Consider the following 288,358-nt stretch of genomic DNA (forward strand, 5'->3'; position numbering starts at 1 on the left):
CGATAAAATCGGTTTGGAGCTTCCGTATTTACGGTCAGTACACAAGGATATAAGATAGATGAGTCGCGAACTGAAGGAGAGAAATAGGGGCGGACGAGATGAGATTAAAGGTCGCTGGTATTGTGGCGGATCACAAGCAGCAGGTCGCTCTCACGACTTTGACCCTCTGTACCATGCAATTATTTCTTATTCTCGAGGTAATGGCGCTCAACGAAGCATCCTGGAGCAGCTCAGGTCTCTCTCACTCTTCTGCTACCCCGGGTTAATAGTATGAACATTACTTCTTCTTTCTCGCCTTAGGTGCTGCTACATCTCCGCAATGTATCCCATTTGTCTGCTCTTCTTTCCCAACATTGCTAACGTGGAACTACTTAAACTTATTCAAAGTTAGATTATTTTCTTATCGCGACTCATATCTTCGTACAAATTTTTTGCTCCTCTCTCTGACACAGTTTTTTCTGCATTTATTTTTGTATTTCAAAAAACGCATTACGTAAGAAATCAACGTTAATTGTGTTTTTTTATTTTTAAATAAGAGAGAAATATGAATGCAGTATATAAACGGAAATTTAATATAAATATATTTATATAAAATCTTTGTTTTTATATTACATTTATATTGTAACTTTAATAATTTATTTATTGTTGACTTTAGGGACTATGTTTAGTGAAGTTGAGAAATTAATTCATGGAAAAGTTCTACCTTTGTTTTGCTTTCGAAATTAGTTTGAAAAAACTTACTAACTTCCTATAACTAAATTATATATGTAAGCACGAGAAAGAGTCAAGCGACAGATAAAAAATTCTGATTTTGAAGATAATTTGAAAGATCTAATTATAAAGAAGGCATCTATTTATAAAAAAATCCATATATTTGATTTCAAAGCAGATAGAAATGAATATCTCTGCTAAATGAATTTATATTGCATCGTGCATTTTGCGTGCGATGCTGTCTGGCACAGAAGAATAATAGACGAAGGCGAATGAATAATAGTCCGGATAACTAGACAGCCGGGAAAATATTTTTCGGTGGAAAATCTCCCCAAGTAATTCTACAATAATGAAAGCTTCCCATTTACGAGCTCGCCATAAGAAATATTCCCACATTACGAATTCAAGTATTTATCGCTCAATAGTTATAGACGGCTTTTGTCACGAAACACCGATACTGCTTTTATTCCGGCAGTAGACGCATGAATTTATTAAACCAGTGCGCGTCCAAGTTAGTTTTGACTGAAATATATGTGTGTACGTATATGTGCTATAACTAAGTAATAATCAATAAGAAAACTTCCAATAATTCCAATAACTTGAACAGATATAAAAAGAGAGAGAGAGAGAGAGAGAGACGATTAATAAAAATAACTTTATTATGTCGCTGTTTCCTTTTTTCTTCACTTTCCTATATTTCCTTTATGTTCTTTCTTTTAAACTTATTATTTTATAAAATAGAATTTGATAGAACGGTTTAAAACTGAAAAATGTATTTAATAATTGGTACAAAAACATTAAGATCTGCTTCGACCAAGAAAAGTCACTTTTTCTTGTATTTTATTTTATTAATTTTATTATACATGTGTATTTATATGTATATGTGTATGAATTTAACCTTTGAATAGGTAGATAGTTAAAAGTAATATATGGGTAAGACGATAACAACATCCCAAAAGATGTCATTATTATTGTTATATTTTTTATTATTATATTATGTTATATTTAAATTTACGTTAATCAAATAGAGGAATGTAAAAAAATCTAAAGGCTTGTGGACAATACTTTTTATATTTTGTTTCCAAAACACGGTTAATTTTGCATTTCTTTGTTTTATTTTTTAAAGTCGGTTATTATCAAAATATAAAACTCAGATAAAACAAAGTGTTTAAACATGAAAAATTCAATACTATACATTAAAATAAAATTCACTTAAAATTTTTATCATAACATTACAAAATATTAATTGTGAAATAAAAGAAGTGATAAAAAAATACGGATAATTATTTCAAATTATAATTTTTTTTAATAGAAAATGACTTTTGAAATTACAGAAGAAAAATATTGAAACAAAATAAATAATATACCAAAAAAACTATATAATAAAAAAGCAAAGAAAGAATAAGAGTATTTATTAAATCTTTACACAAGTTTATCTTCAATATCAAATTATGCAATTTTAGTGAATTTATTTAAATGAATCATTGTCACCTCAATTGGTTAAGTGATCAATAATAGAAAAGTAAAAAAATCGACGACTTTTGTTGTCAAACTAAAGATGAAATATTTAAAAAAAATATTGTGCTATGGCTTACCTCACTTATTTAAAGGTTGATATAACGTTTCTAATATGATATCGTACAAATTTATTTATTTGATGTCATGTGCTTAGGAGAGTTAATATACTTTTACAAAAAAATTAAAATTTTTAAAATTTATATATATATATGTATAAAGTTCATGCATTTAAATTATTGGAACGTTTTTTATTACTGCTTAGATATAGCATGTATAAATAAAATAATTTAAAATATTTTCTCTCTCTCTCTTTCTCTCTCAAATTTGCTAAATTTAAATTCTTTCCAAAATTTTCTAAGAAACGTATGCTCATGTATATTTTTCTGGTATGTCATATTGAGAAATAACGGCATTTAGCTAAATAACTAAATAAGTTCAATAAGAATAGTTGGAAACCCGGGGAAGATAAAAGAGTACCGAAAGTTATAAATATATCAAGCACGTGTCTGCTTTATTTCTCGCTAAACACGAAACGTTAAAGAAAATATACGTACCAGAAGAAACGCGATAATACCAATAAATTAGGAGATCGAATAATAAAGATCGAAAAGAGCGGCAAGATGACCGGGATTAATAAGCGGCCTCATTTTTACGACTCATAAAAGAATTAGTGTCCGCCCGAGTGTCGGAAGCAAGACATCGACGCCGAAGCAATGCTCGTTAACAGCATCGAAATCGAAGTATCCGAATTAATACTTCGGATACCGCGGGGCGTCCTCGGTCCTCGGGCGTCCCTAGGCGTCGCGCGGAATCCTGTCGGAGGAGAATCGAGAATCCCTGCCGGCTCGGAAGTCGATGGTGGGGGGAACGGTGTCGGTCCGTCGGGCCAATGACGTGTGCGCAATGCGCGGCGCGGATGCGCACGGGACCGCGGCCGCGGAGCACCCTCAGAGCGAGCGTGGACGTCCGCCGAGGTACACCTGGCCCGGTGCTCCCCGTACACACGGATTCTCGGCGTTGCCCTTCGTGCCTGACGTCGCGCGAACGTGAGACACCTCGCGCGTGGATTTCGCGGGACGATCGCGCCACGCTCGCACGCGAGTTCTTCACCGATCCTCCCCCCTCCCCCCTTGCCACCCACTCGGAGCGGCGTCCTTCGTCGCGCGCGCGAGAAGCGGAATCTCCGCGAGATCCGCGCGCGCGCTGGTTCCTCTCCGCTCCGGAGTTCCCGACAATCGACGTGGAGCAGAGCGGCCACGACTCGGAGCGCTACGCACGCGTTGTCCCGAGCGAAAAGAAAGAGAAAAGAAAGTGACACTGAGAAACCGGAAACGGAAGGAGGTAAACGCCGCCGCCGTCACCGCCGCCGCGCGATATCGCAATATCGTTCGCCGCAGGACACTTCGATCACGAATTTATCATTCTCGCTCCCCGGGCGAAGACGCGCGGACGCCGAGGACGGTGGCATGCCCGGTAGTGCAGTGAGAGAAAACAGTGCGCTGTTCCGCGTCTGCGAAACAAGGGGCCGCGTATCACGGCGTGCGTAACGGCGTGATCGCGCACACGTGAATCGTGGCTCGCGTACAACGTCGTCCCCCTCGGCACCGATAGCGGGTCGTACGATAGCGGAATGTAAATACGCGCGCGACCGCGACCCGACCCGCCGCGCCGCGCCGCGCTGTTGTTGTTGTTGCTCGCCGGATTATTGCCGATGTATTCGGAATCGGAATCGGAATCGGAATCGGAATCGCTCGCTCGGTGGTGATTTCAGAGTGCTCGCGCGCGCACCGTTCGAGAGCCTGACTTTGCGGACGCCTTTGGGATTCCTTCGCTCGAGAGGTACGTCACATTGCAATTTAGAGATGGCACATAGGGTGCCAGTAGACATTTAATTTTTTTACAATCGCAGTTTGATGAATCCGGAGTCGAGTTTTAAATGGGAGATGTTTGCTTTCAATTGCAAGTATCTTGGATTGAATTTAAAATTCCTTTAAATTCCTGGAATAAATTGTGTCTATACGCGAAGGCAAAAATATTATTCTCCTGCTCAGAGAAGCGATTTCTTAAAATTTTAGATTTCTTCTTGCAAGTGACGGTTATCTTTGCAAAGAACATTTTCTTAAGGGTAATCTTAAAATCGGAGTTAGATAGAAGCCTGTTGAAAAGTTCACAGTTTAATAATAAAGTTAAAAAGTTCATAACTTTTAACTAAGTTAATTTGTAATAATTTAATTTTTAACTTTAATTAGTTATTTTTGAAATACATAAACTTTAATTTATCAACTATTTTCCCCAAGTTAAAAATTTATTTGCGTGAGAAAGAAAAAAGTTTATGAAAGAAAAAAATACATTTTCTCATGAAAAACGATATTGTATTTATTTCATATAAACTTAATTTGCAAATAAAATATTAAATTTGTTTGATGACACATATTATAATTGTTTTTTGCGTAATCTGACTGTAGAAACTTGCAAATTTCTAATTAAATATAAATACTGCTTTTGAAAATTAATTTTTTACTTAATTTAATTAATGTAACTTTTAACGTAATTAAATTAATTTTATAAGCCTTTACTTTAACTTAATTTAGTTAATAAAATATATTGACTTACCCAAACCTGTTTAAAATACCCTTAATATTTACTTGAGTAATATTTACTTAAAATAAACTTCTACATAATACACACACAGAAAAATATGTATTTAAATTAAGTAAATATTATGTATTTTAAATATTTCACATGTTTATATTTCGGCAAATCTATAAGTTGATCATAAGCATCACATTCATTCGAAATATTATTTTAAATCTTAGTAATTTATTACTTGAATCAAGAATATTAAGTTAAAACAAAAATTCAATTTGCTTTTTATTCTGACTTTTCTTAAAAACGGTTTTATAATATTCTTTGAAAAAATATAAATCTTTTTTTTTTAGTATACAAATAATAAATTTTTTTACAACTTGTGATTATATTTTGAGATAATTATCCAGAAAATATTATTTGGCGAAGACAATCGTTATTTACAAGAAGAAAAAAAGTAAATTGTATAAACGCTTTCCTTAGCAATAGAATTGATATTTTTCTGTTTGTTAAGACATTAAAAATTTTATTGCGTTAGAATAGTTTAATTTACAAACTGTGTTTTCCTTTCTTTATGAAAAATCTTGTAAAATATTAACGATTCGATAATGTTACGGTTGAAAAAATGACTCTCGATTAATCAAAGCTTCCACACTGAGAAAAAGCATTTTATTCAAGTCAAAATATTTAATATTATTTTCTTTAAATAAATATTAGTTAGTACAAAATAATTTTCGAACTTAGCAAATCGAGGAAATGATGTTAAAATAAATATATTTACTTGAATATAAAAAAAATACTTTTTCCAGTGTATCAAGAAAAGAAAAGATAAAACTTTGAATGCTATAAATATTAATATTTTGTATCAAGTATTCATCAAGGAAAAATTAATCTCGAGGGGTACAAAGTTTAAATGCATAAAATTTGTGGTTGAAATATTATCTTGTTTCTCGGAGTCGTTCTATATGTATATACAGTGTTACATACCGCAGGTAAACCGCTGAAGAATTTTACTCTACAAGGTCTCAGGACAATAGTAGAAATTGATAGGTATTACTAAAACGACAAATGACTGAACAAGTTCGTACAGTTTGCGGTTTACCGCTCGATTTTCCAGAAGAAATATTTCTTAAGCGAACTATCATTCATGAGTCATTCGCTATGTAATAACATGTATACATTACCGTCGGAAAGTTTTAAACCAAGAATTTATATGTTACTATTTTCAAAGTGGGTTAATGTCAGGGTTGTGCCGTATATTTCGAGATTACGTCTACATGGATTTGCGGATTGTTTATGCTACACTGAGAGAAATATTTGGTGAGATGAACCAAATGTTTAATTAAATAGTGATCAAATAAATTTTATAATCTTAATTACTAAATATGTAGTTGTTTTGATCAAACAGTCTGTAGCCTTAACTAAATAAATGTTTTTATATAATTTATAATCAAATTGTTCGTTAAATGTAACGTTTTCGGTATCAGTAACAACAAAATTCATTTGATCACTATTTAACTATTGTAATTAATTGATGTTTGATTAAGATTTCTCTCAATGTATGTTCACATGAACCTTTCTCATGTAGATTGTAGATAATACAGGCAATGTAAATTAAAATTTGTAAATTCTATCACATAGAAAAAAGTATATATATAGTATACAAAAGTTAAAATTGTCAATGTATCTTTAGTATCGATACAATAAAAATATATGTTATTAAAAATAAACAAACGCACTATCATTGTCACAATTTCTGATGAAATCTGAATTTTTTATAATCCATAGTATACTGTTTACGTAGATGTACACAGAAAAAAAATTAATATCAAATCAACAATCTTTGTTTCATATATAAGCAAGAATACAAATCTTCTTCGAAAAATTTATAATTTTAAACAGACACGATTTGCTTACATGAAGAGAAAAATGTTCTTGATGTAAGCAAATTATGTCTGTTTAAGATTATAAATTCTTTTAAGAAGATTTTATATCTTTGCTTATGTATGAAATAAAGATTGATTTAATAATAAATTTTTTTCTGTGTACGTAAAAGAGTTTACATAAAGTTTACGTTGCATACGCGTTATATAGATTATTTATATTTTATGCGTAAATGTCCAACCCTAGTTAATACTGCCCAAATGATCAACTTGTTGAGAGTTTGAGCGAATTATTGACAATAATAATTATTAATAACATCAAATTTTAATAAGCAGAATCTGATTGTTTTAAAAAATATTAATTAAAAAATAGTAACATTCCACATAAACAAAAAAATTTTTTTTAATTTTAGAAGATCTTGTGCAATACTTTGAGATGTCATTTCAGATATCTGTGAAGAAAATTGAAGATATCTTTCAAAAATCTAATGAACATCTTGTTCGACAAATATCTCGAAAAATATCTTTTAAGATGTCTTTTAAAAGTCTTTTAGAAATTTTTAAATATGACAGTATTACGTAACGGCACATGAAAAAGATTTCTGTATAATATTTAAATATTATGTTTTATTGGCTATAAAGTATTACGACATTTTTTTTATGTCAGCGGTTTACCTCTCCGATTATATATATTTAATTTTACAAATTTAATTCATAAAAGATTTTGAATAAATTTTTCACCGGAGTTTCGATGTTTGAAAATTTTTGCCGAGATACGCGAGATTTTCTGCGTAACGTTAGATAAATTCGTGCATCAGTAGCAGGCGGATCGAACAACTGTATGTGGGATCTACGGGGTCTCATGGGACAATACAAAAATATTGACGAAATGTAGAGTGCAGTGAACCCATCTGGCGTCGAGCGGTCTACACGCGCCTGTTTACATTTTTGAATTTATTTGGCGCAAGAAATGTTTGCTTAGCGCTCACGTACGTGATAAACCATGCAAATGTTTTTTCAAAGTATTACGTCTGCGACGATATCAATTTTTTATTTTATTTTGAAGCCAAGTTTAATTTCGTGAAGAGAATATTGCGCGAAATGCCGTAACTGCAGATATATTCGACGAACGCTCGGAGCATATCCGATTACGAAATGTTCATCATATGACTGAGTTCGCGGTTGATCTGAGTCATTTAATTCGCTCACAAAGGGTCGGGCGTGCAATAAATTCCAGATATAAGATAAACACAACGTACATGAAACGTATCTCACACGTGTCCAAAATCGGGACTTAAAATGTTTTAAACACATCTTTAAAATGTTTTATGATATGGTGTCTAAAAAAATTTCTAGGTCAAGGTTTGAAAAAAGCGGGATTTTTTTTAAAGATCAGCTCAGTGAATTTTTCCGAATTTTATGCGTTTTAACTTTTTATAGTCCACTAATGATTAACAAAATTTGCTATTTAATTGATATTGCCATTATGAATTAATTTCAATTTAATTAATTAATTAATATCTATTATTGATTAACAATAGACATACATATATCTGTAGAGGATAAATCGACTTTGTTTTTTATTCAATTCATATTATTGCAAAAAAATAATTCTATCACGTATGATGTTTTACAATGTTTGTTATATTACAGATTTTTTTGTAAATTGCTAAAAATAATAAAAAATGGAGTTTTTGTTTTACTACAATTAGTATTTGAAGAAAGATGAAAATTGAAACAAAACTAAATTAAGTTAACATTTCTTTTATTCTTTAAAAAATCGAAGAAATAAGTTCATTGAATCGGTGTTTGTAGGTAAATTTTTTAAGAACGTTTTTTTTTAGTGAGCCTAACCTAATAAAACTTTGTGGCTTTTATTGGGTTAAGCCTACCTCGTCAAACTCTCTTTAAGACGTCTCGTGTCCCGACTTTGGACATAGTGATATTATTAGAAAGTTAAAATCTTAATTATTTTAGCACAATTTATTTTAAAGTCCCAATTGAAGTGGATTTCTGTTTCGACACAGAGAAAAATAATTTGCTAGCATAGCAAATTTTACGCTGCTGTAGCAAAAGCCGTCAGTTATTACATAGATAGCAAAGAGATTAGTTAAGAGTATCGGTTGATATTGGTTGCGCTCAGCGGAAAAAGCGGCTTTGTAACTGTTATAAAATTCTTTGATGTGCTTGGTTTATACATTCACATCCGGCAAAAACCAAGGACAATAACCAATCGTATTAAAGAATCTTACAGTTTTAAAGCTGCTTTTTTGTTGAATCAGCCACTTGCTAGCTGCAAGAGTTTGCTGAAACTACAAATTATTCTGCCGTGAGAAAAAATTCATTGAATCACGGATTCAAGTCTGTATAAGCTCATTTTTACGAACATTAATATTTTTGCTGTAACAGCAAAAGTATTTGCTAAAAATATATTATATTATTTTGCTTTAACAACAAATTAATGCGCTCTACTAATGAATAATTTCTAAAATTATACTTGTCATCTAAATTTTGTCTTACAAATATGCAATGGCAAGAACAATTTTGCTACTATAGCAAAATTATTTTTCCGCGTGGAGATGCGACCGTAACATGCGATATCTGCTTATTATAAAACACTTTAACGATCTTCGAAGAATTAACGAGTAATAAAATCATCCTTGAAATCAGTTGAAGTATATATAGTAACGTATTACATTTATTTTGCTTCACGTTATTCATTTAATTTTGCAAAATAGAGAGAATATTCCACATGCGATATATTTTTCACATGAAACGTCAAATGGTAATAAAAATACTATCTTTTCATATCACGATTTATTCAACCGTTAAGCAAAATTAAAAAAATATATTTTTTTTGTGTAATAAAAAAAATACATTTCTATATGAATTGACACGAGAAATAACGATGTCATCAATAACAAGCTCAGTAAGCTTTTCTTACCATTGTGTCCCTCGATTTTAACGTTTCTGACAGTGGAAGGTTTAATTAAAAGAGCCACATTAACGAGACTCGTACAACGCAATATTGATTCTCGGTGAGACGTGAGCGCCCGTTAAATTTCCAACTGTCTCATTACTTTTTGCGTTGCGCTTTTTGCGCGCCTACGACGAGGCGTCGTCTCGCGCATTCGGCGCGGACCGCGACGTCGATCGACCGTAATTAAGATCGATAGGATTTTTGTCGAGCGTGAGACTACGGGCGACAGGGTTATCCCGTGTACATACACACGTGTCGCACGTGCCTCGCCGCAGGAAGGATTATTACGCTCTCGAAGTGGCGTGTGAGAGAGGGTCGGCGCGGAGAGACCGAGCGCGTGTTTCCAAATCGCGTACAACGGCACCGTTGTCCTCTCATCCCGATTTAGACCCCACTCGCGCCGCCGTGACGCATACGTTTCGTCACTGTAAACAGTCTCCGGATCTCGTCGTTGCGTGTTCCTTTCTTGCAACCAAGAGAGAGAGAGAGAGAGAGAGAGAGAGAGAGAGAGAAAGAAAGAGAAACCGAGAAGGCGTGAGCTTAGCTTGCGCCGTCGCGCAATATAGGGGCAAAGTACATTGAGCGAATGTGCCGAGTGCACATTCATGGAAACCTCTCGCTGATTGATCACTTTAGATGCGCCGTCGGGAACAAGGGTCGGCACTACAATGCGCTCGCGTGTCTCGGAGTAGCGTAAAACGGGCGGAGTGGAGCAGCCAACTCTTTTCAAATATATCGATTCGCTGAGGCGTGTAATTCCGGGACTGAATCGAGCTATTTATGAATAGACGCTTATCGAAAACGTCTATTTTTTGTCGCGTAACTTATACGCGAGCGAGCGCTTACCTTTGAAAGATATGCGAGGCTATTATCATTTATATCTTGATTTATATCGCCTTATAAATCAGATTGATGTATATATACGATTTATATTGCGTACGATTTGTGTATGATTTATGATAATTCCTAGATAATATTGTCGCTTGGAGAATTTTATTACGCAAGATCTTTTGCAAATTTGATACTTCTGCACGTTGCACGGGGCGAGCTGCGAGGAACGACTTCTTCATGCATTGTAGATTTTGTCGATGGAAACGAAAACAGTACGGTTAAAATGTAGCGTACAGGGGCAATTGTTTCGGTCGTTATTCTTCCGGTGCGAGGACGGCTCGTTTCAATCACGTGGAAAACACGAGAGTAAACTGCGTGCTCTGCGAAAATACGTTACCGCCGTCATACGCTCCAGGGGTGGTCGACCTGGCGAAAGTGAGTAATCCCTAGCACGCATGCTCCGATCCCCCCCTAATATCGTAAGATACCGCCAGACTTGAATGAGAGGGGTAGACGACGGTGAGAATGTCGGTGTGCTCTTCTTCACCCCTGGTAGATAATATTTACCATCCTTTTCCTATCTCGACGTACACAGGCGCGCACGGTTAACGAACACCCGCGGCGGGTTGTTGATAGGTGGACTTTACCGCTACTTATGAGGGGCTGAGAGCCTGGTGGTGGTTCGTTTTACAGCGCCGCGACTTTCTCTGAAAGGCGGCTTCCGGAATATGAGAGCTACATAGCTTTATCCTGGAGAACGCCCAACATTCCGCGGAGCATCTGGCCTTCCGAAATGAAAAATTGTTAAGCTAGACTTTCTTTAGATCGTTACTTGGGAAGGTTATGAGAACGAACGAACACGTATATTTTAAACAATTTTAAATCGTGACGTAGGAAAATTTGTGTCTTGATCGTACGGTCATATTATTTGTAACAATGTTGGGCATTAATCATTTTATTTGTTTATTAATTAAAATAATTGATTAATAATCTATAATATATGTAATTATAACGAATGTAGTCAATTAATAAAATTAATTGTTGACAATTTTGTATAATTTATCGATTTTCTCTTAACAAACATAACCGATTAAAAATTAATGATAATCACTCTTTTGATTGATTTATTAAGTTATTGAAAGAATAAATTAAATACCGTTGATTAAGAAAAATAATTGATCGTTAATCACACATTAATTTGTAATCACATTTAAAAAATTATATTTATAATTATATATAATAATAATGTTTATAATTTATAGGGAATTATTAATCAATAAATTGGTTAATAATTTAATCCAACTAAATTTGATCCAACTCTCGTAATCACGTGTTTCGTGATTCTCATTTGTATTTATATTTGGAATTTTAAGAATGTTTTGGCCATACAATACGAGCTAAAATTTATTTTGAAATCTGAAGGCTTCTTATAGGTTTATTCTTTTTTTCTAATCAACAAAACATTTTGATCGCAAATGTTCGAATTTTGGTTTTCAATCAACTGCAAAGAAGAAAATGAAAAATTTGGTGTATAATAATTTTTGCAGTGAAAATATTCTGATCATATTCCGCTGCAGTTTTAAATAAATAACTTTTAAACAAGTAAGTTAATTTTAAATGAATTTTTGCATAAAAGTTTATCAAAGTTATATAAGTATATGTAAGAACTTTTATTTAATTCGTAATGTTACTTTCTCATCAAATTTACAAATGAGTAGGACGAAACGCGATTTTACATAAGAATCACAAGAGTATACGAAACATTAAATAACTTTTAAACCAATGAGAGAATTATGCTAAAATTTTACATAAATACTTAAACATATTAACAATAGTTTGGAGATACGTGTGTTGGGTTTTATTAAAAGGTTTTATTAAAGTATCTGAAAGTTTAGATGGATACAGATCTGAAAATAATTTTGTTAAACTATCAATGTAATTAGATTGAACGCTCAAATTAGAACATCAAAACTTTTTGCAGCATGCTGGAACATCCTTCATAATTATTTTGATAGTTGAACCAAATTATTTTCAGATCTGTAACTAACAAAATTTTTAGACACTTCAGTGAAATAGTTCTTTTGCAGAAGGTTTACTTTACATAACGCGCCGTAAATGGTCGCAATATGCAATTTTATAAAGGGAAGCAATATTTTAACTGGCGCGCACGCGGGAAAAAGAGCGAATTTACTCTCGCTCGGCGTTGCGTGAGGCGAAATTGTACGCATTGAGTTAAAGCCGGTCGATGTAACATCGCGTTATATCGCATTAAAGTTATGTAAGCTCCATAATTCATGGCCGAGGTGGTGAACTAATCGACATCGCCTTACAGAATATATTTACCGACTTCGCTCGTGACATGAAAACAGATTGACGTTACGGACATACCGTCTGAATAAAATCCGCTGGATCTTCCACCTTTTACCTTACACGTATGCCACAACGGATGTAGGTTATGACTTCATATCCTGTTTGTTGAAGCCGTTCCTTTCGCGAGAAGATTTTCGACTGCATGAACGCTTCCTGATCGATTTTACGTCGTTCGAAAACGTCTGCAAGATCATGCCTTCCACTATGTCGACGCAGCAAATTATCGTACAGCAACCTAGCGATATGTCGGACTTATTTCGACAAAGCCTTTGAGAAATTCGAGAAAATTTCATATAATTCAATAAATATGTCAATGCCAGATCAAGCTAATTACCTCTGACGTATTTTTGCGATGTTTAACATTTCAGATTTAAATCGTTCTATTCCTCTAGTCACATTTACGCGTACCTTTGTTTTCATTCTAATGTTAGAACTTATATGTCACATTTGCTACTAAATATGGACGATACTTTTATTTCCATCACCACGCTCGGAATATCGACAATGTTTCACTTTAACTGCAACACTTTCGACTTACAGTATTATGTGAATCTATAAACACGCAACGACCTCAACAACGACTGAACTTGTATATACATTCGTCTCAAATCTACTTATGTATGTTATTAATAGCGCGACACTGACGATGACCCAATGCGGAGATAAAAACGTTTGTTAAACATTGTAGAAATACATTATAGAGATAATTAGCACGATGATCTGGCGTTTGACTATCTTAGCTTCTTGATATATTAATTGAACTTTACCCCTCTTAGCCTTGTTATAATTTTTTTGTTTCTTTTTTATTTCGTATAATTGTTTACAATATTACTACGCATAATTCCGCCCGAGAATAACCGGGAAGAAGAGTTTATACAACTCGATTGATAAAAAAAGAAAACTGGCTGATCTCGTTATTCAACGAGACATATTCCTGTTGTTCAACGCTGAAACGTCGCCGAGCAAGATGTTGAAGTGAATTCGCGTTTTTGCCGACTTGAGGAAAACTTTAAGGAAATTTAATCTTCACGCGGAAGAGGAACAGTAAATTGCTCGCTAAAGTCTAAAGTACACAATTATTCTCGAGCTTGATATCTGTAGGACGGCAAAACCCGAAAGGATATGAGGGTTGCCGGGATGTTTTAGATAATTTACTGTATATTTACCGGTGAGCACACACTTCTCTTGAACGAGCCTCATTTCTGCGACAACGGAGATAGTGAAGACCGCGGTTTTACCACAGTAAACGAATTTGTTATCGTGCAGTTTATGACAGTCTCTAGACAGCGACACGCAACATCGTCAACATTTTCCAGACAAAAACGCGCCTGTATCTTGCTAACGTGATGAAAAGTTGGTAACCATAAATCCGTTAGTTTTTAAGATATCAAAAAACTAACATGATATCTGCAAGACGAAAAGTTTATTACGAAAATTATGCAATACTTTTTATCCATTTTTTTTACACTGTAAATCAGTATTCACCTTCTTCGTGTGCTTTCCAAACGATCATTACTGCACAAGTTTATATTGTTTAATCTAAAGAAGAAAAACAGTATTTGCGTATCAATAATTTCAAAAATTGATTGTCGCGAAGGAATAAAACTTTTATAAAGTTTATAATCGAGATTTATTCATCGTAAACAAAATTCGGAAAAAATGATTTTTCCTGTACGAATGTATCTCCATTTTGCTGATACGATACATATTAAGTTGATTTTGATCAAGATTGAGAGCTTGATTTTATACTTATCGAAATACAAATCAAGTTTGATCCTACATCCGTTAATGGATATATTAGCTATCGATGCGCTCGATAAAGTTCGATTAAGGGCGAATTATTGTGCTCTATAGGTACGTCAATCTATTCTACTACATTATATGGTGAATAGTTAATAATAAGCGGTATTATGTTCTTTGTTGTATAACGCGAGAAGCAATGGGCGTGGCGCGAATCGCAGCATTGGTTTTCGTGATATCAGTTGACCTCAATGAAATGATACTTATATGACAAATTGACTCTTATTTCTTCGGATCAGTATCGAGACTTAATCAATTGTTTGATTAATAATTACCACTAAAAATTTAATTTTTAATTATAATAGGCGTTAAAAATTTGTTATAATAATTGCCTTGAAATAAATCTTAGGCATTTATTAAATTTTTAGTCAATAAAATAAACCGATTAAAACAAATTGTTGTATTGTGATTGTGATTAATTTCATTGATTGATTGAAAATAATTAACTACTGCTGATTACAAAATTAGCTGTTAATTATTAATTCGTTCGTTTATCACTAATTTGTAGCGTTGATTGATAGCTGAATAGCATTGATTAATGCAGTAAATAAAATAACTGATCAAGTCACATATAATTTAAATATCTTTTCGATATGACAAACACATTCTTTAAGTGCATATATAAATATAGTTCTTGAAATGTGATTATAAAAATAAGTGATTAACGATTTATTGTTTTTTCAATCAACGTTATTTGACTTATTTCAATAATCGATTGAATCAATCGTGATTACGTTTATTATTAATTTTTAATCGATTACTTTAGTTAGGTGAAAACTTAATCGATTATGTATATGAAGTTGTTCGATAATTTTGATTATTTTAATGCTCAACGCTCTGTTTCGCGGACGCGGAACGATCTTGATTATTTACTCGCTAATGACACGGACCATTTTGAAGATCTCTGCTTTATATGTCACACTGCCGTTGGACACAAGCCGAAAGAGAGCTTCTATTGATTCGATCGCCAAGCCCACGTTGACAGTGGCGAGTTAATTCAAAACGGTAGAAAAATAATAATTATATCGTGTCACTTTTCAAATATACAATAAATGTGTGTATACTTTGTGTCAATATATGAAGAATGATTCTTTCTTTCATCGTTTTGAATTAAGTCACCATTGCCAACACGGACTTGACACTCGAGCCAGCGCGGGGGCCCTAACAATAAACGGCGTTATATTCTTCTTCGTTGTATAAGTTGGTGTATGGTGTATAAGCAATGGGCGTGGCGCAAACCGCAGCACTCCGGCTTTTGTGTTATGGTACACGTACGCGCCCGCCTTTTGTTGTACGCTGCCGTAAGTCGTTCTAGATATCCCGGAGCCGATCGTATCCAAGACGGACGAGAAAGAGGTGGAGGTGGAGGAGGAAGAGAAGGAAGAGGAGGAGGAGGAGGAAGAGGAGAGGCTGTGTGTGAAAGAGCGCCCGGGACATATCGCGAGTAATGAAGGTACGAGAGAAGAAAGAACTTGCACGGATGCCGACACGGTGCGGTATCGCGTATCGATCGCCACGTGTTATTTTCTCGATTACTCGCGACGCGAGTCACGATCGACAGTTGTTGCATCGCAATTGTCGCCTGGCGGTAACGGCCGGTCCATATCGTTGTCTTGCGTTAACGTCCTGTTTCCCGCCTTCTTTCTCTTCTTCTCGTAAACCGTTTCCATTTGTGGCACGGTTAACGCGAGACCATACGCGCGCGTACGGAAATACGGCTCGGCTCAATGGACGACTCAATACTCGCGTGTACTTGTTACTATTTCTGTTTCAGTCCGTAGTAAAACGAACGCAAAGTCCGAGAGACATGTCTCGATTCAATAAAGGCAAAAGCGGTTTAGCTCGTAGTTACGAATACTTCCAAGTGTTCGTTTTTTATTTAAGTAAAATGAAATCTTATATGGAAATCTCTCTCCATACACAAGATAATACAATAAATTTGTGATAGTGTTTGATGTATTAGAATTTATATTGATACTAATATTTATGTTTTTAATTTTTTTACTAAATATCAATGAAAAATTAAACTTGCATTTTTGATGCAGGTTAAATTTTCAATTTTCCGTAATACTAGAAGTTACTATTTCAAATTAGAGCTCGAGCTCTAGCGCGAGCTAAAAGATTCAATCACCTATTGCTTAAATTTTAAATAGTTTAAGTAAATAAATGAGCATCTTTCCGTTTCGAATATTTTCACTGACAATGAGAAAAAAGATTGGTAAAAACCTACTAAATGCATAGTGAAATAGTATCAATTAAATATTTGGTTAATGTAACCAAAAATAGTTTTACTTTTCTAAATATTTAATAATTTATATCAGATTTGATAATACATACTAAACATTTAGAAAAATAAAATTATTGTTGGTTATGCTGACAAAATATTTAATCGGTACTGTTTCACTATACATTTGGTAATTATAACCAGACTTTTTCTTCAGTGTTGGACAGTTCGGACAGTTTCAGTTAAACAGTGACCGTTTTGTAATGTCTATAAGGTAAATGTACGGAATTGTGCCATTGACCCTAATGACGCCACCGCAATTGATTTTGGGCTCGTAATAAAACACAGTTGATTAAAAGTGTCTAAACATTACCGGAAAGCAGTCGTCAAAGTCTATCAAATGACTCTGTCAAAATAAATAAACGGATATAATGTGATTTTTCGTGCAATGTGCATGGTTCCCAAAAATCCATGTCGAGAATCTATCACTTTTAATTGTCAATGGCTAAATTTATTCCTAAATTGTTACTAAGACAATGTAATTTGTAGAATAATAAAATTAAATAATTTTGAATTATAATACAAATGTTTTATTTTTGTACAATTAATATGTGTAAAAAATAATAAAATAGTAAATTATCATTTAATTACATGTTTTTTGTAAAATATAAAATATATTAATAGGGGTGTCCAACACACAGAAGGATGGCGTCATTTGGTTACACACTAGTGGCGCATTTACGAAACAATATAGAATTTTGATGGTGTAATTCAGAATATTTACATTCATACTTAATTCTTTTGCACATAAAAAAATTTTTGTTTATTTTCAACTTTTATATACGTTTTCGCTAAATTACAATAGTAACTTTAGAAAAAATCATAGTCTTATCTAACATCACTTAATTTTTTTTCAAAGAACCTGTCGAAAATTAATCTTTACTCTTAAAGTGGAATAATTCTGTACATTTACCTTAAGTCGTGTCTAAAATTCAGACAATTCGGGTGGTAAGAAGATTGGCAACGTATTAGATAAAAAGTAGTTTTTCATAAGTTTTTTTTTCCACAGTACGTCGAAAGATTTAGGTTCGAACCATAATAATTTTAAATTTTCATATTTAAAGTAAGTTGAAATAGTTTTACAAGCTCAAACTATTTGACGTTCGATCTTGAGATTCGAACTATTTGATCACCTGGTGTTTCCGAGCACTAGTCTAAATTGGAAACGTGATATTAACTTTGTTTCGTTGCTAACGCGACTCAGTCTGTCCAGGGAACGGACGAAACACGTTTATAACAATCGATAATCGGTTCTACTCAAATTTTACGGCGATTTATCGCAATAAACAGTCGCGGAGCGTAGTGCATTGGCCGGAACAATTGGCGCGGGACTGCAGAGAGCGTAATTAAAACGCAGTAAATTTTAGCGTGCGCAAGCGAAATACTCGGATGTTTCGTACGGCCTCGCGTATCGATCCCACCTCGCTCATTGTCGACGATTAATTGCACAGCAGAATCTCCGGGTGTCTGTACAATCGCAAACATGTAATTTAATCAACGAATTCGTCACATGTCGTGCCGTAGTTATAACGATGGTTATGTTTCCGGAATTCACAATGGTCACCGTGTTTTAATTCTAATTATCGGCTGACTATCGATTTCATTGATATTTTGTTATCAGAGAATTCCAATTTTTGACATCCGATGTAACTATAAGCAGTTACACGACGAATGTATTAACTTCGCTTTCCGCGATTCTATTTTGTATAATAGTTGCTCTATTTTATAAAGTCCTTCTCGTTCTTTGTCCTTTCGATTTCCTACGTTTGTTGGATCATCCACAATTTTATTTTTCTACAACACTTAATTTGTATTCTTTCATCTCATTAACCTGAAGAAAGCTAGAAGATTTATAAATTGTTGAGAGTGAGCCTCAGCGATGCGAATAAAAGTCAATGGATGAACTTGACGCGATTTTCCACGATCGCGAGACGATCGTGAGGATTCCGCAGTTGCAACTATCGACGCGTTTAATGCAAAGGTGGGGAAAATCGGATTTTCACACAAGAAAATCTTTTGAAGCGAATGAAGCGTACATTCAATATCTGTCGTACTCTGAAAATCTGTGCGCGAGTGTCGTATTCGTAAGCAAATACAGTTGATCGGAGGAGCACCGTGCAGATGTATGCGCGAGGCGAAGGAGAACGAAAAGCCGGTCCTTGGTGGAACACCTGCTCCACAGGTATGCGATCCTCTCCACTGTTCTTCGCGCCTGTCCGCCGCATATATGCCTCCCAACATTCTTCCATCTCGCTCAGCGCGATCGGTTCAGGACTGACAGTGATCGAGAAACTAAATCCACATTGTTGAGTGAAAGTCGCAGGATAACTTCGTCGAGCGTGTCGCATTAAATTAACTTTGGTTGCATCGGTTACTCAAGTATTCATAAATCCTTTAATTTTTCCGGGCTGACTACCCGAAGGAGGCAGAATGCAAATTAAATGATGGTAAAATGTAAATTTGTAGAGGAACCAATAGCGGTGTCGCATTGCTACATCTTTTATTAAAATGATTTATGTGAAAAATGTAGCGATGTTGTTATAAAGTTTTATTACATATATCAAGATGAGATAAATTTTACTCTAGATGCTGTATGCAGAATAACATCTATCGCATGTTGATGTGGTAATGTAAAAACTTTACTACAACATTGTTGCGCATTTTTTATTTTTATTTTTTTTTTTTTTATTGCACGTTGCGACATTAATGTAATTCGTGTCAAGAAAATTAATACGGAGTTTACAGAACCACGCAAATTAGATTTCAAAATTTAAGCCGTCTCGGGAAGTTTGATGGCTTTTGTAAAAGAAACGGTCCGCGATATCCACAATCTTCACGATTATCGAACGGACACGAAAGGCACATACTGATTTAAATTACCGCACAATAGCGTCGCCTGCAGGAAACCTGTTTGCCGGGTGTTCGGCCTGTTCTTGCGTAGCCGTACAATATTTGAAGGACTTGAGGCACTGCCAGACCACAGACTTGCTAAACCACATGAAGCAATTTTGACAGGAATCGAGAAAGGCCATTAAATTATTAATGACTTTTAACATGATGTATAAACCCTTATAAATTTCTCCTCAATTACTCTTTAGCGGACCCTATCCGAGAGAAGTAAAATTTTTGTTCACTCGAATTTATTATAACGTAATTTATAAATGAATGTATTTTAAAAATTCCACGCGATTTGCTTTGATGCGATTTGTTAGTCCCTCAATCGTTGTAAAACTGTTTGTGGAAAAAATGTATGAAAGATATTTTTCAAATCGCTTATTCGTTATTAAACGCTCTGTAACAATTGCTGCATATTGTATTCGAAAATTACATAAGTACGCATGCATTGGGAAATCATACAAATTGCACAAAATTGAACGTTTTGATATTGAATGTTTGGTTGTTTTTACATTAAACAAAACATATTCTGTTACAATGATTTGTCTACAGTCTGAATTACCAGCCAGCTTTTTATCTGCGTTGAAAATTTCATTTTTCAACGGTTACACCGTTACCATGCTCCAATTTTTCTTCAAGTTTTCTCTTTGCGTTCTGCGTGATACGCTTTTCTGCCATTCGTTTAATGAAGTCTCTTATTAGCTTTCGTTGCCCCGTTATTCCAATGTAATTCTTATTTGCATTGCGCGCTTCTCTGTAGTTGGCACTGTCGGTCATTATTCATGAATGCGCATCTATATTTCTTCGATTCTTGCATTTTTGAGTCGATAATCGAAATAATAACTAGTCAATATTCAGACGCGATCAATTATTTTATTATAATTGGATGACGTGAAATACGAATAGTTTGCAAAGTACACGTTATAACGAAATATTTAAACAAAAGGAATTTTAGCAGTCTGTACGCTATTTGCACTGTTACGCCATTGAATTGATGATGATGATGATGATGATGATGATAACAATAATTTTATTCCAGATATGAGATATTATATACATAAAGGAAAATGTGTATGTATGCGAAAATTCCAAGAAGTGAGGCATTAGTGATGTTCACAAGCTTGGACTTTTAATACAATTAATATAGATTTAAAAAATAATAATGCGCTAAAATGTGTGTAGATATAAATGGTGTAAAAGGAAAATAGTACACAGAGAAACAGATTTCTTCAGTTTTAATACTCGCTAGCTTTAGTATTTATTTGATTGAAAGTTGCTAAAAGCTGTTTTGTTGAAACAACATATGCTTATACAAAACATTATTCATTTGAATAAAAATTTTATTGTATAATTCAAAGAACCTCTATTATTTGACAAAAGTAACTCTATTATTGGTTGTACTCATTGATTCAAACATTGATTTGTTTGGCCTATTTCAACTAAATTTGTTTGCATACAATATAATTTATTAAGTTCAAAGAACTCGTTTTCTCCGTGTACACGCACGTATACTTACACACACACATATATGGAGGAGAATATGAACTGTGTAGGTACATATTATGGGTACCCGTATTATTCCCGTTATTAGATAATGAATTACTTATTGAATCATTTATTTAGTAATTTGCCGTTATGTAGTGGTACTAATATGCCAACATATAATAGCTGACATTTGTTACAAGACACTTTTATTTTCGAACATTTGGAAACTTTTGTAAGATACATTTTAATATTCAATTACGCATACTTTCTCATTATTTTTAAATTTGAGCATATTATTACATTAATGTATGTATATTCGAGTGTTTGTTTTTGTTATTTAATTTTTTATTTGGCCTTCAAGTTATGCAAAGTTATACAATAACATAGACCTAGTTGTTAATGTGGGCATAGAAGCATTAATGCTGGCAATACGGGTACTATCGAGATTTTCATATCGAAATATTTCTTCGATAAATCGGTTGTCACTCTAGAGAACTGCATTCAGAGACATAGAGATATTATTTTGGTAGTTTATGAAAGTATATATTTTGGCAGTTTATTTATAATCTATCTTTTAATTGTAAGTCAGCATTTATCTCTTCTATCAATCTTTTTTAAAACTTCGTGGTTATATTGTAACTTTTTCTAACATTTTATTTAAAAAAAAAAATATAATTTTATAACAAGATACTTTTTTTATGCAAAACTTATTTTTAAAATTTATTTCTGCGATGGCCTATATTATCATTACCTGTTTCTTTTCGATCCATTATGCAGTTACATTTTTATAAATTATATCTTAAGTAATATTCCATGATTTTGAGTCTAGAATCTATTAAGTAACACTTTGATGAATATAATCGTTAAATTTTAATACAAAACATTGATTACTAATAGAGTTATTGAATAAAATGTAAATGGATACTTATAACACCACCTTCTCTATTCTACTAATACTTTCCTCTTTTGCGGAGTAAAGGAACGTCTACAATACAGTCGTTACAATGTTACAACGCCGCGATGGACCTATCAGAAAAGAAGAAAAAAACCATGTTTTCTCTTCTTTAATTGGTCCGTGGCAGCGTCTCGTAACATCGGGACTGCATTGTAGACGCTACTTTAAGGCTCTCCGATCGTCTATAATCTGCCTCGTCCCCCAACCTTGTGCTGCTTGCAGCGAATCTTGCAGCTGCATCAATCGTCTTTTTGTACCTTAACACATTGCAAACGAGAGCTACCAAAATTCCCTATCATACAGCACGGGGTATTCTCGAAGCCCGCCGGCAATATGTTTACGTTTGTTAAGAAAACGGACTGTTAATTACTCGACGGATAAGTAACATCCTTCCACTACATTGCTGCATTGTCTCGACATGGGAATAAGGCTAACGGGCTCCTTCCTCGTCGCAAACTCCGCCGCGTTCTCACACGAAATACAAATTTGCGTAAAATTATAACGTAATATCGTTATCCGATAGCGGTACTCGCTTCCACCGTGCACTTCTGCCCCGGAAAGCTCCATCGTCGTTTCTTCCGCAGTCGGTGCGGTTACGCAAGAGGTGGCAAGACTGCGCCAGTAAAGTGCGCGACACGAATTTCCAATCGCGTTCCCCCGTAATTTTTATTTTGCCTTAAACCTCATGGCTCGCGATTATTTCGGACCGAGTAACTTTCACAGAGTTGCTTAATGACGTGGCAGAGCCGGGCAATCACTACGGAACACCTGCCCCGGACGTATTTATGTTAGCGGACTCTCTCTCTCTCTCTCTCTCTCTCTCTCTCTCTCTCTCTTTCTCGCTCGATTCTGACACTGCGTGCTCCGTAAGGTATACGACGAGACGCCTGCCGTCGCCCGTCGTATGCAACTGGCCAGCCAACCTTCGACGCTCCCTTTGAGCGGAATATATCCTTTATGTCGCCGTAAACGAACAGTAATGCGATAACGGTGGTGATAAACGAGTCCAGGCGTCACGGGATACCCTCGCGTCATAAAAATACTGGAGGCGTTCGTATAATACGTCTCTCGTAAAACTTGTTAAATGCGCGATGTCGTATAACGGAATTTTCTAATATCGCGTGTATGCACCTGGGTCGTTGCTCGTTAGAATAAAATTCCAGACTGATCGATTTTTCGTTGATTGCCGTACGCGCGGTCGTGCGACGGTTTTATACGTCGCCCGGCATGCCCGGCTGGACAAACAGATTTACAGTGATGCGGTCTCGGCGATGCACATGGCGCGTGAATTAACGATATCGATGGAACGATAGTAAAGCCCGGAGTGTATATATTGTACGCGGAAAAACAACTGTAATTGTAACACGCGGCAAAAGGCTTGTCCGATTCAGAATCTTTTATGCATAAATTTTAGGATTTATTTTTATCGAAAGAACAATTTATGTAACACAAGTGAACTGAAAGAGTTGTGAGATTTGCCCGACAAGCGCAGGCGAGGGAATATTGTGCGAAATCGCGTGAGAGATTTTATAGATAAGCAATTCATTAAAGAAATGTTAATATGGATATATTATTTTTCATCCTTGAGAGATACTTTTATTACACCGTGACCCCGCGAATCCGCGAATATCGATAATAATTATCCGCGCTGCTCCTTCAAGTGGAAGATCTCGTGGATCGTATATGCAAATCGCGGAAGTTAATATTATCGCGGAAGTTAATGCACATACACATGCGCTCAAAGTGGCCTCCTACGTTCATGTTTTACGAGATTAAGTACGGGTTTAAATTTACAACGTCCGTGGTGTTATCGATTATAGAAGGTATATATCTGGACTAAGACATCATAGACGAGTGCCAAACAAGACGATCGCGTGTTACGAATGTGGAAGAGGTAATTTGAATTCATTGGCACACATACATGATGTAATATATTTTTATTACGTCATAACTACAAAGTGCAGAAACTCATAGAATACATTATACGCTTTATGTAGCGCATAAAAGTATGGTTTTAACAATTGTTTATGTTAACTTGTTGATAATTAATAGAATCTATCGTGGACAATGGTTTATTTTCTTCTTTCATTTAAATTATAATGTTATGCGACGTACAATATACTTTTAATGGATATACATTTTGATCGTGAGATTGCGCACGTTGAATCTCGAAAAATTACGATATTGATTAACGTCGAGTTGTTTGAGTTTGTTCCCACGAGTATTGGGTACTCTAAAACAGGATAATTAATGTCACGGACTATACATTTCTTACATGTGCAGCGCATTACTGGCGAGCGTGCCTGCATCTCCCGACACGTGCTGCGACATTGCTCACACGTGTGCGGTGAGTATGCGTTTCTGTTTTGCATCGAAATGTGACTGTGACTCGTAAGTCTGAAAGTCTGAGAAAAGTCAATACTGCTGCAACCGGATTATCACTGTTTTGCATTAAATATTTATCGACGATACGTTGTTATTAACAAAACAATTCATTTCGCGATTTCTTGATTAAAAATAATTTTAAGTTTATACGGATATATTTTCAATTACTCAAATTTTCCATACACGTGTTACAGGAAATTTGAGTAATTGGGAATTATACAGAACGGCCAGGCAATATGCATAATTTGCAATTTATTTGGTCAAAATGATTAATGGAAAGAATTAATCAAATTTCCCAGTCATTATGCAGATTTCCCAATACTAAATGGTCATTTTGGCAAATTATCTTGTTTGTGTTGATTTTTCCGGCTGTCTTTAGTTTGAATTACACTGAATAATATATTTCACTCTTTCTCTTTCTCAAGTCCGCCCTTCATGACTGAACGTTGTGATCTCTATGTATACTCATGCATACTGCAGAGTGACTGTCTTGGCGAAAGTACCTCCCTCGGTGATTTTCCTTCCGAGAGATGGTGATCGTTTAAAAATTTGATATGGATGGATTAAATCTTGGGATCTTTGTCACAGAGAGCAGACGTGCAACTCTTACACTGCGATCATCACATGAAATTATATTTAATTTAATATATAATGTGAAATGTTATAAAAAATTGTGTGAGTTTGTAATTTTGTAAAGTACAAGTGTGTGAAGAACGTAGAGAGGGGGAGAGGGGATGTATCCTAAATGTATATAACTGAACCCAAACTCATCTTTAGTTTCATAGCAGAAATTGCGACGTGGTCAATCGGGACATATGGTCAATATCAATGCGATCAACTGAAATTGAGTTTGGGTTAAATTATATCCCTCGGATGCAGCCTCCTCTTATTTATAGCGGGGACGGAATCCTCCGTTGCTTACGCGTGTACTTTGCAAAATTACTTCATATGGTTTTGTACAAAGATATTTTCAGTTTTTTAATCACATTTCCTACTTGTCCGAAGGCATTAGGCGTAATGACTCATCATTTTGATTAATTTGAACATTTTTGCTTTAATTATTCAAATGTCCTAAAACAAGTGGGTATTATATGCATATCGGCCGGCCATTATATATAATTACCAAACTAAACAAATTTCCCGTAACATTATATATAAATATATCTACATAAACTTAACACTCGACTTAACATCATTTTGTTAAACGAAACGAAAAATGAATACGTAGCAATGCAAGTGTTATCACTTTATTTTCTGCAAGGTTTGCTTCGAATATATGCGTTCACTGTTCTGGAGTAGTAATATCAGTGAACGATGCTGCGTGAAGTTATGGGGAATCGTTGAATGAAAAACGACCAGGAACCGATCGTCGGAGCGCGAGCACACGCGAGTAGCGTTTATCCTGGATGACAATGGAACGTTTACACCTATTGCACCGTATTTCCAAGAACCGCTGATAGCCAGCATAAAGAGATGGCTTCGGATCGTAATACTCCTTGTATTCAACCGGTTCCACACCGACCGGCGGTGGACGAATGCGAAATGTACAGCGGCGCTATCGCGTGCCTTCCACCTATCTCGTTATATAGGCGACCAGAAGAGAGCAGGAGCGATCTCTATTCACGGGCGAGCCTCTAACTTTCCAGACGACAAAAGTTTATGAAATTCCTGAAAAGCTTGGCCTACGACGTGGACGTCGGCGTGACGGTACGAACGGAACTTTTCGAGCTTTCATCAGGACGTGAGAGAACCTCTTGGTGAGGCCATTTCGCGGCCTGCGCTTTCGCGCGATGACGTTTACTGCGCCGCCTATTGTTTTCATTCATCATAGGCAGCTCGCGATTATTCCATCCTGCCGAGCCAATTCTCGCACCAGCGTTATCATCCAAACGATAGATATCGCTGTCTAAACTCGCATAATGTCTCATCATCCTCGGCGTACGTAGCTCAGCATGAAAAGGCAGTCTGCAATCTAAAATTATTATAGAGCGATTGACCTACATTTCAGAAACTCCAAGGCTAATCTCATCAGGAACTATGAAGTGTCGTTCGCACATGACACAGCGAAACATCTCGTACTTCGCTAAACTGTCGTTAAATCGCTTTGCACTCGATATAACTTGGGCTGCAACGGTTTATAATAACGTTGTTGACTAGATAATAGCACCGTTGTCACCGAACAAGATGGTTGAAGGTTGTTTGCCTGTCAAACGCCTCACCGGACTCTCCCTTCCTATTACCCTCGCACCGTAGCTTCGTGCGCGTTTGGTCTATATTAGACTGCTCTATTCCAAGCTTCAAGTTCGTCGAGTATATCGATGCGAGAAATTGGCGCAACATAGAAACCGTATCCGCTGTGCGGCTACCCATAAACGTTGTCGGCGTTTCCAAGATTAATTATCGCGTCGGTCATCGTTGCAATCATCGCGAGTGCACTCGATTACGCGCGTCTCTTCGGGGTTTTTGATGTATCATACCGTGATGCTTTCTTTTTTTTCGTCTCGTTTTTCCCTTCCCTTCCCCCCACCCGCACCTCTTTTACCACCGAGCGAACGTGCGCAACGTGTGCCGTGCCGGCTTCGCGCTATATCGATCTCAACAGCGACACGATGTAATGCAAAGAACGCATTTGCGCGGGACGAAATTTCCCACGGGCTCGGCAGGCACTTTTCAGGCAGTCCTTTATCTCCGGGCCCACCCTCAAGCTACACGATTCCCGGTAACTTGGCACTGCCGGTAACCCGATAACCCACGCTTAGCTGTGTCTTTGCAAGACCATAGTTTCGTTAGTCCATTGTCCCGCGCAAGTTTGTGTCGTAACCCAACACTTATTGTGCATCTCCCGTCATGTCCGAGTGCCTCTCTGTTGGCAACTGGGATACTTATCAGGCAACGCGTCAAGAAGCACGTTACCCCTCTTTCTAATCTGATTCCGTGTAATTTTCTGCCGACCATCAAAAAATTTCGCCAAGCATTTTCGACGGTGAAAGAAGACCCATTCGATTTACGCGCTGATGACCGAGCATTCAACAAGTAAACGATCTTTATAACTCTTTTAACACTTTATAAAGTCTCATATGCATAATGATATGCTGCGAGGCAACTTGGAATTGTTTGAAAATAATAGCTCAATAGTGATCAATAATGCAGAAATTTAAGGCCGCGTTTGACGATGTATACGAAGCGGTAAAGTAAAACTTTAGAAATATCGATTTCTATGTGACATAGAAAGAGATCGAAACGCGCAAGAGTGTTGCACAATCTATCAAAGATATTTAACTTGGTATCTTTAAGATTTCTTTTTCAATTTTTTTTTTAATTAAAAATGTTTTCGTCCCGTATCAGCGAAGTGTTTCAGTGAAACAACGTAATACACGGCGTTTATGCCAGTTACGATACTATACACCATAAGCAAACCTGCCACGCGAAGGGTCGATGGTAGTTAATGTAAAAACTTGCGTGCTGACCTGCAAGGCTATTTCTAACGGGTCGATATATTCTGCTCCGCGTTGTATATCAGGTAAAGAATACCCGACAGTGGTAGCTAGGGGCCACTGACATGAATTATTACTCCCGACAGGATTCGACAAGCGCGCGCGGGACAAGCACAAATTACTTCCTCGCTTCTTCCATTTCGTACAAATGACGGTGCGTCTTTCACTATCGCGAACGCATTGCCTTAATTTTTATTCGGCACGACAGAAAGGTAGAATCTTATTTCTTAAAGTGAAGTAACGTATCCGTGTAAGAATCACGATCCTGTTAAGCACTGCAGAGTGCTACGCCGGTGAATTGTTGTCTGCCAATTATAGTTTGAGAAGCACAATGATTGATTTATTGGAATACGATGATTGCGAGTTTTTATTTTCGTATTTATTTAACGATTTACGAAATGTTTTGCCGCTATTTCATAAAGTGTTCAGGTTTTTTTTTTTTTATAAAACGTGTCACTTTTGCGTACAAATTTTCGTGTAAAAATATCGGTCTGTCGTCGCGTTTTTATTGCGAGATTGTTGATGACGATAACGACTAATGGAGAGACATTGAAGGGCGATGTTGTACATCAAATATATACGGTGTTTTTCGTACGATCTGTATACATGCAAAAATTGTTCGTACATTTAAATACAAAAGTTGCAGCCTGCACACGGGAAATTTTACATAAACGCGACAGAAGGAGAAATAAAACTGAAGTTTTATTTCGAGTTTTATCGACAGATTTAATCCTCGTGCGCAGACAATGAGGCGGATTATATTTTTTTTTTTTTTTTCTTTCCCTCACGATCACAATTCGAATTTAATTGAATTTTTCCCGCGGGTGTTGGAGATTAATCGGTGGATCATTTGCCGGTTCGCTCCTCGGGTTCATTCCGCCGGATATCCGCTTGACATTGATATATAGCGTCGCGATAAAAATTTTCGTACACGTTACATTCGAATCGATCGTGTTCAGATTTATGTACGATCGTTAGTTGTTTTTGCAAAATATTTTTGTAATAAACGCGGATAAACGCTTGTATGTGATACTGTCGGATGCAAATAAAAGCTTATCTTATTTCGTATCTTAACTACATTAACAATGATTACATGATATCTGCCGACCGTAATGTAGAAGATTAAAGAATAAAACAAATTTAATTACTTTATATCGAAAATACGAAATTTCGTTCGACAAGACAGTAATATAATTTTTACACATATCTTTTCGGGAAATGTTAATTCAAATTGTTTTCTTATATTTTTGCATTCGATATCTTGTATATAAATTTATATACATGTTATTACATTTATTTATTACAGGGGAGAGTTGCCAAATGCGTACCATTTAAATATTTACTATATTTCGCATTTGGTGCTGTTTTGGATGCAAATTTAATCACAAATCAAAATTGTAACTTGATGTTTCCAACATCTATTATCACATTAAGTTTTTCAGCAATAACAAATCAATTTTGAAGCATTGAGAAGAAATGAGCTATTGAGTCTGGCTGTTTATCTTTTGCTGCTATTATTTATAATGTCAATATTACATATTTAATAAACGTATCTATCTAAATTATGACTAGATTACTTTTAGTACCTTTTCCTCGCGTATTTATTCTGTCAATCCTTGCTTATTCTGACAATAGTTTAGATAGGATTAATTATTGTAAAATTAATTATTGTAAAAGAACAGACACTGAAGATGATCCGAACGAAGGAAAACGTACATCTGTTAAATATGTCATATTGACGTTATAAATAATAACGGCAAAAGATAACCAGCCAGACTTTATAGTCATTTCATCTCATTGTTTTAAAATTTGACGAAATTAATATATTTTAACAAATTAAATTGTTATAAGTTGTTCTGCATTGTGCTGCGAAAGATGTGATGTGATTTAAAAAACCAGTCACCTAAATCGTAATTTTTTAAATTGCATTGTCTCTGAAAATATTGAATTTATAAATTAAAATAATTAAAAATGGAATCTTTAACTAATACTAATTTTTTTATTGAGAAAGCGTTATTCAATAATTATTATAAATAACAATAATGAAAATGTAAGGAAATCGAAACCAAACTGCCCTGAATTAATTGTTGTAATAAACACATTTTTATTTATAGTAATTATTATTATTATCACTATTATTAATCTTGCATTTGTATTTGTAGTAAAATTTGTGGTATTACGAATCAGGAATTTTGATAGAATAGAATTTATAAAAGATATTGATTTAATTTTTACAATAATTTGTAAATATGTATATAATGAATGTAAAATACTCTACAAAGTCTACAACAAAATTTGTTTTATCAAAATATAAAAAATTTTAAATAAAATTTTATATTTACACGTTATTATTAGTGTTACATAAGTTGATGAAACGTTTACATTAGATGTATCTGATTTTCTAAAATGTTGCATACAAAATAAGATGGAAATTGTTAAATATTTTTATTTATATTACTTATTTCTTATTTACTTTAGTTTTTATTATTAAATGTTGCTTATATGAAGTAAAAATAGAAAATATTAAAGAGGTACGAATTCGCAGACCGATATGCATTCAGTAACTCTCCTCTATTTTTATGCTTGAAATTTCTTCCTAAGTTCAGATTTTCTTAATAATGAAATCTAATTTACTTTAATGTACTTTGATCACTGATATTCTCGCCTCTACATTGATCCACTGGAACTTCCTTCATCTTCTTGCGCATTGATCCGTAACTGTTCAAAATGTATCAGGTTTTATATTTCGCAGCGACAGGATTGTAACGCATAACTCGCTTCCTGTTTGTATCGTAAATTTGCAGATATTCATCGATAGGAAATGAGCCTGCCTCTCTTGCCTATCTAGCTGTAGTGAGCTTCTTATTCTTGCAAATTACTTTTTAAACAACGTAATATATCTGTCAGTTATACTTGCAAGAAGAAAATAAAAATTGTGAACTACATGGCTATTAAATGCTGCAAATCTTGTATACATTTTTAAAGCTATATAACTGCATCTTATCACGATGAAATAGTTATACACGTAATTAATTTTAATTATTAAAATAATAAGATAAATCTAATAGAATATAATTATTAATGAGAAAACCCTAGAACGATGTACTGTCTGTTTTGTCACAAGAACGACGCATTGCGTTATAACAATTTAACTTTGCGCATAATTTTCATAAAAATGAACTTCAAAACGTATAACAACTTTCTTTTTAATCGAATTTTTAGACAATGAGGAATACGAGCAAATATACATATACAATATACATTAAGGTGGGGCGTGAGATGATGAAGTTTTGTTAATCGAAATTTAATAATGCGCAACAGTTAATATTTTATACTAAGAAGAAATGTGCAAAATCGATTTTGAAATTGATTTCAAACAAAACAATATATATATATATATATATTCTATAAATACATAAGTAGCATTCTTTTAATAAAAACTTTCTTTCCTTTGCACAATTTCCTTAATTTAACGATTTTAACAATTTTTTTCTGTAACGAATCGTAGAGAGGGAAGAAAGTTTTTCTTAAAACAAAAATCTGTTATGTATTAAGCACAACTTCACTTTTTTTGCGTTGTTTTAATATACGTACATATTCATATCACAGTTTCTATTTTTCGAAACACGAAGCCCTCTATCGTGATTGTTCTAACAAATACAAATCAAAAATAGAAACTTTGAATTTAAAGGAAAAAAGTCACCTTTTAAAAACAAATAACACACTTGAGTATGCTCAAAATGAGCTGTTGATTATCAATCTAAAGATTATTTGCTGATTAATGCCGTTACATCAGAAAAAGGGTGTATCCTAACTTGAAATCTATCAAATGGATCAGCGAAAAAAAAAATTATGGCATTCACACGGAGATGCACAGTTTGGGACATCTACTGTGTTCTAGAGTTAATTTTATTATGTACAAGAAATTCGTGCTGAATATTGCATATATTCGGTTGTATGTTAATAGATATTTACGTCATTTTAAACACAGCACTTATGAAATTCGGAAAATCTAATTTATCACGTATTGCATCTCACGTTTCCTATCGCACGTAGCAAAGAGATGACTATGAATATTATATGTTCTCAAATCACACACTTTATATATCTTGCACGAGCGCTTAAATGGAAGTTTTCGGTGTCGCGGAAATTTTTTGGATAGATATGTGTTTTTGCGTCCGAGAACGGACCAAACTTATTCCGTTTGCGGACGAGAGGTACACTTAGGATTCCGCTTACGATGTGCATCGTGGAATTTCCTTCATCTCCTGGCATCGATCTTCCATCTACTGGGGAGTATCCGAGAACACCGGATGCACGCAGTGTTCAATATATATTGGTGTGGATTTATAGTCATGCTGCCCTACGTGTAGTATATTAACCCCATCCTTTTCTAGTTGTAGATCACGTTAGATGGGAAAATCGATATTCTTTTTATATTTATTTCAGGACAGGAGATTTTTGTCGTACTAAAAAAAAAAAACATTAGTTATTGAATTCAATATGCTAGCTGTGATTTCCAAACGCAAAATTTGATTATATCCCTTACGTTTATAAGTTTCTTTTCTTTTTTTAATTATATTTATTCAATTATATTTTTTAATCTCATTTATTTAATTATCGACAAATTTAATAGAAAAATGATACGCTTTATACATATTCTGAGTTATGTAGACTGTTAGTCCATATTCTGTGTTTTCTAATCGGAGGAAGTTCCCTCATACGTCTGGGGGCCAATTTCAGAAATTGTATTCCAACCTCTGAGCTCTTCAATATGTCTGGGAAGGTCAATATCTTGGGACGAATTCCATTGATTTAGCCATCCAGGCCATGAAACCCTTCAGGAATTTCGATTAGTTCTGCGTTAATCACACGTGCAGAGAACCGGGAAGTAATTAACTTCGATTATTAAATTAGTGGCTCCAACGTGCTGGAATATAAATTATTAATTAGAAGATTAGTTCCAATATGTAATGCTGTTTTGAAATGTCAGAATTGTGATTAAATTAATTCTCTTCAATTAAATCTTTTAGATAATAAAAGAGTTTAGAAATTTATCTTAATATTACTTGCATAATGTATGTATGTAATATTAAAATATTTTAAGTAAATATAATAAAAAACTAGAGAAATTGGGCATTTTCTGAACTATTTTTTTAATTTCTTAAAAAGATTTAAATAATATACACACATACATATAATTGATATCCTATTACTAATTGCGAACTGTATCAACAAATGGCATTGTTGATCGAAAGCTCAATAATCATTTTTTCGTTGAATTTATGTATGTACATTTACAAGTTCTCCCAAACTGCGCGTTTGCCGGACTTGCAAGTTTGTCGGATTTAAAACGCAGCTGTTAAATGGAACTAAAAATATAATATTACGAAAATTAAATTACTAATCAATTTAATAATTTTGGTTTTAACAAGTTTTTACGATTCCCGAAACTGCAAAAATTTATTTTTTTTATATTTCCAGATATTAATTTTAAATAAATATGTAAAATTACAAGAAATAATTCAAGCACAGAAATGCTCGTACATTTGAATATACCTCTTGTATTTTTTAATATTTTAGTTTATTTATACGTTTTATCTTTGTCATGATATATTTTGTAATATTTTAATCTATGGAATACAGTATACCGTAGCACGGATGAAATGTGAATCGTGTCAAGGAGAATCGTAAACAGAGGAGACAAATTTTAGTAGACGGTAACATTACAGTACTGCAATTACGGCATGCACAGTGTTAACGCTCCCCGAAAACGGAACGTCATGCGCGTTTCGAAATTTGAGAAAACCGCAACAGGTGTAATCTCATTAAAATGTCTTTCGAAAAACAACCGGTGTCCCTGAATTGGCAGCTGGCACGACTGAGAAGCGAAACCGCAGAACCGACAGCATCTCGCACGATAGTGGGAGTACCTTCCTCGATTTCCAGTCTTCCGCGCTTCGCTCCGCTTTCGTTTCTATGTATTTACTTGCGTGTTCACACCTGACTTGTTCTTAACTCGATACGCCCGTATTTAATTACGTACAAGTGACACGCCTCGCGTCAACGTGCGCGCAAAGTGACTCATTATTATATTGTGCGCTTCTCAAAGCGCAACGGCTTTAAACCGCCGCGGCGCAAGTTTGAAGCTGCATTTAAGACCGGTTTTGCCATTGTGCAAACTTGCCGCCGCTTTGCGAAATTCTGCGAAACTCCACCTAACCACCAATACGAGCGCACTGTACGTTCGGATCTTTTTGAAGGGATTATTCGATAGTCGGCTACGGTGTAACAAAGCAATCGTCGATTGAATAGTGCTCGTGATTATATAAATTATGCACCAAGTTTCGACATTCATCTCTTTTTCGGTCTCAGAACAATCTAAACATAAGATAAAACTTTAACATTTTTTACACGGAAAGAACGGTTTTCCTGACATACAGATCTGAAAGTAATTATGTTGAACAATTAAAAAACTTATATTGGACGTTTAAGCTAGTTTCTAAAATGTTAAAACTTTTTGCAGCGGAATCATCATGCTTGAACGTCCTATGTAATTATTTTGAATTTGCTAGTTTGGCATAAAATTATTTTCTGATCTGTATCTAGATAAATTTCTAGATATTATACAGTAAAATTATTCTTTCCGCGTAGAGAAAGATGTGTTGTGTATTTTAATTCATATGTTACTCTGAAAAGAAAAATGTACCATTGTATAATAAAATTTACAAAACGCGTCCACCGTCGTCGCAAGCACATAGTTCACTAAAAATAAAAACAGTTTTAGTGTCAAACTATATATTGCGTACGATTGTGTACGCATTTGTTTGATTTTAAAGTAAATTTATTTATTATTGTATTATGATTTTGACCTTGCCATACGTACTTACTATGACTAATAGCAGACAATGGTTTGATTACTAGCTTATAAGTCGACTGACTGATTCCACATACACATTTATAGATACGTGAGCATATTGCGTATTATTCATTTAATTTGAATGCTCGCCGTATTTAATGAGAATGATTAATATTCAATTATGCAGAGAGCTTTTCTGATGTATTGGCTTTAATTTTTATGAATCGGAATTGCTACCGCCACATTTGCTGCATTTCATGGATTATGTTATATAGTTTTAATTTATCATTATAATTTATTATTTATGTATTGAATATTTATTTTTAATTGTTAATTTGTTTAATTATATAATAAATGAGGTAATTTTAATTGCAGGTACCGGAAGAATTTTGCATCTCCAATTGTAAGAGGAGCATCATATCTAGTGAGTAATTATTATTATTATTATTTTTTTTCTTTGACCTTATTGCCGACATATTACTATTTCCTTTTAAAACATCGTTTTAAATGCAAAACATGTTTTAAATATAGACCACGCATTTATGTAGCGATATGAAGAATTTAAAAGTGAGATTCTGTTCGGCCTTTAGACATTAAATACATTAAATGAAAACGCTATTCTCAACATTGTCGAATGTCGTTATCGTAGTTGATATATTACTTGAATACAAATTTTTGATATACACGCATAAAGTATTAATCAATACTGTCAAAGTAAAGCTACTTCCTACGGCAATGTAACGTTATTGAAATGTCAACAAACGACAGTACTATAAAAATGCAAAGCAGTTTACAAGAATAGCGTTCGCAGTTTACCTTCGTGTCACACTTTCCTTGTAAATCGCACGGCAAGAGCTAGACTTAAAAAAGTTAGATGTAAGAACCGGAAAAAGCTTCTTGAACTTCGTGATCTCGTGAAAGTTTATGCGGTGAAGGCGCCTGTGGCGTTAATAACCTCATGCATCATCTGCGGGCGAAAAATTCTCCATTGGCCGCTGACGCAGCAACAAAAAATTTAGTGTAGCGGTTTACCACCGTTAGAAAGAAGAGAAAGAGATAAGGAGGAGGAGGGAGAGAGAGACGGAAAAAAATCATTACATTTAATAACAATGATACGTCACATCAATGCCGGTAGTTAAAAATATTGTTAAAAATTAAAAGATGATTAATCAGATGAATGAGAGTCAAGAGCAATTAAAGAATCTATACTGAATAAATAAAATATCTTTGCGTCTTACAATTTCGATCGCTGCTAGTCTTAAACACTTTTATTGTTTTATATTAATTCATTTAATGAGATTAAACGCGTTATTTATTTCAACAAACAATAGAGAACATTGGAGAACATATGTATGTACATCATAATGTCAGTCCATGTTTGCTGGCAATATCTCGGTATTATTGTATTCTACGTCACGTTCAACCAGATCTCGTCTACATTCAGTCTACTGGATTATGAAATTATGAGAAACTGTGTTTCCGTGCGACTGGTGAGCGTCAAAGGCAAGTTGATGACGCATTCTGATATTTTGCCAAAACAAAGGCAAAATGCGAAGCAAAAGCGAGGAAAGAAATAAATTTGAAAAGGGAAATAAAGAAAGTAAACTCGATAAAGGAAACAAATACGATACGTGATAGCACGAATACACGCGATATAAATGATAGTAGCGCGGTCGACACCTGCGGCTTTTTAAATATGAACATCGGATTATTATTTTTTTTCTTTTTTTTACGGTAAACCTAGAGGTATTAAAAGCAGAGATTGGTTCCTCAGTCATTAATTGACGTCCTCTTTTGCCGTTCCACATTTATTCGTCAAAATGCATGAATGCAATAAAATGTTTTGATGCTCGGTGTTTGCGATTATTAATATCTGAATCGTTCTGATGAAAAGCGTTGTAAATTAAATTGCCGTAATTTAATTAAAAAGCGTCGTATTATACTTATTAGTAATTAATCGGCTATTTTTAATTAATCTAATATTAATTTTAATGGAACAGATTTGAAAGAGATTATTGTATTGCTGTACTTTGCGACGTTTGATAAAAAATTAACATGGAAAATAAAATATATTAAAATTTTGTGTTCAAAAATTTCAGAGGATCGTAAATGATTGATTTTTGAGAATTTTCGCAAATGTTTTGAAATCATAAAATGTTGAAGAAAAGAGAGAATATTTATTATTGTAACATTTTTATGATTTTTTTTATTACAAACATTTTATTAAAGGGAAGGATCGTAGTGTATATTTTAATCTAAATCGTTAAAGTTTAATTGTTAAAGTCACCACAGGCTTGCATTATTGTTTTCTCTTACGTTCGTTTGTCACGCGATAACACACACTTTTTGTGTATCGCACTCTGAAAGATATTTGATAACAGTCGCAAGCATTGCTTCACGAGGAAATATCGTATTTTTGCTCGTGGCACAGGAAAAATAAAAAAAAGGACACTGAAAAGAGATTTTAGTGCTCTACCGTGCATGCAGAATGTCGGTACGGCGGGTCGGTTTGACGATATGAGATCGCATAGCCTACAGCTAATGTCATCGGAGAGCAATCCGCCAGCCTTTATCCGGTCCATCCGTAATTAAATTCCAGCGATCGAACTAACCGAGAGTCACGCGTGATTGTACGCACTTTGCCGTGTGACACTAAGGAATTTTGTCGCCCTTTTGTGGAACTATTGAAGACATTTCGAACTTATAATCTTTTAACTTTTCATTATTAAAATCTCTGAAAATATCGAAAGGTTATGAAGTTGGATTGAAATTAAATGTAAAAGTGATAAAATGAGTCATGCAGTTATTAAATGAAAATTAATTCTTTTAGCATCGAGTATTTATTTATTTATTTATTATTTCGTGAAAATATGAATATTTTCCAGAAATCATTTTCTATTATAACTTATTGCTTTTATCCTGATTATATTGTGCTTTTCGTCATCGCATTTTGTGTATATTTATAAACATTGTTGTTGCCACGAGTGCAGTCAGCAAAAGTTGCTCCTTTTATCAATAATTTAATGGTCGGGGCTGGTATTTCCACCGACGTCTCCGAACTTACTATTTTCTGAAGCCATAATTTTCCACCAGGACAGCACGTGCGACAAACGAGCAGCGCATATTCCGTTGGTCGTAGGTTTCGTAATTTACGGGCAACGTCAGCCATAGGTCATTAAATTTTGTCTGGCGCATACTGCGTCAAAATAAGAACCGAGAGGACTTCAAAGATTTTTCTCTAATTAAAAGTTTACAGCTATCAAAAGTTTATTTCAGCTTATTGCTTCTAATACTTTTTTTTTTTAACAAAAGGAGCGATACACAATGAAGTATGTTGTATTAAACGTTGCAACAATTTTGTCAACAACCACTAATGTTACTAAATGAATTAAAAGCATTCTGTTTTATCTGAAATGTTCACGCGTCTCTCTTGCAGACGTTATTTGTATTTTTTGTGTTTTTTTTTGTATGTGCCGCGCAGTTTCTTTTTTTTTGCACTTTTACTTTCTATTGGCGCGTTTACGTCACTCCGTACTCGAACTATAATCGGGAAGGGAGCATTAAGTGCCAGCCGCAGACTAATTGAATCCTTCTCATTATCTCACACAAAAGATGCTCCTATGTACCTTCACCGATCGCTATCGGTGCACGGGGATATACGTGTACGAGTATATACGTGAGCAATGATTCAAGTGCGCGGCCTCGGTTGCCTTGTCCTCCCTCGCTTTGAATACGCTATTACCCACATTACGTTGTTTCTCTTCGTTTTTCTGCCTTTCTTCCGGCTCGATCTCGCCGCCGCGCGCCGCTCCGCGCCACGCTGGTCTCTTAACACAAATTCGTTTCGCTAACAACAAGTTTATTATGGTTCTACGAAAATCCCCCACGAAGGAAACTAATTACGAGCGATCGTGGTATAACGACGTTGACGGTAGATCCTTCAACGCTTTTCTACGTCGCTACTTTTCTCATTAACTTTTTATCCTGCAAATTTTTATCTCAATCTCACATCACGTATTCGGTTACTTAATGCAAATTGGGATGCCACGATCGCTCTATTAACGCATCTTTCGCCGTGTATGTACACGTTACAGCGGCGTTCTTCCATTAATTTTTGTTTGTTACTCCATTCCTTCATGTACGCCCTTTGTCGCAAACGTATCTCCTCCTTTTTTTCGCGATTTCCATCTTTTTCCTCCTCCGCGCGGATCCTCGTGTCGCGGTGTAAAAAGGGCCGGCCGCTCCTCATTTAACTTGCAAACAGAATTATACATAGCGACTCCGCGCTAATCATGCGTTGGTGAGCCGCGCGCGCCAGGGCGTGCATGCGATTGCAATTGCGAGGAGGTATAAGCTCTGGTGGATAAGATACGAGCTTGGTGTTATACGATAACCGCTCCTGCTACTCATCTAGTCATTTTCCCGTTTCTCCATCCTTTCGCTTTTAATGCCCTTATTTCGCTCTCTCCTTTCCTCCCTTTTCTTCTCTCTCTTTTTCTCTGTCTCTCACACATACTCTCTTTCTCTCTCAGTCTCTCTTGTACGCGCGCTCTCATTAATGCACCGTGTTAGGACGGCAAAGATATCACAAATCGTATTTCGCGCTGTAAATAAAATTGCGCAATTTAATTTACATTGCCACATGCAACATTTTTGTATGCGACCGACTCGATGCTCGCGAATATCTTTCCAAATATTGGACATTTTTATTAATTATAGCATTTTGTCAAGTAGATGACGTTTGTAGTTCAGAGTTCTTTAGATTTGGAACGATTTTAATAACTTTTTTTAATCGAGAGCAATCAATCATTGGCGATGTATCTATTATCGTATTCGGAGTCATGCATACATGAATTTCATCGTGTCATCGATTTAACAGTTGCATATTTAGTTATTTCCGCGAAAATAGCATCGTATTTCAAAGCATTAGCAAATGATACATCATGAATAGTTAATGACAATTTCGAGATATGAATGACATATCTATGCATATTGATAATTCTGAACTCTTTTGATAAAATATTCTAATTATATCGCAACACAAAGGTATTGTTTGCTACAGCGATATAGAGTTAATTTTGACTAGGAAAAATAATTTACAAAAAATTAAGACTTATTAAGACTACCGATATTACAGATTCAACTCAACTTTTGATTAAATCTTTTATGACTTTTAATTATACTAAAATAAGATAATCCTTAATTATTGAGAAATAAGCTTACAATGTCCATGTCGCCTTTCTCATTAACAAGAAAGCATACTATCCGGGAATAATCTCATTATTAAAATATACTTTATAATCGGTGAGAGATAGCATCCGTTCCGGTTATGCAAGTCCACGCGTGTCATCAAGATCATAAGTTCGACAAGAAGGGACAGGTTAAAGCAAAGATAGCAGAAAATTAAAGAGGAGGATACAGGATTTAATGCGGCGATTCCTCCCCTCTGCTCTTCCCTCTCCATCCGTCCAGGCTACTCGCGGTGCGAGTTTATGTGCACGGCACAACGTGCAATTTTATTTAAGAACACCACGCGCTTTTGTTGCGTCTGCTCGATTATCGTTATCTCGTCGACGAGCGGTCACTTCCGGTCGCGCGCATGAACACGCCCGGAGCAACCAATCGCACCGGAGAGATCGGCGCCGTCGATCGCTCACGCTGAGCGCGCATATGTGCGCTTTTGCATGCATATATGCAACGATTTTTTGAGAATCGGTGCGTTACGCTGCCGGCCGTACCGGCGCGGAGCGGCGCATCTTGCGGAACGAAGCCCGCCTCGAAATTAGGGGCGACGATTAGATGACAATCTCTTGTTAAACCATATGCACGCGAGCATAGGCGGGCGCGCGAGGAAATCGTGTGACGTGACCGGACACGAGGACATCCTTAAAAATCATTAGCGATGATTGATTTTTATATACAGGATGTTTCAGAATTTAAATCGCTAATGTGCCGACTGATGTGAAACGTGAGATTCTACCCAATTTGAGTTAAAGATTTTAAAAGTGTAATTTTATATAGTTTTTTTTACAGAATCCAGTGTAATTACTCAATCAAAGTATGAATTAATGCCGCGAGAGCCAACACAAGATGTTCGTGTGTGAATTAATGTACTTATCAGGCAATTATTATTACAGTACAGACCGACAGAACAGTTCGATCTTCAGTTTTGGATCATTTTCGGTGTAAAATTATTACTCCATTCTACATGCGATGGCTGATAACGTAGATTGGAGTAATAATTTTACACTGAAGCTGCATAATTTTAAACCGAGGATCGAAACGTCTGTAGTGTAATAATAATAATCGCTTGATAATTACATTATTTCACACATGAACATCTTGTGTTGGCTCTCACGGCATAAATTCATATTTTGATTTACTTTTTCAGAGCAGTTTTTCCTACACAGAAAAAAATTTAGTATCAAATCAATAATTTATTGTTTCATATATAATCAAGAATATAAAATCTTCTTGGAAGATTTTATAATCTTAAACGGACATAATTTATGCTTACATGAAGAGAAAAATTTTTTTCGTATAAGCAAATTATGTCTGATTAAAATTATAAATTCTTCCAAGAAGATTTTATATTCTCGCTTATATATGAAACAATAAATTGTTGATTTAATATTAATTTTTTTCTGTGTAGTCGTTTAATTGTAATTGCTGAATAGTTTCTTTACAATTTGTAGTTTTTAAAGAAACTTTAATTTTATTATAATTGACATTAGCAATTCTGGAGGAAAAAGTCGGTTCTTACATCGATTGGGAAGTTGATTCGTAATACCTTCTTTTATACGGAAAACGTGAAAATTCACCCAATTAGCTAACTTTCGAATATTCCGATATTAATTTTATAATTTTGAAGAAGAACTTTCTTAATTTTATACAAGCTTCCAATAATTCCGGAACTTTGATCTTTTATTTGATATGGGGTCTCCAAATGAAAATATGTTAATTCCTTTTCTTTCTCTCTCGAGTGACAAAAGATCTTTTCATTAGGTTGAGGAAAGCTGTGTCTCGGTCCTCAGCGCGGTCGGAGGAGGCGCAAGCCGATTACGTAAATCTGTGAAAGTGGTCGAAAAACGGCGTCGTCAACTCCGTCCATTGTTATCGTTCCTCCTCTCGCTTTGCATCCGATCATAATTCCTTCGGTGCACCTCATTTAATCCATTATCTCGTCGGTTGGGAGTCTCGAAGTGCCCGCGCACGGTCGACTTACAATTATATCTCCTACTACTGATACGTCGTACGTTTCACGGAACGCGAGTTCCACGGTTTAGCCAGGTCTCATGCAATATTTAATTCTGGATGCACAATTTTAATTTCAACCGTATCAAATTAATTCGCTCGAAACAAGATTCGCGCGTTGCTCCAAGAAAATCATTCGCGCGTTCAACTTGTCATGTTTTATTTATTTAAGACAATTAGTCCTTCGTTAAACTCTCCGAACCATCAAATTTTAATTAGGACAATACGGAAACATCTGTCTCGCATCTGCCCGCGTGTACATACGAGATAACAATTAATCCACCGCGTTCCGCGTTATTAACTTTATTAGCCGCAACTTTCGTAGATACCCGGCGAGATATCGCAAAGGTATCACGGTAACAAGCACTTTGTCACATTCCCGCAATACTTTCGTCCAACAAATTTTTCAATATCCGAATTTTTAGTTAGCAGTATCGAAATTCGTTTTACGCTTCCGATATTTCGCGTTTCATTGTTATTCGTTCTTTTTTCGCGCATATAAATAATGGTATAAACAGATTGACGCTGACCAGGACAGTATCGGAATGGCCGTATTTATTCTAGAGCGTCATTGTGTACACGGAGCAAAATGTTGCGCTATTCCTCTTCCCTTTTTTTTTTGTCGGCACAGGGATGTCCGTACGTGTAAACGAGCGTCCACACACCACCTCTCGCGTAAATTTCCGCGTTCAGCGTACGTGAGCGCGGGTGAATGAGCACGCGCGCATGTGCGCGAGGCTATTGTGCCGCCGGGCTCATGTAAGGACGCGCGCTTATGTGAAATGTGCCAACGTGTCTAACGTTTACTCTATGCCGCATTGAAATCTCAGGAGCCTTTTAAACCGCGTCGGTCAGTTGTGGGGTGGTCGGCACGTCCCGCTCCCATTTTCAGTAATTTACGGTTGAATGGACATCGTTGACGGCGCCGCGCACCGCTTACTTAACGCGATACGCGAGCCGGGCATTTAAGCCAGACCGAGAGGATAGTGTCAACTGGATTTAAATGTCGTTCGGATTTTATGCATACGTCGGATTAATCGGGGAAACAGAGCAGCGGCGGCGCGCGTCGCGTGTCCTATATCGACGGCGCGGCGCGGCGCGCGGCGTCGCGCATTCTCGCTTGGCGGAATGCGGGCACGCACGCCAATTGTTTGACGCGTAGCACATTTTGTGGATAACGTTTATTCCGCACACACACACACACACACACACTGCCGCGCGCGCCATCGTTCGCTGTATTGTTCGATTTAGCCGGCGCGTGCAGAATCCGTTTCCGCGCAATAGAAATATTTTCCCTGGCCACCGCGCAGAGAGATCGTTTTATTCCTCTCGCGCGTTAGACGGTCAACAATTCGTCGCGCGGAGACAGAGAGAGATACCCGTGCGCTTTACGTGTGAAAAGCGGGTTCAGACGGAATCGCCAAAAGAGTGCCAAAGGGTGGTGTGGCGCGCGCGTCTCGTAAGATATTACCAGCCCGCTCCCCTTTTATCCCTCATCGAATATTCGAACATTTTTTCCTCCCCTTCTCTCCTTTTCGCCGCGCCGCGAATCTATTCGCGGTAGTCTGCATGCCGCCCGCTATTCCGTTTGATTTGCTCTTCGATGCGGATTACCAGACGTTCGTCCGGACCTCGCCGAGAGTTTTCCAGCGGCGCGAATACTTGGAGACTTTGCAATTCAGTCGCCTACATACGTATCCGCGCGGGAAGAGAACCGACCGTCTCTATCCTTTGGCCGTGCCGCGGAAAAAGCGAGGCAATCACTTTGGGATTTTATCCGGGATTACCAACGCGACGCCGAGCAGGGAGTAGAGGGCTACGAATAAGCGTAGCGAATAAGCGGGTGAAAAGGAAGACGACGCGACGGATAGAGTGGAGGACTCTTCGATTGCAACGGATTAAACGGGGACTCCGCTTTTTCCATCGACTCGCGTTTCTCCACCGCGTTTCTCCGTCGATATACCGTCGTCTTTCCGTGCGCTGTCCTCCTCCTAGAAAGACTCCGGGAGAGGAACGGAGTACATTTACACCATGGATTTTCCACGTGGAGGAGCACACGGCTGAGATCGAATCCGCACGTTATCCGTATTGATTTGGATTAATGGCAACGGTCGTAACATCGATTGTCTCTTTGGCTATGATTCGCACGGGACACGATGACCAAAGGGTTTCATCATGGTGACAGGTTTGCTTGAAGGGATGTCCAGTCGGGCGAAATCTTGCCGCACGTTCCATTGATATAGTCCATCATTCATGACCACGTTTCTTGAATATCTGGCTGCGTTTACCGCAGACGCTGGCAGCAGTTACGTTCTTGTTAGATCATGTTACTATCTAATTTCAATGCATGCGATATTAAATATGCAAATTGCGGAAGAAGCTGTCTCATTTATCAATATAGAAATTATAAAATATAGAAATTATAAAATTATAAAATCTATATATAGAAATTATAAAATAACAAAATCACACCAATAATTTGGTATAATCTTTTTAAAACGGAATTTTCTTATTTCTTGGAAACTAAACGTTGCACTATATCAACCCTTGGTTACTCGCACCTAAAAAAGTTACACAAGAATTTAATACGCGCTGGGGCGTGTGACTCCTTGCGCGAGCAATCAAAGGTTAATATTGATTTGCTTAGATAAAGAAATAAAAAACCAGTTCATTTATTACTTCTTTTTTCTATGAAATTTATTAAAATACGTCATTTTTCATTCATACTAAAATTATTATAATTATTGGATACTATTAATATTTACTATAGAATAATGAAGCACTTTTTCTTATTTATTTCTATCAAAATTCAAAGATTTTTTGGTCACATATTTAGTTTCAGTAAAACTGAAAAATCATTTATTTTTACTTCTCAAAAAGAAAGTATCATTTTTAGCTAATAAAACTTTTTTTATTTATTTTTATAAAAATATGAAACTTTGTAAAAAAAAATTCGTTTTTTGAAATGATTAGAATAAGAGATATAAATTGCCGAAAAAATATTATACATTAACTTTTAGTGTACCAGTTTTAGAGCCCAATTTTTCAAAGTTCTTTTTAGATTACATTGCAAAAACATGCTTTTAAAATTTTGTTTTTAGTTTTTGTTTGAGAAACATTTTCCAATTGAGCAAAACTTAACTTTGCCAATATTGGTGACTTTCTTTTAATAAAATGGAAATTTATTTCATCAATTTCGGTTGATACATATAAATAATCCTCGACTAATGTAATCACATTTAATGTGTAATCTTGTCGAGTTAACGCTGCAGCTTCGAAGCGAATATTTTCTCTTCTTCATGTCGCTGGATAAATGTGTTGCAATTACTTAACTAGGATTTCTCGAGCTCGGATTATGAAGTCAATTCGTGTGTCATCAGACCGTCTTGCTCACGTGTTCCTAACCGGATGTTGTCAAGTTAAATGTAAAGAGCGGTACGAGCCGCCCTGACTTAGAAGGGGAGCTCGTACAAACAATTCTACTCGCCTCGTATTCGATCGCATCGCTTTGGAAAATAGTGTTTCTAATTGCGGACGTTCTAAATTTGGAATGTAACTCTAGACGCGTAGGCATGTCAAGTAATGCACTGTATTCTTCATGGCTAAATTACCTCCTGCAATATTTATTATATCTACACAGTAGCTCTGTGTCTTCGTCAAATTATATTAACTGTCATAATTGACATAAAGTTTTAATATCTCTAAGAATGTAACTAACATTACAGGGAATGTACAGTTAATTATCTTTATAATTACACAATCAATAAAAATATAATGGAGGATTTGCCGATCCATGGTTAATTCATAGTTCGTATATTATATGCAACCAAATTTGTTTGCCACTGTGGTTTTACAGAAAAACTTATGAAGAATATTTAGTAATAGCATTTGATACTTATAAAAATATTTGCATCTCTTCTCTTTTTCGTTTCGTCTAAAAGCCGTGCTGTAAGGCCGTGCTGTAAGGCCGTGCTGTAAGCCGTCCTTACTTTCTACTGTAAAGGGAATAATTTTATTATGAAGCTAAAAGTTATAATGAAACTGAAAGTTAAGTTTTAAGTCGCGATGTGACAAAACTGACGCTAATCTATTTTCACTTGGAAAATATTGTACGCGTCAATTTATCGCAAAGTTATCCGATTTTGGAATGTTGCGCTGTGCTGAAGGTTATCCCTTACCTCTTCCGAACATCAAAAGTCGAGACGATAGGTGACAGCGACTAGACGCGTTACCGGATACATCGCCGGGAATATCGTGAACATCCATTTCGATCCGTGCAATTCTCCTTTAGAACAGAAAATAACTTGACAGATCTCAACCGATTCCATTTTCTATCAGTTTTGTCGGCCACAATTGTGACGTTTTTCACATACAGTATAATTTTCGCCAAATGAATTTCGCTGATGCGTAAAATTAAAGTAGAATTGTGCTGTCGCACAGCAGCTTCATTTCTCGGAACAAGACTAAGGAGGGTTCCTTAGTAATAAGGTTTAACGATGTGATTTCGTGTGTGAATTAACAATTTGTCTGAACATAAAGTCTCAAGCGCAAAATGAAATCTTGGACCTCTAAAACGCAAATGTGGTAATGTAGACAGACACGTGACGACGGTTCTAATACATATATATATATTCCTAATTAGATTCTCTGTTCTAGGATTATGTCTGAGAAAAGAGATAGTCGTCGAATAGCACAGTCCCAAGTTTAATCAAGTTTCATTTCGAGCGGAATAAGATCTTGTAAAATGTCATTCTAATTCTTGTTGTCTGAGATTATTTACGTTTATAAATTAATTAAATGTCAGCGAATGGTAATCTACATTGACGAATCAACGATATTTGTTTTTTCTATACACACAGCTATCCTTTATGTGGAACAAACAAAAATTCGTTATTCCGTCTGTGATACAATAAATCATGGATTGCGCCGGATGTATGTAAATGTGCGTGTGTGTGTGTGTGTGTGTGTGTGTGTGTGTGTGTGTGTGTGTGTGTGTGTGTGTGTGTGTGTGTGTGTGTGAGCGTTCGCGCGTTTAAATGCAGGTTTTACTACGAGTACTGTAATTTGTTTTGTATGACGCCATGCACCTGCACGGGAATTCTATTTTACACTACACATAGCAAAGCGCACGGATCTGAAAAGGCACCAGAAAACGTACTTAACATGTAAATTTGCTCTGTGTGATACAAGTTCAACCCTTATCCGTGCTATCAATTAGAGTCCTGATACTTTCTGCAAATTAAAGAAAATTTCTAAATTTATTTTACTGATTTGCACATTAATATTTTTGTTTGTTGACTAACATTAAAAAAAAATATTTTCTTTATTTATAAACGTCTGAATAATTCTTCTAATAATAAGAGAAATTTTTTTTCAATTATACGAAAAGAAGAACAATTTTTTAATAACGCAGAATATAAATTTCTATCTACTTATTTGATAATAAAATAATGTTGAAATGATCATATAAGAAATAAAATTGCTTGGAAAGTCAATTTAGATTGAGAAGAGTTGATTAAATACATTGAATGTGAATTAACGAACTTGTCAAGAATTATATCAAGTCAATCCTTATACGTAATTCAACCAGTCGCAATGGCGAGGCATTATCTTGGATTTCACTGTAATTGATATTGACATTGAGTTACACCGACTGACATTGAGTCGCTGTAACTAACATTGACACTGTCACTCGCAATTTGCAATTGAATCTGAAAATTCAGTTTCTCGCCTTCATTTAAATTTCACGTACGCCCGATAATTTTAATCGCGCTGAATATACTTGCTGTATTTTTAGTTGTACTCTTTAGCCCGATCAAATCGAGGAAGTAAATCAGGAGTCTTATCAAAGTTAAAATATTCGATATCGGTTCTTTGAAATTTTAATTGTCTACCGCGTATACACGTGTATACAGCCATTGGTAAATATTATTGTTAGAACTTTATCGTTTACTTTTGGCAAATTGATTTTTGGCCATTTGATTTTTATTTGAACTCACAATTTATTTTTATTCTTTTCAATGAGACTTTTTTTTTCAAGGAAAATATATCCGAAGGAGACGCTGAAAACATATACATACGTTCATATAGTTTCTTTCTACACGGAATCCGCGGGGAGCCCTTTGAAAAAGAAGGAACGCGGAAGCGCCGTGATATTTTCCTGGATGGCTGCATGTGTGCCAGCCTGTGCACGTTTTCGGACACTTTTACGCGACGCCGAAGCCACGGGCCCGTGAAATCGGACCCGCGCACGACCGCTCACACGTGAGAGCGCGCTCCCGATAATAACGCGCTTTAATTTTGGAAAACTCTCCTACGGTCGCTTTGCAGGCCTAATGATGTGTACGGGGCGTGGGAGAGCGGTCGTTTAAGGTGTAAACTCTCGTGAACCCCGCTTCGCGTGTTATCTCCCACCGGAGTGGAATTTAACCGAACCCGCTTTGTTTGAGATCTAATGTATCGAATGCACGCTCTTTAACAGCGCTGCACTGCTGCTGCGATGCCGTTAGCCATCGCTTCCAATGTTCGCTTTAACAGTATATTTATCGTGGGAACCATTTGTTTTTTTTTTCAGTAACTAATGAATTGCCTCTGTACAGTTAAATCAGTGGTTTCGCACGAAAAGCCATAATAGATGAAACAAAACGATACGACGAAACAGAATGTGTATTTCGCTGGAATTTTGTTTTCTAATTTCGCAATGCACACACGTTAAAGAAACTTGCTTTCGTTATATTATTTTTCTAATTCTTAGAGCTAGAAAAAGGTAGAAGACGAGTTAAATTAAGTTTAAAGAAATTATAAACGGATAAAGAAGCTTAAAATCAATCATTTTTTTGAGAGCTGTTTCGATCGATGTCTATTTAAGTCTTGTTAAATTTTAGCAACAATAATTAGTAAATTTTACAACAATCATCCGTAATTCTAAATCTTGCATTTAATACGCATTTTTTCTAAATTGTGAAAGTATAAAATATATTTAGCCTTTTTGTTTCGGTTTTTTTAAATTGTTCCCGCAAGTAATGACGGCTGTTCATATTCAAACACGCCTAGCTGTCGGTCACTACCAAAAATTGCGTATCAAGAGCGATGAGAGAACGAGAGAGAGAGGGGGGGAGGGAGAGAGAGGACGAAAGAGATGAAAAGGAGATAACGCCTAACGGAAAAAAGCTTTTTTTTCAACTTTCATGCAAATCCGTGGCCTGCAATTGCCGGCGGGCGAACGGAATCTGTGTGCTCGTTCTCTCTTTCGTTCGAAACAGAGTGGCTGCGACAGCCGGATCTGCCGGCCGTGTTTGCCTCGTTTGTCTTCCGATTTGGCTGGCTGTGATCAATGACGAAGGAAAATCTGTCGTTTTCACATGGCGACGAAATCTGCCGAGCTGTGAAAATATCCGTGAATCTTCGAACGTGACGGGGGCTATTATCAGCGCCCATCAACAATACGTATTGTTCCTTTAGGAATGGAACGTAATTTGCGGACGCTGCAGAATCCAAGACGAGATTTAATCTTTCGATACGCGCGCCTTATTCGGTCTTTACGTCGAGATTATAGCGATCAAATTTTTATTATATTTCTTATAACGTAACTTCACATAAAAAAAAATGAAATAACACCTATGCTCAATATCCCGATGTTTCCTTCCCCTCTGTTTTCCTATTTTTTCCTTTCTGTCGCACGCGCACAAATATTTCCAAATAAGATGGGATTTGTTCTCCTCCGAAGCTTTGAGGCTTTCAACATATCCAGCATTCCGAGAGCTTCGACGAGAATTTCCCGACTGAATCGTATTCGTCTTCTTCAAACGATAAATGCTGGGTACATCGGAGACGAGGAAAGAGGGCGGGCATCCTCAATGCCTTGTACGTGTGCGAGGGGGGTTTGGCGCGGGGCCGGGTTCAACTTTCGAACACTCGTGAGCTGGGACGAATGTTTCCCTCATGGAAGATTAACGATTGGTGGGGAGTCCGCCACTTCTCTTTCCTTACGGTTCTAAAAGTTCCCTCCTTTTGTGTTTCAGAATTTACGCTCGATCCTCCCGGTGCTCGACACATCGGTAAGTCGTGCAATTTTAACAACCTGTTTCCTTAGGCGACGTTACTCTGTCAACGGTACACCCGGCAGCCCGTAGCATCACGGAATTGGATGAGCCAAGCGTGATGCACGGAATAGTTAAAGACATAAAAGATGTATGAGCCATTACTTCAAGAGCCTACTCACACCGTAATGGATTATATCGGAAAGTTACAAATGCGAGTAATATTTCTGCTCTTACGTAAGATAAATATTGAACGATGTGTTTGTTGTGAAGAAAGAAAATTCAAGTTCCATTTAACATACTGCTAGATATTTTCTGTATACTTTTTTTTTGTTCGTGTTTTTCTTCCTTCTCTCTCCCCCCCCCCTCTCTTTAAACGGGAACATATATACCGATTGAAAATGTATTGCACGAAAAACCGTATGATCGAGTAACTCGCGGGGAAACTCCAATTTCACCGTACACGTGATTGCGTATTGTTCGCGGTATTGGCAGCCGGAAGGCTTACCTTGGGTTCGATGACTGATCGATGCGTATCGATTAGCGTCGACGCTCTCAGATCGCTTTTTAGCGTCGATTTGAAATTTAAATCAACCGAGGGCAACATATGACGCACATTGACACACACACACACCGAGCGTACAAACACGTCTGGCTGGCGGCGCGCTTGCGTCGTCGCGTCAGCCCGAATTCCGGTAGGATCGATCGAAAGTGCATACATCGATGCAGATATTATCACGACCGCCGCAACGTCGGCTCGCTTATATTTGAACGCGGCGATAAATTTCAGTCGCGAGCTGAGAGGCTGCGAATTCTCGCCCCAGCATTCGTCGCGATTCCTCTCGGTTACGAACGATCACCGGTTTCGGTATCGACGCCTTATCGTCGTGAAATATTCCCGTAGAATGATAACACGAGTTTCGCTTCGTTCGACAATCCGAGTGAGCGATATTGATCTTATTAAACTGCATTAATATTCAATAGGATTTTTTTGCAACAGAGGAAGAGAGATACGTTATACTAACAAATTATCTTATTAAAATTAAAATTTAAGAGGTTTTATTACTTTTTCAATTACGAAAAAATTTTAGAAAGTTAAATGCAATAAAAAAAAATCTAATGTTTTTAATAGTGTTGAGAAAAAAAACATTTATAATAGAAAACAAATGTAATAAGATCTTTTTGCAATTTATAAAAAAATTGTTTACTAAGTATTCATTTTTGAGTTACTTTGTTAAAAATTATATTATCTATTTTGTTAAATGTTACATTTAATTCTCATTAGTATAAGACTCCATATTTTTATTAAGATAATACAATCTCTATAATTTCTAATTAAAGGATCGCCCCTTGTAAGTGCATAGGTGCATATTTTTAAAACTATCCCATGTGTTTCTGTTTGAGAAACATGACTAACACATTTTTTTACCATGACACATGAGTTAACAGAAAATCTTTAATTAACGTATGAAAAAAGAATTTAACTTTCACGTGATCTCTCTGTCTCTCTTGTCATTCGTAAATGTGCATTCCCATGCGCGTCGACGGCAATGTACGCGGTGCTGGTCTGACTTCCGATGCGCTTTTCCGACTACGTGACGTCCGGACATCCGACATCTGCGACGTACTGCCAACAGTGCCAACACGTTGCTACACCAGGACGGACGCGACAGCAAACCGCGGAATTATTATTGCGAGCGAGTGTAAACGTCTAGCAAGCTGCGAAACCCGAGTGGTGAACGCTCATAGGCATTATTAACCGATCTCTCCGCGTAGTCCCGGCACTCGTGGCAGCTTCGCCGCGGTTCGATACCGAACAAGATTACTTCACGCGATAGGAAAACACACTTCGTCGAAGATGAACGGTTCACGCAGCTACACCCGCAAGCATGCGGGCATTAATATATATTACTTCGTATAATATCTTGTCCGTACAACATATATGCTATGCGCTTGTGGCTGTTATCGCAAATATGCTACAGTATAAGACGATTATTAGGAAACATTTAATTTGTAGCCGGAGGGAGTAGAAATTATTGAATGTAAAGACAAGAAGTATTGAGACGCGCGCTGTTGATTTTTGAACCGGCAGATTATTTGCGAATTAAACGTCGGAGAAAGGATAATAAAATGGAGAGCATAAAATTGCGCTTTTCGATTAATTTTATATAAATTTGAATCAATTTAATGTGAAATAATCTCGCAAAAGCTTTTACCTGTACACAGTACGATTTAATATGATATAATGAGGCAGGAAGGAAGAGGTAAAAATATATCAATTGCAGAAGATCAATCGGTACATTGAGCTCGACAGTCGATTTGATTTCTGGCGTTACGCGGTATAATTTCGCGGCTTGCATCGAGCCAGATGAACGAAGTTATCGGATAGGTTGGTTATACGGGAGTTGAGGTGGGAATGTCCCGATATTTGTGGAAAGCTGGCAAAGTTTCCCTCGCAGTGGTAATATAGCCTATGCGAAAATCGATATTCGATAATCACGAAATTCCAGGGAGGCTTGCGGCGTCGCCCTTTCTTGCGAGTCTTGCCGCAAGATATTAAAAGGTCCAAAAAAAGAACGGAGCCGTTCGCAAATTGAAGAGCTTTGCGCGATTTAATGTGAAACGCACGATTTGATGTGGGTTAACTTTTATTAAATATAATCGCGTTTTTCTTATACCTTTTCTCCTGGTTATTTGTTATTTTCTTTTTTTATCGTCAAATAGATCGATCTTGTTTGATGTCGAAAATTATAAGTTGAGAGGAAAGAGAGAGAAAGAGCTTTTCCTCCTAACTGTAAACTTATATTAATCAGAGTCTGATTTTATACTTAAGATACTGACTCAAGTATGATCTCGAAAAATTACACGTTTTATTATGTTGAATGGATGAAATCTCTTAAGACTATCTGAGATCAGACTTGAAACGATCTTAAATATAACAAATTATGATCAAATTACTGTTCTGTGATGGTTAAGAAAGAAGGAAAGTATATCTTTCACAAAGTTCTATAATATCATCTTGTGTACATTTTCTATGAAGGAGCTATTATTATTTTTATCTTCTAAAAATATTTTTAGAATAAGGATGTTGGTTTATACGAAAAGCATTGAGAGTATCTCTGCAGTCTTTTATCAATTTTTTTCTTACCACATAAAATTCAACAAAATTCTATTAATTTATAGTATAAAACTTTTGTATACACTTCATATATTTTGGAAAAAAGTGTCGACATCAGCTGTAACAAGAATGTATTGGCAATTATTAATTTTCATCAAATTACTATTTATTTATTATGCCGTTTAATTGTTCATTTACTAAATCTCACTGGTATCCTTTAATTGGAAGTTGCGGCATTTACTTAACAAATACTCGCGTTTAGTTACATGTATATACGGAAGTGGTTTGCTAAAATAATATTTCTCTGTGACAGTAGTACCTGAGCACAATGTTTATATAATGGTACTTTACTCGGTAGAATGGTTTACGTAGGTACTCATTCCTAAAATGGGCGAATGTTTTTTTAACAACGGATTCCTTAGAATAGATACGGGCTTTATTTTTTCCAACGATAGTATCCAAGTGAGTGAAATGTAAAGACTGGAACATCGTTATAAATAACTTCTCTTCTTCCTCTCTTTCTCTCTCTCTCTATTTTCTAATAAAATGTTTTGTTAAAAAATAATTCCAGAATAAAGAATCAATGATTAAAGGATTTACAACGAGAAGGATGTTATTCGTAATTGTATCAAAATGTATGTTATTAGGATTGTATTTAAAAAATTTTGTTGTGACATAAATTTATATATACTCGTGAGATGCTTAAATTTTATTACGATGTGATTTGCTATGGTGTGTTGTCAATATTTAAAAGATTTATAATATCGTTATCAACTTTCAACGATGCTTTCCTAAACGTTTTTTCTTTGTTTTTGTTATTTGCAAACATGCTTTTCTTCTTTCAGCGTATTGACGGGTAAATAGTAGATTCATGTATTCCGCTATTCTCTCGTGTACTTACTTGTACTAAAAATTTTATAGAAGCACGGCTTGCGGTTTCCATTCTCGCGCAAATGCAAACGTAAACTCTGCGCTGCGTCAGTATATATACATCGAAGTAATAAGGTCGTTGCTACGCACGTTTTATCGTTCCTGTGCGCGTTATTTCTGTTTCGTCGGAAGCACGCTTGGTTAAGACGACTCGCTGTTTTTCTGTATTTGAACGAGACGGCAGAAGCCGAGCGTGTACCATATTGGTTTCTCAAGGGAGGAAAGATTTGATTAAAGAGACGCTATTCGAGATACATTTGTTTTAGAATTATTCCATCAATTAAAATAAGAAGCTTCAATCTTTAATCGATTAGCGCGTAAAAAATTACATTAATTTAATATACCTGTGCAACAAAAATCTCTCGTTTATTTTACTACAAAGATTCCTTAGAAGAGATATGGAAGGTATCTCTAACACAAAATGCTGGCATAAAAAAAGGGAATAATTTTTTTAGCACATCCGATATTCGAATAATAAAACGAACACGTTTGCTTCGCGTAACGCAGAGAGATTTAGACAATAGTTCGCATACACATACAAATTTATTTCAATGTACACGCGGTTTATCAAACGCAGACCGTCCAGATGTCGTACGACATCTATTTCTTGCCGTGGCGACTTAGTGCCTGTGTAACTACCAGTGCGCATCCAGCTGTGATCTTACTGCGGAGATCCTGCAAGTTTGTCGCTTCACCGGTGTTGTAGATGGCATCTCGCCATCCTCGGGGGTGTTACAACGGCGTACTCGAGCCTTTACACAAGGACACGCGGCCATTGAGCGAGCTCACGGGATTATGCTTTTGACAGTGCTCATCGGCAGCCTTAATCTTCAACCAACAATCTCTAGCTCTGTCTCCACCTCGTAATCTATGCCTGTCGGTATTGAAATAGCTCTTACGGTAACAGACAAGATTAAATTCGGTTCCCCTTCTTTGCGCCGCCACAAAACTAATTGCATTCATAAAGGTATTAATATCCCCGACTGAATTGTACGCAGGAGGGGAAGGAAGCTCGGGTTTCCGAACGGATTATTGGGGTAGCTGGATTTCTGATGCAGTTAATTCGGAGGCTGAGGCGTCTCTTTGGCTTGATTTCCGTGCCTTGGGTTTTCATGTACCTCGAAAACGAATTAGCGAAAAGGAAAACGCTATTAAGAAATGTTCGCTGTATAGACTTTAATACGGTTAATATTAAAATTAAGGAATTCGAATTCCTTTGGAAAATCAAAAGACACAAAATTTAGCATTGTAACCACGCAGGCTTGTGTGTACGTATCGTTTCTTACATTATCTACAAATGGAATTTGAACTTAATCGCATTAGCCAAATATCTGCGATCCCCCTCGTGCGTGTTTGCTGATGTTATCGGCTTTTATACGCAGCGGCATTTGCAATGATGGTTTAACTATATCTGCGTTCATATTGCCAGATATATACGCAGTAAACACGAAGAGGTGAAGAAAGTGTGGAAATGTGGCAGGATAGGCGACGAGTGGTCAACACCGCGTTGCGTGCGTTGGAATTTCGTCGATGCGTGCGGAAATTACATTGTCGCACGCCAAGTGACCCATTCTATCGATTTTCTCGCTGGTTGGCGTGTGTGTCAGAAACTTTGACCGCAAGTTTATACTTGACCCGGGGAGCGACGACGAACTCGTATAATGAAGTGAATATTTGACGAGCAAGAAAACGAAGTGGAATATTATGAGTTTTTCCTCTGGAATACATAAATAACGAATGTGCTAAGTTGGAAAAAAAGTAAGTTTAATGCCGGTTGTGAGTGTTACTGTTTAATTAGTGTTACCATTATTTGCTTATACACGCCGCTATAACGAATATATATAACATTTTTTTTTAATTTATCAAAATAATTCTTTACGTTAAATTAAATCTGATACCACTAATACATAGAATTACAACACGTACATTTGTATGAAGCATTAGATTTTGCGATAACAGTGTCAACAAACTGTTAGCATTTTGTAAATTGTTCAGAGAACCAATAAGTATCTATAAAAATATGGAAGGATTGATGTAAAAAGAAATATTCGATATTAAAAGCTTATCGTACAAAAAAATATCTGGAAAAAGATTACGCTATCAAAGAGATTTAATACTTTATATTGGGTTTTAATTTATATCCATTGATACATAATTTTTAAAATTGAAATAGGTAATAACGATTATTTATTTTAGATTATACCCTGCCCGCATAATGTTATAAATAAATATTACGGAGAGGAAACTTTCAAAGCATTATCTCACGCTCGGATTGTCGATTCCCCTAGCTGTTCCATTTAATTATTATTCGGAAAGAAATTTCTTGCATTATTGAGGCCCCCTTAAAATATCATTTCTACGCATGAATCGTTTTTTTCGCGTCGAGGCGAGCGTTCGCGATTTTCCTCGGATAGAAAACGAATTCGCAGGTATCGAAAATCAATGCTTACATTCACCCTGCATTTCTGCGCCACTTCCCTCTGGACCGCACATGCGACTCAGCACACGCACGTGCAACGTGACGTGGCGAGAGAATAAGTCGGTAGATATCGTAGCAAGAGGTTAAAGCGACTACAAAGCGATCGCGCATGTAATTTGCATAATGCGAGCGTTACGATGAAGCGATCGGAATTGGGGAGTGATAACGCAACTAGACTTTGCACGATAAGTGTTTTTTTATCGCTTCTCAAGTGCGGAAACGCTTCCTCGTAATTGAGCCGACGAACGAGCCAATGTCCCATCGGGACTTCCATCGGGTGTCATCACCATTTCTGTTAGCAGCGTCGTTCCGCGATGAAATCTGGTCGTTCGCTCGAAGACATTTCAAGACTGAAACCATCACGTAAAGCTAACACGTAAAGCTAACACGAATCTATTCTGAGATCGTTAGTAAGAATTATCGTTAGTGATAGTTCTGAATGATTGTCTAGCAATTGCTTTTAACGAATAAACAGCCAACATATTACTTTTTAAAAGATATGATTATATCAAAAGATGCCATGTCTTTTTATTGAGAATGCTGCTTATTGAGAATTACTAATTTTCATATGCAAATATTTTTTTATGAAATTGTGGTAGAGAAGATTTCACACTTAAACTAAGAAACTCTTTAGAGTCATTTTCTTCTCTGCATTTATTATAGAAAGTTCAGTAATTTTTCAAGTAAAATATCTTCTACTCAATTTGTTCGTGTAATCAACTTTTGACAATTAAATTATACTATTATAGTATGTTCATGAATTGCTAGATATTTTTTTAACCACTCTAAATGATGAAAATGATCGGACCCAAAATGATCTTATCAAGAAACTATCTTTTTTCACATTTTAAATAACTCAAGAGTTATTTTAAAATCATTTAAAATTAAAATATCAAATTTTATTTAAATTTTAAATGATTTTAAAATATACATATATTATATGAAATGATTATTTATATGACAGTATCTTTCGCGTATAAATTCTCAATTTAAATTTGGTGCGCAAATATCCGCAAGTCAAGTTATCAAATCATCATAACGACGTTGAAGCATTTCAGTGACATAACATATTAAGGAGGAGGAAATATCCCCGGAAACGTAATTTCAAGAAACTTGCCTACAAATATCCGACAGCGCCTCAGTTAACAAGTATACGCGTAGCCGATGTCAGATTCCCCGTCAGTTTCATCCAGTAAAGTGACTGGCGGGAGGATGCGATAATTATCTATTGGGAATTTGGATGTGTCAGAAGGGGAGAGTGATGTCAAGAGACTAATAGAAGGATAAGACACGTATCAAGCAGTAGGTACTCAGACTTGTCTAGTTCCGTGTAATATATGTATAATATATTGCGTGCGTATTTCAAGAGTTACCTTACAAAATAAGTTTTCGCAGCACTAAAAATTTGGATGACACATGGCATTCTTGCGTTTTATAATCTTATCGCGAGTTTGCAGCGTAAAAAAAATCGAATTTTACAAAAAAAAACTTTTCTATATGTTGATATAAAAACAGCATCTCTTCCAAGAGATTCAATGTTGTCTTGCTCGCACATAACTTTTAAAGTAAATTCTGTTCCAAATTTATTATTTTTTAAAAGTAAGCACTTACGAAATAATAATTTTTGAATAAAATTAGACATTCTGAGATTAATTTAAAGTGAAAATAGAAAATTCAGAATAAAAATAGAATATTTACAAAATATTTTTACAAAATTTTCACTATTTACAAAAACGACACGTTGAGTCGAACATGAGTTACTAGTCCGATTCGAATATTTAGAATGACGTTTCACATTTATAATGACTTACCTTTCTAACGGTATTCATTTCATTGTATGGTTGGTTAGCTATACTTATCCGAAACATTAAAACGGCAAAGATTTAAAGATTGCTATTGAGTACACACGAGGAGCATATAAGTGTTAATAATTCAAAATAAAGAGAGGCATAATATCGCTACGCGATAAAAGATTCTCGAAAATTTCTACCGTCTTTGTAACATATATTCTCGAGGATACAGATTTAGAATAATCGAGGTATAGGATCGTCGGTTGCGCGAAATCAAAGGGGCGATGCGCCATCGGTTGCGCTATCCGAAGCCGTTCACCTATCGAATATCGTTTGATCTTAGGGTAAGTGCCCGCGGCGGCATGCGGGGCGATATTTGCGCGTATAGTCGTGGGTGCGACGTAAACTCTACGAAACGAGGGCTTTGTATATTAGGCTCGCGCCGGTAATTACACCCCTGCAGAATCTACGCTGACAATGTGGCGGTGGCGCGCCGTTGAACGTCTAGCACGGGGGATGAGCGGGTGTATCGGGCCATCTAATGGAATGCCGTCTAGTCTTTGGCCGGCTGGCTAGAGCATTGACGCGCGTCCCTCCGAGCAGGCTCCACGCGGAATATCAAAATCAATTACTGGATTATTCTGCAAACCCATTAACAAACCTTGTCCCGGCGAGCGATGATTAAATCGTCAATGTTCGCCCGGCCATTGAATCCGCATTCGAGCCAAACGCGTTGATTTTGAAGCCCACGCACCGTATCGAAAAAATTAAAAACGTATCGATTTTCTCCGCGAGTTGTTTTTAATTAACAATTGACGTTTGCTGCAATTTCGCCGATCTTCGAGAGAGAGAGAGAGAGAGAGAGAGAGAGAGAGAGAGAGAGAGAGAGAGAGGGAAAAGCGAGCCGACGTAATTAAGGTATCTAATTGTGAGTTGACGGCACGTGGATGGGAGAATCGATGATTAGCGCAGAACGGACGATATGCGACAATACCTGTATAAATCTGATTAATCCCGCGTCTCATTGTCAGTCGTTCGCCTCGGTTTTTTTCTTACGTAATTACGAGATTCCTATCCGGCCATTGGGCGTGACGGTGATGTCAGTTGGAAGCATCGCGGCGAATTCGACGAGAAGGTGTAGTATTCTCGTGCATCGTATCTTGATTTCGATCTAATCTCGTCCAAGGATTATGAGGATTATACTGGAGGGCTCTGTAGAAGCGATGATTCGCCACGCACGAGATAAGTGACCGAGCGGTTTTATCGGCATCACCTTAATCGTAGCGCGCAGGAGCCAAGTCATGTTCTTTGTTAGGTCCTACGATCTCGGTGATCTCGAATCTTTTTTCGACGCACGCGCGCGCGCCTGTTTTTGCCAAAAATGAGAAACGACGGTCACGGTCGCGTCACTCGAGATAATTATTCGCTGGAGATTTAGTTGAGTAACGGAAGGACCGATTAAATATGTATAACGCGGTGTAATATCGCGATAACACGGAATTTTATATTTTTGTATAAAAATTTATTTTACGAGCGACGTATTTTTTGTTAAAATTTTCTCGTTGCAATTCTTTTCGAGCGCTTACGAAGCGATATGATTATGACTCAAATGTAATGTTGGCTGAACGACATTAACAATTCGACACGCCTCCCCACACGTCGACTTTCATGGAAATTCGAGGAAAAATTCGAGGGCCGTTCGACGACCGTCGGCTGTGTGCGAATCCATACCATTTGCGATTACAGATTGCACATAGGTAGCTCAGTTGCTGGGGAACCGTTATCGGCTTATAAGAGGATAAATGTCGAATCCTGGATGGAGATGGCCGTATCCTACAGACTGGTGTAGATCCGCGTCGTTTACTGGTGTACGCCATTGGGTATTGATTGAACGGGAGGTAAGGCCGGGGAGTTTGGAAACTGTCGGTAGGGCTGTGGCGAAAGGGGGTGCGAAGGAAGGGGTGAAAATGACTACTACCACTTTGGTCGGGATGCCCGGCATTATCATTTACCATCGAAGGGCACGGAATATACTTAAACTTGATATATATCCCCTCGAAGATAATATACAGCCTTCGTCCTTGTGAATCATGCAGAATTTGTTGTTACACTTGAATGAAAAAGGCATATCACGGCAACTGGAAATTCGAGTACAAATAGCTCATCAATTATACATTGTAAAATTGTAATAAAAACAATAAAATGGAGAGCTTAGAAAAAAACAATAAATAGATTATATATGAACTAAGAAAATACAATAACTATTCGTTGGATAACTACAGAAAAATAAATACAAACGTGGGCTACGATAAAAATGAGATTTTTAAGAATAATTATAAGAACAATGGCACAGTCATAGTTTAGCATTCTAAGTGCTGGGAATTAGAACTCGGGATTCTCCGTTCTTATTCTTAGTACTTATAGTTAGTATGTTATACTATGATTGCGCTCTATTGTTCCTATAATTATTCTGACTATATATGAATACTTAATCAGTCTTACGGCCGCATATATATGTACATCAAATAATCTCAATGAAAAAAGTATTATTGATGCAAAAAGTGTATTATACACTGAGAAAAAATGTCGTTAATTTGACTAAATTGTTCAACTTGATTTTAGTTCAGGTGTTTATGCATTTAACTTACATAAATATTTGAATTGAAGAAATTGAATCAAGATGAAAAATTTAGTCTAGTTAACAACTTTTCTCAGTAAATGATTAACAACTATTAGTATTATAGATATGCAATACACACGCGCGCGCATATCTCATTAAACAAAACTAAAAAAGTTTAATTGTCATATCTTATTTGTACGTTTATTTAACTGCGTAATGTAGTTAAGTCGTTATTTCACCATCAGTTAATAGCGTACATAAATTATTGCAGTAACTACACTTTCTTAGTATTTAGTACTGCTTTAGTGTTTATTACTTCGTAAAACTAATAACATACACTTACATTTCATAGTTGTTAAATTACAGTTGCCACATATAGTGATAAATACTTTCGCGAGCTTACACAGAAAAAATTTAGTATCAAATCAACAATTTATTGTTTCGTATATAAGAATATAAAATCTTCTTGAAAGAATTTATAATCTTAAACAGATATAATTTGCTTACGTGAAGAAAAAAAATTTCTTTATGTAAGCAAATTATGCCTGTTTAAGCAAGAAGATTTTATATTCTTGCTTATATATGAATCAATGAATTGTTGATTTAATATTAAATCTTTTTCTGTGTAGTGAGATAATATGTACGGTTACTGTACGTTAATGTCGCATTTAACGATATTGTTAATAGTTCAAACAATTTTCTGTCATGAAGATAAATACTGCTTAACAATTCAAGTCGTCGTTTTAAAAATGAGTAGTGAAGTGAATGTTCGTGAAATATTGAAGAAAAGAGTTAAAGAAAATATGCTAAACCAGCGGTTCTAAGAGTTTGATATCGCAGACGCCATAACCCAATCTTCGTCACCTGTAATTTGCATTGAAACACCTGCTTGCCTGATTATGGCCCTTTAGGCCGATATATGCTGATTGACCTACACGTCTGCAGCGTCGACGGATTATATTGGCCAGGGATTTTTCGAGATAAGCAATTTTTTTTCCTTTTTTTCAAAATTGCTTCGCACATGCTCTCGTCACACGCGAGTGCATGCGCACGCATATATATATATATATATATATATATATATATATATCTTTTAAAATTTTACGCGAGCGGGAGGAGAATATCTAAAGGGTATCTGCGATATATTTCAAGAGCAGCTTCGAATGCATTGCCCGTTTCTCTTCCCATGACGTTCGAGCGACAACAAATCACTCTCCGCGCAAATCACTCTCCTCGTTCGCGCGTAAAAATAGAATGAGTAAACGCTACGCAACGTGTCGCCGTCCAGCCGGAGGCTGGTTAGTACAGTTCACGGGGCGCGCGGGTGCGCGAAAGAAGAAATCGTTTAAAGCTCGAGGCCGTGGTGCAACACGCGCGTCAGAGCGAAATCCGCTTATTCATATCGCGCTGTTGCGCTTAAACCGCGCGGCTCGCTCGGAAAAGCACGCGTCGAATGCATTTAAGCTGCGCGCCGCTCCGGGTACGTCGCCGTGAAAAACCACCGTGGCCGCGGCGCGGCGGTTAGTCCCATGTGCGTAAAACACAAGCGCGATAACGGCGAGAGCTCTAAATTAACGAGCGGCTCCGCGTTGCGTTGCGACGTAAAATTTCGGTGCGCTCATGAAAATATGCTCGCGCACGCATATATAGCGTCACATAAAGCCCTCAAGATCGCGATGGCTCCAGTGTACACCGTACGTGTAAATGAAAATTGCACGTGATAATACGGGAATATATTTCTATTTTTATATTTTTTTTATCTCTCGTGTGTATCTTCGGGTTTTTTTTTGCGGAATTCCATGACTGCAACTCTTTCCGCAATTGGTCTATAAAGGCTGATCGAATCGAAATATATTTGATTGCCGTTATGTGTTCTCTTGTGTCGGCCATCTTCTCTTTCGCTTCGCTCAAATCATTTTTGTGGAATTCACGGGCAAACGGTTGGTGATTTATCGGAGCTTGATTGCGAGGCGGATTTCGGTCAGTCAATGAAAACCAGACTGTCTGGTCGTCCTTAATTCCGGAACTCGCTCGCCGGAAAGGTATATACGCGTCTGCGTTTATATTCATTAAAGCGGTACCCATTTCAAACCGTCTGGAAGACCGCAAAGTTACCCGGAAACGGTTGGGTGCTGCTTAATTCCAGAAAATGGCCTCTCATTCTCGACTTGAAATCTCCAATCTAATACGACTGGACCATAAATACGTGACTGCTAAATTCACGAGCTAAGGCGAATACGCCCCGAGGAGCAGCCTCACCCGCGTTACATTATGCCCCCAGTCACGTTCGAAATATTTACGTGGAAAAATTCGAACGCGGTAGATTTTCCAGAACGCGGTATTGTCTCCCACTTCTTTTTTCAATCTCGAATATTTCGCATGAAAATTTAAGACGAGGTATTGCGTTTGTAAATTTTACTTTTGAAAAAAAATTATTTATCGTATTTATAGTCATAGTTGCAATCGTCGTTCAATTTGTGTGGTAGGGAAAAGAATTTTTCTTTTCAAATTTTTATCATTCTTCGCGAATTTCAATTGGAAAATTTGCGCTTGCTGTATCGGAATAATGGTGGAAACATGCGCCGTAGTATCTGGATGAAAACTCATCGTCGCATTTCGACATGGTATCTGCGGTTCCGTAACCGGAATCCCACATATGGAGGAACGAACCCTCTAATACGATCTCGCATTCCCGGTGATTAAGCAGAAACACTGAGCTTACCGTATTTCCGTAGTGCTTGTCGTTGGTTTCCAATGTTTCCATGTGCGGTGACTGTAGCCACCTGGAGCCAACGTTGACTGCGATTGCTCAAACACGGGGAGAGTGATTGGGCAGTACACCTATTATGCTAAAGTTATAATTGGTTGTTAGTTATCGTAGCCGTTACGTGGGTAGTTAGTTCTTGGTTCTCAGCTTCCGAGTACGGGCAACGGAATTAATTGCCGTTAACTTAATAGGAGGTTATGCAAACAATTTCGTAGGCACTAAACGAGATATAGGAGGAAATATTCTGTTTCTTTGTAGATTATTTTTCCATCGTTTGCACACTGTTGGAAAATTTATGTACTCTTGTGAAAAAATCTGCAGGTTAAAGTTTTTGTATTAAGTAATGGACATATTTGTGTGTAAATTTAACACATGTCTGCTCTGTTAACTGAACTTAACAGATATAAAATGTAGAATTGTGAAAGTGATTTAAAAAATATGTTAAAGTGACACGATTTGCACGTATTTATTAAATATTGTGTCGCTTTAATATATTTTTTTAATCATTTTAATAATTTTATTTTTTGTATCCGTTAAAATTTACAGAAAAAGAGTGTTGACGTTACGCTATAACAGGAGTGGGGATAACTGTGCCATACTTTTTTTGCTATTCTTCTGTTAATTTCATCATAAAAATTATGTTAATCAAGTAACTTTGAATTACGATGAAGATTACATTCCTTTTTTTATTGAGTTATTAACGCAGTATTAATGTTATCTTTTAACACGTTCAGGTTATGCTAAATTAACACAAAAGTTTGAGTGGACTGTTTGGAACATATGATTTATGTTAAATTAAACACAACTTTTGCAACTGTGTATTATTTTAATTTGAAATTTGCTTATCGGCGATATCGCTGCACGCATTTGAGGAAAAGAGCACATCGCGTGATAATAAAATTAATCAAATATTACTTCTCTGAAATTCATAGAATTTAATGAAATTGCATCCGATGAAATCCGCGTTATCGTTCAACACTTCTTGATTATCTAACGAAAAAACGAAAGAAAAATAAAAACGGCACGGTGTTTCCTAAAATAACAGTAGCACGCTCTTCTCCGCGGTGACCAGTTTTAATTTCTGCAACTTGACGCAGACAACGCGACGGTTTTAAATCAGGAGAGGACATAATCCGCGTTATGTGCGCTTTTATTGCCGACTGCACCATGGGAGCCGAAACTTTTAGTGTAGCATCGTAATTAAACATTAACGATGCGCGTTGTTGAAAAAAAAAACCAAAAGTTTTTCTTTTCTTTCTTTCTTTTTTAATTTCGGTGCTCCCGAATATTACACCAGCCAGCGCGGCGCCGGCGCGGGCGTATCGCGAAGTTATGCAACTAGCCTCCCTCATACGACGTCAGCCGCATATAGTTCAACGGAGCGTGTGAAAACGCGTTGTGCGATCAATCCGTCTTTCGTATAATCATCAAATATCCTCGATAACACATCTTTCCACTCTGCACGTCGCGAAATAACATCGCGACCCGCGATTATATATCGAGACCCGAAGCACTTGGGGCTTGTAGCGGCCGGGAAGATACGGGAGCGCATATCGAATCTATCCCTAGAAACGGCCGCAGGACGAAATTGGGGGGGAAGTTTAAGGGATGACTCACCGCTCACCCTCCACAGCTGACACAGAACTTTGCCGTTCTCTCTTCTTTATACGCGTACACATAAATTTCTTTTTCTCGGCGATACACACGGAATGACAAACGAGAATCGCTTTCATATATGTATAAGGAGACGTACAAGGGACACTAGAGATTTAAAGAGCGGCAGTCATATGAGTGACTGGACGCTGACGAACAATTCCGAGATTCCAAGATTCCGAGAATTGCGAGCGATTAAAGATTAAATTCGCGTTCCGTTGGACCCCGATAAATGATACATGGGAGAATTCAATGTCTCTCGGAATAGCACGCGCGTTTAAAAATGGAGCGCATTTCCATATTTAGCCGATGCGGAAGATACTCATCCTACTCTTTTTTTTTTTTTTTCGCTAAGCGTATCCACGGTCTCTCCTACGCTTCACGGCATTCTCTCGCATCGATCGGCATTGTAGGGCGGAGCAGGAAACAAGCATTCCAACGGCTCCGTTTCACGTTGTAATGCCGCGGAAACACGTGCGCGAAATGATTTTGGGTTGGCCAACGTTATTCCGCTATCTCTCGCTGTAACATCGCTTTGCGATAACCTTTAGTTCGCTTTCTATTAGAAGATGAAAATTCTTGTCTTATTGCGTAGAAGAAAGAACATTGTTGCTTGCCTTCTAAGTTATGTGCATTAAAGGTCACTTTATGGCAAAGGGCGTTTTACTGTTATTTTGCGAAACGCACCGTGCCGTTTTATCGTAACATAATCAAGAAATAGCGGAAATGTGAATTTTATCTGATGCAATTTTATGAAAATTTCATGAATTTCAAAGAAGTAATATTATTATATTATTATTATTTTATTTGAATGTCTATACAAAGGATCATGAATTTAATTTCAAAGATAAATTCTCGAACAGATTTGAAGTTGATTTTTCCTTGGCGAAAGTTTACGTAGAAAAATTCCAGTTTTCAACAATAAATATATCTCTTAATTAATAAGGCGAGGATTACAAATAGAAACGCGGTTTGTTGCAAAAAAATAGTCCTTCACACTCTTCTGTTGAGAATCTTAGTTTTATTCTTTAGTTTCTTTTTTTTAATTACAATAAATTTAATAATATTGAAAGAATCGAGCAGATTAATTAGTCACTTGATAGAACAGATCTCAGAGAAAGGAGAAAAAATGTTAAGTATTGTCATTTCAAAATCTATCAAATTTTTTATTGAAGCGTTAAATACGACTCGGATTAATGCATCTTTGTCACTTCGTGCAGTGGACAGTATTAACTACACTCAATCGAAATTGTGTATAAATGCAATAAAAGTATGTTGTACTGGAAACATTCATTAAAATTGATACACGATAAATTTTATTATTATAATGATGTAGGTTTTATAAGAGGATAATTTATTAAACTATTGTTATAGAATTAATTGTAAAAATGAATATGTATATTATACATACTTTTAATTATACCTTTATTTGCTGTAATTTTGATAAATTTTGCTTAAAACATTTTTTTAATAATTCGATTATTCAGCTAATGTATAGACTCCATTAATCAATGAAATAATGCGTAAATACGTTGAGTGTATTTAATTACTTTTATAAAATTTGATAACACGCATCAGATGAATGAGTTTATTGATTCTATGGGCATGTTTATTGGAATAATAAATTTTTTCATTAATTTATTTGTTACATTAAATTGTGATACGGTCAAGTGAAGTATATTAATAAATAGTAATTTGTTATATTAATGAATCCAAATATTGGCTAATGAAGTATATTTTATGTATGTAATATTTACAATAATTAAAAATTTATTGCATCAATGAACTTTAAGTCAATTGAACACCATTCATTGATTTTAACAATATTTTTTTCAGTGTAGCACTCGAGCGACTCGGATTCGCATTTTAATCCAAATTGTACTTATATAACAAAAAGTCAATTGTCCCTAGAATATTGTAACTTTGCTCCTTTTTTTAAAATTTATTATCCTACCAAGTAGGATTTATAGAGCCGATAACTGCAAAATTTTTATATTTATAATTTTTGAAGAAACTAAGAGATCTCTGAAGTAGGACATGTTGAAGACTAACTTTTGTAACAAATGGCATTTCGAAAAAGCATTTCCATTTTTGTCCTCCCCCTGTACAAGTCTGAAATAAACATTTCATTAATAAGAGTTTGCTTGAAATAAACTCTATACGCGCTTTTGCAGTCTGTTTGCTATTAGCTCTCAATTATTAGGATTTCCGGCCTGTTTGCACTTCGTGCATTGCGTATCCGAGAATTTTCTTGCAACCCGTTAAGATTCGTTAGCGTTCGTACGCGTATCGACAGTGACATTTCCCCGTATTGACGAACGCGCGACCGTTCTGAATGAGGTCTTTAACCCGTCTGATTCAGCGATCATTGCTTTCCTCGGAATTATTAACCACACGAAGCGTGCGTGCTTTCTGGAAAAACAGACTAAACAGAGACCAGCTCACGGGGTGTTGACGTGACGAAACCGACGTGCTGGTCGCGCTAAGGCGCCAATTCCGTTGAACCTGCCTCTCTAAATATAATTCTGATCGTAAGAACTGGTCGCCGCGCCGCGTCGAACGAGTCCTCCTCCATTTGCTTATTACACGCGCGAGTAATTACGATGTAGTAAAAGCATCGCAGGTGCAAAGCTGCATGAGACCGCGGCGGCGCCAGCGTCACGAAATACAAGCATCGCGAAGTTTCTAACAGCGACGACTATCGCTATGCGAACGCGTAGAATTCCAACTGCCACCTCCTCAGTTTCTCACTTAATAAATTTTTCTTTCTACTTCTCCAGGCGCGTTTTATTTACTTCTCGCGGCATTTTCACATTTCCAATGGAATTCACGTAGTACTCGTCTAGGAATTTATTAAGGATCGCTCACAGTAACACGAGGCCACGACCATTTTTATTAGGGACGCCGTAAGAAAGATTTCCTTATTTTTATCTAATTTTTATTGTTTAATGAGAAAGTTTTAACTGTATAAATATTTGTTAGAGTTAACTTATACGAAATGGTAAAGGATTTATGAATGACCACTTGTAAGAAAAACAAAAATTCAATAAAGCCTACTTTGTAAAACATTATAAAAACTTTTTATTTAAATCTTATTTTATAATCAGGTCTACTTATTGAGCTTAGAATTAATTCTTCTACGATATATGTGATTGAAGTGGTTTTATCGTGAAATGAGATTTTCTTAAGATTTGTTGAAACTTTTACTATCTAAAGATAATAATATTCTCTGTACATACAATTTTTAGGGGGGAGGGGTTTCCTCATTTTTTTATGATGATAATTAAATGCACAGAAAAAAATTAATATTAAATCAACAATTTATTGTTTCATATATAAGCAAGAATATAAAGAGAAAAATTTTCTTCATATAAGCAAACTATGTCTGTTTAAAATTATAAATTCTTTCAAGAAGATTTTATATTCTTGCTTATATACAAAACAACGAATTGTTCATTTAGTATTAATTTTTTGTGTGTAATCATACCCTTATCAGAATTTACCAATATCTCTACAGGGGTTATTGCTGATAAGCAAATCACCTCTGATCACGGACACCTCGTACACGTATCGACGGAAATAACAGTTCCCGACGTGTCTGCCAATAAGTCATCGGCCTCGCGATGCGAAATCTGTTTTGTAACGGCACGTACGAAAATGCACATTTGCAACGCTGTCAATCATAAAATTCCGCGCTCCATTCCCATTACACGACGCGCCGCGCCGTGCGGTGAAAACTTTTTCCTTCGACGCGAGTACGCGAGTCAAGATGACATTGCGAAAGTCTGACACCCATGATTCTACTGGTATTACGATGCTGAAAGTGTGCTCGCGACGGTTTGTAGCGCGCGAGCGTCGCGCCGCAGACAATTCGTTTAAATTTGTCTGCGTACGGTCGACCGCGTGAATCGTCGCGAAGCGCGTTCGCCGTGTTTATATTTCTCGCGTATTACTTGTCGTGAAAAGCAGGATTATGCTGCGTCGTTACGGGCAAAAATTTTTCCCTCGGCCGTAGACTCGTCACACGGAGTTTCGCGTGACGAGTCTACATACCGCATAGCTTCGCTCACTTTCCCGAGGCAGTTCGATGGAAAATCGATGTTCCTAAAACAGGTTGCAACGCGTAGATACTGCCATTCGTGGGTTTCATTGTTTAGCCGCTCAACGGCGGCGATCGATACGAAAAGTAGAACAAGTTCTGCGAAGCCTCGCGCCGGTACCAGGAAGAGCTCGCCGTAATGTTCCTACTTTGCATTTCCAGAAAATCAATTCTACACTTCCCCTTACAAGGTAGCAAAATGTCGCTTAGCCCGCGAATAAAATCCGTCTCGGTCATGCCAGATGTTTGAACAATTGTTTGCATCAGAATTGTAAATATAGGAGCGTTCGTTAGACATGGTTTAGATAGAAAGGCCAACGGCCGATGATGCGCTGATCAATATTTGTTGACTGGCTCGTTACTCCGTGTTTTACACCCGATATGGATGTTTTATTCTTAGAACGATTGAGCGACATGAAATTAAAAAGTTCCTATTCTTGACTCTTTAAGTTGATAATATAAATAAATATAGGTGTAAACTGACGGAATTCTTATGTACAATTTTTACGATATACGTTTGAAACGCGTAAATTTGTTTGAGTCGTGATTGATTGTTGTTTAATAACAGACGCCTTTTGTTTATATTCATGTACAATATGCAACATTGTGCCAAATATCGAGTGCTCCACGATACGTGACATCGATTATCGATAACACGTAACATATCTTGCACGTTTCAAAATGTACGTATGAATAACAGAATAATGGATGCTGTGATACGTTATAAAACCAATAAAACGAATCACTTTCGGCGATGTGGAAAAATGGGCGAATGCAAGATCGACATGTTTCATGCTAAAAGGACAATCTTGCGCGTTTTCTAACCATATATACAGAATATATATATATATATATTATATATATATATATATATATATTACATATATATATATATATATATATTCGAAATGTATTGATTGTGTCTATATATATGTGTGTATGTGTGTGCGCGTGTTTAAAAAAGATCTCTACAGATGCGTACGTAACTTTTTCCCAAAGAGCCTTTTTGAAATTCGTTCAATACACTTAGTGGTACAAGCATGTAATAGCATCAAGAGATATGCGATTCAATATACGATTCAATATCGTTCGCGATTGTAACTCGATTGATTGTATGAAAATACATCGAGCACATATAAGAAGATACAATCTCTTCGTGTATTCCTAGAATATCGAGAGAGTCTACATTTGATAAACTTCTGAAATATTATAAGAAATTGAATGTCACGCGTAAAAACATGCGTGAATTTGCATCTAGTGAAAGATTTATTAGGTACATCAGTAATATATTAGTAACAACAGAAATACAAATAAGACATTGAAGCTCTATTTTTCATGTATCTGACATTGCTTTTTTAAAATTGCGAAAATCGTTATTAACTTTGGTGTTCTGTTCAAATTGATTACCCGTGATTTTATTTATTACACGAATAAAAATATGTAGATGTAAAGAAAAGATAGAAAAAGAAATAAAAAGAAGATGCTATTGTCATGGGAAAATGTGATTTATTGTGTTAATTTTAGAAAATATTAATTAATACAAAATACGAAACAGTATTGTAAAAACTGCTACACCGTAATAGAAAACACTTTCTGGTTGGTATTGATGTTTATGAAGTTTTATTTTTACCGTTTATTTAAGATGAATTTGCTGAAAACGAAGTGATATGGTAATATTGGTATTTTCCTCTAATAATATTGAATGTCACGCCAACCGAGTAAAAATTTATATATTATACATCATAAAATTTAATTTTTTAATTATCATTTTTAATAAAATAATAAAATATAAATGAATTTTGTATTAAATTTTGCATAAAAATTTATCTCTCTTATTATAATAATATATTAAAAGTTCCTTTTACTTATAATTAGTCGATATAACAAAAACGACTAAACGGATAAAATTTTTTATACATTATTTTTAATCATGCCTTTGCTCAATTCGACATTTCGGCTATACGGTAAAGATATACGGTCTTGTGCGTGCTTATACTTGACGCGAGATACTATTGTGTTTATTGAACTGAAAGCAAAAACTGATTTAAGGGGAGAGTTTTCTCTAGAGACGAGAAAGGTAAATTATTTTTATAAATCTTTCTTATAAGAAAATGATTCAAACATTTAAACTTTTTACACATAAAAGATATATGTTTCATGAATATCTTTGAATTTTTGCATTTATATTGGATTCTCAATTGTTTAATGATGGTCTACGGCAACATGGTCGGTTTGTGATATCTTTTATTTCCGTTTTTTCTATATGAGTCTGAATTTAAAAAATCAAAGTTTATTTTATTTGTTAAGCGTTGTTTCAAAATATTGAATCGTTAAAAGTATGAAAATAACAAAAGACAATCCTGTCAAATGATGCAAATTTTTTGTAAAAATCAATGCTTTTTATTTCGACATCGAGTTTGGATCACATAGACTCGAATAGAATAGCAGGGTTAAAACTTGTTGGAATACAATAAATCAGGTTACTCAATAGTGCACAACGATATGAAACATATCATACATAACTTACATAAATGAAATTGCGTTATTCGTAATATCAATAATGGTATCTAGTCAACTCATTTTCAGCATGAACGCGACGTGATTAACATAATGTAATTTTGCAATATTAATTATAATGAAATTAATCTTTAGTTGGCAGAGTTAAATCTCAGCTAGTACCTCTCGTTAAAGTTGAATTTATATTTAATTGAACAGGAAATTGAATATTAGATAAGATATTGTAAAAGAAATTAATTATAATAAATTAATATTAAAAAAATAGGTCGAAGAGAGCGAGTATACGGATGTTAAAAAATGCAATGAACATACAAATCTGTTTATTTTAATGCTCGTATGCAGCGAGATTATTTTAACTGTATTCAGCTTTTATCAATTGCAAATACATAAAAATGATAGCTAGATGTATTCAGCTTTTATCAATCGCAAATACATTAAAATGATAGATAGATGTATTCAGCTTTTATCAATCGCAAATGCATTAAAATGATGCTATGGACTATGTAGCCAATTTACTAATAGCTAAAAATATAATAAATAAATACGTAGAATTAGTAACAAAATAAAATTAATCTATTTAACAATCAAAACAATTATCCAATACAAAATATCCAATTGATCATGATATAAATCGAAGCAAATCTTGTCCTTAAGGTAGAAATATTCTTAAAGTATTGGACATGCAGCATAAGTAGTTGACCAATGTAACGAGACGTGAATCTTAGAACATTATTATATGTTCCAAGATTCTCTATTGTTAAAGCACATTGAAAGGCAAAAACGACTAAATGATTTCATAAGACTATTGATCAGAAATTCAGCTATTGAACCGCAGACATTGGTTTATTCTCAAGGAATAAATTATTCTGATAGAAGAGAAGAATCCTCTTGGACTTCTTCAGGTTGAGGAAATATGAATAAAAAAATACAGAATTAATTAAATTGAAAAAGGATTTCTTATTAATTTGTAATAAATAAATGTTAATAACACAAAAGTTGTATAATATTATCTTTTATTGTATGAATAATTTGATTCTAAAGGCTATGCATGTATTATAATAGAAGTGAAGATTTTCCACCGCAATTTGTAAATCTTGTAGAGCAAAAGTCACTGGAAAAATTACACAGATTCAATTTTTACTGTACCGGATTTATAGAATATAAAATGTTATAAAGCTATATTGTTTACAAATATATGCACGTGATCTAAGAACATATCATTTCTAAGAACACACTGAAACTTTGTATATCTGAAGTTCCAGCAAGTTATTCGGAAGTTACTGGCTCTCCTACTACTGTTGAATTTCCATCTTGTCTACATAGATGTACTAGTGCATGCTCTATGTTGCTTTCGTCTTAACTCTAACAATTAATTATAGTCGCAGCGTTCCGTATAAACGTGCAAATTAAGAAACTCATCTTTCGGTTCTTGATAATTTGTACACCCAGTCGAAACTATAATTATCTAAAAAAAAAAAAAAAAAGTGCTCGCGAATGCGTAGGACCGGAGAAAGAATCGCGTGTTGACACTTGAAACGCGCACGCATCATAACGCAAGGCAGACGTCACAAAGGACATTGCGCTATTTTCATTCATATTTCGTCTGTCAAATGGAAACTGGCACACGTCGCGTCGTCGGCTCGTCGATATTGCCTTCCCTACCGCTTCAAGTACATTTTTCCCCCGGATGTGTCTCGCTTTCTGGAGAGTCGGTCTCGCTGTGCGCGTTTACTTGACAATTCCATTACCGGGAGCTCTCCCGGTTGGCAGAAAGCGTTGGAGGACGTACTCGCGCGCGTGCGTGCTCTGCCGTTCGATTAATCGAAAATAGATCGGCGCGCTGAATGCTCCGGCCGATCGAAAGCTATCGCCGACACACGGCTTCCAATTCGCGTTTCCCGCACGAAAGCTCGACGAGTCGTGGTCGAGTTTTCCTGTGGTAACTCGTTTCCAGTCGACGAGTGCGGGCGGACCGCTTCGATGAAGCCACGAGAGAGTTGACGTGCATTTCGATTGCACTTGGACAGTTTCTCTCGCTACATATGATTGCTTTATTATGTGGAAGCAACGTTTAACGACGAACGCAGACTACCTGTCTACAGGTAGCAGCTAATAATTATCTTGTTAAATGTCATGACGGTCTCAATAATCGATATTCCCTCAGAGCACTGCGTGTGCGGCTGCAAGCGGAGTAAATGCAAATTTACATGTGTATGCATTTGTAGGATTCTTTAAATTATAATAAGATAGAAAAAGACCGATAAGAGTTGTTAATGTGTTACAATTTTTTATTAATTTTTAACAATCCTAACAGCAGTAGATATCGCATGAGTATTCTAGAATATTCCAGATATCGTACGAACATTCGTACAATATCGTGATATCGTGCGTATATTTCTAAAATGTCACAATATTCGTTCGATATCATGTGCTGTTAGGGAAATATCAAACATTTGTTAAAATTCAATAAAGAATTGTAACACATTGATAACTACTATTGACTTTTACCGGCTTTTTTTATCTTGTTGACTTAGAGCCTTAAATTTGTCACAGCTTTAAATTTTGTCTTTTACGTCTTTGTGACAATCTTGTACTTTTTATCGCAAAAATTGATAATCCAAGGGAATATTGGCGAAAGCAATTTATGTTTCAGTCGTTTCGGTATCAGCTTGCTCCTTTGTTGTCTTTTGCAATTGACGAGGACGCAGTTGGCGTGGCCATGAAGTAAAGCGGCGAAAAAGAGCTGGTACGCGCTTGCCACCACGAAAGAACGTTGCTTTTACACGTATAGTTTGGCGTTTGGGAGGAAAAAGAGCGCTCGCGAAGCGTTTGCCCGCGCGTGTACGTGTGAACGCGAGAGAAGCGGATGACGGAGACACGAGCTTCTTTTTTCCCACGAAAGCCCCAGACTCCCGCAAACGTGACCGAGATGAAAAATCGTCTGGTCGCCTCTTGTCGTCCTCGCGAATTACCTACGTCGGCGGGAAAGCGGTTTATGTAACGTCTCCGACGTTTCTTCGCCGGATACGTGGCACACTTACCAATACAATACGTCGCGCGGTTGCGCCGCTGATTTTACCTGTATAAATATCAAAACAGCCACTTGAAGAACATGGAAACTTATCTCAACAGACCTTTGCGAGAAGAAGAAAAAGTCACCCGCGCAGAATTTCATTCGAGGCGAGAGAAACGTAATTTCCATAAGTTCAATCTAGCGCCCGAGGAGAGATACGGGGATATATTTTCCTTTCGTTTTAATTTTACAATCACAGAAATTCAATCCGATGTAATTCCGGTAAGGGTCCAATTGGCCAGATGTTACAGACATACAAGAAGAGAAGGACATTTATGAAGCGCATTGAAACTTAAACTCTCGTCGCTCGAGTTCGCATTCGCGCGATGCATTCGTGCGTCAAACACAGATCGGCCGAGCTAACTCGCGAACTTCATATTTGGGATTCGATACGGTGTCCTTCGACATCGGTAATCTCACGCGTCGCCGGCGCGGCGCGGCGCGGCGCCGGGCGTCGCGGTTTCGCGAATTCGCAAATTACGCGTCGGTATAATTCGGCGCGAATTTACGGTCGCCGCGTATCGGGCTATTCTGGGTGTAGTACGCGCGCAGCCGTCCAAACACGAGGCGAAAATGGAGGCACGAACGTACGGGAATTAACGATGTACGGCGTGTGTGCCCTCAGCGAAACGCAAATAGCAATGCGAGCGCAACGGCAGCCTGACGAGATTCGCTCGACCCGCGAACGTGTCAAACCCGTTCGAGCGATCCACGTGTGGCTGTCCGTCGACACACGTGCGCCGGTGTACAATCAACGAGATTGCAACTCGTGGGGATGCGCGGAATTTAATAGGATATTGATATTTTTATTTGTACAACGTCGAATGTGCCGCACAAGAGCGGCCGATATCCGCTCGATGCATGAAAAATGCTCGGTATTATCGGTATATACCTGACATTGGTATAGTCATTGCCAGTGACAATTGAGGGGATGTTACCGTGTTTTTGTAACAACAAATTAAATTCGCTGCGAATAATTGATATCTATCGTAAAAGCGTGGTGGGACAATTTTCTGACTATATTTCAGGTTGAATCGTGGATTTATTACGAATCTTTTCAACTTTAGACGCAAATCAAAAGAGTCACGTTTAACTTTAATTTTTTTACTAAACTTTATTAAATCAGTTGCAAATATATAAATAATTTTAAATCAATATTTCGATTAAAAATGGAATGAATCTAAATGTCGGAAATGGTAATAAGGTTTTAAATATATTATTGCATGAAAAGGATATCGCAAGAAGTTTTTCCCTCACTCAAACAGTTCTTTATATCGAGATAAGCATAATTGTACGTTTTATGAATTGCTACGATCTATCATTGTAATTATAGTCTGAATCGTTTTCGCGCTTGACAGAAAGTTCGCGTCATCCAATAAATATGCAACGAGTAATATAGCGAAACGGTAATTAATGGATAATCTCCGATGCTTCCTTCGGGATATCATCCATCATGATGTTCCCGCGAGAGTAATCTCAATGGTTGTAATATCGAAACATCGTGGAAATTGTGTATGCTACGTGTCGTGAGATTTGACGGCAATAAACATGAAAAAGGAGAAAATCTCTGATTTTTCCGTGCTCGAGACGTTTCCTTCAAACTATATTTATACACAGGTTGTATATAAAATTCACGAATCAAAATACTGTGACAAGAAAGTTCTCACAAAACTAAGTGAAATAGTTATTTATACATTTTTATTTTAAATGGATTTTTTTAGGTATATATGACCAATCCCAAACTTTATTTAGACAGTCGCATGTCGTGAGTCGCGTGAGAGTATTAGTGACCGTATGACAGGCAACCGTGTAAATCAAAATCTCTGATTGACCAGCGCTTTAAACTAAAAAATCTGCAAATAACCATTTTGTTCACGTAATTAAAGAAGAGCTTTATCTGTCATAACTGGATGTTAGTGCTGATATTTCTAGTGCGATTTTATGTACATACATTTTCAAGTTCACTGTGCACCAAGAAGTTTACAATAAATTCTTATACAATATATTTGGAGGGAGGGAAAGAGCTAGGCATTACAATGATTAATTTGATTGAATTCAATATTGTGATATTATTCTCGTTCAATTTGAAACTATGGTTCAAGACCGAAAAATTTATTGGTGAACTTGAAAAATACAAGATCAATTAAAAAAATACAAACACTAAAATCCACCGATAAGACTCTTTTCTAATTAACTGTATTTTTACATGTCGGTCTATGTTCTCTCATTTCACTTAATTTTTACTTTTACAAGAATTTTCTTGCTATAGTATTTTGATTCGCGAATTTTATTATACTCTGTATATTTAATAGATAAATTAGATTTGCGTGAATAAGATTATCACGTCGGAAATCTCGACCATTCTCGAGCATTAATGTAATACTCGTGCATGCGAATGCCTCCATAAAGAAGCATAAATGTCCTCTCCGATTCAGATAGTCAAGATTAATGATTTTTTTTTTTTTCAGAAAATGAACATTTCGCGATTATCCGAGTGATATAAGGGAAACTGTTGTCTCGGCGCGTCACAGAGAAATACAATGCAAAGCCGTATCTCGTCGTTCATAGAAATATAATGCACCACAATTAGATACGCGTTAACGCACGCTTCGAGAGGCACTCTAACCGAATGGAAGCTTGGTCGTCGTCTACTTTGTCATTACAGGATGAGAACTTTGGAAATGCGCCCGTGTGGATAATTCGACGACATGGCTGCATGCCTTATTTCCGCACGCTCTCATTCCTCTCTTTCTCTCTATTTCTCTTCGTATTCCAACAATGCGTGTGGCCATTGCTTCTAAATTTGATTCTCATAATTGCAAATTTTGGCTAATTATACAGCGAGAAGTAGATAAATTATGTAACCAAACCACATGCAATTTAGATGTAAATTGGTGGTAGGAAAATTCAAATGTATGAAAGTACAAAATTTAATATAAATACATAGGGTGTCCCACCATTAGCGCATTTTCTTTTAAAGATTAGATATTCGTACGTATTCCTGAGATAAAAATTTTGAGATAAAGATCCTAATACAAAAATATTTACGCTCTAATACTTTTCAAATTATATGTAAGCTATTAAAGTTTATAGCAATTTTTTACTGTTATATATACAGTGATACGGATAAAAAAGAATCCTGTTTTCTAATAATGAGGTTGAAATTATATACGTATACATATAGATAGTAATATAATTCTTCTATTATTAGCAACAAATGTTTATAGGTAATAACAATTTTGTAAAAATGTTACGGATTACTCTGGTAGAAATGTATGCTATTTTCTTATACACTCATTTATGATTGCTGTTTAGTATTACTGTTATTAGTTGTAATAATATAGCGTAGGAAATGAACAACTTGATAGTTTTATTCACGTGCCAGTTTTCCTGTGTGTGATAAAAATATGCATAGACACCTCTAGTATTAATAGACTTTCAGACTTATTTATTAATCAATTGAATAGTCCGTTTATTATCTTGTTTTTGTTTAGCAAATAAATTCAGATTTTTGTGCATAGTAATTATAGGCGAAGCGTACATTTTGAGTTGGATTTTAAGGGGGTATTCTAATTTGAAGAAGCATTTTAAACGCTATTTTTACGAATTTTTGGCTCTGAAAAAATCTACAATATTGGTGTTTTGCATACATTATTTCATTAACTTTAATAATTTTATAAAAATTTAACTTTTAATTGTTAATATAAAATAGTGATATTATTTATAAATACGGCGTAATTTTAAAAATCCTGTTGATACTCTTTATACGTTCTTTGTGCTGATCTTAAATTAACGATCCAAAGATCGTTTTATTGTGGTTTTATTTTTCAATTACTAGATAGAAACAACATATCCAATAATTGATAAAAAAATAGATAAAATTTCTACCAGGATAAATACAAGTATTATCACGCAATATTTATTATTTATGAGAAGCAAATCGTCATATATAATATTTGATACTTTTTTTATAAATTTATACTGTTTGTTTCACGTCTTAGAAATTCTCTGGTTAATAAAATTACATATCGATGAATTATTTGATAACTTTTTGTATGATATAAAATATTAAAATAATTTATTGTAAGGTATCAAGTTTTTGTATTATCAGATTATTTTACTAGATGTGGTCATACAGTATTTATTATTTTTGGGTAACGAGTTCCTACATGAGAATTTATAAAAGAAAGAAATGTCACATCTTATTTACTTCTCATAAAATATAAGTATTGCGTTATAATATCTATGTATTCTATCTCTTTGTAATATTATTATGAAATTGTTATTATCTACAAAACATTTATTCGAATAATAGAAATTTATTATTTTCACGTATTTTAATCATGTTATTACAATAGAAAACATTTTTTTCACTACAGTAGACTGTATTATGCTTGAACGTGTGAATTTCAGTTATTACAATTGGTAAACTTTACTCTTTCGTAATTAAAAAGGTATTATAGTCTCGACATTTTTATTATATTACGATTTTTGTCTCTAAATAATCTTGGGAGTACTTCAGGAGAGTTTTCAGAAGAAAATGCAATAATAATATCTTCAGAGAAACTTTCAAAATTATAAATTATACAAGAAAATATAAGATAATATTGTAATACATTATGTTTTTGCTAAAATATGTTCAATTATGTCGATATGTATTCTAGTACATTTTGTGTAATCAATATATAATTATCTCGCAATATCCGCATGTACAAGATCCACGAATCACGAGACTAGATGCATCGCTAATTGATTAACGCTGACAGTGTAGCCGGCCAGCCGCTAATAATCGTGATGCCGCCTGAACTTCAACCTCGATAAGAAGCGACTTCCTCGATCGATGTGCCCGCCGCGGCGGTTAATTAATGTTCTCGGGTATTTGCGTCGTGAGACAGGACCAGATCGATAAATTTAGGAGGGCGTGGAGACTAGTTTGCGTGTAACATTAGATAATTGTCTTTCTCTCTACCTTGGCCAATTATACAAAGATCTATTTTGAAATTATCAGCACTTCTATCCTAAGATAAAATTGTTGCGCAAATTTAACTGATCATTTAAATTTATCAAATTTGTATAAAATTAATATTTGCATTAAATTATTCGTGTAGTTTGTAACATAAAGACTACATTTAGCAATCTTCCTCACAATTTATCGTAATTTCGTGTAATAAATTTATATAATTGTAAAATAATGTTTTATTGTTTTTATTTGTATATGCGTAATAGTTTTTAATAATATTTAATATAACATCATACCACAGTAATCTTTAAAATCAACAATAAATCTCATATCTTAGAATCATATCATTGATATTTTTGTTCAATAAAATTTGAAGCTAATAATATTGCCACATTGATTAATAGAATTTAATTATAAGAAATTATTTAAATGAAATTTAAACTTTTTTCTCAAGTGATTTTCTTATATTTTTTTCTCTTGCTGTCATATAAACGTATAAAGATGGATTGGTAAGAGAATCTTTCATTTCGTATTTAAGTTATTACAAGATCAATAACTCCATCCGCAGCTCAGGCCGGAGTTGTCTTGCTCAATTTTCTTGCCTTCATTTCAGAAATGTTGCGCGTACGTATCAGCTTCATTCGTGAGTTTGCAACTTCTGCGGCCTGTGGAACGAGGTACTTTAAACTGATTGCGAGTGATGTGCTGGTGTATCATGCCTAACATGACGTAGCAATCAGGTTGCCGTGGTGCCTTGAGTTTTGATATAACCATAGCAGGGTGCTCCCCCGTGCATTTATGAATACGTTTGCATTCGGCCTAGCAAACGTTTCTTGCAATAACGCTGGCGCGTGATGTTTTTGTTGGAATCAGGAAAAGATCGTAATACGTCGTAATAAGTCGAGATGCGCAGTTAATTTTTGATGATAACGTAACTTTGCGCCGGAAGGCCATTTATGAAATTGCTCCCTTTGGAGAACCGAATATTTCCCGGCTATCCTTCAAGCCCGCGAAAAATAGTCGGGCTAGGCGTTCCCTACCAATCTAATAAAAACTTCATTCTCCGTTTCAGATCCGTTCGGTGTCCAATTCTCGCACGAAGATAATTCACTGCTACTCGGTAAGTCCATCAGCCAAACAATTAGACGGTTTCCTTTCCGTCTGCGTTCTGCATGTCGCGTCGCCGAGAGATACAGCCCGCGTCCGTATTCCTGCGTACATACAGCAGCATCTGCACGATAATCGTCCCGCTCCGCCGTTCCGTTTCGAAGGCAATGAAAATTGCAAGGGATAGATGCGTTGCGCAACTGTAATCCGAGCCGCGTACATACAAACACGCGGCCTCGGGCTCGAGTGCATGCGAGCCTCCACACGAGCCTGTGCACGAGGGTGGCTCGGGAAATACAGAGACGGACGAAACTGAGTTAACTCATAGACTGGTGCAGCTATTTACCGACGCAATCGTTCGTAACCCGAGCATCGTCGTTCCGTAGGAAAATACGAGCAAGTTCTCGAATCAGACCCGGCGGAACAGTTGAGTTGCAGAGACACGCTCGAATTGCCGCATACCTTTCTTACCCCATCCGCTCCGTCCCGATCCGTTGTCGAATCGATATCGCGATCGCGCGCGATCGTGCTGAATTGCCTCCCTTATCCAGGGAAATTCCTCGGCAAACTTTTAATCTACTCCGCGCGCGAGTCCGATCCTCTGAGCTTCAATCGCTTCGCTTTCCGCTCCTTTTTTCTACCCGCTTTCCTCTTCTAATATACTAATGCACGCTGCTACCCTCGATACTGCACCATCATCCGCGGACTACTTTTTATGCCGCGAAAACTCAATTAATCTCAAGACGTTCCGTTCTTTTCCTGCGGTGAAAAAACCATCCTCTTCTTTTATCGATCATCTATTTCTAAGCGTTTCTTTTCGCCTCATCATTTGCGCAACGTATTTTTCAATTTAAAAAATTTCACGTTTACTCTATTTAATGAAAATTATATAGCCGTAATTTATTGACTTTACATATTAAAAATAGTTAACAAAATTTAATTAAATAAACTTTCTTTTTTTTAATATTATTTATATCCACAGTTAAAATCTCTATGAATTTTTATACAGAATTGACTTCTAAAATTATAAACGTTATCAGCGCTTCAATAATTTAAAATTAAATCTAGACAAAGATCAGATAAATTCCATGTGAACGTATCGCTTAGACAAGATAGAGATGATTTAATATTAAATTTATCTTTTTAAATAAAAGATACAATTATTTCATTTTATCGAAATAATTTTGAGATATCGCTGTTGAGCGAAACAATTTAAGATATAAAAACAACATGTGCACATTTTTATTTATAAATTTTTATTTCTTCTAAAGACAAGTGTTCATTGAATAATTCAACCTGACAAATTAATAATCTTTTGATTTGGATCAGTTAATACTTACGCAAATAAAAATCAAAGTTGAAAAATATAGATGAAATGTGTAACTCACATTATAATATGACTAATAAAATTGACTGTAGTTTTGGGGCAATTTTTGCTGCATTCCGCTACTGTTTTTAGATTTGTTGCAATTTGTTATCATTTTTTCTGTTAAAATACACAGTAACTTAGAAACTGAAGCCAGGAGTAATATTTCATACTTATTATTTATATTAAATTATAGTAGATAATTTGAAAACGGTAACACTTTTTATATCTAAGATAAAGCTATTTTTTCTTGCTTATCTTAGATAATTTTATATAACAGCATACAGTAAATGTTACACATGCCTGCATCGTTTTTTTTTTAAATTGGATAACAATTGTATGCCGCTATACAATTTTCATTTTGCTGCAATTTTTAAACCGTATTTCAAGCTTGTACATAGATTCAGACCATAACTTTCAACAAATGGTTCAGTTTTTTCGATAGAAAAAAAAATTACTGCGGCGTTTCCAGCAACCGAGCAAGTTAGCGCACGTCCGTTGTTGTTGAAGTTATCTGAGTGATTTCCTTTTTCGAATCACGCACATAACCTGCCGACAGAGCCGAAACTGGCTCCGAGGTTCTAATTTCGCCCAAATCCGTTTTATTCTCCCTACTCGTCCATTTCTTTTCCCTCGTGGCAGTTGTATACGTCGATTCTTTCCCCTGCCGGAGTTAGATAATTGCTTTCCCTATCGAAACGTTGTTCTTACGAAGATGAACAGCTTCCTTCCCCGTTCCCACTCATTAATGTTTGCTTTATCAGAAATTTAAATGTAGTACACATTACTAAAGATTTATTTGAATAATACAACATCATAAATATTCCAGTTTCTTTTTAAGGATTTAGAAAATTATTTGCAAATTTATTCACGTAAACACAGCGCAATCCTCGAGATACTCTCTTTGTAAACTAATTTATCGATTTGCATGCATCTGCAATGCATGGAAATATATTTCCTAGCATTGTCGGCGCGTTTGGTCTTGATTGCGATTTTTCACCATTAAATTCTGCGAGAAATGTAGCAGAAAGGGACGGCCAAACTTTGTCTATTAAGCCTGCGACACAATGTAAGTACATGAGCACGTAAGCAGGAAACCTCTTAGTACTTCCAACTACTTCGAAAGACGCAATTACATATTTCTTAATGTGTACGGCGTACGTGCTTAGGTTACGTGCTACTTTCACCTTTTAAGATAACGACGAAGCTACAATAGGTAGATCGCGCTTGTAAAAAAATTATTTATGCAAAAACAATGTATTATAGTGGTGTATACATATCTAGCAACATGTCTTTTCATATTTTTAAATATTCAAATATTAGAAATAACTGAGATAACGTAAATTATTTTGACGACGGTGACAATTTTTAAAATTTGTTTTGCATTTCTTTTACAAAATCAAATTGCAGTACTAGACCGATCATATTATCTGTGATTAATGGTAACAGAATCTAATTTTTATTAAATACTTTATAAGATATATTTATTTATATTGGGAAATAATATAATCTTTTCGTTATATAATCGAAATCATTTACGATTCTTTCTATTGCGTTAAAGCGAAATGTCGGTCTCTTTCCTTCGTCAAATATTATTTTCTCTTTTGAGTTAAGAATCTGTAAAAATGGCGGAAGGGTCGCATGCCTTGCCACATTATCCAAGACTCCTGCTACTCCCTTGAGAATGTAAGACAAGCAGACCTAATGCTCACAGAGTAGCAATATGGCAGCAGCAGTCGCGAAACATTTGCTCCCTTAATCTAACGTAAGACGGTGCCTGAGGCGGGTTATTGAATTGTGAAGACTGCTCTCTTCAGTAACAATGCGCCTTATTCGCAAGCTAATATTTCTCTTAATCAAAAAAAAAAAAAAAAAAAAGAAAAGAGAAAAATGACAAAGGCATTTCCGATACGCTTACTGTTTCGCCAAATCGTTTGGATATGAAACGCAACAGATTATTGATGTTGAGATATGTTTTGCTACGCAAGACAATTGCTTCAACTTTAAAACACACGAGTTATCGAGCTATCGCAGAGACAAAAAGTATACGTACAGCGCGAATAATTACTGACAACTGAGTTCTAAATAATTTCTTCGCGTTTTTCTGCCGTACCTTTAATCGCGAATGAGGCGTATATATTTGCAGATTGCTGGATTTATCATCTCAGAAAGATATCAACTGTTCCTTCCCCGCAAACGGTTCCCTTAATGCGTTATGCAATCTGCTTTTATCAGATATTTATTCAAGACATTTCTAAATGGGAAGATGTAGATACGGCGACGTTGATATTACTTCCAATCTAAATATAATTCTCCCCCTGAGATTTACTTTCCACCGGTAATTTGCAGACCTGTTATTGCAATCCATTATTGCTGACTGTCTGCATCGTAACCAGGCATATTGCGAATATTTAGCATTTTCTGGAGACACAGAGAAGGCGGGAGAGGGCAGGGCCTGCTTCCCGTTCTAGCGCACGCCCGAACGTGAATCATTTCCGTAGTCATATGACGTCCAATATTATTGGACTTGCCGCGATGCGAAAAATATCGCTGGCGCAGATGCGCTATTACGTGGGCGAGAAATAAGATGCGAGACACGAGACCGGTTGATCTGCGGACCCTTCGACGATCGTATAGTTTCTCTGCGGAAACTGGCGGCTAGGTCTAGGAAGAGAGCATCTTATCCACCCCCTAGGAAAGGCCCCATCTTTCCGGTCGGTGATCCACGAAGTAGAGAACCCAACCCCTCTATTCACTCCACCTATTCTCCCTCATCTTTTCTCTCACCATCGAAGAAGAAATCGATTTCCTTCCGCCTAGGGGAACGGTACGGTCCTCACAAAATAGCCAGTCGCATTTATTCTAACGACTCCCAGCAGAGTCGGCGAATGCTATCGAGCGATGCGACGTAGTCTCTAGATTTTAGAGCTAACGTCATAGATATATATGCTGCGTAAACCATAGAAAACTATACTATATATACAGCATGAATCGTAAGAAAGCATACGATTTTGATCAACAGTTTCAGCATGTGCGGAATTTATGTTTTTTATTATTTATGTTGTTTACAAAAGTTTTCAAGAAACGTTTGCTATTTGTAGATTTAATTTTATTATATTCAATTATATAACAATAATCAGAGTTTACCACCAAGAAAAACACGGAAAACCTGATATTTTCAGGAAACTTATCTTTTATTCTTGAGAATCATAGAAATTTTCAAGGAATTTTATTGATACTCGGGGACAATTTTAGAATTTTACTTTCAAATTTAAACTTTCTATCTCTTTTTACCTGAGAAGGTTATTTCTTTGATCATTTTTTTCTTGGAAATGCAAAATTGATTACTAATAAATATTGTATATATATCTATATATTATACATTTTCTTGTGATTTACGAATTTTTATTCAAAAAATTAAGGACAATATAGAATACATTATTCTAAATTGGTTGTCTATTTAATCACTTTTCGTATATTTTCGATAAACTACAGAGATCCGCGTATTGCAGACAGATCATTATATTCCATATTTAGTTAATATTATATTGTGTTTTTTTAGCACTTTCTTAAATCCATGTTTTCTTCTTTATGATTATATGATTAAGAAACATTATACGATATAATAAAATGAACTTATTTCAATGCTTCATTAAATTTTTTAATCTTACTTGCAATTTTGAATAAAATTCTTGGTATTCTTTTACAAAATTTGAGTAGAGGAAAGTCATCAATACTGACATAACACTTTGTTTTCGAAGATTTCTTAAACAAAAGCTAAACAGCAAAGCTTTATAAACATGAATACAAATTATAAAGTATCTTCTATCAGATATAGCAGTTTTTGTAATACTGTAGTTGAAAATTTTCAAGTTATTGTTTGCTCTCACGGAAAGAGAGGTGTGTCATTTTATGCTGTATGTACAACAATTTTATATTCCCAATAGCAGTACGAATAAAATATGAAACAGAAATATATAAAACATAAGATTAGCAGTCCTATGTCACAGCGGTTCTTAGTGCTGAATAATAATTTTTAATTTTTACAATCTCCAGCTTATTTGAATTGCATGTCGCATGTTCATCGGACTTGAAACACTGTTATGAAGCCTGAATACGTAATATTAATGCTTTAGCTTTTATAAAATTTTTCCTCTCCTAAAATAATTGTATTGTGAAAAAAATAACACATCAGCCAGGATTCGAACCTGGATTTGTCTTTCCGTGCGAGTGTCCTATTGACTACCATTTTGACTACCAAGACATGTAGTGATACTTATTGCAATAATTAATATAGTAATCATTTTATGTGAAATGAATGTCGTCTTTAAACAATGTGCAGTAAACAATAATAAGTTAAATCCGAACATCCAAGGATGCGTTCAGATTTCCCACCCGGGTGCACCCAAATGTCGTTTTATCTTTGTTGTTTACCGAATGTTAAACAAGGATAGAATGATGCTTGGGTGCACTCGGATGAGGAATCTGAACGCAGCCCAAAATGTGAAACATAAAGATAGCAGGCCTATGTCAGTCACAGCGATTCTTAATGTTGAGTAATAATATAAATAAAAGAGAAATATAAACAGTGCTAGATAGCTACAAATATGTAAAATGATCTAATATTATCAATAATATACTTGCTGTTGTTCAAACTGCAATTTGCAAGAGAAAATTGTGCAATTTTATTTTCGCTTTTCAACAATTCGTTTTTAGCAGATAAAAAAAAGCTATGAATGTATAGATTTTTATTTCTTTAATTATCTCAGCAGCTCATGCTTATATCAGTACAGTGCAATATTAATTTCCGCGAAATAAGAGGGCCGCTTTAGGAGAGCTATGTCAGTATTGCCGACTTTCCTCTAACACTTTTATGTTTAATTTTATTACTGAAATTTACATAAAAAGATATATTTAAAAATAGCATATGAAAATAAAGTTCAATCTTTTATAATAGTGATGTACAAGTGTTATTGTTAATGTCAGCTTAAATAACGCAACATAACATATATTTCTTTTTCTTTTTTAATATGTTTCTTTCTTATATGTTTCTTTCTTAATATGTTTCTTTCTTTCTTAACATAATAATTTTGAACGTAAAGTGATGTAGAAAAACGTTTTTCAATTGATTGATTATGTAACAGCAACTTGCTTAAATTAAAAAGGCAAACGATAGCAACTCGTTCATGTATGAGAAGCTGAAAGCATCATTTGTTTGTTAAAATCGATTTTTTGAAGATTAGGGGAATGACTTGCCTCTTGTGCGAGATACCTAAGAACATTTATTTTTATGACGCCGAAGAAAAGTGAGTAAACGACGAAATAAACGTATAATAATGATTCGATATTGGGGGAAAGCTGCGACAAGAGCTCTTAAGCTATCTAGTTGGAGGATTTCAAGGAGCAAAAAAGAGATATACATTCATAATGTAAAACGTACTTTGGATATGAAACGTACTAGCGATAGAAAATTGTTTTCATGGCTAATAAAATTTTTTTATCTTGTAGATGTAAAAGAAATATATTAATAGATTTGGAAACCTAATATTTAAATACTTATCTTAATTAATTAAATACTTGATATTTTAAGCAAAATGCCATGTTTATATTTTTCTTTTGTTTATATTATTATTGTTACATGGTATTATCAGGATTTGCCATTATCTATGCAAAATTATGTAGATAATATAAAAAATAGATTTACTTTGTTTTTATCTAGATGAAAAAAGCGCTAACTTTTTAAATTATCTAAAATAATGTGAACAATAAATATTGTTCTTGTAGTCTCAATTTTCAAGTTATCATGTATTTTAACAAGAAACTTTTTTAAAGTGGTAAAAATGGGGTTGCTTTCCAAAATCGGTATTGAAAATTTATAGTATACCTTACGTGAACTATATAGATTTTTAGTACTGCCAGTATATATCGAAACGCAACTTAGATTGCACAGATCAATAGTACAGTATAAAAATTGTCCCAAAACTATAAATTCGAAAACTTTTACAAGAAATTTTATCAGTTATATAATGTGAGTTTTATATTTTTTCTTCTTTTTAACTATGATTTTTATTTGAATATTGATTTCAAAGAGGAATATATTTTATTAGATTAAATTACTTGAAGAACTTTTCTTTTTGAAAAATAAAATTATAAAAATATTTATATATTGTTTTCATATTCTAAATTGTTGTGCTTAATAATAATATTATCTAAAAATTTATCTGGATCAAATCATATTTAATTTTATCTTTTATTTATATAAATTAAAATTAAATTATCATTATTTTATCTAAGCGCAACACTGGGTATTATATTACATCCATTTTTTTTTTTTTTAATCTGAGTTGTATTAATAGTATAATAATTTCTTTATGTCTGTCTTAAAACACATTTTATATACTCAGTTTTTTGAAGACTTTTCAACAAATTTTCTCGCTGTCGCGTCATCACCCGAGACGCGATCATCCTTTTCCGTAGGAAGGATTTCTATCTTGTGCATGTCACTTGTCGAGGAGATTCACAATTCAGTCTACCAGATTGATTTTCTTGAGATTAGGGCTCTAGTAAGCCGGCGCCCCGGCTGCATTAACTTCTTTTTTCTATGAGCCAGGGTGCATCACCGGTTCTAATAACATATTCCACCGCATGACGTTCTTTTACTCATCAAAATGCACGCGTTCAAGAATGTAATATCGTTCGCGCTAAAAGCTGTTCTCTGAGGCCTTGTTATTACAAGGAGAGATTTTTACCCGTAAATCTTCGCCCTTTTATTCGCAGGAGAGGCAGATAGTTGCAATTTATGCGTTTCACGAACGATTCTTAAGAATAACGTAGCTACATAAATTGAGAATCTTTGCAATATTTTCTTTGTTGCGTGCTGCTTCAAGTCGCGGTATAATGAGAGAGAGACATTTTTTTTGTTCGCTGCGAATTGTTTGTTTCTGCTCACTCTTGCAAAAACTTCCTTTCTTTATTACTTTGATAAAATACGTTTATTAAGTATTCCGACGGAGAGAGAGAGAGAGAGAGAGGGGGGGGGAGAACTTTTCTGCAATTCGTAAAAGGATAATATCATTACCAAAACGATTGCAATGGTTAAATAATAACGTATCATTTGGCAGCCGTTAAGCTGCCCGGTCTACGCGAATGCAAACGGGACACGGGGTACGGGCTGCATTTCTGCGAGGGTGTCGTAATGGTCGATGACTTTATTGCGTTCCATTCGATCTCTCGGAGTCGTGCCGTACGATACGGGGAAACGGACACTTTCTCTATCAAGCGGGAATGTATTCTCGAACACGATACTACGCTCGATTTGTTATACGGCGGCAATAAGTTTTCGCGGGAACGAGATTGGCGCAGCGAGATCGGCGCGGCGGGCGTTACGATCGACCTCGATGTTATATTTATTAAGACGTTATTTAGAAACGGCATCGAAGTGCCATCGGAATAAAATGTTTCTTTATACACGTCGTAACGTCGTGTGTCACGGAAGTATATTTTAACTTATCACAATAAGCGAGAAATGCGATAATACGTTCCATACAATCACGTCGTATTTTAGCACTGTCATTTTACAACGTACTTTCGTTTCGCCGTTTCGCGAGCCTCACAAATGTACCTTTAGTCCATTGACGTGACAAATACAACAAATCGCTTTTCTTTCCGATGTAAATATCGATCACGCGTCTGCTGGCCGAACGCGAATGGGCGAAAGCGAAAGCAATTACGATGCGCATTGACAATTCTCGCGCTATCGGACGGAGAATTATATATACTTCGGACAATTCTCAGCGGACCACGACCAGCATACTGTTCCGCGTTAAAATTAAATACCCTCGCAATTAATCTCGCATTTATGAGATTGTCGCGGGGGTATCGAAGGGTCAGACGGCTCGGAAAGCATCGTCGGGACGTCGGAGAGACGGAGAAAGGGGAGGAAGGGAAAAGTGGAGAGAGCGGAGGGTGAAAATTGTGTACATGCACCTATATCCGTCGTTCCGGGGCGAGGGATGTTCTGTAGCCATGGTGACACGCTGACTCATAGGACGGACCACTGACGCCGGAAGAAGATGGTTCGCGGGAGGGCTGGGCGGAAAATCCTTCGAAGGATTCCTTGCAGCTTGATCTATTATTCCGCGCGACGGGCGTGGGCGACTGTGATCCGTGCAATGACCTTGGCAATGTCCTATAACCTCGAGAAAACTACATCGCGGCGCGAGGGTGAGCCGAGGGTGCTCTCCTCTTTGCCTTTTCCTTCTCGGTCCTCTCGCTTTTATAACCGGGCACATGAAGATATGTCTCCCGAGTGTACGAAGTTATGTGACGCTTTTTATATTCTTCCACGTGCTTATACGTTTATTAACTTTCCGCAAAATTATAGTTGGTATATATACTCTTCTCTGACGGACGCATTTTATTATTGAAAGCGTCAAAGTGAGCTTTAGGAGGAATAGAAAGCAGAAAACTTTGCATTTTATTTTAAACACGGGTAATATGCATTTTAAAAATGTAACGTAAATTCGTTTTTATAACCACTAAAAATAAATGTTCGTGTAGCGTATTTTAGATTCATAAACGGCACAAAATTAAAAAAATTGTGTTTTTAAAATTTATAAGCAAATAAGTCGTATTTCTCGTTAACTGAAAATTAATGCGGTTAAATCTCATTTTAGTTTAATTAAACATGAAAAATTTTTAATTATATATAAGAACACAAGTTTTTGAGGCGCATCAATGATTGTCAAAATTCAGAAACATATATCAAAATTAAGGCTGTTACCGCAAAAGTGGCTTAACCAAAATTTGATTTCCTATTTTAAAGTGTTAATGGTTTTATAAGTTAATAACTTACGATGCAAATTAATAACCCATAAATTATTAATTTATGAAACCATTAACGCTTTAAAATGGAAAACCGAATTTTGGCAATTAGGCCACTTTGCGGTAGGCGCTTTAATTTCGTTTTACATTACGAGATACACACGATAACATTCTATCTTAAAATTTAAAATCTCTGAAATAATTGTTTTAATTAAATTTGAAAAATACTTGTCTGAGCAAACGCCGTTGATTATGCGTGAGTTATTGAGTGTATTTTACACTCGATAATTAATACATACAAATATTTATTGAGTGTATTTTACACTAATTAATACATCAGTAATTCATGTACAATCAACGGAGTCAGCTCAGAAAAGTATTTTTCAAATTCAATTATTATTCTCAGAGATTTATCTCATATTATTAAAAAAATAAAGATTTTTTTGTTTTTTTAGTTTTAGTTTTTTTAGGTTTTTTAGAATTTAAGGATTCTAACAGTAATTGTAGAGCACATAATATCAAGAAATAAACGTATAAATATTAAGGCAATTATTTTTATATTGCCAATAAATATCTGCATTTTGCTTGCAGCAAAATAAGCTGATACATATCTAAATATATGCGCTACATATTACGTGAGACAGATACGAGGCGAAGAGGGGGGATGATAGAAGATGGCCTTAAAGTCGGAGATTCTTTCGGTAGCGACGTAACGAAGATAAAGTACTGTGGCTTGTGAAGGGTCTTGTCTGATCTCCACAGTCACGCGAGGTATGTACTAACGATTCGGAAAATACATCTTCGTTGCTTCTTATGAAGAGTGATAATCTGCGGGGACAGGGATCGGTTCCCTTTGTCAATTAGTTATTTATAAATTATTAGAATGTACAGGCAACACTTAGATTGCTACCCTCTCTTTCCCTGATACGTTTGGTTCCTTATCATTTCATAAGTTTCCTTGGTTCATAATACGTTCTACGTAGCCCGTCGATTTTCTGTTCAGGCCAAGAAATGTGTATTTCTTTAAAATTTTGTTATAGAGAAAAATATAATTATAAAATGATTTTTTACATTATGCGTAAATACATAATATATACTGTACAATATTAATTCCGTTGGTCGTCTACCTGGTGTTGCAATCAGTTTTTTTAATTCGAGATACCAATTCAAATCAAATACCATTAATTTTTAATGTCCTATTTTATGTAATCATTATTGATTAAAATTGGTCGATTGTTTGTAAAAAACAATTCTGTTGCTTCAAAATGATTTTCGAAACCATGCAAGTACATAAAAGTAATATTTCTTTTTTTTGTTTTAGTTTACAGAAATTAAAATTTTTATTTTATCACACGCGCAGTCGAACATCGTTACTTGCGTATGTCACTTTAATTAATGAAATATTTACTACTTACATAATTATTAATGAATGTTAGTATAATTTATAAAATAATTTTATTATAAATGTTAAGTGTTTATTAACTAAATATCCAATAAAAGTATTTTTATTTGTTCTGTTTTGTATTTTGTATATTAGATTTGATTTATAATATTCTTTGTAATTTTCTTTTCATTATATTTTATTTTATAAATTTAACCATACTACATCATCGATAACCCACGCGGGTTGGTAAATAAATTATGTAAAATAGGTTCGGCACGAAACACGTCAATAACAAATCATAATATTACATTTATGATAAAAGATTAAAGATAAAATCACGAAGATCAATAGAATTGCGATAATTACACCAACTAGATAAGAGAAATGCTTTATCGAATAATCTCGTAACTAAAGACGTTATCTTCATCTTTTCTGCGAAACCTCATTGTGGGCATGCATTCTCCTGATTTATCGGTATGATTGGTAAATCGTTAAGATCATTGAAGCCAGTAGAGGATCTATTATCTTCGAGATAGCCGAGACGCTTTCGCGGGAAATAGGGCGTAAGTTCGATGGAGCTGATTACCTCGGAAAAGAATGGGCACTCTAATGTACCCTTACTGAACGTCCTTTTGTAAAATATGGGACACCGCGCCGTTGTTGAGATTATCATCACAGTACGCTGAATATAGGCAATACGACCACGTTTAATAATAAAAAAAAAGACGGAGAGAAATGCGAGTCCGTACAAAAGGCTCGTATGTTTCTGTTCTCAATCAACAGTTCTTTCTCGTTTCGCTGTTTTGAGGTATCGAAGCCAGATATTCTGTTTTGAGGTTTCGAAGCTGGATATTCTGCTTTTATTTCTCTATCGAAATAACGCTGGTGGATGGATCATGAAAACAAAGAAGAACTTCTTGTATAATGATCACAGGGGCCATATTCATTCGCTTCAGAGATGAAAGAATAAAATAAAGAGCGAAGAGAAAGCTCGGTATGCTCGATGCTTCTAACATCGCAATTTACAAAATGTTTCGGTGTTGTTAACAGGTACATACAAATCTTATAGATGTTATTTATTGCGAAAGCTGATTAATGAGATTAAACAACGCAAATGTATTGATCAGAGAAATTGCTGTCGTATTTAACTTAATAATAAATTTCTAATTATTGCAATTAAACTTACATTTCGCAAATACGAGTCTTTCGAAAAGTTAGTACGAAGCAGTATAGTTCTATTTTACTCCTTTCATAGCAAATTTTAGCGCTGTTCCGAAAATATACCTGGTTATGTTTTCTCTTTTTGTTCTATTTCTATACTTCCGACAGTTCGAAACGTACGAAACTTATTATTTCGTTCGTTATTGATGAAGATTTATAAGCCTAGGAAACGTGTTGTCGAGATGTTTTTGATTACAAAAATAAAGATTTACCCAAAGGCGGTAATAAAGCAAACGAATTAAAGCATGGCATGGAGGCGCTTTTTTTTAAGGACGCTTAATGCCGTATATGTTGTACACAATTTGATTAAGGACGTTACTTTTTTCAGCGCATTCTTGAAATACATATTGTATTACCGTTTATAAGTTTTCGGGAACACTTGCCATTTTTTTATTGCATTTTCTGAAAAGTTAAATTAAAAAAAGTTTTTAAAAATTTTTGAAAGTATTTAATCGAATCAAGGACATTGTGACAACATTTCTCTCTTTCTTTTTTTGTAAACTTCTTAATTTTGAAATTAAAAAAACGTTTCGTAAAATTAAGTTTTTACTTAAAAAATTTGACATTATTGCAAAAAATTGATAAAGTATGTTTATAACGTTATTGATAATGTATGATACACGTGATTTTATTCACTTTAAATTCGAAGTAGAAAATAAAAAATTTGCATCTCTTTTAAAAGCAATTTTTATTTTATTTCAGCGTTATAGTTTGACAAATCATTGTCAGACAAAAATTAACGAAAAAGTTAAAAAAGAATATAAATGTGCATGCGTGCGTCTCTCTCTCTCTCTCTCTCTCTCTCTATATATATATATATATATATATATATATATATATATATATATATAAATCTTTGATTTATATATTGTATGGAAGCGCCGAATAATCTAGCGCCGCTCTGGCCTTACCCACGTTAAGAATATGTGCGTAATAAAGCCAAGGAAAAGGACTTCAAGATTACTTACGAAAGCTACGAGGGAACGAGAAACATTCTGGCAGTGGATTTATATCATTTTCTCAGGATTCTAGGCTTTGATACAAGAGAGGATTTTATTATTTCATGAAAGCTTTTGGCGACAAAAGAAAATCCACGTGTTGTTCAGAGAAGACAATACTGAGATACTTATTTCGACTTTCTTATCATTTGAGAAAATTTTACGTTTTCACGTAACACAAAACTATAATACAAGAGCACTTTGCCTTTTGTGTTTTAAACTTATCAATTTGAAGAATACAATGCACACATGCGGGAAAAAATGATTTTGTGTAAAGTATCCAAAATTTAGCTCGTTACAGATCTAAAAATAATTTTGTCAAATTATTACAAAAATTATGAAGAACGCTTAAGTTGAGCTTATGAGCAATACTGCAAAAGTTTTGGACATATTATCAAGTTTGAGCATCCTACGTAATTATTTTAATGGTCGAACAAAATTATTTTTAAATATGTATCTAGCTTAATTTTTAAATATTTAGCAGAATGGTTTTTTCTGTAAATAAAAGTCGTTTTGTGACACGCAAATTTTTATATTAAAAAATAAAAAAATAAGCTTTTTATAAGTGAGAATATGCAAGTATGATATAGTGTGTATAAAAAGTATTCGTATAGGGAATATTTTTTAAAACTTTATTTTAAAAAAGTAAATATTAATTAACAATTTATTACTAACAAACATAATAAATTGTAATATATATACATGGATGTTCATAAATTGTTAATTAATGTTTACTTTCTAAAAATAAAAAATATGTTCTTTATGAATACCTTTTACACTCGCTGTATGTTTACGCGATCATAGTAATTTGCTCGGATTTGCATACATAAACATTTTTTTTTAAACTCATGTTCGAATATTTCATCTCTAGATTAAAGATTTTGTATTTGAATGAAGGCGATTAACGTTAGACTTACGAACACCTACATTTCAATCCTAAAATCTCGAACTCCTCGTTGACGCGGAGAATCATTTGTATAGAGCGTGATGACTCCCAAGCATTCTCTAGAAGCAGAAAAGCAGTTCGAGCGTCGGCATTTAATCCGGGTGCGTTTGTCACGCGTGTCACGCACTTTACAGCCCCTCACGCTCCGGCAATTCCCTCTCGTAACGTTCAAGATCCTAGGAGGTCGCTCCCCTCCTTCTCGCTGCTCCTCCGTTACTCTACTTCCTCTCGTCATTCCATCCCTATACTACCTTAGCTTATTCACGCGGGTGACAGAGCGTGGTGAAGAGACGAGGCATGTCACAAAAGAGAGATAAACGTTTAACCCTTCTCGCGCGCGAAACTTCAACTCGAGACTTGAAATTTTGTGGAAAACGAGCCACGCATTTCGAAGGGACGATTTCCTATCCACTTCTCCACCGTTCTGACGAGGGTGACGCAGATTTGATGGTATTTAGAACCGATTCTTTCGAGAGAGACCGTCCTGATATGGCGAAAGTAATACGTTTCTTCGCGGTTTGCATTTCAATTGCCTGCAGGAACTTTCGTACTCGGGAAAATTAGAATCTGAAACTGCAATGTACCTAATAGAGTCTCGATCATTCGAACCTCGAGAAAAAGAGAATGGAAGAAAAGTTAATAGGACCTTTGCTCTACCCTGTTTAATCGAACGTGTGATATATCGTCAAAACGAAAAAAATCTAAAAGCAAATCTATCTCCTTTAATTTGATTGTTATTTCAGTGAACGAATTTATCAATTAATACAAAATATGCACTGAAGGGTTTGATAATAGTTACCAAACGTTGAGTGAATAATACCAAGTATATAGGGTGATTATTATTGAATGTTCCCATTTTTTATCATCGCAGCACGCATTTGTAATTTTTAATATAATAATATGTTAGAAATTCATATCCGTCGGTAAATCATGCTCCGATGGTGGGAACATTCATTAATAATCACTCTGTATATTACTAAATACGATAACATAATTATCCGTTTGGCAATTATTTACTAAGTACTTGGAAAAGTAAAATTGTTCTTGGTTACATTAACCGATCGTTTAATCGTGCGCACTTTTACTCAACATTTGTTAGCCATCTTCAAATACTTTTTTCAGTGGAAATGTGTTGCGTAAATGTTTTCTATGAAAAGACAAACAATTTGTATCAAAATAGCTCGACACACGAGAGCGCACAGTCAACTCTATTCTTTTTTTTTTGCATCCACCCAAAAACTGGCGACTATTTTGCCTGCGTTTTTTCTTGAATAGTTTATTTCGGCGCGGCGCAGCGAGGGCCGTCGAAAGTGAATGACGCAAATTCGCTTTCAGATAACCAGGAATTTCCTTCCGCGTGCAAACGCGCGCGCGATCGATCAATCATCATTCCGCGCTATCCCCCGTGCGCACCCCGACATGTCGAATGCTACAATTACCCCCGTGTATCGGTCCGCATTCGAAGCGGATCGCGAAGCGTGAACGCGCGCGCACATTTTCGCGGAGCGAATATCCGAGAAACGCGAGACGTCGCGGTAAAAGGCCCGGAATGTCTCGTCGTCGCGCGAGCTTTCGCCGTGGAAAATGGATCGACGTTTTACGTGCCCGCCTACGGGGGAAACGTAGAAGGAGCTCGCTCGATTCTTCCGGGTTATATAGACAGCGGAAATCGACTCGGTCGGAACAAAGGGCCGCCGAACCCGAACGGAAGGGCGGGCGGCCCCGGCCGATGAATCATCGATTTAATCCCCAACGGATAATCCACCGATGACGAGAGACCGCGCGTCGCAATTTTATAATCAATTAAGAAGGCGGCGCCTCGAGACGCGGTCGGGCGCGGGAGGAGCGGAGAATCGATAGGGTAGAAGTAAACGAAGAATCCCTTGCTAATGAGTCCATCAGCGGCGGCGTGAGGCGGGTTTAAAGCGCGCACCTGAACACCAGACGCGTTCGGGTTCTACGCCCCTCCATAGACCCGAGTATCTCTGCATACAGAAACTGCCACCTTATACCAACTTAACCGATGATTAATGAGAGGCGGAAGTAATTCGTTACTGTTCGTCCACTTGGGTTGCCCCAGCGACTTGTAACTTGGATACTTTACACGTAGATTATCTCTTTAATTAGGTGTAAACAACTAACTCTGATCTAAAGCCGGACGTATATACATCTCGAGCATGAACATTTATTTCAGGAAAGGAGACGTACTCGCGCGCGTCAATTCGAAAATGTTACGCGCGCGAATCGCGCGTTTCTACATTAAGAAATTTTAAATTTCACCACGTGCCTTCTCATCCCTTCCGTATTTTTGCCTTAACGCCGCGCGATATTTTGTACGCTGTACGGCAGACGCGCGTTTGTCCCGACGACCGTCATGGGGTTTATAAACTGGATGCTTCTTCGAGCACTCTCCACGTACTCAACTTTACATGCCGCTTTCATCATTTTTCTCCGCTCGCAGGCAATCATCCTCGCTATATTCCCTACGGTTTAATAACGCGGCTCTTGTATGTACATTACACTTGAACTTCCGACGTAAGACACTTGAACTTGCCGTGAGGTCTCGATAACGAGGCTTAGATTACATTTCCCGGCAAATCAGATACAAACTACTTCAGGAATACCAAATTAATTGCTGTTGCATTATCTGAACTGCACATCTATTCCAGAAATAGCCTTGTGCAATGCAGAACTTACATACCTCGCGCCTTTTAGATTTCTATCGCAATTCTTTTTTTTTGTCTGTTTCCGTCATGCAACAATTATTCCGGAGGCATATATAAAGCTTTATCAACGGTGATTTCATTGTGGAAGCCGCGTGTTGTGCAAATACGTCACGCCAACGTACATAGCTTATCAAATTCATGGAAATCACGGATCGATTTCGAAAACGAACGGTCTATAACAGCCTGCGGCTCATTGCGATCGCGATGCAAAGTATTCCGAAAGTCCGCAAATATAGCTCACAGCTACGCTCGCAATTCGCAATAGGTAGCGGCGTGATTGCACGGCTGTGTAAAAATTGTACTGTAACAGATGTTTGCGATTCGCGATCGATGGCGTGCAAATAGAACTTGCCCTAGTTTACGCAGGAGGACCGTACATGCACGTTTCTTCTTGATGATGTAGTTTATTATTGATTCGATATTATGTATACTAAACAACACATAAATAAACGAGTATATTCACTTACTCCGATGTCTAGTCGCAACTCAAGAATTTATATCGCTCAAATGCTATTTCAAGTCGTAAAATTGAATGCACAAATTTTAAAAGTACCGTATACTTTGGCGAACGTCAAGTGTAATCAAGGAACGTTTGTATGTGTAACGCTTTGACAGCGGTGATAAATTGCGGTTGCATGCGCAAGGATTTCTTAGAATATGCCGCGAGATCGATCCGAATACTCAATATAATTCCTATTTTCGTTTGTCGCGCCATTCTTAACCCAGGAGTAGCCGTGTCCTGGGTTCATTTTGCTGCACTTTTCATTCTTCATTTATATCTCTTAATTTATTGGCATTATATTTCTTCTTTTGCATACATTCTTTAACGTTTCTTCGTATGAGAAATAGATAACGCATTTTCTCTTATTCTTAAGTAGAATTTGATGTATTTACAACAATCTGTCTAAATGATCGTAAGGCGTTCACTTTCGGTAATCTTTTCTCTTCTTTTTTAACACCGCATATTTCTCAATATAACATTGCAGAAAAGTGTATTAATATGAAGGAGCGTACATTTTTTAGAAAATTTTGAAATAGTTTGAATTAATAAAATTCAAAACAGGATTGCAGAAAAATTTTATTTTATTAATATGTTATAACCGATTAATAATTAATAAAAAAAGCATTCCATTAATTTAAACCAATGATTTAAGGTATTTACTACTGGAAAAACTCGCAAAACCTAGAATTTTCAGGAAATTAATTTTTTTATTCTGAAAATTATGGAATTTTTGTAGAAAATTTTTAAAATTTTAGTTTTAAATTTAAATTTTATTTCTTTTTTCTACAAAATTGTTTTTTTGATCATATGTTTTGGATAATTCAATATAATTAATAAAAAATATTCCACACACACACGTATCTACAGTCTCATCTCATATATGATTTGCAAATTTAATTAAAATTACTACTCAAATAATAATTCATGTGATTTTGTATACATTTTCTAGTTTCTTTAAATTGTATTACTTTCGATCTTGAAGCGCGGCTCTTAAATTAAATCAGAATAATAATATTACAATATTAAATTGACAATCAATTTACTAATATTAATACTAATAATCATCTATAAGACTTCCGTTCCCCCAATCTTGAAATACTGTAAAGAGTTTGTTGCAAAAAATATTACCTCAGCCAAGATGGCATTAGTATTATTAAATTTATTTTCAATATAATATTATGATATTATTATCCTGCTATCAGTTTGATTTAATTCAATACAATATGTGCAAAAATATATTTCGATCAAAATGACCGGAATGCACCTAACTAACGTTAGTTAAACTCACGTGTTCATTAGGTTCATAAATGTTTTAAAATGGCTATTTTCATTTAAAATAATTAATTGAAAATAGAATAATGTTTCGCAATTTTACAATAACAAAGTTAATAACGATTTGTCGATTGAAGAAAATCGTGATTTACTCGCCAGAGAGTTGAGATACATAGTAGAAATATAATCACGATGTTATCGAACTATCTTGTAGACGGGAGTGGTACTTCGATAGCCAACGTCAGGGTCGTAAATCGTAGGGAACGCGTTACAGTTGTTTCGATAACGATATCGTAGAGCTAATATTGTCTGGACAGCTGGTCTCGATTCAATTTCTTGCAACGATATTCGCGCGATTTAAGTATCATATATTATTATGCGAATAACTGTCTATGAATGCAATATCCAATCCCACGTTACATGATATATATTTTTTCATATATTTTTATAAGTTATGACAGAATAGTTTAAATTTGATTTAGAAGTTGAAAAAATATATGCTCAAATAAATTTGAAAATACATGAGACTCGAGTGTTAAGATCAACATTAATAAAGCTTTAAATAGCAGAACGTTATTATAGATATGGCATGGTTTCTTAACACTCAGCCTCGGTATTATTTTAGTAAATTCATTTCGGTCTTTCTTTACATTGGGGGACATCGTTTCGATGACTTTGACCTCGACATATAGTTACAGAGGTGAGGGCCACTAATCAACTTTTTCTTATAAATTAATCGGCGGTCTTGTATAATTTTTCAAATATATTTTCATAAGGCTCATTTTTAAAATTTTATTATTTTCTATATATGACACCTCGTGTATGCAGATTTATGATTAGGGGTAGGGGGGTATTTCAATCAAAATTATTTCAAGATAGTATTTATATTTTGATTGTATCATTGATCTTGTTTATCAGCTATTAGTCATGCTTCTTTTGAATCATTATGTATCTTCACTAGTTTCTCAGTGTTATCGGTGATAAACTGTTAAATTATCGTATTGACTCACATGAGTTTTCAACTTTTCATTCTTTCTGAATATATCTCAAAAGTTATATGAGACTATCGATTAACCTTTCGTGGTGCAATATTTTTTTGGCTGCAGCTTTTCTAGTCCAATCAGGTCACTTGTATCACATAATATTTTTGAAAGAGTTTTCGGAATCTAAAAAATCGGGTACACTACTAACATTTCAGAATACGATTTTGCGAGTTTGAGCTGAAACGTTTTTCACTTTTTTGTACGTGTTCGAATTTGAGTTAAAATAAGTGAAAATTGAAAATTTGCCAGGGGTTTTCAAATCTCACTCCAACCACGGTGAATTAATTTACAAGGAAAAGTTAATCAGTTTCTATAACAAATGTTAAGGTCAAAGTCTGGAGCAGTGTCCCCTAATATAAAGATTTACCTCTAGTTGAACTTTCATTTAATAAATAAAGAAGTAATCAAGTATCCCTAAAATATCTCGGCGCTGACAACATTACTTGCAAGTACAGTTCGTCTCGCTGATACATCTCTAATTTGTACAGTGGTGCGAAGATTGATGTCGGGACGAGTGCGGAAGTGAACGAATCACCGCTTTACGAGTGATTCATGTCGGTGCATTGTGCCTGAAATCACGTGACTAAAAGGTATCGCTCTCAGCGAGAAACTTACAACTCAATAGTCGACCCTCCCAAAGCGAATATCGCGCAGCCCAAGAGCACCGGTAATCGTATTATCGTCGTAGTCCGCGAACCGGACCGACCGTCCGGTTGCCGAGGGTGTGCCGCAACTTGCGTGACCGACGCGTGTTTCAGTCGTGTGCATCGATCTTGATGCGCATCCGCCGCGCATCCTCTCCACATCGTCTCGTCGGCGGCGCGTCTCCCGTTTCTCGCAGTATCGAGCACGGCCACCGAAACAAACGGGGACGAACTTTATCGACGTCAGATCGCATCCACGTTTCCGTCCTCCCGCGGGAGAAGCTCTCGTTAGTCGACAGCCAAGTGCTTCAGGAGTAGCAGCAGCGGCGGCGGTGGCGACTCCTGACTCTCATCTTATCGCCTTAATGCGATTCGACCGGCATTACGCGGCTCTCGATTTGTCGCCTTCGTCATCGCGCAAATGCGATTTCGTTGTCGGCGCGCGCGAACGTACCGTAATCTATTGAATGTCAAGTGCAGGCTCTCCCCTTCGCGGGGGATTACTTCATCCTCCGGTCCTTCTCGTTGCCGATCCCCGTCACGAGAACACTTTCATTCGCTCGTACCGGTGCCGAGGATGATTCATGCTCGGCGGCGATTTCAACGTACGCACTTCTCCATACTTTCTCGCTCTTTGCTTTTAGTTTTCTTGCCTAGCACTTCGCATCTTGTCTCTCTTCGCAACTTTTATTTATAACACGATGAAGGTAATGTGCAAAGCGCAAAGTGGGAAGCTGAAGCGAAGTTAGGTATTCGCCAAGTAAGGCACTTATTCAGCATTCAGGGCTCGCGATGAGGAAGAAACTTCTCGTGAAATATGCTGCAACGACGGATCGATATGCGACAATTAAGAAAGCGCCGTTTAATTGCGTAACGTACATCGCACTCGAACGTTATCGCCATAAGTATTAAATCACACACACACACACACACACATACACGTACACTGGAACGTATTTAGAGATCTCATCTTATACGATGGAAATTAAAAATACTGCATTGCGACGCGGTGCTCTGAACACGGATAACACCCCGACTTTAGAGACTAACTTTTTTCTCTCGTGCTTTTTTACCTATACCTCATCGCAAACGAGCACTCAATTCGATTGTTGAGGTCGTTTGAATTTCTTCTCTCACCCTTAATTTAGAATGGACTTTTTTTCCGGCGACTATTTTATTTTGGACGTTCTTTTTAGAAAGAAAGGCAGAGAAAAAGCAAAAAGAGAGAGGGGGTGAGGGAGGGAAGAGGAGAGGGAGAAAAAGCTCCGGCGAAAAATGCTCGCCGTCCGAGAGTTCTCGGACGTTGGAGTGAACTTGACCTGGCTCATCCCATGGCAGATCTCCCTCTAAGCCACTCCCGTGCGCTAGGAAAAGAGGAAGAAATCGAGAAACCCGCGAAACCAGCAGCCTCCGAGCGCGACTGAAAACACTGCCGGCTGTGTGCGGCGCGGCAGGTTGCATGCGCCTCTTTTTTTTCCATCCCCGCCCTCCTCTCCCTAGTTGACGTTCATTTTGCTCCGGTTTTAATTTTCATTCACGGTGGGAAAAATCCTGCTACTCCATCTCCCTCTCTAATTTTCCCGAAATTATGGCTGCTCGTTAACATCGTCCGGTTTAGTTGAATAATTAGCGTTTACATTCGTCAGAGGCGGAAGTTAGCTGGTGCAGTAAATGTCGCTGCGAAACTTTTTAATAGACACGCTTTGTTTAGTGAAAAAAATTTTCCAACGTTTCCAGCGTGCGCCGAAAACGATAATGAGCACACTTTTTATTCTTACAACTTCTTGCTTTTTTTTCCCTTCGTAATCGCATTGTATTCATTTGATATTTGCGTTGAAGTGAAACGGCTGCTCTCACCGGCAAACTGGTCGGTGAATCTGATTCTGGCAATGGTTGAATTTAGACACGTTTCGTTTAACGCTAGCCCAGGGATTAGAACTGAACTCAAAAGACCAATACAGCAGGTCAGACCCTTTGCTAACCGCTAAGTATAAGCCCAAACATATCCTTGCAGATAAGATCTTGTTACACCGTTTTAACGCTCCAAACAACAAGTTACACGTACTTGTATCCGTCAATCTTCTTTATATAATGCCAACTAATCCACAAGCCGTTACATTTTATTTAAAATAGGAAACAAATATTTGCGAAACCAAATTTTTGGGGCTAATTTAGCTAAATGATAAAATGTGCGTTGAATGCACGTAGAGAAGATTTTTGTTAAAAGCTTTGTAACTGCACGATTCTTTAATCGAAAAAGAGGTATTGAAGAATTTAAATATTGAAGAAAAACATCAATTTGCGTAAACCTGTGATCTCTCAAACAAGAATCCGTGTCTTCTTGCTCTCTGAGAACATAGACGATAAATAGAACATAGAGGGTAAATGCAAATAGGGCGCTGACGACACAAATCGACGAGCCTCGATCTTCCGACCCTTCACGCATTGCTCTTTCACGAGGCAAATGGAGAGTCAGATGGCTACGGTGGTTACTGCTGGCCGTGCCAAAACCGCGAGGTCAAATATCTATTAACCTCTTTTGTACGGTACGAGTGAAATTCTCGGGCGTGCGGTTTTCTCGTCAAACGGATTGACGTATTTTGTTACTTGGCGTTTATTGTCCTGTCGAATAAAAAAAAAAAAAAAACATAGCAATCGATAGTTATGATTTATCGATAACCGTAAAGTAAGGAAGAACGATATGATGAGTATTTAAAAATTTAGCTGCATGGATTCTGATCTAAAAATAATTTTGTTAGACCGTCAAAAATATATTCAAAATGCCTAGGTTGATTGTTAGAATATCAAAACATTTTACAGCATTGTTCATGTACTTAAACATCCTTCAGTAGCGCGTTTACCTATAAACTTTCGGGGTTGAAACACTAAAGGCATTAAAACGCTTTATTTTAAAAAAATAGTTTTATTTTTTAAGTTTTTATCTTCATCGCTAAATATACTTTAATAGTTTAATGAATATTAAAAATGTTATTTAATTATTTGTTGTTTATTTATTAGAAAAGGGAAGGGAGGGAGGGGAAACTAAAATTGAGGCATTTGAAGATCATGAGCTCTTGGGAGTAAATTTTGTAAAAGTGACTCTGACGTCCTTAATTTTATAATTTAATAATAATTGAACAAAATTATTTTTGTATACTTTAGCAAAACCGTTCTTTCAGTGTATGTAAATGGAAAAATTTTCTACAATTTTATAATATTTTTATACATGAATTACTTTACGCTACATGTATACAGAAAATATTAGAGTGAAAGATGTGGTTGTAAAAATACATAAAATTTTTGGAAGAGATAATATTGAATAAAATTAAATAAATTGGACATTTTTTAATATTATGCCAGATGTTTCTAATTGTACACGTAATAAAATTGAAATATTTGTACCATTATCTTGCTGTTATCTAGAATTATATTGAATACATATAAGATATCTTATTTATCTTATATGTTTTCAATATAATGTAATTTTATCTCACATGTTAATAAAGTTAAAATTGGATTATTGGAGAATTTTATTTTTATCATAAATTTCTACACAATATTGTATTAAAAAAACAATACATAAACTTTTATAAGTAAATAGTGATAGATGTAACACAAATTAAATGGATATTTTTGTAAGTTTGTAAGATGCTTACAGCAACAATATTAAATAGATTATTTTACTAAATTGATTATTAATCTAACAATGTGATATTTTCGCTTTGACTTAAAACTGTGTTTCAAAATCGAATGGTAATTCAGTAGTTCAAAAAATATAAAAACGAAATATAATTCACAAAAATCATTGGCTAATATAATTTTGTCCACTTATTGAAAATATCAATATTTATTTATCGACAAACTTATAACACACTCGTAATATACAAATTAATATGTCTCAGTACAAAGTTAACATAAATTGTACGAACATCATTAAAACAGTTTCCTTCATTTACTGAAACTCATTATGCATACGGCACACGTTGGCTTGTTGAAGTCGAGAATATTCATAAATCTCAAGAATTAGTCAAAGCGCGTAAATTTCGCAAGATATCTGTCCTACTATTACCGTGTAACCTACGGAACTCTGGATTAGGGTAACAACTTAACGTAATTGATCGCTCGAACTTTCAAGTCCCACGACTTCAACCCCATCGTCTTGCTATCGTGTCACCCCTCGCATTTCCCCCCTTCTCCCTCTTTCACCTTTCCTTAATCCTTTTACGCCTAAAAACGGTCGAATTCGAGCCGTATCACGCTTCCTCAATTTCCGTCTTTCCCCGACTCAACTGGCAGGATTATTTCGTTCCAGGATTCTTCTTCAGTCGCTGCAGTTTGAACGTAATTTCGGCATGCACGTCTGCAGAGAACAACGCTAATGAGATCTGCAGGACTAATTTTCGTTTTGCTTTTCAAGTCTAACTTTCCGACGTACAATATCGCCAGCTCTCCTTTATAATCCATTTCTCTCTTTTTTCCTCTACCTCTCCCTTTCTCTCTTTTTGCTGCCAGTTTTCTCTTCATATTTTGCTGGCCTACCCTCCTGTATTGATCGTGTGCACGTGTGAACAACGTTATAGGGGTTAATGTATTTGGCCGTTTCGTGAAATACATCAATCAATCGTGCTCGATTTTCTAGAAACATAATAATAAGAGATGACGTATCCAGAATATACTTATACATATTTTTTTTAAATTTTATTTGAAACTTTGTAAACTTTTGTTCAAACTTTATATAGCTAATAATTATATCAGAGTACACAGGCAGATAATATAAAAAAAAAATCTTTGAAAACGAATGGCTGTACTGACGGAAATGAATTGAAGCTACGTCTGTAACAAATCCTATTTCAGCTAAAGTCGTATCATGCCATTATTTTGTAATGATGTTGGTATCACTCTCGCGAGATAAATTAACGACGGTACTGCTGTTCTTTAACGAGTAGGGTCGCGCGTTATTATCCTTACATCGGGGAAGTTATATCTCCTGAATTTTTAATTAAAGGAAAGAACGGACGCACATATTTTATGAGGCTTTATTACGTCTGGACCAAATTAGCGAAGTAATTAATGAGTCTGGTGTTAATAATTTCATAAAATATTTAATAGGTATTGATTAATAATTAATTGAAGAATTAATAATTGATCCTTTGATCAGAATTGATTTAACGCGTAAGTTAGGAAAATCAGTAAAAGCATTTTTTTGTTTTGTTTTAAATTGTTCTAAAAAATTTCATTTCTTAATTACATATATGTAATATATATTACAAATATTACATATATTTTGATCTTGTATCTGGATTATATTATTATGTTGCTTATTTTTACTATCTGTTTTATGTTTTTTTTTGTCAGAAATATCTTTTATCCTCGATATTTTTTCATTATTTTATGCGCATGTTTCCGTTTGCGTCAGCATCATCAAACATACAAGCGAAAGTGAAGCTATACTCCCGATCGGTTGCCCTCGTCGCTGTTGGGTTCCATCGAACCCAATTAACGCGAGTCCATCACGTGTCGAACCATGTGCATTGCCGTACGAGAAAGAGGCAACAGTTAACCTCGGCGAGGGGCACTCGAGGGCGGCGAGAGAAAGGCTCCAAACGATGGGTCGTGACGGCAAGGGCTCTAGAATTATCACAGCCCCCGCGCCTTCAGCCTGGAACCCTTTCGAGGGGTTTCTTTCTTCGGGTTCGTGTATGTGCGTGCGCACATGCATGATTATTTGCGCGAATGTGCTGTAAGGACGAAGACGCCCACAAATGGTTGCTATAAGTAACTATCTCTCCGGCCCAGACAATACACATTTCTCCATTAGCAGGCACCCTTCTTCCTATTCTCCGTTTCTCGTCGAGAATCTTTCGTTTCCTCCTTCAAAGACACTTTAGGTGCAAAGTGCATTTTCTGTCTCTTTGAGCGCAATACGTGCAGCAAATATTTACGAGATTGAAAATAGCAATTAACTGATTTTGTACGAATCACTTGGATGCTCGATATTATCTTCATCTAAAAGAGAGAGAAAATTTTTAATTCATTAACATTTAATTATCATTAACTGTCTTTAAAAAAAAGGAAAAATGTGCAGAAATAAGATATGTGTAAGGTTCGATTTATTGAGGTATTAACATGAAACAATTAAAAGGAATAAATCATGGGAGAAGTTTGTATCTTTATTGAAAAAATTGATTTTATTATATCAATAAAATACATGAGTGTATTTCGATAAAAACAAGCAGATTTACTGATTATTATAGTAGGATTTTCTTATCAAAACGTTTGATAGACTACTATAATCTGCTACCTTCCTACAAGATTTCTGATTCGTCTGTTTCTGAGCAGATGATGTTTTGATTAAATTTCTCAGATTTCTAAATAATACAATAAAACTTTTTCTTCAGTGTTATATTTTAAGAAAGCACATGAATATAGTACCTCATAGTTCTCAAGCTGAGCTTTTAAGATGTCAGCGGTGTTCATATAAGATAATTTAAACTAATGTACGAAAGTAACGCGTGAAATATAGTGCTGCATAAACGACATTGGTAACTGGGGCGTTGGACGGTCTTGCTTCCATTGAATTTAAGCAACGCGGTGCGGAGAGATGAAAAGCACCGAGTGAATTAAAAACGTTCGTTTCCTTGCCGGCGCTCGTAAAAGCCACATTTGCCTAACCGTACGAAAAGGGAACCGACGAGTTAAGCCCGATTTATATTCCGACTAGCACGGCAAACAATCTCGAAAACTTCTAACCGCATCGCCCCGCCGCGCCGCGTTCGTGTCCCCACCGAGAGAATTCCGAATCAGCATCTCCCGCTTGCGGAGCTTTAAGCTTCTCTCCAACTTTGGGAAATCTCTCGAAATCAGTCTCTCTTTCCCGAGCGCTTCTTTCCTTAAATTGTGGCGATGTTGAATTCGGCGCCGCCCGCATGGGGGAAGACAGGCATCACGAAAAAGAGAGAGTGATAGGGGGAAGGAGGCACGGGAAGAAAGAGGAGAACGACAACCGCGGAACCGCAAGCTCGGCGAAAGTTCGAAACTCATCTCGATTTCCGTTTTCGAATTTTCACGCTATCCGACGAGATAATGGACCTTCGAGTTATCATTTCCCTCGGGAAATATATCAGCTGAAACGTAAGCATTGCTCACGCGGACGTTACGCAATAATAATCGTATACTTAATTTCACGAGAAAATAATATTCTTTTACATTGTACGTGAATTGCTTCGAATATCACGATAAATAGCGTTATATTCTGTCATATACGTACATAAATCAGGATGTTACCGGAAAAACCTGAAATTTTCAGGGAATTAATTTTTTATCCTTGAAAATCATGAATTTTTATGAGATTTTATTAGTACTCAGAAAAATTTGTGAAATTTTACTTGAAAATTTTAATTCTGCGTCTCTTTCTGACAAAATTATTTGCTCATTTTTTCTTGTTAATAACGAATTAAGTGTAATAATTAGTAATAAATGTTTAGCAATTAATATAATATAATATACACATCTATGTACAGACATGGTTTTAGATTTAGATCCGTGCATATATTGTTCTTGGTACATTCTCAAATTTAATATTCAAAACTGAAGTAGATTTTAATGTGGTTGTGTGATTAAAGAACATTAATAAGGTATAATAAAAAAATTTATTTCAAAGCTGCATTAAAATTCTCTAAGCTTATCTGGAATCTTTGAATAAAATTCCTAGAAAAATACTGAAGAAATTTGTTTTTTTTTTATATAAAATTTGAAAAAGCAATTAATTAACTTGGAAATCTGTCGGTCTATTCTTTCGGTTTTTCTTTCTCCTTCAATCAGGAAGTTGCGCGTTATATCCCGGATAATAAGAGACTTATTTCTGACCAGACCAGATCAGACCCGACCTGACAGACGATAGCGTAAAAGAAACAAGAGCGATTTTCGGAAGAGGGAACAGGGAATAGGGAGACAGGAAGATGGTAACTCCCCCGGAAGAAAGCCGCAAACTCGGCAAAATGGCGAAGAAGTCCGAAATCCATCTCGACCTAACGTCTTCGAATCTTCAGTCTTTCTAGTGAGATAATAAGGTTTCCCGAGTATACCTTTCCGTACAATGTTTCATTCGAGATATATACGAGTGGCACTATTCTTCGAAATCGGCTCTGAAGTATTATTTATTAATTATTTTATTAATTATTACAACATACGCAATTGCGATTACTTATTATTTATACTTTATTATTATTAATTATGTTTTAACTTTTGTCTTGCGCGTTTTCACACGAACAATGTTGTCGAAAGTGTCAGTCAGTTGTATACAGAACAGCGTACGATGTACATACTTTTGGTGCAATCTTTTTTGCGCTAACTTGAAAACGTATCGCGCTTCGCGTGTCGTTAGTGCCGTGCACGATAAATCATTCCCGCGAGACTATTTTATCGGTATTCAAATTTTATTTATAGCAGATTGCACTATGCGTACGAGTTAAACTTCTGAGCTTCGTGTAGCGTTTTAGACTTACTTACGGTAAAGGAATTTATCTGCATTCTCTAAATGTAATATCTTATTACATTAGTTCGATATTACATTCAGAGAATGCAATTTTCCGAGTTTTCATGACAATCGTCCACTTTTGTAGCAATTGCAGCAAGTATATTGAAATTATTAATAATATCATTTATGAACGTGTAGAATTAAATATTTCATATCATGATTTCGTGACATTTGAGAGAACGAGTGTTTCTGAATGGTTGCATTAAAAGCGGCAGTTAATTGAAAACGATATTTATTGGATGAGAAACGTGGTTGATTGGCGTTATAAAAGATTGCCTCTTTATTTTATCAAATGATTGAACCTGCTGATCAATAATCAATATTATAAATAGTGACGAACGCAACTTGACTTATATTCTTAGTCGTATGACCGATGTTCATAGATATAGATTCACAATTGATATTCATAGTCAAACTTGTTTAATTACACTGATATTAAAGACCACAAAGGAATTAAGGAGTGGACAGTGAGAAAGAAATTAAGAATGTTTTTTTATAAAAAAATTTTCTATGGCAATTTTCATAACACAAAACTAATTTCAATGGAAATGTGTGTTTTCTTGTTAAAGAAGAACTTGTCCAAAATGATGTGATTTACATGCGGAAAAGATTAATAAGTAGTTTCTGGAGATCTGTTGCACTATAATTTCCTTCGTAAAACGTTCTTTTATTCATTTTGCTGATTTTTGTCGGATCCGTACACTTACGCATATCTGCAACGCGTGTCGTAACGGGAGCCGTGGATGATAAATCAGCGTTGTGCCGGCATTTTATTGTAGTAGGCATTCTTCTCGCCGTGGAAGGAAGTTTTTGCCACTCTGCGTGCTGCACCGTTCAGTTACACGGTGACGGATAATTAATGCCAAGCGGCGCGCGGCCCTGATTTATTGCGAGTGATGTAATTACCGGCGCGTTCGGACTTGTGCGATACGTAAGAATTTCACAGAGGTTGAAACTTGAAGAGTCACGGTAATTTCCTGCATGATTAATATATATTACAAATCGATTGTCGTTACTGTCGTTATTGAACGATACTTTTAGCCTCCCTTTATTTTTTTTACTTAGTGAACTGCTTTTGATTAAATTAAATAAGCTCTCTACTTTTGTATAATAGAAATTATATTATAAGTGAATTAATATTTAATTAATTGATAATTAATACATAGTTGCACTAGTATTTTATTAATGATTTTGTTTTAATTATTTAGTTAATTGTTATTAATTGTGTTAATATTATTAATAAGTAAGTTATATAAACAGAATCCGTCCGGATCTGCATCCGTAATTTAATTAAAACTATTATGCAAAATATAATTTTTGTTAAATATTAATACTTAATGTCACTTAATTTAATTTGTCATTTGATCTTATTTTATTTTTTTGTTTTTCTATTTTTTCTGAGAAATATATTGAAAGACACAGACATTAATTAATTGATTTTTCTCTCAATTCAAACTCCATTTTTTTTTTCTTAATAATGTCTGTCTCTTCTAATTCACTTTTCAGAAAAAGATAAATCAAATTAAAGCAATAGAATTATTATCTGATAAAACTCTGCTTTGTGAAACTTTAATTACAAAACAAAATGGGCTATAAGAACCAGGCTTATTGCTTATACCGTTAACTTATAAATGTTTACAATTTAATGATTAGTAGTTTATAGAAGTTATTCTTTAAACAATCAACCAGGCTTTTATAGCCCATTTTTCTAATTAAATCAAATTAATAAATTATGGTATTAATAGGGGGGACTTAATTTTTTTTTTAAATAAAATAAACAAAGAAAACAATAATGATAAATAAAACAAAGTAATACTGTTAGATCTTAATATACAAAAATAATTAATTTTGTTAGCATTAATAAAGGTGGGAAAGATTGATCAATGTATGAACAAGGTAGACGAAGAATTAGAGAGAAACATGGATTTACGACTATTATATTTATCTATTTCATATATTTATACAGAATAAAGAGAGCAATATTGTGATAATCAATATAATTTTATTGTATTATCATCAGTAAAATTATATGATTGCAGTGATAATTACAATAATTATGAAATAAATAGTTGGTTAATGAAACGGATTAAAAAGAGCTCTTTCATACTTTTATGAATTACACATAATACGGTTCCTTTTATTACATCGGTATAATAACGAACTTGTACTAAATGCCATTGTATCGTTTTGTGGAACTAATTTGGCGCAGGCTTGATTGATTTAATTAACGCAGTGAAACGTCTTCCTCTGATTTGAAACGTGGTTAAAAATTATTTTTACTGCATTCAAATGGAATTGTTATTGCATAACGTATCTTCAAAGCTTGCTCACTCCTGGACGTATTTATTCGTATTGTGCACTGTGTTAATGCGCGGGCATGCTTTGTGTAGCTCGAGGTTTGCCTTGAGGGGTAAAATTAATGAACTCGTGGTTTTACCTTCTTATACTGGCTATACGAGCTTACCTTTCTCGGTAGCCCAAGCTACCGGACCATACAATGGCCAAACGCCAGCCTAGAAAAGCTCAGGTGGTGTTCAGAGCGCGTAATACGAAACCGTAATCAGACTAATGGCACTATGTTATCTTTCTCTCTTTGCAAAATCAACCATATAACCATCGAAAAGAAAGAAAAGGAATAAAAAGAGAGAGAGAACGTTGTTCCAGTTTAGAATCATAATAATACTAAAGTACTCGTCGAGTGCCAGGTAATTTGAATGACCAAGTATTCCAATAATTGTACTTATAATGAAGAATATAATTTTAATGCTCTCGGTACGTATTCTTCGGTTTTTAAAACAGTTGAAATTAGTTTTAACACTTACTTCTAAATTTTAGAGGTAAATTTCGTTATAAAGGAAAGAATGCGACTTGCACATTTGTCCCTTGTGTCCCTTTAATAGAAAGGAGCGAGAAGCATTAATCCTCTGTGTTTGTATAACGTAATCTACGGTAATCTACGGAAGGATTAAGAAAGCTTTATACGGTCAATTACTCTTTGTACCAGACGGGGGTCAATACGTTAGAATCCAGCGCTATTTACGCTTTCCATGCGGCGAAGTTTAAGACGCATTTACGCGCGTCATGATATGTGCACAAAGCAACTCATTTGGAGCACAATAAAAGCGAATGCGTAGCACCGGTTATGTAAACCGTGCGTAGCCATAAATGCGGGCGTATGGAACGTAATTAACGCAGTCTGTCCGAGCGGGCGCAAGCTCATTATCCGGCGCTTATGTAAGCACCAAATTTTATTGATCAACAAAGGATTCGCGCGAATCACGTTGGTTCTCCACCAGCATTCTTGCTTCTGGATAAACAGAATCAGCCGGCAAACATTATCTAATCCCGTGCAAACAACATCGCGAAGACAATCTGATTAATGAAGCTTGTACTTGTCTATGTACTTACAATGTAAATATAGTACGCGAATTAATATGCTCATAAGTGTAAATATAGATGTTAACGTGAACATTGTGGAGGATAGATTGCACACAGTGATCTTGACGAATTGCTCTCTTAGGAGCCAATCTCTCATTAATCCTCAAATATTTTCGTATAATATTGTAATTTTAGTAGTTGGCATTTTTATATATAATTTTATTAGACAGTTTTTCTATATCGTTAGCTTCTTATAATTTATTAATGAAATTTTGCTAAATGTTCTTCTGTATTTTACTGTTTCAGGCGCTGTCACGGCCAAAGATGCTACATCTTCGAGTTGGTTATAGCGGAGAAGCGTACTCGAGACTTTAGAAGACTCGACAGAAATCTGGTAAGTTCTGATAACTTAAATATCGATTTCATGCTTGAAGAGAATCGAAATTACCTACACTACTGTTTGGTTAAATATTCTGATAAAAAAGTTTTTAAGTGAAGTTTTTACTGCGAACTTGAGTAGTAAATCGACACACTCTAATTGGATTTAGTAAGATTTCTCTATACCAAAAGTGTAAATATTTAAAAGACAAGATAAATTGAAGTAAAAAAATAAATAAAATGAAATGACGCGCGCGCGTGTGTTTGTGTGTGTGTATTTCTATAATGTTATAATAAATTTATTTGTTGTCAAATTGCTAAAATAAATTTTTTATATACGTAAATTGGATCTTTAACGGAAGTGATTTTTATACTAAAGCATTACAGAAAATTATAAAATAACAAGATCCAAAAATTGTGCTTTTTTTAAATCATACTTTCAAAATTCCAATTTTTCCACGATGCCTTATCCTTTCACTGAGGTAATTATAAGCTACTGCAAGCGATTTATTAACATTTAATAAAATGCGCGGTAACGACTTACTTATCAAATATATCAGAAATATAATAAATCTGCGAAGGAAATGTTAAAATGTCTTCTTTTCTGAAGAACTCACGTACGATATGCAATTAAATTGCAAGTACGGCTTAAATGTACTATAATTGCAGATTTTTTTTTGCCCATCCGCCTTGGGCTCCGTGCTTGAACGAAAGTTTCAGCCGAGTGCGCGAGGATTTTACGCTTCCACGACGATTCAGTGGACTTAACGAAAGATTTTCAAAATCTGCTAGCGACTTTCAAGCATAATCCTTCAAGCATAAAAGCTAATTTTAAGCGGCTTCTATCACTTCGATAATACCACAGAAGTTGAAGAGCCAATATTTTACTGAATATTTAAAATGGAAAAACGTTCGTAAAGTTTCCTAATTTATCTCCATTAATTCGATAATACATATTTCATGTGCAATCAAAATAAAATTTCTTGATAATTTGTTCCAATAATTATTCTTTGGCCTTTTCTACGAAATCATATATATAAAACATTTATCTGAAAATATAGGATCTATCGTCTGAGAAAGAGGAATTAAACAGGAAGAAAATAAAGAAGAAAAGGTTACTTTGTAAGATAAATTTATTTATCAAAGTCTCATTTAATGAACTGTAAATTATGAAATAATATGTGATTAAAGCTAATTGAAACTCCTTCTCAAAGTGAACTTCATTTAAGTTAATTGCACGATACTACTTTTTTAAGAAAATCTCACCGATTATTTTATTGAAATGTACTCTCGTGAATTCTCGTCTATAAAGGTCTCGTCTATAAAACTCGGCTCTTCAGACATTTCCTTTGATGTTAGCCTGTAATGTGGATTCGTCTGGATGCTAATTAATATTTCCACTTATCGCATAAGAGCGACTCAACGAGCAGGTGAAAAGCATGAAAATTCCCACGTTGCGTTACGGACCCCCATACAGATAGCAATGTTTACGCTTTAGAATTGCCACGCTGTAATTATTCGCAAAGTTTTTTTCCAAAAAAATATCGCTTTTATACGATATTCATATATAATTACATTATTGCATATTAATTAGACAGGTTTCTGTAATCATAACTCGCTTTAAAATAATTTCGTGTCGTTTGTATATCGGCCTAATCGCATCCTCTACTTTACATAATAACCATGATCGTTAGGAATCAGGCAGATATCGAATATGCTCGCGAAGGAAAGTGGAAGCAGAAGGAAAGGTCTGCCATTGTGGCACGAGGATTTCGTGGCTGGTTGTACGCGGGGGGACTATAAATTTTCAGATCGTGAAACAGGAAGGCGAGTACACGCCTCAGGTCTCTGATACGGTCACGCACGTGCTTCTTCGCACGCACCCGCCTCTCGTTGTTCCCTCCTTGAAATTTTATCGCGGAACGAATCCAACGAAAACGATCATAAAACTTTGCACTTTACAACCCCCCTCGACTCGGAGAAGTCAAGCGCGAGGGGCTGAAAACCCGGCTCGTAACCGAACAGGTATAGACGTGCCTCGATGCTCTCCTCCACCGAGCCCTAAACTGGAAACTGCACGCATTTATATTTTAATTATTCTGACCTCACGTCCGGACGGGAGACAAATGGCACCTCATTTCACAAATGTTGCGCGGTCCACTTAATTAAAACCGATAACTTAATAGTAAAAATAAAAGACGATGAGACGACGCGACTTCTTAATTGCTCCTAATTAGAATCATTGCAAATTATAACTTTTTAATTAAGTTTTCTTACGGGAGAAGGAATCGACAGAGTAGTTCACTTGCATTTATTAAATTCATTTTGTCTCAAGGCTGTTCCAAGTCGAGAGATATTAATATGTTTATAAAGTGCCTTGAAAATCTTAACATTTAACAAGTCATTTTGTAACTATACAGGGTGATTATTAATGAATGTCCCCACTTTTTACCATAGGAGCATGATTTACCGACGAATACGTATTTCTAACATATTATTATATTAGAAATTACAAATGCGTGCTCCGATGATAAAAAATGGGATTCATTAATAATCACCCTGTATATGCATATAAATAATATATAATAAATATAATCCTGTGATTTATGATAGCACAATTATATATCAATTATTTGCACCTGATAATTTATGTTTGTTTCAATTTGTGGGTGGGTAGAATACATTCTCTGTAAAATCCCCCCTTTAAAAAAATACAGCTTAAATATCAGCCATATCTCGAAAGAGGTTGCAATAGAACAAATAATAAAGAAATCCGAATCAAAAATTTTAATAAAATTATATAATCTTATATAATCTTGTTTTTATTTGTGTATTTAACTAAAAAAGTCACTAATCCATTTAAAAAATATAAAAATTAAAATCTCAGGAATATCCTCACTTTGAAGAAAATGTCTCCCTAGAAATGAATAGTTAAGGAGATAATCGCGTAAAAAGATTGTAATAGGTCACCTTGTATAAGTATATATTGTTGTGTCAACTTTTACACTCTAGATAGAGTTGGGCAATAATTTCTCGTATACAAAAGTATACGAATTTCTTATATAATTCGGATCTCTTTATTATTTGTTCGAATTCAAAAGATTTATTGCATTACAGTTGATATTTAGGCTGTACTTTTTGAAAGGTGGGATTTTCCAGAGAGTGTATTCTACCCACCCACAAATTGAAACAAACATAAATTATTAGGTGAAAATAACACATATATAATTGTGCTATTATAAATCACAAAATTGCTATTTTAAATTGATAATAAAATATTGCAATATCGGATAATAACAATTTCGACGATTATTATTTATGTTCAAAGAAAACTATTATAAAAAGTTATAGATTACTTTTAATCTATAAAATAATTTATGTGCATACAAATTATTTTAATTATTAATTATTTATTAACTATTTAAATTTTATGCACACACACGCACATACGTATAAGCAATACAGTGGAAAATGTATATGCTGAGTACATGTAAAATACGAAAAAAATTATTTTAAATTCAGTTTCATACATCAAGTCTCTTTTAATATTTAAAAATGAGAAACACAAAGCTTCGTACCATCCTAATATTTTAGCATAACCACATCCGTGAGTTTCCTCGCTTCCGCACAACGTGACTGTGAAATACTGAGGAAAGTGGAGGAAACGCGAATGAGGCGAATCGTGCGCTCTCTTTAGCGCAGGCAGTGAAGAAAGATACAACGGGAGAAAAGAACCTCCCAGGAGGCTCAATGGCGCACAAGAGATAAACCGTCGGAACGCATTGAAATTTCCGCGTAGTCGGGCAAAATGGAAACGGCTCGAGCCGGTCGTGAGATAAAGCGTCACCGTTCGGATAATTACTGAAAGAAGATTTAGGCACGATTGAAATAGTGCCAAGAATGTGATTAAATCGATAAATCCTGAAAATACTATCAAAACAGTTAATTGTAATTAGACCGAGTTAAATAGTAAAGATTTTTGCTCTGCAAAGAACAATATTTAAACTGCTTATGTTTAGAAAATTGTAATCCCAGTTTCTTAAAATGTTAAAAATTTGTACACATACATTGTATATTTAATTACATGTAGACTTTTCACAATCTTGTTAAGTTGCATAAACAAGTGATTAAGAGCACTTATTCTTTATTTAATGTGTAAGTTTTAAAAATATAATTTTGATATAAGATTTATTAAATTCATTTATTTAGAAATATTGGATGTCATGAATTTAGAATTGTAAAAAGATTTCATCAAGCTTCTATAAAAAAATTTTGAAAATGTTATTAAGTAATTATTTATAATTAGCTGAGTTAAGAGAGAGGATATTTTTATTTTATGAATAAAACAACATTAAAAAACCGCATTGTTTTGTTACACAGAGTTCGCATAATTTCAAATATTAAAAAGTTTTATTTTTTTTTATATTTGATTACATAATATGGGTTTTTCCAATTATTATATATTAATTCTTAAGGCACAAGCTTTAATAATTAAAAGAAAACTTATTCTTTATTTCATTTCCTATAAATTGTTTCAGCACTATTTTATTTTAAAGTTTCTTTGCCAAGGATGTTTGACATCACGAGTTGAAAGCTTGCGAAAGGACAGCATCAAGCTTTCGCTTGAAAGTTCAATAGTGATGAAAAAGTTCGTGAAATATTGTACAAGATTTACATTAAATTACATTAAGTGCACGGTTTTCAATTGCATGTTTCAGGACAAAATGTCGATGACTGGAAGCTTAATGGGATACGAAAACAATAACGATGTGAACCAGGCCAAGTGTAAAAAGCCGTTGAAGCCGCTGCCAGTTGTGTCGAGCATAAGCTCGGGTGGCGTTACCACGAGCACGGGCAAGTCGAAGAGGGCGCGAAGATCTACGAGGAAGGAATCGTGTATACGCGGTCATGTGAACAGCCTCTGGTCCGTCTGGTACGGCATCCTGGCTGTCGCTTTTCAGGCGTACATAGCAATGAGATACGCCAGACGATTCGCCGGTAAGATAGTGTGTGCTACCCCGTTTTATCCCGCTGAAATACGCCTCTCTACGGGATCGATTACGTTAACAACATCGGATTATCCGAAAACTCTTTTATTGGGCCAGTGATTTTGCCTCCAAATAAATTGCCTATTTACTGTCACGCACAACTGAATCGAATCCGATATAGATGGTAATCCCTTTTCAATGTGTACCGTAACATTTCTTTTAATGGAACTTTTCCAATGCCTTTGATCCCTTTTTTTACATCAATACGAAATTGTATCGATAACAATGTAATATGTTCATATCTGCGAAATTATTTGATTCATAACTTTAATCAATGATCTATGAAGTGAAAGGAACAATGTAATGATTACGAAATTACATTAGTGACTTCGGAGGGCTTCTTTTTCTCCCTTTCGATTGTTACTTTAATCAGTAAAACTTTTGAGTTGAGGTCTTAAATGGTTCGTTGCCTTTCCTTATTTTCCGGCTGTTTTCGACAACGATTTTGCGTAAATTTCTTTTCTTGGCAGCTGGTACGAGGATTCCGTTACTGGAGGTCGTTACGTTAAAAGACACACGATGGCGACGGAATTGCCAGCGCAATTTTTAGTGCTTCTTATCTTTTTCTAAACTGGAACGAAACCTTAATCCCGCCCGTCTCCGGGATTAAGAGAAAATCAGAGAATTGTTAGCTAAGTGGATAGTAGATTCAAGAAATCGCGCGCGCGTAAAGGAATTAACAGGATGTTTACATTGTTTCCCGATAATTCTTCAATCAGCTATAAATTTAGGAATAACAAATGACTTTCCTTTTTCCCCCATTATTTCTTTTCATTTAATCACTTGTGATATCAAGAAACCACATTAATCGTCCTAAGATTATCTTTCCTTAAAAAAAAAAAAACTTTTTACTTATCGTAATTAGATTTATTGTAACAGAAGTTAAAATAATTTTATATTTTTCCACAAAAAAAACAGTATACGTAAGTAGTTGATACAGTTTTTGCGGTTATTAATAAAAAAAAGTTGAAAGATTAAAAAAATGAAGGGATTACTTTGGTTTCTTCATACACTAGCGCCAATTCACGCTTTTTTGCTAAATATATTGTACAGCATATATAATTCTTTAATATGTTAAATTTTTTTTTCTTTTTAATTCTCTAGCTTATCTATCACTACCATGGCCAGCGGATGCGCCACCTCCTAAAATCGAATTGTATGCCTGCCTGGTGCTAGCCGGCACCGGAGTCGTTCTACTTCCGGTGCTACTTGGTGCGGCGTTCTTGAAACTCGGCAATCTCGCGAACGACGGAATAAAACTAGGCCGACACTTGAGCGCCTGCTCGCGCGACCCGCCATCTTCGCTTCTTACCAACAACCCCGATAATAGTAAGTATATCATAATTTATTTAGAACCCGAGGAATGTAAAAAAAGCACATGGTATTATAATACTTGTGTAATCAATTGGTTTATTTAAGACATAAAATAATCAATAGCCGTCTTTATTTATCCTCATCTAAATTAAAAAAAAGTCGATAGAATTTAAAGTTCTTCTTGTTTAATTATATCATAGATTTTTTTTTTAAATTATTTATTGTCTCTATTTTAATCAATTTAATATTCTAAACATATTTTGCACGTATTTATATAAGTGTATTTTTGTTTAGTAGTTACAATTTAATATTGTTAATTTAAAAGTTTGAAAGAGACTAAATTAATTTATAATTGCATGACTTATTTCAAATTAAGTAGATTCTATGCAAATCTTTATCTGTTTGAAAGCTTCTAAGAAATTTTTCTCGATGTTACGGCGCGTAAAATACAACTTATCGTGTCGATCGATCGATCGATTAAAAAATAAATTTATTTAAATTTAACACAAGCAAAGAAAACCGAATAGCACAGGACTAACATCTGCTTCACGTTGTAAAGATGATTGACTGATCCTAATTACAATGTATAACTTCAAGAAAGACGCTGAGCACGGGGTGATAACTACTCCTTTTTAGGTCTGGTGAATAATTTATGGAGACACGGTGGCCCTACGGCGGCCTTCGTGCATCTCTGCACGGCCATGTGCTTCCTCCTACCCTCTTTGCTCATGGAAGCGAGGCTAATACACGCTGGATTTCTGCCAAAAGGTAATATAAATGTCTCTGCATTGCTACGCTTCTTCCACGCGCTTAAAGGGGAGACATACGAACGTCCCCCTTATAAAATATATAAAATAAATAGTTGATATTACATTTTGCCATTTTCCGTCGTGCTAAACAAACTATCGGTGTTGTGCGCGTTCAAAACGAAAGAGAATCTACACTTTCTCAAGTAATTTAGAAGGGTTTATCTCCGAACGATCTTAAATGTATTATACTACTTTAGATTGGGAAAGTGCAAACTCGTCACACGCTTCTTCTTTTAGGTTCTTTTATTTTATTTTATTTTTTTATTAAAGGTTTAAACCTCTCTCTATTGATGTCAGAAATTTACATCAAAGTTTCGATATTAAAGAATTTTTTTCGCCCTGAAAATTATACGTGAAAGTAAACTGACTTTATATCGCGTTTAGCTTAAGGCAACCGCTTTCTCTTTAACGCATGCACTTTATAAGTTTATTTTATAGGAGCTTCAATGAAGTATACCTCGTACTCTATTTTTGTTTTAAAATACATTCCGAGTCTCCAGCATTTTAATGACTAACGTACCAGCGAGATATAAATAATTTTCGATATTGCCTTTACGTTTTGCGATAAGGTAGTCTGGTGATTTCGCTCGTAAATCCAGCTTTCTGTCAAACAGTAAAATAGTGTGCCGCGTTTTCATCTCACTTTAAAAGCGCGCGGTTACCGTTCCCGAGCAATATTGAATGAGTAATAGTCGGGCTCAACGGTGTCGACAGAAGGCGTATATTTTGGCGTACCACGATTCCACGCTCGCTGAATTTTCGCGGGGACATCGCGGCAGATATATACTGTACATGTTATATATATATAGCGTGAAGGAAAACAATGAGATCCGCGTGCGAGACTGAGCATCTTTCCGCGATCACTTTTCCGGAACTTTCCATTTCGCATACGCACCCTCGCTTGTGCAAACAATGGGGTAAGAGGGTTCGCGGCGAGGGAACGTACTGTTTGTTAATGCAGTACGCACTTGAAATTACTTCGCCCTACCGATCTGCAAATGTCATTTGATATTTAAACTAAACGAAATCTCTAAATAAGAGAGTGATAACTTGATCAATTTAATTACTTCCATAAATCAAAATGTTGGAAATGTAATTGTTAGATGAATAAAATGAAAGAACTTCATACACTCGAGGCCAAAATTAAAGCTTCAACTATTTTAACTTCTAAAAATAGGCGAAATTCAAGAGATTATTCAACACTGAAGCAAAAATGGTCTTTTTGCTTCAGTATTGAATAACTCGATGAACAAAAATCTCACAAAGCTTATTGGATGCGCAAATTGAAAATGAAAATTCCCGCTTTTGAAAGGCGTAAAGAATTTGCCTTTTTAAAATGAGCCCAGGAAAATCGAATATTGAAGCACAAAGAACTATTTTTGCTTCAGTCGTTTAACGAATTATTAATCTCAAAACTAGAGATTTTAAGCTGTAAAATGCTTTTATGAACATTTTGTTACGATTATTTCTTAAAAAATTTCCTGATCTCGCTAAATTTCTTAAACTTTGCCTGTTTTTTTAGGGGTCAGAATAGGCGATAATTTAATTTGGGTGTCGAGTATATTTTGTTTTCTTTTTATCAAAGTATTTTATTATTACGATTTATACTGCAATTTTTTTTTCTATATGTCAAACTGTGTTTGTCTTTATTTAATTCTTAAGCAATCTAGATCTTTTTTGGCATAAACACAATTTTATTCTTAAATTAAACCTTTTACTAAATAAACGTTTTAATACTTGAATCAATCAATTATTTGCTAATGTAATAGCGATATTGAAAAGTAACTCTGAATTTTTCTAGATCTTTTTCAAACTTAAAACAATAAAAAGAATTTGGTACACACACTAAAAGGGATCAAGGTTTCAAAATTGTATAATATTTACTTTTTTAAATTTAATTCTTTACTCACCTTTTATATTCTAATTTTATTCTGTTTATTGACGGAAATCATATCTGAATTTTAATCAACGTTTTACACGTTTCCATGTTTATAGAGAAAAACCGCGTGCAGCTATAATAATTTATAGGGCTATAAAAGGAGAATGGTAGCCATCTAAATGGCCTAATACGTTTAAAAACTTTATTTTATCAAGCCGGTAACTCTCTCTTCTTTCTTGCTCTCTCACTCACTTACTCAAACAAGCACATACACACACTCACACAGACGATTTACATTCAATTTATTTGAACTTTGAATTCTCTTTACTCGCTGCATAATTTGGAAATTATATTTGTTTATAACGCTAATCATTATAACGCAACACCACTATCTCGCAAACTTTAAATTGTCCGGCAGATGACGAGCAACAGCTAATTTGGCGGATGTACATTAATCTCATAAATTTCGGCGAATGCCCGGCCGGCAGGTAATAATCTCCATAATTAAAGCGCCGCCGTAAAGTCACGTTCGTTCGAACAAATACAACGTTCGCGTCCGATGCGGTAGGTTGTTATTAGCAAAACTGCTAAATACACTCGCCGCGAATACGTTAAAATGGAACAACCGGACGTTCTCGTCTGACGTGTTAACGCGAGCGCTCGCGCGCATCAAAAATTGCGCTGTCTCGCAGCATGTTCGAAGTTTCCACGTCCTGTCTGTGCCGGCACGGACGATAATACCGAGTCAGTTTCTCGGATCCGGAAATATCATCAGCCGCTGAGCAGAAGGAAAGTTTCTACACGGTTTCGCTGATCTCGCTGGGCGAGCAGTCGCGCCGACCTGAATAAATGCATTTCTACGTCGAAGGCTAAACTCGATAAGCCACGATTTACGGCAAGGTTCCTTGACGCATAAAATGAGAAATTTAACAGGCATCTGTGGGCGCGCTCTTCGAGTTTCTCGTTTCTAACACATGCGGTGACATCGCGATGTTTCGGCGCTTATTCAGTTTCGATGCCGATATTGAGACTGCCGAAAGTACACACAGAGAAATCTCAATATCAATTTTACTGCCGAGAAAAACGAGTACCCAGTTTACTTTTTCTGTTTTAAGTAACGGTTATCTTCAGAAAAAAAATTTTCTTGATATTTGTTTTAAAATATACTCATTACAAATTTTAGAAAAATTTATTATCATATGCTTAGAAAAAAAGAATTTATATCTTTTCGGATATTATAAAAATCGAAAAAAATTCGGAATAAGCGAATCGAATTTTTGTTTTAAGTTAATATTTTTTAATATATATTCAGAATCTAGTTTAAATAAATTTAATGCTTATGCATGTATATCCAATGGGTTTTTTTGCTGTTTTGCTAGTTCAACCGGATCACTGGTAGTATTTTTGAAAAAGGTTTTGGGTTCTAAAAAAAATCTGAAAAAATTCCGATGCACTCTTTCAATATTCCAGTATAGAATTTCACAGTTGTTTGAAATATTTTTCACTTTTTTTTGTACGTGTCAAAATTTGGAGCAGAAAAATTCAAAATTGAAAATTCACCTGGGTCTTCAAATTCCTGGTTGAATCAAATCTACGAAGGGTTAAATAAATTTTATTAATTTCAAGTAAATAAAGATTTGCATTTTAAGACTATTATTAAGAAAACATTCTTTGCAAAATAAGCATTATTTAAAAGAAGAAAATTAAATTTTGAGTAATGCTTTCTTTAACACAAGACAAGAATAATATTTTTCTATGTATAAACACGTCAGTTGATATTACAAAGGTTCATGAAGTATATTTGTTAACATCAGCAATCGATTTTTTCATTTTCATATATGCGCCAGTTGTGAAGAAAAATAATAAGAGATGCAGAAAACCTTTTCTGTTCCGACGTTTATTGATTTACGGCATTTAAAATCCAAACACGCCATTTGTTTGATTAAACTAATGCACTGAAAGTTGATGCAGACGGTAATATTGTTGTCACATTACTTTTTTAATCTTTCCATTGCATACGATCGCGCAATATATCACATTGCCAAGAGAAATTTTCAAGCAGATGCAGCAATGGCAGTTCCAGCTTTGGCGCCCGGCGATAACATACACGGTAGTAAACTTGTCGATGTCACACAGGCGAAGGTGCACACTGAACATTATTCATCCCCATATATCTGAACTACATTAGTCTGCAACTGTAAACCAAGTTTGCTTTCTCGGCTGGAAGATTATTCCAGTATGCGCTATAGAAAACATCTCCTAAATTTATTTCGACAATATCACACTGTAAAATACGAGATATGCACCATTGTCCGTTAAGAAAATAAAGAGATGTTTTGATGCACTTAAATGTGCATCTAAATCCCAATTATCTAGGAATAAATAATAAACTCTCTTATGTATAAATTACATTAGTTACAGCCAAAAATCAGACAAGGTGTTTTTTATATATTTGAGTATTGAAAGCAATGTCATAAAACAAATTTTATCAGCACGACAGGTTTCTAAAATAATTTAGATTTAATGTTTGAAAACTGGCCTTTTTGCGATGTTTGATTTTTTTTTTAGTAAAAAAGTTTAACATTATTTGGAAATTGTAATTACTTGTTATGAGTGTATTGATTATTTCTTATAAAATATGTACATTCTACATTTAAATTTATTACAGCGTGGCTAAAAAGCAAGATATTAGAATAAAAAAAAGCGTTTTATAAGGGATGAACAAATTCATAATTTTTGATCAAAATAAAAAAAAAACGTTAACTTTTTTTCACAAAGAAAAATTTTAAATATCACAAAAAACTTAATTTTTTGCATATTAAATCTCAATTATTTCGGAAATCTGATGTGTTGGTAAAAATTGGTTTGCGCCAATCATTTTCAGCATTAAAAAATCTATAAGAAATCTTATTTGGTTCAAAATAATTAAAAAGTATATTTTTATAAATTAAAGTGTGGTATTATATTCCTCAATAATTACACAGTTTAACAAAAAAATAACTTTTTAATAGCAGAATAAGACTATTATTTCCTATAGTTTATTGCACACTAAATATGAGTTCGTTGTCCAAATTGCTTTAGCAAGTTATAAGTTTGAAAAATTTGTAATCAAAATTTTAAATAGTCTTTTTTTACGTCATATTATAACTAATTGTTAGATATGGAACACGGCGAAAAAATTTTATTTTAATTAAAATTAAATAGTGTGTTAGGACTTTTAGTCTTCAAAAATTTCATTTTTTCTAAAATCAAGCATGATTTAATTTTCATTGACTATATTAATTTAACCATTTAAGATTTTTGATTTTTTTAGTATTGTATTCGTATTTAGTATCATGAAAGATTTTTATAAATACATAAATTTTTGCAAAAATTTGGACACTTTTTTAAATTTTGACTATATTGAATCGAATTTGTCAGTTTTGACATTGGATTAGGTCAGCGATTTTCTATAAAATCCTCAACTTTAAGGAAATTTTTAGTTGAAAACTATTTGATAAATTATTAATGATCTACAGTTTTTACCACGTATTTAAATATGAATATTTTATTATTTATAATTGATACCAAAAATTCCTTTTGAAAGTTCTTACGATATAATTACTCAATTTTAATTACAATAAAATATCAGAATATCACATTAGTTATAGTATGACAAAGTACTTTAAAATAACTCTGCAACTTTATTATAACTGCATATTTCTCAAAATTGTGACGTAATGGACCAGTTGAGAAACCAAATTCATATTCAGCGTTCAAAAACTTCAGAAAATGATTAATCCTGTTCTAGTGTTTTTTTTTTTTGCTGATCTGTATTATCATATTTTTTATATAATAATTATATTTCTTATATAAATTGTACAAAATTGTCGGATAATGTGCAAGCAATGCATTCTGCTTTTCTTTTTTTTTAAATTAAATTAATTGTACCAGTCTCTGTCATTTATTAATACTCACACACTTATTAATATTTTAAAACATTAATCTATTTTTGTATAGGAAACTGTGGGGGATTATGTATTTACAACAATTTTAAACTCCGCATTTATAGATATAGCATATAATGTTTTTGCTGCGCGGTATATCGGAACGAGTTTTCCACCGGATTGTTAATTAAATGCCGGAAAATCAAGTTTAATCGCATTTCTACGTTCTCCAATCCCAAACCGCGTAGAGCCGATTTTGAAATATCGACGCAGACAGAGCGATGTTTCGGACTTTAGCCACGTTAATACAGAGAAGTCAATATATGTGTATATACACGCACGCGCGCACGTCGAAGGGTATTCGACGTAATGCACCGTCGGCGCTTGCAAATAGGTATCATTCGCAGCGCGCATTAAGCTCGCTCGTAATTACGGTAAAGTGACGTACGTAGTCTGCTTGGACGGGACGCCGGTGGTAACATCGCTCGTAAATGCTCGTCCGCGCGCATTTGCTCCCGTAGTACAACGCGCTGGTGTACACACGCTCGCGCGAAGGCTCGATTCGACTGGGAGATACTTTCTCGGTTTTTCTACCTGGTTCCGACGCTTAATTACCGGCGATGTCTTATCCGGCGGAATTGTTCACGAAATTAAAACCTTTAACTCGACGGAGATCGGTTTGTACAAACTGGCGCCGTGTGCTTTTTTTGTTCTTCTGCAGCAGACTCTTTCCACAAGTCGGAATTAATTATAGACCGAAGTACAAACGATGTTAAGTGACAAGAACATTTTTCATACTTTCATATTTTTCGTACTTTTCATATTTCTCTTTCATTAAAACTCTGCAATGTGCAAAACTATTATTGTCTTCTAGACAAATATTTATGAAACTTTCATCATAGTGCACTTTATTTAGTTTTTATATTTGACAGCTTCATTTTGATATTTTAAGCTTATCTTCCACTGTAGAAACAATTTGACTTTTGATCAAATAGTTGTACACGCTAAAGCGATAGGATACCTAATTTATAGAATCATAAGCAGAGAATGATGGCTATCTAAATACTATTATTTTACATTTTGGGGACAACTTTATTTCCCTTTCTCTGTCACAAAATTACTATTAAATTTATCTTTTTAAGTTTGTCTTGCTTGATGAATAATTCCAAATCAATTTATAGAATATTATTATATTAGTTTTTATTTTATTTCGTTGTTAAATTATAAAATCGCATTTTATTTGTTTTTCCCTCGCGCGCATTCTCCAGGCCCAAGAGATTGCGTAATATTATATTACTTTTATCGGGGTTCAAAATTAATCATTACGTATCTACACGTTCCATTTTAATTGACGTTGCATGTATAAACGCAATTTATCACGATTTAATGCTCACGGGCGTCAAAAAACAAAAAACGGCTTTTCCGCGAAAAGAGCAAATTGCGACGGTCTAAAGAATAGCGAGATAAATTGCAGTGCTCCATTTAACTCGTTGCTCCCGTAATTAATCGTACATATACCATCCGAAGAAATTCAAGAGCGAGAAATGCAGAAAGTTGGGCACATAGATTATAAGTTTGCACTTTTCCTTGGCGTGCGTTAATCAAAAACCGTACAAATAATAATTACAGAGCGCATCAAGAGTTCTGTCTCCAAAAATATAATCATTTTAATTGACAAATCATTGATCAATCCGAAATTCCTCTCTAGCTCTGGATTTGTAATTGAAATTATTTCTTACATACAAAGTATCTTCGTGATCATATATGACTAAAGAAAGTGACGTGAAACAAAATTTTTGTGAAATTTGCGAAAAGTAGAATTTACAAAGTAACGAATGGTACACTGTTATCATATTATAAGATCGCCAGACAATAGCGTTATGAAGGAAATTTTTCTTGGAGACCCGGGACTTTTGTTCATAACGGAACGTGAGGTTCGAACGATTCAGAAGAAGAGCAGCGTAAATATCATTGGCGGAAGTGTGCACTCCGCCGCTGGTAGACTTTCGTAGAAAGAGGCGCGGAAAATATATAGGAGCAGCAGAGTGGAAGTTAGAGTAGAAAACTACGAGGACCTCTGGTCTCTGGTGCGATCAAAACTTCGGCCATCGCACGCGAGTTTGTGCTAGTTTAATGCTCGTATTACGCAAGGCCATGTTTATGTTTACAGTAGTTTAGCACGAGAAAAGCTCGGAGTGTCTCGGCGAGTGTCTCCTGTTCACGACGCGCACGGCATGTAATATATTGTACACGTCGTCGGGTCGCTCGAAGAAACTATCCGCCCCTTATCCGGTTTGTGTCTCCTCCCCCGTCGACCCCCGGAATTAAATTCGCCGGGGATGCGAATTCCGAGCGCGAGCGCGCGTGTAAGCGCACTTATTTTGCCAAATACGAAACGCGTAGCGCGCATCGTGAACTTGGTTATTACTCGTCAAAGCAATCCGATTTATCAAGGTATGCGACCCCAAAGTTGTCTACGCAAAGTTGCATGTACGTGCCGCGAAACCGTGAACTTCCAAAATCGTGCTTTCGTAGCTCCAGCCGTGTCTAGGGCAAATACGTAGAGCAGGTGAAACCGCGAAAGGACGATTGCGGTTGCTGTGATGTAAATTGAACGAATTAATCAAATAACATAGGGTAAAGCTCTGAGAATAATAATGAAATTCGAAAATTGCTGCAATGCCGAAAATCCGAGCCAACGTTGTTTTTCTGAATTATTAAATATGTACATTACATTAATTACTAGCGTACATGTAAATTAAAATGCGCATAAGCACCAATTCTGGTTCAGGTTTTCCTCAGTTCATATATTTTGCGATAAAGATCTTTGAATTTTCCATTCATTCTCGTCAATTGTTAAATGTCATCGTGTTGCATTGTTGGAATTTATAAAAAAAAAATATTTATAAAAAAAACTTTAAATTATAGACAGTAGAAGTGAATAGCATTCGAATGAATAATACAAATTAAAGTGAGACTGTAAAACTTATAGAAACAAAAGAAATACATAAATGAAAAGAAGACCGAATATAAGAAATAATTAATCTTGATAATTTGTTTCGTGAGATGTTACAAAATGAATTAAATGAACACACACACACACACACATAGATAAATGTTCATTTTTCATCATTATATTTCACTAAGAAATTTTAAAAGATGCATTAATTTTATCACTGAAATAAAAGCTTAAATTATCTAAGTTATAAATTGTAACGAGCAATGTCTGTTATGTTTACATATTAATTTCAATTTTAAATTCTAAAAACAGGAGAAAAGGCGTTTATTGGAAGAATTGCGTTATTCAATGAAAAGTTAATTACAAGTTATGGAGCGCGCTTCGTAAATTAATTCAGAACGAATGAAAATGTAAGAGAAGTTAAAGCCAAAAATACATATTCAAGAATAATCATGCACAGACAATAATTTCAGAAGATTTATCATTTTTATCAGTGTTTCGCAATCACGTCGAATAGCATAAGTCACAGAAATACCATGATACATTGTAGTGTTTTATCATATAAACGCGCATTTCTCGTGTTAGACTTACGTCAAATACAGACCTGAAATTATTAATTCATTGTGAGTTTGATGAGATACGATTGTCGGTTCTTTTTTACGATTGAGATAACACGTTGCTACAGTAATTAATCGCATTGCGTGCCGTGCGGTTTACACTCGTTGTGTCCAACACCTACAATTTACGAGTTACAAAGAAACTGCAAAGGAACTTTTAACAAGTTTTATCTCTCTGATCGAATCATAAACTTTTTTACTATCTATTTTCTAAAAAGAGTCGCAGAATCTAATAAACACCAGTTAAATATAGGAAACGATTGTGGAGAAGCAAACCTTGTATAAACCGTTTCTTCTTAAAATAATTTTACAAGAGAAAAAATAGAAAGGAGTTTTAAATATGAATTAACTCTTGACTGATGGCTGTGTCACTTGAGATTAGGTGAATTTTTATTTTAAAGATTATTTGTATATCCCGTTTGTATCTCAAAATTCTAAAAAATTAAACTCAAATATTATACAAAAATTTTTTTTCTTGCTATTTCATTATATTTACATGGAACTTTTTATTATTCAATACTCTGAGAAAAGAATTTGCTAACAGCTGTCACATGTTGAACGAAATAATGCCAATTAAATATTTGATTAATACAATAAAGAAAAATTTCATTTGTTTTCTCAAATATTTAGTAAGCGTTACTAAATTCAGTTACATTTATTAAATATTTATGAAAGTAAAATTAGTTTTAGTTATATTAACCAAATATTTAATCGGCATTATTTCTCTCAACATTTAATAGCTATCACCAAACTCTTTTTTTTTAGTGTAGAGCACGAGTCAAGAATAATTTAGCTACAGTTTTTCGAAGCATTTGTGTTTGAAGAATTAAATACCTCTACACGGAAAGATAATAATCCTTTATAATTTTAATATGATCCAACAAAATTATTTTTAGATTTGTAGATAAATTTTTAAATACTTTAGTGAAACGATTCTTTTTTTCTCAAAAATAAATTTTGTATTAATAAAAATATAATCAAATTATATAATAGAAAAATTATGTTACTATACCATAAAATTACGAATAAAAAAATGTAACATTAAGAAATGACTCGTATTTTAGTTTGTTTCTCGTAAATAATATTTAATTCTATTGCGCGTAGAAGTTATTTGTGCATCGAATAAGTGCCTGCACTTTCTGTAATTATGCCAATTTTTTTCGTTTTATTATAAATATTCTCAGATGGCTATTTCATGCGGAATAATAGGACTTCTCGGGGGATGCTCGAAAAGAAAGCCTTTAACTTTCACAAAAGCCCGCCAGCTAACGCCGTGAATGGAAAATGCGTCGTTGTCCGCCTTAATCTGCATTATATCTGTGTGCCATAAAGTCACCGTGCAACAGATTTGATATGCCAGTTATGTTCTAAACATCACGGGATAATCGCAAGCGTAATATTCTCTTCTGTATCCCACTAGTATTGTCGCAAATATTGTTTTCGTACATCTTCAATGCGGCTTTCGTTGTTAATGAAGAAATATGCTAAATCGATATTCTTAAAATACTTCATTTTGCTCAAATATAGCAGCCAAGTAAAACAATATGCAACTGTTATTTGAAGGTATGCGGATTATTTGCTTTCTTTCTTGCGCAGTTTTTTTTTTATTTTTGCAGTTGTAATGTCAAATATCTGTCCACACGAATTGAATATAAATTATAGTTAATACGATTACCGTACAAATCTTAAATTAATCGTATAATTGAAACAAATTAATTTCTAGTTATAAAACTAAAACATTGTCCAAGTATTAACGAAAAAGAAAAAAAAGCATAAATGGAACAATGGCTTTGATTTTTTGTACCTGGGTGCAAACAGTGCGCGGATTAAAGTCGATGTCGGTTCCGCAGTAGTACAAGTCAACAGTTCGTGTGGGCCGTTTGCGGCGCGAAGCGAATTCGAGTGTTCGCGAACGCGAAATAGCACTCGTTTGTATTCGAAAAATAGAACAAACGGTGCTCGAATCTGCCGCACTTTAAGCATCGTACAACGCATTACGTGATCGCGATTCACAAGCGAGTTTGATGAAAACACCCTCTTTCCCTTTGAACATTCCACCTGCGCGCGTTAGGCGACGATGCGACACGAAGAGCCCGCATAATGAAATTGCTAATAACGTTGCTCGCCCAGGCTGCTAGTCTGCTGGCTGCTATAAACGTCGATAGATTTTATGCTTCGTTAAAAGCGCCCTGTTAAATACTTGACACTAAATCCGGGTTTGAGATACGAGAACGCTGCCTCGCGTTGGGCCGATCAGATGACAAGACGCGCTTGGCATTGATCTCGTAAATCGTTATAAGCCAACTGAAAGGTCATAAAAGTTTTATCCATTTCCAATGCCCGCATCCCAATTTGCAGAGATTCCAAATTGTCCGTTTTTCAATCAGCCAAAATGTTTCTCGTAAACGTAAAATATCGATTAATCTTATTTAAGGGATTTACAAAATGCGGACTCTATTTACCATTTACAAAAATTAATTTTAATACGATTTAATGTTTAAAGTAAATCGCATAGATTATTTATTTTCACGTTTTTAATTCTCTATTTTATAACTTATAGCAAATCTGTCTGCAAATTGGAAACAGAAAAGAAACAAAATTCTTTGTAAATATTAAATATATAATATGTATGTGATGTTTATATATATATATATATATATTTTTTTTTTATTTATTAAATAATATATATTTAATAATGAATATACATATATTAATGATACTTTACATCATTTTTATAATGTTTCTTTCAAGAGGGTTGCCGTTTTTCCTAATTAAAATATTGTTCAACCCCTTAATCATCGATTATTCAGGACTGTGCGTTGCTGCGGTAATGATAAGTTACCTTGCTGCGAGACTTCAAAGTATCTGCCCGATCAAATTAAGGTTTAAAGGATCGTATCTCTTCGCGCCATAATGGAATTAGCATCATCTTAATTTGCGAAGATCACCCGACGGCCTTTCGTTGCTCGCAAAAATGTCTTCAAGATATCTCTTATGTATTTACAATCTTTTTTGTTCCGAGATGTCTCTTTTGAAGAGTGCTTAGAAAACGTTGGGGATGGGAAGAGACGGACAACATCCTCTCGTAACAATCCTCTCTGCGTTGACATTCATTAGCGTATCGTGTAAAACTATGTACAAAGTTGTACGAGAAGTCAAAATGAAAAGTAAATATTTTCCTCCACTCGCGTTCTGCAACACTTCCTCGGTGTCGCTTCTCGTCGGTATTATCTGTTATTATAACACCTTTGTCACGAAGTTTTTCACGTTATACTTATCGTAGATTATGTATTCACGATTTTAACGGAAAATATATTATTTTTTTTATTTCTTATTTTGTTTATCAACAATTGTTTTATTAATTAAACATTGAAGATAAAAATCTAATAATGAATAATAATACTTTCACTCAAGTTTTTGAGGAAGAATATATAAATGTAAAATAAACATGAGAAATAGTTACAAAGAAACATGAACTTTATATATCAATTATATTTTTTCTTAATAATTATTGTTAATATTACATTTGCTTGATTTATTTGATTATTACATAACACCAGTGTTTGCTGTTATCTATATAAAATTATCTAGATAAAGAAATAGTTTCATCTTATTTTTATTTAGATTGTTATAATGTACATTATCTGCATTTTTATTTTATTGTACATAAAAGAAAATTTTTTTTTAAATTATTTAAGATAATGCGAATAACGAAAACGATGTACGAGTCTTTAGCCTCATCCTCAAAATTAGCATTTAGCCTAACAGATTTTTTCAATAATTGCAAAATTTGTTGCCAGTACTGAAAGTCTTTATAGATACGTAATATAAACTATAGATTTTTAGAACTGATTAATATGTCAGATGCAGTTTAGATCAACAGTAGTGCAATATAAAAGTTGCCCCAAAACTACAAATTCGAAAACTTTTACAAGAAATTTTGTCAATTATTGTGTAATGTGAATTATATTTATATATTTCTTCTATTTTTAATATTGATTTTTACTTGCGTATTGATTTAAATTTAACGAAAAATATTTTTTGTTAGTATAATTATTTGAAGAACTTTTGTTTCTAAAAATATTGATTTCATATCTCGAATTGTTTTTTCGCTCAATAACGATATTATCTGAAAATTATTTAGATAAAAGTATATATTTTTTAATTTTTTATCTAAATAAATTAAAATTAAATTATCTTTAACTTATCTAAGATACATTACACGTAATTTATCTTATCTTCATCTAGATAAATTTCAAGTTATCTAGGCACAACACTGCATAATGCAACATAGGAATCAAAAATTTCTTCTTTGATAACACGCGACGCTGACCTACAGCTAAATACCTAGGTAAAGCCAAAAATTTTGAATGGAAATGAAATTGTTCGCCCACTCCAGTGTTATCATCTACATCTACTTCGATTTTTCTGCCAGAGGGAAGACAGGCAGATAACCGACGGCTGTTGCTTTTGCATGGACATCCGTATCCCAGCGATTCCGTCCGTTGAAGTGAAAACCCGTGTTATCATTATGTCCGATCCCTTTCCTTCACGCTCGCGCCTGTAGGAAAACTTTCGACGCGCTTTTCCGCTCGGAATCTCACAATCGACGACCTCTGGCCGGGCTCTTCGCGGCGTATCCACTTTTCTGCGCAGATATCGACTAACATATTGATTGATTCCGGTGAGACTCGAGACAGGATTTCTCGAACGTAAACCTACGCGGGACGCAGCGCGGCGGGCGGGGTGACGTCAAAGTTCGCTCATTATACCTGTTGCTAATGGGGATCACGCGCTAATGATTCGCCTGCTATGAACTTTAAAGGACCGTGAAATGTGAAATTCCTTTCCGTGAGGTCTACTAGACAGTGAGAACAGAGAAAGAGAGAGACAGAGAGGAAGGGGGATAGAATCGGTATAACTGCGTGGATCAAACGCATCAGAATAATTTGGAAACTTTCTTAAAGTGTTTATTCGCGCGCGAAGGCGTCGCCCATTAAGCAGGAATTTTAATCGTGCCCGTAATTAGTTGGCATCGATTTGGAAAACGAGCCTGCAGAGATGTGCGAAGAAAAATAATAACACGCGATAAATTTCTATATTTATCATACGCGTTTATCCGTTTTAATTCAAAATTTTATTTCGAATAGAGATATTTTATTGCGTAACGCGTTTTAACTAAGTATTTTATTAATAGCTGGCGATTTTACGTAAAACACAGTGCATAGTAAATTTCTGGAAACATTATTAATAGCACGCTACACTTTTCTAAACTGCATCACACATCACAAGTATGTAAATCATGGTCATCGTCGCGTTTATGCATTTTTAATAGATTGCCAATTTAATTTTTGATAGCCAGCAGCACGATGCAAATTTTTATAGTGAAAAAATGCGCGCAAAAAAGTCCAGCGTCGCATAATTTCAACATGTAATACTCTGTGCTGTGTATACCATAATATTTGTGTTACTTTACTTGAATAAAAAAAAACTATACGGCTGTACAAATTAATTTTTTTTTATTAAAAATGTAGAACTGCATGTACGTATTTGGTGCTCGAATATTATAGAAATAATTTGTCGTGTAATTTTGTAGCATTTAACTTTTGGATAAAGAAATCGTATTGTATTACTTACTGATTGCAAACAGAATCCGAGCCAAGGTCTATAGATCTGCGGCTACGGAAATACCGTTCTGGACCCTTGCAATCACATGGATGGCGTGTTTGAATATCAGAACGAAGAGAGACGCGGGGAATGACGGCCGTGGATATTTCTCGACAGTCATAAATATTTAAACGCCTCGAAACTCCCCTTCCTCGTAAATGTATGGATGGAACATTGCGCGCTATGAAACTTTCGAAATCACTCGGGAGGTAGGGGGGGGGGAAGGGAGAAGGAAGGTCTCGTCTGTTGATTTTGTAAATAAAAAAATTGACGGATAATATCTGGCAGCACATTTCATTTTATAATATTTATACGCGATGTGCGCGCGAAATAATACGGAAATCGATTGGGGAGAAAGTAAAGTCGTAGTACGTAAAAAGAGAATAACCGCAATCACGGATAAGTTTTGTGCTATAAAAAAAAAACTATTATATGTTCTACAAAAAAAAAATTTTTATCGAAGAAAAAGAAAACGCGAGCACGTCAGCGACATCTCTAATACTGAAAACTGTTGACACAGACAGAAATGCTTTTAAGTCACGCAATATGGAAATAATAAGCGCGGACTTTCAAAGTAATTTTAAAATTGGAATCAAAGGTATGCCACTTTTAAAATCTTGACGTAAAATTACTCAAATCGCAACTCTGGTTTATACACACGATCTCCCCGTACACGCACACGATGCGCGATAAAGACGCAATTTCGACTAAAATTCATTAATTTCTCTCTGTCACCAAGTTTCCGTAAGTTTTTACCCTTACGATCCCGCCCTTCCGCTTAATAAGCCACGAGAAAATAAATCTTACTTTTTTTTTTAATGATAACACCGACAATAAAGTAGCTTCCAATTTTAACTGCGTTATCGCCGCGAAAGTTTCGCGCGGCGGGATGAAGAGGTAGACGGGGATGTAACAGGGTAACTTCGTCCTGGCTACGTCCTCGCTCGTGTATTGATCGGTCAGGTGTGTGCATACAGTTTGCTGCAGGATTTCCCGTTCGTAAAATCCCTCCTCCTTGAACCGTCCCCGTCTCGTTTAAACCTTTGAAAGCTCACGGCGATTCCTGTCCCGTTTTCCCTCGTCGAGAATTGGTGCAATTTTATAACGCGACTTGCATCAGAGCGACGAGCTGCTTTTTCTCTCGGATACATTTCACGGTCCTTTATCGCATAATAATAGCGATGTAATTTTCAATTAGGAATATATCTGCAGAGCGAACAGTTAACAAAGTGTTATGATATTTCACGCGCGGCCGGAAGAACGTAAAATTCTCAACGAAGGATTTAACAAAGGAGTATTGTTTTAATGCGCATATATTTAGTTTAGCATTAATTCCCTTATGCAAATTTATTTACGTTTGTAGACGTCTTTTTCCATTTAAACAGACGAAACGTATTACCATAATAATTGTTACTCTGAAACGATTATAAGTGTCATGGAAAACGAACCAAGCCAGTCACATTTTTTTTTTTCACAACAGGGAAATACATTTTAATATAAATTTAAATATAAAGCACTTAAATACAAAAAAAGTTTTTTAATTTTTTGTAACGTTTGTGTAGCATCATTGTTATGCTCGACGATCAAATTAATTTGACATTATTTCCATCTTTAATTTATGCAATTACGTTTTAAATCCGACAATTATATCAGCACGCAGTTTACGGAACTGAAAAATGTATATAATTGTTTTTTTATATTCATATTATTATTTTGAGTGCAAGTTGAAAGTTCGAATTTAAAAACTGAAGGTTTCTTAGATTTAATAAAAAACAATCGAAATTCTTTATCATAGCTAGATTTAATGTTTATTTTTATTGTGTGATTTTATATACCTTTTCAGGTTTACGAAACTGCGCATCAAATACATTTTCGGTCTTAAAACACAGTTCTTAGTTGAACCAGGAGTAATAACATCTTGTTATTAAATTGAAAATTAATTTACTAATAAATGATGCTAATAAGCACCTAACGTGGCAGTGATACCAAAGAGAAATTGCTCCTCTCTAAAAAACCGTAATGAATTCTTAAGGTATCTTGTCATTTGACGCTTAATGATAGGGTTTCGAGCGATCACGTGAATATACGTGACACCAGCATCAATTAGAAAGAAGTTTAAATTCTCTGATTTCAAGCGTTAAAGTACCAATTTGGTAGGTTATTATTCGGATTTATGTCTGATTTTTATATAACTGAAAAATGGATTCTGATGAATTAACAATAAATTCTGAAAATATAAGTTAATTTAATCGCAAGTTAGTATATTAATTTGTTTTATACAAAATAAATAATTTTACATAAAATTTTATATGATAATAATATTTATTATATTTAATAATGTATATTAGCTGAAAAATTTAATTTCAGAAATGGAAAAATACTTTGAATAAGTTGAAAAACTCTGTGAAGTTTTATCTTTCCAATTTCTATTAAAAATAATATTCCAAGTATTTTTCTATTTCTGTAATTACATTTGTTAGATAATGTATAATATTACAAATGTTAAAAATATAATTACCATATAAAATTTTATGTAAAATTATTAATTTTATGTTAAACAGATTAATGTATTAACTTGTAATTAAATTAACTTCAAAATTTATTATTAATTTATCTCCAAAATCCATTTTTCTAATTATATAAAAATGACATTTAAAGTTGAAAAATTTGACTTTCTTTCTGATCGATGCTTGCATCACATGTGGTCATATGATTGCTTGAAATGCTAGCATCAAGAGTCAAATGAAAAGATACCTTAATGGTTTTTAACGATTTTTACAGGAAAAATAATACTATTTTGCTGTAGTTTTAAATAAATAACTTTTAGACAAATTGATCCGAATGCAACCTTTGCACGAATATGTATTTATTGGAGTTTTATTAATATATACAAAAAAAATTTTATTTTGTAATGCTACTTTCTAATCAAATCTGCAATAATAAATTTTATATAAAAATCAAGAGCAAATAAAAAATTAAGTAACTTTTAAATCAATAAGAGAAATGTACTTAAATGTTACATTGCATTTGGTCATAATAATAAAATAATAAAATTTAAAAATTTTTGACAATACTTTGTGATGTAACATACTATATATTGTACATTCTTATTAATTGATATATAAATATTTTTGAAATATTATCAAGCATCAAAATCCACTTTAATAAAAACATAGCATTTTTGATTTCTTGTTTATTCACAAATTGGTCTAATATTCAACTTAATAAATATAAATGTATCATCTTTTTGGCAAAAAAAAATGCGGCTATCTTGGTTTCTATAAATATTAGCATATATTGTTTAATTATCTTCTTACAGAAAAAATAAAAAATAAATATATAATATATTAATTTAGAAAAAAGAAGAGAGAACATTTTTATTAAATTATGAATTTCGTTAACCTGAATTCAAAGGCATATATTATCCAATTTCTTATTAATTAAAGTAGTCAGAAGTGCGCGTTGAATACTTTAAATCTTGCCTGAATAATAAAGGCGGTTAGAGCTTGAACAATTCTGAAAGTTTTCAATCATGATCACTAAGAGATAAGGTACGTACTTAAGAATTCTCTCGCAAGACATCAAAGAGTGCGTAAAGGAAAAATTTGAATGAGCAACTACAGCTGTCAAGAGTTGTGAACGACTTCTCTCTTCATTCTCGTGCATTCACGGGGCGGAAATGACGCGTGCGAGCAAAGGGACAACCGTGCAAGAACGACGTGCACAGGGCAGAACGGCGGGGCCCCATCGTTCTCTGTTCTCACGACTCTCCTTCCCTCTCGCTTTTCTTCGCTTCCGTCCTCTCTATAAACCGCTGATTCTGTTTGCCCTGCGCTGTCCCTTGCGGGGTTGATTGCAGCGCACCGCCTGACGGCTCTATTCCGCGCACGTTGACCATAACCGAATTAGCGGGTAATTAGTTTACATAAAATTACGCCGACCGACTCCGCCCTTTTCCTCCCGCGCGCTCTTGCGCCCGTTTCTCCGGCCCTTCGTCTTCCGGATCGACCGGTCGGCCGATTACACTTACGGGCACCTGTCTATCGCGGTCGACACGCCAACACGCTCGAAAGCCTATCGCCCAGCTTGCTACGCAATTTCATTATCGGTGATTTAGTTGAACGCATCCCGCGCGGGGCGTTGCGCCGCGCGGCCGGAAGTGCCGGAATGTGCCGATGGTTGATGAGCTGTGTGATGCTCGCTCACACGGACACAAGCGGCAAAATCGGAAATGTAATTGTCGGCGATCGCAGTCAAACCTGTCCCTACTTCCCGCGAAATAACATACAATATCCGCGGCTTTCGTAAAAATGTAAATCTTCAGCCTCTTGTTCAGAACTTTGTAGCAAATTGTAACAAGAACGTAGCTACCTTGGACATTCATCTGCCAAAAATAAGTCAATCTCTCACAGAATTTATTCATCTTGTTTCGCGTTGAATAACATAATTAAATTAATCTTTACGTTTAATTGTGTTTTTAGAAGTCTATCAGAAAGCAATTAAATCTTGCTTCCGGTAAAAGAATATGGGAATAATTAGGTGTCGGGGACGTTAAAGACTCATGATACACTTCAGCTGAAACCGGTATCACATAAGCTCATATAAATTTTTTTCACATTTATGCGTAATCATATGGCCAATGCATAATCTGCATATCTCTTTCATCGCGAAAGCGGGTGCAAGACGTTCGTCACGCGCGCATTTGCGCGGCGCAAGTGCATCTCCCGACGCGCATCTCGTATTCATAGACTCAAACGCGCAGCGCAACATGTTTCATGGGCAATTCCTCCGGCATCCGATATCCCGTAAAATATGCATGCGTGTTATCATTACCGCTCTACGTGGCGCGGAGGCATCATACGGACGATAATGCCAATAACACGCTTCAACGATACATTACCCGTGTATACGCTTCGACATGAATAATTTTTAAACCGCGAGCGTGATCGGGTCACGAAAAATTGTTGTTTGTATACTCGAACGACGCGGTGCAGTCTGCAAACCGTAGATTTATGTTACCGTAGATTTGCTCTCTAAAAATCGGAATCAATGAAATTTGACTGATTTGCAATGTTATACTTAAAACTGTAATCATCAGTAACTATTCACTGTCTTTTAGTTATTCTAATTAAGAAGAGAAAAGAGAGCTTATCGCAGAAAGAACGATTTTATTAAAATACCTAAAAATTTTGGTAGATACAGAAAATTACTGAAAGTAATTTTGTCAGACTAAAATAAAATAAAATAAAATAATTAGATACTTACGACACTTAAGTTGATTGCTAGGTCTGAACTTTGTGCAGCGCTGCTCATATTTAAGGGTCCTATATAATTATTTTTATAGACCAACAAAATTATTTTCAGATCTGTTTCCAGATAAATTTTTAGATACTTTCATATAATCATTTTTTTTCGTGTACAAAAATGTTTCTTCTTTGATTTGACTCAATATCCAAAAAGAAAAGTCGAAATTGAAAAATATAGATGGATTATATGACTCATATAATGACTGATAAGTTCTTTGTAAAAACACAATATACATGAAATGCCATAACGATTGTTAGCTAGATCTTAGTGCTGATATTTATTGTCTGATTTTATATACCTTTTCAAGTTCGCGAAGCTACGCGCTGAATACATTTCTCGGACGGTTAAAACATAGTTCTAAATTGAACAAGAATTAGTAATATTACGTTATTATTATTCTTTATAAAAGTTTCCAATTTTATAATTTTAGAACAATATTTACGCTACTATTTTTTGATCTGTGAAATCTATTCTTATCATCTTAAAAAATTTTTTTTTTTAAATAAATGATAACTTGAAGACTGAGACTACGCGCGGACAATACTTCGTACTTGTTGTTTAAGTTTATGTAAATAATTAAAAAAAAATAGTACTTTTTATCCGAGATAAAAAGGAAAATATACGTTCTAATAATGTAGATAAAATGAAGATAAAACTGTTTCTTTATCTAGATAACCGTCTAAACAATTTTAAATAGATAACGATAAACGCTGCAGGTAATTACGCATCATACTTCGAACTTTAAGAACCAAACGAACTGACCTTTATTTTCTGACCTTGAGAACTAAAATTGTACTGAAGTTAGACTATTCATCGTCCTTTCAGTGAATAATACATTGATTCCGATTTAGAGAACATATTACCGAAATAGAATTCCTTTTCTCTCCCTTTCTCTTTGCAAATGTGTGTAATTTAACGGCTTACGTCCATTGTGAAGCTTGTCTGGGTCATGAACATAATGGACACTGTAGCCATACGTACAGTTCTCCAGTTAAGCGAGATTACAGTGTCAACAGCATGACCTCTCCATTGTTATTTTATGAAAAGGTCAGTTCGTTTGATCTTAAAGTTCGAAGTATGACGCGTAATTAACGCTAACATATATCTGCTAAGAAATGGACGCCGGTATTTCACGCCCTTCGCCCTTAGGAAGCGTAGCTTTCGCGCGATGGCTTAACGCGTCGCAAAAGTCATATTGTTATGGAAATGCTGCACGATCAATTATATATTAATGCGAACGGCACGGCAGTTTTGTCTACCGAGTCGACGTGATAACGCCATTACAAAGGTCACTGTCGTGACTCTCCCCTACCCCCGTCGGCCGACAGCGAGAGAGAAGTGGGTGGTTGGTTGGGGGTCAGGGGTTGCCGCAACCTGCCAACAGCTACCCTCCTGCCGGGTCTCGACGTCGCTCTCTCCTGTATTCATGAACTTGAACGTGACCGTTAGCGACTCGATGAGTCGCACTCGTGCGACTTGCATACGCGCGAAGGAAAGATTATCTGCCACGACCGGAATCTACTTCTCTCGACCCCGATCAGTTTCGTCGTCTGCAACAAAAAGATTCCTCACCTCCGGGGATCTAACTGTACGTTATATATCTTCGGAGCGCTGCGAAGTGCATTCTTAACTACGTAGTGCAGATTAGTTGAATTGATACCACGGTTAAATAATGGCCTCAGGAATATCTTGGATTCTAATTGACTCCGAAGCAAAAACTCTCTGCCGAACATCCTTTTATTGTAAATTTATCTACGGCGCTCGTTTGGAAGCAAAACGTGAATCTCTTTGTTAAAGTAATATAAATTCTGTTAATTACTTTTACTTGCATTACTACTTTAATAATTTAAAATTAAACGCTTTGGAGTTATATAAGGCCTTACGTAGGTGCTTAAAGGTTAAATAAAAATGTTTATAATAAAATGTGATATATTATTACATTCATAGCGTAGCGTAAGTGTTCTAGCGTAGGATCAATGATTGTTTACTCATTTTAAGATTGTATTTTTAAAAGGGATATACTTAACTTGTTGAAAATACAAGAAATATGTACAGAAAGGGTACAATCTACGTAAAAAGGGGCAATCACAAATATAATTTGAAGAAAAGCGCAAATAAATTAAAAAATTTATACGTTAACATATGTTTACAATCATACATTATTTGTTATAATTTTTTATTCTTTACATTAATTTGTTTCGTATTGAAAGTACCAGGTCGATACAGATTGAAATGTAGAATTCATCGAGAAATGAAATTAAAGAACGCTTAGAATGCGTTGTTGATTTAACAAATTCTTTTGTTATGGGAAGTTTGGAAAACGTTATCTGTATTTTCCAAGTATCTTATCTATATCCGAGCTATAAAAGTGAAGAGAACACATAGGACTGCGATGCGTTGTATATGAAAGCAAAGCCGCATCTAAACAAACGGACCGACTGTTTAAAACAGTGAAAATTGTATGACACAAAGGCAGGCAATAACTCGAAACGCGCGATGATGTGGTTTTATGAATCATTAAACATACAAAATAAACCAATTAAATATGTCTATCCAAGAATGCAAATTTCATTGACTGTGACCGTCATATATAATACGATTACACGAATTGGCAAAGTAATAACGCGCATACAATTGGTTTACACAGAAATGTTTTTGTCCATGCTCATTAAGCGTGCTGTATCAACCAATATCAACCCATTTTAATTAATCAAGCCCTTTATCTCAGTTACCGTAACTGAAAGACTAATAAACGCTAATTTCCCAATTTATTATACTTTTCTGTAGTCTCAAACGGTTACATTTTCGTGTAACACATGCGTTCGATATTCAACAGTTGTAGTTCTCAGAAAACCATTCTAAAGTCTGGCTAGAGGAGAAGGAGAAGAAGAAGAAGAAGAAGAAGAAGAAGAAGTCTGTCTGGAAAGGCAAGAATTGTTCTTCCTCTCGAGAAGTCTCCAAGAGGAAGCACAGTTGTTCCTCTTAGAGGTTGCTATTGACGTATCTCAGATAGTAGAACAACTTCGAACAAGAGACAGTTTCTTCTATACATGTGCCTTATTGCGAGTTGCGAAGTTGAAACAACCTCTTAAACTAAAGTGAATGTATCAACTTTTTCTGAATTGTATAAAGCAAAAGTCCAAGCGAGAGAGACGATCATTGTTTAAATACATTTTTCTTCGTGTATACTGTGTTTCTTCGTTTTTTGTTATATTGCAACATTAATTGCTACTTTTAATTTTGGCTACTTTAAACTTGGCTTATAACGCGTCTGGATTTAACTTTACATTTGTAATTTGTTTAGATGCAATTTTATGTAATTAAACATTGCCGGGTGGCGTTTGCCGCTGCGAGGAAGGTCGAATGAAAGCAAACGTAATCTGACTTAAGACTGCCGGATACCCGCATTTTTATCCTTCTCGCGACTTTAACCCCTTCTATGTCATCCCCGGCGGGATTAAAGAAACTGAGAATGCGGAACCTCGGCGAGAGGGACCTCGGAGGTTGAGACAAGTTTAATCCCCCGGCTGTAATTACGCCGTATTCCAAGGCTAAAAATATTTCGAACCTCGAGAAAAGGATAAACGGTCAGAATGTGAGGGACGGTCAATTAAGCGCGACTTTGTGCCTTCGTCTGGATTTCCCGCGTGATTTTCGCTCTCTCAGCGTTCATCGTTCTGTGTTGTCCATTTACGAGAGAATCGGGAACCACCCGGACGAGCACGTGGAATCCCGACGGTTTACGCTCGTATTGATTCGCTGTATCCAACAACTTCCTAGATTTAAACGTTTTCGAAGCATTAAACTGGATTAATATAAACTACAAAAGAGCAAAATATCATGAATTAAATTATTAAATTAAATTATCTCTTTTTATTGAACGTCTCTTTTTAAATTTGAACGTGTCATCATACGAGTGTAAAAGTGCATTTGAATGATTATTATTATTTTCTTTTACCTATTATGGCCTCTTTTGAGAAGTTTTTATGTCAAAGTGATTATTCAATAAATTAATTTGAATTCTACCGTACATACATTTGCATACATTTTGCAATATCTTCTCATTATTTTGAATAAATATATAAGTTTATTACAAAACAATGTGTTTTTTTTAAACAAAATTAATTTTTTAAATTTATTTTTGTGTAAGAACTATATTACCACCTCAGTTTCTATTTAATCCATTATGTATCTAGAATAGATTGAATAACATATTGATAAATTTATTTGTAAAATTTTCAATTTATAATATTAATTATTAACAAAGTCATTATGCAAAATGTCAATGGGGCCATAATGTTATTTTTTCTTCTAATACATATAAAATTAGTAATAAAAGTAATTTTAGATTAAAATAGTAATACAATTTCGTAAAGAATTGATAAACATAATTTCCCTTTCCAGATGTAATTAAATTACACCCGAAACAAAAGAGTTTTTTAAATTTTACCATTTAATGATATTGTCGAAAATAACTCTAATTAAAATTTGATTATTGAACGGGAATTGTCAATATTGTTACGATATTATATCTGAGCGAATATTTTGTCAGACACCAAAGTTTCGTCGAAGGGACTCATTAACTAAAACCAATTACTGAGACGGACAGATTTAATTTTCCGACGGCGATAAAATTAATTTAGCGCAGCATTCATCTAGTACAGGATATTGGCACAATCAATTTAATACAAAAATAGTTCAATTCACAATATACAGTCATATATTTAATAATATCTTATGTTAAGATGCTACGGTATATGAAAATAAAAATATTTTTATTATAAAGATAAATAAACGTTTAAACAAATTGTGTTAGTACAAACACATAAAACTTGTAATGACAATTACACTTGATTTTAATTAGGAAATTATTTTTCCAAAATTTATATTAATATCATATATAAATTTCTTGCTTCTTTCATATTATTCATTAAAACTAGACATTTCCGCACAATGAAATATTTATCAAGGTATCAAAGTTTTTACTTTTTAATATTGCAAATTTTTCCAATACAGAATTTTTTATTTTATTATTTAAAGCATAATTTGAAGCTTTTTATGTTTTAATATTGCAAGTTTTTTAAATACAGAGTTTTATAAATTATTATTTAAAGTAAAAATTGTAGCCTTTCGAAAATATGATGCGGATGTACATATATAATGACAAACTAAAACAGTAATAGATATATGAACATTTATTTTCTGATATTACATTTACTAACAAAAAAATTGTGTCCTTGATTGTGTTCAATTCAATCGATAATGTTTCACGCGAAGTTAAAAGGCGACTAAAAGCGGCAGGAAAGAAAGCGGAGTCAATAAGAAACAGATCAAGACAAAAATGAAACTTAAGACCTCGGAAGCGCCTTACGATAAATCGTGACGAGAAAAAAAGAGCTTACCAATGCTGAAGACTGAGGGAGAGCGAATTGTTCTGGACAGGGGATCGATATATTGGTATTTTTTTCGCGCTTGAATATGTATTCAGAGCTTTTTTAGAAGCTTCCGTGAAAGGTGTGGTAGGTGAAATTTTAATGAGCCGGAATACGTGCGAAGAAAGCTTAAATTCCAAATTTTATGGCATTGCACTGAAAATATATAATTACATTATATTAATTATAAATAAAAATTAAACAAGTAATTGCTTTAAGTTTAACTGAACAACTGCTTTCAGCAAATTCTTATTTATAATTGTGTTTTTATAATCATATTGTTTTTGTGTTTTACTTATATAAGTATTAATTAATTGTTCAATAATAATGTAATGTGTTTGTGAACTGTAAATAAGAAATTACAATAATCACATTAAATATCTTTATTAATTTTCATTTCTTCGCGAATAGACAGACTCTCTAGTGTTGACCAAATATAACAGAAACTGATGGTCGGTACCATGACGACACTTATCTCTTATGGAACACTCTGCCACGAGACTCTTCGAGGGTCACTCGATCGAAGAAACGTTTCGTGCTGCCATTGTCCCTTTTCGAGCTCACCACCGCTTTTGCTGTATGCAATAAAACCAGTTATAAAGCAGCAGATATCGCAAAAAAGATCGTCCAACCAAGTGGCTGGAGAATAATCGAATCGAATCACGTCTCGCAAAAAAGTTAAAAAACTTGGAATGTGACAGCCATGTATTAACCATGGTCAAAGTGCAACAATGTTTATAAATATCTTTAATATCTTTAACATTAAAAAAATCGTATTAATTAACAATAATACTTTTAAAATTATTTTAATACATTATACATTCGTTAGATTGTGCGTATATATTTTTTTTTTCCTTTAAATTTTTATCAGACAGCGTTTAAAATGAGAGTTGCAGACAAGAGTATGCGATGTAAAATAATATTTAAATATTAAAGACTTTAAATATATTTACAATCTTAATTAATAATTGTAATTAACAAAATTTAAAACTTTTTAATGTAATTTATTATTCCATTCAAATAGATATTTTGTTATCTTATTACAGATGCCATATGGAGGACCGATCTGGATTGGATGGTGATACATCGCGATCGTTTAGTGCTGTTAAGTTTCATGAATCCAATTGGCAATTTGAGCACTATGACTGGTTCAGTAACGCCTCAACCTTTCGTAACCCTGGAGGAAGGTATTAATGAGAATTTTGATGAACTCACCACTCCGACACCTAGTTTAACAAACATGGCGCTTCCTGACGCTGTCGAGGCTGGTATCGAGACAACTACTAGGTTCTCGACCATTCTCTATCCAATCGTCACAGATCCACCTTTATCCCACACTACTTCGGTCCCTAGTACGATTTCCAGTAAGTCTACGACGAGCACCGAAACGATTTCAACAACTCCGAAAACGCCATTGCTCCCGAAAAATAGCACGGCGAGACGTCCAACCGCAAGACCCATCACCAGGAACGGTAGTTCGAAGGGCAGATCGAAGTCCAAGAATCTCACGAGGATATCCACCACGGCCAAACCTGTTAGAGCCATCAGTGGAAACATGACGGCTCAGAGTATGGCGTTAACAATGAATAGTTTAGCTGATCTTGATCATCCCGAAAACTTGAATCTGGAACTTCAAACAGGTAAACCGCAATTATTGATCTGCACTTGAATTGTGACGCTTTTTTAATTATTTCATTCCTAAATTATTCAACAGCAGGTAAAATGAAAATAATATATATAGGAAAGTCCTTAAACACTTGCAAAATGTCAAAATATTTTTATAAAATGTTTGTTTTCCAATTAGCATACATAAAAATATTGTTTAAAATATTTAATCTTATATCTATGAATTATTTTTATTTATATTATTGCAACTATGTGTAACAATTTACATTGTAAATCTGCAAATATTCCAAGGAAATAATACAAATAATACAATTGTTCTACAAGCTCTTATAGAATAATTTATATATAATCGCCGATCCTTAACTTTAACAAAAGATGATATTTCATTTTACCGAGAAATTCTTATAAATATGTATTGAAATACATAATTTACTATCTACATACAAGTGCAAAGTCTTTACAATCATTTATATAAAACTATAAGAGACTAATCAGTGATATGAAAATATAGTTTGCAATCAATTTTAAGACGCATGGTTTCAGTGAATCTTTACGGACATTGCTGAACACACTAAGGTGTTTCAGTTATCATAAGCGTTTTATATTATCATAAAACGCCGCGATTAAATAAAAATTATAAAGCAAAACAATAAATGGAAAAGGTTCAACGTGATAAATTAAGAAAGGATGACGCATCAATATCTCGCAAAATAATTTCACCAGATAATTAAATTTGACTCTATGCCGTAATAGGATAAATATCGTAAAAATACGCGCTCGTTGAAAACGAGATTATTTACACGTCGCATACTTCATTTTTCAGCCGAGTCATACGGCCCGATTACACTGGAATATCTAAATTACGCCGCCGCACTCGGCGTCTACTCGGTAAGGTACCCTGCCGTCTTCTGGTCGTGTAACAAAGCATTGGGTACGATTTTTAGTCTGCAGCTGGTCGTAAATTCAGCGCAGAGTCTGCTGGCTTACGCTGGAATGTCCGTCCTTTACAAGGTAAGCAACGCAAAGTATTTGATGCCAGTTAAAACTCACGGGAAAACTTATTCGGTAACGTCTCAGTCGGCCCGCTCTCGCGTATACACGGGATATTCTTGCGGATACAACAAAACTTAATAAAAGTTAATAGAACGGGAATAAGGAATCCAGGAAACGTGGAAATCCTCAAGAAATGTATTGTAAAGCACGGCACCTGCGTCTATTCTGAGGAACCTCAGAAATTATTGCCATAAGTCGAAAAAGAAACTTTTTAAATATTTAAGAAGCAAATGTAACATCATTATTAAAATTGAAACAATAATACACAATCTGTAAAGTTTTGTAACTTATTTCTTATTACATGACGTGGAAGAACGATCTTTCAACTGGGGTTGGGAAGTAATGCCGTTACCATTATCATTACTTTGTTTTCAGTAACGATTGTTACTTTTTTCTGTTTGTGACAGTAATGTTACATTTTTATAGCAACGGTAAACGAATTAGCTGTCACTTTTATTGTTACTTAAATTTATTAAATTTTCTATTTTTCTATCTATTCGATAGATTCGCACACTATTGGACTGCATCCTTTTAGTAATAATATTAATGTTTAAAAATAAAAAAGAATTTGATTAAATTTTTGATAAAATTTGTGAATTACGAACAAAATTTGTAAAAAAAATATATGTACTAAAAGAAATATTAATATAAAAAATGAGAAGAATTATAAGTTTCAATATTGACATTTAATTATTAAATAATAAAATTGTCATATCTAATATTTTACTTTCTAGTATTATTAAAAAAGTAACGTATTGTTACTTTTTAAACAATGATAACGGTAACAAGTTACTTTTTACTAAAAGTAACAGTAACAGCATATTACCTTTATGAAATAACGTTTCAACCCTGCTTTACGTACGAGTATATCTGAATTAAATAATAATATCGTTTAAGTACGCTCTGCAGAAAAAATTGACCTCTATTAATAATTGCTAATGTAGACATTGTTTTTTCCTATTTTTAAAACAGCGTTAATCTTATCAAACGTATTTTAGGTCCAGGTAGTGGGTGCCTTGAAGGTCCTGCCGCATCTTCGGCATCGCATCATGCCGACAACCAGTACAATATCGACAATATTTGGCGATTCTTACTTTCTGCTAGATCCTCCCGTAACCCTCGTGCTGTTTGCCCTCTTGTCCTTTTTAGTGCTCTGCTCCAGCATGGTCATGTACTTCTATGCTCACGGCAGGTAAATATTTAGCGTGTTGTGCACAGCGAGCTTATTCCGCCCGTATCTCGATTAAACTCCAGCTGAGATTACTTGTTCGCCCGGACTCTCGCGAAGAAAATTATCTGACCCATCCGCCATTATCAGATAAAAGCAACAAAATTTTACTCTTTAGATTAGAATTATTATACGACAACATTATACCAGACGCTTGTCAATCAATTTCTTTTTTTACGGAACGTTTTTCAATGCTTGGTTTTAAATCATGAGGATGTAATAATTTATTTTTATATATGCTTTATTGGTGCTCAGAACGTCGAATAGTTCTGATCTCGATCGTAGGTCAAATATTTTTGAACTTTTCAAACTGAAGGTATGTTCAAAAGGTGTGTTTAAACTCACTTTAGATCTAAAAATTTAAAATTATTATAATTAAAATCGATTCGAAATTTTTTGATATTTATGTAGAAAAGAAGAGGTTCGTGAAAAATTGCTCTTTTGTTTCCAATACATATTGCGTTTTCAATGCCGATTTTTTTACTTTAAACAATTTTTTTTTTTTAATAGATTGAATATATAATATGTATATTTGAATCTTTTGTCTAAATATTTGTCTAGTTTGTAGTTTTCATATAATTTACACACTCTTTCTTTCTTAAACTCAACAATATTTTTATCTCAGAATTCGACAACCTTGTAATTTTTACTTTCCATTTATCCGGCTTTTATCTGACTTGCTAATTCGCTAATTTGAAGCAGCACTTGTATGCGTAAGACAGACAAGCGTGCTCCCCGATACTGTTATTATTCAGTATGAAACTCAATGGTTTCCTCAGTACAGTTCAATCCTCCTTTCTCAGCTTACCGTAACAACAAAGGGTAGCAATTAACTCTCGTCAGCATTGCAGTATATCTCTTTCGCCAGCTTTATTAAAAGAATCTTCAAATACAAAATGTTTCCATTTAATTCCATTTAATTTACTTTTATAAAAAATAACAATGTAACGTGTCTGCATTAGACGGAAAACTAAAAAGCACAATTGTTTCAACTACATCGAAAATTTATAAATAAAAAAATAGATTTAATATGAAATCGAATAATTGTTCTCAGTATTTGAGAAAAAGCAATATTTAGAAAATTGAATATGATTTATAGTTTTTTATATCATCGTATTATTTATCATATAATAATTATTTATAAAATTGAAGTTTATCTTTTTCTAGTTTAATAAAGTCAACCCGCACGATATTCAGCAAAACGGAATTTTCAAAGATTAGCTCGCTCTTTTTCCCTTCATTTTACATACAATTTATAAACATGAATGGCAATATATACTGATACTTGATCGCGCAACGCGTGTCAATGTTCAGGTTCACGGCGTTCTTGAATCAGGAACGCGAACGTCGCGTGATCCTGTCGAAGGACGGTCGAGGAGGCAACGGTTGGGTCTATCTGCCGCATTGCGCCTCGTTCGTCGTCTTCCTGGCAATCGTGATCTGCGGCGCACCGTTGCTCTACGATTACACGGTGGTGTATCGTGGTAGCCTGGATGGCGCCATCCTCGCCTGCATCATCGGCATGATCCTGCATCTCCTCCTCTGGCTGCTACTCTGGATATTCCTCACCATCAAGCAACGATGGACATTCAAGTTGCGCGTGACTATCGGACGGGCCACGGTGCGGTCCGCGAGATCGGTCAAACTCGTGACCGACGTCGACTTGCTCTCGACGAGGGACGACGATGACGGCACCAGCGCGCCTTTACTTGTTGTCGGTAACGGCAGGACTTACACCATCGCCGACACCTCGCCGAAGAGGGCCATCATGAGCGTAATACAAAAAGCTGCCATGGAGAGAAAAGCCCGATCGCAAGGTAATGGAAAGTACCAGCATAGATGCCTTTCGGAATCCGGTAAATCGGATTTTCACTTTTACCGGACACTGTATATGTCAGCTTTTCCTTCGACTCGCCCCGCTATAGATAAATGACATTTTTGAAAGACGGAGTAGTTTTATATCTGGTTACACTTTCCATGCAATGTAAAGGATTTTTCTTATATAAGGACGAGTTCTTTCTTTTTTCTGCCAGTAGCTGAAAAGAGAATGCGAAACATTGCAGAGTGTAGGATTTTAAGATATTTCTGTTCAATGTAAAGATATAATCATTGTAAATATTTGTTTATGATACTTTTACATGTTAATTTATTTATAATTGCTCAATTATTGATCAATAAGAAAATTATGTTGTTCAAGATTGTAAAACAATTATAACGTTATTTTCATCACCGCAATTAGCGTTGATATAATTAGTATCGCAATTCACCGTTTACAAATTTATGTATATAATACAGCCTCGAGAAAAATATATTTTAATGCGCCGTGATTTTTAATCAAAACGTCTGTGTGTAAAACGGTCGCAGTTTACTATTTGTCGTGACGTATAATGTAGGAATCTCAGAAATACATGACCAACAATTTCAATATATTGTTTAATTTTAGCTATCTAAATCGAAAAGTTATTAAATATAGTATTTCATATAATAATAATAATCAATGTAATTTAGTTTTAGATAATTGATATAAACAAAATATTAATATTTCTCACAGTATGACACTTATTATCGAGAAAATCATCACATATTGTTATAAATAATATTATTTTTCTATATTTTTTTTTACATGGAACACTAAAAAAATGAACAAAAACTTTATAATTCTCATTAAATATTGAGTGTATTTATAATGCATTGCTCTTTTTTCATAAATATTATCAATAAATATATTTGTTATATATTTATTTATAATATAATTGTTATATATTTGTATATTATGTCATAATTATGATAATAGAATAATATTTATTATACTTTTGAATATTTTTTAAAAATCATTTTTTAAAGATTTTTAGTGTAGCTTAAATTGCAATTAAGAAAAGTTATGAAAACTTGTACAATTTATGTGAAAATCGACAATATTTATAATAATTAAAATTTTTTGTTACACTGTTACACGTTTGTATTTTTTTTTTTTTATAATGTGTAATATTTTTGATATTTCTACGTTGATTTTTTTACGTTTTTGATAACTATTCATATTTGTACGTTATATTTATTCGAGAGCGTAGTAAGAACGCGAGTGAAATAAGAAGTTAGGCAATCACGAGAAATGAACAGAGTAATGTAGTTCAAGTTCAAATTCACATACTATAACAGAATTTATTGAACTCTATTTACAAAGTTTATTTTACATGTTAATGATCTTTCTTGGATTGATTTTTATTTTTTCAATAAGCGTCATACTGTGAGAAATATTAATTTCTTGGTTGTATATCTTGTTGTCTACCAACTAAATTACGTTGATTATTTATTATTTGATATACTGTACTTAATAATTTTTCTATTTAGATAGCTAAAATCAATCATATATATCCAAAATTTAACTTTCGGTCAGGTTTTTCTGAGGTTTTTACTTCTTATACCGTAAAGTAGAATGAGCAGCAAAATTTAAACCTCTGATCGATGAAAGTATACGCGGTTAATACTTGAAAGCGATTTATCCTTTTCCGCGTCCGTTACAGGTGGAAACGTCGATGGAGTCGACGGCGAATCGACGGCTGACGGTGATGAGCAGATCTACTGGCTTAGGCCGAAATTACGTCCCTCACCTACACAATCCCCGAGCGACACCGGCGGTGCACCGACGTCCGACAAGGGTTGGCTGAACAAGAAGCTCAAGCATAAGGTCACCTTTAACGACCTGCCTAGTACGTCAGGCTCGCGGTAACTACCCTCCTCCCTCCTCTTGGTGTCTTTGTGTATCTGTTTCTGCGTTTTCACCAATTTGCCCACGTTACACTTGTAATATAAGTAGCAATTTATCCACTTTCCTCACAGCGTTTGAAATATTAAATATTAACGGAATCTTTTCAAACAGTTACAATTAGATTGTGGTAGTTTTTTCTCTTCTCTTTTTGTATCTTTGTGAGATGAAAAAGTATTTTCTATGTAAAACGATGTATAGCAGTATACGTATGTATATTGGCAAGCTTGGGCTTTATTTTGGTGAAGCACGATGTATTGGAACTGTTGGATCCTAAAACATTTTGCCTTTCTATCCTCATAAATTTGCTATGTACACACCATTCACTTTAAATGCATATGAATCACGTCGTACTCTTTCACATTTTACTATCCGCTTCTTTCATCATCTATTATCGTTATCAATATTTTAAAGCCTTGAATTCTCAAATATCTTGAATTGGGATATTTCTTCCTTTAGAAATAGCATCTTTTCTGTTGCTGTTCTAGCGTATCACGGATTTCAAAGCTTTCAAGAATTTCTTCGTATTCACCTCTGTCTATTTGTTTCTATACCCATATCTATTTTGCTTGATATTTTCCAAACCAATCCTTCTGTCACCGTTTCTTCATCCTTCTTCAATTTCTTCGGCAATCATTGTATGTACAAAGACATAAGACACCTTTGTAATCATTGTATCTGATTTTTAGTAATAAGGGAAAAGCCAGACGAGGCGTCGCTGACGGCGGGCCTGACGATGACGGAGATTACGCCACGTTACGCGAATTACCGTTAATTACTGCGCTGGACCCTGCCGATGATTCTACCTCGGAAGAAAACAAGGTAAACTATACCTATACTTCGAGAAGTTTTTTTTAATTTATAGAAAAAAATCAGTTAAATTATTTGTTTATGCGCGACGCTTGTACAGGGTGTTTATTAATGGTTGTCCCCACGTTTTACCATAGGAGCACGCATTTGTTATTTCTAATATAATAATATGTTAGAAATACATATCTGTCGATAAATCATGCTCCTATGGTAATAAGTGGGTACAACCATTAATGAACACCCTGTATAGTATTTTCGTTGTAAGAACATCTTACATACATTTTACCTATTACATATATTTTGATGAAACAGCTCAGTAGAGGTGTGCGAATAATGCGAATCGAATCACAGAAGATTTGATTTGATTCGTTTTTGAATCTGAAAAATTCGTATTCGAATAGTTTGAGAATTTTGAATCATCAATGATTCGATTTCGAATCGATCGTCCATTTTGATTGTTTCATTTATATTCCCGCGCAATCAATTTTGCATCAGCGTATTCCAATTCTCGTGTCTGATTATACGTCGATCTTCAAATCATTTTTAAACTATGCAAAAATGTATACACACAAGAGAGAATCATCTTCATTAATTCGTTTCAACATTTCATAAATTTGTATCGTGATTTTATAGAATTTAGAACAAAATTTGTAATTGTTTCATTATGTTTTCCTACCAAAGTGCAATAAAATACTATCACTTTGATAGTAACATTGTAATTCATATGATATATATTCAGTATATGTTCATTTATCAGTATAATATACTTTTATTGTCTAGTATATACTATATATATCTAGTATATACTATAAATTTTTATTCAGTTTATTATTTTATATAATTACTTTCTAAAATTCTTGCGATTAAATTCTTCATTTATTAAAAAGGATCTGCAACGTTTGAAAATATTTTATTATGTTTAAATTAGCATGTAACAAAAATCCGGAAAATTTTAATTCAAATTCGATTCGACGTGAAAATTTTATATTCTATTCAATTCGATTTCGAACATTATCAAAGATTCTATTCAATGTTTAATCACAATTCACAAATGTTTAATTCGCATAGCTCAAACAACACGTCCAAAATCGGAAGGTAAGATGTCTTAAAGATATCATTGAGACGTATGTACATCTTGTACACAATCTTTAAAACGTTTTACGTCCCGATTTTGAACATTATGCTGTTTGGGAGACAGTCGTCTTTTTTCAAGAATTCTTTATGATATTGTGTTTCATTTGATTGCACCAAATACGCTTTCATCGCACTTCTCGCCGCTTTTAATTTAAAGATTTTCTTTGCTTTTGACAGTGGCAAAGATGGCCGATAAGTCGTAGGGACGGTATACCTAAATTCAGGAATGTAAGATACACACAAAAGTATTTCTGTACATTCACGTAACATTAATTAACTACGTGTGCCTTTCTGATTGTCCACTAACTAATTTTTGTAATGTAGATATAATTATATGTGGAATTTATTAGAATAACAATGGACGATAAGCATGATTTAAATATTATTATTAATTTATAATTATAATATTATTATAGAATAATATATATATATGTAATCACTCTATAAAGTAGCTCATATATTTGACATGTAACAAAAGTATAAAAATTTGAAATAAATATATATGAAAGCATTTGATATATGTAATAGATTTAATCTAATCATTTTGCATAGAGAATTCTTGTCTTTAATATATTTTTAATTTACATATATGTCTTTAATTAACGAGTGTTAATGTATGCAAAATAGCGGACTTGTTTTCTAAATATATAATAAAATATATATATGTATATATAAATATATACATTGTTACACAAATTTTTCACAGCTTAACAGCTAGATGTAACAAAGCCTGGCTATCTTGTCGCAATTTCAATTTTACAAATAATTTGTATCTACTAATATTTTTATCGCTACGCATGAAACTAAAACGTCTCCTATCCGATATTAACGGTGCCGCCTTTTGACAGTTGCTCGAGTGCGTGAACGACGATCAAGTGACTTACTACGCGAGTGCGAGTCGCGATCTACAACCGTCGGAGGGTGATCCTTCCCCTCTTCTAACTCCAGATCCCTTACCAGATCCTGCGGAAGAACCACTTCCACTGCCACCTCCGACTCCAACATCCGCACCAACCACCGATATTGTCACGGCGCCACTAACTGCAAGTGCCCAGGTACTAACAACCTTAATTGCGTATTGTCTGGTTCACGTAGACGAGGTCACGAGGCTGTCGTTGCACTGAACACTCGCGGCGCATCCGAGTAATCAATCGACAAGTGAGAATATGAAATCACGCTATATAGCTTACCGCAAGACGAGTGGACATAAATCTAGTTCTCTTAACATACCAATATCTCGAATAGCTCTTACAAACTAATGCAATGACAATCTCGTTCATCGTTTGCAATGTCCAAGACTTCGCACGCAATTCCACATTATCCCTGTGCCCTGTGTAGCCAAAAAAGAAAAGAAATAATAGAGTTTGCTAAAGAAGACTACACGTAGTTACTTCAACGTGTCTTTGTGCATCGTCCTTCCCTATGTATTTTCGTGCTATATATGTTCTCGTCGCTTTTACAACACCGCAGCCAGAACCGCAATCGTACGTAACTCGGCGATGGAACTTTCCAGATGAACGGCGGACAGACGCCGCGGTGCCTACGTCGCGCGGATTCGGGAATGCCGAACGAAGAGCTAACACCACGCTCGGACTCCTCGAACTCACCACCCTTGGACACAGTGGGCAGCAGCGGCGGTGCCGGTTCGGTGGCCGGTCACAGCAACACCAGCAGCAATAGCGAGACGTCAAGTGGCGTGCACAGTAACGCAAGTAACGCCAGCAACGCCAGTCACAGCAGCTCCCAGCGTCGCGCGACCAGCGTGGACGATCTGACCGGGGAGCCGCGAGAGGAGCCGCGCGAGCAGTGGCGTAGCTGCTCCCTGCAGCGTGGCACGCAGCCACCCACAGCGAACATGACCTTTTCGCCGCCCAGCAGTCGTCCCGGCACCAGCCAGTCCTTCTCCTCGCCGCAATACGTGAATCACGCGCCGCCATACAGCAATGTCGCCAGCAACGAAATCGGCGCTGGCTGCCCGGCGGTCATCTTGGAGAACCCAAACGAGGCGACGGTCGTGATCCGCCGTAAGCTCTCGAGAACGAAGCTCACGGATCCATTGAACCCGAATGAGGAACCGTTCGGCCGGTCTACCAACATGAGGATGACCTCCTTCACCGAGAGCAACGACATTCGCATACAGGCCTCCTCGGCGACTCTGCCACACTATCCTACGCAGCCTATCGTCACCTATCCTCACTGCTCCACGATGCCGTTGCCGCATGCGACTCACAACGTGGTCACGGCGAACATGAGCGGCGGTTCCACCGGCAGCTGCGGATCCGTGCCGAGACACACCTTCGTACCGCCGCAGGTTCACACCACCATGCCGGCACACACGACGTTACCGTCGCATCATAACGGCGTTAGGCTGCTCCACGCTAACGCTGTTGGCCCTGGCAATCCATTCGTCAAGAGATTCCCGCAGGTGCAATTGCATAGTCAACCTTGGGCCCTGCCGGGCCATCACACCTTCCCGCAGATGCCGCAAGGCAACAACAAGCTCACGGCCACCGCGCAGATCAGACAGAACGATCGGGACTCCGCGAACTTCTCCATGGCCAGCAGCGGGGACTCCGACACGTGTTTGCCGCATTAAAATCCGCGAGGATATTGGCTGGTAGTTATAAACTTGAATCGCGTTAGGTGATACCTGGTATTTTCGTAAGAACGTTTTCGTGATGACAAATGACATCGGAGGGGATTGCTGTTTCCAGGCACGGCGTACCGATGTCATGATCTCCCCAAAATGCTTATTCGGGTGAATGAGAGTGATAGAAACGTAATAGACAAAGAGAGAAAGAGAGAATCTTTTTGCGTGAACTCGAGACGAGCTGCGAACGTCTTGCTTTGAAATCAATAAATCTTTAGGACTCACGCGAAATTATAGTACGCATTTAGTACGCCGCGCTGCATTATTCATTGTCAGTATGAATTATTAGAGAGGAGGCTTTTACGTATTTCATATCGTATGCTCAAAAACGCCGAAATTTTAAGGAAATTAGTCAAATTAAGGTTAAAACGACATATCAATTTCTCTGCCGTTTGTTAACGTATAATAAATGTGGCATTCCTTAAAATACGGGTTACCTCTATTTTTTACAATCTGATGACGATACTTTATACTATACATCGGTCAGATTTTACCCGATTATTTATGTAAGTGTGCGTCTATGATAGTAACATAGAGTTTATTACATAAATCGCGTACAAACAAAAAAAAAATCCATTCATTTGAATGAGTAACACGCGTGAACGTAAAAAAAAGACAAATTAACTAGATGATTATATTGTATCCCACAGATAGCTGACGGAGGTAATTGATAATTGTAGTTTAAAAAGTATTAATTCCGTTATATACATATCCTATATGTTCTAATTACATATGTCCGATTTTATCTTTGATCTCACAGCAATAAAGGGAAATATCTGAAACGGATAGTGATATGAACAATAAAACAATAAACGACTCGATTAAGAGGTCCTCATTCTGGCTAATGCGAAATAGTTCTAAATCACACAATAATAAATAATTATCGCAAAATATAAGCAATGCACATATATCACAATTTCAAGGAAAGTAAAGCAGTTTACAATTAAAAATGTATGTGTAAGTAATAATCTCTGCTCTCTCGAGTTTACGCGAACATCTCTCGGTATGTATCGATGCGTGCTTATAGTTAAAATTTATCTTTCTCATTTTCTTATATCGCGGATTAAACGTGTTCAAGGGAGAATCGAAGGAAGAAGATCGGCGTTTCGCCGCATTTAACGCCGCAAGAGAATGGCAGGCGAGAGTGAGAATAACATAGTTATCCCATTTTAGATATGGAGAAAAAGTTATTGTGTTGTCCTAAATAAAATTCGTGTATAGAGTGAATTAAGGATAATCAGTTAGGAAGAGAAGAATGTGGAAAAACTCGGGTCGCCCCCTTCGTACAGTATATGCTTTTGCATTAACAATTAAGATCTTTTTTCCACTGATAATTGTAAATTTTGTTAAATTTGTACATTGCTAATTGTTTGTTTATATTTCGACTCCACGATGAGTCACTCACATGCGATAAAATAAATAAAAAAAAAAAGAGCCCTCCCGCATCGGAGTGCACATTTAAACTACGCGCAATACGTTTCTTATTTCGTTTGCTTTTGGTCTTTCTTTGTTTTCTTTTCATATTGTTTTCTTTATCAAATTTGTCGTCCAGGATAAATGTTTATTTGTCGAAACTTCTATGAATTGTATGTTTAAATAATTAGTAATTATATGAATATACAGGCGGTTTTATATGAGTCACTGTAAAATAAGCGCAGATTGTAGTCATACGATTTTCGGCCTTGATGAGATTTCCGGTATGCTACCGAATATACCGTTATGTTAAATCTTTTTATGGCCTGATAACGATATATCATGATCTGCCACTTTGATCGTAATGGTGTCGTAAGGTTTGCGATATAGCAGTGCCATCGAAATTATTATAAGCACATACAATCAGAAGAGGAACGAGAAAGAAATTGTCGTTACTTATAGAATTAAAATTCATGAATAAATACTGAAGATAAAGCTAAAGATTTATATAGACTGCGAAGATAATACGTACTATTTATTTATTTGAGAATGTGGCTTATCACCTTTTTGTAGTGTAATATTCTATCATTTGTTAGGAGAATTGCACAAAATACACGCAAAATGTGCATACATACGCGAAAGAAATCTTATATATTTCATTTTATATCGCTTCTCTCTGGGAGAGAAGAATAAAATAAATTTTTCGCCTGCTTTTCATTTGCATTATTTACAATACAACGAGTGTGCTTATGTTTAATACTCGCAAAAATAAATCGTGTTGGCGTAAGAAAAGACAGACAAGCGCTATTTATGACAAGTGGATTAAGAATACTGCCACTCAATCGTGAAAAAAAGATCTACAGATCTCCATTACATTTACTTATTTCGTCGACTGCCATGGTATTTCGTCCTTTCGTTAATATAAGTAATCACTGTAATCGTTTATTCGTACCTAGGCATTTACTTGTGCTTACGGTACGTGCGTACATATATACATATATAAATATATATATAAAGCATAAGTTCTCGCTAAGTTGCGTTCTTTCGCGACTATATATCGCTCTATGAGACGCTCTATGTGATGGTACAGACTGGTCTCGCAAAGATGCATCACAATCTCAAGTCTTTTTCGCAATCTAATGCAGTACATATTGCATAATATGACATTCGTTTCATTTCCCCTTCGCTTTTCGATAAATCTTTCGAAAATCAATAACATTTTACAAATCAGTTCATCCGCTCGATGATATGCCAATATTATAGAAACATGTCACCATGATAATGCATATCGCTGATTTGTAATTATTCATAATAATGTAATTCGTATTCTAATAGAAACGATTTACATATGTGAGCCAGCGTATTGATTTTTCGTTAGATTATGATAGGCTAAGGAGGAATATTTGAAACTCTAATGTACGTTACAAAAGAGATCAGACAAATAAAGTTATGTCGCTTCAATTAAGATCAATAAACAAAATTTAGTAAATAATTTATAAAAATGAAAATTGTTAGTAGATGCGTTTACTAATTTATAATTCATGTCAATTGATACAATCGTTCTAAATTTATTATTATTATGATGTATCATTGCTTACCCACTATTATTATCGTCAAATGTTTTATAATGTTTTGTTAACTTTGTATAAAGTTGCACGTATCATTTTTCGAGGCAAATGAAATATTGCACTAATCGTGTACGCATGTGGTGAGCGTAAAAACATTTTTTGTAACCACCGATATGAGATTAATGAACGCAATGCTAAGTAGTACTACAATTGTATACCAGAGTGTGACATGTGACTGCGGCTGAAAAGGTTTTTACGCATTCCGTAAAGATAATAACTACAACAATAAAAAGAAAGTGTGAGCGTTCTTGTACGGCATTGTCCAAAACTCATACTTTTCATGAGACAATGCGATATGAAATCAGATATATCTGTATTTTTCAATATCTTCCAGTATTAGAAATAGCGGTATTCTCAGCCTTGTTCATAGAATATTTCTTTTACGAGTTGTTATACATGCAAAGGCAATTAATAGCTCACGAAATATCGTGGGAGATTTATTCTGAAAAAATTCTGCGCTTTCCATTTACTTAAGGTATTACACGAGGAAATATGTGATGAGAGTAATCCAAGTGCAAATCCAATAGGTTGTAATGATTGATCTTGGTACTATATCAAGGAGACATTTCATCCTGTCACAATACAATTAGCGGCATTTGAATATTCACGTAGGCTTGCAGCTATTCACGAGATATCGATTCGTAGTGCAGATTTAAACTTTGGGTTCCAATTTTTTATGAACCGTGAATAACCGTATTGTCCTGTGAGCTGCGGAAAGCATTTACCAAAGCACAAAAGATCGACCAATTGATCGCGAATGGCAAGTCCGTCACTTTTATACGACTTATCGAACGCTTTGTCATTGCCGATCGTACATATCATCTCGCAAGGACCATGCATTTCGCGAAGACACTTTATGAGGATACTCAAGCAATAGCACGAAGCATCGATCAAGGGCTGGACCAGACTTCTTAATGATCAATGAGCTCTAATAATACCCAATGTAGTGCGAACATATTTTTTAATGACTATTTTCAATACACTAGTAGATGAAGATAGGACGAGAGAATTTTCGTAGAGAGAAAGAGAAAGAATTTGAAATTTAAATTTGGAAAGATTTATTCTGTCTCTCTTCTTCGTATAGTCCTACGATAAAGCTACCCTTGATTCTGTTTCAAAGTAGATATTCAACGCTAGAATTTCACGTATTTTTCTCAATGCAAATGCTTCGGCATGACACTTTCTTCCACACATTTGCGCGCGCGCGTGCGTCAAGAAATCTTCGTTGCAACATCTTATTTTCAATTCATCCAAGCTATAAATTTTCAATTTGAGAATATGCGGCTCTTTAATACTTCAATACATTATTATACCTAGTGATTAATTTCTATACGATTTTTTTGTTGTTTGCTAAAAACTTATTTGCTGCATCTATTCTCTCTCTTTTTTTTTTTTTTTTTTTTTTTTTGTATAAATTGGGCAAAGTAATTAATTTCGTATAAACCAAATTTCTTCAACACAATATCTAAAATGCGGCTTGTTATTGAAATAACAAAATAAATTAAAAATAATATACAGCCTGAAAATTTGCAAAAATATGGATGTTATCTATGTACTACCAATTACATTCTTAATTAATGTACAATACTTGGATGATTCTTTTAAATTGTCTACATTGAGAAAAAAGTCATGTGTTAAATTGAGTTCCTTATTCATTATATGTTTTCGAAAAGGACAATGAGGTAAACTCCCTTGCGAACAACATTCATAATTTAGATGTTCAGCGGAGATTTTTGATGACGTTAGCTCGTGTATATACAATCGATACATTATTGATCGCGCCGTTGCAACCGCCACTGAGACAATTTTTTAAAAATGCACACAACAACGGTAGTAGCACAAAGAAAAAAAACCTATCTTTTGATAACTGCACTATGTACGGCGGATATTGCTGCGGCGTAATCGCGACGACCATCATAGAAAATAGTTAAATCGTTAGCAATGGGGCACGCATCTCGAAAGCATTCAAGACATAGTGTTTTCGCGAATCTGCGTCATAGATTCTATTTTAGAGACAATAGAATCTATTTCATAAAATTAAATGTAAATTTTAAAATTAAGTGCATTTATCGTCGTTTATTTGGAATTAAATAGAAAATTCATATTTTCTATGCATATAGAGAAAAAGAAGAAGAAAAAGAGAGATTCGACGAAAAAAGTAATACAAAGTTACGCTTACACTATTTTTTCCTTTTTTTCGAAAATAAATAAAAATTCATGTCTTATTACATAAATTTTTTGCACGTATTTGCGTATTTGTACGCTTGTGTCTGTAAATATTGTTCAGGGATGCCTGTCCTATTTACAACGATGATTTTGCTTCGTTATACTTGCGATTAAAATAGTCGACATCGATGTTCGCGAGAAACAAACGTGGCGACGAGACAAAAAAAGTTGCAGAAATATTTTTTTACCGTCTAGTGTCAGCGACCGTAAATTCGTTTTAGATCTGGCTAGAACCTAGACGTAGGTATGACAGTGTAATGCAGTCGAGGAAGGCTCCGCACCGGAGGCGCTTCGGAAGCAAGGAGCAAGATCTTTATTGTCATGTGACACAGCCCTGAATCACTCGTATCTCAACCCCTTAGCGAAAGTGATATTAATTATGATATTATGATAGTATAAATTTTTAAATTAACAAAGTCAGAACGTTATATTCTCATCCTCATTCATTATGTATTCATTCTTATAAGAGATAAATAATATTTAAATTTTTAATTATAGTGAGACAAAATGGATGGTAAAAAAGTCTCATATTTTTCGAAGATTTAAGAGATAATACAATATGCTCTTGATGACGACTCAAATAGTTCTGTCTGATTCATTGCTCGGTCAAAAACAAAAGTTATCGATGATGGAGGAAAACATCACATATCACATTGTATTCGCTTACATAAAGCTATTACATAATGTTTTCTCAATTTATTTTGGTTTATATTCATTTAAAAGAGAATTAGAGATGAAACACATAGGCATACAAAATCAAATATAATAAGATCAGAATAAGAAAGAATCAAGTGGATCAAATTTGGCCTTCGGAATGGCAAGTACAAATACTGTTTCCTTTTTTTTTTGTAGTTTTTAATTGCTGAATCTGATCCTGACCTTCAAAAATTATAGTAAATCTTATAAAACTGTAGTAATGTTAAGTGAAAATCGATTAATATATATGTGAACAACACAAATTAATAAAAAAAAAGCCTTAAAATTATTGACAAAGCGGTGTTTAAAAATATTTTTTGCACAAATCTTGCAAAATCTTTTCTGAAAAAATACTATAATCGGGGATTGGTACAATGACTGATACAACTTAGTTAAAATAAAAAATAAAATAGATTTCAGAAACTTATTTAAAGAAAAAGTAAGCATTATCTATTTTGTATAAAAATTTCAAATGCAAAATAGATTTTGTTTATTTGAATGTACACTAAGTATGTTCACGTATTTAGCTGTATTATGCTCTGGGAGAAAGACATAATGAATAAATGTTGTTGCAGTCAAGTTTTCGAATAATTCTCATCGATAATATTTCCGTCGTTTTTAGACAACTTTTTATTTTCTTTATCAAGCAGAACATTAAATATTAAAGATAAAAACATTATCATGTTTTACCAGTAGGAAAATATGAATTAATACGTTTGTAAAGCTCAATAATAATAGTTTATAGATATTTTATAGCTTCATATTCTCATTTTATTACTCTTCCGACAAATTAAAATTTTTAGAAGATCAGGATTAGATTCAGCAGCTCAGAAACTACAAAAAGACACTGTTTTTACTTGCCACTTTGAAGGCTAAAATCGATCTATTTTATTGATTGTCTTTCAACAAAAAACTTAGAATCTATAAACATTTTAATATTTTACGTAAAGTCATCTGTACATACGGGGTTGAGGTAACGAAGTAGGTCACACCAAGGGCCGAGAGAGAAAAAGAGAATTGGCTGATCGAAATCCTTTTTTTTTTCTTATTATTTAATCATTAATCGTGCAAAATCCTTGGTTCCACCTCAGCAAGAACATTGAATAAAGAGCCGGTCAGAGCCCTCCAAAGAGTCGCGTCCCAGGAACGTGTGTATAACCGCGAGAGAGTGCTTAATCGATGTGTCATTATATCGACGGCTCCTCCGAAACACTTGTAAATAATTAAAAGTTGCATTGAGTGAAGAGAACTGCGGGAGAATGTGAGCGTATGCGTGCGTGCGTGCATGAGAGAGCGCGAGCGAAACGGATACATATACAGCGAATGTGTGTACGAATAACTGTATAAAGACTGATTAGATTAGCCTTGGTATTTATTCGAATTTAACGATTAAACGCTACCGCTTTACGCGCGCCCTAAAAAAAAAGATTCACGGAGCACGATGCCAAAGGTATTCCCCGACAAACTTCGTTTTTCCGTCAGAGTACTTTGACGGCGTCTCGTTGATTGCGATCGATAGGAATCTCCTTTTCATTGTTACTTCACGACAATTTTTTTCTAAGCTGGCCTAAAGTTTATTTTTCTTTTTATTTATTTTTTCCCTCGTCTGCAAGATATTTGCTTCTTTACATAGCGACTTCGTTCAGTTGCGCGTGTATCTTCGGAATGTGGCCTCAGCGGATCGGGAAAAGTAAAAGAGTGAAGGCTGAAGGGTGGTACACGGAGATTCGATGCGTAACCCATTTTGAACGAATCTGCATTATTTCTTGCGCACGCTTTAATTCCGACACTTCAGTGATCCGACACATTCTGATACATCGTGCTCGAATTCGTGTATGAACGCAACAAAGGCAGAGGGAAGAATGACACGCGCGATTATTAACAGCGACATTATTATCGTCACAACGTATCAATATTATTCAATGCATCGTATAAACCAGTAAACTAAATGTAAACTTTGTATATTCATTTACTAAGAGAATAAAAGTAAATTATTCGATGAACAGCTTGATATGCGCTCAATTTTTTTCAATTTCCTCGATCAATCGGAAAGAGAAAAGGGCCTGGAAGGAATAAAATTTCATTTTCTGCGACACGTTTATTGATAAATAGCAAATATTTTCATCAGTAAATTATAATAGTTATATTACAAAATAATGGAATGTATTATCTTATTTAATATTCACAGATTTTCCATTAGCGCCCGTGCTCTTTTTAGTTCTGAAAAAGAAAGACATAAATGTTTTTGGTTATAAACATGCGTGATATCTGCGTATAGTGTAAAGTTGAAAAATCGTAGTCAATTCTTTGTAACAAAGTATATCAGCCTTTTTTTCTACAAATGTTTAAAACTAAACCGCTTTCATACCCTTCAATAACACTTGCACATCATCTTTAGAGATATTTACAGTGGAATCCTCCTCTTTTCCATCTACTTTCTTCAATTTTAATGTCACGGCAGAAACAGGCGATGAGCTATCGCAAGGTAGCACTTCAATGGAAGACAAGCGACTGACTACGAATATAAAAGTTTCAAGTAAATTTTTTGCGTAGACAGTCGATGCAAGCGAAAAATATATTATATCAGATATAACTGATATAAAAATCTAGAATTTCAACGGGCTAAATTTTTGCCGAAAGTTAAATTTAAAATTGTAGCCCAAATATATTTTTTCAGATTAGTCTTATAAAAATTATAGAGCTTGCACCTCTCAAAGATTGAGATGAAAGAACAGCTGTGATCTGGGGACAGTGATCGGTATGAAGCCTCGCTACAGCTGTGCTATGTTCTCGCGGAAGTCCCAATTGTTGCAGTTCGCTGCTCAAGTCAGCGGCGGAAACGCCATATCGGGCAGAAGATGTGAATATCAATTCGAGCGCGGCTACCATTGCCTTCGCATCGCTCACGTCTAAATAAAATTAATGTCTACATTTTCTTTTCCTTTATTCTATGTATCGCGTTATTTGGTGATTATGATAATAATACATAAAGTTATACACACCAAGTTTGGCGTCTTGCGTGATCTTTTTTACTTTTTCCTCCTAAAAAAATTTAATGTAACGCAATTAAGGAGAATTACTATACACAGAAAATAAAAAATAAATATAATATATGCATATAATTTAAAAACTTTAATAATTTATTGCATTTTATATATATTTAACTAATATAAATTTGAAAGTAGTTCAAATTAAAGATATAAAGATATAATTCGATATAATCGTTAGAAAGAGAATTAAAATATTTTTAAATATTTTAGCAAAATAATAAGTTTTACTTAAAATAATTTTTTTTATTGGTTCCATTAGCGTTGACAATAAGGACAAAGAATTTTAAATTGAAAATTTTTAGCGATAAATCGCAATCTGCATTACTTACATCAAGTTCTCCTTCGGTCAAATATTTAGCCACTGCTTGACCTAGCATTTTCATTTTAATTGAAGTCTAAAAAATAAAATACATTAAACATTTTTTGCCAAAAGATATATCTGTATTTTTCCTCGCATAATAAAAAAAGATACTAAGATCTTTTATAGTATATTATATTATTTATACAACTATCAAGAATTCTAATGTAACATTATTATAGGTATGTATAGAAATATATTTCAGAGAGAGAAACAAAAAAAATTGCGCAATACCATTCGCGAAAGCGTATTGATTTCCGCCAGCAACCAGTCTGGACAGTCGCCATCGCCGAGAAATCTGAATCTCTGTTATAAAATATGGGTAAATTTGTATATGTTAAAGTTAAATACTATCCATGTCTTTAATAATTAAATTTAAAATTTTTAAGATAATGCAAAAATTTAAGTAATAAATTAAAAAAAACACGTAAATGTGTACATTTACATTTTAAAACCTTTACATTTACTGTTTAGCAATATTTCATTTATTTAAGATATAATAATAGCAAGAAAAAAACTTGCGCTCTAACGCGATTTTCTTACCATTTCTGTTAATTTCTTGGTTCGTATTCACGCTAACTCTGCTTCTTTCACCTAAAAATTACATATAACTTTTAGAAATTGTAATAAAAGTAATGAAATTCTGTTTCTCTTATGCAAAAAGATTTGTTCACAACAAGGATAAACAAAATAATGGGCAAAAAAGAACGATACAGTCACGATCATTCTACGTCTACACTTATAATGTAATTATTTGTTAAATTATCAAATCCTGAGCCTTCTGTTGATTTAGCCTATGCAGTTCTACGAAACGTTAATCAACTTGGAATTCACCGTCGAGCTTTCTCGTGTGCAATCGTGGAGATATATACGTCAGTCAATCACACTACGTCTGCGAACCTCGGGTCCGCCACGTGCCCTCGGGACGGAAAGCAGGGTAACTTTTTTTTTCTGCCGCGCTGCTTCTGTGACTACCTCCTTCGCGCCGATAATATTTCTAACAATAAGCATCATAACGTTACGATGGCGAGGCGAGTGGACGTGGACGTCAAGATGTTTGCGCTCGTTGGCGGAGTAGATTGGCGAGGGCATCTGCGCCAGGTGAACGAATTCCCCATGCAATCCGCCTAATCCTTCGACCGCGACGAGATGGCCCATGGGAGTTTCAACCAGCGGACATAAATATCCGGGCAAGAGTCGGCCCACCGTCATTCTAGTCGAAGAGCTCGTGAACACCAAAGACAGTCGCCAACAGGTAAACGCCGCAACAGGTAAGGCCGATAATTTGACTCGGAAAGTAGTAAATTGTTCCGCGATTGTTCATTCTTCCAAATCATAATTTTCAGTCATATTATTATAGATTAACTGAAGATGTTTCTAAAGATTTGTTACTAACAGTTTCTTTAAGGAAAGCCAACAAACAAGACAGGAATTATAACAATTTTCTATATTTTCATCGACAAATATTTGTCGATTGAAAATTAATTTCGATAAAAAAAATAATCATGTGAATTACTGTTGCAAAACTATCGCAATTCTTTTTAGATTTGCTAATGTCTAATTAATACACTTTCGCGTCTGTGCAAAATATGTCAATTCTTTTGTTATTTATTCGTTCTAAAAAATTTCTATACTAGAGTCTCTAAATAACTCATCATTAACTAATTGTAACAAAATACTTTGTATACTTTTTCCTACGCAATAATTAACGAAATAGGATAATAACAAAGTTAAACCTTTACATAATGTCGATGTAATGATTTGTCAATTGGATAATTAATTGGACTAAATATTAAATATTTTCTCACGCACTATAATATAGAAACTCAGAAAATGATAAGATTAGAAGACTGTAACAAAATTTTTTTACACATTATGCTAAATTATAATGTGTTGAATGAAAATGTAATCTACATAAATCTTTCCTCTTCCAGCAATGAGAAAAATATTGCTGGCTACAACATTGTTATCGATAGCAGTGTCCGAAAATATTCTAGTAAGTAAAATATTGTTTATAATTCTATTTTAGAATATATTACAAATGTTCCGAAAAATAGATAAAAACGTCGTACCAAAACGTTACATATTAATTTTGAGTGAAATAAACTAGATATTAAAACTAAATTTGTTCATTGTTTGTTATGCTTTATTAATATTTAAAAATTATAATGTACATAAACAGGATGTTTACTACTAACAAAAATCAGGAATACCTGGAATTTTTGCAGAATTTGTTTTTTATCCTTAAAAGTCATAGATTTTTACTGAGTTAATTAGAAAAGTTTTCAGAATTTTGCTTTTAAATTTAAACTCTATCTTTCTTTCTGATAATATTGTTTCTTTGAACATTTTCTCTTGACAATGTCATAAAATGTTGATAATTCATTAATAATAAATGCGATATACATTCATGTATATTCACGAACATTCTCGTGTGACTTACAAGTTCTTATAAAAAAAATGAGTAACGATCAGAAGACATTACATTGTTTCAAATTGTTTCATGTGTTTATCGAGTTTCGAATTCTATATTTCCGTAGATCTGTGTATTGTACCAGACAGATCGTTATATGTCATTTAATTCATATCATTTATTTTTAATACTTTCTCAAAAATATTCAAAATTTTGCTTTGTGAATGCATAATTAAAAAAACATTAAAAAATATATAAATAAATCAAAGCTGTATTTAAAAAACTCTAATTTTACCTGAAATTTTGAAAAAAAATTTCTAGAAAATCCAAAAATTCTTTTAGAAAATCTGAGTAACATATAAAAAAATGATTGTGTACTTTAAGATGGAAAATCACTCAAAAATGAAGACAGCATGGCTTTGCGACAAGCAACTATGGAATAGAAAAGCAAAGCGAATACCACGGAAAGATATTCCTTCCAAAATAGAGGAGTCGTTAAATTATGACTACAGCAGACAATTTCCTCGAATTTCGGACACGCAATTTCTTAGCGAACCAAGAAAGCTGCCCATAGCCTTCAGGTAATACAACAATAATAAAATTTACATTTTAGCAATGATTTAACTTGCGTTAGAAACTCAATTTTTATTCAAATTTATACACATATCTGAAATTCTAATTTGTAATATTATTGTAAAAATTAAGTATCGTAGATTTATACAACATATATCGATATAAAAATATAGAATCTTGTGTAATAACGTTTGATAAAAGGATAATGAAATTTTATTTATCTTGAATTATACTTTATTTTTAATATAACACATTTGTGATTTAAAATTCATTACTAATATAATATAAAAACCAAGAGTATAATAAAATTTTCATAAAAAATTAGAGAAGAAAAGACGAAATTAATGTGGCAAATCGCTGACAGAAAGAATGGTTTTGTTAAAGAATCTAAAAATTTAATTACATACAAATTTAAAAATAATTTTGTTAAATCATCAAAATAATTACGAAGGACGCCCAAGCTGGTTGCTAGAATGTCAAAACTTTTTGCAGCATTGCTCGTCACAGTGAGCGTCTATCATATAATAACTAATTCTTAGATACTTCAGCAAAATATTTTTTCTGTTAAAGTTAACCCTTTACCGCATAATGTGCCATATATGGTACAAACAAAAAAAAATTATTTAATATTTTAGCTCAATTTTTGTTGTAATTGCATTTTTATTTAATAATTTTTTTGAAAAAAAAATTTACGCGGTAAAGGGTTAAAAAACAATATGTGTAATAAAATGTTGAAATTAAATAAAGGTAATATTATAATTTACAGGCGGCATGACTTGGCGCGATTTTCACAAGTAGACTTATCTTCCGATAAGTCAAAATTTGACAGCACCAAACCGAGAGTTTTGATCTCCATCGGCATACAAGAAGAAAAGAATGCCGGCAACGATCTACAAGAAGACTGGTCGATCAGAAAGAACTATCGTAAGCATAATCAAGGCATGCAAGTTCAACAACCGTTCTACGTGGAGGAACCAAGGTGGATTGACGTCGATGCTGACTATATAGAGTCTCAGCGTGAGAACAGCGATCCTTACATATTGACACGAGGAAAGAAAATTTTCAGAATTAAGGACCCAGAACAAGTGGGCAAAACGATCGAGGATTACGAAACAATTTTCGATTATCCAAGCAAAAACAAAGGACTGTTGATAAAAAGTCGAGTGAGAAGATCTGTCAAAACGAACGAAGAATTCCAGGATGAAACAACCGATGAAAAGAACAATCAGATGAAGGAAAGAAGTCACTATGATTCACTTCAAGATATGGACAGAGATTTAAATAACACTGCGATCACCGAAATCGAAAATAGAAGCGAAAAAACTTCCGAAATCGATACATTATCGGAAGATGAGATAATTAAAGATGCAAACCACGATATCTTTATTGAAAACTATAAAAAGAATGATTTGAATAATGTGGCAAAAAAATTCAGATTGACAAAGGAAAATCAAATCTCCGCAAACGGTATGATCACAAAATTTGTTGAGGAGAAACAGGAAATTCAGCACGAAGACGTTTCCAACGATGTTGAAAATGGAAGCAGCAAAACTGCGAAAATCGATCAAGTTGAGAAATACAAGAATAAAAGTCATTTTGTAATTAATAAAAGATTAAAAAGATCAGTGTTACCGAAAAATCAAGAACTCCACGAAACCTATGAAAATGATACAAGTTTTAAGAAAGATGTCGAAAAGAATGGTACATATGAGCAAATGAGGAATATTAAAGCTTACATCGACAAGTTAAACGTTCCAGGCACATCCGATCTTCTCACTTTGTCTCCAGGTAAAGATTCATTAAACGACGGAAAAGACAGCTTGAATAAAAAAGACACAGATAAATCTGTCGAAAGAATATGGAAACTTCATGATATAAATCGGAAAAAATTAAAAAACGAAAGGGAGATGGAGAATGATGAAGACGGATTTGAAATTAATAAAGACTATACAGGAATGGCAGATTCGCAATTAACAAGTGAGTTCAATTCGAACAACTTCGAAACAAAGTCTTCGAATTATCGGGAAAAGCGTAATGTTTGCAAGACCTGCAAGCTCGTTAAGTTGCAGCTCCAACAGGACGAATGGTTGAAAGATATCGAAAAGAAACTTCAGGAGTCGCTGTCTTTGGAACGAAGAGACAAGCACAGTGATATTTTAGAGCGCCTAGGCGAGCCTTACATTATTTCCCGCGGTAAGAAAGCGCCGCAAGATCTCGGAAAGAGCGATCTCTCCACGATGTTTAATTCGCAAAATATGAATAATGACGAGGATCACACTAAAATGATGACTCTTCCGTTCACGGAGAGTATTCTGAAAATGCTGTTGATGGAGATATCTAGATGTAACGATAACTGCGACATTATTGCGAATCGGTTGTTTGACGAGCGACTGTCACCAAGAGATCGACGTGGGACACTCGATGAAATCTTGGCGGCATCCGATCCGTTCTATGTGGCCAGAGGAAAACGAATGACTCGAAATCAGAAGGGCGCTATCTCATTCGAAACAGATGCGAGACAATAGACGATAAGAGACATGTTCTGCGAGATATAATTTCTAGCTCTATAGCTCTCCGATGAGAAGAGCAAGAACGGACAGGATTGGCAAAATTCTACATTTTTTGAGTAAAGCCAGTGGTAAAACGCGGTATTTTCCGGAAAAAAAAACTAACCGACAAAAATTGATCTTTTCTATTAATAATAATAAATAGAAAATAATGAGAGTGGGTTGTTAATTGAAAGAAGCTTTTTTCAGTTAAACTTTATCCAAAATCAAATCTGTAATAAATTATGATCGGCGTAGCAAATAAATTAGATTTTTGTTACAAGATGTTGAATAGTAAATGCGAAACAGATCTATAAAGGTACAAATTTTTTATTCTGTTATTATTATATTTTTCTCGTTAAATTAAAAATTAATATAAAGTTTAGCAATATTTATATTTCTAAAGTTTTAATTAAAAAAAAAAATAATTTACAAAGTAATCAACAAGATTTTATTATTATAAAATTTTATTGTTATTAATTTGTTATTATTGGTTCGTTTAATTTTCCTTTAAATATTAAATAGTGATTTGTATGATTTATTAAGTAAAACAAAAATATTGTTTATCATAAAGTTATACAAATATATTTATGCTACATTAATCATTTTTATCGTTTTTGTCAGTTTATTCCATTGAATAAAGATAAAGAAACAGAAAAAACCGGAATTTACCACGAAATTTTTCCAACCACTTAACTTTTTTAAGTAAACCTGATTAACGGTAGTATCTTTCCTCCTTTACAACTTAACTTGCTTTCGATTATAATGAAAATATGGCAATTGATGAATTATTCTTTTCAATCAGTATACGTATAAAACAAAATAAATATTGTAAAATATATTGTTGGAAATAAAAATATCCTTATTTAAATAAAAATATTTGAAGAATCTTAACGGAGATAGCTAAATCTTAGTGGTATATCTTGTGTAATTTTATATACATTATCAAATTGGAATTGTTTGCAATTAATCATTAATTTAATAATAAATGATGCTTGATAATAAATAAGCTTTGTTGGCATCACTTATTAAGAAATTAATTAACAATTTAGTATTGTGACATTACTATTCCTATTTAACTTAAAACTGTATTTCAAAACCAAAAACTTATTCAGTGTATAGTTTTGTGAACTAAAAATGTATGTAAAAAAAATCAGAAAAGAAATTTCAGCACTAACAAAAGATCTAACTGTGATCATTAAAGTTCTTCAATTATTTGTATTTGTAGTTTCACATATTGGCCTACATATTCTTATTATCATTACGATTTAATCTTATTTAAAGAACTGATTAAATAATAAGAAAGTCTAAATATGAAGCTCTTTTTCTTCTAGTGAGAAATTTATCATCTGCAAAATATATACACATGGGAAAAAATAATATTGTATTAACTAACGATATTAGCTAATAATAACCTAGTAGAAAGTAATTTTGTTATTCGATAGAAGTATTAATAAAATAAATAACATTTTAAAACAAAAGCATGACCCGTTTATTTTATTAATACTCTTATTGAATTAATAAAATTATATTTAATTAAACTGCTATTAATTTATACTCTTCATACATCATTTCTTTCTATATATGTAACAAATCGAATATTGTGTAACCTTTTCACATTTTAGAAATTATTTATTACACATGTATATGCATCACCAAATTTGAAATATACACAAAATACGCGTGGAGAGAAAGACTTTTGATTATAAATTACAAAAATGTAATGTGTATTAAGAGAATAAAAATGTATGTAAACGTTAAGAGTTGACAAAAATACATAGAGAATGTTGTAACATACATGTGCACAAAGTTAAGTTAAAGTGTGAAGAGATTTTGTAACATTTTGTTTCACATTTTTTTCTTAATTCTTGTAATTAATGCGCTTTAAATGTTATTATTTGTGAGCAAAATTGAAAAACTGTAAAAAAATTAGTTGCTAGTAAAAATGTTAGCTATAAATATGTTAAAATAAGATATATAAGTCTGAAGAATATTTTATTCTTCAGTGCTTATTACGCTGTGTTAATTTCTTATATTAACAATTTAATTTTTTCCTCATTTCCTCTGTTTTATAAATAAAACTGTACATTATAACCTATAAAAGCACAACTCTTGGAAAAACATTCAGTTGTTTCACATATTATGAATTACTTTAAGATATAATTTGTCCAATTATATTATTGCAATGTTCATTGAAAAATAATGTAAACTAAAAATGGTTACCTGGTAAACAATGATATTTGCGAAAAATTGACACTGATGATTATAAAGGCTGATAGAGATGGAGCAGGTTAGGATCAGTTAGGATTGTGACATTTCCATCAAGTCGATAAGTTAGTTACTGACACTGATGAGAAAATTCCCTTTCATTCTTTCGTCGGTAAAAACACCGACTCCATTTTGACGGTTGAAATGAAATCAAATTTAATGTCTACATCGATGTTAAAATGTTTTAATTTTGATGCTGTTTGGATATTAATATCGATATCAATTATTTGATATCGATCAAATATCAAATAATTGATATTGTTTAACCAATTCCAGACTCAAAGTAATGAAATATTTATTACTAAGGATGTGATTTATAAAAATGTGATGCGCTGCATAATCGGTGAAAGAAAAAAGGTAGTAGTAATGTGACTAGCTCAAAACTAATTTTCTAAACCTCAAATTAGTTTAAAAAAACATAGTATTTGGTTACAAAATTATATATTTTTAATTTTTCACTTTTAATTTTACAATTTTTCCGATTTAAAATTTTCCTGCGCTTAAAGACTTTAGTGATATCCATAAAAAAAATTATTTTATCTCTGTTTAACTTTAAAGAACAAATATAAAATGATATTTTTTGTTTCTGAACATCACCCTTTAGAATAACCATTGATTTATCAAAGAAATATTTAAATATAAAAATTTCATCTAAACAAACTATATTAACAAAATCTAATGTTATTGTTTAACTCTGCATAACTCGAAGTGTATATAGCCGAATAAAAAACTAAATAACAAAAAACACTCAAGTGCACATATATACATTTGTATGATAATACGCTCAAATTTAAAAACATTGAGGAAGTATGTAAAATTAAGTGCTAAAGTATATCTTAAAAAAGATATTTAGATGTGCTCAAAAGTAAAAATGCCATATAACAATTGTTAGCTATTGTGTGTTGGCATATTAGGGCTATTAAAAAACGCTACTAATTGTATAATTCCATAAACAATTATTTGAATTTGTCATCTAATAACGGAGATAATGGAAGTAATCATGACGTCCACAGTAGCTATAATACTCTCTTCTTCTCTATATACAATAAAATAAGTAAAGAAGACATGCTAATTATGAAAACCTAGCTTTTATTCATCAAATTTTAACTACGCTGTCCTACTCCATTTTCTCTTATTGTTATTAATTTTCATGAATTTTCTGTGTATTTTTATTAGCTATTATTTTTTTCTATTCTTATTTCTTTTTTGTTTTCTTTTTTTATTAATTTTATTATTATTATTTTTTTTTTTTCAAATTATTCATCACTATATCATTAAATATACATTAAAGGTCTAGTAGACCCCACTCGTCATACATTGGAATTCTTTTTATCATTATCTTTTTATAAGTTTCGCTCTTAAAACCAGCATTTACAAAAGTACCACTGCTCATAATTTCATCAAAATCTTTCGCTTCTTTCTTACTGCATAGCATTACTGGAAGAACAGTAAAGGATGATATCATTCCATAGCTAGCTCTTCGCTTTATGGTAGCCTTTAGTTCTTCCATAGTGGGCGGCTGTGTTTTGCAGTTTAATTGCTTCATAGTCGTCGACAGTGTGCCAAGATATTCATTTAACAGAATATCTGTCTTGTTTTCGACAATATCCGGGGAAGGACTTGTATTAAGAAAATAGAGAAGATCGATTGCCGGCGAAGTGTAAACGCAAACTTGGAAATCCACCTGTAATATAAAACCATTTTTTTATCGAGATATCTCTGGAGCCTTTGGCAATTGAATTAAAAATAAAATTTGTTCGCTGGAAATGAAGTGAGACTCGTGTTTAGAAAATCACAGCAAAAATTGAGAGTTTGCTCGTATGTACAACATGAACAAAGATGACGGATATATTTGAATATGATCAAACTGGATTTATTGCCTTATTCAAATCACATATGTATTATCACGTACATATCGTACTTTCAAGTTTTAAGTAATTTATGTTTTCGCTGTCTCTTAATCTTAATCGTTGTACTGTATTTATTATTTCAAAATATGTATAATTAACAAACAAAATTTTTATTTGTCACATAATTTTTATAAAGGAAAGACTGCGTAAATTTTTTTTTCTAAAAAGACTTTTGTTTAAGTTCACGATTATAATAAATCAGTGTACAATCATGTTTATAGGAAATGTGATTTTCTATAATGTAGTACTTACAAAAATATGATCAGTAGGTTTGTCATCATTGTCATATTTGAACAACATATTGTTCACCCAGAAATCACCGTGATTAATGACATTGAATTCATCTTCAGAGGGCTTGGCTGCATCTATTCCTATTTGGTATATGTGATCGGTAAGTTTAGCAATTTTTTCCGAATATCTAGTAAAATAAAATAAATAAGAATGAGAAAAAGCTCTACAAATAAAAGTCAATAAAATAAAAAAGCCTCTAAGAGCTGCAGGATACTGGATCTTCATGTGTATACAATACAATTTTATTTACTAATTATAATATTTCAATGAAATATTGTAGTTAGTGTTTAAATTTATATTATTATTACACATGAAGTTCCTGTATCGGCTCTTAGAGGCTTTTTTATTTCATAGCAAATTAAAAAGTCACAAATATGAAATTGTATACAATTACGTTAAACTATGTAAACATTTGCTCTAAACAGTGCAATATGTATTATACTTATAAAGTAACTATACCCTATATGGTTGGCCTACCTAAGTTTCGCGATTTTTCTTAATTGCTTAATGAGTCTAAAACTAAAAACTATTAATATAGCAAAATTCAAAATAAGAAACATTTCTAAATATTAATTTGAGATATGAAATAATTTCAAATATTTACCTGAATGTAGTAAAAATTTGTAGAAAAAGCACCATTTAGATCTTGATGTATTCAATATGGCGTAATTATGTTTTCCTCTTTTTGAAAAGAGTGTTTGAAAAATCGATAACAAAGTGATTACATAAGTTTATTAATATATTCTGATATTAACATATGATTACACAAAAAACTATTTTTATCAACAACTCATTAAGTAAACAATTGATTTATCTTAATTTTCTCTTTTAAAACTGATTTTAAGTTTGGTTTTTTAATTAGAGTTTAGTAAGTGAATTACAATTTATGATCTAAAGAATAAAAGTATAGAAAAATCATTACAATTGCTGTATATATACTCATATTGATCTAGGTCATATTAGTTTTATCTTACAAAGAATTTTTTTTTATTTACTATAAACAGGAGAGAGATGCTATGATGAAAATATAAATTATTTACTAAACACAGCATTGTAAAATATAAATATAAAGTTATAAAAATATGAACTGCGAAGATTAATAAACACCATTTGATAGTTACAGAAAGCAGTAACATTCTCACGAAATATTTGATTGTAAGAAACATAATTAAGAAAATTTTAATTTTGAACTTACTGTCAACAACAGAATACACAAACTGAACAAATAAGTTGACAGTCTAATAATACTGAATAATATACTAGCTTTATTTTTTTAATTCACCACTACTTAGAAACAGCAAATAAGCTATATTAATGAATATCAATAGGCCATAGGCTACACTTAACTTATTTGTCATTTTAATCAGTATATTCTTTACACATTAAATACTTATTACGTGTCTTACAAAATGATATCGTGGGCACTAAAATTTAGATCAATAAATACTGTTATTTGTGTAACTTACTTTTTCACTTCTGGCCAATTTGTAATCTCGTCTGCTAAAGTTTTAACACTCATAATGAAAAAACTTTTCATTTCTGGCGGGTGTGTGTCGGAAAATATTCCTCTCGAATACATTTCCTTTTGTTTCGGTTCCTAAATATTAAAATATTTTTATTAAAGAATATTGACGTTTTTATTACACTATAAGTATTGTAGTTTTATAGATGTTATTTTATATTCAAAAACACTTCAGTAATAAATTATTTAAATTTTGTGACGATGCTTTCACAAAAATATCTGCAACATTCCCGACAAACAGCAGAAGGCCCATAGGTCAACTTAAAGTTCAAACGGCAAGGTAGCAAAGTTTTGTTGGGGTTAATCAAACCTATATAATGTGTAAGTGTAAGTTTTTTATAAATAATCTTATATGTATAAAAATACCGAACAAAACACGTTTGAACAGGTCTGTTCGCGTATGTTACTTTCCTATACTCTAAAATTAAAATACTATATAGTGCTGTGGAAAAAGGGGCTTCTGTGCGGGGCTCTGAAATATATCGTAAAACACATCAATTTTTAATTTTAGACAGCTTGAGTTAATCAAAAATACCTCATATTCTTCTTGTTACCTTAATTATACTTTTTAAAAGGAATGACAATGCCATAATTTTTTCTTGAAAGTATGACTCTTTAGTTTTAAAACGTCGTATTTTAAAATTCATAAATGTTTTTTGTTACAAAAATATGATTTTTTTATAGAAAAAGTGGAACAATTTTTTACTTTTGCTTAATGGTTTTTTCTTTATAACTTCACAATATTTTTTTTTTTAATGCCGATTTCGCAATCACATTTCTGAGATTCTAAACTTTTATTTGAAGAAAGAACTGTTAAAAAATATTAATTGGAATCAAAGTTGTGGCTTCTCAAAGTTGAAAAGTCTCCCAGATCGAAAAATGTATTAACGTAATTTTTAGGATTGGTGTGTTTAAGGATTAAGTGTGTAATAAAACGAAAATTTTAATTTTAATATTCTTTGTGTTGCTGTCACTGATTTGAATTCTTTATAATCATAATGAGACATTAATTGATTGTGAGTTATATGTGTGGGGACGAGGATTCAGACAGATCTTGAATCAACTGCAACGCGCGAGAAATCTACTACATTTCAATCCGCGCGCGACCCTTGTGTAGTTTGTTTCTTGGCGACGTCATTGACTTAACGAGCGTTCTTCCGCGACGTGAGTTATGATTCCGTTTTGCTAAAAAAATCTTTTCGACACATAATTTAACGCAAAAGCTACAATTCCACATATGTAATAATTTACCTTCTCGCATATCGCTACAGAGGCTGCATGAAACCTGGCTAATCCGCGAAGCGCCAATACAGTATGATCTAGATCGAGACCTGACAGACGACACGCCATGCGAAAGCCGAGAGGCGCGAGATCTTCTATCACTAAAAGAGTTGGATTTTCACTTTGCACGTATAGAGCTTTCGCACTCAAGCGATGCTTTGGTCCTAACAATTTATTCATTTTAATCAAAGTATCTGACATCATCAATATTTCGACGTGAAAGAGACCTGACTGCGTGACCTGTAAAAAATTTATTTGATATTGACAAATAAAATTTTTTTGTTTTTAGTTTGAGTATTAATTTAATAATTATTTTTGTGTTAAAAACTTGAATAGAAAGTTTTGGCTTCATGAATAAATAAGACATTTATTTTACAAATTAAAAATTGTTTTAAAATAACTGAAGAAGTTTTCAAAAATATATTTTTATATATTTTCAAAAATATATGGAAATAATTGTCCTGATCTTTTCACTAAATAAAAATCTGCTCCAAATTACTGAAATCTGCCACAGTTTGATTTGTATTAAATTGTATTAAATATATTAAATACATTATATAAATTAAATAAACGTACAATTTCCTTTCGAATTCCTTCGAGTACAGGCGAAATTTTGATGATGATTGATATTTTTTCTGCAACCTTACGAACACCCTGGTCACGCGAAAATTCAGCAGTAACCCTGATCATGTCGCTGGTGTAGTTATCACCCCTAGCTGTGGCCGGTTTCGAAAATATGTCGATCACTTGGATCGAATTGTCGTCTTCCGATTTTTGTAGAATCTTCTCTACGAAGGATAGATTTAGCCATGTTGGTATCTCTAGAGTCATTTCTGAAATTAAAATTGGATTTGAGAATTTTTCCGATAAGTCATTGTTCTTTTCACTGTGCCATGCAAACAGAGAATATTTTTTTACATTCAGTATTTCTATTTGTTTGCTAACATTTATTTTACAGAAATATAACTTCAATAAAATAAAACATTATTTTATTGAATACAAATATTTAAAATTATTAAATCGTATTATTGAACAGAAGAAACATGATTATGTTTTATCAACTTCCATGAATATTTTCTTCAAGAATGCTAAAGTGTGATATTACTTATAGCGAATTTGATTGGACGCACTAGTACGCACTGGTGCATATTAAGACCGCTGTACATTGATTTAATCTCATTTAAAAATAAAATATAAATACGTTAAATGGTAAAATACATATTTTACGAAATAGCATAATAAAATATTAATTGAAGATTTTACAATTTAATCTGTTTATATATTTATATTAAATACGTATCCTTCGTCGATTAGTGTACGGGAGTTTTAATGTGCACCAGTGCGCACTAGTACATACGTCCAATCGAATTCGCTATAAGTAATGTCATACTTTAATTAATATTAACATGCGTTAAACCATTAGTTTTTTACTCTACAATAATTATTATATATGGGATTGCGCTTAGATTTACAATTGAAGAAGACTTATTATTAATATAGTCAAAAACGACTTGTAATATATATATATATATATATATATATATATATATATACAGGGTGATTATTAATGACTGTTTCCATGTTTTACCATAGGAGCATGATTTACCGACGGATATGTATTTCTAACATATTATTATATTAGAAATTACAAATGCGTCCTCCTATGGTAAAAGGTAGGCACAGTCATTAATAATCATCCTGTGTATATATATATATATATATATTTCTTTAAAATTTTTTCTTTTAATTAAAAACTTAATAACTGCTCGTAATTGACCGTTATTTGTTATCACATTAAATTCCAGAAACTTATATTTAAATAACTGTTTCTGGAATCTATTTTATATTTTTTATTTTTAATTAATCAATTTAATTTATCTTAAATAAGTGTTATTTTAATTTCTAAATAAAAATTAAACTTTTAAAAAAGCCATATTTTTGCATATTGAAAGTTAATTATTTTGAAAATCTGATGTTGGTGAAATTTAGTTGGCAAAAGTTTGCAGAATTTTGTTCAGCACCCAAACAACACTTTGATTTAAAATAAATTTTGCTTGTAGAATAGTATTACTTATGCAAAATTGCTTTATAAGCAAATGTCTCGTAAGAACTTATAGTCATACATACGTATAGTGTTTGTACGTTAGGTTTACAACTCAAATGTTTTTTCTTTCAAGAAACGTGATTCATATACAGATTACACGGAACAAATTTTATATTTATTTTACATTTTCCAATATAGCATTTTTTGTATGTATTAAAAAATTTTATATTTATGATAAGTTAAATTATGTATTCCCAGACATGTTTGTCAGAATAAAAAGTTGAAGAGAACTTCTACAAGAAAACATTTAGTTATCTGGAAAATAATGTTCAAACAATATTTTATAATAATGATTTATTACAAGCATCTACTAAGAGAACTCTGTATAAAATATTTTATTTCAGAGATTATTTAAAATTGTTATCTTTATAGCAACATAGTATCACATTTTGCTTTCTTAAGAAAGTGCTTTCTTAAGAAAGATAATGTTCAATAGATCTATTCTGTAACTCCTTAGCGATAATTCAATATTGTTGCAGCGTCGTTGCACAGATATTATACATGGTAGAAAAACCGTGCAATGACACGTAACGATAACCCTAGCTATCGTTAAGAGTACAGAATACGCCTACAGGTTCGAAGAGCTACGCAAAATGTACAAAAGGGTGTTGCGTTCACATACATGTCGGTCTAACTGGTTGCCTATTCATACAGGCGCGCATGGTGGTACACAACTGCGTACGCTTTGTCACGTCGGCAATATCTTACCGACATGTCGAAGCGTACGCAGTTGTGTACCACCATGCGCGCCTGTACGAATAGGCAACCAGTTAGACCGACATGTATGTGAACGCAACACCCTGTACAAAAAAGAACAAGAACGTGTATCAAAGTAGGAGAAGCACACTTCGAACATTTATTATTATTATAAGAAAATAAATAATTAATTTACCTTGAATTGATAAATTATTACAAAAATACCAAAACGTTTATTTTAGTTGCGCACCTTAGGATCTTTAAGATTTTTTTAAACAAGGTAGAAAGAGAAAGAGAGAGAGAGAGAGAGAGAGAGAGAGGAAGAGAGAGAGAGAGAGAGTAGTTTATCAGCTCCGATCCGTCCGTCTATTGTCCGTCTCTGCTTTTTTTCTATAGACGGGCGCTGATTCGCTAACTTTAACATCATATAGCATGAAACAGAAGGCTCAGATCAAAAAATGACTCAAGACTTTTCGACATGGATTCACATTCTTTATTTCAGAACAAAGGAACTTGGAGTGTACTTTGGTATACTCTGATATACTCCAAGTCTCTTTGTTCTGTTACACCCTGTATAAGATATCTTAATTTAGAGAGTATCTAAAATTGTTATCTTTATGATATCACGCAACATGGTATCACAGTTTGCTTTTTTAAGAGATCTTAATTGTGGTCTCTTTTATGACAAATTTTTTTGATGTCATTTAAGAAGGTATCATAAATATTCAACATATTCACGGTTAATTTTGTAACCTAATGACATGTTATTTAATTGGTATTATATTACATATTATATTAAGTACTTAAATTAATTCGTCATCTCTGTGTTTATTGTCTTACGACTCAATTTTTAAATTAAATATTTTCCAGACATTTTCAGTTTGCAAGTGCGGAACTTTACGTTTTCAAAACACTATAGGGAAAACTTAGGAAAATCGGGACACAAGATGAAATCAGACATTGCCATTTAGCAAGGTTGGGTAAGTTAATACATTTTTTAACTAAATCCAGTTAAAGTTAATAGCACATAAAATTAATTTAGTTACGTTAGTAGTTATGTAAATAAAAAAATTAATTCGGTTAAAATTACGTTAAGATTAAATTAACGTAAGTTAAAATAAAAGTTAATTTTTAAAATTATTATTTATATAAAATTAGAATATCGTAATTTTTAAAAATTGTACTATTTTAAATAACAAAACAATTATAGTATAAATTATCAAGTAAATTTTTTATTTTATTCAAAATTAAGTTTATATGAAATAAAGAAGAAAACAGTATTGTTTTTTTTTTTTATATATGGACATGAATTCTTTTACCATTTTTACATTTTATAATTAAATTATTAAAAATGTGATTTTACGTATAATGTAAAATATAACCTTACATATAATATATCAATAAAATATAATTTTACTAAAATTTATCATTATTAAAGTGATTATTAAATTTTAATAAGAGCGTTATTTCAAAATGACGATCGGTTAACTTTCCTCGTTAGTCATCAAATAGCAAACCACCTGTACTAAACATTTGTTTTACATATGCTGAGGATGGTATCGATGTAGTATGTAATTTATATGGATAAAAAAATTATTAATAAGTTAATGTTTAAAAATAACTAGTTAAAGTTAAAAATTAACGCATTTAAAATTACTTAAGTTAAATGTTATTAACTTTTTAATTTTTCAATAAAAAAATTCTCAAAATTAAACAAATTAATAAAGGGCTAATGAGAGTCAAGACGCTGTTATTGGTGCGTGTAAATCTGTATTTGCTTATTCAATTATTCAATATAATTAAAAAAGTTTGAACGTTTCGACTCGGTTTCGGGTCATTCTCAGCGAAAAATAGGTCGTAAACGAAAGCCTGCACTTTACATGGCGTAGTAGATGTGCCTAGAATGTCACATTCGGGTGGTGAGTGAAATTGAAATTCTAATTAGTGATGACCAACAATAATGTATATGTACTACAAACTACAAACGATTAGCAATCTGCGATGTTTTTAGTACTTACCGTGTGAAGCAAAGAAGAAAAAGCGCAAGAACAAATTAATAAATAGATACGCAATTAATAATATTATTAGTGACACTGTAAGTTAAAATCTCTTAAAAGCGTTGTACTAATACTTCTCGTCTGTATCACGGTCAGAGCGATACTAGTTTTCAACTGTTCGATTCCATTGCCTGTACTGCTTATTTAACGGAGAGCAGTATTGTTATATAAGATAAAACATATCATTATGTAATTAACCGCGAACATGTTGAATATTTATGATACTTTTTTAAACGATATCATAAGGATTTCTCAAAAAAGAGATCATAGTTAAGATATTTCTTAAGAAAGCAAATTGTGATATTATGTTGCGTGATGCTATAAAGATAACAATTTTAAATAATTTCTGAAATGAAATATTTTATACAGAGTTCTCTTAGTAGATGCTTGTAATAAATCATTATTATAAAATATTGTTTGAACATTATTTTCCAGATAACTAAATGTTTTCTTGTAGAAGTTCCCTTAAAGTTTTTCTTATGACCAACATGCTGTCTGGGAATATATAATTTAACTTATCATAATTATAAAATTTTTTAATACATACAAAAAAATGCTATATTGGAGAATGTAAATATAAAACTTTTTCCGTGTAATCTGTAAAAATTGTCGATTCGCGTAAAAAGAGCTAGTCACTGCATGGCACTTTGGCGCAGAGGCGCGACCGCGCCTTTTGTTATGAATCACGTTTCTTAAACAAAAAAACAATTAAGTTGTAAACATAACGTGCAAATACTACGAATGATTATAAGTTCTTACGAGACATTTGCTTGATACAACGCTTTTAAGAGATTTTAATTCACAGTGTCACTGACAATCTTATTAATTGTGTATCTATTCATTAATTTGTTCTTGCGCTTTTTGTTCCTTGCCTCACATGTACAAGTACTGAAAACATCGCAGATTGCAATTGTTTGTAGCATATATACATTATCGTTGGTCATCACTATTTAGAATTTCAATTTCACTCGGATGACCACCCGAATGTGACATTCTAAAAACATCGACTACGCCATGTGAAGTGGTGGCTTTTATTTGCGACCTATTTTTCGTTGAGAATGACCCGAAACTGGGTCGAAACGTTCAAACTCTTTTAATTTTATTGAATAAACACAGATTTACACGCACCAACAACAGCGTCTTGACTTAGCCTTTCATTAATTTTTTTAATTTTTTCCTTAATTTTTAATTTTTTAACTAGTTACTACCCAAGCTTGCCATTTCGTATCCGTCCCTTTCCGCAATGTTACGAGTACAGGTTTGTATCTAGCAAATATTTACGATAAGAGGTTGTGCAAAGTAAACTATAATAAGTATTTGAGACGTAGTTCTTCTGATATTTAATATCAGTGTATTTTTGTATTGTGTCTTTCTAAACAGTAGTTCTCTAGACAAAACGAGGGCGCGCTACAGAGCTTCTTATATTACATAATTTCATACACAAATTACAAATTGAATATTACACTATTAACCCCTCAATACACACAGTCAAAATACGCAATCTCCGCGATGACAGCCGTTCATGAAGTAAGCGTTGAATGAGAACTAATCACCAATATCGGATAAACGACAACAATAATTACTTGGAGAAGTCTAGTATCGATGCAATGCACTTTTTCAGATAGGATTATCATGATTTGTCTTTCATTTGTTTATTATTGGCTACAAAATAATGTTGTGTATATTGTGTTTCCAATGTACGCTTATTCACGTATGTTTCATTCGAATTCTTTTAAATTATGACGCTATAGAATAAAACTGGAAAAAGCATGTGGGTTATTTCTAGACGTTCAGTTTTACCCTCATTATTGCTGCAATAGTAACAAAATGTTTTGTTTCAGATGCCTCGAAAATATATCAAGAAGAAACAATGAAGCATTAAACTACTACAGAAGAATTAAACAAAGCAGTGGTTTATAAAAGGAAATATTTAATATCAACTGGCAGAAATAAAATTTTGATCTCAATAGCAGCATTATTTGCAAAAAGAGAAATTACTATAAAATCTACACAAAAAACAAAATTTATTAAAAAAATTTTTTTACTTTTATACCTCCGTTTATTATCTATTAGGTTTGGGTGATTACGGACAGTAAGAGTTTTAAAGTATGAGAATATTGAGTAATATAAGACCGAGAACGAGCAATTCTTTGATTTTTTAAATTACAATTTATTTTAATCTTAACATGTTTAACAAGTTTCATATTTAACAACTGACTGGTATCACAAGGATATATTCTCGGGACGCTATCAATCATACTACTCAAGCCACCTACAATGCCATAAAATTGGAACGATTTATGGACTTGTTGACAGAGCTGTACTACTTTCCGATTCCATATTTCTAAAAAACTTAGAATTGGTTATACAATTACTGAAAGACAATGGTTACCCACTAGAATTAATTGTTAACAAAATTAACCTTAGATTAAAAAAACTCATTAATACAAAACTTACAAACAAAAAAAATATTTAAGATGATTGCGAACTGGAAAATGATAAAAATACATAACAATTAATCCCATACATAAAAAGCGTATCCAAAATAGTAACATCAGTTATAGACAAAAATAAATTCACGATAGGTTACAGATGTTTAAATCGGCTAAACAAGTTTGTTAAAGAAAAATAAAGACGTTATTACTGCCACGGTATGACATGGTATACAAAATAAAATGAAATGACTGCTATGCCTCCTACGTAGGTTAAACTAAAAGAAGATTGTATACTAGAGTTTAAGAACACACAAATAACATCAAATTAGATTTGTCAAAGTACTCTGTCATCTCAGAACATGTCACACGCTTAATGGATTGGAACAACACATTGATTTTAGACACAGAACCAAAATATAACAAAAGATTAATATCTGAAATGATACACATAAAGGAGCAGAACAACGGATTCAATTTACAAAAAGACACAAAGCTTTTAAACGAATTTTACTTTGATTTGCTTGACAGGTATATTGATAGGGATTAGAAATATAACATAACATGTAAAGACAATAAATAGTTTATATATTATTCGCTCCACGTTCTCCTTAAGAGGTAATGCCACCCCTGAGGTTTGAAAAAACCGATGTTTTTTTTTGCTTAAACCATTAGTTTATACTTATAAAAATGCGATGCAAGTGGTTCTAGAACGAAATTCAAACTGTATTATAATGTTTGAGCTGATTACATGAATTGTCTCTGTGCGCCTACCGAGCAGCTGTAGGCAATTCGGAGCTTCTCCATGCTCCATAGGTGTATGAGCTTATTTATGCATCAAAAATAAACCTTTGACTAATATAATATAGATGTACTTGTACTAAATCAGTAAATAGTTTTGGAAGCATCGGATTCTGTGTTTATGCGACGCCATTAGTTTTTCTGTGTTTATGCAACAAATTTGGCTGTTTGCTATTGTAATGACTAGCTACAACGGTCTAATAAAAATTATGCAAGTCTTAAACCTCATGGTGGGCCCTACTTGTCATTATTATTGTCAAAAATCGGATGCGCGGCGCGTCGCACTTGCTGAGCGCAGTCTCACCCAAGAAGCAAAAGAGGCCAGAATATCATTATTAGAAATAAAAAAGAAATACGATGAGGTTGATAAATTCATGGAGGGATAGCTTTATAAGATAGGCATCGCAGATTAGACGTAAATTAAAAATTTTCAACTTTATATACAAAAAATTAGTTACCAAAACTTTAACCGTGTTTTTCTCAAAACACAGTTTTTCAAATTTGTATGCAACGTCACTCTTATAATTTTTATCCGATTAAGTTGAAATTTTAACACAATCTTCTTGTAACTATTCTACAGAGAAGTACGTAGGCTTTTTGCAAAATGTTGAAAACTCTTTTTGTAATCAGTATTTTTTAAACAAATTTTTGAGTGAAAAATGCATGTTTTTCTATAAATAACTGCTATTTTGACAAAAATTAATATTTTTTAAAATTCCTACGTACTTCCTTAGTTTTGAATATGTATATAATGTAATTTTTGTCGTTTGGTTTCAGCATAAACCATATTACAGAAAACTTGCATACAAAAATTCATCTTTAAGAAAAAACAATTTTATAAGTGGATACGCCGACATTTTGTGCATGAAAAAAAATTAAAAAATATTTTTTTACTCTTTAACATACATGTATGTACAATAAAGCTCTCTAAGCTTTTTTTTATATAAAGTTATTCATTTACTCACAATAAATTCCCAAACTTTGGTATCATTTTAGAGCCTTAGAGATGACGTTACCCCTTAAGAGGGGTAAAGTACTGCGGGACAGTAATGCATAATGGACGCTATATAAGGATAAAGAAAACAAAAAAAATTGAAAATAATTTTCCAATTTTTTTTGTTTTCCTTATCCTTATATAGCGTCCATTATGCATTACTGTCTATACTTTAATTGTGGAAAAGGATTTTTAAATCTGTAAATGTAATTAGAAGAACGGCATGCTCAAAAATTAACGTTTGGTCGGTAAAAAAGGACGACTTTAGCATCCCCTTAAGACGTTACTCACGACGATCTTGAAATAAGAATTGACTATGAATACCGGTCATTAACAAAGCAATATGGTCCTCAACAGTAGTTGATAGGACTTTTCGCAGATGGCAAAATAATCAAAAAATAAAGACAGATCTATGCGATGGACAAAGAGTGATAGCCTAGTCTCGCTCGAAAAATAATCTGCAGTGATCTGTAGGACCGACGTCGAGGAAGTTCTTTTGTTACTTAGCATCCTCTTAACTAGCTTTTCATACTCACAAGTGTAGTTAGCTCCGCACAAAACAGACACACAACCGAGCACAGAACTTTTATTCATGCGATATACTATTTGTAAGTTGTTTAACCTGTAATAGTCAAACTTCCAAATAATAATAATCACATGGAGTCTACTGGACCTTCCTGCACAAAATCAGTCGTCATTTGCCAGCTTTTTCATATTTTATCTCAAAAATTTTACTGGACATACCTTGAGGTTTGTTCTTTATCATCCAATAATTTTTTTAAAATTAGAATTTAACATAATGAAAAAAATTCAAATAGAAAAAACTGCAAAATTTGACTTTTTTATAAAAATATATAAAAAATTTTTAATTTTTGAGACAATTCAACAAAGTGTAGAGGTGTATTCTCAAGATAGTATACTTTCAGATAAATTTAACATAATGAACAAATTTAAATTTAAAAAAATTGCAAAATTTAACTTTTTTTACAAAAATATTTATAAAATTTTTAATTCTTAAGATGATTCAACAAAAATTTTGGAGTGTATTCTCAAGAGACTATACTTTCAGATAAAAATTAATTTCATAGAAGGTTGTAATTTTAAATGATGAAATAAGACAAAAATCAAAAATAATCAAATTTTGATGGAGACTTGTTTTTTACATTATAATGTTTGTAAATTATAGTTTTAATATTTACACGCTTTAAGCACTTTTTACATTAATATTTAAACATTTAAAATTAAAAACATAATTGCAATTTCGTCTTGATTTTTGTTTTAATTTATTATTTAGATAATAAGTTTTGAAAACACTATCTAAATTTTCTCACACTAATTGCTGTACATCCTATATATGTGTGTGTGTGTGTGTGTGTGTGTGTGTATGTGTGTGTACAGGGTAATTATTAATGAATGTCCCCACTTTTTACCATAAGAGCACGCATTTGCAATTTCTAATATAATAATATGTTAGAAATACATATCTATCGGTAATATTTTGAAAACTAAGCATTTTAGGAAAAAGTATTTCAAATAAAAGTTATAAGATTTTAAAAGATCTATTTACTGATCTTATCAGTTTGACCTTGGATGGCGTCACCAAGGTCAGATGGAAATCACAGTAACTTTTTTAAATAAAACACCTTATTTTTGATTCCAGAATCTAATAGCTGGTGTCAAGAGCTTTCCAAAATCTTACAAAAAAGTTTATTTTTGGTGAGTACTTTCCGAGTTGTGAGGCTTGAAAGCTACTGTGTACTGTAACTTTCAAATATCATAACTCGAAAAGTACTTAACAAAAATAATCTTATTTATAGTGTTTTGAAAAGTTCTCAAAATTGACTACAAGGAAATGTAATAAAAGATATAATGTTAGAATATCAATAGTTCTCTAGTTAAAGAGTATTGGTACTTGTTAACATTCTATATTTTATAATTTTTTTTTCTTTTTTTGACCAGAGCTCATCTCCACGCTAAAGATTTTCAACGGTAGCGTGTGCTGTTAGCGGCTCAAGTCTCCTCAATGAGAAATGCTAAGATTTTAGAATATTGCTGGACAAGAAAATTTCTCTCAAATCAAAATTAGCAGACAATGTCAAATGTAATAAAAACTATTAACAATTGGTTTAATACGTGTTAAACAGCCAAATAAAGTTTGGAAAGCATAGTGGTGTTCATGCTTCCGGAATTGCCTTAGAAGAACAAAGCAAAATGATAGATAAAATAATCGAACTTATTGGCAAACTTAGAGTAGTAAAACATTCATGTCTGATGTCATTCCAAAAACGAGTATTAGTAGCAAGTACATCACTGAAACAGTGACTGCCTTACCTAAGGGAAAAGTACTCCGAAGAAACATTCCAACTTCAATATATAATCATTCAAAAGCTATTGTTGTACCCGTGTGGTGAGCATAGCACTAAATATATATATATATATATATATATATATATATATATATATATATATATATATATATTTGTTTGGCATTTGCTTTTGCTTAAAGAGTTAGAACTCACGAGACAGCAGCAGCTCAGACGGATTGCCAACCAAGACACACTTTTTTTGTCACAATATATAATGTAGATTTATTCTTGATACTCTTGTTGTACATGTAGTACTTATATTTAGGTGCCCCGTTATATTGAGTCGCGTTACTTTCTCTCGTATTCGGTCACGGTTCGACGTAAAAGTTACGCATGGCCGTGATGTTACTCTGACGGTTGTTCAAATTATTCTCCGCTGTTTCCCGATTTGAAGGCCCTTTTTATCCTCCAATATTACTGATGCTGAATTGCAGGTCGGCTGCACGCTGAAACGGCGGCGATACGACCTCCGGCAAAAGACTATCTGTGTCGTTGTCGCGTTTTCTGCACGTCTTTTGAAATAAAGTTTTGAAAGACAATTAGCGCCTTCCGTTGCTCTTACGTTTCAATCGATTCTGAAGCGCGAGTATTCGTTTAAAATTAATACACATAGCAACAAAATCGCTTTTTGTTGCTATGCATTGATGTTAGCTTAGGCTACAACACTATGACAAGCTGTATTACAAAACTTTTTCTCTTACATAAGAGACATGGGAGCTGCACATACTCATCCGTCGCCTGTACAATTTAGAAATCGACTGAAACTTTATATATTAGGTAAGCTTTTAAGCTTTTTGACTCAAATCACTTCTGCGAGATCTAATACGGCAATGGACACCTTAACACCGTTTCTACAATTAGAAGACTGCAAATTTGGAATGGAAGCAAACATTTTCGAAAATAAGCAATACGAATCGGCAAAGGAGTTTTTTTCGCCGATTTGTCTTGCTTATTTTCGAAAATGTTTGCTTCCATTTTAAATTCACAGTCTTTATTATAATAATACAAATTTCGGGCAAGATTCTACCAATGTTGAAAACAATAACCATGTGTCAGTAGAAGGAGATGACAAGGAAAAATGTAATACTGCTGGTATTACATTCTTTCCTGCTTAAAAAGTCAAATAAAAAATGATAGAACATATAGAAATTTGATAGAAATCTATATAAGATTTATATTAGATTTTTATACGTTTCTATTATTTCTTATCAAGTTTCTTATACTTTTAAGCAGGGTTAGCATAAACATTTATTTCAATTTGTGATACAATGTAAATAACAAAGTCTGAGATTGGATAATTAAATATTATGTAATAATAAAAATTAATCATGATGATTAATTATTATTCTTAAATAATATTTATGATCACAATTACTTTATCGTTTATAATATTTATGTAATATGACTTTCACAATATTTTTAGCTACTCAAGTAAATAAGTATTCTGCGATTGACGACGAGTAGTTATTACAAGAATTTGAGACCAACGTCGCAAAACAAGACATTGAGTCAGAAACTCTATTTTAAATTGCAGGATACGTTGCACACTGATTTTTGCATAAATATTCGGTTACAAAACATCAATGATGCCTTTCACCGACGATTGGTTGTCATTCATCTCGTAGGAAAACTGTATTCGTCCTTGTTCTAAATTTTTCTCAGCTACATCAGTGATACAAAATTTCAGAAATATCATGGACAATATTTTAATTTAAAAGATAAAATTTTTGACAAATTGACATCTATTGTACACACTAAAGTTAAAAATAAATTTCCTACGGAAGTTATTGCGTGTCTAATACGAACACAAACTTATATTCGACTTCGAAAACAAAGTCGAAAAATAACAATAAGAAATAGCATTAAAAAGACCAAAAAATTGAAGCATGTATGTAATATAATTATTTGGAATATAATAAAAATTTAATTTCTAATATAAATGTACAATATTTTAATTTCCAACCTTGTACATTTAAAATACGCGCGTAAAATGTCATAGAAAATTTTTTAATTTAGAGGATAAAAAATTTTTGGCAAATTGACATCTATTTTATGCATTAAAGTTATAAATAAGTTTCTTACAGAAATTGTTGAGTGTCTAGTACGAACACAAACTTAGGTCAGACTTCAAAAACAAAATCGAGAAATAATAATAAAAAATAGCATTAAAAAAAAAACAAAAAAATGAAGCATATATATAATATAATTATTTGTAATATAATATAAATTTAATTTCTAATATAAATGTATCATGTTTTAATTTCTACTCTTGTACATTTAAAATACGCGAGTTTTAGCGTTAAGAACAATTGATTGGTCAAATTCCCACAATTCCGCCATTATGTATAATGATTTATTTTGCTTCCTTCCACCATGGTCCCATCTACGAACACTGACTGCATCTCACACACTTCAATATGTTTTTATGTTTCGTGCACGCAAGTCTCTCTGCAGCAGGAGTCCGTTCGGGACCATTTACAAGTTCGGACGTGTTTGCCCGTTACTTATATTTTTGTACACGTCGATTGCATTACAATCGGCCGCCGGGACGATTATCATTGTTCTGAGCTTTGAATCCACTTTGAGTGTTACCACATTAAGATTTTGTATTCCACATCTGAGTGTTTGCATTCCACATATCTTGATCTAAAGCACACAAGGAATTTGTCTGCATCTCTTTTATTCGAGGAATGGCCGTAACGTTCCTGACTTAGTGAAACAGGAACGGGTGCCAAATTGTCTAAGACAAGACAAGTCTCTGCAGCAGTGTTGATAGACGGCCCGAGTTTTTTCGCGCATGCGCGTCCATTAAAGCTACAGTAAAGTATCCGTTGATAGTAAAAGGGAGATCTTTAAGAGAACGCTAAAGTAACAGAAGAACTTCCTCGGTCTGTAGGACGTCGGTCCTACAGATCACTGTAGATTATTTTTCGAGCAAGACCAGGCTATTGCTCTTTGTCCATTGCATAGATCTGTCTTTGTTTTTTGATTATTTCGCCATCTGCGAAAAGTCCTATCAACTACTGTTGGGCTCCATATTGCTCTGTTTATGACAGTTCAGCTTCGCTGAGCGAAATATGCGCGTGGTAAAAGCACATTAGCGTATCGTTTTTGTTAGGCGTTCAATCGTAATTTTGCAAGGTCAGTGTTATTCGTGCATGTTTTCTGAAGGGTGCTCTACTATCATTTTGTACGCACGAGCTACTTCTGTATTAAGGTAAAGTTAACCTCAGGTGACGGCTATACAAGTGAATTTTTAATGATTTATTAAATTTTTGTTCGATTTTCTTATAAAATTGACCTGAGCACCCTTTCTTTTTACGCGTATTTCAATTCTAAAAAAAGTTTTTGTGATTCTGTAAAGCCAATCCAAAGATATTTAATGCACTGTAAATGTCGGTAATTCGTGGTACTTTAGCATCCTCTTAAGACCCCAAACAAATTATTTTACAAAAAATAGATTTTTAATGATATTTACACATCGTATACGTGTGTGTGTGTGTGTGTGTGTGTGTGTGTGTGTGTGTGTGTGTGTGTGTGTGTGTGTGTGTGTGTGTGTGTGTGTGTGTGTAAGTGTATATATAATATATATAATAATATATAAAACAATAAATATATAAAATATAAAATGTAACATTTTTTAAATTTATAAAATTTTTTATATTTTACACATTTTTCACACACACACACACACACACACACACACACACACACACATATATGATATGAATATTATTGAACAATAAATAATATTTAATAATAAAATGTAAACAAAATAATTTATAAAAAATAAAATATGACTAAACTAAAATAAAAACTGACAAATATATATATATATATATATATATATATATATATATATATATATATATACATATATATATTGTGACGTGGCAGTTTTACCTGCCTCGTTACTTTGCTCTCCGCCAAATCAAAGCGCGGAGAGGCGCGTATGACCAGGCCGGGCACTGAGCGAGAGAGCGAAATCTCCGGCGGGACTGCGTAGCGTTATTAATTTCTTTTATTTATTCAAGGCTTAATTTTTATGTAAACCCGGGTGTCTCCACAAACGTCACCAAAGGAGCAACAACGACGAGGGATGTTGACGGCGGCCAGAAAGGGAGCGGACAATCGTTCAGGGCCGGCGCACGAGGAACCGCCGACGGAGAGGAGGACGAGGCGACGTGGCGACGAGTGAGCGCCGCGCGCGGAGGGCTCGCGCGAGGCTCGAGGAATGGACAGGCTAGAGCGGACGAACGGCCAGAACAAGGGTCGTCGGATGCCGGCTGTCCACCCAGAATAATAGCGACGGAGGATCGTCGCCTCGGAAGGAAGCTGCTGTTGTCCGCGAGGACGGCGAGAGCGGCGAGGATATCGGATGCCAACGGGAACCGCACGACACCTGCGGAGAGGGAGATCCAACACTGCGCTGCCGTGACGTCACGGCTAGATGAGGGCGGCCGCTTATAGGCCGCGCCGCTAGGCGCAAGGATATCGCACATCCTGTGGGAGGGGTAGTGCCCAGTAGTGCCCATCGATCGCGCATCGAGCGCGATCCTCTAAGCTTTTGCGTGCGACCCGGCGAGAGCGCGTATTATCGGAAGCGGGCGAGTGAGCGGTTATCGGTGGTGCCCGGCCTGGCGATCTCTACCCGTGGGGTCCCGGAGATAAGGAGGAGGACTGCGACGTCGTCGAGGTGACCCTCTAAACACTTTGTGAAGCCACGAGTTGCCGGTGCCGACTCGCTTGCGCTCTGAGGTGGAGCCCTTAGGTTTATGTGGGTGTGCGTCCGCCGCGGGGCGATTGAACGCACCTTTGTCGTGTTTGGCTGGCTCTCCACCTCAAGCGTGAGACCTCGTCGAGGCACCCAGCTGTCGGCTGCCGCGTGTGCTGTCGCTGTCCCGCCGCAGAAACTCGCGGACGACCGGCTTTCCGGGAAGCCGCAAAGCCCTCAGGCACGTGCGCGAGTCATGTTCCGGCCGCGATCGCACGGCCGCCTACGTTATCGGTGCATTGTCATATCGCGCGTTTTAAGACGAATTTTGTAACTTGGCCGCGACGACGGCGTTGTCGTCAGCGGGTATCTTTGGTTGTGCTTCGTTTTGAATTAATTAATGCCTATTAGCGAAAATTCGGCTAGTGTGTTCTCGCCGCGCTGTTCAAAACGCGCATGATTGGCTGTCGTGTTCCGCGCGGGACCAGCCGCCGTGGTTCGCGCCGTTAGCGTAATTGTTGTAGGATTTAAGAGAATTCTCGCGTTCTGCCTATTCGTTTTCGCCACCTCTTCATCTTTTTCATTCTTTTCTTACTTTGACTTATATTTTCTTCGTGTTCGGCTGTACTCCGTCTCTATTATACGCTATAGTATATGTTATTTCTACCTGTTATATTGGCCTAGCTTCGCTTAATTTCTCGCCTACCCGTCTCTTCCCGTAAGAGAGCCGCTTCGTCCCTGTCTCCGCTACCCCGCCCCTCTACCGGTTAGAGGAGCTAGCTGGCCGCGCTTTGGACTGACGAGCTATCGCGTGATGTAAATCCGCATTTGGTGTTAGAGAGTGTACCTGGCGACGCGACCGGTATAATTGCGTCTGGCGCCCAATTTCGTGATTTGGTGTGCACGCTATCGTCGGTATTTTCGTCGCTCTCGCGCGCGCTTCGTGTATAGTCTCCGCTATCTTGTTTGATCGCATGTTTCGCCGTTGCTCTCCGGCGTAAAATAAAACGCGTGACAATATATATATATATATATATATATATATACATACACTTTTTTTATTTGTGTAACAATTTTGTTCATGTAAACTATATAAATAAAGTAATACGCTGGGTCCTTATGCGCTCATTTTAGCTACATTTGCATAGCTACATCGCTGCTTTCCACCCTCTACCGTCGCGCATGCGCGAGAAAACCCGGCCCGTCTATCATCACTGCTCCGCAGTAGCAAGATTTCGCATTCACGATTTTGAATTTACTATCGTTATAATGACGACCAATTGCACCGACAACAACGTGCATTGCGCAGAACAAGAGCTGACCAGTGAAGATAAGAAATATGCAGCGGCACATTTGAATGAAACGGACGAAATTAGAGAAAGCGCCATCGCGGAGATTAGATGCTGGATAGAAGAGAGTGGTCATTTGCCCGGACAAATCGGTAAAAATATTATTTTATTGTAATGACAGTTTAATCATACGTACATGATAGACGCGTTGAAATGTGGCGATGAAATTCAAATCTAATAGATCGTTAATTTTGGATCAAATAAAATAAATTACCTTGAGCGTCAATATATGTTATTTTTGTATTTAGATCGCTGAATCAGTTGAAGAATATAACGGCTGTTATTTAAATAAAAAGTGGAAGCGATTTGAAAGTTTTATAAACAATAGAGAAGAAGAGGGTAACATGGCACCCATTTTCATTTTATTGACTAATTTTGTTTATAATTAATATTTTCTGTTGAAACTTGAACGATTATATTTGTCGAAGTTATTTGACACATTCTAAATTGAAAGTAATGAAATATTTATTATTTAGGATATGATTTATAAAAATTGAATGCACTGCATAATCGGTGGAAAAAAATAGTTGTAATATGGCTATCCATAAAAATAATTTAAAAAAATTAGTTTAGTTAAAAAAAACACAATACTTTGTTACAAAATTATATATTTTTAATTTTTTATTGTTTAGAATTTTCCTGCGTTCAGAAACTTTAGAAATACTATTAGAAATTTTATTAGAAATATTTTATTTCTGTTTAACATTAAACAACAAGCATAAAGTGTCTCTAATGTTTTTGAACAGCGCTCTTTAGAATGACAATCGATTTATCAGAGAAATATTTTGATATAAAAATTTTGCTTAAAAAATTATATTAATAAAATTTCATGTTATTGCTTTAACTTTGCATAACTCTAAATGTGTACAGCCGAATAAAAAGTTAAATATCAAAAAAATATTGGAGCGTATATATGTTTGTGTGATAATACATTCCAGTTTAAGAATAATGAGGAAATACGTGTAATTAAAGCTTAAAAATGTATCTTGAAAAAGTTTAGAAGTGCTCAAAAGTAAAAATGCCTTATACCAATTGTTATTATATATTGACATATCAGCATTGTTAAAAAACGGCGGGCTACTAAACGAATAACTCCATAAGCAATTGTTAGAATACGTCATCTAACGGAGATAATAGGGATTATTATATTTGTCGACAGTAGTCAGCGCATAATACACTCTTCTTCTTTAATAAATGATGTTAAATGAAACAAGAGAAAATGTGTATTAGTAAAGTTTTTAATCGTATAATTATATTTTAGCATTTTTTAAATTCTTTTATTGATCTTTCTTTATGCTTAATTATTATGTGTATAAATTAATTCGGGTTTTTTATAGATATTAAGTTGTAAGTTAAAGCTTATTCATAAGAAATAAAAAATGTAACGTTTTTAAATAATTTTCATTATTTTTTATGACTTTGTCCCATATAGACTAGTTGATAAAAAAAACTTGGCTGTTTTGAATCGATAAAGTTTTCAAGATTCTTTCAGGTCTCTCCTACTATTTTAAAATGCATATCAGCCAAATACTGTTGGGACAACCGGAACAGATGGTAATTTGACAGGTCTACACCTGGAGTCTAAAATCTGCATTAAAAAGCATTTTTTAGCTCCTCCAAAAATGACATATTTTTCATCTTCTTCGAGTATGTAGTTGAATGTTGTGTTGCAAAATAAAATCTCTGATACCATTTTTTGAACATGTGCGTCAGTAGTATCTTTATCCAGTGCAAAATAAATCATATCTATGACTTCAGCATTAGTTTTTTATGAAAAAATTTTTTTTCTTTCATAATCTTTTATGCGAGAAAAATGTAATGATTCAAATGATCAAATGTTTTTGGACAATATCGTGTTCACTACTGTTCTTTTTTTTTCTTTAATGTAAAGTCAGCACAGTCGCTAACTATTATAGTGCTCCATAAAGTTTGTGATTGACACTTTCGATTCATTTTAGAGCAAAGGAGAATTTACATTTGAACCAGAGTTACAAGACGTCAAAAGTAAAGGCACCGAAGTAATTTATACACCTAATAATTGAATATAGAAAAAAAGTTTGATTTATTTAAAACAAAAACATGAACATTGTGAAACGTTAATTGTTAATTAAGATTTAAATAGGATTCCAACAAAATTTTGATATTTCCTTGTAGTAAGTTTAAAACACAATATGTGAAAAAATACACTCCAGTGATGCATTTTGCGATTAACGAGTTAGCTTTTAATTTAAACAGCATTCACGTAACTAATATTTTGCCACTTAATATATTATATATATTAACTTGCTATCTATTAAGTGGATAATTCTGCTACTATAATTTTGACTTTACATTTGCTCTATGTATTTGAGATTTCAAAATTTTTATTTGTAAAAAGGAGCATAATAATGCTTGTATATATCAATGTTAGAAAATACCTGTTGTGGTGTATAATAAACTTTTTCTAGTATAGCCTTGGCCATATTTTATTAAATACGTAACACATTAAGGTCGGAAAATACGTGTTTCATTAATTAATTTGCACACTTAATATAAAATCTAATATATATAATTTCTAACAATAAATTTAGCATTTAAAAAAATTGTATTATAGTTTTATCTTTAGGGTATTTTATTTTAATTTCTTCAAAATATATGCATGATACGAAAAAATGTTTTAAACAAAAGTTGTATTTTGCTTCAAGAAGAATAGAAGAAGATACCATTGATTTGATCTTGAGTGGTATGATGAAGATTAGATCAAGGTCACATTTATTTTTTTAAATAGAACACCCTATTTTTATTTCCAGAATCTGATAGTTGATGTCAAGAGCATTTTAAAACATTATAATAAAATTTATTTTTATTAAATACTTTTTGAGTTATGAGAATTAAAGATTATAGTATTTTGAAATAAAATACAAAATATCTTTTAAAACATTCAGTTTTCGATAATGTGTACTTGAATGTAATTTAATTTCCCACAGATGATGATTTTCTTATTCTTATGATTTTTGAGAGTCTGCAAATTTAATCTTGAGAAAACCAAGGAGAGAATAAGAAACTATTGTAAGCACCGATCCGATTTACCGGAATGGTTCAAAAATATGGATCCGTTTCGAGCGGAACTACAAGAATTGCTTGAAATGGGGTAACAACCATTATTAAATAAAATCTTTGTTCTACTCTATTGCTGTTCGGTTCATAGCGCATTATTTTTTAACTTTTATTCATTTTGGAACTTATAGCGATCTTAATTTTAATGATAAATTGCTTAAATTAAAAATAAGTCTTTTAATTTTCTTTTATTGTTGTATTACATTTTATTAATAAAATTTTGTTATAATTGTTTTGAGATGACTAAATGTAAAATAAATAGTGTGACAATTAAGTTGCCAAGGAACATGAAAAATACACAAAAAAGAGCAAAAATATTTATTAATTCTATTATTCTACATTGTTTTCAAATAACGTTCATATCTTTCACTCAAGGAATAAAATGCGGAGAAAAATGTTTTTGCTCGAATCGTCTTCAGTTCTCAGCACAATCTGTTCGATTGAATATAAGTTTTGATTTTCAAATTTAGACTCTTTTATTTAGGAAATATAACAATCATACAGCGTTTAATTGTCACACTGTATTGCAATAAAACTAAAAAATATATTAACTTCTTTGTAGAAATTAAATGTTTTTTATGCGTTTAGAGTTGTATTGCCTCTTCGAAAGCCGGATAATCAGGGAAGATTAATTTTCATCATACGCGGAAATCTGCATGATCCAAGAAAACACAAAATACCAGATCTAGCTAAGGTAAAGTTAAAACGTTAATAACATAGTGTTCAAAGAATTTTTAGTGGATGTTGTCACAATAACGTATTTTTAATTTGTGTTTTATTATTTTTGAATAAATCATTTTTTCAGATCTGTATACTGGTGTTAGAAACAATGATGAAGTATTATCCAGCTGGATCTATATATGGTTACTCAGTTTTCGTAGATACAAATAATCTATTTATACGTCAGATTTTACAATTTACACCTTTTGTCTTAAGAAATATGGTCCACACATTTCAAAAGTGCTATCCTATGAGATATCACAAGATTGTTGTTTTTAATACGCCAAAAGCGTTCGAAGTTATTATCGAGATTATGAAAACTTTCATGTCGGAGAAGTTAAAAAATAGATTTCACGTCTACTCACACAAGCATTGTTTCGAAGATATTCCTGCTCATATCTTACCTGTCGAATATGGTGGTACCGATGGAACACTTGAGGAATTAACAGGTAATTACATAAATTAAATAGATATAAATGTAGACAATAATGCGCGCGCGTGTGTGTGTGTGTATAATACAAGTATTTATTTTTGCAGTACATTGGAAAAAATTGATCGAGAAGAATCGTGACTGGATTACGAAAATGACGGAATGAAATAATATTTTGGACTAGATTTAGAAACAGCAGAAAGTATAATATCTAAATTTCTAAACAAGAAATAAATATTAATATTCACCAATATTCATTCGTCAATATTAATACTGAGTATTTATTAATACTAGTATTGGCAAAAAAGTATTAGCCAATTTAGTATTAAATACTCAATACTCATTTTTTGTAAGGAAAAGTACTGGTTTATTTGTAATTTCTAAATTTTGATAACTGATCACAAATCATGATGAACATTCATTGCCTATTCTTTAATTGTGACAATGTTTTATCTGACTTGCGTAACATATTTTTCATTATTTTTATATAGTTTTCAAAAAAACTATCAAGGCATCCAAATTTCTTGACGTCTTGGGACAAATGTATCAAATTGTGTATAAGTTACATTTTGTTGCCATATAATATTTTAATCGTTTTTATAAAATATATTAGTAAATCATTTACGTATATTTTATTGTATGAACAGTCTTGTGGGCAACGTAAAATTTGTGTGGCCGTATGTAATACACAAAAATGTTTAAAATAATCTTTGTTCAGATATTTGTTAAAAATAATAGGTTCAAGATGTAGAAGAAGACAATCGAAATGCTGTGGCTTTCTAACGATCAGCTTCATTGATTCTACCGCATGGATGTTGAGAAAATTGTTTGCGAACAAGAAACGATGAATAGATCAAGAAACTTTTAGAGTAATAATCGTTGATTTTATTAAAATCGTTTTGCATTTATACTTGAAAAATGAGATCTTTGAACAAAAACCGGTATTCTTGTAGTTTTTTTTCTCGAATTACTTTGCCTCGTCGAGTTACAAGAACCCGTTTCGGAATTCTGTTCGTCTGCATACTTTTTTGCGCAATGTCGTAAAACGGTCGCTTTCGAGTACCCCAAAAAATTGCATAATATCGGTCGGCGAATTATTGCCGCTCTTCGATTATATTCCGCGCTTGGTCTTATTAACTCGGACATTTTGAAATCATACACGTTTTACATATACATCTGACTTACCCAATCGCCAACAATCATCTACTGCTAAAGTCACATGTATAGAGAACTATAGAGAAATTCAAATTGAATTGTGTCCGAATTTAGTTGACGCACCTTGTATATTACTAAAATTGCACCAAAATATAAAAATAAATTATATTCTGTTATTTGCTATCATATCCAATTTTTTAAAATAATATAGATGAAAGGAACAACCATTAAAAAAGCATAAATTTATAATAATAGATGATAATTTTAGTGATTATCGTACGAAATGTAGTGCACAAAATTGCGCATAAAAGCGCAATGAAAAATTTAAGGTAAATTATGTCAAACACATATAAATACTTATACACTGAGAAAAAAAAGTTGTTAACTTGACTAAAATTTTCAACTTAATTAAATTTCTTTAATTAAAGTATTTATGTATTTAATTTATATAAATAAATGTTTAAATCAAAGTTCAAGTATTTTATGTATTTGAATTCAGTGCATAAATAGTTGAACTAAAAAAGTTTAATCATGTTGAAAATTTTAGTCAAGTTAACAACTTTTTTTTCTCAACTGTATATATAATAAGATTTTAAAAATATTTATTAAACATCTTTTTTACGTTTACGTATATAGTGTTATTTTTGAAACAATATACTTATTTGCTATTATATTAAAATTTGGATGCATGATTCTAAATTTTTCTTGTGGTATATAGAGTGTGATAAAAGTACTGCGCGGTCTATTAAATTATAAATCACCCCTACTTTTTGGCAGCGAGGGTGATTCAAAAAGTACGAAAGTACGCGTCTCGAGAAAGTCTCCTTTTGATACCAATTAATTATAATGTAGTTGTTGTTAACACTGACACTGACAGATCTAAAAAACTTAGAAAATGATTATTTTTCTTTTTGGATGGTGAATTTTATACGGTCGTAGTGGGTATTGAATCTCTCAAGAATTATATCAACATTATCTTCCGGAGCGATGAGGAAAGTGTCATCGACATATCTGTAATAAGTCGTTATGTTAAAGTCGAAAGAATTTAATATATAATCTTTTAAATCCTGTATAACAATATCGGCAATGATTGGTGATAATAATGAGCTCACCGGAGTGCCAAATAATTGTTTATAAATAACTTCATTCAACGTGAAAAATATGGATGGGAGTATGAATTTTATTGCTTCTATAAATTCTTCTTTAGGAACTTTTGTGTTTGATTAAAAAAAAATTTCATCTCTTTATTAATCCGTTAATAATTAACTCGATAAAAATGTTTGTAAATAAAGAAGTTCTTTAATGTTATTATTGTTCAGTTATTATTGTATCATGTTATTATTGTATACAAGTTAAAACTATTTATATGACTTTTGGTTTTAAGAGTACTATTTGTAACTATATCCTGTAAATAAGAAGCAAAAGCACGTAACGCTGTATTTACTAAAGATACTATATTTCGGAAGGGGTAATTTTCTTTCTGTACCTTTGGAAGTCCATATGCTCTCGACAGTAGGGTATTAAGTAATACTACTTAATACCCTACTGTCGAGAGCATATGGACTTCCAAAGGTACAGAAAGTAATACTATTTAAGTAATACTACTTAATACCCTACTGTCGAGAGCATATGGACTTCCAAAGGTACAGAAAGTAATACTATTTAAGTAATACTACTTAATACCCTACTGTCGAGAGCATATGGACTTCCAAAGGTACAGAAAGAAAATTACCCCTTCCGAAATATAGTATCTTTAGTAAATACAGCGTTACGTGCTTTTGCTTCTTATTTACAGGATATAGTTACAAATAGTACTCTTAAAACCAAAAGTCATATAAATAGTTTTAACTTGTATACAATTCTGAACAATAATAACATTAAAGAACTTCTTTATTTACAAACATTTTTATCGAGTTAGTTATTAACGGATTAATAAAGAGATGGAATTTTTTTTTAATCAAACACAAAAATTCCTAAAGAAGAATTTATAGAAGCAATAAAATTCATTTGTGCGCAATCGGTAAAAAACACGTTTTGAGATGAAATCATTCTCAGTTTATCTTAAATAAAAAATTAAGTAAATAACATTCTGTAATATGAAAAACTCCCTTTTCTTGTTTTTCTTTCCCAGCGGGGAAGAGTGTTTCATGCACATGCGCAAAAAACCGGACCCGTCTAAGTGTTTAACAATTCTGCCTAGACGACAATTCCCTCAGCGAGTTCACAGATATAAGGCAGAGAGAACAATGGCGAGGTGAATACTCTTTTCGGTATTGCAAAGCCACGAACGAGCTGGGGCTTTATTCTTAAAAACACGCGAATAACTTATGTATACAAAAGTGACAAAATAGCCAATGGGAGAATAACATCAAATAATTCCATTAGTTGTTCTGTTATTTCTGTACACGAAAGTTATTCGCACGTTTACAAGAATAGGGCCCTAGGCATTCTCGCATTTGCGGTCATGAGCCCGTTTGCCTTAGTGTTGGTGTCGCGTTCGCCAGTCGGTAATAGAGTGCATAATTTCAGAAATACAGAGACAATTAACCTTAGGAGGTGTTGTCGTGCCGTCCGGCTGCTGTGGATTGCGTCGCGAGTCCCGTTGCGTGAATCCTGGACGATCGGTTCCTCCGGTAAGTCGCAAAGCCCTCGCACTACCGTGATCGCATGATCGACACGCATACTGGTGTAGCGTAATTTATCACGTTTCGAGGTAGTATTACCTTTGTTAATTTGATCGCGTTTATTACTTTTGTGTCATTTCTTCGCATCTCTTACTTGCTGTCATTTTTCTTGCGTGTAGTAATTATTTCGGTTTCGTCGCGCGGATTACTTTCTTAAATTTCGACGGACTTCGGCTATCTCTTATTACTCGTCAATTTCCTATGTCAATCTTCCTGCAGTAAAATATCTAATATTTTGTTACTTGCTACTCGGCCTTTTGTTGAATTTCTTACCTGCCTATGTCCTTCCTCGCGGGAACGATGCCCTCCGCCCTTGCCTCCACCACCCTACCCCCTTTATTGCGTAAGAAAACCGGTTGACCTCGTGCGAGCCTTCGGTCTCGCCTTGGTCAAGAGCGGCGTGTTTTTTCTTCATGGTTGTCATTCGTGTGCATTGGTGTAGGATTAGGTGAAGCGGCTTGTGAATGCTCTTTTCGCGATTCAATAAATTCTCGCGTAAAGCACAATTGTCGCTCCTGCGCGCGTTTTGCGTAAATTTTTTCTTACCCCTCTTCCCTTTTGATCGCGTCGTTCGTGTTCGCTGCGTTTTTCTACGGCCTCTTTTGCGGTCTCAATTATATTCGAGGATAATTTTCGCAAGCTCTGCTTGCGAAATTGTCGTCCTTGTTATTAATTTGGCTGTCCTGTATCTTTTGTCGCAGTCTCCTCTGGTAGAGGTATTGCATGGTGGAGTCCGCTAGAGATTCCGTGTTCGGTTTTCTGTTTTTCCCGTCTTGTCCTCTTAGAGATTTGGACGGCACAACGTATACTGTATTTCTGTAAGTATTACATATAAATATGAGTAGAGGAAAAGAGGGTATATATTATGGCACCTATTTTTATTTTATTGAATAACTTTGTGTATAATTAATATTTTCTATTGAAACTTGATTACATTTGCCAAAGTGTTGTTTAACAGATTCTAGATTCAAAGTAATGAAATATTTATTATTTAAGACGTGATTTATAAAAATCTAATGCACTGCATAATTGGTGGAAGAAAAAAAATGGTTGTAATATTGTTATTTATAAAAATAATTTTAAAAAATTAGTTTAGTTTAAAAGGAACACAGTACTTTGTTACAAAATTATATAATTTATATTTTCCATTGTTTAGAATTTTTTTGCGTTTAAAAGCTTTAGAAATACCATTAAAAATTTTATTAAAAATATTATTTTATCCCTGTTTAACATTAAACAACAAGCATAAAATGATATCTCTAATGTTTTTAAATATCGCTCTTTAAAATGACAATCGATTTATCGAGAAATGTTTTAATATAAAAATTTTGCTTAAAAAACCATATTAACAAAATTCCATGTTATTGTTTAACTTTGTATAACTCGAAATGTATAAAAAAATTAAATAACAAACTTTATATTTTTTATATTTTTTCTTGAGAATACCTAAGTATTGTAATGTACGCCTTTATTCAAATAAATATTTGAGTGAATACTACACATTTATAAAATTTTATAAAAATTGGTGATGCCCAACTGTTGGGTTCTTCTTGTTAGCATAAAAGATTAGTGCTCTTGAAAATTGTTCCATTTATATATATATATATTACATTAATGTGACTTTTGCAGAATAATTTATTCAAAGCAATTGAATCAATCACATTGTTAAAAAAAGCAAAAAAATGGAAGAAAAACGTGATTGGGGGATAAAGCAGACACAAATGGAATTGATGAATGATGATAAGTCGGATTGTATAAAACATAATATCCACAATGATACGAGGATCACATTAAGTTCAGAAAATCAAAGCAACAGTGGCATTAAATATTATAAACTTTTAGAGGCGAAGAACACTATTCAATATTCAATACATCAAAGAATGTTTGAAGCGTGTAAAGCATATTATCGATCGTAATCCTGTAAAACTGAAAAATTTTGATAAATGGACAACTAAAGAACAATATGAATACATCTTAGCTAACCTAAAAATATATTTTCCGAGTGTACCAAACTCATTATTATTTTTTATACCGGCCACCTTCCATCGGGGAGATTGCGGTCGAAATTCATTGGACAAGCCGCTCTGGCTTGACATGGAAAAGTTTCGTAGAAGCCAAAAGTTTGGACGAGATCACATTTTCTCGTTGTTTTTTGCTAATATAGTGTCGCTTTTCGGCTTATTTACTTTTGAAGATGGACTTAAACCGTTGATTCTCAGCCAAAAATCTCACACGCCGTATTTGGCGTTTAAAAGGTACACGATAATTTCGACAAAATCTCTTACCCTTCTGTATTTTTGCCAAAAAACCCAACTAAAACTAGTTTTCAGATATGAAGCAGTTTAATCGTGAAACTTAAAAGTCGACTTTATAATATCTTACATTTATATTTGCGCGATTTAAATAAAGTATTGTATTCCTTGAAACACATTATTTTCTTTTTCACGATTTACTTTCAACCGCTTTGAAGAAAAAGTCTTGCAATGTTCGCAAAATTTAGATTTATCAATTGACATTTAAGGAAGAATAAATAAAAAAATTGTATGTCTTTGCAAATATTACTTTTCTTGATTGTGAATTAACAGTTATCGTTTTGCAGCATTATAAAATAATTAATGAAAAATACATTTTATAGAACTGTTTAAAATAATAGAGAAAAAAGTAGATATACATATACAGTGCTCTGCGAACATTGTCAGATAGCTAATGTTATTTGTCGTTATTGCAAATATCAAAATAACATCTTTGATGACATTTTGGCGTCAAAATGAAGACAAATAGTGATAGTACATTACCTGGGTTGTACTGACAAAAATGATATAAAATTGTCAAATTTTAATTTGATTCAAAATGTGAAATACAAATAATGCAAATAAAAGTAAAGATCAAGTATCTAATATTCATACACATTTAAAATTTGTATTAATTAACATTATTATATCTAATTATGCTTAAATACACAAAATTGTTGTATATCTATATACATATTTCACATTTTATTCTTAATAACATTATTTTGCAAGTTTGGGAGTTTGTAAAGTAATAACTGAATTTTTCTTTCTCTTTCTCACATTCTATTGCTACATCCAACATTCGCTTGATATAAGTTAAATATTTATTATTGAATATCCGGTTATAATTGAAGGTACTTGTCCACGATTAATCGTACAAATAATTGGATGATGGAAGATCCATGGACCGTGGGCACGAAAGCATTTAAAGATATACAATTTGTGCGGAAAATGCATTGCGCAGTACGAACAAAACTCTGCGAGTATGAAAACGAGGAGATCGATGCGGCCAGTAAAATTGAGAAACTATGGTGTCCGGACAGACACATAATTTTACAAGATTTTTCTTCCTGTCCATATCCGACAGTACAAAAAGGATGTGTCCATTTATTAGTAACACCTAAAGGCTTTCATAGGAATGGCTACACTATACTCTAAAGAATTTGGTATACCTGCTAGCAATGAAGATGTGGAAGCTTTTTGCCACACATGGAGAGCTATAGGGTATCTTCTTGGTATGGAGGATCAGTAAGTATCAGTACTATATATAAATTCATTCGCATTATTTTTAAAAATCTACGACATTAATAAAATTGTTTGTCGTAATAAATTTGATCATCATTAATGATGATTTTTCGATTCTTCTTCTTTTAATTTTTAAACGTTTTCTTTTAATAAATTTACAATATATGTAAACCTTAATCTGTCAGTCAATGCATGCATTTACTTTCGATCTGATCTTTTTTATCTTGACTTGTTATATGTCTACGTGTTTATGCGACAAACTTTTTCATCATTTGTGTATCTTTCTTTTACTTGTCATCTATGTTTCATTGGAATTTTTCTATGTTTTATGAAAATAAATGTTCCAGATACAATTTCTGTCGCGGCAGTTTGGAGGAAGTGAAGCAAAGATCGCGCGACTTTATTGAAGTTTGGGTGAAACATTACTTCCGGCAAGTAACGCTCGAATGGGAACACATGTTAAGATGTGTTATAGAAGGTGCAAGATATCACGGTGGTTTTTTTACATTTAAAATGTTATTATTGTTCGTAACTGATTTATTGAACATTAATATGCCAGGTTTGAGAAGTACTCTCACTTATTTTGAATGGTTTAATCTTATGCTTCAACGGTGAGTATCACAAACCAAATTAGAACAAATATAATGTGTTTTTGATAAGATTTTCGTTAGAAGCTAATGTCAATAACAAAACAAAATTTACACACTGAAAAAAATGATCTGATTACATTAACAATACTTGTATTAAGTGTCTCTGGTGAAATGAAGAAGAATTTCTGGTTAATATAATAGGACTCTGGTCTTATTATAGATTTGATAGATTTTATTATAATTCCTTTAACAAGATTTCTGATTCGTCCGTTTTTGAACAGACGTATTGAATCTCAGATTTCTGAATAATGCAACCAGACTCTTTTTTCAGTGAAGTCTACATAATTTCTTATAACTGATAAATAACCGAAGATCAAGTATTTTATTCGAAATTACATTTAATCAATTAGTAAATAAATTGAATAATTCTTATCACTTCAAGAATTTTATATTAAGATTTACAATGTTATAAGGACTAAAATGTAATTTTTTTATTAAAATACTATACAGATTGAAATGTTTAAAAAATTATTCGGAAAGCTATTTCAACGCATTATATCAAATCTAATGTAGTACATAAAAAGATTAAAGTATAATAAAAAAGTGTATCTAAGTATTTATATTCTTACTTTTATTTTAGTTTATGTCCGTAATGATAATATTTGTAACAATTTTTTTATATTTTCAGTTTTATATTTCGCTATGCCATGAAGTGGAGATTTATACGACAGATGATAAATAAAATAGTTGATTATAAAATCATTCAAACAAACAATTATGGGCCTGAAAAACATCAAAAACTTAAAAAGATTTCCCAACAAGTTTTAGACAAGAACCGATAACCTTTGTATACACAAAATTACTTCGTGCAAGAAAATTATATCTTTTTTAAGCTGATGTCACAGACTTTTATTGGTAAGATTCAATTTTTTAGTTATTTTAATGTGTTAAGTTAGCGACAAGGCGTTTAATTTAATTGTTTGTTATAGATTTGTACTGATGAAGACTGATGATTAAAAGTCGAAGCATTTACTCTATTTATTTTGGTATTTGTTTTTGTTTTTGGCGCACAACACTCAGCACGGCTTTTAAGCTTGTCTTGCCTTATTTAAAAAATTATATCTGTTTAATGCTATATAACCTTATTTCAATACTTAATATTTTGAAAACAAAATTTCTTAAAACAATATTCTTTTTTTCTGTATAACGTGTTAATTTTTATTAATGTTTTAACTGGTTTTAAATGTGGGCTGATAATTCATGCGGAATGTGCGAATATCTATAATATGCTCAAAATATTTTTATAACTATAACATTTATATATATATATAGAATATTATTTTTTGTATGTTACCAGGATGTACTAAAAATGTATTATAAATACACTTTGCTACTTATATTTATTTTTTAATAAATATTTTTTTATACTTTTTAATTATTGTATTATATTAACCTTTTCTATTTGTATTTTTATTTAAACAAATAACACTAAATTATTTATTTCAGATGCTGTTCTAGATGCTATTCCAAATTTGTAAAAATGATTTGTAAAAACTCTAATTTTATACATATATGTTTATATAAATAATATGCTTTAATTATATATGTTTTATCTTTTCAATAACGTGTTGATCTGATTTATTAGTTACATAGATGTATGAAGGGGGCATATACACCCAGGAGACCAAAAAATGGCAATTTCCTGTAATTTTTTTTTTTTTAAATTGTTGGAGTTACCGAATTGTGGTTTTTCTAGTTAAAAATATACATTTGAAGAAAACTTTATAATTTTTTTATTAAAGAATTGCGCAAAATGTCGGGAGATATAGTGTCGTAAAGAAGCAGTCTTGAAAAAATCAAAGTACCAGGTGTACCTTTGCCAAAAATTAAGTAAAACAAAAAATATTTATAGAATGTTAAAATGTATAATAATATCTTTGGCGTATCGTAGCCGATTTCAAAAATATCAATTTTGGACAAAATGGTGGGCGTTTAAATTGAACGTTGCAGTTTTTAAGACAAAATTCGTTTGTTTCATCGACCCCCCCTTAAAAAAAAATTAAAGTCTTAAAAAAAAACCCTTACGACACGCGATAGATAATTATGTATAGAATAGCCATTATAAATTTTAAGCAAATTGGTTCAGTGGTTGTCGAAATATTTCTGGTACCAGTTTGAAAAATGTTGTTTCAAAAAAAAACGCATTTGAATATTCAACATATGTTTTTATTAATAAAACATGAAATTTTTTAACTTACACAGAGCCGTCAATTCCAGGTCCATAATACAAGTCTTCTGCAGTAGATGCGATGCACATATCGTTTAAATTTTGTTGCTAGCGACAGTTATTCGTGCTTCTTTTGTCTGTTTCTGCGTGCATACCTCGTCTTGCGCTATGCGGTGTTCATCTTCGCGCGCAGCATATTTTGGTGTGCATTCGGTCCGACAGAAATGTCTATAATGCTTATTATTCATAATATTGAAATTATACTATCGTTGAATATGCAAGCAGCTATGTATGCAGCAATTTCTATTGTAATAGCACCGCTATGAATTGTTTTTGATGCTATTTTCCAAATTATATTATTAAAACTTTTATTGCTATTCTGAGTATAGCCATCAACACAGCGCTTTAGTGATGCGTCTTTACTGAGGTATTAGACACGAAACCGAAGGAACGGGCCGTGGTCCAACCACAATATCTCAGCGGCCAATGTGCTATCAAGGCAACTTTGTCATTTTTCGGAATTTTGACTTAAAATTTTCACCAGACATTCTTGAAATATTAAACATTATAAATATGTAATAATTAAAAAATCTATTTTTTTACCTTCCTAAGTGTATATGCCCCCATTAACCTCAAGTTTATAGAGTTTAACAATTTTTTTTTACATTTTCAAATATTTGCATAATCAAAACAATTAAATTTATACTTTTGTATGAGGTTGACATAAGCAATGTTGTTAATAATAATTTCTTAAGGAGAATTCTCTGGATAGACAAATGTACTTTCCACGTGGTGGGCGAATCAATAGACATAATAAATATCATTATGCGGAAGAAAATCTTCACTGCAGAAAGGACACACACATCGAGAGACAATTCTATATTAATATGTGAATAGAAATTCTGGATGATCAAGTTATCAAACCATATTTCTTTTCGGAAAATGTAACAATTAAAGCACAAGTTTATTCCGCTTTTTTGGAGGAAATATTGCCAGATTAGATGACGTTTTCCATTCGTTGTAATACCAAACATAATATAACAACAAAATAGACATCCTGCTCACACGTCTCTTCTCGCTCGCATTAAATCAACGGTATCCAAATACATGGATGGGCATTCAAAGTTTTCTGCAAGAATAGCTTCCATACTCTCCTGATTTTACCCCAATGAATTTTTTTTTTATGGAGTTACATACGTGATCAAGTCTTATCAAACATTACCATGTAATAGAAACGATCTGATTGAAAAGACACAAAAGGCAAGTCGAAAAATAACATCTGCTGTTACGAAACGTACGAGAAGAAGTATCATGCGGAAAATCGCGTTATTTATGAAAGAATATGGTTACTTTGAGCACCTTCTTTAAAGATAATTATTGAGAAATTTATGTTATCGTATATTTTATCTATATAAAGAATTATGTATAATGTTAAATAGTATTGATATATTACATTGAATATCAATTTAATGATGAATTATTATCAAAATAAATATTGTAGATTGAAGATTTGTTAGTGATTACTTTTGTCATTATTTATTTAGTGAATAAAATTTATTGATTTATTTATTTGAAATTGCACAGATCTGCTGACTTTTGTCCTGTGCATATACATTGTGTGCAAAAAGTAATTGTCAATAATAAAATCATAATATTATGATGATGATGATTGACTACTCTAGTTTTCCTCGTAAGAAAGAAGATATCCCTCATTTTGTTAAAAAAATTAATTTTGTAACCTGTATTTGCCATGTTGACTTCTATTTTAACGTATTGCTATAGAAATCAGTCATAATTCTATCACAATTTCAAACACTATTGCAAAAAGATATGCGAGTGATATTACCGACATGTCGAAGCTGTATGTACGCAGTTATGTACTAGTATTATGGGCGCCTGTACAAATAGGCCACCCGTCACACCATGTATGCCATGTATAGCAACTATACAACGATAACCCGTTGACAGTATAACATACTGCGTTCATGTGATAACAAACCAAAGGTAAATGAGGCAGACACCTTGTTCTAAATTTGCAGAAAACTAATGCCCTATATTTTTAGCAACATTGCAGCAACAACACAGACAGGTGACTATCAGGATAGATTCATAATATCTATATATAAATATTATAGGGAAACCCAGGGCATAATGACGTTACGGTGTATAATAGGGCATAGTTAATAACTTTTCACAGAGATGCTACTATGTAATGAAATGTTATGCAATAACTATTATCCCATACAGCACAGAGGACTGCAGAAATATTGTTACAACATTGCTGCAACGTTGTAATATTTCTGCAACGTTGCAACAATATTGTTGCAAGTTTTGTGCTGTATGGGATTAGTTGTACATGTATAGCCAGAACATCGTTAAATAAAATGCAACAAAAAATACAGCAAAACTTATCGATATAAAGAAAAATATAGTCAAGCACAGCGTGTCATCATAATGTCACTGAAAAATCAAGGCAAGTATACAACACAATCAACTTTATCAGCTGATAATGGCAAACTGCAGCAGAAATCGAGCACACGTGTCGCCTTGATATGTTAGAAAACGCGACGAGTATAGAACGCGATTTGATTAATCACTTATTGATGGAAAAATTGCAACAGCTATCGAGCACAAGCTGTCATTAAATGTAATTGCAAAAATAAAGCAAAAATTCAGCAAGACGGGACGTATTAATAAATTTTAATTAAAAATTTTTAATTAAAATTTAACCTTAATAAGAAATTAGAGAATTAGAAAAATGAATATAAACGTTACAAAGGGGTATAATACATATAATTTGATATGACAAGGAATATTTTATTTTTGTGGTGTCACACTGAAAAAAAATGTTTGTAGTATCAAAGAATGACGTTCATTAATTTGAAATTCATTGAACATTTAATGAACTTTTAATTAATATTGTGAGTATTATAGAATTTTTTTAATTAGCATTAATTAAATTTATCAATGTAACAAATCATTGTTTGTTAATATAATATACTTAAATGTATCATAACTTAATGTACAATAATATTTAACTGAATTAATAAAAAAGTTTTTTTCTTCTAAGAAATATGTTCATAGAATCATTAAACTCATTTATTTGATATGCTATAAAATTTTATGGAAATGATTAAATACCTTCAGCATATATTATTTTATTAATTAACAAAGTTTGTCTATTTGTTTGTATGTTAGTTCAATAATCAAATTCATTACAGACATTAAAAAAAGTACTTTAAAAACAAAATTGTTAATAAAATGTTTTATTGCGAAAAATTGCGGCTAACAGTTAAATACCCATACAGGAGATTCAGAAAGTCCCCCAGCTTCGAACCCTGGCTGAGATGATATTTTTCGCAATAATTTCTTTACTGTTTTTTCAAGGGAAAAAGGGTTCTAATATTTAGATGCTAGTTAGCATTATTTATTATTAAATTGATTTTTATTTAATAAACGTGATATTACTAATTCTTATTCAACTTAGAGCTGTGTTATGACTGAAAAAGTAATTAAGTGTGCAGTTGGATAAATTTGAAAAACTATATAAAATCACAAGAATAAATATAAGCACTAAGATGTATAAGCTATGACTGTTGAAGGCGTTCTTGTTTAATTTGTGTTGTCACATTATCGGTCAAATATTTTTCTATTCTAAAATAAGTTTTGTTATTAAAACATTTTCTAAATTGTATTGTATCATTGTATCAATAATATTCAAATTAATGAACGTCATTTGTTGATACTACAAACATTTTTTTCATTGTAAGATTTATCCCATTATTTTAAAATATATAATATTTAAGTTATAAACTAAAATTGAAATATGAAAGAAAATTAAAACACTAGGTTTAAGTTTAAAATATTTTGAAAAATATGTCATAACAACCAAATTTATATACTTATAAAAAATAAAAAATATGTTAGGACAAATAAAAATTTAAGGACAAATAATCAAAAGGTTAATGAGAATGTTTGCGCGGTACTCAACACACAAGTTGTCCGAATCAATTTTACTTCAAATATAACTTTTTATTGACGATATCACAAGTATGCGATTAGCTCAGTGTTAGTGTACTAGATTACCGTTCCAAAATTTTATAGTTGGATGTATTTTTTCGTAAAAGTTTTTTGGGTGTTAAAAACCCCAATTGAGTGTAACATTTAATTAACGGTCCGAAATCACACCCAAACCCAAAGAGGGTTCTTCTTGAAAATTTCCAAAACATCCAAATTTTGATGTTTTTCGGGAATGTTTAACACTCAATCTTAAGGGTTTTTTTTTATAAGAAACAGATATAAGTTAGGCTCTTTTTCTGTGTATTTTAAAAGTACGATAAAATTATATAAATATAAAGATCTCCAAATTTAGTGCTAATTCTCAATAACTTGTTAAAAATAATTAGCGCCCGCTTTCCGCAGATAGATAAATTATTTTCAAGAAGATACAGTTAGTACTAAATTCGGAGATTTTTATACTTTGATACTATAATATCGAAATATAAAATACATCTTTTCAAATCCATACTAAAAGTAATAATAAAAATATTATTCTTATACAGCACAGAACTTGCAGCAACATTGTTACAACATTGCAACAATATTTTTGCAATCTTCTGCTTGCAGAAATATTGTTGCAACATTGTTGCAACGTTGTAACAATGTTGCTGTAAGTTCTGTGCTGTACAAGTAATTATCTCTATCTATTAATGTAATATAATCAATGTTTGCATGATCTACGAACTTGTTTCTTTAATCTAACCTATGAATTTTATACATTGTAGTGAGAGTATATATACGCTGCAGCTGCGATTATTTTGAATAATATTACTTCTCACAGTAAAAATATAAATTGCACAGAATGAAAAGTCTCGTGCTTTGTGCCTGTGTTTTAGTACTTGCTGTAAATATTATCCTAACAAACTATATACATATACCACGTTAATACGAAAAAATTATTTTAAATAATGTATGTTTTTAAAACACATGTATAAAATAAATGAAGTAAAAGTATTTTCTAAGTTTCAGCCGTCTAGCTCAACAAAACTAAAACAAAAGCTAAAGAATGAAATAGACAATCTTCGCGATAATATTGAAATTTGCGTATTTGAACAGGGTTTATCTCCGAGTAAGTTATAATAATAATAATGTGTGAATTACATTATTATAATTATAATTAGATATACAGATTGCCTGCGCTGTTTCTCATTTGAGTTTTCTGGTCAATTAAAAATTACGTTTCTGCTTATTTAATTACACATTTTTTTTCCTTGTAATTTTGTAATGCTTTCTAAACTAACATTTTGTTAAAAAAATCGCATTTTTCTTTGCATTGCTTATTTTATTTTCAGGTGATATATACAGAGAGGAAGAAATAATGACTAACGTACATACTGAATCTGTGAATGCAGAAAAATCGAGAAAATTTGGTTGCTTTGTTGCGTGTGTCTTGAAAAAATTGAATTTAGTAAATATTTAAAAATTTGTTATATTTATTTTATAAAATTTTGATATAATGCAAGATTAATGTGTCATGACAAATAATAAAATTTTAAATTATTTAAAAAATGATAACGTTACAATACAATAATTATTAATTAAATAAAATGTTATATCTGTTTAACGTGAGTTTATACAGTAATTGATATTATTATGCAGTTAGCATAAATATGATATTTGATTAAAAATAAACAACATTTTAAGTTATATATTACTAAAGTTGCGCTAAAATATTAAAATAAATTATATTTTATTATTTACTGTCATTTACAATTTCTTTTTAATAACATCGTAGATGGATGGAGCAACCATTAAAGAAATACAAATTCATGCAAAAATAAATAAAACAGTTGATCATAATATGCAAGATGTAGCACACAAAATTGCGCGTAAATGCTTGAAAAAAGGTAAACTATGTCACATATAGTAATATAATTATTGTTAGTATAATTATATAAAAATTACATTAATTTTACTAAGAGGTAAAATATTAAAAATATTTGTTAAATATCTTTTTTATGTCTTCTTTATAATGTTATTTTTGAAATAATATATTTGTTACCAAAGTATAATAGCCGCATGCATATAATGCATATATGCATATGTATTTTTTAACATTCTTTTAATTATACTTATTTAACTTTTTATACAACGAGAAGTATTACGCAAGAATGTGAGAAATGTTTTTCTCTATACGTATGCATCATAGAAAATATGCATAAATTGGAAGGACACGAAGAACATGTATAAGAAGAAATAGAAGAGGTAGAAGAAACAGAAGAACAAGTCTAAATATAAATACAAAAATGGAATATTATTTATGTTTACTTAAATAATAAACGTTTCATGCAATATACATTAAGTAAAAGACATATGTATTCTCTTATACCCTATTTTATTTTTCTGGTTTAATAGAAATGTATTAATTAAAAGTAAAAATTGTTTAATTTTATTTGTTATACTAATATATAAATAAATAAAATAAAAACATTTATAAAATCAAATTTTATATTCTTTATCATGTCAATTTTTCAAATGACAATGAAATAAATACACTTTTTGTAAAGGTTGTTACCAATATAAAACTTTCTTCAGTGTAATATGTACAAATTTCGCAGATAGATAAACTATTTTCAAGAAGATGCAATTAGTACTACATTCGGAACTTTTTATTTTTTGATACTAACAATATCGAAATATAAAATACATTCTTTCTAATTTACATTGAAAAGTAATATTAAAGTATCATCATTATACATGCAAATTATCTCTATTTATTAACGCTACATAATCAATGTTTGCATGATCTACGAACTTGTTTCTTTAACCTAACCTATGAATTTTATATATTGCAGTGAGAGTATATATACGCTGTAGCTGCGGTTATTTTGAATAATTTTGCTCACAACAGTAAGGATATACATTATACAGAATGAAAAGTCTCGTGCTTTGCGCCTGTGTTTTATTATTTGCTGTAAGTATTATCCTAGCAAACTATATACACCACCTTAAAACAAAAAAATTATTTTAAATAATGTCTATTTTTATAAAGTACATATACAAAATAAATAAAATATCAATATTTTATAAGTTTCAGCTGTCTAGCTCAACAGAACTTAAAGAAAAGCTAAAGAATGAAGAAAAAAATATTGAGAATATTCTTGAAACTTGTCTAAATGAACAGGGTTTATCTCGGAGTAAGTTATAATAATAATGTGTGAATTATAATTATTATAATTATAATCACATATACAGATTGTCCGCGCTGTTTCTTATTCGAGTTTTTTAGTCAATTTCAAATTACATTTCTTCTAATTTAATTACACATTTTTTCTTTTTTACAATTTTGTAATGCTTTTCAAACTAATATTTTGTTCAAGAAAGGCATTTTTCTTAGTACTAATCAACTTTATTTTTAGATGACATGTACAAGGAGGAGGAACTAATGACTAAAGTACATACTGAATCTGTGAATGCAGAAAGAACAAGAAAAGTTGGTTGCTTTGTTGCATGTGCCATGGAAAAGCTGAATTTAGTAAGTATTTATAAATATGTTTTACTTATTTTATAAAATTTGAATATAATGCAAATTTTTAATGTGTCATGACAAATAATAAAATTTTAAATTATTTTATAACTGATAACGTTATAATACAATAATTATTAATGACTTTTGATTAATAATAAACAACATTCTAGGTTATATATTACAAAAGTTGCGTCAAAATATTAAAATAAATTATATTCTATTATTTGCTATCATTTACAATTTCTTTTTAATAACGTCGTAGATGGATGAAGCAACCATTAAGGAAACACAAATTCATGAAAAAATAAATGAACTATTTGAAGGTCGTGACCAAGGTATAGCACACAAAATTGCGCGTAAATGTTTAAAAAAAGGTAAACTATGTCAATAGTAATATAATTATATATATGTATAATTATTGTTAGTATAATTATATAAAAGTTACATTCTTTTTACCAAGAAGTAAGATATTAAAAATATTTATTAAATATCTTTTTCATGTCTTCTTTATAATGTTATAATTGAAATAATATATTTGCTACCAAAGTATAATAGCCATATGCTAAAAATATGTATATCCCTTTTATTAACATTCTTTTAATTATATTTATTTAACTTTGTTATACAGCGAGAAGTATTACGCAAAAATGTGAGAAATGTTTTTCTCTATACGTATGCATCGCAGAAAGTGTGCATAAATTACAAGGACACGAAGAACATGTAAGAGAAGAAACAGAAGAGATAGAAGAAACAGAAGAACAGATCTAAATATAAATACAAAAATTGAATATTATTCATGGTAACTTAAATAATAAACGTTTGATCAAAAGATATAATATATACTAAATAAACGATACATGTATTCTCTTAGACTCCATTTTATTTCCCTGGTTTAATAAAAGCGTATTAAATAATATAATAGTAGTGTTTAATTTTATTTGTTACACTTATATAAATAAATAAAATAGAAACATTTATAAACTCAATTTTTATATTTTTTATCATGTCAAATTTTTAAATAAACCAAGAAATATGTACTTTTTTTGTAATGTTGTTATTAATATAAAACTCACTTCAGTGTAATATATACAAATTTATACTTACAAATTTATTTCATAATTCAATAAATTTATAATTTATTATCGTGATATTACATTCGGATTCTTCTTTGTTTTCTGCAACACAAACAGGTAGATTTATAATATCTATATAATTAAATATTATGAATATTTAGTCACATTTTTATTATTTAAAAAAATTTATGGTAGATGAAAATAAGTATAATAAAAATTTTCGCTTTTTTTAAATTTTATTAAAAATTATAATATTTGATTTTGATATTTGGAATAAAACGGTATTATTTTGAATAACTAATCATTCATTCAGAATTTTTCCAATTAAAATTAGACATTAGCGGTCCAAAATGACACATAAATTGACAGTTAACTCTCAAATAAATCTCCACTTAAGGATTTTAACTTTCAATTCATCATTTTGGACCGTCAACGCCTAGTTGGATATATTTTTGTGAGATTTTTCTTTAGGCGTCAAACCTCAATTAAGTATAACCTTCAACGGTCTAAAATCACACTCAAGTTTGGGCGTTCTTTTAAAAGTTTAACACCTAAATTTTAGTATTCTCCATAAGCATTCAACTCTCACACCTGATGATTTTTTTTATAAGAGACAGACGTAGATTTTGTTGTGATTCCCGTATGTATTTTATAAAAATATGATACAATTATAAAAATATAAAGTTCTCTAAATTTAGTGCGAATTCTCAATATCTTGTTAAAAATAATCGGCGCGCGTTTTCAGCAAATAAATAAATTATTTTCCAAAAGTTTCAGTTAGCACTAAACTCGGAGATTTTTATATTTTGATACTATATCTAAGAATTATTTAGTATAAGAAATTTGCAAACACCAAATTCTTTGACAATCTGATAACAGATTTTAAATCGCACGCTCTCCGCGCACAAACAAATTATTTTTATCAATCTTTTTACTCTCGTACTAAATAAACAATGAATAATATAAGACCGACAACGAGATATTCTTTGGTCTTTCAAATTACAATTTATTTTAATCTAATAACCAAGATACAGTTAGCGGTTCAAATTAATTTTAACAAGTTACAGTTAGTACTAAATTCGGAAATTTTTATATTTTGATATTATAATATCAAAATATAAAATTCTAATCTACACTGAAAAGTAATATTAAAGTATCACTATTATACATGCAAAGTACCTATATTTATTAACGTTAATCAATGTTTGCATGATCTATGAACTTGTTTCTTTAACTTAACGTAACCTATAATTTTTATATATTGCAGTGAGAGTATATATACGAGGTGTGTTCAAAAAGTATCGCGAATTTTGAATTTTCGCGGGTTACGTATATTCGAATTTCGATCTTTTTGTGGCGTTATGTTGGTACTCATGTCTCTCACTTATGCCGACAAGCTCGGCCATTTTGAATGTTCACTTAATTGTTAACAGCTGCTTTGCTTGCACGTGTTTTGGATCGTCTTCGATTTTTACCTATTCAAAAAAATGGATCAAAGAACCTGTATCAAATTTTGTGTGAAAAACGAAATTAAGTGCGCGGATGCATTCCGAATGTTGACTGTGGCATACGGAGAAGCTACCTTGGACCGAAGCAACGTTTATCGGTGATACAAAATGTTCTCAGAAGGCCGAGAAGATGTGAACGACGAAGAGCGTGCCGGACGCCCGAGCACTTCAACAACAGACGAAAAAATTAATGAGGTGGAGAAAATGGTATTGGCCAATCGTCGAATCACCGTTAGAGAAGTTGCTGAGGACCTAAACATATCGATTGGCTCGTGCCATTCGATTTTTATCAATGATTTGGGCATGAGACGGGTCGCCGCGAAATTCGTACCAAAATTGCTCAATTGCGACCAAAAACAGCATCGCATGAACATTGCTAATGAGATGTTGGACTCTGTCCGCGACGACCCAAATTTGCTCCAGAGGGTCATAACTGGTGACGAATCGTGGGTTTATGGTTATGACGTGGAAACCAAAGCTCAATCATCTCAATGGAAGCTGCCGCACGAACCAAGACCGAAAAAAGCGCGCCAAGTTCGGTCGAATGTGAAAGTTTTGCTGACAGTTTTCTTCGATTGCAGAGGCGTGGTGCATCATGAGTTCTTGCCACAGGGTAGAACGGTCAATAAGGAATATTACCTGCAAGTTATGCGCAATTTGCGCGAAGCAATCCGCCAGAAACGCCCGGATTTGTGGAAGAACAAAAATTGGCTTTTGCACCACGATAACGCCCCTGCTCACACATCGTTGCTTGTGCGCGACTTTTTGGCCAAAAACAACACACTAATGATGCCGCAGCCACCGTATTCCCCAGATCTGGCCCCCTGTGACTTTTTCTTGTTCCCTAAACTGAAGAGGCCCATGAAAGGACGACGTTACGCTACGCTTGACGAGATAAAGACGGCATCGAAGGAGGAGCTGAACAAGATAAAAAAAAATGATTTTTTGAAGTGCTTCGAAGATTGGAAAAACCGTTGGCACAAGTGTATAATATCTCATGGGGATTACTTTGAAGGGGACAAAATAGATATTCATGAATAAATAAATAATTTTTGAAAAAACACAAAATTCGCGATACTTTTTGAACACACCTCGTACGCTGTAGCTGTGGTTATTTTGAATAATTTTGCTTATAATAGTAAGGATATAAATTGTACAGAATGAAAAGTCTCGTGCTGTTCGCCTGTGTTTTAATATTTGATGTAAGTATCATCCTAACACATTATGTGTACCATCTTAATAAATTGCGAAAAAATTATTTTAAATGATATATATTTTTAAAATATATAAAATAATTAAAATAACATTTAATAAGTTTCAGTCTAGCTCAACAAAACCGAGACTAAAGCTAAAGAATGAAATAGAAAACATTCGGGATAATATTCAAACTTGCCTAAATGAAAAGGATATATCTGAGGATAAGTTATAATAATTATGTGTAAATTATAATTATAATTTTAATCATTACAGATTGCTTGCGTTGTTTCTCATTTGAGTTTTTCAATCAATTTAAATTTATGCTTTATCCGATTTAATTAGATGTTTTTCCTTCTTTACAATTTTGTAATACGTTTTAAACTAATATTTAGTTAAAATACGCATTTTTCTTTGCACTGATCAATTTTATTTTTAGATGACATATATACAGAGGAAGAAATAATTAGTAAAGTACATATTGAAACTGCGAATGCAGAAAGAACGAGAATAAATAGTTGCTTTGTTGTATGTGTCTTAAAAAAACTGAATTTTGTAAATATTTACAAATATGTTATAGATATTTTATATAATTTTTATATAACGTAAGATTAATATGTCATGACAAATAATAAAATTTTTAATTATTAAACAATTGATAACGTTATAATACAATAATTATTAATAGAATAAAATGTTATATCTGTTTAACGTGAGTTTATACAGTAATTAGTATTATTATATGCAGTTAGTATAAATACGATATTTGATATATAATAAACAACATTTTAGGTTATATATTACTAAAGTTGCGCCAAAGTATTGAAATAAATTATATTCTATTATTTGCTGTCATTTAAAATTTCTTTTTAATAACATTGCAGATGGATGAATCAATCATTAAGGAAGCAGAAATTCATGCAAAACTAGATGAAATAATTGATGAGAGGTTTATACGAGTAGCACACCAAATTGCGCGTATATGCTTAAAAAAAGGTAAATTATGTCACACTTAATAATAAAAATTATATATATGTATAACTATTGTCAGTATAGTCAATAGTCAGTATAAAATAACATTATATACATATATGTATACATACATACATACATATATATATATATATATATATATATATATATATATATATATATATATATATACGAGGTGTGATCAAAAAGTAAGGTGACTTTTTGAATTTCGCGCGCTCTGTACACTCTAATTTCAAAATTTTTTTTTGTGTTGGTACACTCGTCACGATCATATGTTCACAGTTTTGACTATATAACATGTGTTGTTTTTATGTGAGAGGCATAAAGGTTAGACTCGTGTTTGCGTGCTCGGCGATTTTTTGCTGTTGAAAATAATGGAGCAGAGAGTTTGTATTAATTTTTGTGTAAGAAATGGTATTAAGTGTTCAAAAACTCTTGAAATGTTGACAGTGGCGTACGGTGAGTCAACTTTGAGCAAAAAAAATGTTTATAAATGATATAAGTTATTCCAAGAGGGCCGAGAAAATGTTAACGATGAACCTCGCTCTGGACGCCCCAGCACGTCAAAAACCGACGAAAATGTTCAGGAAGTGAAAGAAATTATGTTGAAAAATCGTCGAAACACGATTAGAGAAATAGCTGATGATCTTAACATATTGTTTGGCTCATGCCAATCAATTTTAACGGATGTTTTGGGTATGACACGTGTGTCAGCGAAATTCGTTCCAATACTGCTTAATTTTGATCAGAAGCAGCGTCGCATGAACAGCCCAAGATATGTTGAACGACGTCAATGATGATCCTGATCTGCGCAAAAGGGTTATAACTGGTGACGAAACATGGGTATATGGTTATGACGTCGAAATCAAAGCCCAATCATCCCAGTGAAAGAGCCCAGGAAAGCCAAGACCGAAAAAGGCACGCCAAGTTCGTTCGAATGTGAAAGTTTTGCTCACAGTTTTCTTTGATTACCATGGCGTTGTGCATCAAGAAATCCTACCACAAGGTCGTACGTTAAACAAGGAGTATTACCTTGAGGTTATGCGGCGTTTACGTGAATCAATAAGAAAAAAACGTCCGGAAGTGTGGAAAGAAAATTCATGGATTCTGCACCATGATAATGCACCTGTGCACACGTCGTTACTAGTGAGTACTTTTTTGGCCAAAAACAATACTATCATCATGCCTCAGCCACCGTATTCACCAAACTTGGCCCCCTGCGACTTTTTCTTCTTCTCAAAATTGAAAAGGCCTATGAAAGGACGAAGATTTGCTACGATTGAGGAGATTAAGGCTACATCGCTGGAGGAGCTCAAGGCAATACCCAAAAGTGCATTTCAGAAATGTTTTGACGACTGGAAAAAGCGCTGGCACAAATGCATTGTATCAGAAGGGGATTATTTTGAAGGGGATAACATAATTTTGGATGAATAAATGAATATTTTTTTATAAAAATGAAAAGTCACCTTACTTTTTGATCACACCTCGTGTATATATATATATATATATATATATATATATATATATATATATAAAATGTTATTTCAGAAATAATATATTTATTACTAAAACATAATAACATGCATATAATAGAAAATAAGTATGTCTATCGATTTTTCAACATTCTTTTAAAAATCTTTTTTTTTTAACTTTTTTATGTAGCGAGGAATATTGCGCAAGAATGTGAGAAAGCTTTCGCTTTACAAGTATGCACCACGAAAAGTATTTATGTATTAAAAAAATACATGAACAAGAAAAAAACAAAAGAAGTAATAGAAACAGAAGAAAAACAGGACTAAATATAAATACAAATGTTGAATATTATTCATGTTATATTAAATAATAAACATTTGATGAAGAGATATAATATACACTAAATAAAAGATATATGTATTCTCATATACTCCATTTTATTTTCCTGGTTTAATAAAAGCGTATTGAATAATATAAAAGTAGTGTTTAATTTTATTTGTTCCATTTATATAAATAAAGAAATTAATAAAGAAACGTTAATAAAATCAAATTTTATATTTTTTATTATGTTAAATTTTTTAATAAATGAAGAAATATATACACTTTTCGTAACGTTGTTAATAATATAAAACTATCTTTAATGTAATAGGTACTTTATAAAGTTTTTCAAAAAGAAAATAAATGATCTTTATTCTAGTCTAGAATATTCGTACGATATCATTTGTTGTTAGGGAATATTCTAAAAATAATGGAGGAAAGAAGGGGGATGCTGAATTTTGTTTTCTAATAATAATGTAAATATTACGGCAGTATAATTCTTATGAACATTATAATTCTCATGAACATCAGTTTGTTAGTTATGGTGTTCTACTAATCACCTTATAGAAATATATATCTGTAAAAAATCTTTGCTGTAACGTACAAAATTAAAATTTTTTTATAAAAATTAATAAACGGCATTGTTCCATTATATATGACAAAATAAGCGACATTGATGCCTGAAGCTCAGATTAGTATTATGATAAGGTATCCCCTCCTAAGTGAAGTATATTGACATTTGTGTCATAATAGCTGTTTTCAGAACTGATGGTTATGTTAACCAAGATTGAAGCAGAATAAGAACGCAATACGCTATCTTTCTAATGGTATTTACAAATTTAAGAAATCTTTCCTGCAATTAAATACAACAAATATAAACAAAGTCAATGAGTCGTGAGTTTCTTATCATTAGTTACGTCATTAATGATCAAAAACATAACGTCAATAACGTATAAAATTAATGTCGAAATGTCACATACTCTTTTTGACCTACTCCCACTTCTCAGAATTAAACTTGCATCAAACTTCATCGTTTGTTTTTTCCTCTCGAATGGGAGAAGAGAAAATATAAATCGTGCAAGATGTTCAGTCCTTGAGTGTGAAATTAGAATAACCTTACTGTTACGTTCGTTAAATTAATATAAAGGACGTTATTTTCAACTAAGTATATACATAACAATAAAATAAATTTTCTAGATCAGTATCACACTTCAGAATACTCACGACAAAATTATAAATAAAAAGCACTCGGAAAAATAAATTCACATTGTTTCCATACTGCCTAAACCTAAACCATACTTATATCTATCGTTTATTATTCATGTCAAGACCCGTCACCAACACTGCTTGACTGCAGTGATCATAAGAACTGTCTCTTCGTGATGATGATTTGTAAATACTGGATATTTATAGACGCTTATTCGTGATAAATCAGTTTAACACAGTGTCAGCAAAAAGATAAAAATTTTTTTTTTTATAAATGTGAGCAACAAATTACAATTTTAATAATTTTTATATATGCGGAATAACTTTCCTGTTATTGTTTAAATATAAAATATTAAATGTATATATTTATAAAATATATGTATTTAATATTTTACATCGCTAGAGTTCTGTGTCCAATAGATGTAATAATTATGTACAAAGTCTTCTAAAAGTGTAAAACTTTTTAATATTACATTAAATTTTTAATATTACATTGTAATATTGCTAAAACGTTATTTAGTATTAATAAAAATGATTATATGTCCGCTCCTAATAATATTATTTTGCATATTATGTGAGAAGTAAATAATACTATTTACTTCAATATTTTAACTCTTACAGGAATATTATAACTTTTAAATGTAATAATTATAAAACTCATAAATATTTTATGCATAATAATTCACATTAATAGTATTAATGCAATATTTCTATAAGATTAAAGAATACGAGGTGTGTTCAAAAAGTATCGCGAATTTTGTGTTTTTTCAAAAATTATTTATTTATTCATGAATATCTATTTTGTCCCCTTCAAAGTAATCCCCATGAGATATTATACACTTGTGCCAACGGTTTTTCCAATCTTCGAAGCACTTCAAAAAATCATTTTTTTTTATCTTGTTCAGCTCCTCCTTCGATGCCGTCTTTATCTCGTCAAGCGTAGCGTAACGTCGTCCTTTCATGGGCCTCTTCAGTTTAGGGAACAAGAAAAAGTCACAGGGGGCCAGATCTGGGGAATACGGTGGCTGCGGCATCATTAGTGTGTTGTTTTTGGCCAAAAAGTCGCGCACAAGCAACGATGTGTGAGCAGGGGCGTTTGGTACGAATTTCGCGGCGACCCGTCTCATGCCCAAATCATTGATAAAAATCGAATGGCACGAGCCAATCGATATGTTTAGGTCCTCAGCAACTTCTCTAACGGTGATTCGACGATTGGCCAATACCATTTTCTCCACTTCATTAATTTTTTCGTCTGTTGTTGAAGTGCTCGGGCGTCCGGCACGCTCTTCGTCGTTCACATCTTCTCGGCCTTCTGAGAACATTTTGTACCACCGATAAACGTTGCTTCGGTCCAAGGTAGCTTCTCCGTATGCCACAGTCAACATTCGGAATGCATCCGCGCACTTAATTTCGTTTTTCACACAAAATTTGATACAGGTTCTTTGATCCATTTTTTTGAATAGGTAAAAATCGAAGACGATCCAAAACACGTGCAAGCAAAGCAGCTGTCAACAATTAAGTGAACATTCAAAATGGCCGAGCTTGTCGGCATAAGTGAGAGACATGAGTACCAACATAACGCCACAAAAAGATCGAAATTCGAATATACGTAACCCGCGAAAATTCAAAATTCGCGATACTTTTTGAACACACCTCGTATATTTGCAAAATAATATTATTGAACTATTATTTTAAACACGATGGCAACAACATCTAAAATATAACTGTAAAAAGAACCATAAGTTATGAAATACAATCATACTTTTTAGTTCAGAAACAATAAATTTAAAGTATTAATATGTGTAAGTATCTATTGATAAAAGACGTTTAATGTGTCCATCACTTTTAATCCTGCACATCATGCACATCAAAGGAGACTACTTAACGAATTTGTAATTCTTGAACTATTTATGGTTTTATTGTTGCCAATGCTTCGACAAATTTTTGTTTCCTATAAATCTATTCTATTTTTTTTTTTTTCTTTGTAGACTTATTTCTTTATGTGATCCCACAAAAAAGAATCTAATGGACTTAAATCGAGCAATCGTGCCGATCAACTTTAGGATCAATGCGTCCAATTTATCTAGCAGGAAACATATTTTTTGGACAAGTGCGAAGAAATATTTGATAATCTGAAAGATTTTTCATAATTTTTAATAGGATAGTTCTGATCGAGATATTATATTTTTAAACAATATAAAATATGAACTTTCAGAATGATTGCATGTGAAATTATGTGAAATTCTTCAGATCGTCTAATATCTTCTTACACTTTTTCCACGAAAAATAAAAAACATGATAAAGATTATATTTCTTAGAACGATTCTGTAATTATCTATAAAGATTATATTTCTTAGAACGATTCTGTAATTATCTGTAAAAATTATATTTCTTAGAACGATTTTGTAATTATCTATAAAGATTATATTTCTCAGAACGATTCTAAAATTATACGTAATTTTTCATATTTTATTATATTTTTTTTTAAAACATCCCTAGTTAAAATTTTTCTCATAATTTTTATACGAATTAAAACATTTTTCGGAAATACTTAGAAAGTCTATATCTTTTCTTAGAATCCTTTATACATGTGAATTCTGAAATATTCTGAGATTTCTTGTCTCACAATTTTTAAAAAATACTTTTAACTTTTTTAGATTTTATAATATTTCATAAAAAATTACAAATGTTTTGAAAAATTATACAAAAAAAATCCGAAAAAAATGTTCAGTAGGGGCCTGTACGTTTCACTCAAACCTGCTCGGCGCGCGTCCGCGGCTGTCGTCTAAGCGTTTAGTAAATTACAAGTGCAGTCGGTAAGTCGTCTTTTATGGTAAAATGTGGACACAACCATTAATGCACACCCGTAAAAATTAAAAACCATACATATAATTTATAAAATGTAACATGTCAAATATATTTTAATAAACAAAATGTCCTAAATTTATTATAAGTTAAAATCCACTTTTTTAGGTAACCGTTTTTTTGAATCCGCAATTAGATGAGAACAAGTTTTGATAAAATTTATATGACCCTAGAAAGATTACACATATAAAAGAAGCAATGGGATTTATATTCTGCTTTTTCTGTTTTTTTTTCTACTTTTTTTTTAACTTTTCACGTTTATCTCTTTCTAGCAGTAATACAAGAACAATATTAAGATTAAAAAAAAATTTTAATGTATTACATATTATCTCACAAACAAGTCTATTTATTTTTTAAATTTTTATTTTAATTATTTAAAATTAGTTTTTAAAATATAAATCTTTCCTTGGATTTTCAAAAGAAAATTTAAAAATTTTAATTTCAAAGCGTACTTGCGTATTTTTTTACAGTTATTTAAAAGAATTCATTGTGTTTGTTTCATAAAATACTTAAAAATTTTGTGACAAAACGTGACCGCTATTTTAAATTTGCATTAACAAATTTAGATATGGTGATTAAAAATTCAAAATTCCCAATCTTAAAAACCCTCAAAAACTATTTTTGGATAATTTTAATAATACAATATTTATAAAAGAAACGATGATTCATTCTATAACGTCTCTAACGTCTAAACTTCTTGCATTCTTAGAATCTTCTTAATCCATGACGTTCATATACGTCATGCACTCAAAATGTTAATAACAATTTTACTTTCCATATTCGGGAACTTGACCGTTCCATATTTAGGAAATCTGGCATAAGATAATTGTCAATTAAAATTAATTGGAGTTGATTGAACTGGCCTTGATGTTCATTTTCATCAATGTAGAGTAATTTTAATTTCAGTTTAACTTTCTCTATACATTTTTCTAATTTTTAGAATTAGAAAAAAATAAAGAATAAGTTAAATCAAGATTAAAGTTAACTTTGAAATAGACATTAGCATTAAAGTCGACATAATTAAGTATCATTTTTTGTTACTTATTAAAACAGGTAAAATATTTGTACCGACACGTGTTACTATAATGTGTAATTGTACCACTGTAAGTTAATTTTAAATTTCGATTTAATTTGCTCTTCATCTTTTCCTGATTCTTAGAATTAGAAGATAAAGAGTAAGATAAACCGAAATTAAGGTCAATCTACATTGATCTTGAAATTGACATAAATGAAAAGCTATTATATACTTAAAAAGATGTGTCATATGAAGTAGATCAAGAGAGATCGAGGACTGAAAATCAGCAACAATGCGTTTGTTCAACGCAACGTAAAATTTGTGACAAAGTGTACAGGTCTTATAAGTCGTTTTTATAAAAATTCGCTCTGCGGTAGATCGTAAGTATCTCAAAAAATTTCTTAAATATAGATTTTTTAATTATTATTATTATTGTTATTATTATTATTATTATTATTAAATATAATATTATTCAACTTTTTAACTGTAGAAAATAACAAAATTTAATTGCATGTTAAGCTTTTCCGTTATTTTTAATTTCTTTTTGTTCTTTTATTATATGTACATAAATATATAATGGTTGTTTTTCATTTAGTAACACTGATCGAAATAATTGTCGTTCTCAGCATGAGTAACAATAGGTAACACTTATGTTGACTTGTATCACTAAATGAGAAGCATCCAAAATATAAAGCTCTGATGACAGAATTAAAAAAGTTTTTTTATTATTATTCTATGTGGGAGATATAATTTATTTTTACGACTATTTGGGTTTGAAACTTTATTCGTCTTTAATGTATATTTTAATATCTTCATATAAATAGAGTTCCTAAGAAATTAAATTAATTTATAACACAATGAATCTTAACATTAAGAGATATGATTGATAAAGCATTTTGATTCTTTATCTTGTGTCTTTACATATCAATCTCATTTCTCTATTACTATAATTTAAAATTAATTAAACTTTATTCAGTTCAAGTGTAGTAGAATTTTGTTTATCTGCACACAGTTAATATGAACAAAATAATGTGAATAAAATTTTTGTTTTGTTTTAAATATATAAAGTCATAGCTGAGAGTTGTCATTATTCGAACTATTTAAATAATTCAGATACTAGAAACTTGACATGATCAAAACTTCAATTTTGTAAATATCAATTTTTTATCGAAACTAAGTACTGATAGAGAGAAAAGTTGTATAAAATAAACTTCTATTCTGTGAATCTTGGTTATCGGAACTGTTTTCTTCTCTGACGTGGTTGAATAAACGGAATTCTCTATGTTACATTTTTAATCAGTGATTTTGTTTTCTTAACCTATGTATTTTATATATTGCAGTGAGGGTATATATACGATTTAGCTGCGGTTATTTTACATAATTGTGCTTATTGCAGTAAGGAAACAAAATGAAAACTTTCGTACTTTGTGCTTGCGTCTTCGTTCTTGCTGTATACGTAAGTACTCTCTTAATAATTTACATAAATTATTTTCATAAACTATGGCAAAATTCTTTAAAATAATATATATGTACATATTAGGGGTACCCATAAGTAATGTCGTCTTTTGATACAAAATTTGGTAATTATACGGAATACGGGCCTACGCTTCAATTTCGATAAAATCAGACTTATTCAATGCGTTTTTGCACAAAATGAAAAAATTTGGCAAAAATACGTTTAGCCTCGCTACACAAGACATAAATTGTTAAAATTGATGAATATTTAAAGATTAAAATTACCGTTCTTAAATTTTTTAAATTAACATATTCTACTATTCAAGGCACCAGGATAAACAGCATTAGTGGCATTGTTATGCTTTTGAAACTTGTAAAGTATCAAATGTTTAACATGGAACTTGTTAAGTCAACACTCAACACTTTGCTTTTTCATTTTTATAGGGGTTATTTAATTTTTTTCAAAATTTAACAATAAGCACACTAAATATTAATATATTTAATTAAAATATAAGTTATGTTATATAAAATTAAATTATTGTCAGTAGATGGCAATGTTTTTAGAATTTGAGAAAAACGACATTACTTATGGATATCCCTAATATATTCCACATAGCCAAATGAAGTTTAAAATTTCGTCATGTTGACACTATCTTGGTATCACCAGGTATCACTTTGTTACATGCAATAAATGTATGTACATACATACATACGCATAATAGCAACTGTTTTTATCTGTTTAATATGCACATTTAACATGTTGACGACAACATGATAGCAACATTTATAAAAATATAAATGGCGTGCATTTAATAAAAACGTGATTTTTTTAAACCATTTATCATCTGATAATTTTATCTTAATAATTTTGTGCAGAATAATTAAAGGAATCATTAACGTAATAGCTTTGATGAAAAGGTCTTATTCACTCGCACAAGAACCTACATAAGTATTGTCAAAACACATTTCATTAATTTTCATCTTGAGGCCCAAATTAGAGTTTATGCAAATTCTAATTTCGAAGACTGGATTTTGAAAAATTCTTTTATAAAATGGAATTCTCTTGTTTTATAACGTACTTGTATCAAAATACGTAAGAATAAAAACTCTGGTAACATTACGTCTTTTATTCTATAATATTCAGAATTTTTATTTAAGAATTCTGCAGCGTCCATCTGTCGACGTTGCCGCATACTGTTCGAAGCTGACAATTTCTTATTAGCATAGTATATCTAGACCATAAATCGAGGAGTGGGGCTAAAGCTCATACGTCAAGTAAAAAAGAATCAGCATACTTTGTAATATCATTCTGTCTTTGTCTAATGACGCGTGGGAAGGGATCTTATTCTCACTCAAATAACGCGTTGTTCCGTTTCACACATAATGCGCATGATGTATCATTTATCCTTGTTTAATATTCAGTGAATAATAAGAATAAGTGATGCATCATGCGCATTATGCGTAAAACAGAATGCATTCTTTAAGTGAGGATAAAATTCCTTATGACGCAACGCTCATTAAATAAAGAATGATACTCCAAAGCATGCTATCTCTTTTTAGTTTCTGACATCCCCTCACTCCTTAAATGTTCGGTCTAAATATACTCTATGTTTATTGTTAACACTTGGTTAGCAGCAAATTACAATTAAACAACTTCAGCAAATTGCAACATGTGTGAAACGCGGCGTTAGATAACATACGTGCCATAAGTTTACTATTATGTTACCGATACTGAAATGGAGCTCGTCAAATGCTATTATTTTACTATCATTATGACGCGTTATTAATTCTCATTGTTATTGAAATTTCATAAATTGATGCTGTCTGTTTGCCCTTATTTTGCTAACTCAATTTGCACATAAAATACCGATTCAACAAATCGTCAATAACATTATAACAATTCGTGTAGCTCATTAATTTACATATCATGCTAATTCACGCTTGGCTAACTGAGATATGCATATTTAATAATGTACATATGTATCTCTCTCTCTCTCTCTCTCTCTATATATATATATATATATATATATATATATATATATATATATATATATATATATATATATTTAAAAAATAAATACAAATATAAATATAAGCACATACACATTTGAATTTATGTGTACATTATCAAATATATATGTATATACATGATATAATATATGTATAAAATAAATAAAATAAACATATTTTTTAAGTTTCAGTCGTCTAGTTCATCAGAACTAAATGAACAAGAACTCAGAAAGATAGGAATATCTATTCGGAATGATTTTAACACTTGCCTCAGTGAAATTGGTATAACTCCTGGTAAGTTATGATTACATTCTTACAGATTTCCCATGTTGTTTCTCATCTGTGACTTTTTAATCAATTTAAAAGTAATTTATTTTTATTTGTTTTAATTTATGTTGTTTTTTTACTATTTTATAATTTAAGTTTCGTTTTATTTAGATAGAGTTAGATAACGTTTTTGTAAAAAAAAACATGTTTTTCTTGCATTAAGCAATTTTATTTTTCAGCTGACTTTGTCAAACCGATGGAAATAGTTACTAACGTACATCTGCAACCTGCAAATGAAGAAAGAACAAACAAACATGGCTGCTTTATAGCGTGTGTTTTAAAGAAACAGAATTTGGTAAGTATTAAAAACATGCTATATGTATTTTATGTATAATATCCAATAATGCACGATTAATCTCTCCTAATAAATAATGTAATTGAATAATTAAAGACTTACAAGGCAACCTCACAAAATGAGGAATTCAGATTTTAACAAAACTTGGCACAAATATAAAGAAAGTAAATACATGAATTTAGAATTTTTCAGTTGCGACTAAAAAGAGATTGAAGGAGTGAAACTACTCCTCACAGGTAAAGAGACTTTCAATATATCTTGTTAATTAAACAAAATATCACAAAATGTTTCATATTATATCAGAGTTTTACAGTAAATATTTGCATTTAACTACTCTATTCAGTTTTCCAAAAAACTTTTTTTCAAAAATTGAACTTTTATATATCAATTACTTTTAAAGTTATGATACTGTAAAGTGTAAATTAACATATTTTTATTTTACGAACTAATAAGTTTCTACAGTAATTATTGTGATTAATGAATTATTAATAAATTACATGGTTACTTACAATTCTCCATATTGTTCAATCTCAATGGTAGGAAAAAATTAATAGTGTCTACGAGCTGTGTTAATATTTTTTTTTTAAATTAATGATTTATTGAAACGTGTTCTTGTAGTTCTTAAGCAGCTTTTTAATGCTATACTTATTAGTCGTGACATATTTATTAGAAAATGAATATTGACACAAAATAATGTAATTCAAAATTTGTATAATAAATATTTTACTCAATTGTTTAATTAAAAGTTAAATAAATATAGCCATTTTATTTATGTATACACACAATAAAATCTTTACTAATCATCATTGTACATAGAATAATAAAATTCAATTGTATATTAATAATAATATGAATTCAAAAATTTAAATGTATTTACAACATTGAAAGTAGAGATTATTAATAAATACAAATATTTTGATTGAATTAAACATAATCAATATGATGTCTAATTTTCTGAAAAACAGATATTTGTAAAATCATTTATATACTACACTGTTAATAGCCTTTCGTATAATGCACTAATTAACATAACTATGTTTGACGCAAACTATTACATAAGTATGAAACACGTGATATCAGAATGTGTTGGAAATAACGTAATTTTTACTTCGCAGTTCTTACATAGAAGAATAAAATACAAACGTATGTAAAGTGCATTAATATTAGTTACGTTCATATATACATAAAATTTTAATATTCGTTACGTTTATACATACATAATATAAATAATATTAGTTATCTTACCTTAATATTATTTATAATATTATTATATTTATTATATTATACCAGATATATAAAAGTTCAATTTAAAAAAAAAATTTTTTTGAAAAAATAAATAAAGTAGTTAAATAGAGATATTTGTAAAACTGAAACTTTCAAACCGCTTTTTAGTTGCAACTAACAAATTTTAAATTCATGTATTTACTTCCTCTGTATTTATGCCAAGTTTCATTAAAATCTGAAATTTCCATTTTGCAAAATTCCCTTGCTAGTAATTTTACGATATAATAATTGTTAATAAAATTAATGTAAAACAGTATGTATGTTTGACACAAATTGATGTAGAATTAATATAAAAATAAGTTAATTTATAATTAATATATTTTAAGTTATAAGCGCTACTTTGAGAGAAATAATTTAAATAAATTTATAATTTTACTATTTTTTTCTGTTATTTATAATATTTTTGTAATAATCTTAGATTGAAGGAACAAAGATTAAAGAAGAGCAAGTTTATGAAAGATTACAATTAATATTTGACGAAAATCCTGGCGGACCAATGCACCAAATTGTACAAAAATGCATGGAAAAAGGTATGTTTCATAGTATATTATAATTATTACAAATATATAAAAATTACATTTTAATTGCTAAGCATAAACTGTTATATTAAAAATATTTATTTATTATGTTTTTTCTATAGTTTTTATGTACACTTGTAATTTTTGAAATAATATATTTTGTAAAATAAAAAGAATAAAAAATATATTAATCGTGTATTTCAACATCTTTTAATCACATTTTTTGAATTTTTGTTTATATAGTGAGGAATGACGCACAAGAATGTGAGAAATGCTTCTCTGTCTATGTTTGTACCATCAAAGATATGTATGAAGAAGAACAACGCAGAAAAAATGAAAGAAACTAAAGAAATAAAAACAGAATGAGCTACTTACAAGAAAAAAAGTAGAAGAAAAAGTTGTAGAAGCAGAACATGATGATGAAATGTAATTTAATATAAAAATTGGATATTGTAATTATTAATGTAAATTTATAATACAATAACTTTTCGTGTATTTTCTTATACTTTACTTTTTATTTCATTTATTTAATAAAAGCGTGCAGCAAATGTAAAAATTGTGTTTTGATTACTTGCACTTGCTTATAAGTGAATAAAATGAAAACATACATGAAAAAATACTTTTGCTGTAAATTTTTATTGATAATAGAATACATTTTGTAAGTTATTACATTAAAGAAGAAAGTACTACAAATTTTAATAAATATTTATTTGAATAGTACTAATGGAATATTTATTAAATATAAATATATATTTATTTAGTACAAAAATCACCAATTTAATTCAAGTATCAATTTTTTTATTGAGTAAATATTTATGTATCTCGTAAGTAAATATTTTATTAATATTATTTGAATAAATATATTTATTCAAATTTAGACATTTTTTTCTCTCAGTATAGTATAAAAATACTTTTTAATATAACGCAAATAATCTTTAATATTCTATATGACCAAGAGCGAGATACAACGTTGCTACGCAGCACATTCAAGAATATGAGATTATATCCAATGACTCAGAATTTTCCATTATAGCAGTTAATGAACGGATACGCTGATTTATATAACATTTCGTGGAAACGTTACATTGTTTCATCTCATTTATAGTGTGTGCCTATTTGTCTAAACAGAATTTTATTATATCGTAAAAATAATTATGTAAGCAGCTCTCAAATTGCATGCAAGAATGTTAAAACTTTTCTCATCATGCTTGAGCGCCCAACATAATTATTTTCAGATCTGTCTAGCTTAATAATTTTAATTACTTTAACAAAACCGTTCTTTTCGTATAAGATACTTTGAATAAATTGAGTTAACTTCTACAAATTAACGAAAGTTGGTGGGCGCGCGCGCGCGTGTGCGTGTGTGAGTGTGTGTTGTGTGTGTGTATGTGTGTGTGTGTGTGTTTTGTATGTAAATAACGTTTAAATGAGGAGTATCTAATGTTCAGTTGTCGTGTTCGTTGTATTGCATGAAGATAATGACACTACTAGCCAGTAAAGCAAAGATTAATCTTAGCCTTGAGAATGAATCATGATCAGAAACAGGTTTCTCGTCTAACAGCAAAAAGTCAACAACTCTCGTAAGTTTCGCATCTCTAGTGCGCAGCGAACAACAGTTCCAGTCGGACTGTTATTCACAGACGCTCTTCGTTTATGTGTGTTCTAACGAATTTTTACTCACATCTCTTCCGCTGAATACTACTCTGTCGCCCGTCAAACGTAATCTGTCTCATCAAATGCCACTGGTATGATAATATGTAATTGACAATGAGTCAAGGCTAAATTCCTTAATCTTAACATCTGTTTGCTACAATTTAACGAAAGATATTGCATTCTTCGATAAAGATCTAATTACTTTGTCCGAAGACTTTTTCTTCTTTTAAATTGCATTTGAAATTGCTTTTACTCGCGAGAAGAGACTTGCAATTTAGAAGAGAGTTTTTTACAATTTCCAATTTAATCGAGCTCTAAAATATTTTATGTTTGCGTGACTCCTCATAATCCGGTCTGTTTATATCGAAGGTAATATTTTAATATTGTACCAGATGTCACACCAAGGAATTATGACAGAACGTGTAAGTTAAATATCAACAATAAAACAATTATAGTAAAAATATCAATGCTTATTCCAAGATGCGTATAGAACTTACGATAATGTTACACGATAAAATTTTACCTTCTGGTATAATTAATTATAAAAGACGGAATATGAAATTTCTTTATCCCTGCTTTTGCATATTTATTTTTCACTACACGAAAAATATAGAAAAAATAATAATAATTACTAATGAATAATAATATAAATTTATTAGAAGTATGTAATCACGCGTAATCACTGTTAATAGAGTTAAGATACAATACAAAATATATATACACAAAATTATATTATTATTCCTTCGAGCCTCTTTAAATTTTTTCAGTCAAATATTTCAGTCGCTAATCTCGACTATATTTATTACTTTTTTTATAATAATTTACTTACCTTTTTTTAATATTAACAAAAATATTTTGTATATTTATCAGCTTGTATTATGATAACTTTTTGTTATAATACTATTTATTAAATAAATATCATATACATTTGTGCAACCGTGACACTGAGACACGTATTTCTTATTTTTACATTTATTTTAATAAAACAATGAGTTGATTAAAAAGTATTTTAAATATTACTATGTATCCCATTAAATAAAGTAGGCCATTAATTACTATTTTTAACATATATAAATTGTGCCTTGAATGGGAATAAAGCAAGAGAAGAAAATGTTTTATAATACTGCTGACAAGATTTAATAGAGAACTTACAATTAATATTGTAAGTATGAAGAAAAGTCTCGTTGCATTTGGCTATGATATCTATCACAGGCGTTACGTCACTTTTAAATGCAAGCCTCTGTTCTATCTCGTTAGTTGTAAAAGCGCCGTTCACAGTGCAGCATGTTTCAAACATAAGAGACACTGTGAAACTCAAATGATTTAAGTGTTTGCTTCAGTTATTTAACTGATACGTGAGTACTTATCATTAAAGAATGTAATCAAAATAAAAAAGAGATATGGAAGATCAAGATACCGCGAATTTTGTAGTTTTATTTAATAATTAAAATTTAAATCAAAAAAAGAAGAGAGAAAGTAGAATCTATAATCCTTCCTCAAATTCTTATAATATTATTTTTTAATATAAACTTTCTTAATTTAATCCCTAATATAATTTTTTTTTACAGGAATTATAAACTATTATCTATTATACAGCATTTAATATTATTGAACACAATAAAATTTAAATGTACATCATAAAACGTAAATCGTAATAAATATCCAAGTTGCAATATTTAATCGAGTGTCAAAGGTGCTAATGAAATATCGGAGTGCTATAGAAAGATTGACTCTTCTTATGTAATATACGGTAAGCATCAAAAACTCATACTTTTTAAACATTATATAAAACGTTAATTATTAAAAAAAAAGAATGATAATTAGCCTCGTTCAAACCAACTTTTGACAATTTATAATTCGTATTAGATACAAAAAAGAATTCCAAGAATTAAATATATGCAAAAATTTGGGCTTATTTAAGAGACAATTTTTGAGTATATTGATTCTGTTGTCATCTTCAGCTACAATTTCTTCTCTTTTGAGCGCAATTACATACGTTTGCTTTCGCAAGCACTCCCTAGCTGGGCAGTTCACCGGTTAAGATACATGAACAATTTTCATAGGAAAATTAATTTTACGACCACAGAGGAGTCGCAGATTGACAAAACCAGTTACATTCATTTCACTTGAATTACACGAATTAATTAACTTGTAACCATCAGATTTCAACGCAATAACTTGTCAGGTCAAACTGTACTGTGTCGTGTAATTCAAGTGGAATGAATGTGACTGGTTTTGTCAATCTGCGACTCCTGTGTGGCCGGAAATTAATCTTCCCATGAAAATTGTTCGTGGGTCTTAACCGGTGAATTGCCCAGCCGGAGAGCAATTCGTAAAAGTAAACGTATGTAATTGCACTCAACAGACAAGGAATTGCAGTTGAAGATAACTCAAAGCTAGAGAACCTCTAGAAGAGAGAATCGCCACCTGAGGTCACGTGACCGACTCTGTGATTGGCCGGCGGAAATGTGCAAATTTTGCATTGCGACGTCAATGCGTTGACAGGCTTCGTCGCGAGAAACCATCGGTGGTTCCACGTGATGCGTGCTGGCCAATGCATTGACGTCGCAATGCAAAATTTGCGTATTTTCGCCAGCCAATCACAGAGTCGGTCACGTGACACCAGTTAGCGATTCTTTCTCCTAGAGGTTCTCTACTCGAAGCTGAGTTGAAACGTCCATTTTTAATAAAATTGTTAATACGCACCAACAACCGCGGTTACTCTTATTACCCATTAATAGGTAATATTTTTTTAATATTATGTTTTGTTTTGCTTGTATAATCCTAAACTCTAGAATCAAACCGGGCCAAGGACGAGCAATAAATCAAGTTACTCTAAATCAGAGTTATTCTAAATCTTTCTATATATATATATATATATATATATATACGATAACTTGTGATATATATATATATATATATATATATACGATAACTTGTGAAACGTTGTTATGATTAGAACGTTATGATACGACCTTGCGAAAAACCAAGAGCGGAGTCTCGTCGTTTAGTTAAAACGATTTATCGACAAGTTCGTTTGTTCCTCTCTCTCTCTTTGCAATGAGTTTCAATTTGTAACGAAGAATTCACATAATTAAGTACTGGTCTAATATGTAGCTTGCCTTTAGTTACAATAATATATGCAAATAATAGTAATGTAAATTTAAAAAAAATTGTATAAATTTTGGTACAGATAGGATTCATTCGATGGATAGTCGAATGTAATATATAAAGGTATTCTAACATCAACACAAATAATAGAAACAAATTACGCTGTAATGATAACAGAAAATAATAATTGCAAAATTTTATTGGTTAGATTCAGTATTTCTATAGAATTTTTTTTACTGGATATGAAATTAGTGACTAGGTTCTATAATAAATTTGAATTTTGACTTCGCATGACAGTTAAAATACGTAACTATTTTTGTTAATGTTAAGATATTTATTATAATGGCTAATGAAGACCTAGTGAAACAGAAACTAGTTCCATGTTATTATAATGTATGTATATGCTTGCTATTACTTGTACACCTAAGGATTTTGATTCTGTCCATGGGGAAATTTTCCAAACTGAGAAGTCACCACTTTCTACATACTCGCAGTTTATGATTAATAAAACGACTAGAGCTTATTGGTCTTTACGTTAATCATGAACTGTAAGTATGTAGAAAGATAGCGACTTCTCAGTTTGGAAAATTTCCCCATGGACAGAATCAAAGGATTGGATGTACACAAGGAAAATATATGTGATTTAGAATAACTTGATTTATTGTTCGTTCTTGGCCCAGTTTAATATTTGTTAAGGCCTTAAGGCTTTAGATTGGAAATCACACGAAACCGCTTTCTATGTACTAGTAACTAGGAGAATGCCAAGATTGACTAGCGTGCAATCGGCAGCTATAACATGAGTAACGGTCGCATTAAGATCGTAAGAGAAAATATATTTCAATTATAGCGATTAAAAATCTCGATTTAATTAATGTCCCACCGGTATTCATTTATTGGATCTCACTAAGTATTAAACATGGTAATGTTTTTTAACTTTTTAAATAATGATTACATTGTTAAAATAAATTTTATTCATTTTTGTCACATTCTAGAATACACACGACAATAGTATAATCAGAAAATTAATGGAAATTTTTTTTAGAAAATTTTTTCTCAAGAATTCTTTTGGAAATAAGCAATCATCCATTAAGTAGCAAGATTCTGTAACTTTAACGACACATCAATATCGTTGCATTATTGCTGCGCAACTGTTTTTTACGATTTATATAATATCTGCGCAACGTTAGTAAAACGATACCGATATTGTAGTTAAGAATTGCAGAATTACTATACTGAAAGTCAAGACTATCGACGTTGATCTCTGGGGTCATACAGAAAAACTTATTCGTGAAAATCCATAAACATGTTGATGAATATCAATCAGTGACAAATCAGTTTAATAGATAGTGTAAAAAAATGTATTGTTACATTTTACATATATTCTTCGTAAATACAACAATATAAATTATATAAAATATAAATGTAAACTTCAGTGATTTTTACGTATATGGACTAATTAACTTTTCTGTCTTTCAAACACATTAGAATTAAACGAATACTTAGAATACGGAATAAAGTATAGGCAAATATTATCTTATATAAGATAGCAACTTTTCTTTATTCTAATCGAGAAAGCGCGCGGGGTTACTTTAAATATTATAAGGAAGAATTTTTCTATCACAAAATTACATTGAAAATCAATATGACAATGTAAATGTTTGAGATGTTGTTATTAATTTTATTAGAATCAGCTAATTGATTTTATAAAGTATAAAGTATAAAGTATAAGTCTACCACATGCATCGTAGTCTTGTGCTTAATTATTAAAAAGAAATTATTTCTTATAATATCTAAAGCGTTTACACACTCCCATACAAATGTGTGTGTGTGTGTGTGTGTGTGTGTGCGCGCGCGCGCGCGCGCGCGTGCGTGTGCGTGTGCGTGTGCGTGTGCGTGTGCGTGTGCGTGTGCGTGTGTACATATATGTTAAACAGTAAATTTTTTAAAAATTGCAATGATATATAACAGATAAACGTTACATAAATTACATTTACATATTTTTTACATTTATGTGTTAAGAAGATAACCGATAAAAGTTTTTTATTAAGTATTTTTCTAAGTCTGCTTCTGTTGATAAATTTTTTTGACATGGAATATATTTTCTGATATACATCCTATTGACTTCATCGCAATTGAAAGTATCTTCGAGCAATATTTTAAATCAGTATTGGAGATAGAGTAACGGCGAAAACAGAGTAGTGTTTTGGTATAATCTTAACGTAGTTTTACTTTATCCTATCTAATTAAATTTATTTATTTACTAACTTAAATTATTTAAAGTGTTCGCAGATTACGAAAATGGATTTTATCTCTTTGGCACTGTTCACTCTTTGCGTTATTGTGATTTTCCGAGTTTTATTGATGGTGCATTATCAATATGTTGTACGACAAAAACTTAAAAATGTTCCCCAAGTTGATAGTTTTCCTTTTGGTTCGACATTGGAGACAATTAGTATGCCGCCAGAAGGTAAAGTATTTAATGCTTATCTGAAACTATTACTACTTTTTTATACAAGTGTCATTATACTACTTAAAAACTGTGCTATTTCAATTTATAATGTAAATAGTATAAAAATTAATTAATTTAATTGATAGAACGCTTAAAAATGGATTTAAAGAATATGGAGAAGACGTGCAAAGAAGGTATATACATACAATGGATGGGAGGCAAGCCGTTTATTGCCGTGTTTAAGCCAGAATATTTAGAGGTAAACACAAAAAATGTCAGTATTTTGTTGTTGATAAAGAATATCATTCTTTATCTTTTTCTACGATAACTAAAGGAAATGTTGCTAGTTCAACACATTAGATCTCTTAAAGTAACATTTCTTTAGTTCTCGAAAAATAAACATTGAACTTTTTTAATACTGATAGAAACATAATCTATTTAGATAATAGAAGAATTAAAAAACCATTATTTATATATCTATGGATCGTTATATTAAAGTAGTTATTAAACTTTAAATTCTTCAAATGCGAAAATAATGTTCTCAGAATTATTTCTTGCAAATTGCATATAGTTTAAATAACAGTAAATATGTTATTAACATTAGATTATTTTACGTGTTTCTTCTCTTAAAATTGTTTTATTTACATTTTTATTTTTTTCTTTTATTTTTTTATAATCTTTTTTTAAACAAAAATTAATAAAAAACATTTTAGATTAAAGTGGATACCTTCTAGAAACACTTATTATTTTGTACAGATGGCTCATATAAAAAGAAAAGAAAAGAAAAATATAGCAGTACTACCTATTTTGTTGATTTTGCCTCATTTTGCCAGACGCTCATTATTACTTATAAAGAATTTAATGGTTGCGTAATTTGAAATAATATAAAAAATACTGTATCATCTGATATAAAACACTTTTTAGTTTATATTTATGTTTCTGAAGTATTTATTTGCGTTTATGTTTTTTGCAATTTTTATTTAAAAAATATAATCAAAAAACAATATCAGCGACTTTTCTTTAATATATTATATATTTAAGCAATAACCTTTGTAATTATCATGATAAAAAGCAAATTCTTTTTAAAATAGTATAAATCATTCTCTAGCAATTATAAAACGTTTTCAAGCATTCAGAAATTTATTCTTAAATGAGATTTCAATCCAATGAAAGAGATTAGAAGGATAAGAAAGTTTATTGAGTAAGAGATTGTTTTATTTTATCAATACTGACACTATGTAATACGTAATAATCAATTTTCGTTATTGTATAGCTATTAGGTATATTGTAAATACATTTGTTTTATTAGTAAAGAGAGGATAGAAGATATGCTAAAAAGTTTGGTGGTGTGAATTTACTTGAAGAAATTAAAAATATTTTCTAAAATATAATTTTTAACAAGTCTGCTTTACAATCTAAATAAGAAGGCCTATTCGGTCATAGCTGGATCTTAGTGCTTTATGTATACGTGTGATTTTATATATAGTACTTTCTTAGACTCAAACTTCGCGCCGTTACTTTCGGTCATATAACACAGTTATAATCGAATAAGAGTTAGTAATATCACTTTTATTAAATTAAAATTAATTTAATAATACTTGATGCTTATTAGCATTTGGTTGAGTCTGAGAAAGTATATAAAATCACACGTATACATAAAGCAATAAGATCCAGCTATGACCGAATAGGCCTTCTTATTTAGATTGTGTGTTACATGTATCGGTCGAATATCTTTCAAGTCTGCTTTAATTTCATGAAAAACTGTTATTGTTAAATAAAAAATGTCAATATGATAAAATGAATAGATTACAGGTTCAGTAACACTATTTTTGATAAGTAATATTAGTAGTCATAAAAAATGTCTAGATATTAAATTATCTCTTTCAAACATTTACAGCGTATTTTGCCCAGCACCGTAAATATCTCAAAAGGGTCGCATTATGATATGTTAGAATCTTGGTTGGGCAAGGGACTTTTAATATCTACAGGTGAATACATAATAAAATCATATTAATTATTTATTATATGTATGCATTTGTTATAAGTTTAGGATTTTATTAAAAATTGCAGCTTATTTGCTACGCTTTAATAGTCATTCACAAAAATATTTAAATAGATTGTAAAAAAACAAGTTCTATTTTCTGTCCAATATAGATTTTGGGTTGTCGAAAAAGTCATGACGCATTTTTGCAACAGAGGACGCTAGGTTAGTTTTGAAAGTACTACAGTCATTCGCATTCCTGGTATTGTTATGTCATTTAACAATTAACAGTTCTAGCTTCATAAAAAAAATATAAAAAAAAAAATTAGACAATTTGGTTGATTTTTGGAGATTTTATAACAAGTTGGAAGATGGGAGACCAAACTATGCATTTTCACCACATATTACTGTTTTACTTCCGTAAAGGGAAGAATGCGCATCAAGCTTGTAAAGTTTACGGTGACAATACTGTACAAGAACGTCAGTGTCAACGGGAAGGTTCCGATGGCGCACAGTACTATTGTACACAAGCCACTCACAACCACTCATAGCGCTTGAACAGAAGAATATCACTAGGCACCAGCCGCTGTAATTGGCTGTGTGCAATAGTACTGGCGCTATCGGTATCTTCCCAGTGTCAACTATGGTTCATGAAATTCCGTGCTGGTGATTTTGATCTCAACAATTATGCTCTTAGTGTAGTGGGTGTTGTGTTTTTCGAGCTCCTACCAACGAACCAAACAATCAATTCGGATGTGTATTGTCGGCAATTGGATAATTTGAATGAATCCATCATTCAAAAACGTTCAGAACTCGTTAATCGTAACGGAGTTGCGTTCCATCACGACACGCGAGACCACACACACAAGTTTGATCAGCCGCCAAAAATTATTGGAGCTTGGATGGGGTGTGTTGCCACACCTACCATATTCATCTGATCTTGCGCCGTCAGACTTTCATTTGTTTCGATCTCTTCAAAATTTCTTGCGTGATATAACGTTTAATTCAGATGAGGCTGTAAATCAGTACCTTCAGTTTTTTGCCAATAAAAACAGGTTCTTCTATAAATAAGGAATTATGAAACTTACTAAAAGTGTTCAATGGCAAAAAGTCATTGAACAAATGACCAATTTATCGTAGATTAATCTTTATTCTTTATAAATAAATGATCTTTGAAGAATATAGAAAAAATACGTCATGACTTTTCCGACAGCTCAATATATATGTATTTATACACTAACGTTACAATATATTTTAGTCTTTATGATTTATTTAACATAATCTTGTACCTTTTGAGAATATAAAAAACACTTATTAAATATCATTACTTGATCACGTTTAAAAATCCACTGATTGTTTTATAAATGAACTTAAACTATTCTCATGTAGCAACAATAACTGCGCATTTTATCATAGAAATTTATTAGTAATAGTAAATAATTCAACATTTATTATTCAAATTTTGCAAATCAATATATGTATATATATATATATATATATATATATAAATTTTTTTATTTTTTTTTATTCTATTTGACATAATGAATTTTAATATTATTTAATTTATATAATTTGATCTATTTGCTTTATTTATTTATTTGTACATTTATGTTTATTTAAACATGCACGTCTAAATTTATTTATTTTTAACGTTGTTTATTAAAAGATTAATTCTAAGTTTAAACGTTCAGTTTATCAATTGAACGATGAACGATTAGATTAATAATTATACGGATACATTTATGTTTATTATCGTAAATAAGTATATCTCCTTTTGCTTCCTGACCTTCTATTTTTTCTTTGATTGTTTTAACAAATTTTGTGGTTTTTTACGTTTGCGATATTTTTACAACATAAATATATAATATTTTAATGCTGATTTAGGTAAACAATGGTTTCACGATAGAAAACTCATCGGGACAACATTCCATTTTAGTATATTAGAAAAATTTGCTGTGGTCATGACCGAAAAAGCACAAATTTTAATAAAGATTCTTCAAAAAAAAATGGACGAAAATCCAGGGAAGCCCATTGATATTTTCCCTCTTCTTATCAACGCAACTCTTGATGTTATCTGCGGTAATGTATTATTTTTCATGATACATAATATAATAATTACAATATTTTTTTCAAAAAAAGCATTTTCAACATAATACATTATATACGTTGCAATTAACATTATTAGTCATTTTATGGAAAGTAAGAAAGGTCTGAAAATATATATTTAAATTTGTTAATATTAATTTAAATAAATTTTCAAATTATTTTGCTGCAATAGTAACAAATCTTTATTATGTTTTTAAAGTAATAACAATATAATATCAGAGTTATTATATATTAGACTACTGTGATTTGTGCAAATTTTTTTTCTCATGAGCAAATTTTTATTTAGCAAAATTATTTAATTAAGAGAGCAGACCTTATTGTATAATTGTTGTATTTACAAGTAATAAATATTAAGTGTAAATGCAGGGTGTTTGATAATTAATGATTAATCTCTTGCATGTAAGTAGAATGGACCAAACTGAGTCGAAAAGTTTTCTACCATTTTTCAAAATTCTCAATAGTTAACGAGTTATAAATTAATAAAAATAGGTGAATTAATCCCGCCAATCCAAGCATGCGCTCGACGTTGCCGAGCGTTCGGGGCGTGATGTTTACTAGCGGCGATGGCCTTCGCAAGAACAGCGACTCAAAGCGGGGACCCAGCATTACGCGCTGGGATTGGCGGTGAGCGGGATTAATTTGACTATTTTTATTAATTTATAACTTGTTAACTATTGCAAATTTTGGAAAATAGTAGAGGACTTTTCGACTCAGTTTGGTTCATTCTACTTACATGCAAGAGATCAATCATTAATTATTAAACACCCTGTATAACGTTATAAACGACATAGCGAAGGTATCAAAAATATCAATTATTAATTTGTAGAAACGGCAATGGGTATGGATTTACGTGCTCAAGAAGTCCAATCCAAATATACAACAGCAGTACAAGAGTTCGTTCCAAAATTTTTATATTTCTATTGTTACTTAGTATTTTAATATTTAATAATGTTAAGAATTAATTTTAGAGAGTTTTCCAAAAGTGTGATAACTCTTTAATATTTCAGAAAATAAGCATTTAAAAAAAATCGTTTTGGATAAAAATTGTAGGGTTTAAAAAGATTTATTTACTGATCCTATTAGTTTTGATCTTGAGTGGTGTCGCCATAGTCAGACCGGGAGGGCCCCAACTACCTACAAATCGATATCTTACAGTGTCGATAGCCGATGTACGTTTATCCACAATTTTTTTATGCACAAAAATTTTAACCTACATGTACGTTAGTACACATGACATTATTGTGCATAAATCACATAGCACACAAAAATTTTTGTGACATATATCTTGTAATAACAAAAATTATGTAGTTGTATAAGAAGTAACAAATCTGTCCGGACATAGATTAAAAAATTGCCCTTTAAATACACGAAAATGATAAAAACAAGCGAAAACATGATACGTTGTAAATTAGAAACGTGATATTTTTCGTAATATCTTTAAGATATTTGTTAATGAGGCTTGATGATGATGTCTGTTCTAGTAAAGAATAGAACATTTATCAGATCCAGATTATCACAAAATAATCTTTACAAGCAAAAGTAATCACGAAAAATAGTCGAAAAAGGTGAAAAAAGCAGTTTTTGGGGTATTTAAAACAGTTGTCATAGAACAAAAATTCTGACAAAAATCAAGGAGGTAGTTTTCATAAAAATGCAAGTGTGATTAAAATATAGAGGTAGCAAGGCTTGTGAGAGTCGAGATATTACAATTTAAAATCTTTTTTGGCTTGTAAAATTAGAATTTTCTGTCAAAATGGAAAACTAAAATTTATTATTATGTATTTTAATATTATCTAATACCAATTAAAATTTCAAATCAATTTATTACAAACTTGCAGAAAAAAAATTATTAACTAAAATACATTTTCTTTTATGGACGATAGTGTAGCGAATTAGAGCGTTTAGGCAAATTAAGAGACGTAGTAGGAAAAGAGAAGGAAAATAGAATAGAGAAATAAGTATAAGCAGAAGTGGAAAATAGGCTCAGCGGAAAGGGAAAAGCACGGGACGAGCGAGACAAACAAAGGAATGAGAAAGAAAGAAATAAAAGAATAGAAGTGACGGCAGAACGGGAGTGTAGCGAAAACGTTCTATTTTTCATTCTAGAATCAAATAGCTGGTGTCACTAACTTTTCAACACACTATAATTATTTTTTATTAAGTACTTACCGAGTTATAAGGCTTGAAAGTATATTATAACTTTCAAGCCTCATAACTCGGAAAATACTAAATAAAAATCAACTTTTTTTATAGTGTTTTGAAAAATTCTTGACATCAAATATTGGATTCTGGAATCAAAGGTATAAAATTCCATTAAAAAAATCGATATAACCTTGATCTGACCTTACTGATGCCATACACGATCAAAATGATAGGCTTAGTAAATAGATCTTTTTAAATCTTGCAACTTTTGTCTGAAACAATTCTTTTAAAATTGTTTAGTTTTTAAAATGTTAAATGGGTTTCTACATTTTTGGAAGACCATGTACATTATTTCAATATTTACAATACAAACGCAACATTGTTCGGCGATTACGCATTTACGCATATCGATGATGTAAAAAGAAAGGTAAACCGTTGTGCATAATATGCGGAGATCTATGAATCTCAAAATTGAGCTCATTTGAGGGACAAACGATTACACTTTATTGCTCCGGCGATTATATTGAATTTTGGAAATAAGCTCAAAATTTGATTAATTGACGAAATTTCCATTACTTCCCATCTATTGCGCATCTATCGGAATAGTTCACCTTTCTTTTTCCGCTATAATGCTATTCTTTAAGAACAATGTATTTGTGTTAAATTTTGCTTCCAACTTGATAAAATGCCAATTGTATTTTGATACTTTCAGAATAGCCGAGTTAATAATCAAGCGAGCTTATCAACCGTGGGTTTGGGCTGACTGGATATATTATTTAACGCCTGCAGGAAGACAGTATAAATCAGCTCTTAAAATAGTGCATGGATTTGCGAATGAGGTAGAAGATAAAAAACATTTAAAACAGTATACGAGTTTAAATTTTTCACATATCGTTTAAAAAGTTATACATTTATAATAAACATGATAAATTCCAGGTGATAGAAAAGAAAAAGCGTGAACGACAATCAAAAACTAACGATACGGAACTTGAAAATAATGATGAATTTGACATAGGTATTATTGTAAATTATAATTATGCAGCATACATTTTACGTATTTTTTCTCCTTTTTTTTATTTAATAAAATGTATTGTATTAGGTAAGAAAAAGAGGGTAGCGTTCTTAGATCTATTATTAGAGCAAAATTCAAAAGACGACACCCCTATGACTGATGAAGAGTTAAGATCGCAAGTGGACACGATTATGTTTGCGGTAATGTCCAAAATTAAAATTAAAATTCTCCAATTATCTCAATATAAAATTTTCTCTTATATCACTCGATAATGTACTTATATAAGTGTAAAATAATATGAAAATGATAATAGGGACATGATACAACTTCGGCTGCTATAAGCTGGACACTCTTTCTCTTGGGCAATAATCTCGAGCATCAGGAAAAAGTTCATCAAGAACTCGAAGAGGTTTTCGGAGATTCGGATGCACCAGCCAGTGTAAAGCAGCTACCGCAATTGAAGTATCTCGACAGAGTTATAAAGGAGACGCTTCGAATATTTCCGAGTGCACCTGGAATCTCGAGGGAACTAGTAGAAGACGTACAATTGGGTAAGTTATTTTACTTGCCAATTAAGAAGAACATCTTAAGGTTTTAAGGAATTTGTTTTGAAAAAATGTGTAAATTTATTTGTAAATCGATTAAATGTAATAATATTTTAAAAGTACTTTTTTTGGTTGATACTTATAAAACTTAATAAATAATATTCTCGTTATTTATTAAAAGTGAAACAAATGTAATTTTTCTAACGACAGATAATTTTTCAGATCAATAACTGATCTTGAATTATATTAAGATTGTTAAATTAACATTATAATCTCACATAAAAGTTTAATTTTTAGATCACGAAAGTGATTATATCAATACAGAAAATCAATGTAGTTTATTATGTATTTTGTGTATTATTAATAGAGGCAAAAACAGTTAATAGTTAATTTATTTCTTTTATTTTAGATGATATTACTATTCCGAAAGATCATTCAGTCCTAGTGCAAATATTGCTTACACATCGAAATCCAGAAGTTTGGCCGGATCCATTAAAGTTCGATCCAGATCGCTTCCTTCCAGAGAATGCGAAGGATAGAAGTCCATATGCTTACATTCCGTTCAGCGCTGGACCGAGAAACTGTATAGGCATGAGATTCGCTCAACAGGAACAGAAACTCTTACTGGTTGCTATTCTCAGAAAGTGGAGGGTAAAAAGCGTGAAAACATTGGACACGATCCGATACGGTGATTTTATCGTTTTGCGACCCTCCGAAGAATTGCTCATACATTTCATACCCAAAAAATGATCGGTTTACCAGCAAATATATGCTTTTTATAATGTGATTTTTATAACTTTTTCTTATTAATCTTTTACGTATATATGCTTACACCTATATGCACGTATATGCTATATTTGCCTAAATATCACAAAAATCGAATTGAGATATCGGTATCTATTAATGCAATCATGTTTTGATAATAACAATACGTTAAAATTGTTGTTTAAAATTTGGGATCTTGCCTTGCAGGCAGAATATTTTAAGCTAAAATAGTTTTGATGATAAATGCAATACAAACAACAGATTCGTATTTTTTGCAATATGACGACAAACATTATTAAATATTTAAAGTTAAAACATGTTATAATTAAATGTAGAAAGGTAATATAAAACTGATTATTAATTAATGCCCCTATCTTTAGAATTATAGTTATTTTATGATTTTTAATAACTTGTATTGAGGATAATCCAAACTATAGGATCAAAAAGTCTACATTATTAATTTTATTGAATAATAAAGTTAAATGTTGTACAACCAGAGTTAGCTCTAATATTTTGACATTATTCTTATAAATTTAATTCTCTAAACCTTGTACTATTAAGAAGATGCTAAAGTAACCGAAAAACTTTCTCGACGTCGTACTGCAATTATTTTTCAAGGAAGACCAGGCTATCGCTCTTTCTCCAATGCATAGCTCTGTCTTTGTTTTTCGATTATTTCGTCATTTACGAAAAGACCTGTCAACTATTATTGGGCACCATACTACTCTGTATATGACAGTTTAGCTTTGCTAAGCAAAATATGCATATGATAAAAGCACTTTATTTGATCTTTTTTGTTAGGTGTTTAATCGTAATTTAATCGTAATTTCACATGGTCAATGTTATTCGTACATGTTTTCTGAAGGGTGCTATACTATCATTTTATATCTATAAGCTACACAGCTTCGGTATTAAGATAAAGTTAACTTCAGATGGAGGCTATACGAGGGAATTTTTAATGATTTGTTCAATTTCTGTTCAATTTTCTTGTAAAATTGACCTTAGCATTTTTTCTTTTCACGCGTATTTCAATTCTAGAAAAATGTGATTCTGTAACGTCAATTCAAAAAGATTTAGAGCACTGTAAATGTTGGTAATTCACGGTACTTTAGCATCTACTAAGTTGCTTATTTACCAAATATTTGTGCGAGCGTGCGTGCGTGCGTGCGCGCGCGCGTGCGTGCGTGCGTGCATATGTGTGTGTGTATGTGTGTGTGTGTGTGTGTGTGTGTGTGTACGCTGAATCCTTTTGCCGTTAAAATAATATTAAAAAATGTTAAATCATTGATTGTCAGTAGTTAACACATTCCGATAATAATTTAAGGATAAGTTCTATTTTTTTGGTAAAAAAAATAAATTTTTTAAAATCATTTTTTTTACATGTCTAAGGAGTATATAATATTCCTATAAAACGATTTTACGGTATTCGAGTTATTTAAAAAGTTATGGTCTGTTGAACGCAACAATGCACTGACTGGAAAAATGCGGAAAATATACTGATGCAACGCGGTCATATAAAGTACATTGGATTATTCAGCCAATTTAAATGCCCGTGGTGAAAACTTTTGCTGTAGTGGTTCTCAATATCTCATTCTTTTCTATGCTAAAATAACGGAGTTGCTCTCTTTATCGCATATCTCTCGCGAAAGATGAACACACTCCTTAAGCGTATTTTAGAGGTAAGAAATTGTTCAAAAAATTATATTGAAAACAGGATAGGATAACATCAATATTATATGTTGCGCTTTTGTTTTTATGGTTATTTTCTGCTTAAACTAAAAATAAAAGAATTAAATATTTACTATTGAGATTTTCTTATGAACATCTTACACATATATAAGTGCAAATTAGCGCTAGTTTTGATATCAAATCTTTTGTTTGTTAGTTTTCTCTATACAATATTATTTCTCGTACTAAAATCCTCTTTATAATATTTTGTTTTCCTGCGGATATTTAGCTATTCTATTAACTTTTACACACTTAATGCATAAATAATGTGCTATTTTGGAAAGAAAAAAGTATTAAAAAATTAAAATTAACATACAATTCTTTAATTATATATATATATATATATATACATGTGTGTGTATGTATTTTTATTTAAGGTTCTACCTTTTCAATTCTAAACTTTAATTTTTTATCGAAAATAAAAATTAAATTCTAATCTTTTGTATCAAAGGCATATTAACTTGTTTGTTACCTCTTAGAAAACCAAAATATTTTTACTTGGATTTCACTCGTTAATGACAGACGGAAACATCTGATTGTGAATACGATTGTGACGCGGGGGAGACCTTGATTATTGTAACTTATCGCTGAGGATGACCTAAACTAGGAGGACCTAAACTTTCGAAACGTTTGAAAGTTTTTAAATAAAAGAATAAACACGGAATTTCTAAGCAATAACAACAACGTTTGACTCGCATTAGCCCTTTCTCTTGAATTGAATAAAATTTCATTATTTGAACAATATAAAAAAATAAATAAAGGGATGTAATAAATAAATATTATTATTGTATATATAATTAATAAGTACAAACCTCAAAGGAAGTCCAGAAAATTGTATAGTGTTTGTGCGCATTAGCATGCAAAAGGCGAAAGAATGTTAAATACAAATGCATATAATAATGCATTCGTATACATCATATTAAAATATTTTGTTTTAATTCTGTAATTTTACTTATTTTTATACTATTTAAAAACCAATAAACACATACTTAATACAAAATAAAGAGGCAGCCAGAATGTTGAAAATTTACAAGTTATTCACACAAAAATACAACACCCTTTTCAAACTTTCAAGCATTCTCATATAAAGAATAATAAAATGAAATGTGCTTATCGTAGGTATGAATAGCTAAAATTTTTTTGCACCTTAATCCTAGTCTTAAAATTACATTGTAAAAAGAATTACAGCAATGTAAAATATCGCATAAGGTACATACATTCTACTCATATGTGGGGAGCTAGAATTAAAATAGTAAATAAAATAAAATTCTATAATATATATTTAAAAAAATAGTACAAAATGTCTTATTTTCATTTTAAGAAGTAATTTATTGTAATCCAATTATTAACATTTTGATATGACTTTCCTGTAAATATTAAATAAAAGAATTGGAATATGAAGAGAAAATGCGTAGCGAGCATGTTAAGAAAGTAAATGCTCATCCAAGAGAGCAGATAAGATAAACAGATAAGAGAATCAGGAAAAAGATAGGAGCTCCGGACAACTGCCTAAATAAAAATAAGTTTTAAAATTATACATAAAAGTATAATTCCGTTAATAATAAAGATGTTAACTTTGTTCAGGAAAATGTGTTTTAGTATTAATTATTTATATCCATTGTAGCAATTTAATAAACGTTATAATAAACGTAAAAATATTTTACTTCTTATGACTACTTAAATTTTTTCTACTTTAGCAAAAAACCTTATGGACAAATGTCAAAAATTTTTTAATGTTGTGGAACGTTTCATAAAAGCTTAAAGAGATTCTTTTTTACTTCTAACAGGCATAACCATCAGCATAAATCCAAAAATAAGGAATGTAATTGAAAAAAAACAATCAAAAAATTGATAAAAATTTGCAGTATATAGCATTTTCAATAACAGAAGAGATATAATACAGCTTTCTTTTGTTTTGACATATTAAAATTATACTAAAAAAAAAGAAAATTTGATTTAATAAAGAAATTTTATTAAAAAAGAAATAAAATCAGAATTATTAATTTTCTTATTTTTAAAATCCTGTTTACAATGCCATGTCTCAAGTCTTATAAACAAATGGAACAAGTAAGTTAACAAATATTTAATTTTTAAATATTTTTTTTGTTCTAACTTGTACTTTTACTAAAATTATAATACGTGTAGCATAATAAAAACATATAATAACTATGCATAAACATTGAAATTAATTCTCATACAAATCTATATTCTTATCCTTTTACTTTAAAATATAAATTATGAGATTAAATGTAAATAAAAGATGAACTATGCAATCATAACAAGATCTTGGTGCTGAAATAACATTTCACATGTGATTTTATAATACATATAGTTTCCAATACATATAATTACAATACATATAATTTTTTCAAACTTTGCGCCGTTACTTTCGGTTTCAAACACAACTCTTGATATGAATTACAAAAGTAATATCACAAAATTAAGTTGAAAATCAATTTATGGTAATAGTACCGTTGCTGACTAATATTAACTAATATCTCTAAAATCTCCCTATCTCCGAGAAATGCTAAAACGTAACGGCACGTAGTTTAAAAGAATTGGAAATTATATGTAAAATTACATATGAAATATTGTTTCAGCAGCAAAATTTTGCTCATTTTCTATTTAAATTGTTGTGCACAAATCACAATTTTTAATCTAATACGTTACTTAAATATATTTTTCATATATTGCATATCTTAATTGTTATTTGTATAATCCGTCAAACACGAATATATAACAAACAATATAATCGAACAAGTTTGAAATTGTGCAAAGAATGTTACGTTATATATTTATTTCTTGTAGTTAATCAATGAGAATGATTTTCGATTTTGCAAATTCAACCTGTCAACATTTTCAACGTGTCTGTTTTGTCAGAAAAAATATTTATGTAAAAAAAAACATAAAAAAAAGGTTACATGTTTGAAATATAAAAATTTCTTTTATAGTTCACTTGAAAAAAATAACTTTGTAAATTTAATTTTTTGAAATTTAAAATTCCTTACGATAAGTGTGAAGAGAGTAATCTCTATTTTACGAATCATTTTGATTTTTTGATTTCAGACCAACCATTTGGCAAAAATCTTATCTCTGTCAACTAGCCTACTCCTAGAGGCTTAATTTCGGAAGCTCTGAAAAGCAAAAAATAGAGGTATTGGAGTCATTTTGTTCCGATAAAATAAATGTCGATGAAATAAATCAAATTTACGTGTATTGTTTTTTTTTTAAATTCCTAAATATTCCGGTTTCTACAGTGTTTCTCTCCTTTAATATAATAAATAATAAGGTTGAATATTTCTGGTTTATGTAAAATTATCTCAAGCATATTTAATCTTTTGCGATATATTAATCGACCAAAAATTAGAAATAGCTTAATATACATATACATAGCAGTGACAAACACAAACGCTTCATTAGTTAACGTAATACAAATATTAAAAGAAAAATTACAAAATAATTAGAATATAAAAACGTAAAAAAAAGTTACTGAATGCGCATCGCTCTTCTAAAGTGCAGTACCTATTCCATATTTTACATTTTTACTTTGTATAAATACCATTTAATGACAAAAATAAAAATTAAATAAGAAATAAATAATATTTAAACAATTTAGCAAGTTTGATTTGTCTTATACGTGATATCGGCATTTTAGAAAATTAGATACGTCTGATAAAAATTTTTTTATATAACTAATAATGACATAATTGTGTTATTTTATTTTAGTTTTATTTTCATAAAAGAAGAAGTGCTGAAGAATATTTTACATACATTGTATATACTTAAAGTTATTATAAAAATTAAATCAATACTTTTATAAACTCAAGTTTCCTAATTCGTATCAACACAAATTTTATTATGAAATGATAAATACTAGTGTAAGATTGATTATATTAAAACTAGTAATTGCTATAAATAAAAATATGCCAATAACAAACATAAATTCAAGCCAGTTTTATTTCAATATTCTTAATTTCATTGTTGTTATTTATTACTTATTGAATATTTGATAATTTTTTTGATGTGTTACTAATAAAATAAATATTAGTTAATAGTTTCTTTTATTTTTAATTATTTTAATTCATAAATTTAGTAATGTCGAAGATGATATCTTGTAAGAAACCACAGGTAAATTTTAGATGGTCGGTTTTCTAATTCACACTGTTCGCAAGGTGTTACAGAAAAGCTTATTAATTAATTTTTTATTAATAAAAGGTTTAACATTTAAATGGATGATTAAAATGTCAAATTACGAGCTTTAATTTGCACCAATGCAAGGAATAATAAAAAATAGCTGAAATGGTACACATTTGGCAACTCTCCTCTACTTAGGCAAGAAAAATGTAAATACAAAAAAATTTTATGCGTAACATCTTGGCAACTTATATTTGTAACAATCAAAGTTTGTATTAATGACTTATTATATTTACTTTTGTTGTGCGTGCGTGCGTGCGTGAGTATGTGTGTACTTCATGTTTGTTCGATCTACGAACTTTGATCTTTGATCTCTACGCATTTTATATATTTATATCTTTTACGCATTTTATATAGATAGTATAATTATCATTTAACTTTAGTATGATGTTGTACATTTAAAAATACTAGAATATCGATAATATAAAGAAAGTCGTAATTTATTTTTGCTCTTGCGGTGAGTATCTTTCTGCTATAATAGTTAAATATTAATGAAAAAACTTATTGTTTCATTTAATAATGTATAATAAATGTATGTGTTTTACAACATAATTATAAACAAATAAACATTACAATGTATTTATTGCATATAGACATTGTATAATTATGTTTAAACGTTTGCGTATTATTTTTGTATACAAAAAAATTTAATTAAATTAATAAGTATAATAAAATTCTATATATTATAGTCTTTTTCCTCTGAAACTCAAATGGCTCGACGAAGACAGGATCCCATGATGAAATTAGTAGTTTATTAAAAAATTATTTTAGCTACAGTGTAAGTTATGTAAGATTTTAATATAATTTACATTACTTATTAATTCACAAAATATAGAGGCAAAGATTTTTGTGTTTAATTTTGAGTCAGCCTTTTCAACAAATTTATTATATTTGATTTCTATACTCGTATTATGTATTTCTATACTGTATTTAATCAGAAAATCATAAAAGTATTATTTTTAAATACGACTTCAAATATAACTTTAAATACGACGTGACGATATCTGATTATAGACAAACAAAAGTATCACAAGTTTTTTATTCAATATATACTGAATTTTCATGTATTATAAAAAAAAATCTTTAAAAACAACTCTTTTGGAATTATAACATTTTTGAGACAAAACTTTTCTCATTTTTCTTTTTAATTTTAAAAGGTCAATGTCATTCTACCAATAATAAGAATTTCGAAGATTTAATAGAGTTAATAGAGTTAAGATATCATACTTTTGTATGAATATATATATATCCAAAAATATATATCCAAAAGATCATATTATCTTTTCTTTGAGCCTTTTTAAATCTTTTTAGGCAAATATTTCATTTGTCTAATATATTTCATTCTCGGCTTTATTTATTTTTAGTTTTTTACAATAATTTGCTTATCGTTTTCTAATAACACTAGCAAAAATATTTTTTTTATATTTATCAGCTTGTATAATGATTTGTTATGATACTATTTATTAAATAAATATCATATATTTTTGTGCAACCGTGATAATAAGACACATATTTTTATTTATACATTTGTTTTAATATAACAATGAGTTGATTAAAAAATGTTCTAAACTATGTGTCCCATCAAATAAAATCGACTATTAATTACTATTCTTAATATACATAATTCTCTCAATATACATAAATTGTGCCTCGAATGGAAATAAAGCAAGAGAAGGAAGTGTTTTATAATAATGCTGACAAGATTTTATACAAAACTTACAATTAATTGTAAGTATGAAGAGAAATCTGTTCGCATTTGGCTACGACATCTATCACAGGCGTTATCTCACTTTTAAATGCAGGCCTCTGGTCTATCTCGTCAGTTGTAGAAGCACCGTCCACAGTGTAGCATGTTTTAAATATAAGAGACACTGGAAAACTCAAGTGATTAAAGTGTTCGATTCAGTTATCTAAATATTAAGTAAGTACTTATCATTGTGGCATTTACTCGAAATAAAAAAATGGAATAATATACCGCAAATCTTATAGTTTCATTCCACGATTGAAATTTAAATCGAAGAAAGAAAAAAGTAGAGTGTCTAATCTTTCCTCGAATTTTTCTAATATTAATCATAAAACGTAAATCGTAATAAATGTACAAGTTGCAATATTTAATCGAGTATCAAAAGTGGTAATGAGATATCGGAGTGTTGTAGAAAGATTAATTATTCTTATGTAACGTACGGTAAGTATCGAAAACTCATATCTTTTAAGCATTATATAAAACGTTAATTACTAATTAACAAAAAGAATGATAAATAGCCTTGCTTAAACCAATTTTTGACAATTTATAATTTGTATCAGATACAAAAAAAAATTCCAAAAGTTAAATGTATGCAAAAATTTTGACGACCTGTTTGAGAAACAATTTTTCAGTATGTTGATTCTGTTGCCTAACTCACTTCTGTACGCAACTCTATTTTTACAACTTTTATAATAAACGAGAATTGAGTTGTAAAATAAAGAAAAATTTGATATTGATGTAGAGTTTACGAAGATTTAACCAAGGAAGCTTAGAGGTTAATAATTACATACTTAATTAAAATTTACAACTTATTTTGTTTATTATATCATACACATTACATATTCTGCGATGAGTGCCTCAGTTGTAACTTAATCAGTAAACAATTATAAAATATTTTTTACGTTATTTGAAAAACATTTTAACACATTTTTAGATATTTTAAAAATAATGGATTAAATTTTCTTTTTTATAAAAAAAACATTTATTGTACAGAAAAAAAGTCCTTTTTAATATTTAAAAAAAACTTTTTATTATAAAGTTTGAAAAAATGTAACAAAATTCACATAAAAATTAGTGTTAGATATCAAAGTTCGTTATAGACCATCTTATCTTTATGTTTGGAAAAATGTGTTTTACAATATTAAATTAATGTTTTGAAATTACAATAAAAGACACCGAAGTGTAGTACTCTCAAATAGTCAAATAATCAACTATTAAGAGCTAATAAGAGTAACCGCGATTGTTGGTTGCTGGTGCGTAGAATTAACAATTTTATTAATTTAAAAACGGACGTTTTGAGCTTTGAGTCATCTTTAGCTACAATTTGTTCTCTCTTGAACGCAGTTACATACGTTTGCGAGATGGTTCCCGGTTGGGTAATTCACCAGTTAAGACCCACGAACAGTTATTAATGGGAATATTAATTTCCGGTCATAGAGGAGCTCGTAAATTGGCAACCGTATGCATCTGCGCTCAAGAGAGAAGGAATTGTAGCTAAAAATGACTCAAAACTAAGTCAAAACGTCCGTTTTTAAATTAATAAAATTGTAAATTCTACGCACCAACGAACGCAGTTACTTTTATTAGCTTATTAACAGTTGATTAATTAAAGTTTTTAATATTATGCTTTATTTCGCTCGTCTATTCATAAACTCTAGCCTTAAACAAAACCAGGGATGAGCAATAAATCAAGTTATTTTAAATCTTTCGATATATACGATAGCTTGTGAAACGTTGTTATGATTAGAACGTTTTGATACGACCTTGCGAAAAAGCAAAAGCGGAGTCACGTAGTTTAATTGACTACGATTTGTCGACAAGTTTGTTTGTTCCTCTCTTTTCGCAATGAGTGTCAATTTGTAAGGAAGATTCACATAATTAAGTACTGGTCTGATATGCAGCTTGCTTTAGTTACAATAATATGCAAATAGTAGTAATGTAAATTAAAGAAAAATTATATAAATTTCGGTACAGATAGAATTTAGTCGATAGATAGTCAGATGTAATATATAGAGATCTTCTAACATCAACAGAAATAATGGAAAGAAATTATATAGTAATGACAACAGAAAATAATAAAAATTTTATTATTCAGATCTTGTACTTTTATAGAATTTTTTTGACTCGATGTGAAATTAGTAAGTAGAGCTTATAATTTTGTATAAATTTAAATTTTGACTTCGCACGACAGTTTAAATATGTAACTATTTTTTTAATGTTAAAATATTTATTATAGCCATAGATATATAGATTGCTGATGTTCTATTCTCTGCCACAATTTTTGGTTTTTTCATTGAATGTCATCATATGTGAAAGACTGTGTTCACGCATGCGCAATACACGCTTTAAGGCAAAAAAGCCATCAAAAAAAAGTAGAAACAACTACCGTATTCTTGAAAAATAACGTATACAAAAATACTAGGACACTCTATAATATGTGTAACGTATACTATAATATTTTCGTATATTTTTGTATACGTTATTTTTCAAGAATACGGCCCCAATTCTACAAGTAAATGCACAAGCGTTAGCACTATCTTCCCAATATGGCGACATTCAATCAGGGTCACAAATTAGACTCAGTCAATCTATATATATCTATGATTATAGCGGCTGATGAAGCCATAGCGAAGCAAAAATCAATTCCGCGTTAATGTAATAATATACATGCTTGCTCTTATTTCTATTGAAACTTAAACGATTACATTCCTCAGAGTGTTGTTTCACAGATTCTAGACTCAAATTAATGAAATGTTTATTATTTAGGACGAGATTTATAAAAATCTAATACACTGCATAATTGGTGGAAGAAAAAAAGTTATTTAATATGGCTATCCATAAAAATAATTTTAAAAGATTAGTTTAGTTTAAAAAAAACATAATACTTTGTTACAAAATTGTATATTTCTAATTTTCTATTGTTTAGAATTTTCTTAATTTAGAATTTTTCTGCGTTTAGAAGCTTTAGAAATACCATTATGTATTGGCATATTAACATCACTAAAAAACGGCGGAATACTAAACAAATAACTCTATAAAAAATTGTTAGAATACGTCACCTAATAACGGAAATAATAGGGGTAGCCATATTGTCGATAGTAGCCATAATACCTTCTTCTCCTCTACACTTTTAACTTTTAATTACACATATTTTCTTATTATTCTTAAAATTGAGTGTATTATCACACACATTTTTATTAAAATTTTTATATCAAAATATTTCTTCGATAAATCGATTGTCATTCTAAAGACCAGTGTTTAGAAACATTAAAGACATCATTTTATGCTTGTTGCTTAATGTTAAACAGAGATAAAATAATATTTCTAATAAAAATTATAATGGTATTTCTAAAGTTCCTGAACGCAGGAAAATTATAAATCAGAAAAATTTTTAACAATAGAACCTTAAAAATAAATAATTTTATATTAAGGTACTGTGTTTCTTTTAAACTAAACTAATTTTTAAAAATTATTTTTATGGATAACCATATTACAACAATTTTTTTTCTTCCATTAATTATGCAGTGCATTAGATTTTTATAAGTCACGTCCTAAGTAATAAATATTTCATTACTTTGAGTCTAGAATCAATCTGTCAAACAACACTTTGACGAGTGTAATTATTCAAATTTTAATAGAAAACATTAATTATAAACAATGTTATGCAATAAAATAAAAATGGGTGCCATATTACCCTTTTCTTCTTTATTTCTATAATTTTTGCGCAACGATAGTAAAACGATACCAATATTATAGTTAAGACTTGTTAGAATTCCTTTACTGAAGATCAAAACTATCGACGTTGCTTGACCTCTGTGATCATACAGGAATACTCATTCGTGATAACCCATAAACATCTCGTTGATGAATGTCAATCAGTTTAATTAGTTTAATAGATATTGTAAAAGAAAGATGTTACATTTTTACATTGTTACATTTTACATATACTTTTTATAAACACGATAATATATAATAAAATGTAAATATCAACTTCTAGCAATTTTCACGAATACGGAATAATTAACTTTTTTATTTTTAAACCTATTAGAATTAAACTTAGAATACAGAATAAAATACAAACAAATATTATCTTACATAAGATAGCAATTGTTTTGTATTCTAATCAAGAAAGCGCGCGCGCCCGCGCGCTTTAAATATTATAAGAAATAATTTTTCTATCATAAAATTACATTAAAAATCAATGGCACAATGTAAATGTTTGAGATGTTGTTATTAATTTTATTAGAATCAGTCATTTTATTCTATTAAGTATGCCTATCACTTGCATTGTGATACTGCGCTTAATTATTAAAAATAAAATTATTTCTTATAATATCTAACGCGTTTACATATATACACCCCCACACAAATATTGTACATATATATATGTATGTTAAGCACAAAATCATTATAAAAATTGGAATAAAATATAACATATAAATATTACATAAATTACATTTATATATTTTTTTACATTTATGTCTTAATGGACACAAGTTTTTTCGTAACTATTTTTGTCAACAATTGCTTTTGTTGATAAATTTTGTTGGTATATGGAGTATCTTCTCCGATATACATCCTATCGTCTTTATCGCAATTGAAAATATTTTCGAGCAATAATTCAAATCAGTATTAGAGATACAGTAACGACGTAAGCCATGTAGTGTTTTGGTATAAACTTAATGTAGTTCTGCTTTATCCTATCTAATTAAATTTATTTATTTACTAACTTAAATTATTTGAAGTGTTCACAGATTACAAGAATGGATTTTATCTCTTTGGCACTCATATTCACTCTTTGCGTTATTGTGATTTTCCGAGTTTTATTGATGGTACATTCTCATTATGTTGTACGGCAAAAACTTAAAAACGTTCCCCAAGTCGACAGTTTTCCTTTTGGTTCAGCATATGAGACAATGAGTATACTACCCGAGGGTAAAGTATTTAATGCTTAACTTAATTTGCATTATTTTTTTGTACAAGTGTCATTCGTACACTACTTAAAATAAAAACTGTGCTATTTATATTTATATAATAATTAAAATGGTACAAAAACTAATTATTTTAATTGCTAGAACGCCTGAAGAAGGATTTTGAGTATTTGGCTCAAACATGCAAAAAAGGGATATACATACAATGGTTCTTAGGCAAGCCGTATATTTTCGTGTATAAACCAGAATATTTAGAGGTAAAAATATATCAAACTTTTATCAGTCAGTATCTTGTTGTTCCTAAAAAATATGATTCTTTATTTTTTTCTGTGATAACTAAAGGAAAGTCGCTAGTACCAACACATTAGTTTTCCTAAAATAACATTTCCATAGTTCTCGAAAAGTAAGCATTGAACTTTATTAATACGGATAGAAACATAATTTGTTTAGATAATAAAAGAATTAAGGAACTATAATTTATGTATCCATGAATTGTTATATTAGAACAGTTATTAAACAAATTTCTCAAATGCGAAAATAACACTCTTACAATTATTTCTTGCAAGTTGCATACAGTTTAAACAATAGTAAATATGTTATAACATTAGGTTATTTTATGTGTTTGTAATATCTTAAAATTGTTTTATTTGTATTTTGCCATTTTTATTTTTTTATAATGTATTTTTGAACAAAAATTAATAAAAAAACATTTTAAATCAGAATGGATAGCCTCTAGAAATACTCATTGCATTATTTTGTACAAAAGACTCATGTAAAAAAAACAGGAAAATACAGCAGTACTGTAAATTTTGTCGCATTTGCCTTATTTTGTTAGACACTCATTATTACTTACAAAGAACTTAAACGTTGCATAATTTGAAATGATACAAAAAATACTGCATCATCTAATACGTAGGTTGCTACTTATGTATCCGGAACTTGGAACATTGGTGTTGCTAGGCACCATTTAACATTTTTGCCGGTATACATACTTAAAACATTTTGTCATACGGACGCTATTTGTGTTGTTTACAAAGAATTGCATAGCAACATCAGTGTTGCTAGTTCTGGATACATAAGTAGCAACCATCGGATAAGAAATTTTTTAGTTTATATTTATGTTTCTGAAGTATCTATTTGCGTTTATGTACTTTTCAATTTTAGTTTAAATAATATAATCAAGAAATAAAGTGATATGTTAATATTAGCGACCTTTCTTTAATATATCATACATTTAAATAACCGTCGTAATTATCATGATAAAAAAACATCTTTTTAAAATAATAGTATAAAAATAAATCATTCTCGAACAATTATAAAACGTTCTCAATCATTCAATTTATTCTTAAATGGAATTTCAATTCAATGAGAGAAATATAAGGATGAGAAAGTTTATTGAGTAAGAACTCTATTTATTTTATTAATACTGATATTATTTTATTAATACTGATACTGATACTACGTTATACATAATAATCAAAATTCATTATTGTATAATTATTACGTATATTGTAAATATATTTGTTTATTAGTAAAGAGAGGGTAGAAAATATATTGAAAGTTTTGTTGTGTGAATTTATTTCAAGTAATTTTTTCTATAATATAATTTTTCTTTAACAAGTATGGTTTAATTTTATAAAAAGCTGTCATTGTTAAATAAACATTGTCATTATAATAAAATAAAGAATTCACAGGTTCAGTAAAACTTTTTTTGACAAATGATATTAGCAGTCATAAAAATATGTTATATATATATTTTTCTACATATTAATTTGTATCCTTTTCAAAAATTTACAGCATATTTTTCCTAGCACTGTAAATATCACAAAAGGGGAGCGTTATAGTGTGCTGGAATCCTGGTTGGGCAAGGGACTTGTAATGTCTACAGGTGAATATATAATAAAATTGTATAAATCATTTTTTATATGTACATATTTTTTATAAATTTAATATTTTATTCAAAATTGCAGCTTATTTGCTATGTTTTAATAAGCTATGCATAAAGTGTCATTCATAAAAATATTTAGATAAACTGTAAAAAACAAGTTTTATTTTCTGTTCAATAAAGACATATATGTATTTATATTGTAACGTAACAATACATTTTAGTCCTTGTGATTTATTTAACATACTTGTGTACTACTTGAGAATATATAAACATTTATTGAATATCATTAATTGATCACATTTGAAAAACCACTGATTGTTTTATAAATGGAACTTAAACTATTCTCACGTAGAGTCAAGAATCGCGCATTCTATCGTAAAAATTTATTAGTAATCGTAAATAATTCAACCTTTATTATGTAAAATTTGCAAATCAACATATAACTTTTATTTTATTTGACATGATGAATTTTGATGTAATCTTCTGTATAATTTGACATATCCGTTTTATTTATTTATTTGTACATTTATGCTTATTTAAATATGCACGTTTAAATTTTTTAATTTTAACGTTATTTATTAATACAGCTAAGACTATTTGTAAGTTGAAACGGTCAGTTTATCGATTTAATGATGAATAATCAGTTTAATGATTATGCAAATATATTTATATTTATTATCGTAAATAAGTACATTTCCTTTTGCTTTCTGACCCATTTATTCTCTGTTTGTTTCAACAAATTTTGTAGCTTTTACGATATTTATACAACATAAATATATAACATTTTAATGCTGATTTAGGTAAACAATGGTTCCACGATAGAAAACTCATCGGGGCAACATTCCATTTCAGTATATTGGAAAAATTTGCTGTGGTTATGACTGAAAAATCAGAAATTTTAAAAAACTGTATTCAACAAAAATTGGACGAAAATCCAGGGAAGCCTATTAATATTTACCCTCTTATTGTCAACGCAACTCTTGATATTATCTGCGGTAATGTGTTATTTCTTAAGATACATGTATAATTACAATATTTTTCTCAAAAAAAGTATTTTCAACATAATACATTATATACGTTGCAATTAATATTATTATTCACTTTATGAATACTAAGAAAGATATAAACATATATATTTAAATCTATTAATATAAATTTTACTAAATTTGCAAATTATTTCGCTGTAATAATAAAGAAATTCTTATTATATTATTAAAGTAGTAGCAGTGTAATATCAGATCTATTATGTTAGACTATTGTGATTCATGCGAATTTTTATTCTTATAAGCAAATTTTTATTTAGCAAAATTTTCTTGAGAAAGCAGACCAGATTGAAATATTGTTGTTTTCACAAGTAATAAATTATAAGTTTATATGTAGCTTTGTAAACGAAGTAGCAAAGGTATCAAAAATATCAATTATTTTGCAATTATTATATTGCAGAGACGGCAATGGGTATAAATATACGTGCTCAAGAAGGCTCATCCAAATATATCGAAGCAGTACAGGAGTAAGTTCCAAAATTTTTATATTGCTATTGTTAATAAAACACTTAGTATTTTAATACTTAATAATGTTAAGGATTAATTTGAGAGGGTCTTCCGAAAGTATGAAAATCCTTTAATATTTCCAAATGTAAGCATGTTCGACAAAATTATTTCAGACAAAAGTTATAGGATTTAAAAAGATCTATTTATTGATCCTATCATTTTGACCTTGGGTGGTATTGTCTTGGTCAAATCAAGGTCACAATAATTATTTACAAAACGTTCTCTTTTTCATTCCAGCATCTAATAGTAGGTGTCAACAACTTTTCAACACATTATGTAATAATAAAGTTACTTATCATTAAGAACTTACCGAGTTAAGATGCTTGAAAGTATGCTATAGCTAAGTATGCTTTAAGCCTCATAACTATAGTCCGGATTAAAGTTCTCAGATCGAGTCAACCGTAGCTAGTTCTCCCCATCAAGTCGGCACAGCAGTTCAGCATGGATGGAACGCCGATGAAAATAAATGACATTGAATTGCGCCTACGGTCGACACCCACGCTCATCGATTCTGTCCCTCAAATTTCCAAATTGAGAAATCACTATCTTTCTACATACTCGCAGTTCATGATTAATGTAACGACTAGAGCTTATTGGTCGTTACGTTAATCATGAACTGTAAGTATACAGGGTGATTCAGAACGACCCATGTGTCCCTGTAAAGACGTGTTCTTGAATAAATTCTGAGACGATTTTTCCTGTACGAAAATTTTGTCCAACGCTTACTTTTTGAATAATAAGAGGATAAAGTTAGCGAATCACGGGCCGTGTACACATGGTAGACAAAGGCGGCGGAACTCACCGTCCAACACGGGTAAGCGCCCGCGTCGGTCGGTGAGTTGCGCCGCCTTTGTCTACCATGTGTACACGGCCCGTGATTCGCTAACTTTATCCTCTTATTATTCAAAAAGTAAGCGTTGGACAAAATTTTCGTACAGGAAAAATCGTCTCAGAATTTATTCAAGAACACGTCTTTACAGGGTCACATGGGTCGTTCTGAATCACCCTGTATAGAAAAATAGCGATTTCTTAGTTTGGAAAATTTTTCGAGGGACAGAATCGATGACCGTGGGTGTACGTCGGCCGGCGGAAAATCCAGAGTCTACTAATAACTCAGAAAGTACAAAGAAAAATCAATTTTGTTGTAGTATTTTGAAAAGCTCTTGACACCAGCTATTACATTCTGGAATCACAAGTAAAAAATTTAATTTAAGAAAATCGATGTAACCATGATGAAATCATACTAACGCCATACAAGATTAAAATGATAGAATCAGTAAATAGATCTTTTTAAATCCTGCAACTTTTTTCTGAAACAATACTTTCAAAATTGCTTAGTTAGTTTCCAAAATATTAAAGGTTTTCCACTCTTTTGGAAGATCCTGTATATAATGTCAATTTTCACAAGCACATTATTAGTGCATTACGTTACCCTTGATGTAAAAAGAAAGGTGAAACGTTGCGCATAAGGGCAGAGATCTATGAATCTTAATTGATTAAAAATTGAGCTCACTTGTGGAGCAAACTGTTGCACTATTATACTCTGGCGACTATATTGAATTTTGAAAATATTATCAAAATTTGAATGATTGACGAGATTCCTATTACCTACAATCCACTGCGCATCTATTGGAATAGTTCACTTTTCTTTCTCCGCTTTGATGATATTCTTCAAGAACAACGTATATGAGTTAAATTTTACTTCCAACTCAATAAATTGCAAATTGTATTTTAAAATTTCTAGAATAGCCGAGTTAATAATGACTCGAGCTTTTCAACCGTGGCTTTGGATTGATTGGTTATACTATTTAACGCCTACAGGAAAACAATATAAAACAGCGCTTAAAATAGTGCACGAATTTGCTGATGAGGTAAAAAAAGGCACATATTTAAAACAGTATCAAAATTTAAATTTTTTAGATATCGTTAAAAAATTTACACATTTACAATATACATGATAAATTCTAGGTAATAAAAAAAAAAAAGCTCGAACGACAATCAAAAACTGGCAAAACGGAACTTGAAAATAAAGATGATGAATCTGACATAGGTATTATTGTAAATTATAATTATGCAGCATATATTTTACGTATTTTTTCTTCTTTTTTCTTATTTAATAAAATGTGTTATATTAGGTAAGAAGAAGAAGACAGCGTTTTTAGATTTATTATTAGAAGAAAACGCAAAAGACGATACACCTATGACTGATGATGAGTTGAGATCGCAAGTGGACACGATTATGTTTGGGGTAATGTCTAAAATTAAAATTAAAATAAAATATTTTAATTATCTCAATACAATATTTTCTTCTATATCACTCGATAATATATTTATGCAAGTGTAAAATAATATGAAAATGATAATAGGGACACGACACAACTTCAGTAGCTGTATGCTGGACACTCTTTCTGCTGGGCAATAATCTCGATCATCAGGAAAAAGTTCACGAAGAATTAGAAGAGGTTTTCGGAGATTCGGAAGCACCAGCCACTGTAAAGCAGCTGCCACTATTAAAATATCTGGACAGAGTTATAAAGGAAACGCTCCGAATATTTCCGAGTGCAAATGTAATATCGAGGGAACTAGTAGAAGATGTAAAATTAGGTAAGACATTTTACTTACCTATTAAGAAGAAAATCTTAAAGAATTTGTTTTGTAAACGTGTGAATTTGTTTGTAAATCAATTAATAATGTTTTTTAAGGTAGTTTTTTCAGGTTTGGTACTTTTAAAACTTCGTAAATAATGCTCTTATTGTTTTCTTTACTAAAGAAAACTAAAATAATTTTTCTAAAAATACTTGTAGATAATTTTTCAGATCAACAACAAAACTTACATTATAATTTTACATAAAATTTAATTTTTAGATCACAAAAGCAATTATACGAATACAGAAAATGAATATATTTTCTTATGTATTTCGTGTATTATTAATCGTGGTGAATGCAGTCTATAGTCAATTTATTTCTTTTATTTTAGATGACCATATTCTTCCGAAAGATCATGAAGTCTCAGTGCCAATAGTGCTTGTACATCGGAACCCAGAGGTTTGGCCGGATCCATTGAAGTTCGATCCAGATCGCTTTCTACCAGAGAACTCGAAAGATAGAAATCCGTATGCATACGTTCCGTTCAGCGCTGGACCGAGAAACTGTGTAGGCATGAGATTCGCTCAACAGGAACTGAAACTCTTAGTGATTACTATTCTCAGAAAATGGAGGGTAAAAAGTGTGAAAACAATGGACACGATCCGATATGGTGACATTTTGGTTTTGCGACCCTGCGAAGAATTACTCATGCATTTTACACCCAAGAAATGATCAGTTTATCAGCAAATATATGCTTTTTATATGCAATTTTTATAACTCTTTCTTGTTAATCTTTTACGTATATGTACATAATGCATATATTCTTGCATATATATCCACATATATGCTATTTTTGCCTAAATATCACAAAAATCGAATTGAGATGTTGGTACCTATTAATGCAATCAAGTTTCGATAATAACAATACGTTATAATTGTTGTTTAAAATTCGGGATCTCGCCTGCAGGTAGAATATTTTAATCTAACAAAATAGTTTTGACGATACAAATGAAATACAAACAAAAGATTCATATTTTTTACAATATGACGATAAACATTAATAAATGTTTAAAGTCAAAACATTTTATAATTAAATGTATAGGTAATGATAATAAAGATTTGGTTATTAATTATTGCGCATTTTTAGAATTGTAATTATTGTATAATTATTAATAATTTGTATTGAGGATGATCCAAAGCATAGGATCAAAACGTCTACATTATTAATTTTATTGAATAATAAAGTTAAATGTTACACACGAGCAACCAAAGTCAGCTCTAATATACCGATATTATTCTTACAAGTTTAATCCTCTGAGCCCTATACTGTTAAGTTACTTATTTTTTAAATATTTTTGTGTGTGTATATATGCTGAATCCTTTTGCCATTAACATAATATTAAAAAATTCCAAACAATTGACTGTCAGTAGATAACAAATTCCAATAATAATTTAAGGCTAAGTTCTACTTTTTTGGTGAAAAAAATCAATTTTTTAAACATTTTTTTACATACTTAATACAATCCAATTAAAGCTCGTATGTAACAAATTAAATTTCATAAACAGGTCAAAATAACCGTGCAATAAAAGATGACAAGTATATTAAAATATCGTTTACATAGACGCCATGCCTAAATATTTTTGCGGCAGAGTTTTATCCTATTGTTCTAATCATCCCAACGTCCGCAAAATAGGAACAATTTTCAATTTAATTGACAAAGCATTACTATTATCTTACCCAATATACGAGGTGTGATCAAAAAGTAAGGTGACTTTTCATTTTTATAAAAAAATATTTATTTATTCATCTAAAATTATGTTATCCCCTTCAAAATAATCCCCCTCTGATACAATGCATTTGTGCCAGCGCTTTTTCCAGTCGTCAAAACATTTCTGAAATGCACTTTTGGGTATTGCCTTGAGCTCCTCCAGCGATGCAGCCTTAATCTCCTCAATTGTCGCAAATCTTCGTCCTTTCATAGGCCTTTTCAATTTTGGGAAGAGGAAAAAATCGCATGGGGCCGAGTCTGGTGAATACGGTGGCTGAGGCATGATGATAGTATTGTTTTTGGCCAAAAAGGTACTCACTAGTAACGACGTGTGCGCAAGTGCATTATCATGGTGCAGAATCCATGAATTTTCTTTCCACACTTCCGGACGTTTTTTTCTTATTGATTCACGCAAACGCCGCATAACCTCAAGGTAATACTCTTTGTTTACTGTACGACCTTGTGGTAGGAATTCTTGATGCACAACGCCATGGTAATCAAAGAAAACTGTGAGCAAAACCTTCACATTCGAACGAACTTGGCGTGCCTTTTTCGGTCTTGGCTCTTCTGGGCTCTTCCACTGGGATGATTGGACTTTGGTTTCGACGTCATAACCATATACCCATGTTTCGTCACCAGTTATAACCCTTTTGAGCAGATCAGGATCATCATTGACGTCGTTCAACATGTCTTGGGCGATGTTCATGCGACGCTGCTTCTGATCAAAATTAAGCAGTTTTAGAACAAATTTCGCTGACACACGTGTCATACCCAAAACATCCGTTAAAATTGATTGGCATGAGCCAAACGATATGTTAAGATCATCAGCTATTTCTCTAATCGTGATTCGACGATTTTTCAACACAATTTCTTTCACTTCCTGAACATTTTCGTCGGTTTTTGACGTGCTGGGGCGTCCAGAGCGAGGTTCATCGTTAACATTTTCTCGGCCCTCTTGGAATAACTTATACCATTTATAAACATTTTTTTTGGTCAAAGTTGACTCACCGTACGCCACTGTCAACATTTCAAGAGTTTTTGAACACTTAATACCATTTTTTACACAAAAATTAATACAAATTCTCTGCTCCATTATTTTCAACAGCAAAAAATCGCCGAGCACGCAAACACGAATCTAACCTTTATGCCTCTCACATAAAAACAACACATGCTATATAGTCAAAACTGTGAACATATGATCGTGACAAGTGTACTAACACAAAAAAAAAAATTTTGAAATTAGAGTGTACAGAGCGCGCAAAATTCAAAAAGTCACCTTACTTTTTGATCACACCTCGTACCATTGTAGTATAATATGATTTTAATAAGGATAAAGATGGAATTGATATGATAGTTACAAGATGTTTTATAAACCGTGATTTAATTAAGTTAATAATACTACATGTAAAGCAAGCCCTGCCACTTTAGTCGTTAAATTAACAATAATCGTGTCTCGAAAATAGTTTATACAAAAGAAACTTTGAACTCGTAGCCATCTCCGATTTACACTCTGAAATACACTCTGTCTTTTTTTGTCTCGTTAATCTGTCTCTGTTCACTGTCTTTTACACAGATCTCTGTACGATCCTACGACTCACAGCGGACTGCTCGCGCTCTCGTTTCCTAAATTTCGACAACATGTAAGGTCGCGGCAGTTGGTTACGATTTGTCGAAAACAACCAACGACAATCGATCTCCGATCTTTGTCTCTGTCCGTTAAATATTCTTTATTCTCCTACATCATCAAAAAAACTAGTTATTAGAACTAGTTATTAGAATATTACTGGACAACGTTTGTCCGCTGCAACTCATATTTAATACAATCAATCATAAAATAAATAATTATATAATAAAAAAAACTTAATTATTCGGATAGTAATAATAATGGTACGGCTCACTCGACAGAAAGTAAGAACATCACAGTTTTTCCATATGTTAAAAATGTTTCTGAAACCTAACAGCGATGTTTGATAAATCTGAAACCATTGTGGGATATCGTTGCCTAAACAAACTAAATCAATATGTCAAGGTGAATAAAGACAAGAACAATAATAACAATAAGAATAATGTAATTTACAAAATATGTTACAAAGATTGCGATGCGACGTATATTAGACAAACAAAGAAACAGTTAGGCACAAGAATCAGAGAATACAAAAATAATATCAGATTAGATCCGTCGAAATATTCAGTTGTCAAAGAGCATCACACATTTAATTGGGATAATAGACAAATTTTGGACACTGAAAAACTTTTATAAAAGATTTATATCAAAAACAATATACATAAAAGAACAAAAAAGTATCATAAATTTAAACAAAGACACTGAATTCCTTGACGGTGCTTATTTCGATATTTTATAAGAACTTTCTGTTGACTCCGTACCATAATATTTATAATTATCGATATTATCACCACTTCCAATGGAATATCATCGATCCTAGCGTTCAAACACATCTTATAAGGAAATCTTCAGAAGTGTCCGCCTCAGATTTAGACGAGCCTTTAATACGTTATAGTACAGATAAAAATAAGGAACACGTAGTTTTTTATACGTGCCCGTTTTCACTTTTAGTAAGTTTATAATATAATATTTAACGGGTAATATAATATTTAACATTTTCGATAAATCTATTACTTTCTGCCTCTGCCGGAAATTCCTGATTGCAACCGATTGATATGGATGATAAAATTATCCATATCTATGAGAATGAATCTACATATGTCAGAATATATCCGCATTGATAAAAATGTTGATACAAAATCCTGTAAGCTTCTATTTGCATCTATCAGTAATAAGATCTGTCTGCAAATGCGAATAGGTATTCTATCAAATTTTATCATAATCAATCGGAATTACGTACACGCATACGCATTATCAAACGCACAATAAATATGCATTTATACAATAAATCTAAGTTTATTTTTTTCAGCAATTTATAACAAAAACTTTGTCTGAATTTATTGGGTGTATTAGTATTTATTGACATTTGTGGATAAAGAATATATGAGTATGTTTCTGCAAATACAGTACATTGTCAAATATACCCATGTGTTTGGCTATCAACATTACTACAAGAGATAATAAGCTTTATTGATAAAAATTATAAATTACATTTATAAGCGCTGTAAAATGTTTTATCATGGACACAATCTGCTTATTATAGAAACCGGTCTTTGAAGAGCACATTTTTTTCAATTTTAATTATTCCGTACGAAACAGAAAAAGGAATATATGTTTTTCTGTTGCCGTGTTTCAGTCTTTTTTTGTGGCGGCAATAAACAAAAATCGAGAATACTGAAATTTCACAATGTCTAATGATGAATAAAATTATAAATAAATTTTATTATAATTATAAAAAGTTATTAAAAATAAAAAAAATATATTAAATGTTTCAAATATTTGCTCTATTTTGTTAGATCTGCTTTTTGTTTTAAAATTCTTGGGTTTTTCGATTGTCAGAATCTAATACACCACTACTTAATATTATTACATTTATTCTTGTTTCTCGTTACATTATAAATATCATAAACATCAGACTACTCGTCACAATATTTGTAAAAAATATAATGCTCAAACTTTATTTATGGACATATTTATGTATTTTACATTTTACAAAATCGAAGTAAGAACTAAAGAACTTAATGAAAGAAACGAGAATCAAAATTCCACCGAAAAAAATGTTGCTGTTGGCCACATCAGCGAAATCAACTGACGAAAATGAACTTCGTAAAAAAATAATTCAAGGTAAAATAACAATGTTATTTTAAACCCTAACAAAAATCTTTTTAAAAAAACAAAATGTACGCCAAGTATATAAAAAAGTGTTGTACATGAGCCGTTTAAAATTTCTAACAAAATTTTTTTTTTTTTTAAGTATCATGTAATAATTTTCCAAAATTTTTAACTAAAACTTTATTTAAAACAAATAAGAATTAAATAAAAATAATCTCTAAACAAAAACAAAATGCAATTAGTTTTTACATTAGTAATACATTTTAATTTATTATTCGCAATCGAATTAATGCAATAAATGTAAATGATTTCTGAAATATTTAATAAAAGATGTGTAATATATAATACAATATTTTATTTGCGTATCGTTCTTGTACTTTTACTTTACTGTATGAATTTAATACATGTCGGCAGAATATTAATTGCAAGACTATTGTTTAAAATTAATTATCTCTAAGAAAAAGTTGGAAGCATAAATAAAAAATAAAAGATTGTAAATATTTTTATATTCTATAAATGAAATTTATATGAAGTCATTAAAAAAATTCTTTATTAATATTTATTATTTAAAAGTGATAAAGCCTTATTTCTTTTTTTCCCAGAATTGAGTATTATTTTGCGTCATAAATAGTCATGTTCAAAGATTTTTTAAATCGAAGTATCCAACTAGGTGATGCTGTAAATCCTGGACAGTTAATTTCCTGTTGTGCTTTCAGCGCCCATCGAGCAATATCAGTGTCATGAATAATAATGCCGTTCTGTACTGCTTCCTTGAATTTATCTAACGTATACGATGAAATTTCTTTCAGCTTCTCCAGTCTGGTACCACCTCTGTTCACTTGTTCCCGCCATCGTCGTAACTCGCGCGGTGATGTGAGTTTTCGAAATCTATGTTTTACATTCTCAAACGATTTTGGCCTAACTGAATCATCACGTCTCCAATACTTAACAGCTCTTCTTTTGTATTCTATTGGAATCATGTCATTTGCACATGTCATTTCCTTTACATTGTACGTAGGTTGACTTGCTTCATCATGTCTCCAATATTCAACAGCTCTTCTTTTGTATTCTATTGGAATTATATCATTTGCACATGTTATTTCCTTTACATCGTACGCAGGTTGATCTGCTTCGTGCCGTTCTTCGTTTGTTATTAAATTTGTTTCCAAAGTGTCAAATGAATTTTCAAAATCCAGAGACACTTCTTCTTTTACTATCAATTCATTTTCATAAATACTTTGTAACAAATTTTCTATTTTCTGTTTTACTTCTATTTCTATTTCGATAGTAGGAGTTTGAGGCATATTTAAAAATGAATCACTCATTAGCAGCGTTATTACGTTTCTAGGATTGAACTGCATTTTATCTAAAAATGATAAACAAATATGTTTAAAGTAAAACTAATAATTATATTTGAAAGGTAGTTACGCACTCTATTTTCTTGCTTATGATATTGATATTATATTATATATATTAAAGATCAATAGTTAATTTACATTTTTAAAGTAATATAGCATCGTATATATTGTACATATTTTGAAATTTTTTTTTGTCAGAAAATAAAAATTTTCTTAGATTAAAGAGTTCCACAAGGTATTTCTCTGCAAAGCTATAATAAAAACATATCAAATAAGAATAAAGTGAATATCCCAATTAATGACAAATTAAGGTTTTGTAAAAGTAATAAACAATATTTAAATAAATAAAATAATTATGTAATTTTTAAGAATTAAAAATATTAAAAATATTATTCTACTTACAAATTTGTAGCAATTAATACACAACAAAATCATCAAGAATACTAAACTGATGCTCGCGGAACGACAGCATTTTATACTACTGTTCTAACAATATATGTTTACGTTATATACTAACCTTACTTCGAACATTCTTCATGTCTTCTTATTTTTACCTCTGACATTTCTTTGCAATTATATTTCCCTTGGTTACTTCAAAATAAAACGACAACACACTGAAGAATAACAACAATTACGGTGTTGTAAGACATTAATTTTTTGTGTACAAAATAATATGTAATTAATATGAGTTAAACATTTATTTACTGGTCTATATGATTTGACTAGAACATTTGTTTTCTTCAGCGTTTTACAGATAAGGAGACTTGGATTACAAAAAATTGTTACTCACACATTCCATACCTTTACTATCTAACGCTAGCTCATCAACTAACCACAAGAGAACTAACATAAAACTAATTCAAAAATTAGTTAGAAATTTTATCTTTTATACTGCTTTTATACTACTTTTCTACAATTAATGTGTTTGTTAAATTCGAGTAGTGTAGAAATATGCATAACCACGCTACTGGTGCGTGCACTTTGAATCATTTCTTATCTTGAAATAGAATGTTTACGTCCTGGCAGTATTGACTTTAACGTGTATACATTCAAGAGTGACGTAAATGTTTTACTCGACGTCTGCGTTTTCTTGTTAGACTGTCCTCGAAATGTTTTTATTATGCATTACGGAAAAATGCGAGAAAAACATAATACGTGAAGTACACCTACCATATGTTTATAGAGAGGTTTTTAATTAGTTTTGGAAAATAGAAATATTGCAACATAACTTTATCATATACCATTGAATTCGTAATAAAATAAGCTTTATTTTGCTTATAAAAAAAATAAAAATTTTGAAAAAAATAGGTAAATGATGGGAAAAAGTGTAAAAAAAATAAAAAAATATTTTGTTGTTATAAAGTACTCTTTGAGTCATTCAACTTTCATTAAGAACATTTTTCTCTATCTCTTATCATTTCGACAATATACGCTTCGAAAGAAAAAAATCGATTTTATTCAAAAGGGTGTTTCACCCTCTAAAAGTGCAAACGGGCACGTATAAAAAAATACGTGTTTCTTATTCTTATCTGTACTACAACATATTAAAAACTTGTTTAAATCTGAGGCGGACACTTCGATGCCTTTCCTTGTAAGACACGTATTTCTTATTTATACGCATTTATTTTAATAAAACGATAAGTTGATGAGAGAGTGTCCTAAACTATGTATCCCATCAAATAAAAGCCATTAATTACTATCCTTAATAAACATAAAGTGTGTCTTGAATGAAAATGAAGCAAGAAAAAAAAGTGTTTTATAATAATGATGACAAAATTTGATATAAAACTTATAATTAATTATAAAGAAATGAAAAGAAGTCTGTTTGCATTTAGCTACGATATCTATCACAGGCGTTATCCACTCTTAAATGCAAGCCTTTGTTCTACCTTGTCAGTTGTAAAAGCGCCGTTCACAGTGCAACATGTTTCAAACATAAGTGACACTGGAAAACTCAAATAATTTAAGTGTTTGGTTCAGTTATTTAACTGTTACGTGAGTACTTATCATTATGAAATTTACTCGAAATGAAGAAGAGATATGAAAGATCAAGATACCGCAAATTTTATAGTTTCATTCCACGATTGAAATTTAAATCAAAGAAAGAAGAGAGAGAGAGCGAGAGAGAGAGAGAGAGAGAGAGAGGGAAAGTAAAGTCTATAATCCTTTCTCAAATTTTTATAATATTATCTTTTAATATAATCTTTTTAAATTCAATCTCTAATATAATCTTTTCTTTATAGAAATTATAAACTATTATTTATTATACAGCATTTAATATTATTACACAATAAAATTTAAATGTAAGTCATAAAACGTAAATTGTAATAAATATCCAAGTTGAAATATTTAATCAAGTGTCAAAGGTGCTGATGAGATATCGCAATATCGTAGAAAGATTAACTCTTCTTGTGTACCATACGGTAAACATCCAAAACTCATACCTTTAAGCATTATAAAACGTTAATTTTTACTTGATAAAAGGAATGATAATTAGCCTCGCTTAAATCAACTTTGGATAACTTATGATTTGTATCAGAAACAAAAAAAATTCAAAAAATTAAATATGTGCAAAAATTTTGGTGACTTATTTGAAACAATTTTTGAGTATGTTGATTTTATTGTCCATGTATGCAGCTCCATTTTTATAAGTTTTATAATAAACGAGAACCAAGTTGTAAAATAAAGAAAAATGTTAATGTAAAGTTTGTAAAGATTTTATTAAGCAAGCATAGCGATTCATAAATACATATCTAATTAAAACTTACAACCTATTTTGTTTATTACATCATACATATTACATATTCTGCAATGAGTGCCTCAGTTGCAATTCAAACGACAAACAAGTGTAAAATATTTTTTACGTTATTTGAAATTCATTTTAACACATTTTTAAAAATTTGAAAAATAATGGATTAAATTCTTTTCTTAATGAAAAAGAAATTTATTTTATAAAAAAAAAAAAAAATACCTTTTTTAAGATTTAAAAACCGCTTATTATAACGCTTGAAAAAATGTAAATTGTGAAACAATTTACATAAAAATTAATATTAGATATTAAAATACGATATTGACCATCTTATTTTTATGTTTGAAAAAATGTATTTTACAGTATTAAAATTAATGTTTTACAATTACTATAAAAGACCGGAGGATAGTACTCTCAAATTGTCACGTAATCAACTATTAAGGCCTAATAAGAGTAACTACGGTTGTTGGTTGTTTGATGCGTAGGATTAACAATTTTATTAATTTAAAAACGGATGTTTTGACTCAGCTTCGAGTCATCTTCAGCTACAATTCCTTCTCTCTTGAACGCAGTTACATACGTTTGTTTTTGCAAGATTCTCCTCGGCTGGCCAATTCATCGGTTAAGACCCACGAACAATTATTATAGAAGGATTAACTTCCGGCTATAGACGAGCACGAAAATTGATAAAACCAGTCACATTCATTCCACTTGAACTACACGGCAGAGTACAGTTCAATCTTTGACCTGACTGGTCATTACATGGAAGTCTGATCGTTACAAGTTGGATAATTCGTGTAATTCAAGTGGAATAAATGTGACTGGTTTTGTCAATTTGCGGGCTCCTAGCTCTGTGGCCGGAAAATGATTCTCCCATAAAAATTATTTGTGGGTCCTACCAGGTGAATTTGCCCGGCATCTCGCAAAAGCAAACGTATGTAATTGCGCTCAAGTAATGTAAGTTGTATTTTGTAATTATTTAGGTAGAAACAAAATTAATATGTTTAAAATTTATTTTCCAGATGACGTATTTCTACTACAAGATGTAATAAGTGACAGACACATATCAGAGAGTCGAAAGAAAGAATAAGAAAAAATGGTTGCATCGTACAATGTGTATTACAAAAATCGGGATTTGTAAGTATAACTGTTATATTCTTTAAAACAATGTTTAATAAACAAACTATTATGGAAAATAATAAATCATTGCAAACAAGAATATAATTCTTCTTTATAACACCTTTCCATCTCAAGCTATTTAACTTTAGATGGAATTTTGATCATTAATTTTATTGAAAAATTAAGATTTTTATACATGCATTACCACATTATAAAATATAATATATTTTAAAAAATAATACAAAATAACTTATCTCCATTTTAAGAAGTAATCTAATGTAATCCAATTATTAACGTTTTACATGACTTTTTTGTAAATATTAGATGAATGAATTGGAATATGATAAAGAGAAAATCCGTAGCGTGCATACCGATAAATTAAATAATCCAAGAGATGACCAGGAAAATGCTAGAAGATCAGGTCATCTGCGTAAATAAAAGTAAGTTATAAAATCAAAAATACATAAAAGAATAATTTTGTTAATAATAAAGATATTAAGTTTGTTTAAAAAAATGTTTTTTAGTATTAATTATTTACATCCATTGTAGCAATTTAAACGTAATCATAAACGTAAAAGAATATTTTACCTCTTATTACTATTTAATTTTGTTTTTTTTCTATTTTAGCAAAAGACCTTACGGAAAAATGTCAAAAAGCCTTTAATCTTATAGAATGTATCGTAAAGCTCAAAAGAGAATGCTTTTGAGTATACCTAAGAGCACACCCGAAAAATAAGGAATGTAATTGAAAACAACCGACATATAATCAAGATATAAAAATTTGCAGTATATAGCATTTTCAATAAAGAGATATAATGCAGCTTTTTTATGTTTTGACAAATTAAAATAATACTGAAAAAAATTTGGTTTAATAAAGCAATCTTATTGAGAAGGAAAAAAAATCAGTATTATTAATTTCTTTATTTGTATAATACTGTTTATAATACCATATCTCAAGTCTTATATTAGATAAGTGGGCCACAGTGAAACAAGTAAGTTTACAAAAATTTAATTTATATACTTATATCTTTTTTGTTCTAATTTGTATTTTTATCTCAAAATTATTATATTGGTAGAATAATAAAAACATATAATAATTATGCATAAACATTGAAATTAATTTTTGTTAGAGCACGCAAAAAAATGGCAGGCAAACCGGAACACGTGATTTCATATACGAAGATTAACTGAAGGTATTGTAAGTGAGCAATCGGCTCACTCGATATAAATTTCAAATCGCCCGCCACTGCGGTGTCAGCGGATTGCTGCCTGCGTATTGCTTGCCTGATTGGCTGCGTGGGTCACGTGACCTTCTGTCTCGTGCCCCAATTGGTTTTGCGAACGACGTGAGATATATACCGCCATGCGATTGGCCCTGCGAGGCTCACTAGCGCGCCCCTGCGGTTTCTCTCGTGGGTGTATCATCGCAAGTTTTAGACTCGTCGAAGGTCTCGTCAAGTGTATCATGACCGCCACGTTTTCTGTATAGTCGTGAGCTAAAAGGTTGCAACACATTTTCTTCGATTGTTTTTGAAATGTAGACTTGCTCATCAAACGGCGAACGTCATTGGTTCTTATCTGTGGATCCAACCAATTAAGCATCAAACCATCTACCATCAAAAAAAATATGTTGCTACCTTTTAGCTCACGACTATACACGACCGGTGAATAAAGTCGGTTCTGCCATTGTACTCCTGGTGCGCAATTAATTCCTGTTACCCTCCTTTCCGTCGGTACTTCCGGCTCCTGACACACGAGGGATCGTGACGAGATATTTCCTTTCCTAGTATTTTCCGGCTCGCACGTTCTCTTCTCCTTTGTGGGGCGGGATTTTAAAATCCTTTCGGCCCGCTCTTACAGTATTCAGTTTCATACAGCGTGTGTCGTCGTAACGGAAGTGAACGAGAGAGTGCGTTCAGTCACGGATGGGATATCTCTAAAATCCTCTCATCGCATAAAAATGGTAAAAAGTAGAGTCTTATATAAAGAGAGAAGCGACATCAAACTTCCACCACAACCTTTAGGGTCAATGCACACAGGACGCGTCAACGCGTTACGCGTGGCGGATAGCCAATCATTCTTTTGCTTTCTTATTTCTTTCCATAAAAGCGGAAAAATGATTGGCTACCTCGCCCGCGTAACGCGTTGACGCATACTGTGTGCATTGAGCATTAGTATCCAATTGAGTCCTCCACCGCTATTTTGGGACCGCTCCAACGTCATCAAATACCATTCGTATCATGGTGGAAGTAGACATGGTGTGCGCAGTTTGCAAGCGTCTCTCTCTAATTCTTTGCCCTCTCACTTATTTTTTGACCGTAAGTCCCCATGTGTACCAACCTTGTTTAACTCCGTAAAGTTGTTACAACTGAATGTGTTTGTTTTCGTTGCACGCACGTCATTTAGTACTCTTTCGGTCTCTTTTTATCATATACGTGCGTGAATGTCGTATGATTGCACTTATCGTATAATTATAATAAAATGTACATTAAATTCGATATAAAAAACGTATGGAAGATGTCGATAATTTTGAAAAGAAAATCTTAAGATTCATCTCCACAATGCTAAAACTCGGTGCAACTTTTCGAGCTGAGAACTGTGTGATCAATTAGCTTGTCACTTTTCCGTAAAAGCTAAACATTGATTGGTTACAAACTTTTCGATCTGAGAACTCGGACCGATTTCTAGCCATTTCTAGCATCGCGGGCTTTTATAAATAGACTTTTCCATAGTAATCAAAGAATATCGTAATATTATTACAATTTCTAAGAGCTGGTTTTAAAATCTCCTGTTTGTGACCAGTTCAGTACCAATTGTAATTGATTATTTCTGGTCAATTTTATTTAACGACAACTACGATATGTAAGATAATAATAAAGTATATAAATGTAAGATAATATTAAAGGAAAAAAACTAATATAATGAAAGATAATAATAAACGACTTTTATTTATATAAAAAAAACTCTGATATATTTAAACCTATGGTTTCGCGCTCGTGTTATAAATCACAGATTAATTATAGGCCGTAAACAAGCAAGACGATTATTAATTTAATAAATTTATTAAAATCTAAAAAGATTGTGATTACGAAACGTTTCGGTCTTACTTGACCTTCTTCAGTCGTAACGTTAACATTAATCTACTATCTTTTTGAACATATTTTTTATTTATTTTTCTACTCGTATATAAGTACGAGTTCGTACCAAACATTAATTATAATATTTCATCGAGAATGCATTGATAGTATTCGATATTTTCTTTAACAAGTGTAATTATTTTGTGTATTACATAATTTTCTTGGGAAAAGTAGTCACCATGAAAATTTATAAATTTTTTCAACAATTTTACTAATATGAATTAATTCATCAGAGGGATACATTATTTGGTACCCTTCAGAGACATAATGATATGTATCAGGTATCAGAGAAAAGGACACAACGAACATATAGCAGAGTGTGACAAAGATGCAATCAAAACAGTTGTAGTAACCTGATATCATCAAACATTTAGTTTTTTGTAGTTGGCAGACTTGGGGACTTACAGTCTCTCGATGCGAAAAAGGGGCGTGGTTTGCGAGTTTCGCGCACACCATGTCTACTTCCACCATGATTCGTATCATTCTGCAAACAGCGTGGTCACAATATGGCTGCTCGCTTAGCCAATCAAGTATCAATTATAGCGTTTTTCATTGAGAAAACTAGTGCGCACTGAATGTGCACTTGCTGCAGGTAATTGGGCGTTTCCGTTGGCACCGTCATCGCGCGAACCGAAACGTCCAATTGCCAGCGGCGAGTGCACACTCAGTGCGCACTAGTTTTCCCAATGAAAAACGCTATTAGATTACCAATCAGAGCTTCGGACATCAATGTCGCTTCTTTCTTTATATAGGACTCTAGTAAAAAGTAACGGCGCGCAGTTTAAAAAAATTGGAAGTTACACGTAAAATTAGTTATAAAATATTGTTTTAGCAGCAAAATTTTGCTCATCTTCTATTAAAATTGTGCACAAATCACAGTCTTGAATTTAATATGTTACTTAAATATATTTTTCATATATTGCATATCTTAATTATTACTTGTATAATTGTTTGCATACGAATATATAATAAACAATATAATCAAACAAGTTTGTAATTGTGCAGAGAATATTACGTTATATATTTCTTTCTTGTA

General features: G+C 32.6%; 12 protein-coding genes, 1 long non-coding RNA gene and 1 pseudogene across 27 annotated transcripts; 10 read left to right on the forward strand and 4 right to left on the reverse strand.

Moving 5' to 3' along the window:
- The first annotated feature begins 3,162 nt into the window (after positions 1 to 3,162).
- LOC105199492 (protein tincar) lies at positions 3,163 to 167,855 on the forward strand. 5 transcript variants are annotated; one of them, XM_039459145.1, is made up of 17 exons: positions 3,163 to 4,068; positions 35,412 to 35,460; positions 50,312 to 50,347; positions 81,408 to 81,455; positions 114,588 to 114,675; positions 119,378 to 119,657; positions 120,812 to 121,036; positions 121,658 to 121,789; positions 148,664 to 149,257; positions 150,067 to 150,254; positions 151,295 to 151,488; positions 152,839 to 153,341; positions 155,046 to 155,247; positions 155,977 to 156,109; positions 157,409 to 157,459; positions 158,080 to 158,286; positions 158,745 to 167,847. In XM_039459145.1, the coding sequence occupies exons 6-17, from the start codon at positions 119,384 to 119,386 to the stop codon at positions 159,825 to 159,827; spliced, it is 3,786 nt and encodes a 1,261-aa protein (XP_039315079.1). In that variant the 5' UTR covers positions 3,163 to 4,068; positions 35,412 to 35,460; positions 50,312 to 50,347; positions 81,408 to 81,455; positions 114,588 to 114,675; positions 119,378 to 119,383; the 3' UTR covers positions 159,828 to 167,847. The 5 variants fall into 5 exon arrangements, with proteins under 5 accessions (XP_039315079.1, XP_039315081.1, XP_039315082.1 ...); XM_039459147.1 differs by lacking the exon at positions 157,409 to 157,459 and having other exon boundaries at positions 158,745 to 167,855; XM_039459148.1 differs by lacking the exon at positions 158,080 to 158,286 and having other exon boundaries at positions 158,745 to 167,849.
- A 72-nt stretch (positions 167,856 to 167,927) lies between these two features.
- Positions 167,928 to 177,206, reverse strand: LOC105199484 (COMM domain-containing protein 4). Its single transcript, XM_011166624.3, has 8 exons — positions 177,008 to 177,206; positions 169,796 to 169,846; positions 169,487 to 169,558; positions 169,224 to 169,289; positions 168,847 to 168,886; positions 168,553 to 168,753; positions 168,213 to 168,359; positions 167,928 to 168,064 (listed from the first exon to the last, which is right to left on the reverse strand). Exons 2-8 carry the CDS (start codon positions 169,796 to 169,798, stop codon positions 168,027 to 168,029), a joined length of 567 nt encoding a protein of 188 aa, XP_011164926.1. The 5' UTR covers positions 169,799 to 169,846; positions 177,008 to 177,206; the 3' UTR covers positions 167,928 to 168,026.
- Positions 169,689 to 174,934, forward strand: LOC105199473. Its single transcript, XM_011166614.3, has 4 exons — positions 169,689 to 170,523; positions 171,187 to 171,248; positions 172,050 to 172,246; positions 173,005 to 174,934. The coding sequence occupies exons 1-4, from the start codon at positions 170,409 to 170,411 to the stop codon at positions 174,761 to 174,763; spliced, it is 2,133 nt and encodes a 710-aa protein (XP_011164916.2). The 5' UTR covers positions 169,689 to 170,408; the 3' UTR covers positions 174,764 to 174,934.
- A 270-nt stretch (positions 177,207 to 177,476) lies between the features above and the next one.
- On the reverse strand, positions 177,477 to 193,834 carry LOC105199456. 3 transcript variants are annotated; one of them, XM_039459150.1, is made up of 6 exons: positions 193,660 to 193,834; positions 182,633 to 182,889; positions 182,027 to 182,296; positions 180,720 to 180,850; positions 179,215 to 179,380; positions 177,477 to 178,736 (listed from the first exon to the last, which is right to left on the reverse strand). In XM_039459150.1, exons 2-6 carry the CDS (start codon positions 182,885 to 182,887, stop codon positions 178,338 to 178,340), a joined length of 1,221 nt encoding a protein of 406 aa, XP_039315084.1. In that variant the 5' UTR covers positions 182,888 to 182,889; positions 193,660 to 193,834; the 3' UTR covers positions 177,477 to 178,337. The 3 variants fall into 3 exon arrangements, with proteins under 3 accessions (XP_039315084.1, XP_011164905.1, XP_011164898.1); XM_011166603.3 differs by lacking the exon at positions 193,660 to 193,834 and adding an exon at positions 186,988 to 187,048; XM_011166596.3 differs by lacking the exon at positions 193,660 to 193,834 and adding an exon at positions 186,875 to 187,047.
- A 4,168-nt stretch (positions 193,835 to 198,002) lies between these two features.
- LOC105202826 (alpha-tocopherol transfer protein-like) lies at positions 198,003 to 205,211 on the forward strand. 3 transcript variants are annotated; one of them, XM_039459000.1, is made up of 6 exons: positions 198,030 to 198,202; positions 199,369 to 199,661; positions 202,536 to 202,699; positions 203,254 to 203,359; positions 203,471 to 203,834; positions 203,923 to 205,210. In XM_039459000.1, exons 3-6 carry the CDS (start codon positions 202,656 to 202,658, stop codon positions 203,979 to 203,981), a joined length of 573 nt encoding a protein of 190 aa, XP_039314934.1. In that variant the 5' UTR covers positions 198,030 to 198,202; positions 199,369 to 199,661; positions 202,536 to 202,655; the 3' UTR covers positions 203,982 to 205,210. The 3 variants fall into 3 exon arrangements, with proteins under 3 accessions (XP_039314936.1, XP_039314934.1, XP_011169819.1); XM_039459002.1 differs by lacking the exon at positions 202,536 to 202,699 and having other exon boundaries at positions 198,003 to 198,202; positions 199,355 to 199,661; positions 203,923 to 205,211; XM_011171517.3 differs by lacking the exon at positions 198,030 to 198,202 and having other exon boundaries at positions 199,355 to 199,661.
- A 4,078-nt stretch (positions 205,212 to 209,289) lies between these two features.
- Positions 209,290 to 213,059, forward strand: LOC105202835 (annotated as a pseudogene).
- A 5,809-nt stretch (positions 213,060 to 218,868) lies between these two features.
- LOC105202825 lies at positions 218,869 to 220,320 on the forward strand. The gene is made up of 5 exons (XM_011171516.2): positions 218,869 to 218,910; positions 219,030 to 219,135; positions 219,359 to 219,474; positions 219,802 to 219,913; positions 220,159 to 220,320. Exons 1-5 carry the CDS (start codon positions 218,869 to 218,871, stop codon positions 220,254 to 220,256), a joined length of 474 nt encoding a protein of 157 aa, XP_011169818.1. The 3' UTR covers positions 220,257 to 220,320.
- A 523-nt stretch (positions 220,321 to 220,843) lies between these two features.
- LOC105202824 (pheromone-binding protein Gp-9) lies at positions 220,844 to 222,451 on the forward strand. The gene is made up of 5 exons (XM_011171514.3): positions 220,844 to 220,980; positions 221,098 to 221,203; positions 221,426 to 221,541; positions 221,798 to 221,909; positions 222,164 to 222,451. Exons 1-5 carry the CDS (start codon positions 220,939 to 220,941, stop codon positions 222,301 to 222,303), a joined length of 516 nt encoding a protein of 171 aa, XP_011169816.2. The 5' UTR covers positions 220,844 to 220,938; the 3' UTR covers positions 222,304 to 222,451.
- Positions 220,886 to 229,571, reverse strand: LOC120359785. Its single transcript, XR_005576562.1, has 3 exons — positions 229,319 to 229,571; positions 222,640 to 222,710; positions 220,886 to 221,013 (listed from the first exon to the last, which is right to left on the reverse strand). It is a non-coding gene; the product is annotated as an uncharacterized LOC120359785 (long non-coding RNA).
- On the forward strand, positions 225,172 to 228,251 carry LOC113003826. Of its 4 annotated transcripts, none has more exons than XM_039458857.1 (5): positions 225,172 to 225,318; positions 225,432 to 225,554; positions 225,750 to 225,865; positions 226,195 to 226,306; positions 227,966 to 228,250. In XM_039458857.1, exons 2-5 carry the CDS (start codon positions 225,551 to 225,553, stop codon positions 228,100 to 228,102), a joined length of 369 nt encoding a protein of 122 aa, XP_039314791.1. In that variant the 5' UTR covers positions 225,172 to 225,318; positions 225,432 to 225,550; the 3' UTR covers positions 228,103 to 228,250. The 4 variants fall into 4 exon arrangements, with proteins under 4 accessions (XP_039314791.1, XP_039314793.1, XP_039314792.1 ...); XM_039458859.1 differs by having other exon boundaries at positions 225,173 to 225,318; positions 225,750 to 225,838; positions 227,966 to 228,198; XM_039458858.1 differs by having other exon boundaries at positions 225,175 to 225,318; positions 225,438 to 225,554; positions 227,966 to 228,251.
- A 4,949-nt stretch (positions 229,572 to 234,520) lies between the features above and the next one.
- Positions 234,521 to 239,688, forward strand: LOC105202823 (pheromone-binding protein Gp-9). Its single transcript, XM_011171513.3, has 5 exons — positions 234,521 to 234,636; positions 236,831 to 236,939; positions 237,152 to 237,267; positions 238,970 to 239,081; positions 239,313 to 239,688. The coding sequence occupies exons 1-5, from the start codon at positions 234,589 to 234,591 to the stop codon at positions 239,414 to 239,416; spliced, it is 489 nt and encodes a 162-aa protein (XP_011169815.1). The 5' UTR covers positions 234,521 to 234,588; the 3' UTR covers positions 239,417 to 239,688.
- Positions 239,689 to 240,638: 950 nt separating this feature from the next.
- LOC105202822 (cytochrome P450 4C1) lies at positions 240,639 to 256,203 on the forward strand. 2 transcript variants are annotated; one of them, XM_011171509.3, is made up of 12 exons: positions 240,639 to 240,814; positions 242,291 to 242,472; positions 246,114 to 246,300; positions 246,429 to 246,541; positions 248,180 to 248,270; positions 250,148 to 250,342; positions 251,196 to 251,262; positions 253,224 to 253,350; positions 253,448 to 253,526; positions 253,611 to 253,723; positions 253,837 to 254,074; positions 254,478 to 256,203. In XM_011171509.3, exons 3-12 carry the CDS (start codon positions 246,132 to 246,134, stop codon positions 254,816 to 254,818), a joined length of 1,533 nt encoding a protein of 510 aa, XP_011169811.1. In that variant the 5' UTR covers positions 240,639 to 240,814; positions 242,291 to 242,472; positions 246,114 to 246,131; the 3' UTR covers positions 254,819 to 256,203. The 2 variants fall into 2 exon arrangements, with proteins under 2 accessions (XP_011169811.1, XP_011169812.1); XM_011171510.3 differs by lacking the exon at positions 240,639 to 240,814 and adding an exon at positions 241,943 to 242,077 and having other exon boundaries at positions 254,478 to 254,818.
- A 6,324-nt stretch (positions 256,204 to 262,527) lies between these two features.
- LOC105202821 (cytochrome P450 4C1) lies at positions 262,528 to 274,725 on the forward strand. The gene is made up of 11 exons (XM_026134988.2): positions 262,528 to 262,676; positions 267,254 to 267,434; positions 267,575 to 267,687; positions 269,228 to 269,318; positions 270,119 to 270,313; positions 270,762 to 270,828; positions 272,613 to 272,739; positions 272,837 to 272,918; positions 273,004 to 273,116; positions 273,235 to 273,472; positions 273,846 to 274,725. Exons 2-11 carry the CDS (start codon positions 267,263 to 267,265, stop codon positions 274,184 to 274,186), a joined length of 1,539 nt encoding a protein of 512 aa, XP_025990773.2. The 5' UTR covers positions 262,528 to 262,676; positions 267,254 to 267,262; the 3' UTR covers positions 274,187 to 274,725.
- Positions 274,726 to 279,490: 4,765 nt separating this feature from the next.
- On the reverse strand, positions 279,491 to 281,283 carry LOC105202819. 3 transcript variants are annotated; one of them, XM_039459197.1, is made up of 3 exons: positions 281,119 to 281,283; positions 280,835 to 280,931; positions 279,491 to 280,325 (listed from the first exon to the last, which is right to left on the reverse strand). In XM_039459197.1, exon 3 carries the CDS (start codon positions 280,318 to 280,320, stop codon positions 279,571 to 279,573), a length of 750 nt encoding a protein of 249 aa, XP_039315131.1. In that variant the 5' UTR covers positions 280,321 to 280,325; positions 280,835 to 280,931; positions 281,119 to 281,283; the 3' UTR covers positions 279,491 to 279,570. The 3 variants fall into 3 exon arrangements, with proteins under 3 accessions (XP_039315131.1, XP_011169809.1, XP_011169807.1); XM_011171507.3 differs by having other exon boundaries at positions 281,108 to 281,283; XM_011171505.3 differs by lacking the exons at positions 280,835 to 280,931; positions 281,119 to 281,283 and adding an exon at positions 280,720 to 280,792.
- Between the last annotated feature and the right edge of the window lie 7,075 nt (positions 281,284 to 288,358).

Source organism: Solenopsis invicta, chromosome 16 (genome assembly GCF_016802725.1).
Source record: "Solenopsis invicta isolate M01_SB chromosome 16, UNIL_Sinv_3.0, whole genome shotgun sequence".
NCBI classification, from domain to species: domain Eukaryota; kingdom Metazoa; phylum Arthropoda; class Insecta; order Hymenoptera; family Formicidae; genus Solenopsis; species Solenopsis invicta.

Coding starts and splice junctions, on each gene's coding strand:
- LOC105202819 (XM_039459197.1), bottom strand. CDS start 280,320: ATGCAGTTCAATCCTAGAAACGTAATAACGCTGCTAATGAGTGATTCA.
- LOC105202822 (XM_011171509.3), top strand. CDS start 246,132: ATGGATTTTATCTCTTTGGCACTGTTCACTCTTTGCGTTATTGTGATT. Junction 246,301..246,428: donor AATTAGTATGCCGCCAGAAG/GTAAAGTATTTA, acceptor TTTAATTGATAG/AACGCTTAAAAATGGATTTA. Junction 253,527..253,610: donor TAATGATGAATTTGACATAG/GTATTATTGTAA, acceptor GTATTGTATTAG/GTAAGAAAAAGAGGGTAGCG.
- LOC105199484 (XM_011166624.3), bottom strand. Junction 169,290..169,486: donor TCAATACGCTTTCGCGAATG/GTATTGCGCAAT, acceptor TTTATTTTTTAG/ACTTCAATTAAAATGAAAAT. Junction 168,754..168,846: donor CACGCAAGACGCCAAACTTG/GTGTGTATAACT, acceptor AATTTTATTTAG/ACGTGAGCGATGCGAAGGCA.
- LOC105202826 (XM_039459000.1), top strand. CDS start 202,656: ATGGATCCGTTTCGAGCGGAACTACAAGAATTGCTTGAAATGGG. Junction 202,700..203,253: donor CAAGAATTGCTTGAAATGGG/GTAACAACCATT, acceptor TTATGCGTTTAG/AGTTGTATTGCCTCTTCGAA. Junction 203,835..203,922: donor AACACTTGAGGAATTAACAG/GTAATTACATAA, acceptor TTATTTTTGCAG/TACATTGGAAAAAATTGATC.
- LOC105199456 (XM_039459150.1), bottom strand. CDS start 182,887: ATGACTCTAGAGATACCAACATGGCTAAATCTATCCTTCGTAGAGAAG. Junction 182,297..182,632: donor AAGGAATTCGAAAGGAAATT/GTACGTTTATTT, acceptor AATTTTTTACAG/GTCACGCAGTCAGGTCTCTT. Junction 178,737..179,214: donor AACCTACTGATCATATTTTT/GTAAGTACTACA, acceptor TTTATATTACAG/GTGGATTTCCAAGTTTGCGT.
- LOC105202823 (XM_011171513.3), top strand. CDS start 234,589: ATGAAAACTTTCGTACTTTGTGCTTGCGTCTTCGTTCTTGCTGTATAC. Junction 236,940..237,151: donor TGAAATTGGTATAACTCCTG/GTAAGTTATGAT, acceptor TTTATTTTTCAG/CTGACTTTGTCAAACCGATG. Junction 237,268..238,969: donor TTTTAAAGAAACAGAATTTG/GTAAGTATTAAA, acceptor TAATAATCTTAG/ATTGAAGGAACAAAGATTAA.
- LOC105202821 (XM_026134988.2), top strand. CDS start 267,263: ATGGATTTTATCTCTTTGGCACTCATATTCACTCTTTGCGTTATTGTG. Junction 267,435..267,574: donor AATGAGTATACTACCCGAGG/GTAAAGTATTTA, acceptor TTTAATTGCTAG/AACGCCTGAAGAAGGATTTT. Junction 270,829..272,612: donor TATATCGAAGCAGTACAGGA/GTAAGTTCCAAA, acceptor TAAAATTTCTAG/AATAGCCGAGTTAATAATGA.
- LOC105199473 (XM_011166614.3), top strand. CDS start 170,409: ATGGGAGTTTCAACCAGCGGACATAAATATCCGGGCAAGAGTCGGCCC. Junction 170,524..171,186: donor ACAGGTAAACGCCGCAACAG/GTAAGGCCGATA, acceptor TTCCTCTTCCAG/CAATGAGAAAAATATTGCTG. Junction 172,247..173,004: donor AAGCTGCCCATAGCCTTCAG/GTAATACAACAA, acceptor TATAATTTACAG/GCGGCATGACTTGGCGCGAT.
- LOC105202824 (XM_011171514.3), top strand. CDS start 220,939: ATGAAAAGTCTCGTGCTTTGCGCCTGTGTTTTATTATTTGCT. Junction 220,981..221,097: donor CCTGTGTTTTATTATTTGCT/GTAAGTATTATC, acceptor ATATTTTATAAG/TTTCAGCTGTCTAGCTCAAC. Junction 221,542..221,797: donor CCATGGAAAAGCTGAATTTA/GTAAGTATTTAT, acceptor ATAACGTCGTAG/ATGGATGAAGCAACCATTAA.
- LOC105202825 (XM_011171516.2), top strand. CDS start 218,869: ATGAAAAGTCTCGTGCTTTGTGCCTGTGTTTTAGTACTTGCT. Junction 218,911..219,029: donor CCTGTGTTTTAGTACTTGCT/GTAAATATTATC, acceptor GTATTTTCTAAG/TTTCAGCCGTCTAGCTCAAC. Junction 219,475..219,801: donor TCTTGAAAAAATTGAATTTA/GTAAATATTTAA, acceptor ATAACATCGTAG/ATGGATGGAGCAACCATTAA.
- LOC113003826 (XM_039458857.1), top strand. Junction 225,866..226,194: donor TCTTAAAAAAACTGAATTTT/GTAAATATTTAC, acceptor ATAACATTGCAG/ATGGATGAATCAATCATTAA. Junction 226,307..227,965: donor GCGTATATGCTTAAAAAAAG/GTAAATTATGTC, acceptor TTTTTTATGTAG/CGAGGAATATTGCGCAAGAA.
- LOC105199492 (XM_039459145.1), top strand. CDS start 119,384: ATGTCGATGACTGGAAGCTTAATGGGATACGAAAACAATAACGATGTG. Junction 119,658..120,811: donor ATACGCCAGACGATTCGCCG/GTAAGATAGTGT, acceptor TTAATTCTCTAG/CTTATCTATCACTACCATGG. Junction 157,460..158,079: donor GTATACCTAAATTCAGGAAT/GTAAGATACACA, acceptor GCCTTTTGACAG/TTGCTCGAGTGCGTGAACGA.